The following is a 265929-nucleotide window of genomic DNA, read 5'->3' as shown; positions in this document are numbered from 1 at the left end:
CATCACAGGAGCACACTGCCTAAGGATAAAGATACTGGCGATTGTACTACGTGTGTCAGGTGTCCCTGAGGCCAAGCGCGCCCATGCAGTCAATTGTGTTGAGCTGGGCCGGGCTATGATCAACCACCATACGGTCAGTCTTAACTCGCTGGAGTTCTTGAAGGGTTATTATCATGCCATCTCCTGTAAACGAAATACAAAGTACCACTCTCTGTAATTTTACTTTAGGTATGTTGCGGCGGAGCTGAACTTCAACATGCTATGAGGGTCGGGAATCACTCAGGCTCTGTCCTGTTGGGGTGTTGGGTCTGCAGAAATGGCAGTTTATGTCTTGGTCTGGGATGTGGGTATTGCCAACATGTTGGAGGCTGGGGCATTCCAGGGTAATGGTCTCTGTCAGCCCAGGTTACCATATTTTATATAAAGCCACCTAGAGCCTACTGTTATCCTCTATCTGTGATCATATTTGCCATCTTAAATGTAGTAATAAAATAAAATGTAATTAAAATGACTCACAGAGTTGCAGGCCCTCCACAGACAAAAAAATGTCCTGTAATTTTGAAATGTAGTCAACTTTTAAGGTACATTTGTAATTTTGTCCTAGATTTCAACAGCGGATCCAATCATAGAAACACTGCAACACACAGTAACTTTTACGTAGACAGTTGACTTCAGGCAAAATTATTAATTTCTTTTTTCGTGAGATTTCTTCTCATCAGTCATTTCCCCTGCTTCTGTTCTATCTCATCCGGCGCATCCACATTCGAGGGCCGATCTAGACTGTCTCTACAGGGAACTACAAAACAGAAGACGGTCACGGCCGTGACAGGAACGAGTTTCTGCTCAAACACAATATCGACACTTTCCTCATCTGCCCTCAGGAGGGAAATAACAAATTTGAGCATATCGACCTCCCAAAGTCCTGAAAACGATCGAACCTGGACCCCAGGACGCCCTTCGGGAACGCCATTAACATGAACAGTGTATGTGCAGGGAATTATTGTTAGGCCTAGGTAGTAAATGTTTCAATCCTAATTCCTATAGCACAAGACATTGTTGAGGTTCTTTAACCCTGGTTCTTCTCACACCATCATGTTCTTCTCTTTGCGATCCTGGCCTCTTTTAACATGGCTCACTGCCTACAACATTTGGCACTCTACCTCCAGAGAGATCAAAACGCATCAAACATGCTATTGAGGTTCGAAGCAGTGAGCGTTGCACAGGGAGCACCTCACTCCGCTGACACTGTGTTTCAAAGACACACACATTGAGGACAAGGTGAGTCGGTGTGGATGAGGGTTCAAACAGTGTTTGGTAGGAGGAAACGAGTTTATGAGCTACACATCTTCATCATATTTTATCTGTTTTGGTCGGTCCAGTTCTCCCGATGGAGATGAAATGTTCACCTCCAACACTAGTGTGCTCCTCTCATCATGCCCTCTTCCTCCATGGCTGGTCGATTACTCATTCCTGCACCAGGAGGACACCAACAAAGCTAGCAAGTCAGCATGTGTGTTAATCTAACTTCACTCTGTAGTTTTCAATAATATGTCCGAATCAATTATATTTTCACATTAATATTACCTGGAATGTAAACCAACAACAACAAAGGTAGTGGTTGACTCAGGTTAGTATGCATCGAACCAGGTGGTGAGTATAACACGGAGAGTTCGATAAGTTTTGGATTACAAGCTTAAGATGATAATTAAACTTATTCGAATATACTAAAATCAATGTAGCTTTTTCTCAATTGATAATATCAGCTTTCAAGCAGCTCACAAAAGGTTACTTTGCGTGCCATCTGGTGGTAGTATTGATAATTAAACTTTTGAATCTTAACCCACATCCTTAATTTCACACTTTTTTAGCATGTAGTTCACACACTCTTTTTTTTTTATTTAACTCGGTTTAACATTTCACTGCTTTAACTCACTTCCTTCTCTCCCTCTTATCCTCCTCGGGGTTGTTCGTCCTCTGCAGGCTCTCTCCCAGCCTTCCTGCAGTTCTCGTCTTCCTGCTCGCCTACGTGCTGTTGCTGTTGTTGGCCCTGGCTGAAGAGTTCAAGTCGGCTCCTGCCATCTCTTCAGCAGTTTGCTCGGGATCCATGAAACAACAGTGCGCACGCAACCTCCTGACCCTCACCGCCATCATCATCAACTTTTGGTTTGGTCTCTATTGACATGGGTAGTCTGAAAACAACACAGGGCCAGAGTTATATAAAGTTTATTTTCCCTGACACAACTTTTGTTTTCCCTGCTGCTGTTACTATTTGTGCCCCCTCATATGAGGTGGATGATTTGCAATACATAAATGTTAGTAAAGTGGAAAGCACAGTCAGTCACTCTTACGTACCATATCTTCTCTGTTACCACCCTGCTGACCTGTTAAGATGACAAGCAAACTACACTTCCAGGCATTGAATCCAAATATAACCAATATATGCTTAAAACAGCTTAAATCTTAATATGTCAACAATAAGAAATGTGTGTCTGTGTACTCCTTCTTCAGTGATTTTGTATATTTGTGTCCAGGTGTGGTGCATTCTCACAGACACAGAGAGGGCCGATGTAATGGACAAAATCAACACAGCTTCGCGTCCACTCACTGTCTGTACTTACCCCCGAGGTGAGACAGCAGCAGCTAAACATACGTGCAAACAATGTCTGTCGTCTCAAACATTTGGTCTATATGAAATTAATTTTAAATTTCCACTTTTAGACAGTGAATTCATAAAAAATACATTATTTTCGCGTTCTTCTTTCACTTCCTCTGTCCTCTCAGGTGTTTGTATTGAGTCGGCGTGATCGCCATGGTGACCTGTGCCGTCTTTCCTGCGTCTAAACTCTCTGCTGAAGTGGCGGTGTTGCTGCTGGCCGTGGCTGTTCTACTCCTATCCTCATCCACCTGGCCTTCCTCACACTCACACCCACGCATATGATGCACAGGTCACACGGCAACTGTTTTTTACTTGTGTGTACAACCTGTACAGGTGGTTGATTCACTGTTTTATTACGACTGTATACTGTAAATGTCTCATTTTTAAATCTTTGTATTGCATCTCTCTTCCTGAATTCATTTCTACAGGTCTCACTACGTCAGGAGAAAAGGATTTCCATCTTCTCCTGCTCCATGTTTATTGTTGCTGTCTTCTACAATACGGCGGTATTGTCATGCTGCTGTTTAATTTAGTTTGTAATGATTTTAATTGTAGTTTGGATTTTTTTTTTCTAACCTGCATTTTAAGACCAATGTATGAACATTTTGTCCATCCTTTTACTTTCCAGTGGGAGGCACAGCCAGGTTGGACTTCCTGTGGCGTCTGCAGGCCCAGCAGGAAGTGGAGGACATGAGGGAGTTGCGGGAACACAACGAGTGTCTATTGCACAACATCCTTCCTGTGCACGTGGCACGACATTTTCTGGACCGGAGCAACACGATGAGGTGCAAGATCCATGACCTCACCTCTGACTCTGAATGTTTTGTCTCAAACATTTGTATTATTGCATCAATTAAAATATAAGTGAACTTTTTATTTACTGGGAGCCTTCACCATTTCTACAGTTTATTGTAATTTATGAACTTTTTTCATTTTCAATTCAGGAGCTTTACTCCCAGTCCTACGATGAGGTCGGTGTCATGTTTGCCTCCATCGCTGGCTTCAATGAGTACTTTGAGGAGAAAGAGATCAAACATGAAGGAGTGGACTGCCTCCGACTTCTGAATGAAATCATTGCTGGCTTTGATGAGGTGAAACCTCACATCTTTTGGTCATAAAGTGAAAAAAAAAACATTAATTATAAGTCATCTTTCTACTATTACAGAGAGATTGTTTGACAGACGATGTTAACTTCTTTATCTCTGAATGTTTCTTCTAACAAGCTGGTTGGAGGAGTCGTACTTCCACTATGTGGAGAAGATTAAGACGATCGGGAGCTGCTACATGGCGCCTCGGCTAGCGCCCAGAGGGACAGGTCAGAGATCCCGTAGAAGCACGAATAGGCCAGCCACACCACTTCCCCGTCAACCACCATCAGCTGTTCTCGGTCAGTGTCAGTGAATGAAGGAATCACCTGAGTGAGCGGTATTGTTTGCACGGCAATGTCAAGAGACGAAAGAGATTACAGGCAAACGCCAAAAATTTTAAGCTGGTGGGGGAGCTGACCTTCACACACACCCAACCACTCTCGCAGGATGCCGGCATAGACACTACTATAATAGATGAATTCACTCTCTAAAGTGACCCGGCTATGTTGGACAAAACAGGCATCGCCCATGGGCCGGTGGTAGCAGGTGTGATCGGTGCCACCAAGCCGCCGAGAACATCGGGGGGTCGACAGTGAACCGGCCAGCCGCAGGACAGCACAGGTGTGAGCGGACGCATCCAGATACCTGAGACCACACGCGGGTCCTGGCAGAGTGGGGGTTTGTCTTGGAGCCGGGGAGAAAATCTTTGTCAAGGGGTGAGTGGACGATGGATGGAGACTGGTTTTGTTTGTCTTGATGCTGGGGTGGACAGTCGTCATTGAACAGTATAGAGCTAATAGCTTAGGAAGGCAGGCCAGGTTTCTGATTGTTCACATGCTGACACATAATTATAAAATAAATAAAAAGGGGAGCAAATGTACCAGTCATATTTTTTTAGATCTTGACAAATCATGAAAATGCCCAAAACATATATAATTCACTATTTTGAAAATACAAGACTTCACTGATCCATTTTTTAACCTTATACGCTACTTGACTTCACACTCACTTACTTGCAGCGGTCAAAGAAGTACTCTGATCTTTTACTAAAGTAAAAAATAGCAATACCACAGTATGCAAACTTTTACAAGTAAAAGCCTGCTTTCAGAATTTTACTTCAGTAAAAGAACGATATAAACATCAAATATACTAAAGATATATGTTTTAATTAAAAATTAATAATGGCCTGTTTTCAGAATAATATTATAATTATTGATGCATTTATGTGTACATCCCTTTAATGTTCCAGCAGGTGTAAGAGCTAATGTCTATTACTTTATATTAATGCAGGGCAGCCTATCCTATAAAATACATCAATATTTATTATTAATCAGTAAACTAAAGTAAAGAGTCGAGTAGATAAAAGTAACAAATTAGAAATACTCCATTACCTCAGTTTTACAGTACTCACATGTCCTGTTGAAATAGCTGTTATTGCACAGGTGCCTGAGCATTCACGACATTAATTTTCAGTTTTTAATTTTTGCCCATTTGTAGAAATGTCCCTTTATACGGGAGATTTTTGACATGTCACAGCAGGTAAAGCAGAAGTGCAAATAATAATAATAAAATTGAATTTAAAATCTGGTGCTTCAGGTTGAGGGTCATGCTGGCTCTGACATAAAACAAGGGGGACATCTACTGGTGAAGACAAACAACAGACAGGATCACTGCATTGTCCTCTCAATAAAAAACCTCGAGCTCCACTGAGAAAGGATGTCAACGCTTGTGACCTCTGCTGTCTCTGTAGGTGAGCGAGCGTCAGGGGAAAGTACGCACCTATTTCATCAGCACCATGCGCACCAAAGGGCCAACGCAGGAACAGATGGCCATTCGAGGAGCGGAGAGGAGGACGCATGACACTAGCAGGAGTGGTGTTTGGTCTCGTCCAGGCCAGAAACAAGGAAAAGATGAGAGAGACCAATGGGGGGTTCAGTCTGAGTCCCTGCAAACCTTAATGCTGTTAAGGTCAGATGACTGCAGGTAGAGGGGCAACAACCAGCCATGTTTGCCAATAACTCAGTTAGCTGCACAAAAGGAGAAGAGGCTGTAACAGGTAGTCATCTAATTATTAAGTATTAAAGGATGTACTATGTACTGATGGGAATTCATTCATGTTGTAGCTATCACACAGAATGATGTGTTAAAACTGTCCTACTGTCCTCTTTTAGTCTGGTATCTTGAGAGCACTGCTTTCTGTTTTTTTTTTAATTGCCATTAATCACAGTCTCTTTTTTTCTGGCTGGGATAATTCTCCAGCAAATCCTCAGACCTCTAAGCCAAAACTGCAAAACCAGCAGAATACCTCAAAACAACCAGCTCACCTCTCATAGACTACCAATGGCCTATACAATACGTAGTGGTGGTTTTTTTCTTCATCTTGCATCATTCTTGCAGTTTGTGTCATTACATTTTTTGTATTGTAAGTTGGTCAACATAATCCAGCAAACAGAAGTCTTTTTTTTTTATGGATCAACTGCTGCTTGGTTTCATATTGTACATTATTTTCTGTAAATACCTCTATGTGTAGCTCTCGTGTGTCTGCTGTCAGTGAATCTCTGAAAATCACACTTCAGCTTCACTTCATATCTCTCATTACTCCACATCTGTAATTAACTGTGGTTATATTTGCAGCGTAACAGAGAAACTCAACAAAGGTGTCTGTTTTATGTCAAAACCACCTCCCATGTCGCCCTCTTCTTGTATACTGAAACCAAATGACACAGAAGGTTGTTTCAGTAAAACAATAAAGACACGTTATATTGTAGGCCGATACATGTGTACTGTAAAAAAAAAAAGTCACTGAAACAAATGTTTTTTTATATTTCAACTGAAGGACTTTATCTACTTTATTTAGTATATCAACTTTTTCAAAGTAGTAACTAAATAAAAAAAATGTATACATTTAAGTCATGGTCAAAATGTAAGAAATAACGAATAGTCCATGTTTGTTTATAGCTCAAAGATTTATCTATAAAACAAAGTAAGGTTTTCTAAAATTGGCATGGGAAATAAAATGTGTACAACAAAATAATGACATTGTGTTTATTTATTGTTTGTTTGATATATAGATTTTTATACTTTTTACAAAACATTTAACAGTCTACACTTTTGCTAATAAAACCAGTAATGATGACAAATCTAATGTGTTATTTTAACTGTGTGCACGATTCAATCTGATGCATTCAAGCCCGTGTTTCCTCAATCAATATTTACACCTAAGCACATTATTACCACCTTCATCTTTTCTTTCAGCAGGACAAGTCTGTGTTTAAGATTCGTGTGTCTGTTAGTTTTTTAAAATGATCGGTTGAGACCTCTGGACCAAGAGACAAGCACTCGAGACACACAACAAACAGACAACAGGTTGATCTTCAGTTGACATCTGCAGACAATCGCTTGCCATACAGCAGCAACCGAGCAGGATGATCTTTCTGCACACTGAAACTAACTTTTTAAAGAACCCAAAAAACATTTCTGCTCCAGATCAGCTGAAGCCTGCAGGGCCTCTTCACATGCTGGATGAAGCAACAAAGGCACAATCAAGCTTGCATATGTTAGAGGTTGTTTGCTACTTTACCAATACCCAGAATCAGAATCAGACTTATTGCCAATAGGTTTTCACATATAAATAAATGTCTTGGTTATTGGTGCATGACAGTGAGACAACATTAAAAAATATAAGTAAGTATAAATACATGTACATATGTTTATGTGGTAATGTGCAAAGTTCACAGTGTGCAGAATATTTTAAATGCACAAGATCATTATCAAAATGAGAAGTCCAAAAGATAATAAAATAAAAGTGTGTGTGATCATGTGGTGTGTATGGAAACTGAAACAAATTGAGTTATTGAGTATTGATTCCCAAGATTATTAACCTCTCGTATGAATATTAAATATATATATTAAATATATATATATTAAATATATCCTCCTTTATAAACAAAGATCATCTCTCGTGACTTCTCTGAACTCGACTATTTCTGCCTGAGACTCGCGCGGGTATTCCAGGGGCGCTTCCTCGATCGTCTATTGTGAAAGATGCATCACTCTGAGTGAAATACCTAGATAAAGTATGAATATATGAGCTTAAGGCTTGCATAGATTACCACCACACATTACACTTCTAAAGATTAATGCAGTTTCTGAAATCAGAGTTTCAAGCTAAATTATTACAGCACTGCATCCACAAGATGTGGACCTACTTTCTGTAGAAGATATTCAGGTGTCCAGATGTGGATTGGTTACTCTAGATAAGATAAGTCAAACTTTATTGTCATGCTGCTAGGTACAGGACATACAGAGTATTGAAATTTCTTTCCCTCATTCCCGTGCAAACAGCATAAACAGAAATATAAAAATATAAAGAGTAAAAAAAATCTAAATAAAAATATCAAACTAAAAATCTAAATATATACAAGCTAAAAGACATGTGTGTGCAATATGGCACAGTGTAAACAGAATTATCAGTATAAATATAAGTATATGTATGGCTATATGCAGTATGGGACAGAATTTACAGTATTTACAGTATACACGTGAGTCTATAAAAATGATATAAGATGATCCCACACTGAGGAAATTCACTTCACAGCAGCTCGTATACACAAGGTGATAAGAAATTACTCATAAATAAGAAATATATTGAAAAGTCATAAGTCATGCTGGTGTTAAGAGTCTGACAGCTGTTGGATGAAGGACCTGTGGTAGAGCTCCTTCTTACATGGTGGGAGTAGCAGTCTGTCACTGAAGGAGCAGTTTAAGGCCTCCACAGTGTCATGCAGGAGGTGAGAGGAGTTGTTCATGATGGATGTCACCTTTGCTAACATCCTCCTCTCCCCCACTTCCTCTAAGGCGTGTAGGGGACAATACAGGACAGAACTGCTTCTTCCACCTCCCAGCTAATCTGAAGAAGAAGCGTGAACGCTGAGCCAATAAAAACTGGGGTATTCAAAAAAAGCCATCTGTAACGACACGCATTGTCAATCAAAGCAGCCATGCTGTTAATTGTGTGTAACTTAAGCCAGGTGAGGTCTATATGGTGTAGTGGTTAACACGTTGCCTCACAGCAAGAAGGTTCCTGGTTCGAACCTCCTCCTTATGGAGTTTGTGTGGGTACTCCCACAGTCCAAAGACATGCACTTAACAGGTTAATTGGTGACTCTAAAATAGGTGAATGGTTGTTTGTCTCTATGTGCCCTGTGATAGGCTGGCGACTTGTCCAGGGTGTACCCGCTCTCGCCAAATCAGCTGGGCTCCAGCCTCATTGTGACCCTGATGAGGATAAGGGGTTAAAGATGATGGATGGAGTTCTATAGTAAATGGTAAATGTAAATGGACTGTACTTATATAGGCCTTTCTAGTCTTCCAACCACTCAAAGGACATCTCCATTCACCCATTCACACACATTCGTACACTGATGGCATTGGCTGCCATACAAGTGCCAACTGCTCATCAGTTTGAGGAGCTAACCTTTCATACGCATTCACACACACACCACAAACACACACACATATATATTATATATTTATTTATTTATTTATTTTTTAATCTTTATTTTTATTTCATATTTTATTTTATTTTATATATATTTACATCTTCACACTGTTTGGACAGAGAGAAACGTGATTTCAATTCTCTGTATGTCTTGTACATATTGCAGTATTGACTTGACTTGAGATGTTGTGTTGGTGTTTTTGGTGACAGAGTGAGACCTCCTCTTCCTCCTCCTCCTCCTCCTCTCTCTGTCTCTCTCTGTGGGCACGCGGGCTTCGCCTCTCTTGTTGTGGCTCCGCTTCATCCTCAAAGTTCAGCCCCGCAGTCAAACCATCATATTCGGCAATAATAGCGACCAGGTATGGCAGAGTCTCAGGAGGACAAGCTTTACAAGGCGGAGTACGCCAAAAGCGGCCGTGCATCGTGCAAGAAATGCAAAGAAAACATCGCCAAAGACTCGCTGAGGATGGCCATCATGGTGCAGGTAAATGTGGCGACGTCTGGAGAAAGAAACCTGCTGCTAGGAAAGCTGCTCAGCACCAGCGTGTTAGCTTTTAAACACAGTCTGCTTAATCCTGCGAGCATGGCGACTGTTCATGAACCTTATTTGAGATGAGAAACGTGTAGTTCGTGGCCTGGTTTCAGTTGTGTCATGCTTCAGGCCCTCGTTAGCATTTAAATGGCTGACATTGTCCAACTCACAAAGAGCCCATGAGCTTCTCAGGAATGCATCCAGACATCCACTCATGCTTTTTATTATTTTTTATTAATGCATCTGCTTAAAGGCTGCAAACAACATGTGAGGGAGCATCTACAGCACAAAGTAAAAAATCACAGCAGCACCATCACACACAGTGTAAAGTGTAAAGTCAGTCTGCAGGATTCATTAACTAAAGAGGTTAGAGTCAGCCTCCTTACTCATGGCCTGTGGAGCAGCTCCAGACTTTAAAGTCACTCTGGATTCATGTGTTTTTAATTCATGCACACATTCAACAAACCTTTTAAAATAAGAGTATCTGTGTGTGGACACTAAAATAAACAGCGTTGCTATGGTGAAATATCTTTTTTTTATTTATCTATAAGTATCAGGAATATTTAAACAAGTTGCAAGGAAGCTTGGTATTGTCACTTATTTAAAGAGAAGGGATTGGAGTTTGAGTTATTCTTCTTCTCACTCCTTTTCGAATATTCTATGATTAAATTTTTTGCCTTATTTTTTATTTTTGTTTGCATATTCGAAATAAACACTTGAATCAATCAATGTGACCTCGCATGTATTGTATTCTCTACAAATAAGATATGCCACGTAAATATGGAGAAGAGAGGTCATTAGAAATTATATTTAGGGCGTTATAGTGTAATACTGTGAAAGGAAGGGAAAGCACGTCGAGGTTCAGCTCTGTCCCCCCAGAGTCCACAGAGGAAGTGGGGGAGAGGAGGATGTTAGAGAAGGTGACACGCATCATGAACTCCCCTCGCCTCCTTAAAACTGCTCCTTCATCGACAGACTGCTGCTCCCACCATGTAAGAAAGAGCTGCCACAGGTCCTTCATTCCAACAGCTGTCGGACTTCATGACTTTTTTTCTATATGTTAATTATTTATGAGTAATTTCTGATTTACCTTTTTGTATATGAGCTGACGTGAAAGCCCACAAAACGAGTAAGGAAGCTGCGTCCTGTTATCACATCCAGCTGTAACAGATGTGTCCGCTCTACTTATAGTTGGCAGACTTTCAGATGATGCAGCGCATCTTTATCTCTTGTTTCTGTCATTCATCCCTGCATCATTTCTTATTTTTGTGACTTGTTTTAAGACAATTTTTCTATATTATGTTTTGTTTATAATCTAAATATAACCCCTGCATCACCGTGATAACGAGCAGTAGCATAAAGTGGACTTCAGTCTCGACCTCGCCCGTTTCTATGGTGACTTGTGGCGTACCTGAATGTAACTGTACACACAAAGGTATTATTAGCTAAGGTTTATGAGATAATACATTTGTAATTTAGGTCCTTAAATATAAATAGTGTTATATATGAATCATACAAAATAAAGACTGTAACTCATAAGTCATTAATAACTGGTCAGTTAATTGATCTGTCTTGTGTCTTCTGTTCCACAGCAGGACCATCTCACATTCATTGCTGTAAACATACACTGAATCTCCCCTGTTTGTTCTTTGTCCGACAGTCACCCATGTTTGATGGGAAAGTCCCCCACTGGCACCACTTCTCTTGCTTCTGGCAGCGAGCAGCAGCTCAGTCCACAGCTGATATCGGTGGATATTCGGACCTCCGCTGGGAGGACCAGGAGAAGGTCAAAAAGGCCATCGAAAGTGGAGGAGCAACAGGAGGTCAGTACTCGACATTTAACATTTGATCACTGGCTTATTAAAATATTTTATTGCCGCACACAACATGTACATGACTGTACAATCCCAGTGGGCCTTCATGGACATGATGGAGCAAATAAATGACAGTTTAATGTCATCTCAGACCCCAGGATCCTTGAGCAGCTTTTACTTTTTTTAACACAAAGTTTATAGAATTTTTAATTCTGTATTTCTTCTAATAAATGTCGTTTGTCCTCAGAAATCTTGCGTTTTACATATTTTGTTTTTTAATGATGTGGCTACTCTTGGTTCACTTGAAAAATGAAAAATGTATGACTTCCTTCTTGTAGGAAAAGGAGACCAGAAGAGTGGAGCTAAAGGAGAGAAGACGCTGAATGACTTTGCGGTTGAATATGCCAAGTCAAACCGCAGCACGTGCAAAGGCTGTGAGCAGAAAATCGAAAAGGTTAGCAGCCGCTTTTATTTCACTTTTTTTTAAAGTAACTATGTATTCAGTGTGACATATATTCTGAGTCTGTGATCCTCTCGTGTCTCCTTCAGGATCAGATCCGTGTATCCAAGAAAACTGTGGACCCGGAGAAGCCCCAGTTGGGCCTGATTGACCGCTGGTACCACACGGCGTGTTTCGTGAGCCGTAGGGAGGAACTGGTCTTCAAGTCTGAATACAGCGCAGCCCAGCTGAAGGGTTTCAACGCACTACGAGCAGAAGACAAGGAGGAACTTAAGAAGAGGCTCCCTGCTGTGAAAACTGAAGGGTGAGACGAAGAAACAGGATCATTTTCTTTTATACGTGTTTAACATTTGGTCAGGTTCAGTCTGCTCCCTCTCTGTCATCACCACCGGCTACATTCGAAGCCTCTCTCTCTCCCACCGTCCTGCAGCACAAGAAAATAGCCTTGAATGTGTCTCTGAAAGCTGTCATTGTGTATGCATAAAGGAAGGGGTTGACGGCAGAGTTTGCATGTGACAGGATGATGGCAGCGAGCAGCAGCTCAAACGGCACGGGGCAGTGCGGGCACAGCAACAGGAAGCAGTTGATTATGTGGAGCGGGATCCAGCAGATCGTGAAGAGGAAAAGAACGAGGAAAAGCGTCGTGGCGGTCTTCATCTCTCGCCGCATCCTGGCCGCAGCTCTCGTTTGTCCCTCCGTCCCTCTGCCGCTTTGCTCGGACGCGATGCGCCTCACCTGCTGCTTGACGGTGACGAATATTTGGGCGTAGATGAGAAACATGATCACCAATGGGGTCAGCACGCAGGCGAAGAAGTTAAAATAGACCATGTAGGTCATGTCCACCACCAAGACAAAGAAGCAGTAACCTGAATCGGGTGGTGTCTTGTGCCAGCCCATGAGAGGCACAAGTCCGATGAGAAAGGCCAGCAGCCACGTGGTCAGGATCACCAACACGGCGTTGCGAGGCGTCATCAGGACCTGGTAGCGAAAGGGCATGAAAATGGCTAAATAGCGCTCCACAGCCACAGCCAGCAGGCTGAAGATGGAGCTCTGGGTGAACATGATTAAAACACTGAGCATGAGCAGACACAGGTAGAGATTGTGACGCGGCAAACCGATATCAGTCAGGATGGCGCAGGGAATGGCGATGGCACCCACGCAGATGTCGGCGACCGCTAGCGAGACCAGAAAGTAGTTGGTGACGGTGCGCAACTTGCGGTTGAGCCCCACCGCAGCGCAGACGAGTAAATTGCCGACGGTGGAGAGAAAGGTGATGACGAGCTCGGCCGCCATGTACCCCACATTAGGGGAAATCACCAAGTCGGAAGGCGGAGGCGAGGAAAGAGTGGAGGAGTTCAGGAAAGGGGAAGACGGACGGGATGAGATTCTAGTTTGGAAAGTGTAGAGGGTCAACGACGCGGTGCTGTTCTCCATGGTTGTCCTAAAGAGAGAAATAAAAGTTAGAAGTGGAGTTGAACAACTCCCGTCGGGCAATGAAATGCAAGAAAGCGGCAAAATGTCTCACCAGTCTACAGCAATAAGTGTTCAAGAAACTAAAGAGTCCATCATCATTACTCAGCCAGCAGCCACCCTGATACTGGACACCAGTCCTCCCATTAACGATCACTTCTGTTTGAACGAATCTGAAATGCGATCTTTTATAGAATTCCCTTCTTCCCTCTTGATGTCAGTTGTTGTCTAATGAGGGATGTTTGTCTTGTTTTTTTGCACTCAGATGTAGACAGAGATGGTCATTATCCGATGTGTGTGCGCTCTCAAGGGGGGAGGCTGATAAATGTTTCTTGTCAGGGCAGGGTGGATGATATCAGCACTGACACCTGGGATTGTGGAGACATGTACCTGCTTGTGTGCGTGTCCATTAACCGATGGAGCTCTAATGAATTAGTCTAATGAATGAAGGTGTCAGACTCGAGCTTGTTTGTTCCAGATCTTGTTCTGTATCCCTTTTGGCCTCATTTAAGAAGTTAATTTGGATGTTTTTTTTGTTTTTTGTTTTTTTTGGTCCATGCTGAAATACAAAGACAACAAAAGTTTGGGTGTAAAACTGTTTTTGTCTCTGTTCTCACAGGAAACGTAAAGCTGACGAGGTGGATGGCGTGTCCAAGAAACAGAAGAAGGAGGCAGATGACGTGAACAAAAAGCTGGAGGAGCAATTAAAGGTACCTTATTTTTCCATTTTATTTCTTGTGTTGGAGTAAACGTCACGTTTATATTTTGGCTTTTAATAAGTTTGTTTCGTGGTGTACCTGCAGAATCAGAGCCAGCTGATTTGGGGAATCAAGGACAAGCTGAAGAAGTATTGTTCAACCAACGACATGAAAGAGCTGCTGATTGCAAACGGCCAAGAGGTTCCCTCTGGAGAATCAAATGTAAGACAACCTCGTGTCACCTCTCCTTCCCATTGTGCTGTATAAAACCTTTTATTACTTGTGTAAACAGCTGTAGCCTCTCTAATACCTGATGTTTTTAAAGTCACCGTTCCATGACACAGCATGTACGTGTTGTTTAATTTGCAGGTGGTGGACTCCCTGGCCGACGGCATGGCTTTTGGTGCCCTCGAGGCCTGCAAGGAGTGCAAGGGCCAGCTGGTGTTCAAGGGTGACGCTTATTACTGCACAGGGGACATCTCAGCCTGGACAAAGTGTGTGTTCAAAACCGCAACGCCCGTACGCAAAGACTGGGTCATCCCCAAGGTAGGTCACCTCATTTCAGGGCTCCTTTTTTTTGGTTCTTTATATAGTATATATTTCCACAGCGAATCTGTAGCCTGTGAGCTTTATTCATGTCATTGTAATGAATTGTTTCGGAGCACGGTGGATACAAAGATCAGGAAAATGCCACATATTATTCACTCCTTTGAATATTATGGCTATATCATTTTAGGAATTCCACGAAGTTCCCTTCCTAAAAAAATTCAAGTTCAAGGCACAGGACAGAGTTTACCCAAAGGAGGCTCCCACCCAAACGCTCACCGCAGCCAAAGCAGAACCCTTGGCCAGCGCATCCAGTGCCCCGATGGAGCGACTACCAGAGGGAGCACCTGCAGGTTGGTGTAGAGATCTGAAATAATTAAAAAAAATACTTCCATACAATGGCATTGTTTTAATGTTCTACATATATCTGTGTGCATAGACAAACCACTCACTGGTATGAAACTGTTGGCTGTGGGCAAGCTCAGCAAGAACAAGGATGATCTGAAGGCTGCTGTTGAGGAGATGGGTGGAAAGATTACCGGCACAGCCAATAAGGCTTCTGTCTGCCTCAGCACCAAGAGTAAGTAACCAATCAAACAATATGTTGGCCTGTCAGTTCCTGTTTTTAAAGCTTATTAAATCAAATAGGGGAATATAGCAAATGATAATAATGAATATATAATGTCTTCTTTATAACAATTTCACAGAGGAAGTGGAGAAGATGAGTAAGAAAATGGAGGAAGTGAGGGACGCTGGTGTGCGTGTGGTCTCTGAGGATTTCCTCACGGACATCAAGTCGTCGGGTAAAGCCCTGCAGGAGCTGGTCTCCCTGCACGCCATCTCCCCCTGGGGGGCAGAGGTCAAAGTCGAGTCTCAGGCTCCAGCTGCGGCCTCCAAGTCTGGAGCGATGGCTGCCAAGAGCACAGGCAGGGTGAAGGAGGAGGAAGGTAAATCAATTTATGTAAATGTTAAGTCGTGTATTCGAGTAGTGATTCATTAAGCCTTGGTGTGTTATGCTCTTTAGTTGTATGTTCAAGCATATACACTTTTACAGGTAGTAGCAAAACCAAGAAGATGAAACTCACAGTGAAAGGAGGAGCTGCTGTGGATCCAGATTCAGGTAGTCACGAGTAGCCTGCATTGATTTTTGCTGTTATTTCTGTACCTTTTTTTTTATTTTTATATTTAGCCTTGACTGATTATGATTTTCTTAGGTCTGGAGAACAGCGCTCATGTCCTGGAGCAGAGTGGGAAGATGTACAGCGCAACGCTTGGCCTTGTGGACATTGTCAGGGGAACCAACTCCTACTATAAACTGCAGCTGCTGGAGGATGATGTACAGAAACGGTCGGTTAATGAGGCATTAGATAGTCCTGCAGTGCAGTGGTACTGTGTTTGTTTACTTCAATAATAATAACTTGATTATCTCTCATGCTGCCAATATTTCATGCATGTGCAGGTACTGGGTGTTCAGGTCATGGGGCAGAGTGGGTACCACCATCGGAGGCAACAAGCTGGACAAGTTTCACGACAAGAACTCCGCCATGGACAACTTCCTGGCTGTCTACAAAGAGAAGACAGGCAACAACTGGGGCGCCTCCAACTTTACCAAATATCCCAATAAGTTCTATCCCCTGGAGATTGACTATGGACAGGTACACACAACACACACACTAAACTTGAAGGGAGATATCCTACTAGTATCTGACTGCATCTTCTCTGTGTTTCTTGGCAGGATGAGGAAGCAGTGAAGAGGCTGACAGCGACAGCCGGCACCAAATCGAAGCTTGCCAAACCCGTCCAGGAGCTGATCAAGACGATCTTTGATGTAGAGAGCATGAAGAAGGCCATGGTGGAGTTTGAGGTATGGCTTTTTATGATTTGTGGCTGTGAACATGTGAAAGAGAAACAACATTAGACAGATCTAGTTTGTTACAGCCTGCATCATATGACATCTTCTGGCGATGTGTGGAGTTTTGGTTGAAGTTGTTTTTATCGTTTTGATCCCCTTCTCGTCTTCAGATCGACCTCCAGAAGATGCCCCTCGGAAAGCTGAGCAAGAGGCAGATTCAGAGTGCCTACGCTCTCCTCACTGAAGTACAGCAGGTCAGTAACCAACAACTCCTCCTGAAGGGTGATGCAAATGCTGATCCTTTCTGTTGCAATTCTTCTTCTTCGTAGGACTGTGTGGTGAATTTCAGTCCATTTGAACCTTTTTCTCTTCCCTTTAATTCAGTTAGACTATTATTTATGGCATTACTATAAGTAGTGTTTCCGTGCCAGTGGTTGGACCCCAATCTAGAGCAAATGAAATCTTTTTATTAATAACTTTGACAATGTTGGTCTTTTCTTATCGTAGGCTGTGTCAGACTGTCTGCCTGAGTCGCAGGTGCTGGATCTCTCCAATCGCTTCTACACCCTGATCCCTCACGACTTTGGCATGAAGAAACCTCCCCTGCTCAACAACCTGGACTACATCCAGGTAAGGACACAAATAATGCTATATTTGACTGTACAGACAGTCTTGTTTTAGAAATGGATCTCATAACATCCTCTTACTTCATTGTTCAGGCTAAAGTTCAGATGCTGGACAACCTGTTGGATATTGAAGTGGCATACAGCCTGCTGAGAGGAGGAGCCCAGGACAATGAGAACGATCCCATCGACATCAACTATGAGAAACTCAAAACCAAAATTGAGGTGAGGAGACCCGGACAGCCTAAGATGACGTGTTTTATCTCGTTGTGCTCTAAATTAATGTTCGGTATGCTCATATATGAAGAGATTATACACGTATGTAATATGTTATTTCACAGGTTGTTGACAAAACTACAGAAGAGGCTCAGGTCATTCTGCAATACGTTAAGAACACCCACGCTGCTACACACAACACGTACACACTGGAAGTGCAAGAAGTAAGTCATTTTGGGGAAAAGCATTTTTAACATAACATTACAAATGCTCAGTTTGTATGAATCCTTGTTTATAATTTCTGATTCTATCACAAACTTTGTCAGCTCTCATATTTTACCAACATTAATTTCCATCTTTTAGATCTTCAAAATTGTTCGAGAGGGAGAGCGCCAACGATACCGTCCGTTTGAGGAGTTGCACAATCGCCAGCTACTGTGGCACGGCTCTCGCACCACCAACTACGCTGGTATCTTGTCTCAGGGTCTTCGCATTGCCCCTCCAGAGGCTCCAGTGGTGAGTTTTTGTTTGTGGGGATCGTTAATTTGTTCTCATGCAGCAATGTAAATTAATAAATTATGTATGCTGTATGCAGTAGATGTTCAGTCCTGTATTACATTGACGTTTTGCTTCATTTTCTCTAGACTGGTTACATGTTTGGCAAAGGTGTGTACTTTGCCGACATGGTGTCCAAGAGTGCAAACTACTGTCACACCTCCCAGTCAGACCCCGTAGGTCTCCTCCTGCTGGCCGAGGTTGCCCTTGGCAACATGTGAGTAACCATCTGAAAAAAAAAAAAGCCTAAATATGAACCTTTTCTTGTGCATCAACACGTGATAGTAATGTTGCTTTTTTTAATGCAGGCATGAACTGAAGAAGGCTTCCCACATTACAAAATTACCTAAGGGCAAGCACAGCGTTAAAGGTGAGAAATCTTTATATTTTTATTTGTGTTATGAAAACTAAAATGGAATTACAATGTATTATTTTTGTTCCTATAATGTGTAAAGAAGTGATTATTATTTACAACATTTCAGTACCCAAGTTCCCCTATTTGTTTCCCCTATTAATGAGTAAATGTTTTAATCTTGAAACCACTTTACTGATATATTTAATACACTGCAGAATTCACACAAGTATCACCCATTTGCTTAATAATGTCTTATTAAGCTGATTTATAACTTGTGTTGTTGAATACTCCACCATTGTAGGACTTTTTGTAACTCATGTGTCTTGTAAATAATATATTAAAGTTTGATTTGTCTTCTGCTTCAATCGTTCATTAACTTTTCTTTTTTCTTATAGGTGTGGGTAGAACCGCTCCTGATCCAAGCGCTGCTGTCACTTTAGACGGTGTGCAGGTGCCTCTGGGAAAAGGAGCCCACACTAACATTGATGACACAAGTCTACTGTACAACGAGTATCCTTTAACACTGACCATCTGGTTCGAGAATTTGATAATCATTTTGACAAATGACCCCACATTTTTCCTGCTATTTTTTTTGGGTAAAACACTTCATAATCTGTCCATATTCTTCTTGATACTGAATAAACGACATGACATTTGGCATGAGTTTAGACCAAAACACATCTGAAGCAAAACTTTCTAACCTCCTGAGTCACTCTGATGCACCATCAGTATTAATACCAGGATAAAATTAGCTATTCTTACACAAGAGACAGATGAATTATTAACTCAGTGACTTAGACTACTGGTAGTCACTGACTGTTGAGTTTAAGAAAGGACATGAAAGTAAAACCAGGAATTGAAACCTCTGTTGGTGGGTGGTGTCTGGTGGTTCACTGGTCCTAGATTTACACTGAAGGGCTGTCCTATCATGATCACTTACCTGTTATCATCTATTTTCTTGACCTCTCCTGTGAATTCTCCTTTTTATTTTACTGCATTGATCTCTGTATAGTCTGTTTTCCTTAACCGTTGCTCCTCCAGGTACATTGTCTATGATGTAGCGCAGGTAAACATGAAGTATCTCCTGAAGATCAAGTTTAACTACCAGACGTCCCTGTGGTGAGAGGGCCTGTTTCCGAATCCTCTTCAGTGAAAACAAAGACCACTGTTGCCTCCGAACGCCCGGGCTTCATTCCCTGCAATAGAAGATGTTTGGCAAAGGAGCAACGCTATACCACACTTTACAGCGGTCATTGGAAATCTCTAGTCACTTTATTGCTTTTACATCAGGTTTACTAGCTGGCAGCCTTCCTCAGTAATCCTTTAGGTACTTCAATACCTACTTCAGAGAAGACGGACACACAGTTCAGTACAGTGGCTGAAGCATGGTGCATATAACATAGAAAGGTTTGGGTTTAGAAATGAACATCAGGAAATGTAGTTTTCTGTCTCATGCAGTCATCTTTGATTTCAGAAGGATCTTCATTCTTTAATAAATCTGTAGTAAATAAGGCATAGTACTGCAAACTTAGGAGTTTTGAGTTATGATCAACCAATCTGCAAACATACACAAAGCAATGTTCATATTTTGCTAGGGTTCCTAAGTAAAATAGCCAGTAAGATAAAACATTTTGTGGACTGTCTGGTTTAAAGATACTGTACAAGGATTGACATGTATATATGTGTTTTGTTGTTCGTCCCTCAAACCGTCTTCCTTGCCGAAAATGGGAAAAAAAATAAACATTGTTATTAGTGTTTACGAGAAGTATTCTGTAAAAGAAACAACTGCCATTGGATGTGGTTCATTTTTAATTTTTTCCTTTTTCTTTTTTTTGTGTGTTTTCTTTTCGCTTACCTTAAACAAAATAAAACATGACTTCTCAAAATTTCATGCCAGTGTTTTATTTTCATGTAGTGTGTTAGATTTTTAATTTTTTAGTTGATTTTAGTGTGGAATTAATGTAAATATAAGTTTTTAAACTTCCAAAACAGACAAAAGGCCCTATATGTTTTAGTTTGTCTGTTCTGGGCTACTGTAGAAACATGGTAGTTGAACATGGCGGACTCCATGGAAGAGGACCACGGATAAAAGAAGGCTAATTTTAAAGTAACAACAACAACAAAAAAAGATACATACATAGTTATGTAGATTATATTCCATGTTTTCCATATTTTGAAAATAGAGCCTTACACCACTAGACCCTTTAATCAACTTCAACCTGGACCTCAAATTCAAGCACAGGTTCATTACTTTCTTTACACAGGATTTAATTTCATTTAAATTAGATTTAGATATACTTTATTCATCCCACCATGGGGAAATTTACTTGTTACAGAAGCAGAGGAAAGTGTAGCATACACTACAGAATTAGAACAAAGTAGAGAAGGTAAAAAAACACAATAAACAGACAGAAATATCTATAACCTACAAAATAAACACGAAAAACAATAAACCTTCAAACAGACAAGTACTGAGGATAAAAGTGGCATAATGTATAAAAAGTATTGTAATGTAAAGTGACCATAGTGTAAAAAATATTGCAAAGTTCATTCATAGGTTAACTTTAATGTATTGTATGAATGTATTTAATGTAACTATATATTGTTTATTATTGACAACAATGGAAGAAATGTAAGTGACAGTAACTGAAGTGCTGTATGAGACAGCACTTCTGAATCATATATTTTTATTTTTTTAATAATATTTTCATTACGTTTTTTTACATGAACACAGATAACAAACAACAAAGCAAAACAGCATGGCCACAAAAACAAATCTCTGACTACTTGTGTGATATAGACAGTACAATACACTCGAGAAAATCTTCTCCCTATATTAATAAGCTGTGAGAGTATCACTGGGAGGACGTGGGAGGCAAGTATGCACATACACATATATACGCAATCACACATGTACATAAGGAAATGCTCAGTCCTATTACATTAATTGACAGGGATGCATGTTTGTCATATTTTTAAAAATAGAGCCTTACACCACTGGACCTTTAATCAACTTCAACCTGGACCTCAAATTAAAGCACAGGTTCATTACTTTCTTTGCACGGGATTTAATTTCATAGATTAACTATTCTGGGCTACTGTAGAAACATGGTAGACTCCATGGAAGAGGACCATGGATAAAAGAAGGCTAATTTTAAAGTAACAAAAAACAAAGATACATAGTTATGTATATTATATTCCATGTTTGCCATATTTTGAAAATAGAACCTTACACCACTGGACCTTTTAATCAGCTTCAACCTGGACCTCAAATTCAAGCACAAGTTCAGATTCTCACCACATAATTACTTTCATTCAATTTATTTAATGGAACCATGTACAGTATTAAACCTAAATGATTACATTTGATGTACTGCACCAGAGTTAGTTTACAGCTACTTTCAATTCAATTCAATTCAAGAGTTAATTGTCATTGTCCACAGGCCAACGAAATTGTGTCCATCTGCAGTCCCTTAGGCAGACACAATTAAAACATATTACAGCACAATAACAAACGGTACAGAGCAAAAAACATACAGGACACATAATAAAAAATACAAAGTTACACACAATAGTACATAACATACACCCACAATGTCAGTGGCTACAGAGCTTAATTTCATAGGTTGACTTTAATGTATTTTATGTATGTATCTATTGTTTATTATTGACAACAATGAATGAAATGTAAGTGACAGTAACTGAAGTGCTGTATGAAACAATGGAGGGAGCTTCAGTGTCTACTCTGACTTCCAGTTTAAGTCAGTTTAACATTTTGCATGACAACTTGCACATATACACGCTCAGTGTGTGTAGCTGTGTGTGTGCATGTGTAACACAGAGTGATTGATGGTAAATTATAGGATTTTTTTTTCATCTTTGATTTCAGAAGGATCTTCGTTCTTTAATAAATCTGTAGTAAATAAGGCATAGTACTGCAAACTTAGGAGTTTTGAGTTGTGAGCAACCAATCTGCAAACATACACAAACCAATGTTGATATTTTGCTAGGGTTCCTAAGTAAAATAGCCAGTAAGATAAAACATTTTGTGGACAAACATACTGTACAAGGATTGACATGTATATATTTGTTTTGTTGTTCGTCCCTCAAAGCCGCCTTTCTTGCCAAAAATGGAAGAAAAAAAACAAACATTGTTATTAGTGTTTACAGGAAGTATTCTGTAAAAGAAACAACTGCCATTGGACTTTTTGTTTTTTTGTTTTTTTTGTATGTTTTCTTTTTGCTTACCTTAAACAAAATCAACTTCAACCTGGACGTCAAATTCAAGCACAAGTTCAGATTCTCACCACATAATTACTTTCATTCAGTTTACTTAATGGAACCATGTACAGTATTAAACATAAATGATTACATTTGATGTACTGCACCAGAGTTAGTTTACAGCTACTTTCCATCTGCAGTCCCTTCAGCAGACACAATTAAAACATATTACAGCACAATAATAAACGGTACAGAGCAAAAAACCATACAGGACACATAATACAAAATACAAAGTTACACACAATAGCACATAACATACACCCACAATGTCAGTGGCTACGGAGCTTAATTTCATAGGTTAACTTTAATGTATTTTATGTATGTATCTATTGTTTATTATTGACAACAATGAATGAACTGTAAGTGACAGTAACTGAAGTGCTGTATGAAACAATGGAGGGAGCTTCAGTGTCTACTCTGACTTCCAGTTTTAGTCAGTTTAACATTTTGCATGACAACTTGCACATATGTGTGTGTAGCTGCGTGTGTGCATGTGTAACACAGAGTGATTGATTGTGAATCATATATATTTATATTTTTTTTATTTCTCAAATCGCCCTCCAGACAGCGTCCCGACCCAGAATGCATTTTGACAAGGTCTTTGAAAAAGCGGCGCGGCTAATTCAAGATGGCGGAGATGGACCAGCTGTTAGACGAGAGTGAGTAACATCAACAAATTCACGGAGTTTAACACCGCGGACACAAAGCGGCCCCCAGCTACTGCTTCAGATACACTACATTTTATTTTTTTTGTTGCTCATAAACCTGCTGTCGTTGTTTTCACGTGGCGGATATGGTTAAGTTTTTAAAGCGCGGACTTCATGAAGTCGTTTCTCTCTCAGACACCGGTTTAAGTCGTGCTAACGCTCGTTAGCACGCACGGCTAGCCGCGGCTAACGCTGGTTTGGAGTTAAAGCAAGTTACTTTAGCTCGACCGGGTAAACAAACAACGCTAGCCTAGCCTCGAGCTAACGTCTGCTAGCCCTTTTAGGTCGTAAGCAGCAATAACAAAAGGACTACTGTGACCTATGTTAAGCACACACCCTGGCTACGAGCTATCTTGCTTTGCCCGGTGTAGTTTAATAGTCACCTTCCTTTTTTTTTATATTTAACGTCCGTTAGGTTAACGTTACATAGTAACGTATCATCCTGACAAGCTGCACGAAGGGAAGTTATCCAAGCTACTAACAGCTGAACTAGTCGTTTCAGTCGATGTGAGCGTGGTTAGTGTGACTAAATGTTGTCTCCCCGGTTGTAACCCGGTTGTAACGTTAGCTCGTTTATAGCTCCGATATTGATCAGTCCACAGCTGATTGTTGTGCCCGGGCTTGACAGTTCAAACTGGGGGGTGAAGGCCTAACTGACTGCGCTAGCTGGGTCCAACTTCAGTTAACCTGCACCCGGGCTGCTGTCATTGTTTTTTTTTTAAAAGGACAGCCTCGCAGACCTGAAACAGCCTAATTTATATTTTGAATCACGTGTTTTGTTTAAATCATTTTATAGTTGGTCAACTGTGTGTTTTTTTTCTAATGCCATAAATGTGTATTGATTGTGTGTCCCCTTCCTCAGGCTCTTCAGCAGAGGCACTTGTCAGTCTAAAAGGTATGTGGACAGTATTTTTAGCTGTCATCTTTCTGTACATTTGTTCCTGGCACTGTGTGAGTACATTGGGAACTACTACTGGGACCTGGAGTCACATTCCTGGCCAATAGAGATTTAAGCATGCAGCACAAGTTTCCTGATTTTTAAGTGTTAAAAAAAAAAAATCTGGAGTCTATATGACATAGTGACAACCCTTACACACTGCTTTACATTTGTAGCTGATGCAGTCTGGCACATAGACAAAACGTCTCATGTTAAGACCTTTTTGTTTTATTATATATTCCAACCTTACTTGTAAGAAATTTATTTAAATCTTAGAACAGCTTCCAAGTCCGACATTTGATAAGTAGGTTTCTCGTTGTGGTATTTTGAATAAATGTATTTTTCCTTGTTTCGCAGAGGGGAGTCTGTCCAACACTCTGAATGAGAAGAACAGCTTCCCAAGAGCCCACAACACAAGGGGACGACATTCCTCCCTCACAATGGACACGGTAAGCTACGTGGTGTTAGTTTTAAAAAATTGGTGAAGAGGGAGCAGTAAAGGAGCTTCTGTTATACACAACATTATGAATGCTAATCTTAGACACATTTCATGACAGGCAGTAAGGTACAACACAAACAAATGACCATGCAGTGGAATCGATGGAATTGTGCAAATTATAATTGAAGGAGAACATCAGGGTTAATGTATTTAATAGCAGTTTATTGCGCTTGTCTTTTCGTCTCCCCGTCCTCATGTCTAATCAGGGAATCATTTAATCTTTTTATAATGATGTTTGAGCTGTGACCCTCGTATATACTGTACATGATTTGACTCTTTTTGGCTTGAGATTGAAAAAAAATCTCAAACCTTCTCTGGTTTGAAGGCAAGTAAAGAACTAACTTGGTATTCTCTACTATAGGAGTAATGATCTGGGTTTCCTGTTTAATCTCTCAGGAGAAGTCTGAATTTATGTATTTTATATCTGACTACATAATACAGATACATTCGTCATGCTCAATAATAATTGAGTGACATTCTGTTACTCAGTAATTAATTAAGTGTTGATGTTGATTATATGATCAGTGTCCCTTGATGATCTTATCAGCAACCGTTAATTGATTTCTGTCTTATCCAGCTGAGTACTTTAATCTTCATTAAATGATGATACACCAGTTTGACGAGGAAATGTAGATTTGGAAGTTTGAAGCATTCCTGATGTGCTTTTATTTAAAAAAAATTATTATTCCATTTTGTACTAAAACAAAGCAGTAGGCAGTGACTTTGGATGTCAGCGGCTCAGTCTGGGATTCTTCTCAAAACACTTTAGGAGGTAGTGTAGTGCAGAGCAACATGAGGCAATGTGCTTCAGGTGGATAGTTTCATCTCTCCAGAAAATGGTCTGTCACAAGGTCATGTTGTACCCACTGTGGGGCAGGGTACCAGCCAACTGCTAGTAAAATATGCAAGCGGCTGGTAGACCTACTTTACTGACCAGCTGAAAAACAATGGTAATCTATTGAGAAACTGATAAAGTTGAATATTTACTAGCCTTTTGGACAGTGGATAGTATGCTTGAAACATATTGCCTGAATCTAGTGAGTATCTGCAGGGTTGCATTTATTAAACTACAACTAACGTGGTTGTGTTCAGTATGTTTGTCTATGTATGTACGTGAAATCAATTTCTTTAAAGTTACACAAGAATAAATGCATGTTTTTTTTGTGTGCCTCTTTGCATTATCGGCACGATTCATAAACTTCTGTCCACATTTGTCCTTGCAGCCCACACGGAGCTCAAAGAGGAGTCGTTTATTTCGGGACGAGGATGAGACGCCCCAGCAGCGCATCCCTTCCAGATCTCCTCGGAGGAGCCAAAGGGTCACTACCACACCACAGGTGAAGACCGCATACCATGATTCGTAGTGAGCAGAGGGATCACTTGACCGTTCCTAGTTTCTGATTTCCGAAGATGATGTAGAAAGTGTGGAGAGAAAATGTTTTGTGGACACTGTGATTTCACTTCATGGAGCTTGTTCCAGAAATCGCCTTGAGATTACGCTTGTTCAGTGAACACTGAGAGGCTTACAGGCCCTGTTTGTTGCTTGTTGTGGAAATTGAACTGGAGGCATCCTGTAGCTCCCTGTGCTCTATTGATTTTTTTTTTTTATGTTAAGTCTTCCTGTAAAGCTTTTAATGTGAAGCAGCAGCACAAAGGGTTTGCTTGTATTAGCAGTAGTGTTGTTTTAATAGCACAGAGTTTATCAAAGTTTTTAGATAATAGAACAGACTGCAGAGTAAAAATGTATTTTGTTGAACAGGAGCTACAGAGAGGTAAACAAACCTTGTGCTTCACCACACATATTGCGGCACTCAAGTTTCAATGATGATTTCATATGAATGATTTGTGGGAAGTCGGTTTTGTTCAGGCAAATATACTCAAAGTGTTATATTTATTATTTTGTATTATTTTTCAGGATTGGTTTGTTGATTTAAAGTTTTTCTTTACAGAAATTTTCGAACGTGGTCACACCGGACAAGAAGGCATCCCAGAAAATAGGGCTGAGATTAAGAAACCTCCTTAAGCTACCCAAAGCCCACAAATGGTGCATCTATGAATGGTTCTATTCAAATATTGACAGGTAAAGTCTCACTTTCACCTTCAGAAGAAGAACAACAATTAATATTTGTTATCAGTTCAGAGATGAAAAGCTTTTTGATCTTCATAATTACACTTCACATGGTTTCAAAGTTTCTTCTTTTTTTTTCTAGGCCTCTCTTTGAGGGTGATAATGAATTCTGCCTGTGTCTCAAGGAGTCTTTCCCCAATCTGAAAACAAGAAAGTTGACAAGGGTTGAGTGGGGAACAATCAGAAGACTGATGGGGAAACCTCGGCGGTACGCTGCAGTCTTGTGCCTCCACAAATTCATTTTTATTCATGATGTTTGTCTTCATTTTTGTCAGATATTTTAAAGTGTGAAATAGTTTTCTCTTTGTATTTTTATTCTTTATATAATGCATTTTCCTCAAACAAAGACTAAAAAGATGCACTATGCTTTGTTCTCTCATCCAGGTGCTCGTCAGCATTCTTTGCTGAGGAGCGGACAGCACTGAGACAGAAGAGGCAGAAGATGCGCCTGCTGCAGCAAAGAAAGCTGTCTGACGTGTCAAACTGCAAAGACCTTCCAGATGAAATCCCCCTGCCACTCATCATAGGAACCAAAGTCACTGGTGAGATGATGAACAGTCACTGCGTTCACAGCAGCCAGCCGTGCTTATTATCATTGCAGTCAAATGACCTGCAAAGCAGCCCAGGTCACGCTTTTGCCTGTTGTTTTATCAAAAGTGCATGACTCAAACATATTTTTATGACCTGATGATAAAAGAACTGTTAAGAGTGAAAGGCCTAAACCATAGATCGACAACATTGACTACATCGTTATGGGGAAATTCAACAGTGTAAGTAAGGATGTCATGCTCATACCTGTACGATATTACTCAATATAAATTCTGATTTGTTTTCCTTTTTGTTCCACAGCTCGACTCCGAGGCGTCCATGATGGGTTGTTCACAGGGCAGATTGATGCAGTGGACACCAGCGCTGCCACCTATCGCGTCACCTTTGACCGTAGTGGCCTGGGAACGCACACTGTGCCTGACTATGAAGTCCTGGTAAGATTTGCCTGTTGCCTTGCTAAAATAACAGCTCCACTGTAAATGTGTTTGAGGTTAGACACGTAACAAGTCTTTTTTTTTTTTTTACCACTTGTGCTTTAATACAAATTCTAATTAAGCATCATTAAGAACTGTAAAAACATGAAGTTGCCGAAATACAAAGATGTAAAAAAAAGGTGCTGAAAGGATTCAATGATGCATCCTTTGATGATTTTTTTTTTCCAGAGCAATGAGCCCAACGAGACCATGCCTATTTCAGCGTTTGCCCAGAAGCATCGCACAGCGCGCTACATGCAGAACCTCATGACACCGCCTCGAGGGCCTTACCCGTCCGCTACCACTCCTGTCCTCATGGTAAACTACATCTAGTGACAGATGTCCATGTGCTGTGTCATCACACACAGTTGTTATGGTGACATTTGACACTGCTTTAAATCTGCTTCGGCTGTGAGTGTTGTCTACTGCAACGGCTACCTGGAGACACAATAATTCTGAGATGAGTTTTGTTGAACATAATTTAGTACATATATTCGTGTTTCACTGTGGCCCTGAGGGATCTTTGTTTCTTTTCTGAACTTTCAGTTGTCAGTCTGGTTGATGCAAGTGTTTGCATGTAAAAGTATATTTAGATGTGCTGTCAGTGGACCTTACTTTACCATACAAAGACGCTTCAGGCAGCGTTGCGTAGGGGAAAAAAGACTTGTCGTAGTGTTCTACTACTGTAAATCTAAAAAAATGTGTTATCTGCTGTTCACTTTTTGTTGTTGAGCTTAATTAAGAAAATAAATAAAAACTTAATTGAAAGCACATCAATATTAAAACAGTGGCTATCATAAGTATTTTTAATTATTCTAAACCTCTTCCTCTAAATTGCTAATCAAGATAAATTACTTATCTCTCGATTCTTGTGCTACCAGGACAATGACCCTCTTATCAACCAATCACCATGGAGGAACAAACTGCCCGGTGCTGAGGGAGATACTCTGGGAGGATTTCCTGTCAAATTCCTTGTACAAGTGGTAAACACTTTCTGTCACATACTAAAATCTGACATCCTAAGATTTTGTAACACTTTGTTCTAATTAATTCTTTGACTTTTTTTTGTTTCTAGACAAGGCTGTCCAAGATCCTCATGATCAAGAAAGATCACATCAAGCACTTGAAAGAAATGAACACAGAGGCAGAGAAACTGGTACGATCATCAGAATTTAAGAATAAAAGTTGTTTTAGAGATGCATGCGTCCAGCCAAACTAAACATGCGCTTGTGTTTCTGTGTTCAGAAGTCATACTCGATGCCCATTGACTTAGACTTCCAGAAGCGATATGCTACCACAGTGCTTGAGCTCGAACGGCTCAATAAAGATCTCAACAAGGTGCTTCATGAGGTTCAGCAGTTCTGCTGTGAGGTAAGTCAGTAAATGAACTTTAGCCCGTCAATAACCATTACCTCTGAAGCCAACTACAGGAAAGTATGCTTACCTGTGATGTATCATGCCCTGTTCTGATATTTATAGCTTCTCACGTCCTCATCAGTCTTGGCCAGTGTGAGAAAAATGAACAACAGATCGATGTTTAATCACCTGTTTGTCCGTCCAGCTTGCTCCAGATCAGGGCATGGTTCCAGCTGACCATCCCACAGAGCTGCGGCGACGTTGTGAAGAAGAGGCCCAGCAGATGGTGCAGCTGAGCAGCTCAACAAAGGACGGACAGCAGAGTGTGACCAACCCCGGCCTCACACACCTCATCTCCCGCCTCACAGCTCTGCTGCTACAGATCAAGGTAGAGGAGGATGTATAAGTGCTCTCAAACCTGTTCACAGATCTTCTAATGTACACTACAGTTCAAAGGTTTGGAGTTTGCCTGCTACAAAAGCTTTATTCTGTACATAAAAATGGCTCAGAGGACTCCTCTACTCCATGGTTTTTCATGCTTTCAGGTTTGTAGGTTGTACAAATGTTATTTAGTTTGAAGTAATGTTGTACATGGAGAACAAAAAGCTGTAAGTTCAACCAGACTGACAACTGAAAGTGCAGAAAAGAAACAAAGGTCCCTCAGGGCCACAGTGAAACACGAATATATGGAATCACCAGTTATGGGTAAAGAAATAGAAGCTTGGCATCAAAAATCTGTGCAGATTTAAATAGGACATGTTCCTGTATCAAGTGCACAGTAAAAATAAAGTGCTGCCTCAGCAAAGCTATTCTTGAAACTTCAAAATAGAAATAGAGGGTTAGTCTGGGGTTAGCACTGTTAAAATGTAAGTTGGTGAATATCAAATCACATATCGCAGTTTAAACCCATTCAATGCTAATCACTGGATAGACTGCAGAGGACCCAGAGAAAAGATAAACAGTTCCCCAAACACTTTGTTGTGGTTCAGTATTCTCCCATCATGCAGCACTGTAGGGACAACGACTGAATTGTTTTAAGTCTCTGTTTTTAAAAAAAAAGACATTATTGAAGGAAAGAAGAAAGACTTCATTATAACTGGTGACTCTCCTGTTAAAACAGGTGGTAGTGTCTGTTAGGAGGACAATGGGTGTTGCACATTATTTTGTCAGTGAGTTCTTGTTAGAGCATGTTATGGTAATTTAGGGCAGAGAGATCGGCACATCAGTGTTTAAATAATGAAGTCTGTTGTGAAATGTTTGTTTGCAGACTGCACAAGTTTAGATAATATGAATAATATGTTCATGACTCTGATTTTGGAATGATTTCTTCCAGTGTCTGGCAGATGGCGGAGACCTGAATTCATTTGAGTTTAAATCTCTAACAGACTCCCTTAATGACATCAAGGCATCGATTGATCCCTCCAACCTCAGGTAAACAGACCCTGTATTGTTTCTAACTACATGTCATATGATGGCATACATGAGTAATTGGCATTCCTTACTGTTGTTGTAATTAATAAAGTAATAAGTCAGTGTCACTACCAGTCATCATTCAGTCATTCTCACAGTACTGAACATTTCTTCAACATCATCTTCTCTATATTTCCAGTTGCTTCCAGAATAATGTCGAGATCCACGTGGCACACATCCAGAGTGGCCTTAGTCAGCTGGGCAACCTTCATGCATTTGCTGCCAACAACACCAACGCAGTTTGAGTACCTGCGTCACGCACAGCACACACAGGTGCACACACACAGGGAGGTGTGGGCCTTTATCGTCTTTTGAGATGGTGCTTTCATCTGAACTGTTAAAAGACTATAAACAAAAAAAAGCTCCCGTGGACGTCGTGGACCACCACCATGCAATCTGATTTGGATGTCCCGGTGAAACGACTCAGAGCCCAGACTCCTGAAACCTCGTGCTGTGTGACGGGAGGGAGGATGTCATAAGTATTTTATCCATTTTATTGTATGAAAATGTTGGTGCACCCAATTGAACACAAACCTGAAAGAGACTTTAAAAAAAAATTCCACAAATCCACATCTCCAAACTCGATGGTAATTTATTGGTTTCATGTGCCAAACATTGATTCTTACAGTTTTTATAGTCCATATTTATTTATTTTTGAGTAGGTGTGTATGGTTATGAAACAATATTTTGCTATCTCTGAAGTTCCCCCGTGTGTGTTGTGTTCTGTTGCTCCACTGATGGTAAGCACAGGGAGGCTAAAGAATGTTTTATAAAATTGTTTATTGTAGATAATTGTACAATATCTCTGATTATTAGGACTATCGTCAACATTTCTGCTGTGTATTCAGAAATGGCTTTTATAATTTTGTGTGCACTGAAAAGAGATTTTGGTATTTTTATAAAGGAGATTTCTGCGGTTTTGATGCCTTTTACTCCCTAAGACGATCTTAGCATTTCCATATTTGGCATGGCTGTTGCTGCAACCCCCCCACACTAAGCCTGCATCACTGATGTAACCTCTAAAAATTCAAGTCAACAGTTTTTTCCTAGAGAATCTCCTTTTTCAGTTTTGTAAAGTTGTATATGAGAGTGCCTCAGGGCAGTTGTATATAAATGTTTCCGTCTTTTTATATTAAACATAATATTGCAAAGCAGCAAATGGTCTTCTACTTTTTAGTCTTTTATTAACAGATGGAACTCATTTCAACAGTTTTATTACTATTTACAATAAATACACATTTTCCTTTCACAAACAAACTCTTATGATACATGGTAGCTTTCTTTATATCAGCTCTTATGATACATCACATAAACCCACCAAAGCCAGCCATGGCCTCGGTTTCCCAGTCGGAGTCTGAGTCGGTAAAGTCCTGTGCCTCAGTGGCGTGGATCGGGGAGAAGTGACTGAACCTGTCCCCTGTGGCCATCACGCGTGGATACTGCACTTGGCATCCGTTATCCTTTGGTGATGACCTGCTGAAGTTATTCTGGGTCGGGATGGGAGGAATCACGACTTTCATCTCTGGTCCGATGGTCTTGTTGGGTGGGAAGTTGTCATATTCCACCAGAACCTTTGGACCCTGGTTGTCATTCATGTTTGCGTCCATCTTTGGGTGATGCTCGTTCTCTTTGGGATACAGATGGACGTTGCAGCACGGGACGTTAACGCTCAGCTCGTGCCGTTGCATCTGCTCGGGCTTGGCTCCGGTTCCCTCCTTGTTGTCGTAGATGCAGGAGATGGACGTGTGTTCGTAGCTGCTGGGTTTGGTGGGTACACTGGTTCTGTGAGCGTCCTCTGTGTTCTGGTGCATTGTAGGTCTGAAACTGTCCTCAAGGGCAAAACCTCCTATCCTGTGAGCCTCAGCTCCATGACTGCTGTCATAAACTGAAAGAAAAAAAAGAAATGCGTTTATAAGTTTAAACAATTTATGTAAACTTAGATTACTTTAAATCAAGTGTCCTTGACAGCAAATTGCCATATTTATGTAACTGATTTGACTTGGGAGTGAAAAACTGAACCTAAAACAAACAAACAAAAAAATCTGACTGTAATAATTACCTTTCTCTGGGCCCATCCTGCTCTGAAGTTGGCTGAAGGGACCAGCAGCTGCTGGCGGTTTGGCGACCTTCATGGGCACGGATGAGCCAACTTGGCGACGAGACTTGGCCCTCCTGTTCTGAAACCACACCTGAGATTTGTAGGGGAAACAAACAAACGTCAGCACAGTTGTAACCACATAGAAAAACACTGACACACTTTGATATTAAATATCTGAGCTGGGATTTATAAACTTTCAGATACATTACCTGAATTCTGGACTCGGGTAGCCCGGTCAGAGCTTCCAGTCTCTCCCGTAGGTAGATGTCAGGATATTTGGTGTCTGAGTAAACCTTCTCCAGCACCTCAATTTGCTGCTGGGTGAAGTTGGTCCTCTTCCTCCTGTGGGTCAGTATTGCGACGCATTTATCCGCTCTCGGTACAGTGCTTGCAGAGTTGAAGTAGTTTGTAACATCTGTTGCTCTAAAATCTGCAAAGAAAACGCACAAAAAGTTTAGTTAATAACGTTGGAGACGCAGAAGTCATAGAAAAGGGCCACTGGACTTGTGCGTAAATTACGCACGGCGCTGCCAGCCACTGACCTGAGTTCCCCATGCTGTTCATCTGCAGAGCTCCTTCGTGGTACATCTGAAAATGATTCAGATCCCCAACACGCATATTCCCATGAACAGAAGACATGATCCTCAACGGCTTTACTTCCAGCGACTGACCGAGTTTGAGACCTGAGCGTTCGCTTGGGGTTAAATCCCCCCGCGATCAAAGGTGGTGCTGCCTGTATGTGTGAATGGGGCGACCATCAGTGTCGGCTGGCACTGCAGCGGACGTGCAGCAACTTCAGACGTCTGCAGACCGGTGGAGGTGTGAAGGTATCACACCTGGGACGGTGGTGCGGCCGCAGGTCTCTTTAAAAGGTTTTTAATGGAATCTGCATGCTCAATACACATCGGCAGTGAAAACATTTATCCGCTTTGGAATGGACGAAGCAATAATGGACCTGTAGCCTTCAAAGAGAGGCAGTCGGAAGCTGCCATTTCCTCCACGGGTTAGATCCTCACAAGAGCTGCAGTTTATTTTAAGACAACAGAAATACAGATTTTCTGTTGAATCTAATAACATTTCATATTATTTTGAGTTATTTAACAATAAATATAAACCATATTTCAACTGTAGCTGCCTTTCTGCAGGGGTGTACACTCTGTGGCCATTTTACTATATGCATTAGGTATTTACATACACAAATATGTCATACTGAGCATATTTTATTAGTATAGCAGGACGTGGATACATCAATCAATCAATAAATGTGTTATAATAACTTGAAAAATCTAATAATTCAAATGTATTTGTATTTATTCTGACTGTGGATGTACAGGGTTGTATTTTTTTCTTTGGTGATGGCTTGTTTGTTTATTAGTTCCCCATTAACTACTCTATTATAACAGGAGCTACTCTTTACGGGTTCTCCATAAATATATATAATAGTATATTTCCTTTAGGTTTAAATGTCAAATAATAAAATAATAATGATAGTAGAGTTGTGTTTTATAAAAGTCTTTAGATGTCTGCTCCTCAGTGCTGATGCAGTATGTAGGATATATACATCCAGCCCCTTGTCAGTGACAACAAAGTTAATCTGAATACACAAACCTCAGTTCAAAAGTATTCAGCAGTGGGCACTTGTAATGAGTAGGTCACCTTCATCTGATAGAGGGGGATCAAGTCAAAAGGTCAGGTAACGCCACAGACGGGCTAATTTGTTCACCCATGTTTGGGCATGCAAGATTTACATGTATGTTTAATAAGTCCAAGTTGATTTTATTATGTCAGGGTGAGTTTTTGTACATACTTTGGCAATTATAGGCTCAATTTTATAAATCATATTTAATGACTTTGGGTGTGGGCTGATGTGGTTATTGCAATATAAAGTAATAATGTGCCTGATTTATGGGATACAGCTGTAACCGGGTTTAAGTCATCTGGGTGGATTGCATTTTTTTGTTTTTTTTGGGTGGGTAAATGAATTTAAGTTTGCATCATGCTCTGTAGATGGACCTAAAAAACACCAAAAGGTTTTTGTCTTGACAGCCATTGAGTCATTTCACATCCACAACAACACTTCTTGATCTCTGTACTTTGGCACATACAGCATCATTCAGATAGGATGTGCTTGTTGGTAAAGACATTCACAGTTCACAGGTTGCTTTGTCTGAGGGCTCTAATTGGGTATTGCCTGTGCGCACAGATCAGATTGCTATGCTAAAATCAGGCTATTGAAGTTCCTAGTCTTTTGTAATGGACAATGACTCTGTAGATCATGAGATGAACAGTAAACACATTGTACATTTATCAGTGACCACAAAGCTCCTCAATGTGCTCAATTAAAATATTAATTCAACACTGAAAGTGCAAGAAAACTGTGCACTTTTACTTTTAGTGTTTTCTTTTTAGCTTGGCAGCCCATAATATAAAGTTCATATATTAATCAGATTAAAATAGTGCAGTTTTAAGTTAATTAATGCTGATATGTTGTTGTAAACAGAGCGTACTTTCAAACATCAAACAGTAAAAAACACTTTAGGGATTTCTACTGGCCATTTCCAGTTGGCAGCTGACACTGTAGACACAAACAAAAGCATTCACACCTTTAAAGTCTGACCACCGTTTAAGCCACAGTTTGACCTGACCACTATACATTTAACATGCAGACAGACAGGTAAATTATCCTCACAAGTTTGCAGCTATATGTTAAAATGTCAGCTGTCTTATGGGTCTTTGTTATGAGTTCAATCTTTGTGTATTTGAGGAGGTATAGTACATTTATAGTGTCCTAACAGAAATGTGTGTTCAGTGTAAAAGTGCTTTGATATGATCATAAGTAGTAGTTGAGTGTGGTGACTCTTGTCTTCTAAGCACATATTAGAGCTTGATTGATAAATCACCCAGGCTGATACATTAACAATTGATATTAGTTAAAAATTAGATAAATTGATAATCGTTGTAACAAGAAATGTCAGTACAGAAATGCCAAAGATATGTTTGATGTCATTTTTAAAAGGGGTCCCAATTACACTGTTTGTCCATCACGTCCTGATGTTTTGTGTTCATAAAAAGGACTCTCAGCCAATATAATGTTTTCATAGAGGCTAAAATGTAGCCAAGATATGTTTTATAACAAAAATATATTTTCCCATGAATCCCTAACCCTAACCCAGAAATCATTAAAAAAAGAAGGTAATTAGTCATTGTCTTAATTATTTACATTAAATAATTACATTATTACGACACATCTTAACAGCAAATCTAACTTCTTTTTATTAGGCTATATTATTTATTTTATATTTTATAGAGTTTCTAGTTTGTCTAATGACAGGACAAATTCCCCCTCATGCACAGTAAAGCTTTACCTGATTTAAAAGACAGATGTTATGTCACATTTGGCTTGAGTAAATTGAAATGAGTGAGTGATCATGTTTTGGTCGCCATTTTTAAATAGTTATTGGCTGTTTATCTGCTTTTTTTCAAAAACAACATTTTATTATAGAAATACACAGATTCAATCCTTTTGACATGACATACTGTATGTATGTGGATGACAATTGCCAGGGGGTCTTACAACCATACTAGAGTCATTCCACAAAACAGGTTTTTGACAGTTTCAGATAAAAAAAACACACACACAAAAAAGCACAGATAAATGTTCATGTATTCATTTTTACTCATTTTATTAATCATATCCCAAGTACACTTCCATCAAAGACCACAGGTGGTGTCAACTTAAAAAACAAGATAATTTCTGATTTAAAGATACATTTTAAGTAATAGTTTTTACACATATTTAAAGAGAGAGACGTTTCAATTGATATAAAAGTTTTTTAAAAATAGATTTTACCCAAAAGATAAATACAGATACAGTCACCGAGGACAGAGGAACTCAAATCGTACCAGTTTCGTGGAAGGACTTACTAAAATGTTAGTTTTTTTTATTGCTTTTAACATTATTTTGTCATATTTTGCATAATATCCATTATAAAAATTAAAATATAGGCGTTTTAGTTTGTTAATATTTAGTTTTTCAAGTGAAATAAACAAGTGAGTGACAATAATGTCCTTGTAACTATTATGCTGATGTGAAAATAGAACAAAATATGCAAATAATCTGGTTTTATGACTTATTTCTGTAAACAATTATCGCAGCGGTTAAAGCGTCGTCATTATTTACATTGATAAAAAAAAAAAAAAGCTCAACCGGAACTTCCGCCTAGTCTGAACGGAAGTAGGTACGTGGCCGCTTCAGCTGACAGTCTACATGATGGCGACAGAGGTTCAGAGCGGCGACCTCGACAGCGCTACCTCCAGCCGGCTCGAAGTTTCCATCGATGGCCTCACCCTCAGTCCCGACCCGGAGGGTGAGCAGAGCCAGGTCGAAGAGCCGGACCCTAACCCCGCGGAACCCGGGACAGACACGCCGGGTGTCGCCGACGCCGCCGCCGCTGAAGGCGAAGATGGAGAGACTGGCAAATCGGCGATAGAGAGGAAATGGGGCTTCCCTCTGCAGGAGCTGTACGGGATGGGCCTTAAATTCTTCAAAGGTATTTCAACCGTTTATTTTTAAAACGGACACAAACGGCTGACGTTACCGAAGCGACCGTTAAAGTGTGACACCAACCGCTCGTTAGCCGTTAGCCGTTAGCTGTCACCACCGGGCTGCTGCTGCTGTCAGACGCGACGTTACATTAGCTCACACAGCTAACCAGCTAATAGCAACCATTTAAAAAAGGTAAAACAAAGCACAGCACCTCCGAGTAGACCTTTAGTGTGTGTGTGAGAGACAGTGTGTGTGTGTGGCCTCCCGTCCCTCCACCTGTCTTTGTGTTTGAGCTCGTCGTGAGTCTTTTAAGACGTCAGAGTCGTATTGTTAGACGATCTCCTTTCGCTTGTGACGAGTTGTTTGGGCGCTTTAAACACGCCCTGCCCTGACACTGCTGCGTCCGAAGGGAAGCCTGCACGTCGTGCTGCTTTAACACGGCTCCTGGTCAGCTGAATAAAAGATAGAAAAGTGTTTAAAACCAGCTACACACTGCTTGCTTTTCTTTTTTTTTAAGGTTGCATGACCCACTCGCCTGTTTTTACAACTGCCTCCATGTATCCACACCACTCCCTGCTGCAACTACTCCAACAGGAAATCCAAGGAAAAAAAGCTCATGTTGTGCATGCATGCATGCAAACTGGAGGCTATTTTATCTCGACAGTGTGCATAAGACACCACTGAGCTTGAGAAATATATTTTTGCACTGTACAACCAGCTTGAGCTGTGTATCCTGTTTGCTTTTAGTACAGTGTAGTCCATTGTTGCTTTGCAAACATCCTGACCATGGTCATACATACTGTGTTTAGTAGCACTTCTGATGACTATGCAAACAGGTTTGGGCCTGGTTGGCACACTCTGTGCGATAGTAATCTGTGCTTTGTATTTCTAGTCAGGTAGGGATGGGTCAAATTGTGTAACCTGCATTCGTAAGTCTGGTTCTTGCTGCAAAAGTGCCATGAGGTTGTTTTTCAAGAATATGATACCTAGTTTGCTACTACAGTTTCTACTACCATGTTCTACAGAGGTGCGCTGTAGTATTCACCCCTCACATTGCTCCCACTTTGCCGCTCTCAGATAAAGATGGCAAGGCCTTCCACCCGACCTATGAGGAGAAGCTTCGGCTCGTGGCTCTGCACAAACAGGTGTTGTTGGGCCCTTATAATCCAGATGCTTCACCGGAGGTCGGCTTCTTTGATGTCCTGGGCAATGACCGCAGGTATGCATGCATGTCACCAGTGTAGTGTTAGGATTTAACACTATTTAACATTTATTTTTGTGTTTCTGATTATAAAATATGTTTGAAAATGGTTGTTTCCAATGCTACATATTTAAAATTTTCTTTGAGGAGTCGTCGTCGTCATCTAAAAAGAAGTAAAACCATACTTTTGATAACCGAGTGCCGTTTGCCAAGCTGCCTATTTGATCCACCTTCACCTCCGTTCTCGCTGTGTTTGCAGAAAAGAGTGGGCCTCCTTGGGTAACTTGGAGAGGGAGGAGGCCATGGTGGAGTTTGTCAAGCTGCTGAACAAGTGCTGTAACCTCTTTGCTCCCTATGTCACCTCACACAAGATCGAAAGGGAGGAGCAGGAGAGGAAAAGGTAAGGCTTCATTTCCCCAGAGAGAGTGATCCCTCTTTGCTACCGTGTCTAAATACAGACTCCACTTCAGTCTGTCCTATATGCAGCCAGCAAAACTGTGAAACCGCAGGGGGAAATATTGGACATTTATTGACTGCTGGTGACATTTTTTAAAATGATTTTAATATCCTCTATCCCAGGAAAGAAGAAGAGGAGCGCCAGCGTCAGGAGGAGGAGGAGAGGGAGCGACAAAGGCAGGAGGAAGAGAGACGGAGGCTTGAGGAGGAGGAGAGGCTGAGGAGAGAGGAAGAGGAAAGGAGACAGGCAGAGGAGGAGAGGCTACGGGTTGAGCAGCAGAAGTATGTGTGTCTGCAATCACTATGTGTGTGTTTGGCTTGCAGCATATTGATTTGACTTCAGCATGACTTCTATATAATCACCACACTCGCCTGACACTGATATCTATAGGGGTATTGTCTTTGCAGCTCTGGTGCAGGACAGTCAGGGCACTTAGAGTTTGCCTGAAACCTGCTCCACAGTCCCCATACCCACCACAACTCTTATCTCTATGTCAGAACACAAAAATTTTCCACTGTCTACCATTCTGTTTCCTGCATTTCCTTCCTCACTAAATCTTCTCCTGTGTTCTGTTTCCCCCCCCCAGACAACAGATAATGGCGGCATTGAATGCGCAGACAGCAGTGCAGTTTCAACAGTATGCTGCTCAGCAGTACCCCAACAGCCCAGAGCAACAGTTGGGCCTCATCCGACAGCTCCAGGAGCAGCACTACCAGCAGTACATGCAGCAGCTCTACCAGGTCCAGCTGGCTCAGCAACAGGTAGCATGCAGCATAGACAGAGAGACAGACTTTGATTAATTGATTTCTATTTTTAGGATTTGCTGCTAATTGGAAAGTATTAGGCTTAGGTATGAAGTCTTTTTTTGGTGGCGCTTTGCTGGTGTGAGACAAATGAAAAGAAAATGTAGAACATCTATGATATAACCGGTCTAAAATGCAGCCTTACCTGCACATAAATGAAATGAAATAATGAAAGTAGGAGTCTGTTCTCTTTCCAACAGCGTAATAAATTCTTGTCTATGTACCGTGTCTGGTTTTCAGTGTATTGACTCAGTGTTGCCTTCCTTTCGTCTCAGGCGGCCTTACAGAAGCAGCAGCAGCAGGCTGACATGATGGTGCAGGGCACCATGGAAACTAGCAGCTTCAACAGTGGTGAGCCCATCGCTGCCTCAGCAGCGGGGCCTCTGTGTGCAGCCTCACTGCCTGCTGGAGAAGAAGCCCCAACAGTCAACGGAGGCCAGTCAGACTCTTATTCAGAGAGCATGGACCGGGAGCCAGAGCCAGAGCCGGCAGAAGAGGTCTCAGAGAATGGGCCGTTATTAGGTTGGTGGGCTGCAGATGTGTTTGTCTCATTTAAAAAACAACAACAAAAACTGCCAGTGTTGACCTCATGTAGATAGAATCTAGATGTTCCTAAATTGTTCCTAACAGTGAATAGCTTCAGGACAGATCAGGGGAGAAGATCTCTGTCAAACGAACAAAGCTTTATACTCAAATGGAAACCTGATGCTTATCTGATGTGTCCTTGTTGATGTGACCTGGAGGGCGGAGAGGAGAAGAGCTGAAACAGGTGATACATGATAGTCTGCCGGTTTCACCCAACCACACGTACTGCGTATAGAAAAGTACACGCTCACACGAGAAGTGAATGAGGCCAAAACATACATCCTGAACCAAGTTAATCCAGTGTGGCATGCCACTCACTCGAAATGATGTTGTGAGGAAAGATGGAGGAAACCTCGGTATCTAAAAAACAACATTGGCCATGCACCATGCTCTCCCTCTCTTTTTTCCTCTCGACGTAGAGAGCCTGTTAGCTGATAGTTTTACTTTCAGTCCATGTGTGCTGACAGGAAATCTCTTATTAAATAATGTAATATTTCTTTCCTACTAGGAAATCTGCACGAGCATATTATATTGTATGTTTTTACAACAGATAGTCCTAAGTTCTTGTCCTCTGATCCTCACAGCAGACTCCCCACCAGTCATAGCTGCTCCCTCCATGTGGACACGGCCTCAGATCAAGGACTTCAAGGAGAAAATCCGGCAGGACGCAGACAGCGTGATCACGGTGGGACGTGGCGAGGTAGTGACAGTGCGTGTGCCCACCCACGAGGAGGGATCTTACCTGTTTTGGGAGTTTGCCACAGACTATTATGACATCGGCTTTGGGGTGTTCTTCGAGTGGACGGATGCTGCCTCTGCTTCGGTCAGCGTGCATGTATCCGAGTCCAGCGACGAGGATGAGGATGAAGAAGGTGAGGTGTCGGTGGGTGGGAAGTCTGTGTGAATAAGCCTGCAGTGTTTCTGACATAAATATTTTCAGGTTTGGTTGCGATGCTGGAGAGGGTGGTATTTTTTTTATGTTCTTCTGGTAAAAATATGTGCTTAAAAAGCCAGTTTTACTAACCGTGAAGGTGTATGTGTGTAGACTGAAGAAGAGGTGTGAGATATGCAAGGAGATTAATATTCCAAGAATTAAAAATGTAACTTTGTAGCTGTTAGTTTCACTGTTGGATATAAAATACTGTAGATGCATTGTGATTCCACTTTTGATCTTTGCCATTTTTATGGACATCATATACTACATGCTTTAATGACAGTCAGGTCATGGTGGTTATTTGAATGTTTAGTATTTATTTTGTACTTTTCCTGTTAGTCGGAGCCTCTGAAGATTTACAATGGTGTGATATTGTAAATGAGAACTCTGCCTAGGACTATTATATTATTTTATTGCTGTTATTGCTCCGGCTTCCTCCCATAGTGCAAAGACATGCTCTTAATAAGTTAATTGGTGACTGTAGGTGTAAATGTGAGTGTGATAGGCTCTGCGACGCTGATAAGTGGTTACAGAAAATGGATGAATAGTTTCATAAAGAATATGTGAAACTACTCATTCATAAAGCTCTTTTATTAAATTGAATTAAACGTTTGTGCTTTAATCTCGAGTGCACAGTGAGAATTTCGAAGGAAAGAAAAACTGTATTGATCACAGAATAGATTTATTTTTTTTTATTAAAAATTTTCTTCAGTGCTCAAACCCTCTCATCTAATATAACTCCATGGCATTAAGGTTAATGGTAGTGTTGCATAGTATGTCTTTCTCACAGCAGCCATTAGGAATAGGATAAACACAGGTGTTACCAAAGATACTAATTAAGGTTCCATTCCATTCAGGTCAAACAGAGTCAGGGTGCTGCTGTGGTGCATGTCGGCGCTCACTGGAAAGTCTCTGCTGCACTAAATGGAACTGAACTTTAATTAGTATCATTGGAAACCCCTGTGTTGTTCCTACTATTCCATGTCAAAGTGGCTGCTGTGGAAAGAGTCTGTCATTGTGAGGATGAGACCGCTTATTTCAACTTGATGCATTGTTCTTGTGTCAACAGGTGATCCTCCCAACGAGGAGGAGAAGGCGAAGAAGGAGGCAGGGAAGCCCCAGGTGGATGAGATTGTGCCGGTGTACCGGCGGGACTGTCACGAGGAGGTGTACGCCGGCAGCCACCAGTACCCCGGCCGCGGAGTCTACCTGCTCAAGTTTGACAACTCCTATTCACTCTGGCGCTCCAAGAGTGTTTACTACAGAGTCTACTACACCAGATAAGCCTGAATACAGACACAGGGGGAGCCAAGGAGTGTGTATGTTCATATATGTGTGTGAGCGCGTGTGTGTATGTGGATGGAGATCTGTGCGATGACAGCCTGTGTGTATGTGTGTGTGTACGTGTGTGTATGTGTGAGGAAGAAAGTGTATCCGGATTTATTCTGGATAAAACCACCAGAGGGAGACAAAGACACATCTGGAGCCCAAGTTTGGAGATTGGACTAATATGTATGTACTTTATGTGTGTGCGTGTCCCAAGATACACCCATGCTAGAGCCTGTCATCGAGCCCTTGGAAGAGGAGTGTGTATTCCTGTTGTATATTCACAATCTGTCCTTGCTGCGCTCACATAGACCAAGCTGTATGACTGCTCTCATATTGTATTTTACCACTCTTCACCCTGGGGTCCTCTTTTGTCACCACCCCAGCCCGACACTGTCTAGTGTGGCCTTGTGGCTGCTTCTGCCCCGAACTGGCGCTTTCACAAGCGGAAACCCCGGCGAGTCCAGTGCTCACCAACTGTTTCCTGTTTGGTGGTAACGGTGGTTGTTTATCCCACAAGAACACAAAAATCAAATGTAATTCATAACACTATGTTCTCTTTGCCGAATCTCTCTCACACACACATTAAAAACACCAGTGCACACAAACTTAATCATCCTTTTTTTTGTTGTTAAACAGTAGTCCGTCACTTGCTTCCCAAGCTAACATGCATATATGAAGAGTCTACAGGCAACATCTTTATGAAGGACGGGCAAGAAGTCATTCCATGGTTTAAGTGTTAAAGGAGTGAGTATAAAATAGTATGGACATGGAAGAAATGTGTCATCTCAGTGTGATACAGAATAAGAAGTTCAGGAACAAACAAATAAATATTGGCTCTCCCTCTGTCCTGCAAATATTTGTTTTTATCTGTGACACTGTTTCAGTTTGTTCCACCTGTTGCCTCTATACAGCGGCACCCCTGTTTTGTTTTTTTAAGGTGAGACCACATGACTTATTGCATTAAATCAACTGTCCTTGTCCTGCGCTCATCTATCCTTTTTATGAAAGAACCAAGAAAAGGGGAGCTAGTATTAAGACAGACGGATATTACATGTAGATTACGTGTGAGGGGTTTCTCTGTGTGTACTCGGTTCTGACACACAAGTGCAACTAATACAAATTGTATGTTTTTGGAGGTCATGACGCACTGTTACATCTCTGCAGCTTTCAGAAATCAAAAATTCATTACGCAAAACACAGTGTTGATGTGTTCTGTTTGTTTTTTTCTCTTCCTGGTATGAATTAGCTGAAATTGTCATCTCAACGTAAGGTATCGTGAATAAACTGAGATTGTGTGGTCGCTTACTAACTCAGTTGTGACAGAAGTGTACTCAACTTTTTTTTCTTTTCTTTTTAATTTGTTGCCATAATTTAGATTTCTTGTTTAGTTTCACATTGCAAAAGGCGAGCTTTGTGTACCGACCACATCGCATGCATTATGAGCAATGTGTTGTTCAGTAGGTGTTGGAGACATTTATTTGGTTTCACAAGCTGTATTTGTACATTTCTGTGTGTATGCAACCAAACTTTAAAAGATGCGGAGGTGGAATAACTTAAGTTGAGTAATCCTCTGATGTCCCTGCTGAGTATCACTTCATCATATTATTTAATTAGAGGCCACTCCTTGCCTTCTATTATTCAGTGGTTTGTGTAACGATATGTCACTACGTGGCTTAACCGAGCCGTAAAGTTTAAGAAAGTTCCCGTATGTTCTGAAGTTTGACGTTTGTTTCTTTTTTTTCTTACTGCTCACCAAAATGGTTTGAGCTGACTTGTTCAAGCCTTGTATGTAAATAATTCTATAAATGAGTTTATGTATGGGTTTTTAGATGTGGAAGAAGGCTATGGTTTTGAGAATCAATGCACTGTAAAATATGGTGAATGAGATATATGTATACGTTTTACCCTGAATGAAAGTCCAAAACTCGTAGGAAAGCATAAAAATGTAAGACTCTTATCGACATGACAGACAGAAAAGCTCATCTTTTTGCATTGTTTTGAGTTGTTTGGATCTCTTATGAGTTGCAAGATCTTTTTGGGCATATATTTAATCTTGATTAAACTTATGTTCATCTGTAGAATTGGATAGTTTGTCTACTTTTGTATTCCCAGTATTTTAATTTGATGGCCTTTTAAAAACAGACACAAAAATTGTCACTAATGTTGCTCCCGCTAGAGACAAAAAAAAAAACACAGGTGTAATCAATAACATTAATTAAAGCTGACATTTAAATGGTACTAAACCATTGTTAGTTTCATGATCCATCTGCTATTAACAAGTCAAAATGTGGAGTGTCTTATCGCACATTCCAACAGTCTCTCTCGACACATTTTGGAATTCAAATTACATTTTTTTAGAGATCAGATCAGTGGAACACTGAAAAGAAATTGCTGCTGCTCAAGACTACCAAACACAAAAGGGGATATAATTAATTGTTTGTGTTTTTTCATAAATAACAACAGTGACATTAAGTAATCAAACTGGCATTTAAAGGTTAAAATCCTCAAAATGACGGTAGGTTTGAAGTTGTTTGAGAGATTAATGCAGAAAAAAACAATAATTTGTAATGTTTTATAGCAGTTTTCTTTGGAAGTGGACATTTTTGTCCTTAATGACTTAAGAGAGTAGTAAATTAAATCGAGGCCTGGGGGTTAAATCAGCTGCTCTTTCAGTTTCAGAACAAGCCCGAAAGAGGAGACAATGTTGGGAATATGAAGACACCAGAAAATTTCCTTGAAATAACAAAACAGGATCGGCTACTTCCTTTTTTCTCACCAGCGGTCAAATGTGTCATCCTCATGCTGTTTTCCTGTCCAACACATTTTGTGCTAAGGGAAGGACAAATGAGGATGTTACTCATCTCTAGCAGGACAAATCTTATGTTTTCCGTGACTCATGCGGGATGTTACTTTAATCAGAGTTAAGTGACAGCTGCGTTGGCCTTCCTAACTATAATGTTGAGTAACTGTTAAACTGGAATTTGGAGATTGTGAAAATACAGGTCATATTAGAGACACACTTAAAAGTTGCTGTGTTCACTTGAAGACACCAGGGGGCACATTAAATCCCACAGAGACACATTTTGACAACTGGACATTGTTAGGTAGACTTTGAAAGGAATCCTCTGAACTAAAGCAGGGTGAGTGGTATGCTGTCAATGATGAGGGACTGCCCTTTGGAATTTAAAGAGCAGCAGCAGCAGTGGGAATGTCAGGCGGTGGACCGGACAAACATGCCTTGTTGTACACACAAAGAGGAGATAAATCAAGAGACAAGTGTTCAGAGAATGTGTTGTCCATGAGTTATTTTAAAAAGATGTGAGAAAAACGACGGACACCAACCACCCCCCAAAAACGCATCCTTTGTCTTAAACTAAGTTGCTAAGCAACCGCGCTGACAGTATAAAGAACGGACAGCGCATGCGTAACGAACGAATATGCTAAAGTTAGCTGAACTTGACATTACTAAAATATCAATAAACATCGTTTTTTACAAGAAGTTCAAGAGTTACCAGGTAATAACAATAATTCATACACCCATAAGATTCTTTGCTGTTAGTTTTAACTTTATCTAACTAGCTGAATAACCTAAATATGAAAGCTTCGTTAAATAATTCAAGGTAGCTACACTGCGTCATCACACAAACAGGTACATTTTTTTATTTCGTCATTTCATTAAAGTGAATTATTCATTAAAAATAATCGTAAAAAATATCTATCTAAATTGTATACATAAGTATAATTTGTTTTAGGGGTTAATTCATGTCTTGACAGAAATTAAGACACTTTTTTTAAAGGTGTTTGGTTTAGCTATGTTTGTGTGACGTTGTGTGGAAAAACCTATTAAATATATTAACATTAAGTCCATTGACCTGTCTGTACCTGTTAACTTAAACTGTTCTCAGCTCGGTGAGGTACTTATTAAAGAATTTAGAGATAATTATATCTTTAAAAGAAGTGATTTAAAGAAATTGAAGGGTAGGTATTAGCCTCTCTTTCATTACCCCTAATTTGTAGGGAGTGCTATAAAATAACGAGTAAAAATGAATGCATTATGCCAAGAAGTAGTGGTTCATATTGTGTATTTAAATATTAATTTTAGCTTCATGTTTTTATTTCTTCTTAACCTTTTAGTCCGGCTGGTTCTTGTTTGGATTTGATCCGGTCCGTGTTTTCCATCCGCCCGCTGTACTGACTTCGACGGGAGGCAGGTAAACTCTCCTCTTAATGTGGCTCCGGTTCCAGTCGCTACAGGTGGTTGTAGTATTCTCCGGGTTTTTATTTGTACTTTTTTTTTTTTTCCTCCATACTTTTCCTTGTGTGTTTTTCCCCCCTCCTCTGCTCTGCAGCCTGCTCTCTGTCTGGTTGAATTTGAATAGACTTTGGGAGGCAACGTCTCTCAGTGTACAGCAGCTGAAAGTCCCCATGCTTTTTGAAAAACAGAAAAAAATAATGGCGGGATTGATTGTTCAGGGTTGTTGTGCCTCGCATATAACAGCAGCTACAGAGAGGCAATGCGTGTTGGATTAGTTTTAAAGCTGTGAGTTTGTTTTTTTTGCGTTTTGGAGTTATTGGTATGAAATAAATATGCCCTTTCATCAGAGGACCATCGAGCCGCGGCGTGTTACTAGGTTATCGCCGAGGGATGGCTGGATACCGGTGGAAGAAAACGGGAGACGCAAGCTGCGAAAACCCGTGTTGTTCTCGTCTTTGGATGAAGTTGGCTGTCACACACTGACTAACATAATACACCAACTTTCCGACCTTTCTCGACATGCCAGCGACATCTTCCTGGGCATCGAGATGGAGGCAGGGATGGTGTTCAGGAGATCCTGCAGGATTCATTGTCGGCTGCAGAGTCTGCAGGTTGAAATCTGCAAGTTGGATCCCAAGAAAATCAAAATTCGTAAGTTTGAAGAGCTGCTGCCTCGTTGGTAATGTGCTGAAGTATGAGGGTTAGGATATAAATCTAAATTTCTGTCCCCATATAGAGTCACTATAAACTTCTGCAACCCACAGATGTGAAATATATACATCACAAATGCCATAAAGTATAGTATAGTTAGTATCATTTATCACCACAGATGTATTTTGATTCATTCCAGGTCTAAACATGAAGTTTGATTTGAGACGTCTGACCTTGCATTAATCTGTATCTGTAGATCTTTTGGACTTTTGCTCCTCTGTCACAACAACACAGTCATAATTGGTGTGGAGAGGTGATGGTCAGGTCCAAGGTGGCTGTCACATTTTGTCCATAGAAAGAACAAGTGACTGGAGTGACCTGTGTCTCCTGGACATATGGCTTTGTTGGCTTTGTTTGTCCTGATCGGGACTTTTGTTAATACGGCAGAGTCCTGTCAGGAATGATGGATCCCTCTCAACGCACTCACCATCTGTGTTTAGGTCTTCATAGGACACCGAGATCACAGGAGGGGGGCTTTCAACCTTTTACTTCTTGCTGTTTTATGCATGTAAACAAAGTTGGTCAACTCAAAGATGCCTGAGAAGTCAATTTGCTGCAGCTACCTTTCAGCTGTTTTGTGATTTGTTTTTAATGCTGCCCCCACGTAGGCTCCTGCACTGTGGTTACATATTAACTCAGACTTTGACTCATACTGTGGTGACTTTGCCATCTCAAAAGATTGATAGACACGCTTGTCATTTCGTCTGCTCTGACAGATTTTTGAGCGAGTGTGCTACTTTAAACCCTGCTTTCTGTTTAATAGGTTGTTATGGGGGGTACTGTGTATCAACATGGTAGTTAAGGGATTACGTTTCCCATTGATTCCCCCGTATGGCTCCTTTGCAGCATGTTTCTGAGGCAAATTAGATGAACAAAACAGGATTCATAAAACGAGTCCAACTGCTGCGGAACAATGGCAAAGTAGGAGGATTTAAATTCTGAGTCATTAACTTTTGTTTCCTTTTTCCTGTCCTTCTTATCTATTCACCATGCGTTTGGTCTCTGACTCACTGTCTCTCTCAAACACACACACACACACACAGATTCAAAACCTGCTTCCAGGGAAATGATAAGCAGCGTAGACGGTTCCCAGACACAAGCGAATGTGATGTATGATGAGCAATGTACAACAGTACACCTATACACACTATATATCAACCTTTACCCATCAACCTTTAACTAATCCCCTGTGTTATCGGGTGGCATGACTCAATTGCTCCTGTTAAAGTTTTAAATGCAGTCTTAGGTGGGGCTGGGAGTTCCTTAAGGTTAGTTTCATTCAGGACGTACACTTCAGACATTCATTCAGAGGAGGTGTGAGAGAGCAGACTGGAATGCGGTGTGTTACTTAGCCCATCTGTAGCTGCCAGCTCTCACATAGCCCCAAGGCCAGCACTGCATGTACGGAAGCATTGAATGCAGACTCACGACTCTTTCCACACAAACAAACACCTGTCTTATTACTTATTAGAGGAATGGATTTGAATATGTCATCATACAGAACAGCTGGTGAGGTGGTTTTAAATGAAAAATGTCTGCGTAAAGATAATTTATAGACTTCTTACTAAACACACCTCAATGCTTCTTTTCTTTTTAACCTCAGCGTTTGTTGCGATCAGGTATTATACACTTATATCATCTTTATAGTTTGCGTGTAAGCACTTAACTGTGACCTCTCACTCTGTTGTCTTCAGCTACCGTACCAGGATTCCTACTCTAACCCCAGGTCAGAGATGGATCATATTACCGGAGAGGGGCATAAAGAGAGGCCCCTATATGCAGGGGGACTGACACTGAGGGAAGGATGTAGCGACTGTGTGTGTGTGTGCGTGTGCGCGCAGCATCTTGTCTCACTGTTTGTCTGACTATACATTCAAATTATCAAGGGGCAGTTTGAACAGGGACACGATAGGCAAATGGGATCTTCCTCCCTGTGCCGATTTTCTTTGTCTCTTTGTGTTGAAGTGTACAGGTCATTAGGTCGGAGGTCATAGGTTTGCCCTCAGAGGGGAACACCTGACACTCGAGAGTCAAAAGTTTAAACAAAGTCTAGTTTGGCTGACTTCTGCTGCAGGCCAACCACAGTCATCTCAGCTAATCAATCGCTGCTGCCTCACTGTGATCTAGACAGCTGAGAGGACAGTTAAATTCAGAAAGTAACAACACTGTGTACAGTCCCAAGATGCATGCATGGCTAGTACACCGCGCTGTGTGTAAATATGAGAAGAGGACTGTAGGAGATGATGAACATTTGCACCCGAGATGAGAAAGTTTATGGTTAAAATTTCCAAATAAAACAGACAGACGGCGCTTGTAGAAAATGTTATCAAGTACTGTAACTCATGCTAGAGTTCAGTAACTTTCTGGATGTCTCTGGCATTATCTCCACAGCAGTGAAAGGGATTTAGGATCCTGAATAATTTATGATCATTGCATGTCAGGCTGTGCCAGGTGGGTCTGATTAAGTCTTGGCTTCAATCTATGCTAGACAGAACAACGTCAATTTTTAGACCTGTCAGATTGTGTAGTGTTTAATTGTAGAGCTCCAACGTGAATAGAAGAAAAACATCAGTGTGCGTCATCCATTGTCCATTGTGAGCACTCGTATGTTTTGAAAAATAAGAAAACAAACTTTGGCCATAGTGTTGATACTTCTATGCATTGAAAAACCTGAAAATATGATCTGGAGGACGCAAAAGAGTAAGACTAGGGCCTATGTAAGATATGTTTTTAGCAGTAGCATTACACTAGTTTGCTGGTGTATTATGCATAATTTCATAATGTCATATTCTTGGTTGTTTTTACACATGGTTTCTAGCGAGCGGTTCCCTTTTGAAGCCTGTTTCACGATACAATCAAAGACTAACGCTTTTGATTGACGACCAAAGATTTCACCACGTTTCATTGCACATTGTAAAGTGTCTGTAATGGATGACTTTTCAGCCTCACCCACTGACAGGTCCCAACTTTTGATTTTTAAGTGAAGTGTGTTAAACACCAAGTCTCCTCTGCCATATATAGCACTGGGGTGAATAGGGAGTGTGCTATTTTAATGATGAAAGTAGGTCGATCTAGTCAAGGTTAATTGGAGTTAGAAGAGACTTAGGGCCTCCCTGTCAGATATCTTGATGCCCACTAGGTACCCGCTGCTGTGGGGCTCTGAAATAGACACACACACATATTGAGCAAGAATTGGACACACGTTTCCAGCTGACCTGCTGACGTCCACACTCAATCTTCCTCTCCTCGACACACATGCAAACTGCCTGTGCATTCTTCCCCACATCCCTCAGTTATTTATAGACGTATGTCTTTGCCCGTCTTTCATCTGTAGCATGCTATCATATTTAGTGTGTGTTGCTATGTTCAAGTGCTTCTCAAGGTCCTGTGTGTCCGTTTGTGTATGCATAGGCACATACACACTTGGCTTGTCCATGAGTGTTTGTGCATAAACAGTGCTGCCTGGTAATGACGATAACGATCCAAGTCGTGCCCCTTATCGCACGACAAAGAATAACGCACCACAGTCACGCCTAGATAAACTAATTGCTGTTTATCGTTTTTCACCATCTTCTCTCACACACACACACAGACACAGACACACACACAGTTTATCCCACCTCAATTCACCCTAGTCACTATTCACTCAGGCCTGCCATGGTCCCCCTCCATTCATTGACAGAGAGCAGTCATTACGCAGCCAGAATCCACAAGTCAGTTCCCACAGGGTTCGTTCCAGTGGAAGGAGCCTGGCCTGGTTCTAGAGGTCGACCCGGTCCCATGAGGAACAAAAGAGATGGGTCAGGAGGGACGGAGCGAGAGGAAAAATGTGGAGAAAGAGTGGGAAAGTGCTGTAGCATTTCAAGAAGTGGAGGGTTGTTGCTATTGAACTGCATCGGTCTTGAACTTTGTGTGAATGTGTGTGTGTGTGTGTATACATGCAGCCGCCCTCTCTCACGCCTCTGTGCAGACAGCCCAGGATGTGTCGCAGCCCTGGCTGGGGCATAGAGGAGTGTTAGGGAGTAACAATGCAAGGGAGAAAGAGATGACTGATGAATGCAAGTGTTGTACTTAAATCCCTCTTGTGTATTTGTCTTTGTGTATGTATAACACACACACACACAGACACACACATACACGCCCTACCCTGAAATACTTGTTGATCATCACGTGTCCCATCTCCAGCTGCTGTCTTACAGTTCCTCTGCTGAATAAAACTAAATCTGTCAGAGACCGATTTGCTCTTGATGGTATGAGACAGTGAAGTTAATAAGAAAAAGGCTAAATTTAATGTGTGTGTGTGTGTGTGTGTTTGTGTGTGTGTGTGTGTGCAGGGGCTGAGTGGTTTGAGCAGTAGTGTTAAGCCTGTGTAGACTGCTAGGAAGTCTGTGAATACCGGATCACTCTATGGTATATGTAAGTTTATTTTATCCATTAAGTCATGGGATGCCTTTAATATATTTATATATTATTTCACCACTACAAATATCCTTTAACCAGTGTTGTCTTTTTCTCAGACTCTATAGCTTGCCATGCACAGTATAAAGTCTCCGTCAAGATTTAATCACGGCCGTCCACAACCACACACGCCTATGTTCACACAGTAAGAGGAGCCACATGCAGAACTTGCAGGTTGGCAGTTCTGGGTGTTTCGGGGTAAATCCAGGGTTTAACCAGCCAGTGGGGAGATGAGCAAGATTTAATTCCCACTGTGGTGACCTCTGCTTGGAGGAGCGGGACACCCCTCCATGTCCTATATGGTTATTTGTAGATTAGATGCACAGAAACACTTTTTTTGTGTGTGTGTGGAATGATGACACACTTTCCTTGATTTTAATTTCACTCCTTCAACACACAGTTGGTACAGCAGCTGTCCTTGCTCTTCTCCACCAACAAAACTCCTTTTTGGATTATTACACATTTAAAATCAGAGTATCCTCAAATCATTTAGTAATTTTCTACCTTTCAGCGTGGTCAAACTGTAGAAATGTTGAATATATAATGTACAGTATATGCACCTTTGTTTGTATTTGCTTATGGATTTCACATTGGATGCATTACAACAGATCTTTATTGCGTTACTGTACGTTTTGAAGAGTTTAAAGTTGAGGCGATGGTCCAAATTTCACACTATTGTTTTGGAGAAATAGTATCACCAGTAACCAGATGTTCAGGTCTAATTGTGTTTCCTCTGGAGAGCCAAACAAGAACTAAACTGACAGCAAAGCTCAGGTGAAATCTGTCGAGAGCAGATGAGCTTGTGTCAGGGTTTGTTCCCTTACTTTTGACTAGGCAAATTCAAAAATAACCAAATATGCCTTTAGAGAGACTTTATATTCGTGTACAACATCTGAGAAAACACTTCCACGCTTGTGTTGCGTGAGGTTTATGTGAGCCTGCGCACAGCTGTGTCATGATGTTTAAGCATATTCCATTGTCACTCACTCTCCCTTTTTGCCTCTCTCCTTCCTCTGTTTTAAAGTCTCTTCCTCTCTCCCCCTCTCTCGTACTCCCTGTCCTATATTCCTCTCCCTTTCTCTCATCCTGTTGTTTCATATGGCTTCCAGACCTTTCCTCTCTCATCTCTGGCCATCCTCTGCACTTTGATCTCAGCCCTCACACTGCCGTGCTGACCACAACAAAAAGACGAGGCCTCTACTCGCCCTTCAACTATCACTCGCTCTTTGTCTCTCCTATGATATATGTTTTTTTAAAACATCTTTTTATCTCTTTCTTACCACATTCGTTTTCTTTTCCCATCAACATATTTTTTTTAATCTTGTTCTCTCTCTGTAACAATAGAAGAATGTCTATCATAAATCATACTTTATGGCAACGCTTTCCGTCATCTCGACGATGCCTTGCACTGAACAGCACAGACTCTAACCAGCCAAAACAACCTCTAAAAAAGAGGGGCTACTTCTATTGCATGGACATGGTTTGAATATAAAAAGTCTGACGTGGACCAGAAAACTTTATTTTACAAATTGTGCCACATTGCGGTCCCCCACAACAGACTCAAACACCCCTAACCTCTTTTACCACCATACCATGTGATAAAGAATCATGAAGATAGAAGGAGATAATGGCTGCTGCTGCAACTTAAATCTGCAACCACAAGTGTCAAATATAATAAGAAATGTAATTCTCCATGTGGTCATTTTATATAAACTATTTGAGATAAAGATAATGTCCACGGCGATTTGGCTTGGGCAGTAGTGCTACAGACAGCTGCATCCAACTTAAACACAATACGTAGCCAATAAAACAGTACAGCACTTCATCAAACACATGTATAATAAATTCAACACAGATATGTCTGTTTTTTTTTGACTGTCAGTATATATCAATGTCTGGATATGAAGTTACCTGTATCAGTGAGAGAGATTTTGGTCGTATTGCACAGCCCTAATCCAACCTAAAACAATTTTTTTTAACTTGTAAACCTCCATTTTCATGTTTTGCCCTTTTCGTCTTCTACTTATCTCATCGTGCGTTCAGGCTTTTCATGACATGTCATCCATTGAACAATGGCAACTACTGTATGGTTGCCATTAATATACCCCTTTCACACAAAACAGCATCTTGGGAAAACCCCATGTTTACAGTTGGTATAAATGGATCCAGCGCAGGGTGTCAGTGGTGCGACATGGGTGGTTATATAACCACAGTGTAACTGTACTATAGCAAGCCCATGGGAGTGTTTCAGAACTTTTCAAAGGGTGACATAATAAATAAAGGAATCCTGTGAAGCTACGCAATAACCACTTTTGATTGGCACTGGAATATAGGATTGAAGACATCCTGTCTACTATTACAGTGTAGCAATGATGCGTATGGCAGGTGGACAGACAGACAGGCACACATCCGTACACTACGTAATGACATAGAGCAGCAGGTGGGAGCTCATCTAACAGGAACATAAAGGCTATTGTTATACTGCGTCTGCACTTTACTCACACTGTACATACACACACACACACACACACAGATACAGACTCTTTGACCGCCTGCGGAAAAATAAACAGGGATTTTCTGTCACATCTGTCACTTGTGCCATTTAACCAAAGCACACACGGAAACACAAAGACACATGCACGCAATCGATATGAGCGGTACGTCCTGTAGCCATCCTCGTGATTCATGCTAGAAGCTGTAGAAACGTCTAGCAAATCATACTGGACATATCGATTATAGACATGCAGAGTACAGACCACAGCCACAGACAGGGCTTCCTCCAAACCTGCTCTGAAGGCTCAATGCAACAAGCAACATTTGAATTTGGGATTAAACTGAATATTTGCTTTGAGAAATGAGTTGTGGGAATATGGGACGTTGGGGTGGAGCTGTGGCTATATTTGTATTGGCAGACAATTCATTAGAAACAGCTGTTCGTTGGCTGTTTTCAGGCATATTTTTAGTCTTGTCAACATTAGACAACTTGAATTTCGTCAGCTGGATAAACAAGCTTAGATCCAGTGTGTGTGCCAAGGCTTTGTCTTCAGGGACAGAATTTGTTTATTTATCATTCACATTGTGCAACTTATGTCTGACCTGTTATGTGATGGAAAAGTCCCAGATCTGAGTCAGCTGGACATGTGTATCAACTATCAGCAGTGTTGGTGTAGATGGTGTGTTACTGTTGTGCGAGATTTGTGTTGCCCCAGGGTGTCTTTTAAAACGGAGTGGTCGCCATGAGAGTTGGAGATTACCACCAGAACAATACAAACGCTCTTTAAATTTCACTGTGGCTTGTGAGATCCTTTTAACTTTGCCAGTTATTATCCAATAATCCAGTAATCTAATATGTGGTAGTATTGAGGGTCATCATCATCATAAGACAGTAAAATTCTTTAATAAATCATCTTGTTTTTTGTTTCATAACAGAACTTTATTACATAACTTTGTTTCCTGTCTTGGTCACCTCCCTGCTCTCTTTGTGACTGAATGGCAACACAATCTGTTGCCCCCAATTCCTGCCAACGGCCAAAGGGTCCATTGTCAACATGTTGACCTAGTTGACCTAAATAATAATAACGGGGAAATTTTCCTTACATAAAACTAAAACTATCTCAGTCCTTTTGACTAGTTTTTATTAGCGTCGTTATTGTCTTAACTTCAACAATCAACTCCATCATCAGACTTTCAATTTGCCACGACGAGATAAAAAATAAAACACTGATAGTTGTCTTTCTCTGCCTCTGTCAGCTGTGTGTTAATGATTTAATAATATTAGAGTACATTAGCATATATCTATCTTTTTAGGGTAAATTCTCTCAGTTTCTTCTCACTCTTACTCTGTTTGTTTTGGACGTCTCAGCCTGCACCTGTACACTTTGACACAGTTTGAAGAAATGTAGCACACACCCATACAGGGAGTTTTAGATGGTTTATTGACTTTACTAATTTGTTTTATTAATTACTCAAAACAAATAGGCCATAAGGCAATACTTTTGTCTCTCCCTCTCTGGCCTCAAGCAGCTTCTTGGCTCAGTCGTCTATCTCACTCAGTCTCCCCACAACGCTGCATGATGGTGTGTCTGAGAGAGTGTCTGTCACTGTGAAGTATGACATGCTCTGCTCAGGAATCCCCACTGACTACTGAATCTTCCTCTGTAGCTGCCCGAGCTGTCTGCCACATCCACAGAAACCTCATTGTGTGTATTTTTTGTGCGTACGTGTGCACTTAAACTTTCTTATCCCCCTTAAAGCGTTCATCCATCAGGATTTCCCCTGATACACAAACTACTATTACTCAAGTGATATTTGCATCTCCGGTTTTTGTGTTGTGTGAGCTCTAGTGTTGTGTGATGACCGCAAGGGATTGGACCAAAATCAGTTATTCATATTGGTGAGAAAAACAACAATAAGATGTGTATCTTTCCTCCTTCCTTTCCTTCTTTTATTTTTCCAGGTCTTATTTCTCTCATATCTTCACCTTGTGTCCTTCATCTGATTCAGTTTTCAATGTTTTTATGCTGCGTAATGTCAGTTTTCTTCTGCAGCCCTATGACTCACTGACGAGTTTAAAAAAGAGTGCAGTGAAAACAAATCCACACCACTTGTTGCGTAATCTACATCTCCTCTGCACCACACTGAACACACACATACAGCAACCCAAACACACACACACACAGAGTGCTGCAAAGTGCTTTTATGGTCGTGATGCACTCTATTAAAGATGAAAGATGCTGGAAAGAAAAACAGGTCCAAGGACTGGTTGCAGCACACACACACATCTACACTCAAGCAGAACATTATAACATGGTTAAACACACACCAGTCAGGGGCCTTGACGTGATGCTGTGGGATCATAATTCTGCTTTTTAATGTACGTCATGAGCAAAACTCATTAGACAAAACCACATATTCATCTTACAGTGAAAGTGATGACCTGTTGGGCATATAACTGAATTTAAATTTTAGCCAAATCTGCTTTGGATAAAAAAATAAACTGGCAGTAGACTTAATTTCAAATAAAATGCCAATTTTAAATGAAAATGAAGACAGAAAGTGTGCAGTAAGATTAATTTGTTAACACAAATAATCACAAAATGTGGCAAAGTAAGGAAAATCATGTCATCATTTTTTTTGCTTAGATATCAACCACTATACAGTCTGTCATGTTTATTATATAGGTATATCTGTGCCATGCAGTGTACAAGCTTGTCATCCAAGATATCCAATATCTGTGTGAGTGAAGGGGAGAACAAACTGTTCAAAAATAAATAATATATATAAAAATATAAAGGCTAAAAACTCAACAACTCATGTGAAAGTGACACTGGAAGAAGAAGAAGAAGAAGAAGAACTGAAGAAGAAGAGACTCAGCATTTAAAATGTTGCAACACTGGTGTGTCAGTAACACATTGCAACAGGGTGTATCTCCAGTAAGGGAACAATTTATCTTTTCCGCCCTTATTTGTCTGGCTCGACCACTGATGAGACTCACGCGGGATGACCACAGACAGAGCAACACCTTGATTTTGGCTTTGATTAGTGGTTTTTTTTTTAGATTTTTTAATAATGCTTTCTTGCTGGCAACATGTCTGCTTCAGGCCTGAAAGAACAATAATGGGGATAGAAAAACAAAGTTCTTGTCCCCAGTGTTGATTATCATCAAAGAGTTGCTGAGAGCTGCTTCCTGCTCGCCACAGTGTGCCTTTTTTTTCACTCTCCACATCCATTTGGCGACCCCTCCGAAATAATCTTGTGACCCCTTCGGAGGTCCCGACCTATAGGTTGAGAACAAAGGACTAATGTAGAATAAATGCTCAGCTAAAAGTTTACACACACACACACTCTGTAATCCTACACATCTGTATGTCAGTGTCCTCCTAAACATCCAGCTGTTTTGTGTGGTTGTGTGTGTGCACAAGAGCGAGTGTGTGTGTGTGTGTGCGTTGAAAAGAACAAGAGCACATTTAAAAAGCCCTCCCATGCCACACAGTGAGAGGGGATTTTCGATTCAGTGATGGGGATTATGAGGAATATGATTTCATACGGCTACAGAATGGTTAATCTCCTTTAAGCCCTGCTGGAGTCTGCACGCCCATTCCTGTTACTGCCCAGTATGGGAGGCAAGAGGAGAGCGCACGATGGGAAACAACCTGTGTGTGTGTTTGTACATGTGTCTTACCTGTTGGGATGACTAAGGCGGGTGCGGAGACATGTAATTATGGATAAAACTAATTGCTTTCTCCTCGTTAAGTGAATGTTGACATTTGAACTTGTTTTATGAATTCAACGTGACTTCATAAAACATCCAGTCAGTGAATCCTGCTCATGTATTATGGCCACAGTGCCATTTAGCTGCTGCTGTTGTTGTTGGCCTGACTTTTCTTCTGTCCCAGACGTTGAGGTTTCTGCCATTCTGCAGATTTTTCGAAATGATAAATATAAATCTGCCTTTTTTTCCTGCCCAAAAAACTTTCCTCAAAAAGACAACTGTGACTCTCCTCAGAAAAGTGCCTTGCTCAAGGTATTTCAACCTACTGTTGTTTAGAGAGTCAAAATGTCGGGATATGAACGATCAAACCGCCACGAAACCTGCGTGTGTACTGCCAGCTTGTGTCCGGGTGTATTGACTCAGCTGTGTTTTTGACCTTCTCGTTCTGTGTGTGTGTGGGAGGGAACTGAGAGTGCGTGTGTGCTGGAGTGAGTGAAGCAGGCTATAACCATTACGGCTGTTTGATTAGGTGTGTTCCCTACCCCGAGGTGCTTTTTCATAAAAGGTATCAGATGCTCGGGGATGTCTGTTCAACAAAGCTTTCAGTGTGTGGTCACTACTCTATCATGTATTCATTTTCCAATATTCAAATCCCTGGGTAGATCTGTATACCTAGATGGGCAGAGTACACCGTCACATTAGCTTTTTGTCTGCCAGTTTAAAAGTATTGACACTTCTGTCATTGTCAGATCTCATAATAGCAAAAAATGAAGTCAAATATGGTTAAAATGAGCTGTAAAATACAATAACAATAATAACTAAAGCCCCAACTAATTATCAGTTTTATTATTGATTCATCTGCGGATTATTTTCTTGATTTATCACCTGTAATAATTCATGATAATTATAAATTAGGCTAAAAAAAACAACTGATCAGTTAATGTATAATCATTTCAGCTTTCAAATTAACATATAATATTTGTCACATTGGTAATCCATGTCCAATATTTCTACATTTGTATGGATAAATGCAGAAAATGAATATGGATTGATAGACTCCACATAAACAACAGATGTTGTATGTTAAATATTTAGGCTTTTTATGGCAGAATGTGACACGTACCCTGTTAAATGTCCAAAAAAAAACATTGAAAGGATGTGAGAACATCGGCTTCAGCTGTAGGATATGCTGGATAACAGTGTTGTGCAGTGATGCTGCCGTATCAGGTGACTATTATTGTGCACCTGTCAGTGGTGTCATCTGGGCTGAAGTCATTGTAGGGCAGTTTCACTCATGTTGGAGCCACTGCTCTTTTTTTTTTTCTTTTTTTTGAAGGGTTGGGTTTCTACCTCAGAGCGATAGCAGAGCATTTTGTCCGTGTTCAGGGTTTGTGTGTTTCAAGTCGCATTGTTTCCACTGTAATTGTGTGGAGTCGCGGTGCTCAGGGTGTAATTTTAGTCCCAACTCCTCCTGCTTGTTTTGCTTCACTTTATCCAAGTTATTGTTCCAGCACAAATTACGGTGCTTCTTTCCCATCAGATAAGTCAAACATTTTTGTTTCTTGTGTGTGTATATGTGCAGACTTAAACTGGATTTATTCGGGTGTATATTGTCCGTACTTCTGAATATCAGACAAGTCAGATGATTTACACTTTGAAAAGTATTCTGTCACCTTTTATAAACACTGACTCCTTCCCATCTGTCTCCCTCCTAAATGCACCAAATCACCCTTAACGCTCTCTCTCTCTCCCTCTCTCTCTCACACACACTCAAACATAGCTCCTTCGTTTGATCCGTTAACCCCACTGAGGCCCACAGCAGCTTAACAAGGCGGCACCACATAAAAGAAACACCCACTCCCCCTTCAACCCCAACAATGTGCCCTTACTGTCTGCTCAAATCGAGCTGATTTCACCCCATCAGCAGGCATCTCCTACCGTCAGGGCCTCACCTCCACCTCCACTCCACCCCCAACCTCTTGAGGCAGTTAAAAAAAACTTGGTCTAGAGGCCCAAAGGTCCTAGTGGAAGATGGGGGCAGGGGAGCAGGTTAATAAGCCCAGTAAAGGCTCTTGGCCATGGGGAGCAGAGGTCCTCTGGGCCCTTGATACACTGGAGGCCTGGAGATGAGACTGAGGGTCTTTGTTGTGGGAAGACTGAGGCAGTGATGAGCGGTCTGGATGGAAATGTCAGATCCCCTAGGGCTGCGAGGAAAAAGAGAAATCCATCAATCTTTCTCTTTTATCAATCATTTATGAATAAGTCTGGTCTTTGCTATCTTCTCACCAGATTTGCCATTTTGTCTTTTATGTTACCGCCTCTCTCTCCCACCCTTTCTGTCTTTGTTTTTCCCTCTTTCACTTCAGCTGCTTCTCATGAAGTAAAAACAAAGAAACGCAGCACAGAGACTCCACAGCAATGCAACAACAGAACAAACCTGTCTGTGACCTCCTCTCTCCATAGACCTTGAGGACTCCTACACACAACTGTGGAACAAAACGTATGAGTAATGCGGTTATTAAAGTTCGACAAATGCTACATTTCAACAGTGGCGAAGGTTTGCTGAAACTCTGAAATCAATTAGAGTTGGGTATGAAATAGCTGGTTTTGTCTTGTAAAGTTATATTGTTACGTTGCAATGTCGTTCTATGGCATTACCCAGGATTTTGAAAGTGGACATCCAGACACATTTAGGCTTTTATGAACTTACAGTAAAACACAAACTCTACAGAAACATTGATATTTGCTGTCTACAGGCAAACCAAAGCCGAACTAATGGAGCAAATTAATAAAGCTAGTCGAGTAGCCAGTCCATGCCACAGTAGTATGTTTATGTACTGAGGTGGGTCATGCAAATACTGATATTCAAAGGATGCAGATTGAAGACTGTGCCAGTGATCTTTGAAAGCACTTTCTAATTTATCTGACTGCTGATGGATTTTTCCGTCTAGTTCCCAGTTGGTTGTTTGTAGTTCAATTTTAGGATGATGTCCTAGTTAAACTCCTTTCAGTGTAAGCTTATTAATGTAGGAGCTCTGAATCAGGACTTCTTGTATTTGGAGCAACTGCCCAGCGAAAAATAAAATGCACTAATGTGTCACTGTCAGATATATTTGATAAACATTTCTTCTGCTACAGGTACAAAGGATCATTACAAATCTTACAGTTTTGCTTTTAAATGCTAAAAACCTCATGGTGTTAAAGGGTTTGAAAGGATTCAGTTTCAATAAGTGGAATAATATTTGATAAAATACTTTAGTAAACGCTGTTTCAACCTACCAAAACGTGGTCGATGGCTGTGTCAGACTGTGTCCACCAAATATGATGAAATCCTTTCAGTCTTTGAGATTTCCAGGTGACATAAACACACAACTAGAGATGATAAAATACCTGTTAGCCTGTGCAAACGTCAACTCAGATTGAATAGTGACAGGCCGTCAGACTGGTGCACAACATCAGCCATTTTGAAGGTGAAACACAGAATACATTGAAGCTCTGTTCACTGAAATGTTTTCTTCTTTGCCTTTTGTTCACTTGCATTGGACTTGACTTCAAAACTTAGCCAGTCGTACTGTGGTATTTAGCCCATTGCATTTCCTCCGCCCCCCCTCCTTCTCTCTCTTTTCATGCATCTGTTCTGAAAGAGTTTTTTTCTGGACTGATCTGTGTGCCGCTGAGGCTGACAAGTCAGACAGAGCTATACACAACAGAGAGAGGAAAATAGAAGCTAATTCCCTCTGGCAGACCGGCGCACAGTTACACACTTTAAAATCAAACACACTTACACACACACACACACACACATGGATTCTTGGCCAGTCTTGAGCTCTCCCAGCAAGCTGACCATTCTGCAACAGTCACAACTCGGTGGCTCAATAGAAAGAGAGCGAGCTGAGAAGAGGGAGGGAGCGGAAAGGAGAGGATAAGGTGGAGGAGGAGGAGGTGAGAAGGTCAGAGAAGATAAAAAGGTACTAATAGAAGTGTTGGAGACAGCTTGAATACAGAATACTTCTAAAGTCTATAGACTATTTCATAATCGACCTTCATTAACATTACAGCGTCTTAGTTGAACAATGGATGCTCTAGCTGGCGCTTCATCTCAACTGTATAAATTGTATATATAACTTAAGAAGAAAAAATGTTCCCAAATATAACAGTTATGTCTACACACTTGTGAAATGCCTTTAAATGTATCTGAAATACTGTAATTTTCAGGCCAAGCTTGTGATTTACAGTTTTTGGAAAAACACTAAATGTGTCCCAATGCTACATTTGCATCATTCTAACCACTCTATTGTTGCACTTTATGCCATTTGTGGCATAAAATAATCTTTAGCTATGTCATGGATGTGACATTGAAAAAGAGCACGGAGGGGGGGAGAGAGGATATTCAGAGAAGAACAGCGTGGAGGTCAGGAGGGGGGAAGGAGCCAGATGAAGGGAGAGAGGGAGGTGAGGAGAGGAGAGTTTATGGTAAACAGCTATTAACAACATAACTGGGTGTCCTAATTGGGCAGGGAGGACTCTCCAGGAAAACAGCTGTCTGCGTGGCTTCTTAAGGCTGGGGGCACTAGGTCGGACGGAGCCCCCTTAACCAGCTAAGCTATCTAAACACACACACAGACGCACACCCTCGTGTCTCCTCACCATATGGGAACCCAACCCAGTAGGCCTTTCATGTGGTTGCGGGCTGAGTAAGGGATGGGAGGGGAGGCAATTTCAGGAGCAGGGAGGTGACACACAAGAGGTCTAAAGCAGTTCTCCTCTTCCACTCCTCCTCGCCTCATCCCTTTGTTTCTGCTCAAGTCTTGCACAAGTCGGGGTACATGTTTTCTTTTTTTTTTTTTTTTAGGGGTTTGAAGCAATACAGTGGTTTGTGGTTTGGGTTCAACCCCAATAGTTTCCCATTCTCTGCCAAAGTTTGGGCGTAGTGCTTTGGGTGTAGTTGACTAAGTTTTACCACATGTGCTCTTAAGCAATTAAAGGTTGCACCCCGATACTTTGTGAGAGGGAGGAAATGCAAGTAGATTGGCTTAATGAAAGGCTTCATGCCAATGCATAGGCATTGATTAATACTGGAATTAATGACCTAAATATGTTCATCGGTAACGTGAACATACCCCATGAAAAGTGGCCTTTTCTAACTCTCGTTGTCCTTCTACACTTACAGTATTTTGAACCCCGTGTTGAACTACAAAATCCTGTTTTACAGTGATGTGTGTGTGCTGGCCTTCCCATTTTCAGCCTCTCTCGTTTAATCTCTCCTCCCCATCACCCAGCCTCACACAGAAGCCCATTGTATGAGCTCACGTCTACCAGCCACTCGTAGCACGGCCCAGACAGCTTGAAACATAGTAAAACCATAAGCACACACACACACACACACACACACACACCGGTTTGTTCTTTCTGGCTGCTTCTTCCTCGTAGGTCACTGGGACACTGTAAATGGAATCAGGTCACATTTTCATACACTCGTGAATGCAGACTGTTATATCATTGTAGTGTCAGATAGTAAAACTTTGCATTCCCCTTTTGCACATGAACACTCATATTTACCTTGATATGAATATCTAGCTTCTATCTGTATCTGTCACCCTTCAGCAAATGTGTAGAGCTCTCTTTCAGCTCGAGTTTCTTTGCTTTCCTGTTGATAGTTATGACAAAGATGACCCTTATGATGACAGAGAAGAGCTCCATATTGTGGTCAACATTAAGAATATTTATAATAATAATTATTGACCAGTTTTACGGGTAGAACATTTCATTGTTTCACTGCACTGTTGACACCGTAAAGGCGCTACATGGAGGTGATTAGTACCAATAATCACTGAGGAGATATTAGTTAGACTTGTGGGCATAAGATCTTCTGTGTAATTTATTGCTTCACGCCACCAAACAGGAAGAGTCCTCTTCCTCTAGCACAGCTAAAAACAGATGACAGAGCAAAAAGTGATGATGGAATAATGACTCCTAAAATTTCTGTCCTCGTGAAAAGAAAAACTCTGGTGGGAGTTGAGAGAGCAACATCCCCTCTTTTTTTTTCAATAGGAACCGATGCAGCTTACAAGAAATGCGACCTTTGTTTTGAGAAAGTTTTGCTGTGACACGGTCCATCATTTCTACCACATTTTCTTCAGAGACATTTACTACAGTATAAAAAGTACCTTGTGGAGTTTTCTTGTAAACAAACAAAAGTTATGCTTACATTCAACAAAATGCATTGTTTTCATTTGAGTCAGTAAGAGAAGAAATGTAAGTGTAGACATGCCAAACGAGGTTTGAGGTCATTTAGAAACTGTATCTCCATTACAGAATTTGTTCACCAGAGACTACTGACTAAAATGTTTTGCTTAAAACAAACAAAAAAAAAATATATATATCTTTATCAACATTGTTTATCTTCTGTGGTTTTGGCTGATATATTATGTAATATCAGCAGCAGCAGCCTCAAAAATCAAGCTGAAGTTCCTGTATCAAAATATTCAGATTGTTAATATGATATCAGTGAAACTGTTTGCTAGAAAGAAGTCGAGTCACTCTGTTGGAGCTACAGAAACACTCGAGCACCGTTGGAGTGGAGCTCCTTCCTTCCTTTTGAGTAATGTAGTGCAGCCTTTAATCACACATCAGACAGGTTTTTAATTTTGGCCACATCAATTAGTGACATTTGTCATTTTAAACGGTGAAAGTCGCAGTCAGTGCCAACTACAAATGACAAGCTGTCAGCCTGCATGAATGTTATGTACGCTGGCTGCTCTTTGCGAATGATAATTAGCATCCCTTAAGATTCTTGCCAACCTCAATGACTGAACACTCTAATTTACACTTGGATATACAGTAAAGTGTACTGTAGAGCTGGCCGTGTACCGGAAATGTATGGTAGGATCACACACACACACACACACACACACACACACATACTGTTGCCCTTACTTCTTGTGTTGCATGTAGCATTTGACAAGAGTTGAACCCCTGAGAGACTACGCAGAAACTGTTCCTGCTGCCTTTTTAGTGTGGTCAGCGTGTCCTGCCGCTGTGCGGTGGTGACATTTACTGATAATACCATGTCACTGTCTTTTCTCTGCTGCAGCCCTCTTCTGATACAGTCCAGACCAAGCAGCAGCCTCCATGGCTGTTAAATGAAGTGTCAAAAACTGCAGTTTCTCGGACGGACACTTCAGACTGGCTGCAAAGCGAGTCTCCATGATATCTCCATAAGCCCCCATATTAAAATGTTGAACTTTAGGGCTGGTCTCTATAGCTGATTTCCCCGTTCATGACAACTGAACTGAGGGTGAATTTTTAGATAACTTACTTGTTAAACCAAACCGAGGGTGTCACTCCCTGTACAGATTGTAAAGCTCTCCGAGGCAAATGTACTTTGTGACTTTAAGCTATACAGATAAAATCTGATTTGATTTGATTTGATTTAAAATTATATTTAGATTAGCTGTAAGACAAGATGGCGATGTCTAGAGCTGCCACACTCACACACACACTCCACGAGTGACATTACGTATACTACTACTACTTTATGATGCAGAAAAAGACCAAAGACCATGGTTCCTCATGGTCCAGCTGCTAACTCCTATTAGTCCCAGAACTAGTGTCAGACATTAGACAAATTGATTCCTGTTTTTATTGCATGTTTGCATTTTTCTGTCTGTGTTCATTCCTTCGTTAATCCCTTTGTTTGACTAGACTCCGGAATCGTGGGATTCACGCATGATCAAATGTCTCTGAGCTCAATCAAACATTTTGATTGCTTCATTCTGCGGTCTCACTGATGCCAGAAAACAAAGCTTGTCTGTGTGTGTGTGTGTGTGTGTGTGTGTGCACCTCCGTATCCTTAATCGTGTTTAAGTGTGTCTGATTGAAGGCCTTGGCGACTTTTTCTCATGCTGCTAATGAGTGTGAATTTGGCATCAAATGCTCACAAGTGTGAGAAAAGTCACACACTGTCTGTCTGTCTGTCTGGTCACACACACGCACGCACACACACACTCGGTGTGAAATGAGAGTTAAAATGCAAGGCGGCCCATGTGGCAGTGTTTTCACTTCGGCGCGTCAGCTCAGACCAAACCCATCCAACCACAGCAGCACAGCTTCACTCTATGTGTGTGTGTATGAGTGTGAGTGTGGATGTGTTGGCATGTTAGTGTGTACTTCATATTCAAAACACATCCTTAGTTGGCCTATTCAGCATTTCAGAGAGAGGTTTGAGGTTGTTGTGCTGTTTACTCTTTGACTCTATTCTTTTTCATTTAGCTGTGGGCTCTATTTTCCCTCTGTTCCATCATTTCATGTTTCTCTTTTGGTATATTTGTCTCTTGGGAGGTAAGGGTAAGTGAAACGACATGGGAAAAGCAGAAGAAGGAAAAGGAGGAAATCCTTTCTTTTTGGAAATGAGTTGTGGCTACCACACACTCACTCACACGTACTGGATTGATGACTTGTACACTCTGGCAGAAAGAAAAAAGTTACAATGACATGAGAAAAGGAGTGTGAGTATTCAAAAATAAATGGAGCTGAAAAAAGGAGGTTGTGTAGGAAAGGATGGATGGTGAGATTATTCAAGATACATCCACTGTAAGTGTATGAACTGAGGGTGAAGGTGGAGAAATGGAAAGATCAAGACTCCAACTTAGTGATGGGTTGATTGAGTGACACAAATACTTTTATCGACTCCGTTATCAGCCCGATTCTTTCATCAATTCCTTTATTGATTCCTGAACAATTTTCTATGTGGAAAAAAGTAGGCCTACGCGCAATTTTATTCTTTCTGAATACATTGCAATCAAATCTGAATAGTGTGGAAACAGCTGTAGCTATAGTCAACATTTTAATCTCTGTATTCATATTCAAAGAAAGAATGTGCTCAGTTTCCCCATGTGACGCTAATATTAAAACAGGATATTTACCTCCGGTAGCGGACGTGTAGCTCTGTAAGGAAGCAGCACTTGTGCACCGAGTAATTTATTAGCACCGTTATCATCCTCCTACATGAAATGATGCCATGCTTTGGACTGCTTCTTCCCCTCTGCCATGAATCATTCTTGTTGAAAGTCTTCAGCAGCATAGATGCACGAGTTTGACATCATTGTTTTGTAATCTACGACTCCCGGAAAATATGCCAGCATTGATAAAAAGGAACCGATAAGCTCGGAGGTATGCGATTCCAATGGATCGGACAAGTTTGGAACCAGTTCTCAGTTTCTACTCCTACTGGTGAAACACTTTGAAGACTGCAGTTATGTTTGAGTTATCCCAGATGTGAGCATGCACACCCTTTGTAAGAAAAGGTTAAAGTAGTTTGTTCTTCATTTGGACTGATAGAAATTATGAAAGAAAGGGAGCATGTTGATGTTAATTTGTAGGAAAATTTTGAAATCTTTATGCCAACCCAGGTTTCCTCCTCTTTTACTTCTCTAAAGTTAACCTCCTCTACCTGTCCACACTTCAGACTCATGAATTAACCCTTTGTCAGAGATGCATTTCCCTGCATCCTGTGGGAGATGCGCTGTCAACTACATCCTGTTCCATTTCCTGTCCCTGTCGCCATCCTCCCTACACCACAGACCCCCGACCACACCATTTGGACCTCAGAGGAAGAATGCTCTTAATCGGACAGCTGTCACCTCCCTCAGATTGTTCCCTCCGATTGTCCGGGCCAGCGTCAGCGGCCACAGGATGTGACACGTCTCTCGCCGCCGCTTCCTGCCGAATTGGAAAAGTAGAACACCAGTGATGAATTGGCTCGCGGAAAGGGATAGTCAAAAGGTTTCCGGATGCTTTGCAAGTTATGATCGAGGCAAACAATGTAAGCACCAGTACTGGGTGTTGTTCACACACATAATTACATTTTTCACTGACTTTAAACATACTGTAGGTCAGAGTTAGGCATGCAGATATGACGTGGTTGCAGGCAACATGACAATTTTCGTCTGTCTCGCTGATCACGCCTGTTTCAGTACTGAAAGCCCCTCATAATCACATTAGGTGGAGAAAGCTCTTTGTCTGCTCGAGGACTGGAGACGAGTAAATGGAGAGAAGAGAAACCGTTGAGAGAGGACAGCTAGAGAGGGCTGAAAAAGACCAAGAGGCACAGACAGATGGTGAAAGGATGATGCAGAGACACGAGGGTAAATGTAACAACATGCTGAGTGGTGAATAAATTTGTTAAGGTGGAGTTTCAGGGCAAAGAGTTGAAGAGACTCAGAACTGTAGAGCTGCACACATACCTACCTAAGACATGTAAATTTGCACATGAAAGTCAGGAATCAAAGCCGGGTGGACTTCTAAAATTTAATTTGTGTGCTTGCAACCGAAGCCCTATGCAGGCCTCGTTCTCCTTCACCAAACTGACTCACGTCAAATTAAACCTGACCATTCTTTAGGCTTGATTGAACAGCGAGCTAAGCCCTACAAAGAACCCATTTCAGAAGTGTGTGTGAGCGTGCTCTTGCCTGTGTATGTGTCGATGACCCCCATCTTGATAGCTGAAAGGGGCCTGAGGACCCGTTTGGAAGTGTACGGGCCATGCTGCATCGCCCCGGCAACAACTGCCACTGGCAGATAGCATCCACATCACCGTAGCAACCTTGGGGTTGGGAGGTTACCGGTTAAGGGGGCCCCCCTTGAATGCACCACTCCCTCTTCGCACACACCCCTCTTCCTTTGTGACAGGTTTTTTTTTTGATTGGTCAACGTGTGTGTGGGCTCTGCACGCGTGCAGCGAGGCGGTGCAGAGTGTGATTGTGAGTGAGTGGGTGTGTGTGTCAGTGTGTATAGTCTTTAAACTGATGTTAGCAGTGCCATGGTGTCATCAGGGGCCAAACTTTGCACTATGTCTGTAGCAGCGTAGTTGATCAGGTAACATCATGCCTGTTAAAGGGATTGGGTTTTTGAGCCGGAAGCAAAAGAGGAATCCATACGAAGGTAGGAGTGTTTGCACATCCTTGTGTGAGTGAGTTTATTTTGTGGGCGCATGTGTCGAAGAAAATGATTTGTACACACTCACACGTGCTCACAGTGAACCCAGTGGAAGAATCAAACAGCTGAGGGTGAGACAGGGAGCTGAAATAGTAAGACAAATGTGTGAACAGCGTGAATTAGAAAGAGGAGGGAGTGATACGACACAAGGCTGGTGGTAATATTCAAACATTGCAGACTGGGAGCTGTTGGTTTGCTGGGATGACCTGTAAAGAGCAGCAGGACTCTGAATGGTGGACAGAAGAGTGAATATAAACTGATGGAGAGATGAATGGACTGGTCTCACTGCAGGTGCTTGTTTTTATGCAGCTCTCTGATTTATGTATTGGCAGGTAAAGGAATGTATATGCTAACAGGTACAGTGGCTTTACTGCTTTGATCTAAACTATTGTTTTATTGTTCACAGCTTCTTGAGTTATGAAAAACTGGTCCAGCTTGCTGTTCGTCTGTAACTTAGCATTGTAACAGGAGTATTGTTGGATAATCTGAAACCCGGATGTTCAGATTTTAATGATTTTTAAGTGACACAACAACCGGTTGTTTCTTATTCCAGTCTCACGGTCTTAAGTAGGTCAAAGGGTTTCTGAACAGCAGTGGTACCACACGATGATGTTATTATTTATTACAGTAACACACTGTGACTATTTTCTGTCCGTGTTTTAATAATTTAACCTGTATCATTGTATTATTAATTAGGGGTTTCATATTTGGAACACATGACACGCTACACCTTTCAGCCAGTAGAGAAAAGTTGGAACACAAAACTTATGTTGAGCTTGATGTATTTCTGAGTCTAAACAAAGGATTAAAAATGTATTTTATTTAGGCATTAATTCATGAATAACTTGGCAAATAAAAATAATTTTCATGAAGTTAATCTAATTGAAAAGATGTTTTCTTTTAGTCTGAATTAGATGTTGATTGAATACATCCAGCCTTAATCTTATTCAGTTTAATACAACAGTCCTGCAATACATTCAACACAGCTTATATCTTATATATTCTTATATATAGCTGCGTCAGAGGGATTTTGACTCTTTGACTGACTTTGGAGGTTGTATTTTAAGATGAAAGGTTTGTAATAATTCGTCTGTCTGTAACAAAATCAAGATGGTTAGCCTAAAGTCGGATTTATTGCTGATCTGTTGTTTTTTTGATGTTCGATGGTATTTTGTGGTTATAATTCTGATTTAACTATGTAAAATTTACAGAAATAAAAATAAAATGTTCTGCAGTAACATTATATTCGTATTCGACATGCCAGAAGTAATGTGTGAGGATAACTGGACTGCACTCGTCACTGTTCAGTCATCCTTTGTGTAACAGGAGGAAAGATTTTACCGATCTGTGTCATGCAGCAGCTTCTCTCCTCCACACATACACAAATCCCACACCACCCTTCTCCACCCTTCTCCACCCCACTAACCACATATCCAAGGCGTGACTTTGCTTATTAGCAGCGCTGCAGTAGTATTCATTAACACATTTCTCTCTCACACATCACACTCTCCCCACTTCTTTCTATTTCAAACCTCATTTTCTGTTGCTTTGCTCAGTTATTACCTTTTTCCCTTTCTGCCAGTGTGTTACTATTTTGTCATGCTGTCACGATGTTTCATTTTCTGTCTCTGGCTTAACCTTTCTTATATACCACTAATTTTCTGGTCACATCTCTCTTTTTTTTGCTCCTTTTCTCTCTTGTGGAAAAAAAAGTGTAACCTGAATTTAGTACACAAGCTGATGCTGAACAACCAGATTCAAACATGGCATGTTTTATGGATGTAAATATGAACGGCACCTGTACGGCACAATTTGAAAGATGAAATATGACGGCTGGAAATTCACTATGTGATAAACTTTTAGCTACATTTCTGATCAGTCAAATTGAGCTCTCTGGGATGCAGATAAGCAAAGATTCATACCAAGATAGAGAGTGCACTAGTGGTAGATTTCCATCTTCTTCTTCTTCTGTCACTTATTAGACAGTTATTCAGTTAGTAGCTTACTGAAAAATATGCACCAAAAAAAAAAACATGCCTATGACTCATGCCTATGAACATTGTGAAAGCAAGTTATCGACAATTTCACCCCGCTTTGTTACACGATTGAATTTTTATTAGTCCTTTTAAAGAGGCCGGGTCTCTTACGTCAATTTTGAATCGAGAAAACCACATTTTTATTTTCGATTAAACATTAATCGCAAATCTTTTGTCTAACCCTGTCATTTCATGGCGTCCTCCGGCCTGTCTCCTGTTCCTCCTCCTCACATCAGTCTCAATGGCCTTGACTGACTCATATACTCAGGCATCACCATGGTGTTTTGTTCTTAACTTTCATTTCCTTTGCTCCATTCCGTTCTTCAGTGTTTTAGTGAACTTACTTCTCGAAAAGTCAGCTATCACTGCAGATTTTAAAAGACCGCACTGAGGTGTGTAAACATGAGCATGAACACTGGCACGGACACATCTTGTGTTTCGCTGCCAGTAAACCGACAAATGTTTCCTCTTTCTTCACAAGATGTTTTAGTGCCTGTCAGCTGTGTCACTTCTTTATTTCCCAACCTCTTGACAGCTTGTGATAACCATCCATCATACTTTTTTGGAAGCGTCTTATTAAACGGTAGGATAAGCAGACATGTTGTCACAGGTCACACAAACAAAACTGTTTGTGCTTATTATGATCCTGATGACGATGATGATCGTGCTGTTCTCCCAGAGGTTTTTGTTCTTACGCAACATGATACAAACAACACAACTGCTCGTGTCCTGATCAGAGAGCTGTATTACTAATTTGCCACTGTGTTCAGTAAACTAATTCATTAAAATTAACACGGCTGGTTCTGTAACTAATTATAGTGATGGTAACACGTTGAGGGATTAAATTCACACTTTTCATGCTGAAAACAAAATATTTAGCTCGTGACAAAGTCTACAGTGGTTAGCACTGTTGCCTCACAGTAAGTAGGTCCCTGGTTTGAACCCTTGGCTGAGGCCCTTCTGAGTGGACTTTGCATGTTTTCCCCCAGGTACTCAGATTCCTCCCACAGTCCAAAGCATTTCTACAGTTTCTTGTTTAAGCTGACACACCTTGATACTGATCTGCAATAAGCTATTATCAAGGATGGGAATGTTGCTATTTTTAACATTTAAAGTCGGTTTCTCTCAGAAAAATGAACATTTTTCCAGATGTCTGTTTGATTTGAGTAGAAGGAGAGGAGGCTGGAGACATCACATTGCTGTAACTATTGTCCCTGGCAGTGGTGGAACTAAGTGCCTGTTGAAGTATAGAAGAATAGACAGTCACTGACTGTCTTCCACTTCAGGCTGAAACCACCTACCATCTACGTATACTAGCACTGAACAAGATTTTAGCTGTTGGTTTTGAGAGCAATAGTCTTCCAGTTTTTAATGACATCTTGTCGCTTTCAAGTTTGAATGCACTTATTTTAAATTAAAGTTATCTGCCAAATGAAATTAATGTCCTGTAATGTTGCTCTGCTCTTCTCTCCACATGGTTTTGCTCTGGGACCTCCACCTGACTTCTTTCTGACCCCTTTATGTCCTTGTCTGCACAATTCAATAGGTAAGTGCTTTTATTTGACACACTGAACTATTTTTCATCTGATTCACGATACAGCAGTTTTCTCTCAAGGTCCAGATGTTATTGTAATACTCACTTCACTTTCTATTTTCTTTCTTTCTTCTCTCTCTCTCTTTCCACTGTATACAATTTACAACCTAAACTCCCTGTAGGCTGTCATAGTCATAGATTTGCTGACTGACTGATGTACCTTTTTAGGAATGTGGTTTATATGAGGACAACTGTGTTGTGCGTTATGACATGAATACATGAATACGTGTGTACGAATGTGTGTTACTCAGGTAGTGGAAACAGCCCGAGGGTTGTCCTCGCCATGTGAGAAAGTGAAATAGTGCCTGTGTGAGATCATTAACCTCAGTGTTTTGTCAATGCTATACCATGCAGAGCCCACAGGCGCCGTTCTGTTTTCCTATGTGTCTTTGTATAACTCTCGCACACACACACACACACACATGAATCCACAGTCATACACACTCACTCACAGAGATTCCAGCTCCTGCAGCCATAAAGTGTTTTCTCACTGTAGTGCACTGACCTGCTCTCACACCCCCCCGTGACCCGTATCACCTCTCCTCACACTGATCCTCGTTCTCTCTAGCCAACAGCTTGTAGCTACAGCGACTTGTCCAACTAGTCTAACCACTTAGACCCAAAGATTTACAAAACATTTTTATTATTCCAACGGTAGAAAAAATGTTTTTGTAAGGAAGTGGAACCTCCACTTCTGGGTCTTTTTTTTAAGGGTTCAGAAGGTGTACAGAAGGTCGGAGATAATAAACACAATTTGTTATGAAAGTCTTTTTAGTCAGTCTGTTTTTATTTTATAAAATAGCACAGGGACGATGCACAGCGATCAAAATGATTGTAAATGTACGACTGTTAGCCAGAAGGCTAATCTTCATGGGTTGTCCCTTGGCCAGATGTTGAATTAGTCTTTGACGCATTAATGATTAAATGGATGGGGGTTACCCGGAAATGATAAAATCAGATACTGCATCACAGTGAACAGTGAACATCTAGCAGTGAGGTCGCAGATTGCAACCAACTGAATACCCCTCACCTCACCCTTCCATTCTAAGCATTTCCCCTGTAGATATAAAAGGCTCGGTCTAAGGTAAAGAAAACAACAACAAAAAATGTACGCAGGTGATTTTACACTTATTGATATGTAATTATGAATTTTATATTCCATTTCTGTCATATTCTGCAAATAGATCCTCCTAAATCTTACACACTGGACCTTTAAGACTGAACACGTTTTAAATAAATGAACATAAAATGAGTATATGAAGTTGATTAATAAGCAGTGATTTTGATTGATGATTGGAAAACAGTTAGGATAGTTTTTAGTTTATTTGTTTTATCTGTAAAGAAGCCACCTGGCGAGAATTTGTTCTCTTTATTTTTCCAATGAAAAAAGCAGCTTCTCCTCTATAGATTTATATCTGTTGTATATCTCCGGGTGCAGACGTTAATGTGTGTATTCAGGTGTAGGTATATGTTAAGGACTGTAGAGGCTCTCCTGGGTTTTTTCCCTCTGAAATGAGGTTAAGTGTGTGTGTGTGTGTGTGTTCATGTGCGTTTACTGTAGTGCTGTAGGCTACACCGAGACTCCTCTGCGTCTCTACAGGTTATTAAGTCTCCTATTCTCAACTCATTATACAAGCCTTTGGGCAAGAATTAGATGAACTCTGTTCTCTCCCTTTTCTTCCCTTTCTTGTAGAAGTGTTTGGCTCTTATTGTAGATTTTGTCACCACAAAAAAGAAGCCAATAAATCAAGAAGCCCCTCAGCGTTTATAGAAATAAATATTTATGATTAAATGAGCTGGAATCAAAGTTAAAATTGTTATTTATGAAGATGTGAACCCTTGGAAACTGAACTAATCTGCATCATTAGGACTATGTTAGTTTGGCTTGATCATATTTTGATTGATAGTAGCAATATTAACAACCACACAACTGTCAACAGTATGTGATTTAAAATATTGCTGAATCTTTCCTTGGAAGCACGTACCATCACGTTTGTCAAGCGGTGCCCAGCCCACATCAAACCGCTGAGGAAAGCATTGATGTGAAACATAAATACACAAATCTCTCAATCTCCCCGTCTGCTCAAGATGAGTATCTAATTGATCAAACAAGCTTTTCAGGATGTTTCATTTGTCTTTAAACCTGTTCTGTGACTGACTGAGATTAAGTTTTATCAAAGGGTCGCCGACAAAGCAATTAATCCATCCAATTATCTGACACTGAAGCAGATCCAGCTGTGAGGCAACGGTCTTTCATGATGTGGGGAAATCCGCAGCTATGGCCTGGTGCTTTTAATGATGAGCGACGTCGTCTAGACAAGTGGGAGGTGGAGAGGTTGCCCCTAGAAACACAGCAACTGAAAGCGTGTCACCCACTAATAACTATATTTACACTTTTGGCTGAACAGAGGCTGCAGCCTTCACTTGGCCATGTGAGTCAGTGTTAGAGTATCTTCTGCTGACTTTATAACTGGACTTTTGTTAAAGGTCTCAAACATCAGATGTCTCACTCCACTAATGCAGGAATCTTATTCAACAGTTTGCCAAAGAATGTAGATAAAGCTCTCTTCTTCTTATCCATTTCTTGCCTTAACTTTTTTTTTATCAGCAGCTTTCAGGGATTTTAATTTGTCTGCTGTTATTTCCACATGTTGGCAATAGTCACATTCATCTTTCTGCGCTTCCTACATTGGACCTGTCGGTTTATCTTCTCTCCAAGTTGTTTTTGGCAGTCACCAGTGTGTCACATGCAGCCAGGACTTAATACTGAAGGGGTTTCCCTGGCTTTCAGAGAGCCTGAACCAACCGTAACCTTAAGGTGGAGGATTTTTCATGCGATTAGATGAGTGAAATCTCAACACCACCCTCACTCCTAAAGGTTTTCTATATATAACATCATTAAAACATAAAATGAACATGAGAAATGACTCAGAATCTTGCATAAGGGACCTTTAAAGCATTCAGATTGCAGTTCATAGCTGTTATATCTCAGTTCTCCAGCATATCGGTAACTGCTTTATGTATTGTTTTAATTTGTTTGTACTTTGTATAAAGTCTTCTGTGGCTTTTCTGGAGTTTGATAGATGTGGTATTTACCTGGCAGGGAGGCTCTAACAAGAGGTTAAATTATGGGTGGTGTATATCAGGGCTTTAAAGTCATGATTTAATAGTGTGTCCGGCATCTAGAAAGGGAATAAATGCATGAACAATAGTAATTATATTCATCAACCCGTGTCAAACAAATGTCAGCATAACCTGCAGTTGTTCAAATATTATAACAACCTGAGGTAGAATAGTGTGGAGCACTGTTGTAAGTTGTAGTCCAGTTATGATGTTTTCTTCCCAAGTACCGAAGAAACTTAAGCCTGTTTGAACACAGTTAGAGGCCTTGAAGGAGGAGAACTAGTGGAACATGAGATACAATGAAAAATACACAATACCTGTCTTGGGTGCATTTCATGTTTTCATTTTTCTTTGCTAGAAAAACAATATTCATCTTTGACTAGTAACTGAATACATGTGCGCTGTTGAGGTGTGCAGTTTGAGCGCCGGGGCGTAAGTTCACAGATCAGTGTAGATTCATCTCGTAGTCCTTTGTTGGTGGTCACTTGATTAGATTTAAAGCGTGCACAGGCGGACACACACTAGTATGAGTGCATGCATGACAGGGGAAGTATGTGCAAACACATGTACAGAGATGACAGCGTGTAAAATGCACACCCAGACACACGGACGCCTGCATACAGACATAGACTCACACCTGTGAGAAGCATCAGACACGTGCTTAAAGACAAACAGGCATGAAGACCGGATATACACAAACACACACAGCGGGAAAGTCCCCACGTACTGTGTCGGTGCGCCGTGGGTGGGTGGCCACGACCGCTGGCCTTTGGCTTTGAGTCGGAGGTGGGCCGAGAGTTTGTGTTTCACCCCCTCGTCGCAGAGACACAAAGACAGGCTGTGTTTGAGGAAAGGGCGATTAGACGAGGAGGAGAGAGGTCCAGAAAAAATGGGAGGGGAGGTGGGGGGACAGTGAGAAATGTTGAAACAGTCATTTCTGGGATGCGTCAATGAGATTTGAGATCCACAAACAAAGAGAAGCGAGTTGAGGAGGGAAGATTAGCCAGGGACGGAGATAGATGAGACAAAGGGATGTGGAGAGATGGAGAAAGACAGATGGGGGAGAAGGAAAGAGGGAGAGAAATGAAGGGTGGCCAGATGGAACTCTGCTCTCAAACTTTGACAGCTCGTGGGAGGAATCTCTTCGGGGAACTCTATTTCTGATTGGTGCGTCTGCATTTGGATACGCGTGTGTTTTGACAGTCTCGTCGTGTTATATTGTTAATCATAGCATAGCAAATATGGACTCCCTTCTTGTTTATATTACTCCGTGTGGGTGTGCTCCACTCAGACGCTCTATTTTGAGGTGATCTATTGTGTGTGTGTGTGTGTGTGTGTGTGCTGGTCCACCATTACACCCATGGTTTGCCTGTAATGTGCCTTAAAACCCCGGTGTGTGTGTGTGTGTATGTGTGTGTAACGGCTGGAAGTCGGTGCTGCCAGCTGGTCTGGCTAGTAACTGCTGATCTGGATCCTGCTCCTAAAATCCCTCACTAGCTGGTGGACTTGCTTGGGGAGCTGTTCTTGGATCAGGAGTAAGGAAAGTAAACCAGTGAGGTGGAAAAGAGGTTGCAGACAAGAATCTGTGTTGGTAAATTAAAGCTGGTCTCAGTCCAGATTTTTTTAAAGGAGGCTTGTGCTGGGTTGATGCAGCGCTATGATGAGCCAAGATGAGCTCAGACTAACGAACAATTTTGAGTGTGTGTGTGTGTGTGTGTGTGTGTGTGTCAGACAGCTCACAGCTGTAGAGGGCAGAAAGCCAGACCTAAAGTCGGCCCCTATTGTCACGGTAACGGTCGGCCTGCCGTCTGCTCAATCAGCATAATTTACTCCGTCTCTCACTCACGCTGTCTTTTTGTCTTTTTATTATGTGTCTCAATCACTTTCTCTCTCTCTCTCTGTCTTTTTTGTCCCTGTTCTTTATTCTATTCAACTCCCATCTCACTTTTACACTTAATCACTGTCTAATTTTATGTCCTCTTTTATCCCTCCTCCTCTCTAAACCAGCATTAATACCAGCGCTGAGTGTTTCTGGATACTGTATATAGGGTGTTTCTGCTGTAGGCATGATGGGCCACACACACTCACAATGTACCGCTGCTACTGATATTTCACACATCCTGTTTTTTGTGAGTTTTCCTCTCACTGGTGTTGCTCGTTAAACGGTTTTATATATGTAAACACATGGCGTATAATTCTCACACCTCGTAGTAAGCTGTAAAATTGCACATGCTGGAAAAAAAAACACCTTAACTGTCACGTTTTTTCTTTGTTTGTTTATCTTTTTCTCACTCAGTTTGTCACACACACTCGCACACACAAAGAAAAACAGGAGTAGTAGACAGTGGCACCTGTAGTACGCAGGCCCCAGTGGGGTTTGGTTGGCGTGTTGCCAGATTGGACTCCTGGTGGGCTGCCAGATTGGCTGTCAGCACATGAGCTGAACTTTGTCTTCGCTTCTGTCTGACCGTTCAGACCCTCCCCCATCTCTCCCCTGGGAGTCCAGATTAATTTCTGTAAGAAAAAAACCCCGCAGTAAAACCTTGGCCTCTAGTGGTTGATCTGTTGTTTTTTTCTGTTGTTGTTTTTAAAAAAAAATGGTGGTTACACATTGTTATAGTTTAAAAAATGTGGGGAGGCCCAAGGAAGGAAAACACTCTTGTTGTAAAGCCCTGGGACGAATGGATTTTTGGAATGTTACCGTAACAAAGTGGCTGCAAATCCCCGACTAGTGTAAGCAGTGATATGAGTGTAATTTTCTTGAGTGGGGTCTCTTCATGTTTTAAAAAAAATAAATGCAATAATATCTGGATGTAGGAGCCGGCACAGGGGTGTGTGGTTGTGGTTGCACCTTTTTTTTTTACCTGTGCACTTGAGTTTGCACAAAAAGGGTGACAGGTATTTTCTTTTGACCCTCTCGCTGTTTATTATCACGTTTCACTGTGTCTCATCATTTTTCATCATTCTACTTGGACGTGGACTTCCTATGGATTCTTACACGTCACAGTAGGAGCCAACTCAGCCTCTTAGCCGCCTTTTTAATTCAAAGTTGACAGTACAATCTCCTTTTATTTATGGCGAGTCTCATATTAACTACTGAGGAATGAGTCTCTTTTCTACAACAGTGTCCTAGCATGAAACAATTAAATACATGTGGTAAAATGCACGCTCAATATGAAATAAAAGCAGCTCCTATGCACGCATGCACACACCTTAAGGTATGTACTCATACTGGCTTGAGAGACTAGTAGCAACCTGTAACGTATCGGACATTAAACATTGGTGAGGCAACAGAAGAGCTATTGAGAGAGTTTCTTCAGCAGTGAGTCTGCTGGGATATCACGGTGGGAGGTCGCTGTTGAACAGACACACATGTTTTGTCAACACGGAGCTTGCTTTGTGCACATGAATGTGACACAACATCCAGTTCACAGACATGAACGACAGCAGACAACAGTCATATGCGCAGGAAAGATGTATACACGCATGCGCATACTCAAACTACAGTGAAGCTCAAAGACTTTCTGTGTGTATGTGCGTGTAAATATACAATTTACTGTACAAGTATGTTTTCATGTATGAGCATGTGAGGTATAACTGTACATTCTTCCATCCTGACCGGCGCTTCCCTGAAAACAGCTGCTTGTCAAACTGCCGTCACCGCTCAGGTTTGTAAGGAAAAACACACTGCACATGCACGCACACACACACACACTGTTCACAAGCGAGCACACACCTGTGATATTTACGAACAGGTTCAGCCACATGTCAGAATTACACAAGCCCAGTTTAAACACTGTTGCAATGACAAACACGCTCCCCTACAGTTCAGAAAAATGTGCTTAGCAGGGAACTCCTTTCTGTCGAATCACACATCATCATGTGTCTTCTTTACTGTACAGAGTTCTGAAGAAGCTGAGTAGAAGAAAGTAAAGGTCGCATTGAAGCGGATACATAAACTCTAAATACAAGTCTTCTCACTTCTCACTTGCAAATCTTCACACGTCACCCGCAGTTTTATTCTTCTGTACATTTAAAATTCGCCATCTGTACATGATTTCATGAATACCATAGTCTGCGTGAAAACTTCAATGCATATGCAAAGCACATCTGGTCTCAGGTCTGTTGGAAAAGCTCCTCCACTCAGGCATGACTGATCAGGAATGCACAGAGCCGACCGCACCCTTTCTCCCCTTCAACCACTGGACGCAGGCCTGTTGGGTGTGTGTGTGTATGTGTGTGTGTGAGAATGCCCTGCTCAGATTACCAGAGTTCATTTGTCTTGTAAGCTATAGTGCCACTCCTTTCTCAAACTTTTATTCTTTAAAAGCTACGGTATCACTTCATCACTCTTTTCTCTCTCTCTCTCTCGGTCACGCAGGCTAACAGAGACAAAGCCCCTCACCTCATAAATCTACAGCGTGAACGCAGGGAGTCTTATGAATGCTACACATATGATTACACACACGCTCGTGCTGGACTCGGATGTTTTAACAGATGTGGCTCAAACGCACACCCAGTTTGTGCTGTGCTTTGTCTTAACGATGGTGCGTTTTGTCCAAGTGTGTGTGTGCAGGAAATAAATCCAGCATTCTTCGGTTTGGTGCACGAATGTTGAAATTTGCGCCCCAAACAAATGTGACCGACTCACAGCCGTGCTTAAGCTCGGCGTCAGCTGCTGCTTTGTGGTCAGGCGGTGAGAGTTCAGGGGTCAATACCTGCTTCACTTTTTCTCTTTGTCTCCACGGGTAAAGCGCACTCACACATGACTCTTATATACACACACGTACACTCACACACTTTCTTAATTGCATGCACTCAGGAGGGCTGTGTGAGAATGGTACTGGTTCCAGCTAAGCCAGCAGCTTTTAACAGAGAATAATAGAATTAAGTAACACACACACACACACACACACACACACACACATAGTGCTTTCTGCTGGAATAATAGATGTTGGGATAATGGAGCACGTGGCCGGAGGAATGAGGGGATTTGTCTTCAAACCAGAGTGAATAGATGAGAGTTGACTCCAGGGGTTTGGACCAGCTTTGCTGCTGTCTAACAACTCCACACAGGACCCTCTATATGTGTGTGTGTGTGTGTGTGTGTGTTTGTGTGTGTGTGTGTGTGTCCTCGAATGGGCTGCACCACAGAGGCCAAATATAGGCCTTGAGTGTTTGAAATAGCGGTGTTATCCCTGACTAAAGATTGCTATCTTTGCAGACACACACACACACACATATGTATTCGACTATACTACTCCCTTCAGGCAGTGAGGTAGCATTGTTTATTGACTTGTAGTCTGATAGTCGTGTTAGGTGTGTACATACAAACACACAGATGCACACTTTTCTGGCTCATTTGACCTTTCAATGGTCCGGAAGACCCAAAAGCCACACTTACAGCAGAAGAAGACTCGTCAGAGAAGTTTCAGTCCAATGGTGTCCCCGTGTGGTCGGAAATAGTGATTACACTTCAACAAGGCAAGGTTTAAAGGAATGGACAATTAATGTTTAATGCTAGTATTGAAGATCAGTTTCTAATTGTTAAAATGTGAAACAGTAGTTGCATCGCAAGTGTTGAATGTTGCATGTAAACTCGTTTAAAAGTTAAAGATGGCCTCCCAATCCCCGATGCAAAACAGAAAAAAAAAACAGTCTGTTAAAATTTTCATGGCCTAATAAATTCCAATCTTGACCAAAACTGTTTAATCAATTTCTTTTACTAACACAGCTTCACAGCTTAATTAAAGACTGTTTCTGTTTTTCTCTCACCACACACATCTTAAAAGTGAATTTGAACTAAATAGTAGCCTCTACTTGTACGTCTGTACAGTCTTTTTTAGCCCTTTGTGCAGAATGCCAGTACCCTCGCTGGCTGCGCTTGTTCCTGCACAGATCTGCTCTAACCAGCATGTGTGCAGGGGAAGAGAGTTTAGCCTGGGTGCACGCAGTGAATAGTTTAAAATGTCATTGTTTCACCTCACGACATCAAACTTTACTTTTTATTTTTTATCCAAGAAAAGAGCCGAAAAAAGTAGTACAACAGTTTCAAAGTACAAACACATTTAGGTCTGCATTCATTGTTTGTCTGTTGACGGTCTTCTCAGTTAAGTTAGAAGACACTGAGAGGGCTGTGTGACGATCGGACTGAAACGCAACAAAATATTCAGTTAATTATGATGCATCACAAAGAAAAGGAGCGAGGAGAAGAAGAATAACTGTAACCGTTATTGACATACAAAAGAGCTATAATCTAAATATATAGTATAAAAAAATCAATACTATATCATCTTGTTGCAATAGTTCTTTCTGTTTAACATCCACAATAACTCAGGTTAAATAGACTTCAAAGCTTCAGTAACACTATCCACCGCCAGCAGAGGGCTGTTGCCAGGCTACCAGCGCTGCCATGCCCTGTTCCACCCTGCAACGCCCCCCGGAGGTCTAAAGTTGCTAGGCAGCTAACCTGATAGAGACATTTTATACTGTGACTCACCTTTTCCTCATCCTCCTTATCTATTATCATGTGTATTAGTCACTTTCGTTCTCTGTCACGACTTATATAAGAGCGTACCTTCTTCTTTCTTGTGTACTGTGTGTCTGTGTGTGTTTGTGCGCTTGTTCATTGTAGTGAGACACACAACAATAATGATGAAGGTCAACCTTTCTACCTCCCATCATTCATGGTGGCAGTTTAAGTGCATCATACCACCATATGAGGTTAGTCTATGGACTCTAGTGACCTTAGGGGCTCAGGCTAACTGAGTGAATTGTACTACACACACACACACACATTGACACCACATGCATATGGATACTTGTGGTAAATTTTCCCCTTTCAGGCCACACACACTATACATTAATGTTATCCCACACACAAATCATGTGGTTTTTCTGACATACCACATAAACCCACTTTGAAATAAGAAAGCAGAGTCTCTTGTGTATTACTGTCAGCGTGGATGACACATCACCTCTTCAAAGCCTCATGGGAATTCGAGGAGGTTGCCTACACACTTGCCACACGCACTCAAGTTTCACAGGTTACACAATTTGATTTTTTTTTTTTGTTTTTTTTAATTCTTAGTTCAGCACTGATGCTCTTTATCAATCCCGCTAATGTATGATTGCTGCACGTCTGACAGTGAAGGTCACCTGTAGGACAACTTCAAAGTTTAGGGTTAGGGTTTCAGACGTTCTTTGAAAGTAGTTTTTAATGAAGAGTTGCAAAAGTGACGAGAATACATTGAATATATGTCTGTATAAGGGAAAAGCACAACAAAGAGGACTAAGATAAACAACATGCTGCCAGTGGAGGTAAAGGCTAAGCTCCCAGGTTCAAAGAGAGGTCAGGGTTCAGAGTTCATAGCATTACAGGTCGAACAGTAGTCAGGAGGTGACAGCCGATAACACTGTGTTTAGTGTTGTGTAAAGATAAGAATAGGATACTGTCCACACACTCAGGAAGACAGTCTGAGGATGTGATACTACATCTAATCAATGTCTTTATAAGTCTTTTCATCAGGGCACTCATTCTTGTCTCTGTTTGTCCTCCCAGTCCTTGATCTTCTTTCCATTTCCTGCAGTGGGCCTTGCCTCCACATGCAAAAAACAAACAAACTAAGCGACTCAATGAGAATGGAGTGTGGTTTCACAGACTTGTCTCCCACTCAAAGGTGGGGTATGCTCACATCTGATTAGAGAGCGTTAACCGTATTTTTCTCATATAAATGTCAAGATGTAAATCAGTTCCCACTATGTCAGCATCGGCCTTTCAAGGCACAGGGTGATTTAATATAGTAGCTGGAGTGTTGATTCTCAAACCATGAATTGCAGATTTTTCTAAATTTGGTAAGAATGTGCCACTTTACCTCTTTAATCTCACTGTTAAGACATTACATACCGACATTACATCGTGGCTTGATGACAGGCTGAGGCCACCCTGCGCATACCCCTGCACTCCTAGCAGAGAGATGGAGATTAATTCGTCTCGCTCAGAGTGTTTCAAAGTTAGTCGTGTCATTTTCTGAACTCATCTGACACGTTTCAGTCGCTTCAAAATTGCTGCTTGACTGCTCCCACGAGTCGGCGTGGCTTCAGCACATTCAGCAGACACACTCAGTCCTGGAGCTGAGATAGCTGATACTGCTCATTTTTACCTGATTTTGACACCTAATTTCATAAACTTCAATATTTTTAATCATTCAAATTTGGCTGGGTGGTTAATAACACTTTCTTCTTTGGTCTGACAAACTCAGAACACATTTATTCTTACTTTACACAGACTTTAAAGGATTAATAGAGAATATAGGTCATTACAAAGATTAAATTCAGAAGTGTGTGAGTGTCTCGGTGAATCTGACCAAATAAAATAAATAAATAAAACACAACTGACACTCTGAGTTGCTTGTATAATCTACAAAAATGCATCTGTACATCTGACAACTGTGTGTTCAAGTAAGGAGAAGAGGCCCTCCGTACTCCTTACCCTTCAACAAGATTCCAACACCTCCTGTAGGCACTTAATATAGAACATACTTCTAGGAGGGGAAGCGCCCTAATTTAAACCATAACTACATCCATGCATCCTCAACTCTGACCCTTAAACTATATTTTAATCTAAGACTAAACAGAATTTATTTTACAATGATCTGAATCTGATTTTAGTGAAGCCAAATTGGGCAAACCAGTCACGTTCCCCAAAAAGACAAGCTGTCCCAAATCAACTGGTTTGGCTTGAAATTTGTCCCTAAATGTGGCCTTTTCTGACAAAAACACACACAAGTACACATAAACACCAACTCCCATATAACTGTCACCGTAAATGTGGGGTGCTGTCTGGTAATAAAAGCCTTCCTCTGCGGTGTAGCTGAACCCCTGTGTTTAACTCGCTCTTTGAATGTGTTACTGCTGAGACACACACACTCTGTGAAACTGTATTTACTGGGATTTGGAATTTGGCAGACACGCTCGCCAAGGGCTTTTGTCTGTTTTTAGGAGCGGAGGAGTAAAAAAAAAAAAAAACACAATTGCGGAGCGGCGGATGCAATAAATGGCACTTTTGTGTGTGCGTGTGCTCTCGTGTGGTGCATCCAGGTAGACTCGTTTATGTGCAACAGTGTCAGTGTGTATCGATGTCAGGCTTTTGATGTCTGATTGGGTTACTTGGCAACCAGGTCTCTCTCATGTCACCATCTCGTGTGTGTCACCGTGGACAGCATGTTGAGTGAGTGTGTGTGTGTGTGTGTGAGTGTGTGTGTGCGTGTGTGTGTATGCACTGAGGTGAAATTTATACTCTTCACCTTTGTGATGTTTATTCAGCAGGATATATCATTTGGTTGGCTTAGCTGCGTTCTCCTTCATTTTGAGTAAAATTACAGGATTTAGCTTTTTCACAGTCAGATGTTTTATCTTTATAATCAGCGGATTCAAAGGGCCGCCTCATTCACTGCATCCACGTCGTCATCTGTAGTTGTAGTTTTTTTTGTTTCTTTTTACTCGCTTTCTGAGAAATATCACACTGTCATGACCATCCGCTCTTTAACTTTGTATTCTGTGTCTTTTTGATGCAGGGGTGTGTGAATCCAGTTTATCTTCTAAAGCCCTTTAATATGATCTGATTTCATGTAATTTAGTTTTAATTATGCTGGTAGCTTAGGTTTAGCCCATCACTGTCTGCCCTTATGTTTACTCTGCCTCCTGTCTCCTTTTCTTATGTGTGAGAGGAATGTCCCAAACTGGCTATGTGACCTGTATAGCCTGTTTAAACAGCAGCTTGTTTAGAGTCTTTATCATTTCAATGCTAATCACGGGCCACATGCGTCCTATGACATAATACAATGATGATGTTTTGCTGTCACATACTCACCTCGTTGATACTTAGTTGAACCTGCAGAGCCTGGTGCTGAAATGAAGCCGTTACAGGTTAAATTACTATAAACTCAAATTGTCTCCTAATGTAGGAATTTTGTATTTAATAAAAGCATTAGGGGATATCTTTACATTACATCAATAGTGATGAAGTCAGCCCCATAATTTGACCCATGATCAGCGGAGAAACGCACAAGATATACATTTTCCATCAATAGCTCATACATACGACTATGTATTCTATAACTGAAGAAAACAGATCAAACTTATACAAACTCAAATTCAGGGTTTCTTAACCAATACAAATTAAATCTTACATGCTCAAAAAGGAGTAGGAGGAAGTATACACTTATCTCTTACCTCTACTTTGTAAGGTAAAAAAGAAATCATGATTGTTTCTTTAAATATTTGATCAAGGTGTTTGGGAATAGGCTACATAATTAGGCAACAGATCAAAACTAAGCTGACAGTTGTAATCTGTCAAAGGCTAATCTTGACGAGAAACAGCCGAACAGAAGCTGTTAAGCGTCCGGTTGAGCATATTGATTATTGTCACTGCTGCCTGTCTGCGTGCAGCTTTAAGGGAATGAAAACGAGGAGATTTATGAATGAAGCGAGGTGGGGGTTGAACCAGGATGCTGACCTCTTATGATGACCTCTGACTTTTCAATTCCCTTTTGGGAGTTATGGTACTAAAAGAGCTTTTCCTGAAAAGATAAAAATCAATAGACTAAACTGGTCCTCACTCCACGTCTGTTTTTGCCTTGTATTTATTGCAGATTGTCTTCCATGTTGGCTTTAATTCAAACAAAAATAATAATTTCCCCATGAGAGCCAGTTAACATCTCACCCTGTGCTGCTTCAATCACTTATTTTCATTTCATACTTTACACAGTCTCCATTAGAGAGTAATGCAGGTTAATCATTAAAGGACTGTGGCCTTTATTGTGTCATCATGTGGACAAAAAGAATATAAATGTGTGTGTGTGTGTGTGTGTGTGTGTGTGTGTGTGTGTGTTTCCATATTTGCTCATGTTTGTAAGTTAAGCTGCAACATCGGTAGCAGGCCGTTGTCCCTTTGTGTAAACAGCAAGTGCTGAGTTAGTAGATTTCCTCTCTAAAGGGAAAAAGAAAATGAGTTCAGGGACCCGTCAGAGCGATGGGGGGGGGGGTTAAAGTCTAGGTTTACACATCCACAAATCTGGCATCAGCTTTCAGCTCTCTAATGGATCCACCGAAGTAGTAAGGAGTTAATAACAAGCTACTTTCTTTAGTTTTCTATCTTGAGTGGGAACAACAAAGTGAAAGGAATTGATAAGAGTCACGAGGTGACTGTGAAATGTGTGCTGCACTCACATAAAAACACACTTGCACACAGCACTGGGTTTATTGTCACACCTTGGTGGTCACACACTCCCTTTGCGGTTACACTTGGGTGGGAAAACTCCACCTTCCGAACACATTTGTAGCTCCCCATAAAGACTTTGTTTTTGTCCCTGAGGGGCCTCTGTGTGCTATTTTAACCTACCTCAACTATATGTTGGGCGGCTAAATATATGTTGTGTATTATATTTTACAGAAAAAGTATACACAGGTTGTATATTTGTCTTGAAACTTTTTGAAAACAAGAACCACTTCAATGCGTTCTCTTACGTGTATATCTGTGTCGGGTGGGGATGTTAAGCTATGTTGTCTTCAGGTACTTATAATTAGTTGTTTAACCAGTTGCTTCCAGCACCTCAGGCAAATCTGTGCTACAGTAACACCACGAGAGTGCCCTTAACCAATCTTTACATGCAGTTTTGTGCCTTAAACAGTCCAAAATAGTTGTGGTTTTCTTGTTTCTCCTTAGAGAAATCGCTGCAGATGTACAGTATGTTCTTTTATAGTCTGTAGCTGTTCTGTTCAACTTAAAATGTATTTCAGATTGAATTATGACTTGAAATTAATACTGTCAGTAGCTGAAGGGGGCTGTATTAAATGCTGCCTCTTTCTCTCAGAAAAGGAAGCACCTGAGGAACTAGAGACAACGAAGGATAACAAGGAAAGTAAACAGAAGGGGGTAGGAAAAAAAAAGGGTGTGAGGGAGGGAAGAAAAGGAGTGAAGTAGGAAGGGAGGAGTGGTTGCCATGCCGGCAAACGAACGGAGGGGAGGGACAAAGATCAGCGATCACTGAAAAAAGAGGGAGGGAAGGAAGGAAGGACGGACTGACTCGTATTTCAGCTACTAGGGTTGGGTGAAATTCTAACCATATACTCACAACACGCATAGTCAGTCACACACTCTCGGGGACCAGAGTTCAGGGAATCCTCATCAGCACATAATTCTTATCGGCCCGCCCGCCCACCCGTCACGCTGCAGGTGTGGACTTCCCTTCCTGTTTCTTACTTGTGCGGATCAGCTGATTGGAGATACAGATCCAGGCAGCTGTCGACACCTCAACTTTTTTTCACCACATCAACATACTTGGCATGCTTCTTCCTCGTCCGCCAGTGGCAAAGATACACCGGGGAATGTGATCAAAACAGCACGAAGGGGAAAAGGAAGAAGGTGTTGTCAAGACTTTGGATGAAATTCTCTGGAAACCCTGAGAGATGGTGTCATCTTTGCCTCCAGGCATCTACACACACACAAGAGAGGATCCAAATTTGGAGCTTGTGGCGGGAGGATTTTATACGCGAATGTATTTGTGCCAGGGTGTGAGTATGCATGTAACTTCATCAGGCTGGGAATAGTCCCACGGACTCTGAAACCTCTTAACCTCCTGGTCTGGACTGGCAGGAGATGGTGTGTGTCAGCTGGTGTGTATGTGTGTGCTAACAACTGGAGATAACGGCTCTGAAGGGCGCACATGGTTGTAAATAACAACCGTTGAGTTGCTGTGATTGAAAAGGATCTTAATGTAATTTGGAAACATCTCTCCTCCCTGTCATGCACCACCAAGGAGGATTACAGCCAACAGTGAGTGTGCACATACAAGTGGAGTGTGTGCCGCAAAGGGGGTGGTGATTTTCCACATTGCTGGATTTCTTAATTACCCCTTTGGGTTCTGGGTAGCACGCCTGGAATCATTAAACACAAAAGAAAAGAAGAAAAGGAAAAAGAGATGATTTAAGTTTGACTTTTGGCTCGTGACACAGAGATTAATTGAAGGAGAAAGAGGTTGGAAGTTGAGACTGTGCAGGTCGGAGTCATGATGTGGAACTGTGCGAAGAAAGTGAAGGAAAACTGGGCTACGGCTGAACTTCCACCTGGATCTAATTTAATTCCAAACGTTGAATCTGAATAGTTTAAAGCATTTTAGCATGTGTGGAGGTCTGGATTTTGTATTTCAAATGTTAGGATCTGGATTTAGAGGATCTGAGGATTAAACCTTGGCTTTAAAAGACGTTTTCATCATAAACTCTCACAATCTTGGACTTTCTTTCCCTAAATGAGGATGAGAGGGGGCAGGAGGTCCTCTTCCTTTCGAAAGGAGAAACCTGCGGGCCTGTCCCGGGCTCTCAGCTGGCTCAATGTGTCCACCCTCTCCCGCCAGAGCAGGCGCATCTTCCACAGCCAGAATGAGCTCCACGCCGTCCACCACCGTCAAACTCACTCGTACTCGCACACGCACCTTCATGCCGCAGACAAAGATGAGCGGGATGATGATGACAACTGGGTGTACCAACCTCAACACAAAATAGGTGAGAGAAGAAAGGAAAAGGACGAGGATGAAAATGAAGAGACGGATCTTTGTCTCTGTGTATTGATCCTGTTTGTTGTGTGTCTTTCTATCGATGCACGCCGTCCAAACCACGGTTTGCCTTGGCCCTCATCACAACTTGTCACAATGCTCCGAGTTCATTTGAATGGATTTTTGTTCTCGCTCTCAACCAGGAAGCCAGTGAATGACTTGTTTACATGCACAAGCAAAGCAAGAAGTGGGTCACTGTCTTTTTATGGCCTCTTGTTCTCCGTCTCCACCTCCCTGGCACTTCCTGGTTGCTAAAGGGAACGAGCGGGATGTGTCCGCGATCAGCGGGGCTGTTAGGAGGTCAAAGGGCACTTTGTGTGCGTGATAGGTAAACAATGATGATGTGTCTGGCCGGAAGCAGGTGATGTCACGGGGCACGGTGATGTCACAGGCTGGTGGCGATGTGAGCGCAGGGTTTGGTGCCAGGGAGAGGGTTTGTGTGTGTGTGCGTGTGTGTAGCTTGCATATCGCATCACCCAGACGAAGTAATGATACCGTAGAATAATGTTTTCTTCAGTGACATTTCTAATTGGACATCATTTGACTGAGGTAAGAAAGCCATTTATACTTCTCGCACTACCTCAGGGGTATTGTGTTTCCTGATTGGGCTCATCACTTATTGATCAGTTCATTAGCTGTGTGTGTCTTTGGCCAGCGGTGTCAATAAGACTTTGGGGACAATGGTTGTAACTGTAGCCTAACCTTTGGCTGCAAGTGGAAAAAGACACTGACGCTCAAGACTTTCTTCATTAACTCTGACCCGTACTGCTGTCGTCTGTTTCAGTTTGGACTCAGACATCAGTAAGCACAATGAAGGCATCCATAATTATAAATGAATAATAATCAATATTACCTGTTAAAATTATGTTTAATATTCAGATATATGCAGGATGGTGTCGGCTTTTAAATTAAATCTTATATTGAACCTTGACACAACGTGACAAAACAGTGCAATGTTCGCTATATTCATGGTACATGCACGTCCATGTCCATATGCACAGTTCTGTAGCAGTCTGCACATGACTATTTAGACATGATACATAGCCAGCACATGTATATTAGCCCACAAACCCGCTTTGTTTATTCCAGTTTGAATCTGACTTGTGTTCATTTGGGCAGAACCGAACACAGTAATCGTGTTTACTTACCAAAACAGCCACAAGGAGACCCTTTAGAGGAAGCGGTCTGTTTGTGGGGGGAACGTGATCCGTGTTGGGATGAGGATAGCCAGAAAATGAATCCATGTCTGACCTGGATTTGATGCTGAATATTTGGGCAGACAAGACTTTTTTTCCTGTGTTTACTTTCTCACTCCTGTCCCAGACACGTTTAACCAACGAGCAAACATTCTCATGAAGGTTTTAGTGAGATAATTCGGTTCCCTTGGGCTTGAGTCTGATTGAAAGAAACTGAACCAAGCGAGAAGACATAGAGCGACCAACTCATTTACTGATTCTGACCAGAGCATACATAACTTATGCATAAGTTATCTTGTTTTTAGCAAGCATAAGAATGATCTGACTCAGCTGAACTCTGCAGCATACATAATGATAGCCTCCCTGTGAGCGCAAAGCTACTGGAGTAAGACCACGTTCATAACAGGCGAATCTGCACCAAGAGAAGTGAAGCAGTTCAAACTCAGTCTCGATTCTGCATGTTTATTCACAACATATTTAATAAATAAATAATTGTTTTCATGCATCTGTTTGCCCAAACTAAAGCAGTTCTTAAAGACTCACAGGAATGTGGAGCTCGTTGCTGTCATTTATTGCATGTCTCACTCCTTTCTAGTCACTCTGTCACCTCTGAACCTGCCCCCTTCTTAAAACGGCTCAGGGTTGCACATCGCCAGCATGGTTTGAAGTCCTCACATTTTTTTCTCAAAGTCAGAGAGTAGGCGCTGCGGTCACCATTTTGGAATGTCGTCATTACTTGTTAATGCAGTTGTTGTTAAATGGTTAAAGTAGTTGTTAAAGTTGTTAAAGTACAAGCCTCAAAAAAATTTTGTATGCATACATATTGTATCTATTTGTTGACGATAATTATTAACTCTACTCTATTAGTTGAGACAGAATTGATTCATTCTTATCATTCATCAACATTACAGGAAAACTTGAAAAACTGTGTCATACATGTTGTTAAGGTGTAAATCAAACCTTTAATATTAAATGTATCTGTATGCTCCGGGTGATTTCCACATGAAGTAAACAGTGATGGTCCCCTATAAACTATAACTGTGCATGTGCAAAAATGGTCCTTGTCGGCCCTTGAGACAAATCTTTACGTGAATGTACAATACCAGAAGTTTGATCATCTTTAACCTTATTTTGAATCCATCGTGTCCATGTCCACTCCCTCGTGTAGTCCTCAGAAAGCTCTTCTTACTTTTTGTCTTTGACACATCTCATTTTAAGCCTTCACTGTTAATTTAACAGTCTAATAGGTTTCGAGTCTCCCGATTGATTATTTAATGAGTAGAGTCAGGAAGCAGCTCCAAATTGGTCATTTTCAATCTATGATAATTGAGCTTTTACTTGTTGAAGCTAAAAGGGAGGAAGGGGGAGTGTTTATTGATTTTGTTATATTAACTTGGAGATGGAGAGAAGACACTGGAGGATGGAGAAATGAGTTAAAACAGCAACAAGACTTTTGTTTTTCATCCTCTCCAGCTCAATTTTTTCTGTCACACGCCCTCTTTTTTTTCTTTTCTTTCTCTGTCGTACACACAGTCTATTTCTTCTTATAGCTAATTCTAGGCCCGAGACAGTGTCAGAGACAGGTCAATATAAAATTATTCCATCCACACACACATATACTCACACATACTGTACATATGCACACTGTACACCACACAGAGGAAACGTCTCATAAGAATACCTCTCTAGTTTGAACCTGAAGTATTTATAACATCTGGATCTTGCTTCCACACGCTTGCCAGGACCCATTACAAGAAACATGGGCAGCCGCGCACTGTGCCTGTGTGTAAATATAGCCCTAAAATGAGTGCCTGTGGCTCCAAAACCTGCAATTTTGACGCAACCTCCAGCTTGACTGGCTGGGTGTTTGCCCAGGTTGCCAAGGTAACGGGTGTGCGAGTGAGCGCTTCCTAGTGTGGTTGAGTTTGACCTTGCTATTGGGGTAACTCTTAACCAATCATGTGTGAGAGAGCCGTCTGTTACACAAGCTGCTATTGGATGTCCTGGTGAAGACCTGACGAACTTTAATTGACTTGAGGTGGATCAACAATACTGACTGAGAATTTATAAACGGAACAACACAAAACTAAATGTTTTGGCTGGTCTTTTTAAATATTTGGCTTCATTTGTAGAGTAAGAAAATGTTTATTTAGTCTTAAAAGAATCAAACTATACTCAATATCATTTTTCATATCTTAGTGACTGTACTGCAGGTTAACAGTGCTCAGACTCACTGTGTATAATATGCACTATAAGCTAAGTTTCATAGTAAATTAGTAAGTAAGTTAGTATACAAAAAGTCCAGTCCACACTAACAGAAGTGTGTATAATGAACTGCACTTAAACTGCATTTTTGGGGATGCCAGTTCAAATTAAAAAAATATAAAGTTTTACAAGCATTTAATAAGTTTTAAGCATTTCAGCAGAGAGCAGCATGGGTAGAAAGGACGAGAGGGGTGTGACACGGAACAAAGGTCCCTGGTCAGAATATATGGTATGCATCCTAACCACCAGACCAGCAGGATGCCTCAAAGATTTAATCCTTTTTTTGTCTTTACTGTTTTATGAGACGTTCCTGAAACTCTTCCAACCACCATCCAGAATATGTTTTACTTTTTCCTGCTGTGAGCAGCTCCTCAGTTTTCTTTGTGCAGAGAGTTGTGGAACAACGGCGTGCCCAAAAATCAAGTGGATTTAGTATTCATGTTGACATCTCACATAGTCAAAACCTGCTTAGATTTAGTGTGTATTGTAAAATAATGTGAGACACATTTCCTCAGTGATTTCCAGCTGAGGACTGACTCTGCCCGTAAGGCCTAAAGCCTGTAGGTGGCAACAGTGGTGAAAAAGAGGTGATTTGTGTTAGCATCGCATCTGTAGTTTGGACTCCCTCCTGCTCTTGCTGTCTTCTCTCTTTCTTCCTTGCTCTGTCTCAGATATAAATAGACACACAATGACCTGATCAATCTCCTCAATCAAACATTGATCCCTCCCCTGCATCGCTGTTTGTCTGAATCAATCAAAATGTATTCATAATAGCGGCCATGTCAACGAACAGATCAGGTCGGGCTCCCTGGGGCAGGCTGCTGAAGTCCCTGATCTCATCTGTCTGACTTGGGATGTGGGCTTTACATGATTACTTCACTGCTTCTTACAGTATATACTGTTTATGTGTTGTGTACAGCAAGTCACCACATGAAATGAACATGATGACTCATTGAGATTTCTGCTGTTGGCACGTAGGAGTGCATCATGTTAACATGGATGTAGGGAGATTAAAGGATTTAGTGGTTTTTGCGATGTGTTTTTACAGTATGTTACTGTAGTTTTCTTCAAATTGATGGGCCACAACATATCGACCCAAATATTTACCATTGCAGCAGTGTTGTTGGGGCCAGAACCAGAATTGGGTCTTGTCTAAAATGCTATTAATGAGCTTTTTACAAATTTAGTCTACGTAGGAGAACATATTTATCTATGTTAGATGCGTACAGAAATTTAAGAGGATTCAAACCTGTTGTGTAACAGTAGTAGTGTAGTCTTTTTTTAGTGGTTTTGGACCAGCTAACGGACTGACACATGTCCAAAGAGCAATACAGACTCTACATCATTATGTAGTCTGTGTGTAAATCCAGATTAGCAGATGATAATTCTGCCGTGGGGGGGAGGGGATGTGATTTATAAACCAGCAAGGCCTCATTAAAAAGCAGGCATTGGGAATCTGGTAATGTGGCCCACAGCCCGGAGCGTATACACACTCCTACTGTACACGGAAATATATAGTTACGTGCACACTTAATCGTGAAGGAAAGATGTGAAAAACTGTTTCTAATCAGCTTTTTTCTTTCTGTCTTTCTCTCCTATGTGCCAACAATGATACGCTGATTTTCAGGTAAGTCAAATCTTTTGCTCTCTGATCCACATAACCTCTTTTTTATGTTGATCCCAGATCAGACCCACAAAAGAACCCTACAAAGCCTGTCAGGTCACACTCTTAGCCCGCATTACATCGCATTTACTTGTATTTCCCAGTAAAAAAACAGCTCTCTGACTTGCCCCACCCGCCTTTTCTGTATCATATTGTATGTATCCTATTACCTTTTGTATTATGCCATCTAATCCGTGAATGCTCTGACTCGATGGTGAAAAAGGGGAGGTGGAGGATGATTTCAGTTTATAAAGGGGATAAAGGTTTAGAGGGCTTATGTTGATAGGATGTACTGATGTTGTCCCAACACAATCCAGAGGTTAGAGATTATAATCCACATATACAGGAGCTGTGATGATGTCATGTAAAAAGAGCCGACCTTGTTCAGTCGCCTTGATCACAAATCCAGTGATGTTTTTCAGTTTATTAATCTATCTAAAGATAGGAGATAAAGTATATCTCTTATCTTATCAATCTGTTTCAACTTTGCCGTCTGGTAGGTTCAGATTTTTTCAATTCCATGTTCCTTCTTCTCGCGTGACAACCGTACAGTAAGTGTTACGTTTGACACAACACGTTTACTTCTTGTTTGTCATGTTTTTCAGTTTTATCTCACACTGACGCAGAGCTCGCAGTTGACAGTAACAACACGTTATGTCTGTTCTGCACCGGGTGCGATAGAAGACGTGCAGCACGCAGAGTTATTGACTGACGTTGAAGATAAGATATTGTCTAACATTGGGCCTTTGTGTACGAATAAAACACTATCATAGAGGGCTGAATCATGTCAAAGACTGTATTTTGGAGAGCGACAACAGTGGTCAGTTTGGAATGCCTCTGAATACAGTCTTTATATGCTGCAGTTACAGTACAACCGCCATTTAACCAGAGGACCCGTGTTGCCACGCAGTCCAGTGCGGACATGTCCTAAAGAAGACCTTCTTTTAAATCAGACTTACAATAATATAATACAAAATGGAGGCAATAATAAGTAGTATTAATTCTAATTAGAAAATTCTTTTAAAGTCTAATAACTAACAGATGAATAAATAAATATGTACTCACTTTACTGCTTTTAAAGCATGCTTGTAACAAAAAAAAAAAAGCTCTGGAATTTGGATGAGCGTTTGAAGCTTTTGAACCTTATTAGCAATATAATTAAATTAATTGTGTTTTGGAGTGATGACAGTCAAAATAAGCCAAGTTTCCTCCCAGACGGAGCACAGATTTTCAGAAAATCACATTTGTATGTTTCTATCCACTTTATTGATACGACTTGAATTGAATAAACGCACAAAATCAAGTTGATGGAAATATACTTATTGTCACTTACCTACTGTATATGCTGTAACTTTAATCGCCTGAATGATCCTCATTGAAGAAAACAAACAAAAACATGCTCTAAACACTTTAAAAATAGGCAACAAATTCCACCTCTGTGCGACTTTTACGACTTCAGCTCTGTAGAGCAGTGATTAGGCAGACCTCAAGAGTTTCTTCGGAGTCAAGGGTTTTATGGTGAAGGTTAAAGTTAAAGCCATTTTGGGGAATTCAGCGTCTAATTAAGGTGGAGGTTTGATGAAGTCAGATTTTATTGTCTGGTTAGATGGGTCCATTGAGGGATTTGTATGTGTTTTAACTGCTGATTATTTCCAGGGTTGTGTTTTTGTGGCATTTCATGCAGTCCTGCAGAGGGGCTCCATGTCACTCCCACCGTCACACTCATACACACTCATACACACTCATACACACTCATCATCTTGTAATTGGTGACATCTGGTCCAGGCAGAGGTGTCGCTGCCTGCAAGCCAATCTGGCATGGGATTAACATGTTCATAAAACACACACATTCACACACAAACACACTTACTCTGGTATTTCTGACTAACAAGGCCTGATAAAGAGACTTTCCATTAATCCCATGGCTATCATATATTATAAAATCCTATATAAAGGATTATAACCCGATGTGATGAGTAGTTTAAATGTCACTGTAAGCCCTTATAATGCTTTATGATGACATAAATTACAGCAGTAGTTGTGAGTAAGAACACAATAATTTGAGGTTAACTGCTACTGCAATTACTCTAACCATTATGCATGAAAGGTTACAGTGCAGTGAACATGATGAACATGGAGCCATCACACAGCTATATTCTGCATGTTGTTAAGCAGGTTTCTATAATACAGAATAAATATTAGCTGCAGAATAGAAGTCAATGCAAATGAAATGCAGCATCGAGTTTTCACCATAAATTTGTTGTGATTACGGATGTCACCAGGAGCGTGACTCCTCTGATTAGTGTTTAAAGGGCATGATAATTGATGAGTAATGAACGAAACTGCAACCTCGTAATAAGTCAAACTATTACCCTGTTTAATGAAGCTCGAGTGTCTTTTATATTTATGTCTCTTTATCTTTAAACTTTATCACCCTGAAAGCAGAGACCTACTGTGTTTTTGTGTGAGTGTTAGAGGAAGCCATTACGGATCCTCATTGGAAATCAATGGCATTTTGTATTCAGCCGTGTAGTGTGTGAGTAAGCTAAACTTTGAGTTGACACATTCATTGTCTGTCATCACTGCGTTTGGATTTTTGGAACCACACAGCCTCCATTAAAGGTTGCTTATGCTCCAGTGCTAATTGTGTATTGATTGGATATTTTTGTCCTGCTGTCCTTTTCAGGGTCTTTTTCTAAAAAAAATCTCTCCCTAGCTTCTGCATGATTTTTGATCTCTGCTTCTTTTGAGTTATATTATTTTGTCAGAATGTTTTAAGGGCACTGAAGCCCAGATCACTGTTCTTACATTAAGAACTCCTTCTGTCGTAGGCAAAATAGTATTTTGACTTTTCCACAGTCTGAGTGAGTCAGTGTTTCTGTCTCCCCTCTGTGTGATGCTTCTGCTAAATCAGAGCGGCAGACGTGGAAATTGTGGGATGCACCCAGCTTGTAGCGGCGTCTGATAACAAACAGTTGAAATGTGGGGATTAAAGCGATTATATTTGATCAGCGCACAATGGATCGGCTTCAACCCGGGGCCCCCTGCCTCCCTCTGAACTGCTGACTGCCCAGATTCTCTACAATCACAATCCTCGACGAGGCTGACGCTCAGTGTGCGATTGTGTAATTTGTTTTTAATTGCGCCTGCCCCAATAACATCATAGATCTTGTTCAAATTAATTTAAATACTATTTATTAGCTATATGCTTTTGGGTTAACTTCTGGCCTTAGAACAGTAATCATGGAGTGACAGCAGGTTCAGGAGTTTCAGATCGAGGCTCTGGCTCTCTACTTCTTAATACTAATGGGGGCGGAGAGATGGGGGGGTTTGTCAGCGTTGTGGAGAGACTTTAAGAGATGCAGAGAGAGAGAGAGAGAGAGAGAGAGAGGGGAAGCAGAGCGGGGGGGTCGCACAGCAGTTTCCTGCAGTGTAGAAGTTGGCTAGCCTCCACTCAGAGTGTGTGCATGTGTGTGTGTGAGGGGGGAAAAAGAGAGGGAGGGAGATGGCGAGAGAGTCAACAGGAGAGAGGAGTGTATGTGTCGGGATCTGTGTGTCTGTGTGTGAAGGCTTTGACCGACTAGGACTAGTAGAGCAACAGAGAGAGGGGGAGAGAGGAGGAGAGAGGAGGGCAAGGAAGAGGAAAATCAGGAAAGAGTGAAGACCAGAGAAAGAAACCACTGTTTGTTTCCTGCGGATAAATGGAGATATAGGTGAGGAGCTATGTTCTGTCTGAAAGGTAAGTGTGTGTGTGTGTGTTATATGTATATGTCTGCATCACCTCTGTATAAGTGTGGGACTTTCCCCTCAGACTTTCTGAGACAAAGAAAAGTTTGAACTTCATCTCTCTCCTCTGTGTGGAAAGTAATCTCTGTCACAGCGGCGTCCTCAACACAATATCCTTCCTCATGTGTTTTCCTTTAGTGAAGGAAACCCTCCTTTCTCTCTTTAATCATTCCTTCCTTTGTTCTTTTTTTCCTGTCTCTGACTTGTTCAGGTTTGCTGACTTTAATCCTACCTCTCCTTTTTTTCCCCCCCTCCTCTATCTATTTGCTTTGTAATCGCTCTTCTTCCCAGTTACACTCTGGCTCATTCTTTACTTTGGTGGAAGCGGTACTGATATAAAACCTCGCTATGCATGAGCTTTAAATTGATCAGAATTTGGTATATTTTAGCCGCGAAAAAAAGATACGTGCGCGTTTGTGTGTATGAGTGTGTTTTGTGCACAGTAACAGCTGGCAGAGCAGCAGTTGCTGGGCTGCTGCTGTCCTGCAGAGTGAGGCCATGTGTTGGCTATTACTTGACTGACCAGCTAAAGTGAGATAAAAGGTAAACTGGTTCATCTTTTACTGGAAGCCTCGTTTTGCACACTGTCGTTTCATCTCTTGTTGATATTACAGCATACTTTATGCTTTATGTATGACTTTGTATGTATGACTCAAGCTCTTTGCTTTGCACACAAACACTGACCTCACCATCAGTCATGTGTTACTGTGGGAGTTTTCAAATAGATGCTATGCCACTGTTAACACAAAGGAACACAGCAGAACTGATGCTGCATGTAGGAGTTTTTCTTCCATTTTTTTGGTCTCTTTTGTTGAGAAACACATGCTGCTGCACAGATGTGCGAACATGTTTACCTATCTTTCTCACTTCTATGATTCTGCATATCAAGAAAATGTGAACATTAATATAACAATGTTGCTCATTCCTGTAAGTATACGCCAGCTCTACACTGTTTGGTCTGGTTTGCACTTGTGTTCCCCAGCAACCAATAAGCCAGAATTGTATTGTACAAAATGAACTCTTCACATGCAGCGAATAAAATAATAAGATTTGTTGAAGATGTGCTCCAGGCGTTGCAATACATGCAATAAAACGAGGAACAAAATGGTGCTCAGCTGCGTCTTACTAAACTGCTCTTATCTCCGAAGTGACGAAATCATCCCTCTTGTGAGCTCCAAGAATTTTCTTCTCTTCTGTACCCTGTAGATTTATGGTTTTCGAGAAATGAGCTAATACAAACTGAAACACTGCAAGTATCCCAGTTCATCAGCTGTGCGCAGTGATTTATGTCAGTTACAGTTTCCACACTGTGTGACTCTGGTCAGATTTTGGTATATGGAGAGAAACAGATGTGGGAGTTGTGTTGGAGGAAAAAAAAAATCCTTTTTGTTAGATGAAGTCATTTTTAAACAAGATTTTCTGGTTTAACTTTGTATGTTTGACAAACCTAGTTGTATCGTAGGAGAAAGGGCTTTTCATTTATACATTTAAGAATTTACTTTGTTTAAGAGTTCACAAGCACCACTACCAGTTTGAGTTTCCTGCTTTCAGCTGACCCAAATACTGTGCACGCCAGTAGATTACAGTACTGTGCATTGGTTGCCAGTTACAGAATGTTTGCTTATGTTATGTTACGAGTTCGATCGCCAGCTCTGAGGCAGATGTGACACATACTGAGCCCATGTTCCTCCACATCCAGCTGTGGACAGAGTGGATTCTCATCTGTTTTGGCGACTCCCCCCTCCTCTCCTCTCCTCTCCTGCGGTAAAGCCTTGCATTTTAGTGTAAGCCCTTTGCTAGCCGCCCAGACCACTTGGTGTGGCTTTTGGTATGTTACATAAGTTATTTCTGCACTCCACTCCACTCCAGTAGAGTACGTTAAGGAGACATTAGATGGGGCTAAGTAGGGATTAGCTAGAGTGATTTTGGAAACCTCATCCTCACTCAAATTGGAGGTTTCCCGCAGTGGTGGGGGAATGGAAATGCAACATTTCTGTCAATCTTGGTGAACGTAACCCCTGTCGAGCAAACATATTGCAGAGATTTAATCCGACCTCCTTGTTGTGGGGTCAGTTAAGGGCAGCTCGGGCCATGTCCATCCTGGAAGAACAAGTCTTTGGCTGGGTGGAACTTCAGGCTCCAGTTTTCCCAGGTTTGTTTTCAACCACTCTGATGTTTGAGCGTTATAGCGGCTTCAGATGTTTTGGTTGCGGACAACAGTTGAGGGGGAATTGCAGATGTCCCGACACAACCAAACAGACATGCTTTGTTGATGAAGTATGCGCTTGGTTTGCATGGAGTAGCCTGAACCATCATCCAGTTTGAATAAGTTAAGTGTAATTAAGTCATCATGTGAAGCATTCTTAGTCTTATTGTCTCAGTCTTATAAAATTAATTCGTTTTTGGACTGTTTGGACTTTTTGGACCGACAAAACATTTGAAGGCATCACCTTAGACTAAGAACTTTTCATTTTTCACAATTTTCTCACATTACAGACTAAATGATGAATCGCTTAATCAAGTAAATATTGAACAGATAAATTCATAATGAGAATATTCATTTGTTACAGCCTGATAACTATTCTAGTATCAAATCAGGTCTATCTAACTAAACTTAACTAAATGTCCCAGTATTGTTCAGATGTGTTGGCACATGCTGGATCATGTTTTGAAAAAATGTCTTATTTAATAACTTAGTTTAACTAATAACAGTTTAATTGAGCTTTGACCAGGCAGATACTGGTTATACAGGGTTGTTTGTGAACATCTGTGTACGCTTACACCCCTGTGTGTGTGAATTGAATTCCAGGAATGTGTGTGTGTATGACTTCCACACACTCTCGGGAGGACAGCAGGAGCTCAGTGTGTTTTTTCTTCGGGCCGGCCGTGTTAGATTCGGCCTACAGGGCAGTGACCCACATAGCGATATGTCTAAACCTATATTTAACCTAAACTCCTTCATGGCATTTCACTCAGAATTCTCACCAGCTATATGTATATATGCTAGCTGAACACATCAGATCAGAGAGGCTGAAATTTTTTTTTATCTCTGTTATTATTAAAGCAGAAACGTTAGATTAGTTGCTTCAGTTCAACATCTCAACAGTTTACATCTAGCTCTAGTTAATAGTTAGTTTCAATATGTCCATATTGGCATTTTTGTTACCACATCAGCTTTCTATGATTAAACAAACATTTTGAGGAATCGTTAAGTTTTTTTTTTAGCAACCCCATCCAACCCCATTAAACTTCCTTGCTTGTTAACCAGTATAGTCCTTCAATAAACATCGCACCTGTGCTGTGTGTCTGAAGCGACCGTGACCCTTTAACCCAAAGCCTGACCCTCTACCTTCCCTCTGGCCTTGTGGGTAGTGGTGTTGATTGATGTTCTCACACTCAATGAAGCAGGCTCCTTATCTCCAGTTGAGAGGAGGAGACGAGTGAGGTAGACCGTAAAATAAGTGTCACTTAAACTTGTCGTATGTTTCTATTTACATTTTCTTTACATATTTAAGTTTTATGTGTTTCAGTTCAGTTGTATATTCGTATCGTGGACAAACTGTGATCAGTTTGCATTGAGCACTGCAAATAAAGTTTAAATGTCATGAATATGGGCTGATATAGGTCCTCAGTTTTAGGACATTAATTTAACTCTCTTATGCTGGGTGCTAGAAACTAATTAATTATTAGATTTGTATTAGCTAATTCACTTCATATCTAGCTTCTAACAATTTACCTGCAATGTTTAAGTAGATAATTTAACTTTAAGGTCAATATGAAGTACTCAAAATTTGACCTTAAAATGGCCTATGAATTAAGTCACTGTCTGCGTGATTATAGCGTGAGACAGGAATCTCAGAACGAAATGTTCACCGCTGTAATCAAGTAAACCTCTAAACCAGAAGAGGAGATTTCTGGTCCTGATATGTAAACAATAGATAGTAAAGGTCCAATCACCTCTGAATGGACTCAGTCGGGACTCCAGGGAGGCTTTTGTCTTCCAAAAAGAGTTTACAAAACAATGGATGAGAAGTTCAGAAAAGTTCAGAAACTTGTTGCAGTCAGTCAGAGGGACTTGCTGTATTTTTTAGCTTGAAATGAAGTTTCTGATGAGTTAAGCTGTGATGTTTCCAGGGACAATGCTGAAAAACTTTTGTTGTGGGTTTAAAAAGACAATAGCCGACTCCCTGTGGATGATGTGGGGATGACTTCCCCAGACAGAGGACTAACTCAGCGTGCAGGTGCTCCTCATGCTCCATTCAGACCTATGCGTATCCATGGTGACCATTGTCCCTTCTCCAAAGCCTTCCGCTTTGGCTTCCCCCACCCACAAACACACACACACACACACACACACACACACACACACACAAACACAAACACAAACACACACACAGTCTTAATAGGCACAGTTTATATGCATGTAAACACACATGCATTGATACATACACAACTTGCACTGTCACAACTTGAACTCAGCATGGATGTTGCATTGTTCAAGAATTGTTGCACACACACACACACACACACACACACACACACACACACATAACTCCTTACGAGTAATAATCCTCATTCATGGGCAGTGGGCTGTGAGAGTCTGACCGCCATGCATGCTGGGTTCTGGGCAAGACTTGAACATTCACCGCCAACTAGCACACACACCTATTTGTTCTGTGTGTGTGTGTGTGTGTGTTATTCACACACGACTGTCACCACCACAAACATACATGTTCTTTCTTGTAAAATGTCTATAATGTATGTTTGTCACAGTAAAACACCTCCTGTTATGATGTTATGATGCTGTTATGCATGACTGTACACCTCCTGATGTTGTTCCCTGTGTGAACTGTATGACCCACTGTGTCTGTGTCTTTATGGATTTTATGGCAACAACAGTGTTAAGTGCAATTTAGGCCAGGGTCAGAATCTTTTGGCCCAGACTATCTGTATCCACACAGTTGATATATATATATGTGTGTGTGTATGTGTGTGTGTGTGTGTGTGTGTGTGTGTGTGTGTGTGTGTGTGTGTGTGTGGTTGTGTGTGTGTTTGTAGTGGTTTTGGTTTTGTAATCAGTTTGTGTGTTGGCTGACTCACCATGCTGTGGTAATGATAACCATCAGTAATGGCTCTTTTAGCCGCTAGCTATCTGCTGAGGCTTTGGCAGGATAACAACACACACACGGACACACAGACACACACACACACACACACACACACACACAGCCTGTCCCGATTCTCCCAAAGTTTCAGTAGGTTTTTATGAATATACTTGGGCCACAACTGGAGATTATTTTCATTGTTGATTATTCTTCCAGCATTAAGGTTAAGTCTTCAGATGTCTTGCTTTGTCTGACTGACAGCTCCAAACCCAAATATATATTCAGTTTACAATGACAGAAAACTGAGAAAAAACTGCAAATCCTCACATTGGAGACGCTGAAACCAGATAAATGTTGGCATTTTTAAAAAATTATTATTTGTTTATCACAATAGTTGCTCATTATTTTTCTGTCAATCAACTAAACGACTAATTGTTTCAGCTTTGGATTATACTTTATAAAGTATTTGTGAGGATATACAGATGTCAGTCCAAACACACTTAGACTGACTGGCACAAAATGTTCATCACCACCAGAGGGAGACATTTGCTTCAGTATTCCCAAATAGTTTTTGGCTTCTTTTAATTTTTTTTTTTTCTTTTTGATCTCGTTTTTATTATTTTATTCTGGTGGTTGACCTTTTTATTTGTTAATGGGCCAACACTGTAGTACCCGGTTTTTAGTCCTGACTGACAGCCAAGCTGATAAAGAGTCATACACACTCTTTGACCTGGCAAGTTAGTCTGTTGTTTTTTTACCACTAGTAACAACTCTATCTACTCTACTCCTTGGTTTTTCATCTGTGTTTATCTCTTTGTTTGCTGCACATCTTTTTTTTTTTTTATCTTGTGTCAGGTATTACCTCAATCTGTGCCTCAATCTGTCCAATTAATTTCATCAGAGCTTTGAAACTTTGAAACCGTATTTTTTCCACTTCAAAGAATTAGGTCATGAATATTTTCATCTGGATCTCTATTCATGTTAACAGCAGTCAGGTGAGGATAAACCTGAGGCAGAAGGTTGATATTAACCCCACGTGAAGCTTTCCTTACACTCGAATTTGCGTCATCCAATTTAACCAGCTGACACACAACACGCCAGGTCTTCTTGAACTTCCACACATCTGAGCACTGGAGGTGTTGTAGTTAATTATCTACAGCCTGGTGTCCATCTGTGTTGTGTGCTGTGTGTGTGTCACAGTCAGAGGATAGGGCTGGAGGCTGGATAATCTGGGTTTACAGATTAGAACAGCAGCGTTGAGGAGCAGAGGAAAGAGGGAGGCGGTAGAGCTGAGAGGAGAGGAGAGGCTGCGTGGACAGTGTCGTTGCTTGGTCTCAGATAGGTGGAGAAAAATGCCGGAGGATGCTCTTAAACATTGCAAACATGTCTGAACATTGGAGGCACAATTTTTTTTAACCTCATATCTAATTTACCAAAATGAGGCGGTCACCATCTTTGACCATGAGCTGCTTTCTTGACTTTTTGTGGATCTTCATTTGCACAACTTGTGGCGATGCTTCTGGGTCGTAGCAAAGGAAAACATTCTATAACCACAGTTATTTGCAATGAGGCACTGCCCTTTGTTTTTTAAACCTCATTTTTGCATCTTCGGAGTATTTTCGAAAGTTCTTGTGGTCAGTTTAGGGTCCGAATTATTGTTATTGCAAGCTGCCGGGGTGTCTGCCAGACGTCCAACTGATAATCATGTAGGATTTTTAATAGCCTTATGCTGCAATAGTTCTGTGAAATATTTGTTCTGGAGTTAAATCTTGTAATCTAACACTGTGCACAGCCTTTCTTTGTCAGGCAAATCAATGCAAGTCAATAGGACCCCCTGAGAAAGGGAGAGGAAGGACAAAAACAGGAGGAGGAGAGAGAGGAGGAGACAGAGGGGGGATTGGGTCCCCTGTGGGTTGCAAAAACCTCCAAACCTCCGTCCCATCATCCCAGAGAGGGGGAGGCCTATTGAGAGTTTGGGAGCAAAGGGGGAGGTCTCATACACACCCTGAACAGTCACCCCTCCATCCCACCACCTCAAAGTGCTTGTTCAGAGAGAGAGGGTCGTGCAAGAAGGAGGAGGAGTTGGGGGTTTTGGTCCTGGATAGATCAGGGGAGGGTGGATGTTGTCAAGGGTGGGGGGTTTAGGTCTTAGCCGGGGATGATCACATACGTGCACTGCCTTTCCTCGGAGCCGGTGGTCAGCTGCTGGCACAGGGCCTGCTATGAGGACCCCCTTGGCGAGAAGCGAACTCTGTGCTCCTTCCAGCCCGCCAAGAAGATGGGGAACAGCCTCCAGTCCCAGGCCTTCCCCGGCCCCAGGCACGCTAGGCCAGAGGGCAGCCTGCGCAAACGTCTGCTTTCGGTGTCCAAGGTCCATCAGAGGCCGGACTCTCTCTGGACACCCAAACCACTGCTCGGACCAGTCGCCAAAGCCTCAGCGGATAAAACACAAAACTTCCAGGATGGCAAAGGTACAGACTAGAGAACGGGATATAGTCACTGTCATGAAGTTTGTTAGCTTGAAGTTGTAGAGTTGGAGCAAAGAACTGTTAGATTTTAACTGTTTTAGTGTCTTAATTGTGCCTCTGTACTCCAGACTGTTGTCAAGATTTGGCTCTTGTTTTGTTCCCTCTCATTTCAGCTGAAAGACAATATGATTATAGGGGTTCTTGCCTTCTACTTTAGAGCTGGACTCCCCAGGTAGCAGCTTCTGTGAGCCTCTTAGTAAGACTTAACATGATACCACATTGCTGTTTTGCTACAGTACTGATTGTGGTATTTGCCTTGGCTGGGAAACAGACTCCTGCTTTAGAGTGAGCTAAGTTACCTGAACTATTGGTGGGAATTAATTCTATGCTGTATGTCACAGTTCCAGAGAGTCACGACACATACAGTGGAAGCTTTTCCCAAGCTGGGCTTTGTCTCTTCTTATTAGGTGATTTCCATCGCCCTGTAACGGAGTGATCTGTGCCGTCTGTCCTTGTGCGTGCAAGTCTCCATCCTTACATGTATGTGTATGTGTGTCGCACTGGGCGTCACGTGTGGCATCAGTGCAGATCGTGGCTTTGTGACCTCGGAGACCTCTGGCCTTTGGTGTGGTGATGGGGGTCTTCCAGGCAAGAACTGGACGACCCTCAGAGAAAAAGGCTTTCATGGATATTGCCACAAATGCTTTAATACGTGACCTGTCATGTAGCACATATTTGCATTGTCTGTCATATCTCCATGTTTGTGTAGAGATGATATAAAGTCTGGTTCATTATATGCATATTTAATGGCTTCATTACCGTGCTTGGACGTGTGTGTTTGCAGACGCATTTATTCGCTCATGCCTTTCTCTGCAATCGCTCAATGAATCTACGCCCCTGGTTCATGCTCGCATTCAAGCCCATGCTTCACTCTCTCTTGAGACAGTAGGGCATCATCACTCCCCTGGGTGGGCACCCCTGGGAACAAGACACAATAGCTAGCAGCTGGAGGTGATGGGTCGGGCCTGAAGGGAAGTGAAACAGAGCTGACGGTATCGGGGTGATGGGGTGACTGGGTTACAGAGGTGACCCACTTTCACCTCTGCCACTGCATAAAGGAGCCATCAGGGAGATATGAGAGAGTGCTGAGGGATCTGTCACATGATCATTATTTAGTAACAAGGATACTCATGTGGTATAACACTACTAAAGAGTGCCAAATATAAAGCAAGTTAACCAGAAAAAAGCACGGCTAAGATACTTTTTCTTTGCATTAAAACTTTCTGTAACTTGTTTTCTGTTGTTCTTGTTATCCCATATTAAGTCTTCATCTATCCATCCACTTTCCAATGTCTTTCTGCATGTATGGCTACCTAAAATGGAATCGCTTCTTCCTGTGCGATTAATGTAACAATATGCTGCCAGACGAGTGCGGCCCGTCCTCACGCCGTCTTTAGCTAACACGCCGTGACAGCTCAAGATGTCGGCACCATGGGTACATTATTGTCTGGGCTCTGTAGGATGAATCAACCTCCCCAGTCGCTCTGTATTCATGCACTGCTGAACAGACGACCCTCAAACACGCTCACTTTTTTTTTTTTTGAGTTTGGCCAATACGTCCCTTTGTGTGCGTTTGTTTTCAGTATGCATGTGCTTGTTTCTGTCATGCCTTGAGTTTACCTTCCGGTCTTCTATCTGATTCTTTACATAAATCTTCACCTCGTTTTCTTTTCATCTGCTTTTCCATTTTATTTTATATCAGTTTAGTGGTGAAGCAGGTGTTCAGGACCCCCCCCCTCCATAATCCCTCGGTGGGAAGGCAGGTTCAGCTATCGACCAACAGCTCCCAGAGGAAGAGCACCTGAGGGAGGCCAAGCTCGTAGTAACTAGATGAGGCCAAATGAAATGGATTGGCTGCATTTATGGGGGGAGGCACTGCTGAAAATCAGTTAGGGTAATATAATTGTGGTGGTGGGCCTCAGGAGGGGTTCGGTCTTGGCCTCAGCTCTTTGTCGTCGTCTTCACTTTGCTGTTTCATTCACAACAAACATAGCTACAGTTCCTATCTCTTCAGGGCGATACAAACCTGGACAGTTGGGCCACAATTGTCAAAGTTGCAGGTTAATTTCTCTTTATAGCCACCCTGTATTAAAAAATGTATGCTGTCGTGGCACTGTAGGTAGGATGTTAGATGAAAGCTCCAGTAAATTGCAAAAGAGGAGTTTAAAATAGCCTCTATTTATCTATTCATTCGTTCTCAAAAGGATTTGAGACCAGAGACAAATTAGAAACAAGCTTTTAAGGTTGTTTCTCTTCTCCTTCTGTCCCCTCTCTTAAACCAGTCTAGTTACTCTAAACCATGTTTCTCACTGTGTGCAGAAAACCTCCAGTCAAAGCAGCTCGTCTTTTTCTCTTACTCAGGGATTTTCGAGTTTGAGGTGAAACTCCATTCATAACAACACAATGAGACGTGTTAGTCACCCATTCAAGACTCACATCTACACTCATGCACACTCCAAACATAGATGAGTAAAGACAAGTACACCCTTAGTCCTGAATGTGCATGAAACTCTCCCCTCCCTCCAATTGTAAGTTGGAGGTGGCAGAACAATGGAGGAGAGAGCATGACACACTGCTTAATGAGATGGAGAAAAGACGAGGATTTCTCACACACACACACACACACTCACACACTTTCGGGAATTAGGGGGTCAGAGGGTTGCTCTGGGTCATTCAACTGTAAAATGGGTTAAGGCTCTGTTTTCCTTCAAAGCAACTCTGTGTCTGCCTCAGTCTCCCGCTCGATGTTCCTCTCTTTCATCGATTAAGTCTTTAACCCTGTTTGTGTCCGTGTGAATGAGTGCGTGTCTGCTCGTTTTTCTTCTTTCTTTTACATTCGGCCAAATTTAAAAGCTGTAACAGTCCCATCTTCATCCTCTTGTGTATATCTCTTTAAACATTCATTTATTTAGGAGATGGAGGATGTGAAGGATAATCAGTGGGTAATAGCTAGCTGTGTATCTAACAGATGGAGACCTCTCAGCTTGTTAAAGGCCTAATAGGTAAAGGCTGGCTAGTGATTGGATAAACAGGTGCTCCTCCATCATGTGTGACCAACGACTAATGAAGTCATCACTGACAAACACTGGGAGGTAATTGAGTTTTGTGGGGCTCTGTCCTCGTTGGTTTCCATAGATTCTATGTGTTTGCCTTTTATTTTTAACCTTTGCTGCTTAGTTTTTATTGCTGTGGAGTTGGCGGCACTTTTTTCATTGTGTGGCACTTCTTAAATGATTAATATTTCTATATAAAAGATTCTATAATTTGAAATTGCTGCTGTTTAAGACCAGCAGTCCAAAACCTGAATCTATCTAAGTTTACTGTCCTCACAGCCAAACCTCACGTTAGAAGCTAAAATCGCAGAATATTTAGCATTTCTGTTTTAAAATCACTGGAACGATCGATCGATGAACACATTTCTCTCTGTTAATGTCTTTTGTACAATGAGAAGGAACAAAAACATACCTGACAGCGCTGCTTGCCTGCTTTTTTGAAGCTCAGAATGCGTTTTGCTTGAAGCATTTTGTGTAAATAAAGTTTATATAATAAGATTTTAATAAGCCATATGTTCAAAATGTCTTTATGCCCCATAATATATCATGTAATTTGTCAAGTGTAATCAAAATATGGCAAACACCCAAAGGCTGTTTAGTAAAACAGGTGGAATTTTGTCCTTTAGTTTAGAAGCTGGACTCAAGCTCGTGTTTGGATTTTCCAGGGTTTTGTTTTTTGGTGTGTGTGTGTGGTTTGATTGACAAATTGTTTTGATGGGTAATCTGGTCAGATTAATAGTGTGCCTCTGGCCTCAGCTGGCTTTTAATTTGGGCGACTGGAGGAGAAAAGAGTGAGTCAGAGTGAACAGTATTAATTTCAGGAGGGATCAGGTGTAAGGAACCCCCCACAGCCCCATGTGTGTACAATTGAGTTTTACTTAATGGCTTGATTATGACATCAGGATATAACAGCCGGACAATCACTTGAATCTACAGAGACATTTATCTTCCCATTGACCAAATGTGTCAAACACAATTGTGGATTTAATAATAACATACCAAGAAATGTGCTTCTGTTTTCTTTCAGGGTATATTTCCTCTTGTTTCTTACTCTTGTTTCTTTCTTTGTGTCTTTATTTCTGTCAATGAACTCAATGAACGTAATGAACTCAACATTTACGGCTGTATGTCCAGTGCGTTCTTCTACCCCTGCTTCCTGTTGACAAAGGGAGCCTCCTGGAGGTCGGGTCAGTGTATTGCACTGTATGGCACCCAGTTTCTGGAAGAACAAGATGAAGAAAGCTCTTTGATTAGACGCCATGTGCAGATCTTTAACTAGTGGATCTTTTTGGTTCCTGGTTGCTCCTCTTGTGAAGAAAAGATCGTAGGTAACACTGTGCAGTCAAAATAAGTATGTACAGCATGTAAGAGGCATAAAGGTATATGTGTGTATAATTATTGAGGTGAGGTGTCACCTTTTTGGTTCAATGCAATCAGTAACCTATATACTATATTTAGACTATATGATTGATGGTGAGGTGTGTGTGTGTGTGTGTGTGTGTGCTTTCTTGTATTCTTCTGTGATAAAGAACTGTTTTCATGCGCACAGACAAAAAGCAGTGTATTTGTCCAGTGTACAAAAGAAGGAGTCATAATTAAACTCTTCTGCAGTGGAAAAACAATTCCATAATGAACGGGTTTGTCTTTACTCCCATAATGCCAACAGACAGAAAACAAATGCGATTTCAAGTCTTAATCTGGCCCGTGTTTGCTCCAGCAATAGCCTTTGCCCTCTCCTTTAACGCCAGTCAGTTCAACACTGGTCTTGTTGTTAGTAATTGAAAAATTTAATTGTGCCCATAGTGCAGGATAAGTGCGTTTAAGCACTCGGTGGCTGCGCCAACCTCAGTCACAGCTCATTTCTTTAATGAGCGCTGCTATTAGAAGGAGCTTTTTTCCACCTCATGCTGCTTCAAGTCTGGTCCTCTGAGGTTTCTGGCCCTGTTTGCCCTACTGACCAGTCTGCTCTCTGTCTGCACGCATCGGTACATTCCTGCCTTCGACTGTATGGTTCACAAAAAGAACATTTAACCGAGGAAAATTACCTCTAAACTTCTCAAAGAAAAGGTAGCTTTCATTTATTACAGTAAACTATCTGAAAAATAATCAGCAACAACAAAACACTGATAAATGTTTACATTTTTTGATGCATGGTTAAATTTGATCATTTCAAAGAAATAAGAATATTTTAAGTCGTTTATTGTGCCCAGTCATAGCTTTACAAGCCACCACTGCAGTGCACTGTCTGTTACTTTTACTGACATCATCTAATCCGTCTCATCTTTTATCTCTCTAACTCTCATCAACCACAGACCCCCTCACTACTCAACCATGTACCCCAGCCCCAGTGTCCCTCTTCCTGCCTTCTCCTCAGCTCCAGGCTCCTTTATGTCCCAATCAGCTGGAGCTTCCATTAAGCCTCAGAAAGCAAAGCCAAGCCTCTGAAAAGCTCATGTTCCCCCCATTGAGGCTGATTGTAAAAGAAGAGAGAAGTGAGTGAGTGAGGGAGAGAGGGGGGAGAAAGTGATTTTAAGAGCCTCTTTAAATCTGTCTTGCTAATGAGTTGTCCTCACCATGGCAACGTCTCTTTTTGGAGGACTTTCCACTCCACGTGCGTCGATGGATTACGGTTAAAGACAAAAAAAGGGAGGGAAATTGCAGAGAAAGGGAAGCTACAGTCATTTTCTCTGTTTGAAAAACCACAGCGGCAAACAGCCTCGTGACAGTTTTATTCTAATTTTGTTTGTTTATAGAAGAAGCTACATTCCCAGACTGTTGTTAACCTTCTTAACCAGGATGGCACTGGAAAATCACACAATTACACTTGTGTAGTTGTTGCTCCTTTTCACCACAGGGTGGCGTTATAATACAGACAAGCAGAAGGACTCGTTCAGTAAATGACACTTCACTGCTTAGAGTTCATCACCCGTAAATCATCCATTTTAGCCAATATAGAAATTAGAGCACACATAAAAACACTTTAGTGTGTGAGACAAACCTGATCAGATTATGGTAATTACTAAATAAAATTACTTTCCCGTGGATTAATTGCCCATCAGACAGAACACATTCATGTATACACACCAGAAAGAGACACATGAGGTGTCACAAGGAATTTAATTTGGAGTAATGGCGGTCTTAAATTTGGGGTGTATTTGATCAGGGAGCTAGTCTAGTTTCCCCCCGGGGCCCATTAGGAGGGCATGCTCGCTGCATCCAAGAGAGGTCTGCTCTCTCTATTAAGGCCTCCACCCCTTCATTATTGCTTAGCTGGGTTGAGGCACGGGGAGAGGGAGGGGGTGGTTTATTAAAGAAGGAAGGGGGAGGAGGAGGAGGAGACAGCAAGGGGAGGGGTTGGGTAGATTTTGGGGGTCCTGCTTTTTTTCCCAGACGAGGTCTCAACACAGGATTATCAATGAAAGAAGCGAGGCTTAGCACATGCATGTGTGCGCACACACACACACACATACACACACTTACTTGCATCCCTGTTTGATAGGCCAGATGTGTGCGTACACATGTGTGTGTTTTTACATGATACCGAGCCACATCATAAGCCTGTCCTGAGACATATTTAACCCCATCAGGGATTACAAGTGCATCATGGCTGCATTACTACAATGTGACATTCATGTGTAGTAATTCTGACGATAACAATTATGAAACAATTATAGTTTTGATCTGGACACTGAGCTCTGTCGGCGTCCAAGACCTCTATCAGTATATTACATCCGAATGATGATATACTGTTTACTGTTTATCACTCTTGTAAACAATGGCTCAGTGGCATCGGAATTTATGATTAGGTGGAAATGGTTAGTCTGCCAAGATAATATAATATATGACGTTTGACGTTTATTACTCGTTCTTTTGCTCCTATAATTGTTTATTGCCTTTGTTTGTTCTGTGCGAAGTCCATGTGGGCTTGAAAAATAAATGTACTTCCTCGTACGAGTGTTATTAGTATAATCTCTATGATTCTACAAAATTCCTATACAAGGCTACTTTTTCTAAGTCATTCAAGTGTTGTGTGTTGTTGAGGATGTAGTTCACTTCATTTCAGTTAACACTCAGCTACCAGAGAGGAGTTATAAACTGGATCGATGTTAAAGGCCTGATGAACAGAGCCAGCCTCGCACTTTAAATCTATTGGTTAATTAATAACAGTAATCAATGCCAGCCACCAGAATTTTCATCCAAATTCAAATCCAACCTCCTGATTTGTGCCCCTACCTCGAGGCTGATTGTCTTGTTCACTTCCTATATTTGTGCTCATTGGTTTAATTTCTGGTTTTAGATTGGATGGTTTGGTGTTGCACCCTCCTCCCCACATGACCTACTGTTACTAATTAGAAGCGAGGTACAATGTGGGAAATGGGTCAAACGGCATAGTGTCAATTTTTCTCCAGTGGTGGATGAACTGTAGATAAACATATACGCACACATTGTAGTTTGTGCGGCTTTAACCCACTTCCCATTGGTATCAGTGTGTCGGCACTCGCACACACAGTCGGCTTTCCTCGCTGTGATGCAGGCTCGCCCCAGGTGGCTTGTTGCTTGCTTTGTGCCCTTGAGCTACCGAAGGCACTTAACCTAAATTAGCTCAGTCTGCCTCTGTGCCTCTGTGTCTAAATCAGACAGGACCCGCTCGTCCTCAGCATGAGCTGAGCACGAGGGTAAGCCGTAAGCAGAAGTGACACACCGCTGTATACTCAAGTTATTGTGTACAGAAGCATAAAGTAAGGAACATTTATCACCTCACCTCAGGTTTTTTTTTCACCCGGCTGATGTGTTTTGCAGGTGATTGGAAATTAAACTTGTGCTGTTGGTTTGTTGGTAAATCACTCTTGATTGGAGTGTCAGCTAAGTGCCTTCAGCGTGAAATATTGGCGCTAATGAATCATACTGTAAAAGCAAATAAAGTAATATTCCATCTGCTACCTTGATATCCCAGTGTGGACGTTATTCACAGCCACACTTTTAATTAAGTTTATGTGTGGGGCTTGAAAGTCTGCAGAAACACACACACTCAAAGTGAAAACAGTGGACAACCCCAAGGTTAGCACTCTATAGTGTGTCGTATGTGTGAAGTTAATTACAAAATTGGATTAATGACTGTGTGCTACTATGATTCAAATATAGGAGGGAGGAAAACCATCCACACACACGCACACACTGAGGCCCTTAGGAGAGAAGAGCCAACAGCCGTGGTGTTGAAATGTAGGTCAGAAAACCAGTGTGTCAGCCAACATGTGCTGGCATCCCTATGTGGATGGTGTATGTGCATAATAAGCTGTGTGCGATTACATGCTTGTAAGCATATCTACTATAGGCACATGCACATGTATTGTCTTGTAACCTATATGTGCACGAGTGTGTGTGTCAATAGCAGAAACACACAGGGGTGCAGTGAAGCTAGACCTCCTTTAAGGTATAGACTGTAATGTGTGATTAGGTCTGTTGTCTGAATGTAGTAGACTGTAGAAGAAGCTGCAGGCACACATTCACACATGAACAATAACGTGTACATACACATGCACGTACAGAGTGATGTCAGCCTGCTGTAATGCACAGAGCACACTTAGGCCTTGTGGTTATTGATGTGTAGGATCCTCAGAGGGTTCACTAGAGAGCGTGAAGGACCAGGAGTCAATATGAGCGTAGACAGTTTGGCTGGATGGTAATGGCATATAATGTAGTCTCAGGGCTACCAGGGGTCTGTCTTTATGTTACACTAGCAGTGGCTGGATGGAGCTTTCCACTGGGAAATTATTATATGATAGCATGTCAGACATGTGTAACACCTACATAGTCAGAACAGGAGCAGCTTTGTTGAATAATTGAAAAATGAATGCTAAGAAAACTGCTGAATTGATTTTTTTTTTTCAGCCAAGGTCAACACTGAATGACTTACCTGTCTGCTGTCCAGCCACAATGCTGTTCAGCTGCGACACAACACAAAATTGTTTCAAAATTCCTTTCAAATACTTGGAAAACATGCACTGTTGTCCTGCCAACTTATAAACTTTGCTGATTCCAGCAGGGGGCCTGTTTCAGGTTCTTATTGTGTTGCCAACTTCAGGGGTGGCGGTGACAGACCAGCGAGGTTAAATTGCATTCGATTTAAAGCTCTGTTGCCGGAGGGAAATGGACGGTTAGCTACAAATCCATCGTGACGGGGGGACATAAAATGCGTCAAGTTAGCAAACAAAACTGCCACCCTCTCTTGAAGGCACCAAAAACTCAGACGTTACAAATCAGCCCGCTCGTAAAATAACAGCGTTTTAACGCCCAGTTGAGGGGCATTTTCATTGTAAGAGTGACCTCTCTTTTTATTTTTGGGCTGTAAAACTTTGCTTGTTCAATGAATGTATAGGAAGGACTTGCACGCCTCCTTGTCAGTTGGTGCGCTTCCAGCTGTTTTAACTATTAGTTTACCTTGTCTTTGTTTTAAGGCTTTTGCTTTTGGCATGCTGAGGTACAAAGTCATGCACAACAATGTTTTCAGCACAGCTTCGACTCTAATGCTGTCTTGTCTGTCCTCGTTCTCAAACAGAGATACATATATCCACTATCTGTTCTCTCTGTCTGTCTTTCTCTTTCATCCTGGCTTGAATTTCAAAGGGGGTCGGTAAGGGAGCAACCGGGTCAGATGCCAGGGGAGAGAAAATTAGGCATGACGGCCAAGCCTGCTGGGCCTTTGTGTATGTTTGTGGGGATAATATCTGTTTTTATTGAGTGTCTACCTATGGTTGTTTTGCACTCACACTCCATCTAGGCTATCTCTCTCCTCGCTTCATCTGTTCTCCTGCCCTCCACCCCAGACTTTTCTCTCCCAGCTGCCTTTATCTCCTCTCTCTCCCTCTCTTTTGTTCGTCTAAACGCTGCCTTTTCTATCCTGCCTCGCATCGCCACTCAGCAAAATGGCCCTCCCTCTGCCACATCAAAGAATCTTTAAACATTTTGTGAATGCAAAAAAAAAAAAGACACAAAGAAAAAGACTGGAAGCAAAGTCTTTGTGCAAAGTTTTGCGTTTGATACTATCTCCATTTTTCCCCCCACATTCGTATTGTGCTTCCCATTTCAAAGACATTTCTCTGGTTCACACACATGTCACGCCACGTGAAGAACAACTAGAACATAAAACAGCAAATATACATGTGCCACATCAATGATGGGATATGCACATACATATGCTTGTGAAACATGAAAACACACACAAGGATCAGAGGTTGATCATGTTAGTGACGGTGTGTGTGCATGCCCAGGGCGTAGTTTGTGGGGTGTCACCCAGGACTTGAAGGGTTTTTCTCATGGATCACAAAGAAGCCTATAGAGGGAGGGGCCCCGCTAGCCTTTCATGGAGAAGAATAACCCAGCGTACACACAGGCACACTCACAAAATGCAGCGTTTTTTATTGCATTGAAATAAAATCCTTTTTTTTCTATTTTGGTGTAAAATGCACGCACAGTGAACTGTGGACTGGATTGTACCTCGCTAAATCTCCACCACACACACAAAAACCTTCGACTAAATCAAGTTGTGAGCCACTACCGTAGCTTTCTGTCATACATCTGACCTCTGTAACCTCCGCCGTATTCAGCATGCAATCATGCAAATACGCTGCCGATGGGGCCCATTCAAGACCACCAAAAACAAAAAGCCTTGTTGTGGCCATTGACTTTCTGGCGAACACACAGGAGTTTGCTGTCCGCATTGACGACAGTCGGTTGAACCGACTCGTAGAATAAAGAAAGCGTTGTTGGTTTAGCTGTGTGTCTCGAGGTCGTTATGTATCTGTGTTTCTGTCTTAATGTTTATGCGCACACAGTCACTAATTGAGGGCAGCTATGGGATGTGACAGAGTGTGTGTGAATGTATAGGCTTGTGTGTGATGGAATCCCAGCTGCTTCAATAGAGTAGGTCAGACGGAAACACCAGAAGGGGTTAGGGGGAGGAAGAAAGACCGGCATTACCCAGAAACCTCTGTCTGCTGAACAGACAGAGAGAGTTTGGTGTCAGAGAAAGGTCATTAGAAAGTCCCGGAGCTTTATGTGTTTGTGATGCGCGGGAACTTCACCCCGTGCTAAAATCATTAGTCCCAGAAAAACAGTTATCACAGCTTGTTTACACAGCCCAGCCTCTCCGTCACTTTGGTTTCAGTGTCTGTTTGTGCAGTGTATCTTATGTTTGAGAGAGAGTTGTGTTTATTCAGGAGTGGGTTTGAAGTTTAACTGCCTTTTAATGAGCGCCGCAGGGAGTTGTTTCCTTATTATCCACGTCTACGTTCACATGAACTGTCATTACGGTTTATCAGCATCATGATAACGCTGTTTTTATTAGGCGCTGTAGAAACTTTATATACTGTAAAGTTTGCTTCACTCTTTCCTTATAGATTATTCATGCCCTACTCTACATCTCAGGGAAGACCAGAGCGATCTGGTTTCCATTGACCCCCGGCGCTGAGCGTTCATTCACAGACATGTAGGGATGAAAGAAAGGGGGGAACGGATGAGAGAGCGAGAGTATGTCGCTCTGCATGTTATAAATTATAGATTTTCATTCACAGAAAAGGAGAGAAGGGGCAGATGAAAGAGAAATATGTATTTATTTATTCAGTTTTCATTTTCAGGGCGCATTTCCTGTTTGAGCCAAACTCTTTAGATTCTAGTAGTTTTTAATAATTTATGCATTTTTACACATCTATCTATCTATCTATCTATCTATCTAGACATAATATACAATCTCACAAGACTTTTTGGTTACTTGAATTGAGAATTAAAATACTGATGCTGCACAGATCCAATAAGGAATTTAGTTTCTTGCTAAAAGGCATCCCATTCATTCATTCATTCACGTTAACATGTATTTTTGTTGACTAAGTCTAAGTTCATGGATTCAAACCAGCGAACAGTGAAGTTTTTTACGCATGTTCATGTATGAAACAAATACTTTTTCTCTGTTTTCCTCCCCTCGTATTCTCCTGCTTATCTCCACCAGGTTTTCTACCTGTTAAGGGGAAGGTGTGCAAGGTCAGAGTCTGAACAAAAGCATGCAGAAAAAGAAAGAGATGAGAGGGGGGGAGTAAAATCAATACAGGCTAGATTACATTAGCAGCCATGCAAGCGTTGATGTCTAAAAGAAAGAGAGGTGAAGAAGAGGAAGAAAATTGGGGATGGAGAGAGATTTGACATTAGTGGATCAGGTAGAGTTAGAGAGGCGATCAGCTTATCTCTCTCTTCTTAAGTCCAATTAGAAAAATGAAAGCTGTGACCTGCCAGAAGAAGAGAGAGATGTGTAAATCTGTTTAAAAGCCAGGTTCAGGCACTCTGGGAATTTGACCGGATGTTTGATAGACTATGATATTGAACGCGAGGGAGATATGTGTGATTTGAGGATTGATAACTAGGGCTGCAGGGAATTGTAGTTAAATCAGTCTGAGAATGTGAGAGAGTTTGTGGAGCTAATTCCCTCTGCCAGGTTGACGTGGAAATCCAAATGAGGTGTGAAAACTGGAAGGCGAAGATGAAGAAAGGAGGAGCAGTGATAGGAGGAAGAGCAGGAGCCTCTCATCAATCTCGTTCCTTTTATTATCACTCTGCCACATTCACCCTTGAGTCTTAATAACGTATGGTGCAACCAAGACTTGTTAATTATTCACATCACCCGTCTAGTTTCTCCTTCTTTCTTCCGAAGGTCACCACCTTTTCACGTGTACACGCTGCTGGTTCTTTATCAAAACGAGATGATCTGTCTTACCGCCGGCCTTGATGCTAATGAACGTGTTGAGATTTCGTTCGAATGTTGACAATTGCTTGACAATGTCATTAGTTTAATCACCAATTTAAATAATAAAATGGCTACAAACCCAGCCAATTTACGACAGCTGTACTCACCTCAAAGAGGAATAAAAGAATATTATTTGCACACAGTTACTGTCATGAATTTCTATGAATTATTTAGAGCTGTGACAATTCTTGTTCATTTGTATCATTTAAGACATTTTTCAAGTAAAAATCTGCTTTTTTGTGAAAGAAATTTGAATATCTTTTGGTTTTAGACCAAATAAGACGTCGCCTATATAGAAATTTGTGATTTTTTAAAAAAATGAATGAGAATAAGCATTAATTGCAGTCCTAGTATGTCATTTTAGGTTGTAAAGAGTTAAGAAAACGCTAATATTTCCTCAGCTTAGGTGATCAAATTTGTTAATTACATAACCTTGGGCTAATATAACTAGGACTGCTTATTAATCATGTTCACAATAATCCCTGATTCCTGTTTGTCGTGAAAAATAAGCTCTTCCTCTGAGGTCCAAGCTTCATCCACTTAGTCTGCAAGCTTCCTTCATATGCTGCTTAGAGTATGAACAGATGAAAGATTGATACTGTTTGGGTCGGGGTATATGGTGGTAGTGGTGGGGGGAGTCTGTTCTTCACTGGGATTGAGCAGAAGGATGTATGGCTGAATGGTTAGATAGCCCTAATCCTAGCACTGGCCTAGATTAGACGCCCTCCTTCAGCGGATAGAGTTGTTGACCTGTCTGTCACACCGTGTGCATGTGTGTGTACGTGCGTGTGCGTTGACACTGTGCCGAGAACAATAGGCTTTTTAATGAGTGATGCTGCTTGGACTCGCGTCTGCATAAATGATCCTAATACTGTACGCGTGCCAAACAGTACAGATACAAGCCAAACAGAGGCTACTGACAGAACATGTGGATAATCCCGTGTTCACTGTCATGCTGCTTCTTCAACTAATGATTATTTTTTGGTTAATCTGTTGATAATTGTTTGTAACAAGAGAATGTCAGAAAACAGAAAAAAGTAGTGACCCTCACAATTTCTTGATTTCATATTGCTTATTTGTTCAATAAAAAGTCTAAAAATACATATACCGGGAAACGTAGCACAAATTTACATTTTAGTACCAGAAACCAGTATATATTTGCTATATTTGTTTGATAAATTACTAATGTTATGCAGATATTATTGATTAATTGGTTAATTGTTTCAGTTTAAAGTCCACTGCTCAGCTTGGATATGAAAGACTACTCAAACACTACTGCAGAGTCATGTGGTTCTCATTAGTTTATGTTCAGGTTATTATTGTAGAGTTATTGTGGCTTCATAGTGGTGACTTGAAACCGTTTCAGCCGTAGATTTCAGCCTGAGGCAGACTTGCGTGTTAATGTGGATTGTACGTGAACTTTCGAGTGACAGGTTGAAGTCTCAAGATGAATCTGACATGTGCAAAGATATATTAGCCACGTTTATAGCTTTGTAACTAACGTAACATAAAGACAAGAACATCCCCAAAAAGACTGATGCTAGTAAACAAATATATACGCCGACAAATCCAAACGCACTTCAGAGTCGGGCTGAAAGGTTCAGATGACCAGCGGAGGGGGAGAGATGAAGAGTGGAAACCTTTTTACCCACAAATTCAAGGATCATTTGCAGTCCCATTCAAGCTCTTGTTGCAGCCCACTCCCTCCCTCCTTCCCCATCACACACCCCCTCCCTCCCCTCATCAACCATTTGCACTGAAAAGAAATACGGCTGTGGAAGGAGGGGCAGCCCTGCCCTCCTGGGTGTGTGTGTGTAGGTGCACATTTGTATGAGTTTGAATGGGTGGTTGCCAGAGTGTGTGTGTGTGTTTGTGATAGATTGTGAGCCGATTTGACAATGGGAGGATTGTATGAGATCTATATTCATGTGGCACAGATTCATGTGGCCATGTGCGGACACAGCAGGCTGAGAATGATTCAAGACAGAGGAAGAGGGGTTGATAGAAAACATCCAGAAGAGAAAATGTGATTTATGTAGAAAAATAAAAGCACGATTTTAATTGTTTTCTGGTTTTAGACACCTTTGATTGCTGGAAACCAGGATAGAAAGCGTGTACGCTGTTCCGGTAATGGTTTCATGTTGTTTTACAAGCCATAAAATGGTACAAAATGAGATCAAACGAGGTAAATGTCAGCGCTATCTAACAGTATTTCCTGTTTGCGTGACACTTATCATGCAGGTGGAAGCTGCATCCTCCTGAGAATACCTCTTGAAAAGCTCAACATGTTTTTTTTAAGGATGTAGGGGTGCCTGATAGTTTAATTAGATGCATAAATATTCCCCAGATGAGCCTGTCGTGGCGGTGAAAACCTGCAACGCACTGATTTCTTTGAGAGAGAAAAGAAATGAGAATCATCCTTCACGGTGTGTGCCCTGTTTGTTCTAATAAAGCATGTTTAACTTTCAGCTATGCTCCGAGTCCTGCAGAGAACAGAGGAAAGAAAGTGTAGAGGGAGGAAAAAAAAAAACGTGCGAGAGAACGACTGATGATGAGAAATAAAGGGAGAGGCAGCCAGAACTCCTTGGTAACCAAAGCACAGAGGAACAGAGGGGCCGGTCCTACACCCCTCCTGCTGAGTGTGTGTGTGTCTCCAAGGACTGGACTGCCTGAGGGAGGAGGAGGAGGAGGAGTGGTGGACTGTGTGTGTGTTTAGAGAGGGAGATAGGGGTAGTGGCTCATTGTCAGCATAGTAGACGCTCACACACACTCTTAGCTAAGCTGTCGCACAGCGAGAATGTGAGTGGAGGAGAACGGACGCCAACCAGCAGTCCTTCTCTCTCTCTTGTATCACCGGATTTGTGGAGGTTTTATTTTTGCACCTTACGGCAGCACTTTTTTTCTTAAAAAAGAGAGAGACACAATCGGAATAATGGTGTTCATCGGGACCTCGTTAAAATCTGTGATTAAATACTTCAAAAGGAAGGGTGAGATATGTTTACTTTTTATTATATTGATCATTTATGTGTCGTACAAGTAGTTTGGACTTCACATGGAGACTAGTTCAAACGAACAGCAGTTCATTTCGCATCAGTTTGACAGTAATTGTATTTTCGTTTGAGCTCATTTAAATATCCATTTTTAAATAGTTTTAATTAAAGCTTTTCTGTATCAAAAGTGGACACATGCCAGTTGTAATGATGCGTTTCTTTATTTACACCTAATGGTTTCTTGTGGGCATGTAGCTTCACTGCTGCTGAGCCCGGAGACAACCCTCTGTTGCACCCTGTTACCAGGTAACCACCGAGTCAAGACTTCAGAGTCGACAACTATTAGCACTAAATGACCCGACAGTGTTTGTAAAGGTGGCAGCTGAAAACACTTAAAATAACTGCTCCTCTATTAGAAATTGTTGCACTTTGTTCTTTCTTCTTGAAACAATTTTGAACTTTTTTTTAATGTGTATTTAATTTTAAATGTTTCATCTGGAAAACATAGTGGCTCTGTGTGCCATGCGTGTACAGTAGATTACGGTTAGGAGGATTAGTTAATGATCCAAGGCTGTTATTTATTTTTTTCAGTGGCTGTGTATTAAGCACGTGAGGATGTTTAACAAAGACCTGCTTGATGCAGGGCAAGCAGCTTGTGTTGACTCTAATCCTCAGGTGTATTAATAGTGTGCATGTGTGTGTGGCAGTAAAGACTGAGGTGAAATTATTAATCATTACCTCAGTGCTTTTTTTTTTTTTGTACTTCTCACATCTTAACATCTAACATCTTTACACGTGCTTGCACTTTGCTCTTAGCAGTCCAGAGGATCAAGAGGTCCACACTGAGCAGTACTCATATCTTCACCTTTTTTTGTAATATCAGGAGTACAAAAACTTTTTAGACAAAGAAAGAAGTATAATTACAAATTCACTGAACTTATAAGTTTAAAAACTACTACTCAGAAGGCTTTTCGGTTAATATAATTAGATTTTACAATCTCAGGAGGACTTGTAAAGAGAAATATTCCATGAAATAGCTATTAACTAAGCTGATTTTACACTTTATTTTGTAAATAACTTTGATATATCGCTAAAATGGACCTGACCCAAGCCTGTGCTGACCTCTGTGAAACACAGGAAGTCGTATTATGCATGAAAGTCAATGCTCTATTGGCTGGTGGATGATTGGGGACCTAGTTGAGGATTAACACCGATATATTGCCAATACAATTTGATCACTGTTATTGATCATAAGTCTGTTGTGTGTGTGTGTGTGCATGCAGATGCACTTTCCCCGGGATTACTGCATGCAGCAGCCTCTGCATTTTTTGCACCTTGTGGCCTGTTTGAGTTTTTCAGAGTTTTCAGTAGCATGTTTACACTCAGTCAGTCTGTGTTGGTTAATGTGTGCAGGGAGAGCAGGGATGTCAATGGACAGAGGGATTAGGAGACTTATGAAAGACTTTCGCGCCACAGTCCGGTGTGTGCGAGACTGTGTGTGTGTGTGTGTTGAGGGACTAGGGGGTATTGTGGTACTGAAAAGCCTGATGTGGAGACTGATGCAGAGGGACAATACAGGCTTTGTGTCCATAGTCCCCATGTCCTTGGTCTCCTATAGCCTGGCCAAGGTCTATTCAAACCCCATGGTCAGAGAGGAGAGTGGGGGAGGGCTACCTGTGCTGAATGGGTGTGGGATGGCAAGATATTTGAAAAACAGGCATGTATAACCCTTATTTATCTGTGCAAGCTGGTTTAAGGATGTTTTCATACATAGCTCGGGCGTCACTGCCTTGCTCATAGGCACATTGTGAGTTATTTTTCGACTGGGTGGCAACGTCTGATCCAGACAAACTACCAACCTGTTATTCTAACCTTCACATTTCAAGTTTCCACTGAGCTGTGTGTGTCGGTGTTTTGGTCTCATGCAACTCACCGGCCCAGACTTGTGGTCTCCAGAGTTTTGCCTTGTGATTTATTCGATTTGATTATTCAGACCAGCGCAAACAGCATGTGTAACGACACTGGTAAACAATCACTCTGTTTACATATACGCTCTAGCAGTTTATACCCAATACACACCCTCATACATGTCACCATGGGTGTTTACGTTGACCCCCTTCTCCTTTTGTCAAATTTGCTTCAAACATTTGCAAATACATTTCTTGCCACATCTGCATGATTATAAGAGGTTAATTCATGTGAGACTGCAACATATTCTATATAATTTCCTGCATGCAGTGTCCCGGCTGTTAACACCCTGCTCATATGGCTGTTATAGCTTAAAGCAAACAAGCACTGCTAGGTATTTGTACTTTAACATGACTGCACATGCAGCACACGTGTAGGTTTGAATGTGGCAGCAAACTTTGATTTGTAAATGAAGTGTGTGGGGACTTGAATAAACACAATGACCCCTCTCCTCTGCTGAAAGAAACAAACTGAGAAACAGTTACCGACTGAGAGAGACGTTAGTCACCACCAGGGACTTAACACACTCGACTGTCTTATAAAATTCATCCATAAAACTGCGTTCATCTTTGCTGCACTCATTAAAATCTCTTACGGTCATGTAAGCAAAGTTGGACTGGTCACATAAGGGCTTCAAAAAAGGACAGTGCTGATGCTTATCAGAGGTTATCTGTATGTCAAAGCAGTTACACAATGTCTCACACTTTCTCCAACAGCCAATTTGCAGTCATAGGGCCCCGCCCAATACCTCGGAGGTCTTCAGTCCTCCCCCGACACACGCACACACACACACTCACTATGCATCCTACTATGGCTCATTAGCACCTGTGAAGAAGCACTAAAAAAAAACAGTTAACACACTCCCAGCCCCTCTTTTAACCCGTCCCCTTCCTCCTGATTCCTCCAGACAACTCCCTCAGTCCCAGACTGATGGACATGTTGTGATGATCGGGCAGGGACAGGGACAAACAAATAGCAAGTCTTACAAACTTGTAGATAGATGGAGGTAGTTCTACACCCACGATCACCAACTTTGGCTTGGATTCGCTCACTTGGTAAGCCTAACTTTTGAGTGTGCACATTTGTCGTTCTTGATATCTACGCATTAGTCTTGTGTTCAGAGTTACAGATATTTCAACTCCTGGATCATCCTCATTACAAGCCATAATGTTCTGTTAATGTTTCAAACTGAGAGAGGCGCTCTAGAAAACTACAAACACATATCAAGGAAAGGGGTTGTTTTCGCTGTCTCACAAAGGAACAGATGGTTGGATGTCTTAGCCAGCTGTGTATGTTTATCTGTTTTTAAATGATCTTGAGATGTAGCTGGATGTTAAACATATTGAGTGAGTGCAGTCTTGTTGTATATTTTCTCTAAAGGGGTTTCTCTAAGAACTTAAAATTGAGCTTTTGTATGTTCTCAGTAGCCATATTTCATTCGGTTAGTGTTTCCCTCCAACTCTTTCCGTCCTCCCCCCTCCTCTGACTTGTGTGGCCTACTGTGTGATGTCTCAGTTACGTGTCATGTTGTTGGTGTGGAGTCTGACACCTCGATGCAAAGCACCACCTTCCTCTTCCTTTTCTCCAACAAATATAAACAAATCAGTTTAGGATATTTAGTAGTCCATCATTTACTTTTACCACCCCCTTTTTTACAGAAGTCTTACATATTTGAACTGTTTTCTTCCATGATGATTCTATGATGTGGTAAATGATCCATCAGGAGATCCACTGGGGTCATTCAAATTGAAAATATAACTCAAGATCTGTGTGTTTCTGCAGCGGTGTCTAACCTGGACGAGGAGAGCAAGTGGACGGTTCATTACACAGCTCCGTGGCACCAGCAGGAGAACGTCTTCCTACCAGGCAGCAGGCCGCCCTGCGTAGAAGACCTCCACCGCCAGGCCAAAGTCAACCTCAAGACCGCCCTGCGAGGTGAGAATCATTGGAGTTTGATAGGATCCACCATGATCACAGACACAGACAGGGTTATGAATCATTTGATGCTTATGTGGACGAGGTGATTGCTTTGTGTTTGCACTGTTTCAGCTTTAAAAAAAAAGATGGAGACATACTAACATATGAAGTGAAACACAAGTTCCAGTTAAGAGATGCTTTAATGTTGAGGGAACTAATCATATTTCGGCTGTTGATGGTTTCTTTCTGTGCTGAAAAAAGGGCTTATGAGGTCATTTGGTGATTCTCAGGTACAGCCAGTGAGGCCAGTGCTAGTATACAGAATTTGATACTGGGTATTAAATATTATATTATATTCCAAAATGTATGAAAACTTAAGACATAAAAATTATTTTTTTAAAAACTTAGTTGTTGATATATTAGTGCTGCAACTAACAATATATCCTCATTAATGATTATTTAGCTAATTACTTGATCAATAGCTGGAATAATTGTTTGGTCTATATTAAAATACAAAAAAAAAACAACTTTTAAATGTATTTTACAGTCAAACAAACCAAACACAAATATTTACATTTGAGTAGCTGGAACCAAAAGATTTTTGTTATTTTTGCTTTGACAATGACCATTAAGTTTACCCGTTCAATGCTTAAGTGGAATTACCGTTCCAATAACAAAGTGATATCTCGGTGATACTCAAAGATATCTCCAATCACTTCTGTTAATCCATATCAGCTAAATGAACCGAAAGATACACAGTGACAAATCTCGCCATTGGGAGTGTTGCAGGGCGTCATCATCGCATTTGTCTTGGCATCAAAGTAAAGGTCAGCTGTGTTTGTCTACAACATTGTTAAAAAAATGTCCAAACTTGTCATTTGTGTTCAGCCTAAAGTTTAGCCAACGACACAACAGCGTGAGATCCTCTTCTTCCTGTTTGTCCAGTATAGAGAGTCGAGTCACAGCATAGTGACAACTGTTTAATATTCCCACAACATTCCCCTTGAACAGGGAAGTGGGAATACAAGTAAACACTGGCACCTGTTTCGCTGAGAGTTCCTGAGAAAGTTGTATTTTCAACCCATTTCACAGATAATAGTTTGAGAGGCCTGTGTGAGAAAACACTATTAGTGTGTACATGAGTATGTGTACGTGGGTGGAGGTGTTACAGTAAAGGCTTGTTGTTTACATACTAGGGTGGCCTTGTGTGCCAGCAGATAAATAAGGGAGTGCTAAAGGGAATGAGAGATAAATAGGGAGGAACTGGTTGTAACCTGATGCTTACAGTGTGTAAAACATGAGTCACCTGCTTCGATACGCACACACACACACACACTGTAGGTTTTCTTTGTCTTTCCCATTGTTTGACCCCTTTGCTGTTGCTGCTGCCTAATACTTTCTGCAATATTGATGTTCCTTGGTGTGCAAACACCACCTGGGAGGTTGCATACATTCAGCTAACCCCCCCTCCGTCCTGTCACTGTCCTATCATCTTGTCACCACCACCCAGCCCCAGGGGGGCTTAACTGAAAGCCAACAGGTGTCCAATGAGAGCACCTGTTCTGTCCATTTGAGTCTTGATGTGTGTATCAGCTCTTTAATGCCTTGTTGAGGCTGGATGTTACACACCTAATTACAGCACAGCCATAAGGAAAACAGTGTTAGCTGAAGTAATAGATCTGAATCATAATACACTGTGTGCAGCCCAGTTGGACTCAGGCGTAGGAATATGTTGTTTCTATGGTTGAGACAATGTAGTGCCAAAGATAAGGGCACGTGTAACCAGTCCCTAAATCAAGTGCCACCAGCACAAGCACAGCAAGGTACACGAGTCCTGCTTTCTGCTCTGCAAAGCAGAATAATCAATAAGCAATCAGATGGCAACATGCATCCAACTCTATTGTTCCTTTCACTCACACGGGGTTCAACTTGTGTGTTTAGCAGTGAGGCTTTTGCAGGATAGATTATAGTAAACGTGCCAACAGGGTCCAAATATATCAGAGAGGTTATGCAACAGTTACAGCTACTGTCAATAATATCCCAATTATGTGTTAGCTGTCAGGTCAGACAGAAGATTAAAAAAGTTTATCTCTATAACCTCTATCTCTATCTCTATATAAGTCCTCAAAACCTGCTGTGTACTACATGCTCAGCACCAAACAGCAGACAGTTGGCAGCGCTTAAAGAGTTGGTAGAGACTAAAAAGTGTCACATGTCAATTTGTGTCCAAAAACATTATTATAGCTTGAACACAACAAAGGTCGCTGGGTCACTGCTTAAGTGTTAGACACTTAAACTAGCACCATAATACATAAAAGATAGAATTCTGCTTTATTAGAGCTTACTCATCAGCACGTTACATTACACTGCTACTTCAATGACCATCTTTTGTGCATATTTTGGTGAATATCTGCAGCACTAAATATTCACGACACCACTTAGGTTATTACTAGATTTAAATTGCCACTGTTAAATATACAGATTTGGACATTTTTGCCCTCCATATCCTTCAGTCTTTACGCTCGTCTTCTCTCGCCGTCACGTACCGGTCCCCTCCCTTCAGCTCTGCCTAGCAACAAGCAGCACTCGGCTCATCAACGCTTATTTATTTTTATCAACCGTCCCCAATCACGCCGCACCAATCATCCTAACCACTCCGCACCCGTCATCATCCTCCTCATCATCATCATCGCTGTGTTTTCTTTCCAAATCCCACTCTTCCACACCGCTACCACATCAGTTTGTTGTCTACCTTTGCCAACCCCATTAGGATCCATTAAGTGACAGTATTAAACATGCACCAGTGTGCCTCTCCACAGAGACCGGCTGTAATTAGCTATGGAGATAGATGGCACATGAAAAGGGGATCAAAGGCAGCATCATTGAGGTCCCAGGGTAGGAGGAGTGATGTGCATGTGCTTTGGTACACGTGTTATTCACCAAAAGAGATTTTGATGGTGCATCACCCACTGAAGATAAAAGACCAGAGAGGATTTTACATTTGTATGGAACAGGGAAAATATACAGAGAGACGATGTTTGTCAGTTGATGTGCCAGGAATATTTTTCATATTTAATGAGAAATGTAAGGTTTGTTCTCACAGTTTAGATTTCTTTATCCTTATATCTGTGTGTGTGTGTGTGTGTGTGTGTGTGTGTGTGTGCATATGTGTGTGTGTGTGTGTGTGCGCAGCTGGAAAAGCAGAATTACATGAGTATAATTAGCTATTAAAAGACTAGACAAAGGATGCATTAGTAGATATGTGCACAGGGAGAAAGAGAGAGATGATGTGCTAAATTCCCCCTTAGAGAGCGGAGGGAGGGGGCAGGCGGGTAGGAGGAGGAGGAGGAGGAGGAGAGAGAGGGACAGTTCTGCCATCTGTGTGTGACAGACTGAAACTGATACCCCCTCCTCTGGTTACACACACACACTCGTTTGTAAGCTCTCTTCTTCTCACACATTGGCGCACACATGTACATCATAACTCCCATCGCAGCAGGTGGTGACGGGAGGAGGTGTGAGCAGCATCCAACCAAGAAGACACTGATACACTGACAAACATCAGGACAGTTCTATTTTTTTGTTTGTTGTCTGTGTAACATGTCTTTTCTGTCCGTCCTGCAGAATGTGACAAGTTGAGGAAAGATGGTTTCCGGAGCTCTCAGTACTACTCTCAGGGTCCAACCTTTGCTGACCCCTCACAGTCCACCAGCAGCCTGCAGGACGACGAGGATGACGACAATGATAAGAAGGTACATGTACGCACAAACACTGCGCACAAAAACTCACCAAAGGTGTGACACTCACTACATTTTGTGTATATACAAGTGAAGTACAGGTGAGCACAGCAGTGCTGATTCAGCAGCACAGGAGCTCACCTCCAGTGATTTAAACAGTGTCAGGCTGCCATCTGGTGGTCAGACATAAACATACATGTTTTCCTCACCTTTCTTTAAGTCTACGTTTACTCCAGTTTCCATTTAATGAAAAGAATTATCACCTGGAAAAAAAAAACATATTGCTGGTAGAGTTGGAGAGGAGGTACTCTCTGAAGAGCTGGAGGTCTTCAGGAGGCTTTTAAAGGTAGAGAGGGACGCCCCTGATCTGGTAGAAACTGGTAGGACGTTCCACCAATGGGGAACAACAGACGAGAAGAGTCTGGATTGCGTTGAGAGTACAGGTGGCAGAGCCAGGAGCCATTCATTGGAGAACCGCAACAGTCGTGTGGTAACAAATGCATGTATAAGGGCTTTGAAGTAGGTGGGTGCAGCACCGGACGCTACTATGTATATATTTATAGAATTGTGGCAAGCAACATAAGAGAGAAGAAGCAGCTCTCAGTCATTTTAACTCTTTAATGACATTCAACACAGGGGACGAGAACTTAAAACACCATATACGCTACAGGCTGTGAACTGTTTTCAGGATCACGACTCTAAAAGGTTGTGAACTGCTGACCTAAAGATGTAGGAACCACACTGACTTTACTATAAAGTTATAATATCAGTATATTATATTATACGTTATGAAAGAGTTGAATTAAATGTTCAATGTTCACTATAATCTCAGTTGGGTGAGATTATAGTGACGCAGACAAAAACTATTATTTAATGCTCTTTTTACTGGCAGACCATTAGTGTGATGTGAAGTGTAAATGGTTTGACAGCCTGATATCTCTCATCTCCATGTGATATGAGGGGTCCTGAATGGGTCAGCGGGTCTTTCTCTGTTATTATCAGGGTCTCTTTTGTCCTCTTGAGCCAAGAGAGGGCAGCCACTCGTTTCATGCCTGCCTCGACCCTCGACCTTCAGAGCATTCTGTTGTTTTTCCAAACTGTCGACTCCAATCTGTCGTTATCTGTTTTTCTACTTTCTGCATCCCTCTCTTCAACCTGAGCCAATCCCCTCCTCCTCCTCCTGCGCCTTCCTTCCCCCTTCTCATTTTCCGCTGTTTGTCCCCTTTATCCGTCACTTCCTGTTGCCCTGAGGCCAGTGAGCCTAACCTTGCCTGACAGCAGCCTCAAAAGGAGAAACAGGGCTCCTGTTTGAGTCACAATGATGCAAAATAACAAGCCATGCTTACAACAAAACTACTGCTCAGATCCTTTCTTTACATCCTCTGACCTCTTCTCCCCCTCTGATGCCTCCCTCCATTTATCCATGCATGTATGAAAGCACTAATAGCCATCTTTTCTGGCCAGTCTCATGTTTGGGACAGCAGTAGATGATTGCTGGATATATTTGGAAGACTCTGGAAACATTTTCAATTTCTTACCAGCTGTTTTTTCTCAACCCGATCCAAATGACTAATTATTCTGTCTTTTATCAGGACAGTTCGGGATCGTTTGTGTTCATCGCGCTCTCAATTCCTTTGATTCGAGAAATAACGATTTCAGAATCTCAGATGGACACTGACTGACTTAAGCACTCAGCCAACTGGAAGTTGATGATTTTCTGTCGACTAACGGCTCACTTTCAAGACTGGATGCAGCAGTAATAGCAGTCTGTTGCTCCTCTGCAGTAAATCCCCCTTCACGACCGAGGACTGTTAGTGTGGGAACACAGTTTAATGCATGAGTGATTCTCTCTCTTTCTCCTCGCTGCTGCTCTCTTGCTTTTATCCTGCCATCGCCAACCGCTCTGTCAGTTTACTCTGATGGATGTGTGTGTGTGTGTGTGTGTGTGTGTATTTTCATTTGGGTTTGATTGATCGTGAAAAATATTTACAGCACCACAAGCTACTAAAAGGTCACAGCAGTGTAATATACTAAAGTGTATGTATGTGTGTGTCAATATGTCCCATACAATCTGCCTGTTATAGTTTTGGGCAATTAAGTTCTCTCCTATATTATTCTGCTCACACTTTCTTCCATTATCTTGACATTTCACCGTGACATTTTTTTATCCATCACTTCTGTGCTCGAACAAAATCTTTGTTTTTCGCTGCCTTTCATTAGAGCACGTTGTATTTCATCCCTCTCACCTCTGTCGCCCCCTCTTCCTGTCTTTTCTCCCTTTCCCTTCCCTCTTCATTCGACTTATTTCCTCCTCACATCTCGTCTCAATTACCTGTCACTGTTATTCTCTTTCCAATCCTTGTTTCTATTATCTCTCTCCTCCCTCTGCCCCATTTCCTATCCTCTTTCACCTTCCCTTTCCCGTCTCTGCTCTCTTTCCATTCCCTCTTCACTCCTCATTAACCCATTCCTTCTCTTTCTCATCTAGTCCACAGCTTCATCGGCGGAAGACAACAAATCTCAGCTGTCCATGAGGCCCCAGACCCCCCAAGGTGAAGGAGGGGAGGGGTCCGAGGTGGACGGACAGGTGGTATGGAACAAGGGTGCGCCTCTCCCCACCCCAGAGGAGAAGATGAGGCAGACAGCCAAGGCCGTGCCCACAGACATAGTTGCCATCAACGTCACAGGTATGACCTCTTGGAAACAGGAACTATTTTGTCTATCTCTCAAACATTAGCGTGTAGTGACCAATCCTCATCAGTGATGGTAGTGGGAAACAGCTGTCCCGGTCCTCTGAATAGCAACGTAGAAAGATCAAACTAGTTTGAGTTTGATCTGGTCTCACTCATCCCCGGTGTCGATTCTGTAACATTAACCTCTCACCACCAATCACACACTTTGTTTTGTTTGTCTTAAGTGAATTTTACTGACATTTCTGACTGAGTTAGATGAGAAGACCAATATCAGGTTCAGAGTTTACAGCCTTACTAGCTATCAGGTATAATACTTGCATCTTAGCATGCTGTTATTTGCTAATTAACACTAAACACAAAGTACAGCTGACGCTGGGATGGGAATCATGATTTATGGTGGTTAAAGCATCAGTCATAACAAAAGCATTGGACAAATGAAACATTTTGATCTGATGATAGCTCTAGATGAAAAGTTCTTACTATAATTTAGGCTGAAATTTAATAACTCGTATGCGCGTTTGTACCAAACAAATCCATCAACACATTTGACAGCCAGAAGTCTCAACTTGCTGGTGGCAGCAGAGGAAATGTGAAGAGATTTCCAAGTCAGCGGGACCACAAATATTTGGCATGCGTCCAGATGTTTTAGTTTGGAAGTGGTCATTACTATCTCTAGAGCTACGTTGCTAGTGTGGCCAATAATGGTCATATTAACATGTCACATCTGATCGTGATTTTATCGGACTTCTCATCTAATCTTCAGTAGGGCAGCCTCATAAAAAGAATGCAAAATGTCAGACTGTTACTTTAATCAACCCTCTGCGGCTAAGTGGATAAAGACCAATCAATTACTGTATCCAGTCAGCCGCAGAGAAGAAGAAAACGGTATGTGTCAGTCGTGGATGTCTGCCTCTCCTCCTGCACCTCTGTGTATACTCTCCCCTTCCTTCATGATTCTCGGAGACTGACCTTCAACTTCTTTTATGCGCGTTTGAACGAGCGTTTGTGTGTGAAAATCGTTTGACAGCTTATCCAAAGGGTCAAGGCTTCTCACTGACTTTATGTCAGACGCAGGGCGTATGACAGATGAACACTGATACACAGCAAAACGTGTCCACGCAACTCCCTGGTTAGCATGTCACATTTTACAGTGATCTACTACACGAGTCACACACATACTTAAGATGTGCCATCTCTTTTAACCAGCTCTAATTATAAATATATTACACTGTAGCTGGTGTCATGTTTCACTCATATCAGACAGACATTTGCACAAAAACTCCAAAAATGGCAGCTCAGTATCAATGTCTGAACATTGCTGTTGTCAAGACCAGTATAACTGTGATGCTGTCAACGTTTATACACTAATGAGTGTTGAATATGGCCCCGCTCCACACAAATCACTGTTGACTTCATCGCCTGCCACTTCAGATTACTGAGAAAGACAGAGTAAATCACACACACATGGACAGACAGAGAGAGAGAGACATGAGAGAGTATTCTGACGCTCTGAGGGGGAATGTGAGCGACACTATCTGCCCTCATATCAATTTCTATTTCCCTAACGCCTGCAGGCTGTCACCAGCTCACCAAATAGTAGAAATAAGCAGTTCCTAGTGAGATATTGCATCTTCCTTCAGGGAAACTGGACAGAGAGTGAGAAGGATATTGAGAGGAATGAAAGACTGTGTGTGTGTGTGTGCGTGCGCTTGCTATACTTCATATCTGTTATGTGCATGTATGTGTTTTTGAGCATGCACTATACATCTCACATATCTTACATGTACTGTATGTTTGCACTGCAATTACTTATACTCAGGGTTGGAAATAAACACAAACCATCAGCCAAAGATGCAAAGCCTCTTGTTGATCAGCTTGGCTAATAAATAAGTGAAAATAGCTGGTAGATTTAGTCCATTTTAGGCATTTTGGCTGATGAATGAAGAAGGATCAAGTCACCCAAATGACAGAAAAACATTATTTCTTTCCTTTAGTGGTATAATCCAATACAGATACTTTAAGTTTAGATATGTAAGGTGACCCTGCAGAGCTCGAGAAGACCTTGGACAGAAGAATTTGTCTACATGGGATGATATTACCTTTTTTCAGATACATCTGCATCATCGAATATGTTGTCTGAGCTCACCTGGTAGAGCGTGCGCTGCATGTACAAAGGCTGTGGCACTTTGCTGCATGTCCCTCCCCCGTCCTTGCTTCCCTTCTTCAGCTGCTACTTTGAAAATAAAGGATCAAAAGCCCCATCAAAAAAAGGAATTATGTTGGCTGATAAGTAACGAAAAACTGCCGTTCAGAAAATCTGAAAAAGTATGTTTAGAAACAGTGTCATGGTTGCATAGTTTATCCACCAAAGAACACTGATACCTTTTTCTAACTATCAGCTGTTAAATGTCACAATCAAACAAATCTGATCACATGAAGATTGTTTGTTGAATTATCATTACCTTTTTAAACTCCTAAATATTTAATACCACTAGAGGGAGAAGAACAATGTGTCTTCTTAATTTGGTTGAACTGATCCTTTAGGTTTCTCGCCCTGTTGTTATTGCATGTTGTAAAAAAAAAAACAAACAAACAAAAAAAAACTTTCTGCATGTTGTTGAGTTTGTTCCTTCCAACTAACCGACTTCTGTTTGCCTGTGTGTCCGCCTGCCTTGCTCTCGCCCTCCCGGCTACCAGGGGCAGTGTTTGACCGACAGGCGAGCATCCGGCGCTCCCTCATTAACACTGACACCGTGTCCCGCCGGCCCAAGAAGGTCAAACGCAGAAAGACTATATCAGGGCTGCCTGACAACTTCAACCAGGAGCTAGGTATGGATCACTGCGGGGCAATAAGTTGCCCTCTACTGTCCACAGACCTGTACCAACACTCTGGACAAGCATCCCTCCTTCTTTACTATAACCTTACTCTGTTTTTATCAAGACTAACTGTGTACATCCTCTGTGTACACCAGTATTGTTCTGATTAAGTCATACCGAGGGAGAGGAAATGACACAGTGTTGGATCAAGGCCCTGTAGTCGTTTCAGTTCTACATCCAAAGTGTCCTCATTTGCTCTCCTCCACCCTCTTTAACTGTATCCACAGTAGGAAGCCAGTCATGAAATCATTTTCACTAGTTTTGTGGTTTTAATTATTTCTTTTTTTCCCTTTTCTAGAAACATTTGCCCTCATGTCGCATAGCAGTATTGTAGTTTCATAATCCTTCAGGGTCAACCTTCTGCAGTCCTTTTCTGTGAGGGTGTGTGTGTTTGTGTCTTAATCCTGGTGCCGTATTGATAATCTTAGCATGTGTCCTATATGTGTTTTACTTACCAACATGTACTGACTATGTGACGATGATCACAGACACCTAAAAAGCCACACGATCCTCTTTTTTTTTGCTCTGTCAATATCAGAATATATGATCCACAGTACCTACAAAAAGATGAGGTCTGAATAACAAATACAAAGGTTCAGAGGTCCCCTACCATACTCAGCTGAGCTGGGTGTTAAGTGAGCTCAAAGCTTACTAAGCTGACACTATGCTGTGCTGACGGCACCGCATCGTCGATGTTTTTATTTACACATCTCTGAGCTTTTTGAATGGCAGCAGCGTTTACGGAGAATGTCATTTCTCTGTGTGATAAGATCACCGAGGTTGATAGGAAAAGAGCTTTAAAGTCTGGTTAGTGCTCAGCTGACGACAGCCTCTGAATGTCATGATTACTGGGCCGGGGTAATTGTCCCAGTGCTTCATCCCCTCCTCTCTTTGCACTATAGTTGCCTGCGAGAGTAGACCTGCAGCTTAATCTATCGCAGCAGCAGCAGCAGCAGCAGCAGCGGCAGCCAAGCTGTCACTCCAGCTTTTAGCAAAGGAGGAAGAGAGTGCATGTGTGGTTTAGAGAGAGAGAGAGAGCGAGGAAGGGGGACAGAGGGAAGAAAGGACATGCGAGTGTGTATGTTTTGGGATACGAGCATCAACAGGAGAGCCACCACAGAGAGAGGCACACTAGCCGTCCTCTCTCGTTTTACAACTCATTCTTCAAATTGTTTGTTTACTAGCCGGTATGTTCAGTGTGTGTGTGTCTTTGTCATGTCTGCAGCTCTGTGTGTCCTTGTCTCTGTATGTCTGTCTGCATATTTTGTATGCTCTCTCCTATATGGCAGTGCATGACATGTCAACATTTTACGTTTGCGTCCATGTATGTGTTTTCGTTTGTTGGCTGCCTCACACATTACCAGCTGCCTGTTCTGGACCCCAGCGGACTATTTGTTTTTCTATGAGACAGAGTCAGAGCCAGATTAAGACGGAAAGCATAGTAGGGAGTCTCTGTCTTCCCTCATATCCTTTCCTCCTTAATGAAGAAGACCAGAAGTTATTATCGCATGAAACATGGTTATAGAAAATCTAATTAATTAGCTTCCCTGTGACCACAGTTTATATGACGGTTCAGCCAGAAGAGCAGAAGGAATTGTGGTTGAAGACAGATTAAAGAGGAAAGAGAAGAGAAAAACAGATATTTTGAATCATGTGTTTATGTTATTTTCTTTCTTCCTGTGACAGCAGCGAAAGGACACGGCGGAGAGCTCCGGCCACATTCCATGTTCATCCCGGGACAGTACTCCACCTTGGGAAGAGTTGGAAGCGTCAACTCAACGCTCCGCCGTTCACAGACCAGAGACTCTGGCTGCCAGACAGAAGAAGTGAAGATTGTACCGCCCTCCATGAGAAGAATTCGGGCTCAGAGAGGACAAGGAATCGCTGCTCAAATGGCCGGCATTTCTGCTTCCTCCTCAACAGGAAGTATATCCATCTCGAGTAGCGACAGCTCTGGGGTCTTGATGATGCCGCATCACTTTAACGGAGATCCTTCCCGCTTTCACAGTCTGCCCCGTCAAGGTGCCAGAGTGTCCCTCAGCGCTGACCCCATCTATAGCAGCACCCCGATTAAGTCAGAGGAGCAAGCTACGCCTCAGAGGCAGATCGGAAAGCTGCAGGTTGACGATACAGCGGTGCACATGAGAAATGCTCCAAGGACAGGCACACTTCCCAGGCCCAAGTCTCAGGAGTTGAGGGGAACACAGGCCAGTGATTGGGGTGGTGGTCCAGCGTGTGTGGTCTCGCCACACGCCGCCTATTCCACCTCATACATCCCCAACGCCACCCTGTCTAGCTCCTCTGAGGTCATTACCCTCAACACCTCCAGTCAAATTTCCCACTCTCCAGTCTCTGCCTACCCCACAGCTCGGCCGCTCAGTCTGGCTTCCTCCACCAACACCTCCAGTCCAGCAGCCTTTGCCCAGAGCTCCACCTGCACAGCCTTGGCCACTTCGACCCTGACTCGTACACCACAGGACGGCAGTCTGGTAGTCGCAGCACCTGCTAGCGAGTCAGGGCACTCAGATAGCAGTGTACACAGCCACAGTACCTTGGCTCCCACGCCGCCATCTTGTCTGCCAGAGGAGCAGTGGATCTACGATACGCCAGAAAACGTAGTGGTTCCACATCGCACTCTGACCTCCAGCTGCTCCACTCCTATAAACCAGCTGTATAGCAGCCTGGACCTCTCCTCCAGGACCACTACTGACTCCAGCTCCATCTATTCCCAAGACAACGATGGATACTACACTTCCATGCACATGGACTCGGGCCTGCGCTCTCGCAGCCATGGCAGTCACGGTGCAGCAGCTGGACGGGCCACCAGGCACAGCATGTACGAGTGTCGCGAGATGGCCAATCAGGATGACTCTGGAAGCTTGTACAGCGATCGCTCCCTGTCACGCAGCATTTCCCTCCGCAAGTCCAAGAAGCCTCCGCTGCCCCCAGCTCGTACAGACTCTCTCAGGCGCAAGTCTGGTGCGAAAAAGCCCCTTGGAGGTGTCAGCGCCATCAGCGGAGGTAACGAAGCAAATGGAGCCATGCTCAATGAGACTCTGATCGCTAGCTTGCAGCAGAGCCTGCAGATGGGGCTGAGAGGAGGGAAAGGAAAAGGGGCTTCACCTTCTTCGCCCTCTCACAGCCCGAGCAGCGACTACGACGACCCTTGGGTGCTCCGGCCACGCAGTCAGAGTAGCATCAGTGCAGGCAGCTCTGCGGCGTCACTGGCAGCCAACGCCAACTGTGGCGGCGTCTCTAACGTGTACTCGCTTTGTCACGTCACGCCTGCTCACAGTGAGACCAGCAGCTTGCGCTCGGACTACGCCGATTCCTGGGGCTACTACATGGACTACCCTCGTAACCACGGAGACCAAAGGGCGCAGACGCCTCCGGTCCACGTCGTAGATAACATGTCGGCCGGGGCTCACCAAGGTGAGCTACACAATGGAGGTGAGATTCACAGCCAGGCCCCAAGAGCTCCAGGCCAGGAGGGAGCTGTGGCAGTGAAGCCCAAAATCTCCACCTCCTCACCGGACAGGGTGCACAGACTGACCTCTCCATCCAGCGGCTACTCCAGCCAGTCCAACACCCCCACAGCTGGAACCCCGGTGCCCTCCTTCATCAGGTCCATGTCTCCTTCGGGCAGCCGGCCCAAGCCTAAAGTGCCCGAGAGGAAGTCATCCCTCCTCTCCTCTGTATCCATCTCCTCCTCTTCCACCTCCCTTTCCTCCAACACCTCGGACTCACTTAAAAGCTCCGGACCTCCTCCTCCACCACCTCCACCCCTGCCCCTCTCCTCCTCCTCAGCTCCCAGCACTCCTCTCAGCGCACCTCCACCCTTCCCTCCACCTCTACCTCCAAGTGCGGGCACTCCTCTGCCAGCTCCCCCATTACCAACTACTCCACAAGGTCCAACTCTGTCCCCACCCACTGCTTGCTCCACCTCCCCTGAATTCCCACCTCCTCCATCCCCTGAAATGTTAATCCACCCCAGTTCATCCTTCAATGGGAGCTTCAGTCCCCCTCCACCTCCTCCTCCTCCTGTCCCCTCCTTGGGGCCCCCACCACCTCCACCACTGCCTACTTTTGTCCCGCCGTCCTCCTCTCCATCTTTTGTGAAGGCAGTGAAGGATGCTCCTAATCCAGCTCCTTCCAGCAGCCCCACAAAGTCATCTAAGCCCCTGATCACCCCATTTGCGCTGCAGAGTGTTCAGCTCCGCTCTGTTAAACGGCCAGAAAAGGAGATTAACGGCAAACCAGACCACACCAAAGCTCAGGAAACGGGGGTGGACCTCCTTCAGGATCTAAAACCCCAGACTCTGGAGAAGTCTCACTCCCTGGAGCATCCCACTGTGTTACCCCTGTCAAACTACTCCCCAGACGAAGATCCACATAACTCCTCACCATCACCTGTGTCACAGCTCTTAGAAGAGTTGTCTTTAGACTGCAGTTTCACAGATTACACACCAGATAGCTCCGTCATGAATGGAAGCTACTTCCTCTTAAATGGAAAAGCCAACGTCGAATGGCGGGACTCGTTGCCCAGTCCCCAACAGAGCTCACAAAGCTCTCCCGTCAAACAGAAGCCTCCAGCAGTCTCTAAGAAACCCAAAATTTCTTTTCTCCCACCATTTAACTCTCAACCAATGAACGAACAGCTTCCATCTCAGCACGAGGAAGACCAAGTAGACGCGCCGCAGACAAGACAAATAAAAGAAGAGGAGAAGGAGAGTAGAAGTGAAAAGGAAGAGGAGGAAACTTCAGAGAGCTCAGAGCCTTTCGCAGAGAGCAGCGAAACATCCACAGTAAGCCAGGACGAGTCCCACATCTCTGCCTTTGCCAGCCAGGAAACAAGTCCTGACCACGGGCCGCGTTCCAACGGAGAGGCTCATGAAGAGGACGAGGAGGAGGAGGAGGAGGGAGATGGAACAAGCAGCACGACTGGCTCCATCAGCTCTAAGGAGGATGACACCGGTGAGTCTGAATACAAAAAACGCTGGCTTCAGATGTTGTCAGTCAAAACCTTCATTTACTTATTAGTTAATCCCATTACCATAATCCTATATAGTCGTAGCTGTGTGGGCAGCACCTCAGGCAGCTGTGAAATTCATTTTGCCCTCTGAAGCAGAGGATCCAAACTTCAAACCACCGGCTTCTGAAGGTTAACAAACTGTGAAAATAGTGCAGGAGAGACGCTTATCGCTGGGACAGCACTGCTGAATTCATCCTCTTGAATTCATCCTCTCTTCCACTCATCCTCCTGTACTTATATGCAGACCTCTCTTCTGGTTACTGTCCCTTCATTTTTTTCCCGCATTGCTATTTTCCTCTGCCCCCCCACCCAACCACACACCTCAGCCTCCACTGTCTACTCGACTCCTCTCCTCCATCCATCCTTATTTACAAATATCCATTTTTGCCTCTCTGCTTTTTACTCTTTATTTGCTGTTTATCCCTCATCCTCACTCAGCCCTTCACTCTCTCCCTCTCTCTTTATCTCTGTGTCCTGCTCCCTTCTTCTCTCTCTCTCTCTCTGAGGTAAGGGAGGCGGCAAGTGTCCCAGGGGAGATGCTTCTCGTGGTTGGAGAGAGAGGGGCGTGTGGTGGGGGGGTGGGAGGGAGTGGCTTGCTCGTATCAGAGGGGAGGGGAGGGGAACAGATCTGGTAAAGGGGATGAAGTGGAAGGATGGAGAGAGAGAGAGAGAGAGAGAGAGAGAGCGTAAAGTGAGACTGCCTGCAGCGGCTCAGGCAGTCGGAGCTCAGACGTGAGCGCAGAGGTTGAGAGAGGAGGGGGAGAAAAGAGGCTAAACTAGAGGAGAAGAAAAGAGGAGAGACAAAACGAGAATGTAAGAAGACAGTCCAGCACCTCCTCTGTACCACTTCACATACTATAGGCTGCCAGGTTAATGTGCCGGGTGGGAGTGTGCGAGTAAACCCTAAGTATGCGTGTTCTCTAATGTTTGTTTCTCCGTTTCAGGTGAGGTGTTCGACTCCAGCACGGCTGAATCGTCTCCGGTCCCGTCAGCCAACGGGGAGAACATGGTGACCCCGACTCCTTCGCGGGCCCGAACCACAGAGGACCTCTTTGCTGCCATTCACAGGTACCATGATGCATTTTTCTCTTTTTTTTTTTTTCTTTTTTTTTACACCTCTCGTCACTCCTTCATTTACCATTACTCCCAACTTCTCACCTGCTACCGATATATGTAATTCATTACACCGAGCTTGTTTGTTTTTCCTCTCGCACTCTGTCACTTCTGTCTGTTTCTCTCTCCATCTTCCTCCTCGTTCTCCGTCAGCATCTCCACCCCCCTCGTAAACCACAGTGCATCACCCTGAACTCCAAGCTCCTTCCCCACCTTCATCCTTCAACCCATAATTTCTCTTTTTCCATCTCCATCCCCCTCCTCTCCTAATCCTCTCCTCCTCGACCTCCTCCTCCTCCTCCTGCCCTCCACCTCTCAGTCATAACTTTACCGAGCGCTGTCCCATCTGCAAGCATAAACATCTGTCAGATAGCTGCTCTCTGGAGTCCCTCTCAGCCCCGGAGAGAGAGAGAGAGAGAGAGAGAGAGGGAGAGAGAGTGGCTTTTTCTGTCGCTGGTCAATCAGGACTGATTCGGGAGAAGTCAAATGTTTACCGAGGCATCTGTGTTAGTGTAGTCACATTAGCGCTGCTCATTCTCAGCAGGAGAAATAAGGCAGCAGCTTCATCCATAATTTAAATACTCGACACCCTCTGGTCCTAATCTAGGTTAGAGGCCACCAGAGAGATTTCTCTCTCTGTCTTGCTCTGCGGTCTCTGACATATATTGCATACGTGCTTCAAAAAAGGCGGCAGCACACACATAAATTTCTCATGCAGCGCGCCAGTTTGTGTTTCACGGTCACGTGCGGCCGCAGTCGGAGTTCTCTTGAGCATCACAGGATTTCATTTTCACGGCATTTCATTCCTGCCGCCGCGCCGACAGATTGTCGATGTATTTATGGCGCCCGCGGCGTCACGCATGCGAGTGCGATTTATTGTGCAGTTTAATTATACGTGAAGATTGTGCAAGCATGTTTGTGAATGTGTTAACCTCGCAGTGGAGCTGTTTGTTTACCGCTCGCTTTACTGGTCTCATTACACCTGCTTAGTGTGGAGCATTTAGAAGTGATGACAGACTTCCTCAACTCACAGATTTAAGAGTTTATTTTGAACATCACATATATATAATTCAAATCTATTCCTCTTCTCTTCTTCTCACCTGTTCAGTGCCCTTGTATTTCCACTTTAATCTCACTTCCTAAATCTTATCCCTCTCTCCCCTCTGGGAAAACAAAATGATGAAAATCTTGAATGAAATGCCTTCACAGCCGCAGCACAAAATACAACTTGTCTAGAGGGAGATCCTCCGAACCCAATCTAATACAGCCAAGAGAGAGAAATCGATCAAGTCGTCCGAGCTGGGTCTTAAATCGCAGCCTTGTTTACCTCTTTCACTCAGATCGGCATCACCGCCTCTCCACTGTGGCTGTGTGTTTGTGAATTTAACAAACCGTGAGTTCAGCCGTCATGGTTGACTGGATTCAGGTGTGTGTGTGTGTGTGTGAGAGAGATAGAGAGAGTGTGTGTGTGTGTGTGTAGGCACGTGGGAATGTGTGTGAGAAAAGTCTTACGTAATGCTGATGGGTTAATGTGGCAAGGGGAGCTCGCAGGGGACGATGCTAGATGGAGGTTGAATTTAGGGCACAGACTCTTATATTTTGCAGTCTTTCTGAAGCAGGAAGCGTACTTCTCTCCTCTTATTTGACCTTCACGAGTGTTTCCTCCACAGGTTATCCGTCCTTTGTGGGAGAATTTCTTTCTGGAGATCTAATCAGAAGATTACAGATTTTGTCTCTCTGCGTCCTTCACTGCTTTCTTTACTTTTAGCTTCAAAACCGCCTCCCTTGTCACAGAATCTGTATTCCTCATAATCACCTCTGTCTCTCCTTCTTCTCTCCCTCCTCCTCTCTCCCTCCTTGTGCAGAGGGGGCATGCAGTGGGTGGGCGCATTCTTTCTAGAGAGGTGCGAAGTGGCAAGTAGCCCCCATGCCTTTTAATTAGCAAGCCTTGTTTCCGTGATGCTACCTTTGGATCAACAACAGTGCAACCCCCCTCCCGGACTACAGATTAATAAAGCTGTTCCCCTGCTCGCACCTAATCCTCCTGTATTCTGCCAGTTGCAGCTTTTCTTTTGCTATGCTTTGGTGCAGGAGTTATAGACAGTGTAGGCTGCGTGGTGCACTCAACCACTCTGATACCCCCTGCTGAGCGGAGGCTGAATTGTCCTCGTGTGATTAAAACTGCTTTGGGCACATTTCCCAGTTTGTGTTTTTTGATTAATTTCATTGTGCCGCGTCTGAGCTTTCCTGCAGAGTTGCAGCGTCTGCAGCTTCTCCTGTACAAAAAACACATTGGATTTTCTTTAACGAAAAAATGTAGAACCTTTTTTTTCTTCTCTCTTTCTTTTGAGCGCCCGCACCGCGCAGTAATCCTTATTGTTTTACTTCAAGATTCGTGCTGTGTTGCTAATTGCTGGGGGCAGGGCTGACATATGGCAAATTTGGGACAAAGATTTCAGTCGTGTAGGCCAAGTTTTTTAAGTGCGGTCACTTTTTTTTTAGCTACGACAACACAGAAAGACACAAGACTGAGCTGAGCGGTCGACCAAAGCCTGCTTTCTGCTCAGTTATGTCATTTAAATTTGATCAATTGGATTCGAAGTCTTTGTCTTTTGACAAAAACTGGCCCCATCTCTTGCGCTTCTTCTTCAGTTCAACATTAATTGCCTTTTCAATTATTTTACTTTGTGCTTGCACTCACTCGCTCTGCAGAATTTCTACAAGCATGTTATTAATTCACTTTTCCACATCTTATCCTAGGTCAAAGCGGAAGGTCCTGGGTCGCAAGGAGTCTGAGGAGGACAAATCCCGGACTGGCTGCCACCCGCAGTCTCCACCCGTCACTCCCACAGCCATGTCCCCAGGATCGGTGTCCTCCTTGCCTCGGCAGACGGGCTCCATCCAGCGCAACCTCCGCAAGTCCTCCACCAGCAGCGACACCTTCAAGGCCCTTCTCCTCAAGAAGGGCAGCCGCTCAGAGACCAGCTTCAGGATGTCAGCCACTGAGATGCTTCGCTCCACTGACCCTCGCTTCCAGAGAACACGCTCCGAGTCAGAGTTGGACCCCCCAGCTGCTTCGCCCTCCTCGCCAACCGCGCCCCACAGCCCCTTAACCTCCCCCGGCCGTGGCAAGAGGGCAACGGATGAGTGGAACCGCTACGACGCCTTTTCTCTGTCCTCGCCGACTTCATCGTCCTTCTCAATGAGCGGGTTAAAGTACGGGCGCTCGCGCACGCCGCCCTCTGCCGCCAGCAGCAAATACAACGCACGCAGCCGAATCCTCAGCAGCCCAATGACAGTAATCTGTGAGCGCGAGGGGGAGCTGGCTGAGAGCGAATACGGAGACACTGCAGAAAGTCTGTCTGGACCAGCAGCACAGACTCTCCCTGTGCTCAAAGACTCCAATGGCACTTTATCTGAAGAGAGCAGAAGTTAAAGAGCAATGACGGCCCCTTAGACAGAGGGAGCTGAACTCACTCATCATAACCAGGGTATGGGGACAGGAAGAGGAGCCCATAGAAGGCCCTCTTAAAGACACCTTCCTGAGCCCCACCCCCTCTGCGCTGCCGCTGAGGGAGTGGACATGTCGGGTCCTGATGTGAGGTCAGAGGTCGCCCCATCATGGACCGGGCTAAACTGAAGTGAAGAACCGGTTCTGCCGCAGATTCTCATCATCTCCCATGATTCTTACTCTCTCTTTCGTTTGGTGACTCACCCTCTGTGTTAAAAGAATCGTGTTTCTTTTACGCCCGGTGTTTTTAGTTTGTTTTACATTTGTTTTTTTTACTTTACCTTGTCTTTAACACACGCAGGAACCCTTTAGTTACTTTGCACGTCGAGGTTAAGATGGCAAACTAAGGTGAATTGAAGGAATCGAAAAAGTCACGAGCTGTTTGCTTCACGTTGCTGCCGTGGTGCTACATAGCTAGGCAGTTGGAAAGAGTGGAACAAGGCGCTCGCATTGTGAATCTTCAGCTTCAGTGTCTCTCCTGTTGGCTCTGGAAAGTGTTTGAGAGCACCACGATTTGCAAGTTTTGGCTTCAAACAGCCTCATGATGATGATAATAACATGGAAAGAACTTGAGGACGTGGTACAACTTCAGCTACGGTTATCAGCAGGTTTTTTGCTTTCTGCTCTTAGGTCAGCTGGGTTAGTTTGCAGAGCTGGTGTGTTCAGGGGTCCAGAGGAAGTGCAGAGGGTTCAGTGCTGCCACCCAGTGATGGACAGGAAGTGACACAAAGTGTTGGGTGTTAAATAACTATTTAAAAAAAATCAATCAAAACAGCAGATTTACTCTTTACTCATATAAAACCTCCATGAAATGAATTCTAGTTTGGACATTTCGCACTGTGCATAGGTGTTTCTCATTGTTTGTGAGTTTTTTTATGTTTTAGAGATTGTTTTTAATAAACAAGTGATGTCATGACTTGTGTTTGGGAGTTAAGTATGAATCTATAAATGTAAAGACATTAGAATAAAAATCTAATTTTACTGTCTGGGTCTTTCGGTGATCATGATAGCTACCAAAGAACTGAAAAATGAATCTGCACGTGAACACAATCGGAGAGAGATGCGGCCGCTTGTCTGACACATGCATTTTGGTCCAGCTGTTGCTGAAGTTTGCTGAGATCTAATAGAAGTTTTTAGGGCTTAAATGATTTCTATAATGCTGTTATACTTTTTTTTTTTTTTTGCAGTTCTGTATATAAATCCATAGAGAAAGGAGTTTTAAGTGTACATTTTTAGAGCCCTGTGTTTGCTGGAAAGGGAGTGTTTTCCTTTTTCTTTTCTTTTTTTTTTTGGTAGATTATTTATTTTCACATAGCAGAGCTGCAATACATCACGATCAGAGCCGACCAGCAAGATGATGAAGGCGCGAGGAAGGGCCACATTTACAACGCTGTGACCCCACCAGGCCATTTCTTTCCTTTTTTAAAAGGTGCTTTAAACTTAGAAAAAAATGCAATAATGTCAATATTTATGCTTCAATCCTAAATCTACTGCCCTTAATCTCGAGTCATGCAAACTGGTGCCCACAGCTGAGTAAATGTGGTCTCTTCGGGGTCATAAACTGAGGTGACAGGCGTGAGACTTCATAACCTCCACAACATCCCAGTGGTTTAATCACCTGTGACCAAAAGTGTGTCTCCCAGCTCCTCGCCCCCCCCGGCCGTGATTGAGCACTCGGTGGGGCCCGGAGCTCATCTCATGACAGGAAACGTCTCAATCTCACAGAGAGAGAGAGAGAGAGCTTGTGAAACGACGAGGCGACAGAAGAAGTCGTGAAGTAGTGGGGAGTGGTGCTGAAGGCAGGCTGCTAACACTCTTGTATGTCTGTGTAATAAAAACAAGGTGATATTTAAAGAGCAGGTCTCTGTCATTTTTTTCTGTGTGTGTGTGTGTGTGTGTGTGATTCACGGCCATCTGCCAGCCCAACGCCCCAAATCACCGGCTCATTAGCGCCGTCGCCATGGCACCCTCACTCGTCTGTCATCTGGAAAGCCACAGAGGCCATCGTTCAACCCTCCTCCCCCTGCGGGGTGATCAGTTATGTCCCTTTCTGGACATCCTATTAGGACACACACACTGAATCACAGCCCGTAATAGACCTTTTCACTGACTTCAGAGCAGCGTTAAACCCTCCCTCAGTTCACATCCCAGGTCTTCAGACTGAACACTGCATCCTCTCAAACATTCCCAGCAGGTCCTCGCTGCCTTTTCAACGTCTCGCCGTGTCAAGCTTTCATTCACAAGGGCACAGAAACTCTGACCGCCTCTTAGTATTTACAATGAAGTCCCTCCCCACCTCCAATTCAGCAGAGTCACCTGCTGCTGGGACGCTGCATCCATCTGGCTGTCAGACAGAAATCAATACAGACTCCTCCCAGCTATAATCACACTATTGACACCCTCTCCTCTTGTATTCAAGACCCTTCGTATAGTATCCTTAATGTGTGACATGACAAATGAAACAGACAAGTCTGTATTGACTCAGAGTCTTTATGAAGGACTCCGCCTGGTCAACAGGTACAGCTGTAGTTATTGAGTTATTAAAAAGCGGTGTTTCTTTGCACTTGTTCAGGCGACATTATGGTTGTAAAATTACATCAGAGCATCTAAAGAACTGTTTCATTGATTTAGTTCCAGATTTACATTTGCATTATTCAGAGCTCAAAGCTTTTTAAAATCCGTTTCCTTTCCTCCTTATGCCAGTTCTCCAGGAAAAATCAACTTGCAGAGACTTGACGGTGCCTAAAACAGATACTGTATTATATCGGAAACAGTTAGAGTGAGGTGTTAGTCACAAGCTACGGCGTCAGAAAATCAAAAGCTGTTGGCAGCTGGGTCTAATCTTAGACGTCAGATCTTTGCCTATTGAGTAAGTGAACTCTTGTCTCCCAAAGTGAGTCTTAAAAACATTAGAACGTCTTAGTATTTCAAAATAAAGCAAAGATTTTAAATTTCTTTTTAAAGTTTTGCGGCAAAAAAACTGTTTTATTATCTTATTTCGAAACTTGTGATCCCTCAGATTTATTATTTAAGACACCTTAAGGGAGTCCTACCAGCAGGGTTGGGAACCACTGACTTGCATTCATCGACATTCCCTGTTTGCTGCTGCCAAGACGACAGAACATGCAAGCAGATAAAGGTGACTAAATGTTCACTGCACAAATTTTCTCACTACTTTTAGACATTTCATATGACTCAAGAATAGAATAACTGAAAGATGAATTGATCCTGATAACTGTAACTAATAATAAGCATAAACACTTGCCAACAAAGTAAATTTAACACACATGCAAAGAAAGAATAAACACATACTGACACCCACACTTTTGGCAAATAAGTTTGCAATATGGGACGTGTGAAAAAACACATGGCTTGTAAGAAATTTGCATATTGGCTTATTCCAGTTGAGCTGAAAATGAAAGTATTATTACGTGTCCTCCACTCATCATGTAAGCCGATTCAAACATTAAAACACATGGAACAACAGTGAACCTGATTATACACTTCCTATCTGCAGCAATGTTTCACCTCAATGACCACAGCCAGTGAAATCGATCGACTGGTGAACAACAGATGAAGACAGACTGTGTGTGTGTGTGTGTGCGTGTGCAGAGTATAAAAAAAGACGTAATTTCTGCTGAGTGTCTGAACATGATAGCGGGAACAATTCTGCCACAAATAAAAAGAGTGACTCAGCAGACATGAACCTGACGGCGAGAGAGGAGAAGGTGAGGGAGGATAAAGGGGCGTGCGGGAGCTGTGGTGAAGATTTCATCCGGCTGATAAAAGGTCACGATTATCGGAGTGTGGAGGACGTCTGAACTGTATCGGATCAGATAAAAGAAACTCACGGCGAGGCTTTCTGTGCCGTGTCGTTCAAACTAACGTTTAAAAATCCCATCACGAAACAAGGACGGCAAAAACATAATTACACAGTGACGCTGGAGGTCATCAATCATTCGATGCTGAGTTACATTTATTATGGATGAGATAATAAATTTTACATTCTTAAACATCATTTAGAAGTCAGTAATATCGTTCATGATTTATACATCAGTGCAGTGTCATCGTTCCCTTATGAAGTACCATGTAATATCCCTTCTTTAGGGTTGAAAACACAGTTTCTAGTACATGATAAGCTAAACATGTCATTATTAACATGATTTAATGTATTAAAAAAAAGGGGGTAGAAAAAAAAAAGCTTGTAAATCTGTGAGTATCTCACACACCAAGCATCATAAATGTTTCTAAATCTGAGCTAAAAGCAGACAGGCAGGAAACTGCACACTTATTAATTCATCTTGGAGACGTGAGTGACTCAGGTATGACTGGTCCAGATTTACTAGAACTCAGCTCAGTCCTTCTTCATAATGAGTGTGACGGCAGCTCTGAGATCAGGTAAGCTGAGATTTACCAATATTTTGTCAGACGGTCGCCTTCACAGCACGACCACTGACTGACGAGAGGAAAAAAAACTGCTGTCAGGCTTTGCAGGTGAAGGGTAAGCTCAAAAAGTTTATGTTAAAACGATATGTTGAAAGCATCATTGGTTCCTTTCTGTTCATACTGGTATAAACAGATCCGTTCTCATGTCAGTGACAGGAGACAACATCTGTGCAAATATGAAGCTTCTACAGTCTGAGTCAGAAGATCATGAGGATTTCTTTATAAAAGACAAGTCTTTCTTTGTGTTTCCTTGCTGAGCAGTCGTAACATAAAGAGAGTTCTTGTACTCAAAAAGGCTGTAATTAGATAGATACTCTCTTAACGAGACTAACTCGGTTATAGCTTCATATTGGCTCAACTTTTAGTTGAGTATTTTTACACAGAATGACTCTGGATCTTGGGGAAGTGATCACTTTGCAGCCAGTACGTACATATTGTAAAGTCACGTTCTTTCAGGTTTAGGTGATATAGATTTATCACATTATTGCAATGTCAACTTTTTTTCCCCCTCACCTCAAAGAATAAACGCAATAAACAATATCCACAAAACAAAAACAGAAAGTTAGTGTATTTCTAACGAGGCACTTTTGTGGTTTTTGTTGTAACGAGATGCACCAAATGTTTTTCTGACTTTATGGCTCCATCTGCTGGAGAAATTGTTCCACTGTATCCAGTTTTTCCCTCCTGACGGTTTATTAATCGACTCTAAGAGTAATCGTCTTGTAATCATCTGCTTTGTCTCTTCATCAAGACTTTCAGTAAATCTATAATTCAGTAGAAAATAAAACAAAACAGAGAAATGCTGGTTGTTGACCTTAAAAACTTCAATTTCATCCATCATACTTCATTTTTTTCTCCTTTGGACATCAATAAGTGTTATCAAACTGTCTGAAATTCATCAAGTATTATCAAAAGATATATTTTTTGTGGCTCTGTAGTTATAGTGTTGTAGAGTGTGGCATGACATTTAAATTTCCTACTCCTGCTCCTTCTTGAGCACCCAGACCTCGTTTCTGCGGTTGGTCAGTTTGAAGGGACTGTCGTACCCGGCTGCGTAAAACGGCTTCTCCATATATGGGACTCCATCCCTCTGCAGGCTTTCCATAAGTTTCATGAGCTCTTCACGCTTCATTTTCTCATTAGAGAAACCACCGTATGTCCTGGAAGAAGGAAGACGAGAAGATTGAGTACTGCATTTAAAGTCTTATATATTATGACAATGCATGTTTGTTATGGTATCTGCAATCATTTGCAACTATTTAGTAACACAACATCACCTTAAATTAACAATTCAATATATAAATGCTGTCTTTGTTTGTACTCTACCTGACATAAGCTGTGAACTCTTTCCTCTGCTCCACATACACCTCTGCGTCGCTCGGCTCCGGTGGACTGTCCTGATGCTCTTCTGGGATGTAAAAGGATATGGTGAACTGAGATTCACATGCAGGGCCGGCTCCAGGATCCACGCGGCACGACACGGGGGCCGTCATGTCCACTTTCACCTCTGAGGAACACGGATAGAAATTTATTAGAAAAGAAAAACAGATCTGACAAGCATGAAACATAAAAAGGTTAATGTAGTGAGACACTGGTTCTTGAACTATAGTATTTTTATAAAATATAATGAATTATTTTAATTGATATCTCTGGAATGTAACTTAAAATAAGTTTCCTTAAATATTTTGTGTCAATATCAGCTATATCATAGTCACGTTCATGCACTTAACGTGGGCCTACAACCACAATTAGTTACAAGCTAAAATGTGGTGGCAAGATAGTCAGAGGAGGCAAAACGAGTGGTTCAAAAACACTCCAAATATCATGGCTACAAATGGAAAATAGTAGGAAAAGAAGTCAGATCAGGAGTAACCACCAAAAATGAATAATAGTCTTAACTGGCAGGAAGAAACTTGCCTCCAACGTGTCCGTAGCTGAAAGGGGTCGGCCTGCACCACTGTATTTTAACGTCTGTCATAATGGTGGGACTTACTTGCTTGGTGGCAATATTTTCTGAGGCAGTACGCGGTGTCACATGTTTGAGAAATACTGTATATAATACTGGTCCGACATGTAAGAGACGCACAGATATCACATTTTCTAAACAAACCCTCAGGTGCCAGCTGGTGAATCAAAACTTCAGTACGTAATGATACCTGAACAGATGGTGGACATAAACATAACATGTGGCAGATGTAGAGGATTAAATGCTAGATGTACAGATCACGCTCTCTTTACACTGCAGACCTCAGGAGGCAACAAGCACAAACAATATATATTCTCATAAATAATGCTGGTGTGAACTGCTGAGTAAGACAAAGGCAGTGGTGCCGTTACAAACTGCTGAGTAAGACTAAAGTACACTTTTTCATTGACTCTTGCATTTATTCATTGATTCCCTTGTATTCACACCGGTTCACTGTGCAACATTTAAACATTATTGGCTTGACTGGATGTATTTAATAATGTTTTGTTGATTTAGTTGTTGGCTTTACATCAAGTTTCTTTAACCGTGCTACAAAATAATACAAACATTTCAACACCTCTCTGAAAAATAAAGAACAGCACAACCTCCACAAAAGAAGTTGCATCAGACATTTCAGGTTTTTAAATCACGTCCATTTGGCATGCTGGGGGAAAAAAAACTGATGAAACTCACTGTTGTGATTGTTGCCTTGAATGTAGCTGAAGAGTCGGCGGAAGCCGGTGTTCATGGCTGCATCCCACTGCATCCCGCTCACAGTGGTGCTCACCCACTTAGTGGCCTGGTAGGTACGAACCTCATAGTCTTGACCCTGCAAAACATTGTTTACATGACAGGTCACATTACTGTACGTGTCTTATTATCAGCTACAAATACAGTTTGATTGATTGATATTTACTGTAGATATCAGTCAGCCTCACACTTTGGTCAATGCAAAATATTATTTCTATTATTAACCCTCTAGTGTTACAGGTGACAGATACTCAATTTAAAACAAAAGTAATATGAAGAGAAACAGCAAATAATTCTCACAGTGGAGAAGCTGAATCCAGCAAATGTTTAGTAATTTAATTTAATTTAATTTAATAAGCCACTGGATAAATTCTTAATTTTAATTGATTAATTATTTAACTAATCTTTGCAGCACTGGGGAGAGCAGAAAACTTACTAATGTCAAAACTCCTTAATATTCAATTCATGATGCATAAATCATAAAAACAGTAGCAAAGTAGCAAATATCTACAGGAGCATGTGTGGAATATTTGAATGTTTGACGTTTATGCTTGTAAAAATATTGATTTGTGTCGACTACACATTTTTAGCACCACATCTCTTTGGTCATATGACAATCAGCCAACATCAGGTCAAAGGTTTGAGTATATAGGGTTATATAAAGAAATCATTTACCTGTTTCTCCTCTGCTGTGAATTTAGGATTCTGCAGACCTGTCGAGAACAGAGCTTGTCCCACAGCTTTCAGCATGTCTGATGTGAAAATGTCTCTTTAAAAGTCAGATATCGACAAACTCAGAAGTTTTTCCAACCACCAAAATGTATCGTATGCAGAGTTAGGCAACATACAAGCTCAGCCTGGTTCATACACATTAAGTCACATGATAAATTCAAGCGCATCCTGGCTTATGAAACACCTGTGGAAATACTTATTTAGTTAATATAATAACACGTAATTCTTCATCACCTAACTCAACCCTTTGCTAAAACATTATAATCTTATAAATTGCAAAATACACGCAGAGAGAAAATTACCTGTGAATTCACGTTGCTTGGTTTCTCGCTGTCACGCTGCACAGTGCGTTTGTTTTCGTAACATCGTTTCCGGTTACATAAATCGGGATTCTGATTGGCTGAGCGGGTTGAAATTTCAAAATAAGAGTACTGGATCTTTAATGTAAACAATACGGAGTAAATAAAGAGTTCTCTATGCAAACATTAGTTTGTGTTTACTTTGTACTAACAAACAGACCTGCAGCAAAATGGTGCAGGGTTCAAGGCAAAGGACGTACACACACCAAAAATGTCCGCTCAGGTATTTTAAAAGCAAAATAATATAAAAACAACAAAGTTCCTCCGGTTTGAGCTATAACCACGTCTTAGTAGACCTAAAAATAATTAATATTTTGATTATGTTTGTTTTATTTATTTATTCGAGAGTTAGCTAACTATACCTTTAAATAATGTTACGAAAGCAGCCGTTCGCTTATCTGAGCATTAAAAAACGGTGCGACACTGGCTTTATTCAAAAGTAATAAAATCAACACATGAACAGCTCTCAGGCTCACCAAATAACACGTTATATCTCTCACTTGTTTTTCGTAAAAAAATACTGAATTTTATAATTTAGCTTGTGTGCTTGGCTACTTCTGGGCTCTGAGCAGTTGCCAGGCAACCATCAGGCTCATCCCTGAAGTTACTGCTTGCATTTTACAGCTGTAATTACTTGAATATATACCAATATATTAGTAATGTAGTAATAGTTTATATAGTGGCCCTTTTAGTTTTAGTACAATTATGGGTTATCATGACACAGCAGGAAACTGTCCCAGAGCCCCACTATGGGTCCTGTGTCTGTTTCCATTCAGTAATTTGTTTACTTCCACATTTGTTTGGGAATTGAATTCTATACTTAAGGGTAGTATAAACTGGGTCCTACATTATTAGGTAACTATGTGGCCAAGTATAAAAATTTCTCTCTCTAACGCCATCATTATTTTAGATTGTGCTCACATGGTGCACTTCACAAAATGCAGACACCCTGGGGTGGATAGTATTCCAGTAGTAGTACAGGTTGGTTTCTCTGTTAAGATATTTACATTTAGATATGATATTGATATCTATAATGTGCTGTGTGTGCTTTACTTGATGGTAACTTGAAGGCAACAGTCAAGCAGCTTCATCCAGCCATGGTTATCATCACTCAAGACTATAACCTAATTCAAATTACTCCATGCAGCTGCAAGCTATTCAAGTCAGAAGAGCATCTCCCATTTATTTACTACATTATTATTATTTACATCACATGGATTGATAGCTAAACTTTACAAGAAAAAAACAAACAAACAAACTCATTTGCAACTTTTTAAGAAAGACACAAGCGATATGAGGCACAATCACAAAGAGAGGTGTCGGAGTAGAAACAAACCTAAAACATAACAGGACACCATCTGAATTTTTAAACACACACACACACAAACGGTGTGAAGGAGCAGGTAAGAACGGGGAAAAGCTGCTACATCTGTAACTGATGAAAGTTGACATGATGGTGGAGGATAAAGTTCAGCATGATTAACATGCTCGTTGTATTTAGCCTTCGGCTACAGTTTTTGCAGGTGTGATCACACCGAGCCTGTTGGTGTGAGAGCCTGGACTAAACCTGGACAAAGCCTGGTCTCTATGGAGATGAAGAGAGGAGCAGTTGTTTGTGTTTCGAGCAGGTGTAGAGGGAGGCAAGCGAGACTGTGTTTACAGACATGGATGCATAGTTTAACGTTTGTCTAGCTATCATTATCCAAATTGCGGATGCATCTCTCTTGTGATGTACGCGCACACACACACACACGCACGCACAAGCTTTGTGTTGACGAGGAAATGTAAAAATCTCATCTACGGGGACATGCAATGCAATGCAGAGACAACAGCAGCTTTTTGTCTCTGTATTGTCCTATGAGGCGAGTCTTATTCATTACAATTCAAAGAGCCAAGGGCAGTGGAAAAGGCAGAAAGACAGAGTGGTTTGTCAAACGTCCGTTGCTTACACAAAAGAGTCCAAATGTCACTGCTAAATTTAGCAGCAAACAATTTATCACTCCAGCTCCAGAACTCAGGCTACAACCTTGTAATCATTTTAAATTTCTCAAAGCAACGACATAAAGAGGAAAAGAAGGGCCTTGGCAATGGTCACAAAGCAGTTTTATTAATTGATATTTAACTGGACAATAAACAGGGATTCATGAAACACTTTTTATAGTTTATTAACTATAAATGATAGTGTTGATCTGTGTATTAGTAGGTGCATTTATTTGGCTGTACAGTCTTTTATAAATCCCTCTTTTACTGTCAAAATAAATATCAATTATGGCTTTGTATGAACCATTTCTAAGGCTCTGTACTCTTCATAAGTTAGTGCATTCTGCGTCTTGGTTGTATCTGGTGAAGCTCTGGGCCTCTGTGAGTATTTCAGGGCTGGTAATTCTGGTGGACGAAGCTCAGAACATCATTTTTGGACAGTTTCTCAGGATCCACCCGTGTCTGAGAATCATGGACTATCACCCCGTCCACCCAGGCCCAGAAGAGCCGCTCAGAGTGGCAAACACTGAGGACATGGACAAAGGAAGGACACCGGTCATTCATCAGATCATTGCAGCTGCGATTATATATTAAACAACTACTTTTTTTCATATCTTCTCATTCAATTGATCAAATCAGAAATAAATTAATTCACTAGAAAAGACAGTACATACTGGAAGGGGGCAGCAGAGTTGGGCGGCATTTCATAGGTGGACTCCTTGGTTGTCTTATTATAGAAGAACTTCATCTTGGAGTTTTTACTGTACGCCATCGTCCACGGCTCTGCGGGAAGAAGAGGGAAGAGACATGACTCTACAAATACTCCACAGGGTTGTTAGCTTTAGCTTCGACACACAGCAGTTCAAACTAATTAAAGTGAATTACCGTTGACAGTCTTAATGATGTAAAGGCCAGTAGGAAGGAAGTGTCGGTCATCTCTGCCGGTGTAAGACAGACGAGGGACTCCTCCTGAACTCTTTGTCACCTTCATCTCTAGTCTGCATGAAGAAAAGAGGAAAGGATCATCAGCATTTATAAAAAGATCACATGAAACTTGGCCTGATATTTTATGGATTATGTTGACTGTTGGACAGTACCTGACAAAGATTTTCTCCATTTCCTCCAGCCTGTAAACTTCCTTCACCCTGTTTGGGGAAAAGACGGATGTTACATTTAAGACAAAAATGACTCGCGACTATGCTTTAAAATTATAATTTGTTGGGTTTTCCACAAAAATGTATATATTTATACACATTTGAAATGCATCTAATCCTTCTCCCTCTCTAAGCATATATTATCTATGAATGTGCAAATATTTTTCATTCGTTTAACTGTGATGTTACAAAATCATGTTTGTACGTACTTGTATGTGTCTTAGACTCAGATATACTTCACCAATATTTGTCAGCATCTAGAGTACTAGAGTAGTCAAAAGCCCAAGTGTTAGATTACAATATAATATTGACTTGTTGACTATGTGGGATTAACACAATAAGAAAGTGTGTCATTAGTCTTAAACTTCAGGTTGAAATCCACATAACAGTGCCCAATAATGTCCTTTGTAGTATGTGTAATATTATGTATGTGTGCACCCTTCAGTGAGAATGAGATCCCTGTAAATGAATTACAAAGCAACATTTAAAATGGTTAAAGTCATTTAAGTCAATACCTGATTGGGTTCATGTCTGGTCTGCTAGGTTTGGCCACTGCCTTCACAAACTTCTCAGCCATCTGAATCCTGACAAACAATGGGTATTTATTTAATAAATTATAATAAAATCAATAAAAGTGGAAGAATCAGTGACACAGGTGATGCTGTCCTACCTTTGGTTGAAGTGCTTGTCTCTTACATCCGTGCCATTCAGTACTAAAACATCCATTACGTGAACTGCGTTGATTCTACGCTGAGCTTTGCCCTGAAAAAACAAATATACTGTATTTATACAAGACCATGAGCAGCAAATGATTAGGAAACTATGACACAACCAAACTGCACATCATCTAGTGAGAACAACCGTTATTCTCTCAGCATTAACAGAAATACAGCCAAGTTTAAAGAGGTTGGATAGAGGCTCCATATTTTATCCATTTAGCCCCGTCCCCTCCTCTCACCTCTCCCTTCAGCTCTTGGACGATCTCCACGCTTAGAAGTGTATCTCTTGGCAGCTCCAGCTTGAAATTCTCCAGTTTCCTCCAGCGCACAGGCATCTTCCCATCCCATGTGTATATCTGAGACTTCTACACAAGCCAAGGTGAAATGGAGAGGAGAGATTAAAAGGTGAAAACAGCTTTAAACACAGGCTACCAAACAGTGAAACCTCAGATAACAACTATAAACATTAGGGGTGAAGATGCTGGCCTGTCAGCGCTGTTTTTTTTTCAGAAGAGAAGGAAACAATCTTACACATACAATAGCTGAATTTGATGATACTTGTCTGGTGTCTCATTACAGTCTAATAATAAATAAATAGACGCTGCTATCTGATATCAGTCATCAATCATTACTACAGCACCGTAGGACACACACAAGTTCAAGACTCACATATCGTTTGGTTTTTTGTGTCTTTGAAGACTCACCCCGAGCGCTAGGAGAAAGATCTGCTCCCCACCTCCCACAATGCACCTGTGGTCCAGGATGTGACGCAACTTCTCGAGAGTGGTGGAGTTGAGAGGTGTGAGTTTACACTGGAACGACTCCACGTCTGAATTCTGAGGTGCAAGAAGTGTAAAGAAAGACAGAAAGTCAGACAAGGACACAGATTTAAACCAGCTCATCTGTATAAAAATATTATTAATGTGATATTTGTTTCAGAATAGGATTTTGGAGCATCTGGGAAGTGGAAAAAACAGAGCACCTTTATCAGCATTGTATTATTCCTAGTAGGATTTCTTTAATCCGAGATTTATTAACTGACCTTAACCAGTTCATAAAATTTGGACTTTGGGTCTGAAGAAGCAGGTGTGACTCTGGCCTTATCAGGGACCTGGAAATGGACACAAAATGCATTTATAGGTGGAATGACACATAATAAAAATCTACATTATTCCACAAACTGTTTTAGTCTAAATCTTGTATCTAGATTGTTTCACTTACCCCCCAAAGTTTCAGACACTCTTTCCTAATGTCCGCTTGCCGTGGCTCTGAAAGGGTCCTAGAGAAACAGTTGTAGACATAAACCATCACACATGGCTGTACTGTAACACTGATGAATGCAGAGTACAAGGACGGTTACTCACGGGTCTACGACAAAGGCATGGATCTTAGCCAAGGCCTTGATCTGGACTGCACAGAGGCTGCAGTGAGAGTAAATAAAATCGTCAGTCACTCAGTTTGAAATAAAGAGGTTAAGGCCTTTGTGAATACTGCCAGTCTCTACCTCTCATTGGAGTTGACCATAAACTGGTAAAAGTCTGTGTCTTCTTTGATGATGCTCAGGGGAACGACATCTGTGACGTCCCTTTCCGAGTTCTTCAGTTGGTTCAGTTTCAGGTTGACTCTGAACATGTATTCCCTGACGGCATCCGAACCGGGCTTCAGACCACGACACACTACGTACCTGCAGAGGGTGACGAGCAGAGAGAGAATTACAGATGCAAAATCTTTCTTCTAAATCTATATCAAAAATTGGATCCATAGCAGAGAAACGATTTGATTTTCTCTAACTGACACACTGCCCACTAATCTTTCTAACTATACTCAACTCGAATTTTAAGTATGCAAATATAAAAGTTTCTTCTAGACAGTTAAGAGTCGCTGATAAATATGTTTTTTTTGTCTCTACACCCGACAGAGAGTAAATGATCCAGTAAAAAAAGGGAAACAAATCATGACTTAATGTCCAACATGGGCACCAATGACATGCAGAAGATCAAGAGTCAAATATGCCACCATGTCATATCACAAAGTCAAACAAGCATACAGAGTTTTCCACAACCTTATATTGCTGCTATTTTGATTTTCCAATCAGCAATAAAATATTAAAATAAAACACATTTTAATTGGCTGAATGTTTTATTTTTTTTAAAAATCTGATGTTTGTTAATCAATATTCATTTAAAACCAAGCTGCACTGCATAAGTAACCAAACAGATCTTGTTGCACACAGAGTACATTCACATTCACACACACACACGCACAGCCTCACCTCTCAGAGTTGGCGGGCCTGCTGGTGACAGGTTTAAAAAGAGAGATCCTTTCGAAGCTGAGGTAGAGCAGGTAGACCAAACCCACACTGAAGGGTGTGAAGAGGTCAAAAGTCTTACAGACAAAGTGACCACCTGGACAAGACAGAAATTACTGCTTTAGTGTGCCCTGAATCCTGACAAATACTGATACAGAGGAGAGTATAACAACATGAACTGACTTTTAAGAAAATCTAGAAACACTTTGCAGGTATGCAGACTAATTACGTGACTCAGCCATTCGTGCACATGTAAACACACACACACACCTGTCCTGAGTGTAGAGATGGCTGTGAGGAACTGACAGAGCAGCAGCTGTTTGCTCAGTATCTCCTGGATGTTTTCTTGGCCTTCCACAGAGAAACCCTACCAGAGACCAGAGTCATCAAACTACAAGACAAAAGGCTGAAAAGCTCATCAAGAGCCACGCCATGTGACCTAATCCTCTGTTTGATGTACACATTTTAGATTACAAATATACTCTGCGTTAAAAAAAGAAAAGAAAAGTGAAATAGTCTCACCCCGTCTGCCATGAGGAAGTGCAGGCCTCTTTTTTCTGTACTCTCTAGGACAAAGTTTCGGAAGGCAGTAATGTTTTCAGGCCGAGTGATGTCGCCATCTCCGTCAACCCCTCCCTCACCTGGGACACACAGGTTCACTGAATTATCCATCACCTCAGACAGACAGTTTCTGCTCTCCCCTTAAGCGTGATGTGAACGTACCGTAGTAAGGTTCAAACAGCTCACTCGGAGCTGCAAAGAAATCTTCCAGTTTGAAGTCACAGGGTCCTTTCAGTGTCATGCCAAACCCCTTGGCATGCCAACGTCTTTTCCACAGTATGTACTCTGAAAATCCTCCAGGCCCCGCACAGACGTCAGCAAAGTACAGCAGCTCGCCCTCGCGGTCTTTTGTCAGAGGTTTCTACATAATGAGAGGAGTTTGTGTCACCATCTGTTCATTTGGGTCTGTGTGTCCTGAGCCAACTAAAGTTCAGTGCAACACATATCGGCTGTTACTTTGAGCAAACTCACCCCTTGCGAATCCTTTGGGTTGGTGAACATATTGTCGAAGCAGTGGTCGATGTTGGACATTTTCATAGCTGCTCTAAATACGAGAAGAACATAAGACAACATGTCATTGTTTTTAAAGGGCTAGAACACTAAACAGTAATTATTAATGCACGCACAGCACTTATGCAATATTATCCACATGAAGACCGACCTGTTGAGGAAGATACCTCCTCTGATCATCTCGTAGGGGTTAGAACGTGTCCGTGCTCTCCTCATCTCCTCGCCTTCCAGGCTATCGAACACTCCCTGAACATCAAACAGATACTGGTTACACAACTCAGGGATATCACAGCTTTATGATTTGTGTCAATCCAGTGTTTAGTTCAATCCACAGAGCTTTAAGCACAGAAATGTCTATTGATAACATCATTCACTACAATACATATATGAAGAAAAGGGCATCCCAAAATGTAAACAAAGGAAACATAGGAAGAAACCTACATGTCTTAAACCCCCTCTCCTGGTTTATCATTAGCTTTCACACCAGACCCAAGACAGACGTGCATAAAGTCAACACATGTGACATTCACAAAATCAAGTAGAGCTTCACCAGGCTTGTCAATCAATAATTATTAATCTGCACCTCTGTTTTCTTAACATTGAATATATACCGGTGAGCCATTTACATACAGATGCAGTTGTAACTCACCTTGCACCTTAGAAGAGTGTGCAGGAGGTCTTCAGTGCAAAACTCTGTCTCATCCTCAATCTTTAGTTTTCTCTGTAAGCAGTCAAAACAAGTTATAAGAAAAAAGCGTACGCTGAGTGAAGCGTGCGTACGATATACTGTGTATCTAAATGTGTCTAAAGTGTTTATCTTTACCCGTCCTAAAATCATCCAGTCCCTCAGCTCATCTGAATCTGGGATCTCTGTAGTGCATTCTGGGAACCAGTCTACCTTCTCCACAGCACTGGGCTGGACAGACAAACAGAAAAAAAAAGATAAACAAAAGGACAGAATAGAGAAGATGGAAAACACATATCATGTCATATAAAATTACAGGTTTATTATTTACTGCGGTGTACCTCTGGTTCATCGCGCCAGTCGATGTTGAGCTCCCCCTGAAAGCCCTGCAGTGTGAGACCGAGACCCCTTCTCCCTCGCTGAGTAGAGGCCTCCACAATCTCTTTACGTCCCTGGCCAAACTTTCCCAGACCTTCACCCTCACGGAAACCCATCTTGGCCTAAAGGTGGAAGAGGTAAGAGAGAATAATGGGAGTTAGAAAAACACTGTGAATGAAAATAAACGAAACATGTCATAATATATTGAAGAAACCGATCTAGTCCCAGCTTCAATACATTACCATGAGTTTCTGTGACACACTGTTGTACAGTGAGAAACTAGAGGAGGTCTGTGTGACGTCACCGTCTTGGTCATCAAGGGACGATACAGAGGGCCTGGAGAATCGCGGCCTCTGATCCTCCTGGTCACTGAGTGAGTCATTTTGGCTCGAGTCTAGACAAGACAAACCCACAGACACACAGGTAGAAACCATTCATCTAGAAACAGGAGCACGCGTTAAACAAAGAAACAAACCTCAGCTAAACCCAGAATACGATAATAACAGCCTGACATTTGTCCAACCAACAACAACACGTGGCTTTCAAGAGTAACTAAGAGAATTAGATGTATCTACCTTGTCTTGATAACTGTGACTCTTCATCTGAGCTGCTGTCATCTCGAGGCCGCTTTGATCCCTGCAACGGGGACGAGGGCGGATCGCTTCTCCTCTTCATCGTGGCTGAAACAGAGCAGACACGACAAGAATAAATATAAATATATGAAATCAAGTATCACTTGATTGTGGCAGGTGTAATAAAAGAACGAGTTCAAATAATTTCAAAACAAAATAAAATGGAACAGAGCGGCATCTACGTTCGTGTACATGAACAAACGTCAAAACAAAACAAAAACAATGAAGTTGGACTAAATGACGACAAGTATTATGAAATATAGTAAGAGTAGAAGATTAAACAACTAATGAATGAATGTGTGCATTCATAAAGTAAATTTGAAGAAGATTTTCTAACTTTGCAAATAACATTCGTTTAATTTCTCTCACTTTGTTAGTGTATTTAATTAATTACTTTATTTTATCCCTTTAGGCTGTTGTACTTTGATTGGTATTTGTCATTAAGTTTGACCCTTGTAAAATTAAAGGATCATTTTTTTTATGTAACTTGTTACTTTATTTAACTGTTGAGAATGAAAAACTGTTACCAATATGTACTGACTTACATATTAATGCTGCTTTAAAGTCGTACATGTTTGATCTGACCAAAGCAGAAAAAAAAAAAAAATTTGTTCTTTGCTGTTAGTGTTTTGAAAAAAAGAAGTCATTTTTAAAATTGCCTTTAATGTTTCACTCAGTCTATTGTGTTTTTAGTGAACTATCTCATATTGTTTTGATAACTTGATGTTCTTCTTATGTAAAGTGAAAAGCGCTTTTAAATGAAATGCATTATTATTATTATTAATATGATGAACATCACAACATGTCATGTTTTATTATTTTCTGTCGTGATTAACAGACACAGCGAGGCAAAATGATGAAAACTGAACATTAACACAAACATAAACATCTAGTGTCACTCATGACACTCAGAAAAGGTGTAAACCAACAACACGAGCTGATGTCTTCACCCTGCACGTTGCCACAAGTTGACAACTGTTCATGTTTACAACCTGAAAACTCGTTTTCCTGCAAACGTGAGCTCGGTTAGCAGCAGTCAGCTATCAAAGTTTGATGAAGTCGGATCATGCAACTCTCCTAGATTTATTTTAGCAGACAGCTGGTGTGTCAGTGTGTGTCAGTGTGTGTCAGTGTGTGTCAGTGTGTGTGTGTTTTCGGTGTTTTCTGCAGAAACGAAACTGCGCAGCGGCGGCGGCAGCGTTCACTGTTAGCTTCTAGCTAGTGGTTGTTGTTTTTGTTTTTTTACCAGCTCAGAGGAAAAACTTCTCTCTTCTGCGGTGAAACTGCAGCGACAAAACGTCAAGTCCACACATGTGTCGAAATGTCCCGGTCAGGTTTGTGTCTGCGTGCGGGCTTTCGTCATAAATCTGTTTTTTTTTTAAAGTTTACACGAGCCCGCGTTATGTTTTTAGAGCATTCAGGGGTCCTTCCGTCTCTGACCACACGTACTAATGATGCGCGTGACGAAACGGCTGTCTATACAAGTGCCTGTTTTTTATTTTATTTTATTCGTTGTATTAATTTTATCGGTGACCCACCTGCTTGGATTAATTTTTGTTATTTTACGCCAGTACGTTGATGAAATGTTGAAATAAAGAATTAAAAAGGGTATGATGGTGCTCTAACTTCAATGTTCATATTGAATAATAAAATAAAATTTAAAAAAATAATAATAATTAATTAATAATAAATAAAAAAAATAAAAAATAATTTCTGATTCTGATTCTGATGATACGGCTCTATAGCAAAAAAAAAGAAGAAGGATACCTTTATTAAATTCTTTATTCGCTCAGTTTTCCATGCATTATTAAACCTGAATACACTCACAAATGTTTATGACACATAGTCCATTTGCAAATGTTTTATTTTTATTTTATTCGTTTTATTATTTTATCGGTGACCCCCCCCCTGCTTGGATAATTTTTGTTATTTTACGCCAGTACGTTGATGAAATGTTGAAATAAATAATTAAAAGGGTATGAAGGTGCTCTAACTTCAATGTTCATATTGAATAATAAAATAAAATTAATTAATCATTAATGATCAAAATAAAAAAATTAAAAAAAATTCCCCTGGGATTATTTAAGTATTTCTGATTCTGATTCTGATGATACGGATCTATGGCAAAAAAAAGAAGAAGAAGAGATACCTTTATTAAATTCTTTATTCGCTCAGTTTTGGATGCATTTTTAAACCTGAAATACACTCACAAATGTTTATGGACACATAGTCCATATGCAAATGTGGAGAGAGATGGTGGAGTGATGGGCAGCCACCCAGAGCAGAAAAGGGGTGCAGGGTTCATTGCCTTGCTCAAGGGCACCTCGGCTGGACTGGCACCTCTCCAGCTACCAGTCCACCACCATACTGGACTTGAACTGGCCACTCTCCGGATCCAAGCCAATATAGACTGAGCTACTGCCACCGAAAGTGACTTTGCATTGACCACAAAAAATATGAATTTACATAGCAACAACACAGGATTTCCTCTTTGCAGCCAGATTCTTTGTCAAAGACGGAGACCCATGATACTTTCCTCAGCCTAGTTTATGAAGAAAAAAGTCATTCTAAAATCTTTTGTGTATTTTTTTGTATGCAAACAACTCTACGATCACAGTTAAACTGGCCTGGATACATACTGCAGACACTAAAATGAAAATTGCAACTTTTTATATTTATTTGGGTGCTGACAGTTTTCTTTGGACGAAGAATAACATTAGCTGGGATACATTTGTTTTTGTTTGTTTGTTTGTGTGTGTGTGTGTGTGTGTGTGTGTGTGTTCGTGTGTGATTAAGCAATTAGATTCTCCTTTAACCAGTCTTGCATGTCTGTTGCATTGAGCTAATCTGTTCCTGGCTTTGAGTTAATGGATCCTGAGCTGTCTGTCAAAACAATTATTGAGCTATTTCCAGTGGTACTTGACAATAGTTTATAAAAACGGGCCTTCAAGATTTCCTGTGAAAAATAAAGACACTGAGGAACATATCAACACAATTTCATGGCTCCAGACTGTCTGCACATCGAGTGAAAATCATTTTTATCCCACAGTGAGTTCTCTGCAATGTCCAGTCGAAACTGTAGGATTATTGAGTCTCAAGTAAAGGTCCCCCACGATACAGCTTGAAGCAAACCTGTCAGTGCATCGCATGCCTCCTTTGATGAATCTGAAATCCTTCTCAGAAGGAACAGTGTCAATACCCTGTTTTCGTGACACTAAAGACATGACAAGAGGAAGCGAAGAGGACACTGGAGATGGCTTCATTTACAGCTGTTTATTCACCACTTCAGAAAGTAACTTTTAGTCACTTTGCTTCATTATTTGAAATTAAATAAAACATTGTAGTGAAGGTTTTGTACTTTATTATATATTTTTGTCTAAGTTGTTTTTAATTGCTGCTAGTTGCTTCTTGTAATGTAATAATAATAATATGTCACTGCTTTTTATCAGTGCATGCATGCAAAAATCAGGTTCCTAAATGTATACAGATTGTGTGTTTTTGCTTTTGTTATGCCATCATCCACTGTTGGAATCCAATTTGCCTTTTAATTGTACCTAATTGTTAAACTTCCTCTCCGTGACCCCAGCAGACGTCATTATAGCGTTGCCTTGTCATCTGTTGTTGGTGTTGTGTGTCCACTTCCCTACATAATTGTTGGCTAATGGACAGAACAGCTCTCACAGGTATATTAATCCAATGCAACTCCAGTTGCTCTGCTAATCCTCCACTGACACAAATGCAAGTTCTGATGAAGACACACACACACACAAACACAGTCCAAAACCATGTGACCAGCTTACGCAATGAAGCCAAGGCTTTATATACTACCTATAGGGACTGCTCTGCCTCAGGGGAGATCATTACAGTGCAGGTGTGTGTGTATCTGAGTGAGGCAGTGAGGAGTGTGTCTTCGGACACAGGGGAGAGCTGCAATTCAGCCTGGTGAAGAAGATCTATGCCAGAGAGACGCAGAGGGTGAAGAAGCGGAGGGATTCACAGGGATAAAGTTGCCTAGCAGGAGGTCCTGAGGGCTGGTTGCAGAGGGGTATTTTGTGGTTTCAGCTGTGAAACACTGGAAAGAACAACAACAATGTTTTTCCGCATCCCTCGTCTCACCCCTGGATATATTAGATACCTCCAGGTGCGTAAGATGCTTTAGGGCAATTTTCTTCTTCTTCTTAGATTAATGATTAGTCTTGGACATCTGCAGAGGAGCAAATTCCATTAGAGCCTCTAATAACAAACAAAGTGTTGAGCTGTAGAGCCTCGACTCTGCACATGTCTACACTGCTTCAGCGTAGACATGTTGGTGTTGCATTGTAGATTAAACATTTAAAACTCTTTAAGATTAATTGTTTGAATCAAATCATCCTATGCATACCTGAAGAAAAGTTTTAAATTTGTACTGAGTTGGTGATCAAAGCTCATTTTAAGCAGATGTCACTGACTCATCACTTTGCACAAAGTGCTCATTTGTGTCTGTGTCATGTCAGGATTTAGTTCAGAGGATTACAGCAGCCTGTCTTTGAATGGATTTAAGAGATGCCTTAGCTCCTCAGGGTCAGGTAAATGCCCTCTAATTGGATCTCCAGAGGAATAACAAGAGACCCATGTTCTCAATCACCCTGGTGGGTATTTAAGATACCTGCAGCTGGATTTAGAAGCTTACAGAGTGGCTTGTGTTTGTTTAAAAACAACACTGGACAGCAACAAGCTAATAACATAACTGAAACTATGTCTAACTTCAAGACATGACTTGGATTGGCTCAAATTTCTGAGATGTCTCCAAACACAGGCAGTCACTACACGAGTTAGTTCGAATATGTGTTGAAACTTGGAGATTGGTTGAGACAGGTGTGTGACCAGGGTCAGGAGGAACGCTGCTGTCACATTGATTGAAGCCAGTGTTGGTTGTCAAGGGAACATAGGTGGTGACCCCTGTTCTCTTTTTCAGACTCAGGCAGCCCAGACTGTGCTGCAGAACCGGGAAGCCCCTGTGATGCCGTGCATGGCCGTCCTGCTGGGTCTCATGGGGGTCGGCATGTCCGGCTACAGCTCCCGCCAACTCACACAGCACTACAAGCCATCGAGTCACCTCTTCAGATGAAGAGATGAAGGACACACACACACACACACACACACACACACACACACACACACACACACACACACACATCTTTTACTTAAAGGTCACGTTTGACATTTTGGGAAATGATTCTGTTTCTTGAGCTGTTGCCAAAAAAGCTTCACAACATAACTCTCCATTTCATCAAGAAAGCAAATTAATGTATTTCCCAAATTGTCAAACTATTCCTTTAACAACAACATGAAATGATTAACAAGACTGGGGGAAGCAATGCTATCAGGTTCCATGTTTCTGTTTTTGTTTTTCTCTGTGCCTTCCTCCTAATATTTGTGGTTCTGTTTCAGTGTCACCCTAGTTCTGGATTTCATTATGATTTTAATCTGTTCGAGATGAAAAGATTGTTGCCTTAAGGCTCAGTTTGTACAAACAGTAAAAAAGAAATTCCTACCCCTCCTATTAAAAGGCAGCTTTTAATGTTTCTCATGGACTTGGTTGATGTTGTACTTGAACCACAATCCCTCCCTCTGTCCTGTGCCTTATCATGGGAGTATTCAGTCAGAATGTAACATTAAAATTATTTCAAATACACCAGACTCCTCTGGTTTCACCAAATCACCTCCAAAATCCTCCCTGTTTTTATCATCATTACTTTTTCCTCTGGCATTTTGGCAAGGACAGGCAGTGATGCTCTTTTTGGATTTCTTGGGCAAGATTGCCCAAGACAGGTTACGGAGAGAGACATCACACCAGAAGCAGCTTCAAACTCAGAGAATCAAGAGGGCGTTTATATTTCAGCCTGATTTCAGTCATCATTCTGGAGTTGATAGCATGAGTTTTGGTCTTTCTTGATATCTCTCTTCTCTGTCTGTGTGACAAAATACCTCACATAGTAAGTGAAGGATTGCTCTCAATCTGATTGGCTGCACCCAACTCCTGAAAAAGCACAGAGAAAATACAAACAGAAACCAAAGAAATGTGTGACTTGTGATGTGTAAACAATGCTACTTTGCACTTTTTTGTACATATTTGTATCATGTACGTATCACTTTGAAGCTGTATGAGATTAGTAGAGCATGACACTGGGTGCTACCAGCCTGTGTTGTGAGCTGGACGGGGTGACATCTAGCTGGATTGACACACGGCACTGCTGTGTTGTTATCAGGCAAAGGAACCAGGACAGCCACCCTGGATACCACCTGAACCAACAAGTGAATCCACCCGGATCTCTCCCGGTTGCACACCACTGTCAGACAAGATGAATGTAGATGAATGACCACTAAGGTCTCTTAACATACGTAGAATTTTTTTGGCTGTATATCTGAAAAAAAAGGACCTTGACAGCATATGAATGTATCACCGACAAAGAATGATATTAGCAGTTATACTGTAATTTTAAAGATGATTGTGCGTCTTGTTCTGATTTAACAAAAAAAAGTTTATGTCTGTTGAATATATAAGAAAAGATCAGCATGCTAACCAGTCCCAAGGTGTGTGCAGTGATACAGTGATCCCTCACAGATCCTCTTAGGATACCTGTCTTTTTTAGACCAGCTTACATATGAGAGGGGTCACTAACCCTGTAATGGAGACACGTAAGAGTGTGACGCTGCAAGAAGTGTGGTTGTTTATGTCACTTGAGCTTGTGACTGGGAATTGAATAAGGGATTTTAATGATGATGTGATTAGTATAGTATTGCATAGCCAGTTTTGCTTGTCTAGATTGTTTTTTATCTGAGCTTGTAAGTCTGTATATTCAGCCCAATTACATGTGAATTAATGCAGATTTTTGAAAGTTTGTGCTGTGAATTTATGACAAAAGAATCTGTTCTCATCAAAAACATAGGGGTACTTTCATATTATTTCATTATAGACGTATAAATAGGTGTATATATAAAGTATAAGGCTGTTGTATATTTTGCAGTTTTGTTTTTCATACTGTATGCTTTGCATTGTAGTGAGTTTGATTCAGCTTTGGTGGCATTAGTCTCATGCAGATTGGTGATCAGATCAGACAATCTTATGCATTTTTAATTATGCACTTTTCTGTCTGACTTTGTCTTAACATGTGTACAACAAAACACATGAAAAAGTGTGAGGAAGACTCTCTCCTAACAAGCATTATAAATGCGTAACAAAGCACCTTTGAACATGCATTGTTTTGTATGATTTAATCACTATGTGTGCAAGAATAAATAAAAAAAAGATTGGAGCAGACGTGTCATGTGCCTCGTGTGATATTGTGAAAGATACAGTGAAAGAAAGGAAGAAATGCTTCCTTCATGCACCAGATGTCAGCATAGATTTTCAGCCATTTTTTTTCAGATGTGTGCAATGGGCACACTGTACAGTATGTGAGAGTTGACAAACATGGCTTTTGATTGGTGAAACAGATATTTTTAGAAACAAGTGGATTTGAATAAAAGTCCTCTGTAAACCCGATTAGTCTGTCAATCATCGCTACAGCATTGCTTTGATGCACAGAGCAATATTTGCAACTTTTGCTGCAGTTTCAGTCTTAAGTTTTAAAATGTGTTTCTCACTCGTGAGCTTTGTTGTCTGTCACTCTATACCTAGAAACAAGTTTCTTGCTGTCATTGCTCTATTCAAACAAGTTGATCTGCCCATTAGTCATCTCCAGTGATTAGCTGCTAGCACGCTGCATGCTCAAGACTAAGAGTACTGACCCAGTTATAGATCTAAGCTGCTTTGGAAACAAACTCAAATCTTTCCCAGTAGGAGCCAGCGAGGGTTAAAGTTGTGGCACTCTGGTTTGAATGGGAGTTTAAAGTTGAGCTCAGTGAAAATATACCAGAAGCCCCCCACACCTACACTGGTGTCGGTTTGACGACAAGTTGGATCAGTGTGGTTGTTAGAAGCCTTTTGTGCAGGGAAATACACCCGTTCGTCTCAGCTTTTTTATCAGGTTCCCAGCCTCAGGGAAGAGAGGAACCAGGAGTCAGGAGTCAGAGACAGACACACAGTTTCTTACTTTGCCTCACTCTCACCAAGTTCAAACACACACACACACACACAGAGGTCCATTGTGTGTCTGTTTCAGTGGCTTCTCCTCAGGAGGCTCTTGTTACCATCCCTTACAGCCAACAACAAAGAGCTGAATGTCTTTGCTACGAAAGAGATGGATGAGAAGTAGTAGAGCGACATATCCACAACGTTTTAAGTAGTAGTCTGATATATCTTTGTATGATGCACAGCTGCACCTGTGCTCTGTAGCTGTTGCCTCGGGTAAATCTTTTTGAAGAATAACTCTAAAAAGGTCAGCTAAAATGTTAAGACAAGTTCGTTAGTATCAAAAAATGACAGAAAATCAATAAAACAATAATGAAAAAATGCATTTCAGCCTGGATGTGAGCTGAAGTGCAATCTCAGGTTGTATCAAATCTTTACACAAAGCTGTGCAGGCAATATGACCAAAGGGTGATAGATCAGGTGCAGACAAAACTATTAACATAGAAAAATAAGTATTGTTCCTATAAATACCTCAGTGAAGTGTCCCTGAGCAACACACCAAATCCCTATCAGCTTCAGGGGGGCTCTTCTGTTGCAGACCTTGACCTTTGACCTCCTTTTAGAGGGGATGTAAGCAGAGAAATAAGCTCAACAGTATATCATCATATCAAATCTCTTTGGAGAAGTTTACAAAGAAAGTTTTGTCCAGAAACAGAGAAGATCATCAGAGGAGTAAAGTATCTTAGTACTTTGCAATCAAAGCTTTTCATGTTTGTTATCTATATTTAAGAAGTAAAGAATCATAGTGTAGAATTAATTTATTATGAATCATGAATTTAGCAAACGACGCAGATCTGTAGAGCTTGACTGAAGTAGAAAAGTTGTTTGGTGAGGTGTATTTGTATTGAAATATTTATTGTCAGGATGTAACAAAGAAAATGTTGCAGAAAAATCTATCAAATCAATTCAAATTCTATCAAATGACAATGTAAAAATGTTTGTTCATAGGTTAAATTGCATTGATTTCAACTTCTACTTGTTATTACTCTTTTCCACACACACACACACACTAAGTGTGCACAGATAGCATGATAAAGCACAGTTTCCTTTTTAGCCTGGTGGATTTATCTGTTGGTTTGTGTGTGGGCGTCTTCAGTGACGCAGCACATTTGTCCACCCTTTAAATGGCTCTTCTTAAACAGCGGAAGAGCTTAGGCTTGTTTTCGTGTTTCGTGTCCTCTACCTTGAGCTCATTAAAACACCTCCTGCTGTCATGCACACAGACACAAAACAAACACACATTAGGAACACGTAACCTAAAAACATATTTTTAATTAGCAATATCGACCAATGATATTGATATACTATTTGTATGAGATTAGGTGCACACCTCCTCTTCTCGGCCAGTTGGCAGACCGACAGGGGAAACAGCAGCTGTGTGGATGCATGATGTTACCTGGCAGCTTGTTACCAGGCACAACGAGATGTGTATGCCAAGACACATCCAATCTATTTTAGCTCTGCTGTGCAGAATTGATGAGGTGTGACTCAACCTTGTTGTGAATGGGCTTACGTAGCCAAGTCATTGATAATGTTTGTTATAAAAAATATCCTCTCGATCTGCTCTTTATAAATATGGAAACATTTGTTCATGAATGTATAAAAGGCATATGAACCCCAACATACAATTACCTGTGGGACCACTGGAAAAAAATCTAAAGTTATATATACTTCAAAGCATGACTGCATGAGTGAAAGAGCACGTACTTTCCTCTAGGTCCTGTGTTAAAGCTGTACTAATGACTCGGCACTCAAACTACCTGCTCTATGGCTTCCAGACCCCCCAAGATGTTTTACTTTTCCATTAATTCACCCCCAGCGTTTCTGTTTCTGACCTTTGACATGTTCTGACAAACGCTTTTATTTCCCCCAGAACAAATTTAACTGAGTAAACCTAATAAGAGGCATTTTTTAATACAGTTTAAAGCACTGTCAACTGGGAGAAAGTACTCATAACAGTTTGTAATCGTAAAGTTTTAGTGTTTAAACCTCTGATATTTCCTGAAATTGCTGTGCAAACATGTTTAAAGGTTTAAGGGCAATCTATAATTGCACCACAGTGTCTCCTGTTGAAACAAGTTTGATTTTATTTATGAGATATCAGATATCTTTATTACTCTGACCTTTCTTTGCAGATCGCATTCATTTACAATTTGGATTAGAACTGACATTGCATGCAGTTTGTAGTTTTAAGTCACTCCTCAGATACCAACTGTTCATTAACACTACATTGGGCAGAGTCTCTAAGGAGCATCTTTGAGAGTTGGCCTAAGAGCATAATTAAAGCTTTAATCTCTGTTTTTGGCTAACACATTTTCATGCGGTCCCATGGGTTTGCACTGGACAACCCTGTGACCTGTGAGTCTCATCAGATAGTTGTTTAGTCATGGTTAAACTCAGCTGGCTCTTTACGTTTGCTGTGTAACGAAAACAAGACTGAACAGAACTAATCTCTGCTGAGGTTATTATTGTTTGTTACTTTTTTTTATCTAATTAAAGCTGCAACAACTGAGTTTTTTGGCCACTTGATGGCAGCAGAAACAACACTGAGTTATTGTTGCCTTTTAGGTTGATGTGCAAATACATAACTGTGTTTACTCATCTAGCACTGACACAGCAACATTTCATTTACAGTCATGTTTCTTGTCTCCTGGTGGATTTCAGTCCAATATTCAGTCTCTTTTAGCCCTGGTTTGGTCTGCTCCACTATGTTCACCAACTAGCTAACATCATTTGTCAGCATGCTGTAGCTGAGAGTGAACCAGTTAAGTTGTGGGCCATAAAACCAGAACAATGAGCTGAAGTTGCTTTAAAGCTCCCTGGAGCTCGGGGGAGCTGCAGAGTCTACTAATAATAAATAAATTTAGGCCTAGCTGTGCGGTTTAAGCTGTACGGTACATGTGAGACATCTGAAGCAGGTTGGATAATCCCAGTTGTGTCCCACCATGACTGTGTGACCCTGTCAGGCCAGACCTGCTGTCTCAATGATCAGAACAGCTGACGTAACAGTGAGATGTATGCGCCTTAACAATGAATGCCCATGCAGTACATGCCGACACACATACAGGACATCATTAAAGGCTGTAATTGCTAAGCGGGGCTGGATTAACACATTAGAGGGCCTCAGGGACAAAAATTAGACGTGTGCCCCTGCTGACACTTTAGTGAGTGATCCGTAATTAACTTTAAGTCAGCATGGCATCAGCAAATAGTTTAATGTGGCAGTTGTAAGTGTTTTATTTATGTATTTAAGCAATAGCTTATGATGTGATAGCACTTAAAACGATAAAGGCCTCTAAACAACTTGGACTCCTCTACAAAATGGGCCATAGGTAAATGAGGTATAAGTAATAAGGTACAAGTGATGCCTTCATTTTAGTATAATAATGTCATATAGTGGTGCACATTTATTAAATTACAACAAACTACAATATTGTGAACCTGGAGTTTAGGACCTATGTGCAAGAGTAATATGATACGAGCATGGATGTTGTCAGATATAAACTCTTTATTTTCATTATAGTATTAAAAGGTAACTACAGTCAATCACTGGACATGTTTTGGTAGACCTCAAAGATGCTTCTGACAAAAGATTGCAAGTGTATAGTGCTGGTATATATTTCATCCTCATTATGGAGTATGAAGGAGTACATTTCAGTTTGATGCATGGTTTCCAATAAGTGGTTTCCACTTTGTTAAAACTGGTCATTGCTGAGCAAAGACAATCAGGAGGATTGATTAGGACATACATGTTGGCAACCAGGGCCACTTAGACTGTATATAAGCACTGTAGAGATACTGTGGGAATGTGCGTCCCAATGGGTCTCAAATGGACAGTTGACCCACTGATGACCTTCAGTGTCAAAGGTCACTGACCTTCCTGTTGACAGGTGAAGAACATGTCCTGTCATGGCTTGTGTCAGCTGGTGCTAATGAAGAGCCGACCATATAAAAACCAACACAAACAAATCATTAATACAACTTATATACATAAAGACACGCACACTAACATAACAAACTAACACCATACTTTAGACCCAAATGGTTAGATTTTAATTTACATGCTTAATTACACATTGAATAACACTTTGTATGAATTAAAACATGACTGTCGCTAAACCTCTTCTCAGAAAAGAGTCAAACACTGTGAGTCTGAGTGTTTCCTTTGGTCTTTCCTGTAAGGTCTTACACATGTTACAATCCACATTCTCTACTGACTTACTGTATAATGTAGACATTGAAACACGAATTTAAGGACCTTTGAATCAGGTGAACGGTCTTAACCGGAGCTAAACTGTGGCTATTTTAAGAGGTCAGCCCACCAGCATAATGTGTCATTTGTTTCCTCTGGCGTCAAAAGTCTTAGACATAGAGAGAGAGAGAGAGAGAGAGAGAGAGAGAGAGAGAGAGAGAGAGAGAGAGAGAGAGTGTGTGTGTGTGTGTGTTTGTGTGTGAGAGAGAGAGAGATTTAATTTTTAGTCAAATAAAATACAACCACCAACTCTAAAAACACATTAAAATCACATTTCTATTGCGCAAAACAGGATAAAATGTGTATGCTATAAACATTTCTGTAATACAGAGCTGTCTTTGTCTATAGTAAACATGAGATCAACTTTTTTTTTTAAAACAGATGATCCAGTTATTTTCATGACAAATACAGATTTGACAAAATCTAGTGGAAACAATTTAGTTGAATTTGAAGGTTATTTTAAAGACCTATGAACAAAAAAAATAAATGAAATAAATCTCAATATATAAGAATAAATGATGTGACAAAAATAAATATACAAACATTACATTATATACTACACAACCATAAAGTAAAATGTGAAAACATGATCCAAGTACAAAAAAGTATAAAAGAGGCACAAAAAAACTGGAGTACTCAAACTACTTTACACCCTTCTGTACTTTTATAGTTTCTTATATGAACAATTTTACATTTTAGAGCAGAGATATGATGACTTGTCTGGGATGAATGTGCCCAATTGAATATTAAATAGTTATTTTTAAGTACACTTTGATCACAAAACTTCTACTTACTTAAGGTTTTTACTTGTAGTGGAGTATATTTACATTGTTGTGCTGTCTTATTGTTAACTTGTAGTCTAGTAAAGGATCTGAGCACTTTTCCTTGAATAGGTCTATACATGTTATATACTTCAAATACATATTTATTTGTAAAGCCTGATTCCCTGGTTTCTGAAGGTTGTTTCACTCTGTGTGAAACAACAACTTCCAAATATCCGTTTCCGTGTTTTTTTTTCCAGTCTTCAGTTTATTGAGAATATGAAAAAAGTAAAATGATTTTGCATGAATGCGTGGCTCAGTGCTTGCATTGGCCGGAGATGAGACGTATGACCCCTTCCTTCTTCCACCATGGCAACTTCAAGGAACAGGAGCAAGAGGAGGGGGAGATGGGAGGAGCGACGGTTTGAGGTCCAGGTGGTCGAGCCAGCGTAAAAACGCACCAAACACACGCCAAACGCTGACGAAATAGTGAACGTCATTAAAAAAAAAAAAAAAAAAAAGCTCTCTCCTACCAGCTCCTGGCACCTCTCTGAATGAATAAGCTGTTTTTCAGAGAAAGCCTCCTGGATTTGCTGGTGCAGAAATAACCAAAAGAGCGGAACGGTGGTGCGTCGCTGCGATCTCTCCAGAAAACAGCTCAGAGTAAAGTTTAGATTTTTTTTTGTAGTTTTTAGTATTTTGGCCAAATAAGGCAACTTTTTTTTCCCCAAAAAGGTCAAGACGGCTTATTTCAGTGACAAGTGGAAATATGTTCAAGAAAAGCAAAAGTAAAGTGCTGGTGGATTATGCGTCAGAGGAAGACGACATGTCCTGGCACTATCATCACTCTTACAAGGTAATGAGACGGATGGAAACTCAAACAATGAGATGCAGCTTTGTTCGTTTTCTTGTTTGGGCAACAGGTTGGCAACATGATCGTGTGTAACTCCGCTTAAATGTCTTACTCCGCCTGTTCAGCGGTTCACTTGTTTCAGGATTTCTTTTGTCTATGAACAAGTGTCAGTAAAATGAGGCTCAAGGACGAAACAGCTAAAGCTGGGTCCAAACAAACACGGTGTTGAAGGAAAAATAAACATTTAAACATTTTAAATGAATATTAAATCCATTGACATATGATCGGAATTAGGCACAAAGACAGTTTTCAACTACATTTTTTACATTATTTCCATGACTTTTTAGAAATACTTTTCTATTTAAGCTACTGAGCTTTTCCTAAAAAGTTACCAAGTATGCTGTTCAATGAGATTGTGCAGGAGGAGGAGGACAAGTGCTCCAACTCTAAATCTCATGTCAGCTACCCAAATAATAAGAGGTCAAAGATGAAAAGATGCTCGTTGTCTCCACAGAAAGAACCAAACCAATCCTTACATATCTTAGATGGATACTGTAAGTATGCTAAACTCACAGGAATATTACTAGTTTAAACTAAAGTCGGTACAGTCATTTTGTCTCATAAAGCTCAACGATTAACTTTTGGACTGACACAGAACTTGACTGCCAAGAGGGAACAGCTCACATTCATCTACTTGCATCAATCTTCTGTGTTATTGGAAAAGAAGAACGATAAACACCACCACATTTCAAGAGCGAGCAGCGGTGTGTGAGGTCTCACCTCTATCATCCGTATCAGCACTTGCAAGCAGCTGGGCTCTGTCAAGGTGTTGGATGTATGTATGTGTGTGTGGTGGTGTTTTATGGGGAGGGGTGGTATAAGGGAGACACGCACACAAAGGCATCCAGCAGTCCTGTATCATAAGAAAGAGCTGACATGTTTATTTCTCCAGCTTGCTGTAGTCAAATCCTTTTACACCTGTCAAACATAGGTCATAGTAGAATTTAGTTTATGATTAAATATATTAATTTCAGTTTAGGGTTAGGGTTAGAGTAAAACCTCTTGTGATAGATACACCAGTTAAAACTCATGTTTTTCATCAAGGTTCAAGTCAGAATAAAGCGCTGTCATCATGCTTGTGGTGTCTAATCAGTTTACAATACGTATGATAAAAACTGTAATGAATCAAGGTTTTATGGCCAGAATAAATCAACATACACAAGTACATGTTTTACATGGCTTAAATTAGTAACACTACATGGGTACATCTGATCATAATCAGAATTAATTTTATTCGCTATGCAAGTTTACACAAACACAGAATTTACTGTGGCAGGATTGAGCATACACAGAACATATATGGAAAAGAAAAAATAGACTAGTATAGAAATAAAAATAAAATAAGGGGTATAAAGTATAAAATATGGAGGGAAATGGATATGTACAGTACAGAAGTGCAGATCCGTGTCATAAAGTGTCATGTGCATAAGGGATGTTAATTCTTTTTTTTGGATAGTTAATATTTCAACAGAGAAGAAAACTTCTAGATTATAAATCATGTCGACGCTCCCGCACTGCATTGCCATAGAGCTTTCACTCGATGTACACAACGTGTCACAGAGTAGGCAATTGGGAAGATCAACCAACACCATTTCCCAGCATTTTTCATCTGTTGTTGTGATAATGTCGAGCTCTGCGACCCTTGGCTGAGTTTTATTGGGCTCTCTTTGCTTCCACCCTGGGAACCAACGCATGTGGCCTTTACCTCTGAGGAGTTGCTCTGAGTTCAGTTGGTGTGACTCTGATTCCAGTGGTCACCACAGCCACTTTGGCCATAGGAGCTGATCTGAGATCAGAGCAGCAACTTTGACTCTGAAATCCTGGGAAAGTCATCAGGGAGGTCTCCTCAAGACGCCATGGCAACAAAGTACATCCAGGGGTCAGGGGTCGGATCATAAAATGCCGTAAACACAGTGAAGAGGCTGATCCAACCCGGCAGTTATACAGCATGAGGCCAGGATGAAAAGTTATGATAACACAGTCTGGGCATGCAGGCTTTTCCTTCCTCTCATTCAAATCCTAGTAGCTACACTGTCTGATCACCCAGCAGAGAGAGAGGGAGAAAGATTATCAGGAGCATTCTTACGTCACAATCACATGCATATGAACATCTGTTTAGCCTCTTTTTGATCTCTTGTCACCAAAGATAATCAAACATGTAAGACTAGAATAGAGCCAAATTTAGACTTCAAAATGTTCAGTATTTATTAATCTGCTGATTATTTTCTTGACTAAACGATGAATGGTTGGTATATTCATATTGTTTGTTTTGTCTAACAGCTCCAAACCACGAAATATATATAACACAATATGATACCCTCTTAGAAAATCCTCAAATTTGAGAAGCTGGAAGTTTCTGTCATTTTTGGTTGAAGAAAATGATTAATGGACTTTAAGAATTGTTACCAATTAACTTTCTATGATCAATTAACTCAGCTCTGTTAAAAATATACATTTATTTTTTTTATATCACAGCAATTTATAATAATAAGAATATTAATTGCTCATATTCTTTAGTCAGCAATACATCATGAATTCAGATTTGGATATATTCATAATATAGATAACTAAATTATAACGATAAATTAAAGCCTATTGATGCACAGTATGACAGAAACTCCTGACTTCAACATAGACTGTATACAACTTGGGTGTTGTCTCTATGACGTTGTTTCTGAGTGTGGTGGCAGTCCTGCATCCACTGGCTCTGCACTAAACCAGAAATGAGCATAAACGTGGAGTGTGGGTGGAGATGAGACGGGCTTAATGAAGCCTGTGAGGGCACCCACCTGTCAGTCAAAGCAGCCACCCTCTTAATTATACTAAACTTTAAGCGTTAATTTAATTTGAACAGGTCATCCTCAGGTCAATTGTTGTGGTGATTGACTCGTTCTGAAGCCAGCCTCAAGCCTCGTAAGAACTGCAGTTTTTGGCACTTTTTTGTTGACACAAATTTCGCAGACAAACTCATTTTTATTCATCCAAACTGCTCGGAGCAACAGTCTCATCTGTTGGCTGCTGGACAGCTGCTGGACATCACCACAGGAGGATTTAGTGTTAGGGGTCTCACATGCTTTGCTCTTTTACTTCTGCTGATACAAGTGTGGAACCAGTGAGGTTTTCTTACCCTTAGCTCGCCTCTGTGACTTTGTCTGAATGTAATATTTTGTCCGATCATTTGAACAAAGGGTTATGTTTCCAGTCATTGCAAGATACAGTCGGTTTCTTTCCTTCCTGCTTTGTTTACTGTTTGTTATCTTCGTTTATATTTTATGCAGAACATGTGGTTACATGAGCTCAAACTGTACATCAGTGTAGAGACAGACACAGACAGAGACCTGCAGGCAGATAGACAGATAGAGACAGACAAGTATGAAGGGATAATACACCCATAGACACAAGGGGGAGGGAGGAGAAAATGCAGGATTTGAATTTAATATCTGTCCTCCCTCCACAGTGCTCTAGGGCAACTACAGTGCAGGCCCTGTGCTGCAGCTTGCTTTCTCACCACTCACCCGCTATTGAAGTTCAGCAGACTGTGAAAGGCAGCTGTGAGCTCGCAGGAGGTGCGTGTGCCTGTTTGTCTATGGCTTAAAGTGGTAACACACCTGAATACTTCAATAACACCACACTAATTCCACCTGTGGGAGCCCTCTTTGTGAAGTGGGATCACGAGAGTGCACATAAGTTCTTCAGACGCCCTCACATCTAAATCATTAGTGGTAAGGAAAAGAAAAGGTAAAGCTGAGCGGATCATCTGTTGAAAGGGAGAGGGTTAAAATCAAAACGTCTCACAAGTTCAAGCCAAATCATCATGACGCCAAAAGAAGAGGGTTTGTCTGAGGCCTTTTTACATTTAAAGCAACACGTGGATATTCTATAAAATATGGTTATCAGGATTCTGACCAAGATTCAGACCAGAAGGTTGTGATGCGAGCTTAGCTTAGCACAAAAACTGGAAACAGGGGAAACAGATCTGTCCAGGAAGTCAATGCTACTGCTGCAAGAAACAGAACATTTTTGTAACATTTTTACAACCATAAATGAGATATAGTGAGATGCTAGCAGGTCACATTCATGTAATATCAGCAGCAGAGTGGGAAATCTGCTCATCTCAGCCCTCGACTTTAATTCAATATGATAATATTCGGAGATATAGGGAAATTGTGACAGTAACAATATCTCTCACACACAAAAATATTTGCATGTATCCACAAACCGTTAAACTATGTGTAAATATACTACTTCTGGCAAATAAAAATGAATAAAAAAGAAGAATGTACCGATGAAAGCGGTATCAACCTTCTCATCTAAATCTCTTCAGGAAAGTGTACTTCAAAATGTCAAGTATTTCTAATGTTTGGTCTAGTGTTTGGTGAGTCCCTGAGTTTGAGGAATGTGGAGGATTGTTAGCGTGCACTGGCTTTTTAGACACTAGTGATGGTGTTGAAATTCACTCTGCGTCTTTATTGCCTAGTAATCTGGCTTTTTGAAAGACAACACTGTGCTAACATTTACACACTTTACACACAGACCCAAACACAGATGAAAACAGAGACAGACTGGAAAAAAAAAAAAACCCTGACCCCCTGAGGTGTGAAAGCAGAACTCTTGCTTTCTGTTGTTAGGAGAGGTTTTTTCCAAAACACTACTCTTTCTCTCTGAATCTCCCCTCCCCTTACTTTCTTCCTCTGTTCCAAGTTGTTAATGCTTTTACGCTCTAACAGTAGTCGGCAATCAGTATGTGTGAGTGTGTGCAAGTGTATCTTTGATCAGCTTAGGTGGCAGAGACCCAGCAGACTTTGCTCAGACATGTTCAAACTACAGTTTCTTCACCCCCCTTTCTCTCTCTCTCTCTCTCTTGTCAAGAAGTTCTTATAGCTTTGATCATTTTACAGGAATTCTGGCTCCACTTCTGTAATCTCTGGCTCAGCTGCACATGTGATGACTTCTTGCTGCCCTCTTTTTACGATTTAATGTTTTAAAGTCGTTTTGGAGCAAGTCCAAGATTTTTTTACAGGCAAAGTGTAAGTCTGTGACAATGGTAAATATCAGCCCCAATAGATTTATTAATCAGTGTAAGACTCAAAGAAAATGGATCTTCAGGAGTGGCACAATGAGGTTTTGGATAAGCTTTAGTGTAGCGACTACAGATGGTTTATTCAGGACTGATTTTTGTTGGTGGGAAAATACAAGGGGCAACCTCTGTGGCAGAACGAGTCAATGTCAACAACAGAAATAAACTTGTTTACAGCCTACGAAAAACAGTTTTGGTCTCTGTAGCTAAATTCCCCATTCATGACAACTGTACTGAGAGGGTAAAATTTTATTTAACTCACATGTTCATCACCCACCTGTTAGTCAAATGACAGGTGGGTGTCGTTACAGGTGGTTTGTTTGAGCACCCAGGTGTCAGTTGACCTGCCTCAGGTCTGCAATGAGCCACGTCTTTGTCGATTTTAAGATTAGCCGGGAGGCGGAAGAGACAAGACTGCCAACATGGCGGCAGCCAGAGCCACAGATTTTGCCCTTCAAAACAGCTCACGCATACCCTGTCCATTCTTTAATGTCGGTGGGAAAATATCTTTTTTGCTGTGCACAGTAGTCATTATCTGCCGAGTTAAAAAACAGACAGACACATAGGCCTGTCTTAGAGGAGGTTGCTTAGCAGTGTGTGCCTCTGAAAGAACTAATGGATGCTGTCTTATTTATTTTAGATTTATTAAGGCCAGATTAGAGACATGAATGCTTTTGCTAACAAGCATCAAGTCAAGTCTTTAGGGCGAACTGTATTGTCAGTATATTTATAACAAAACATAGAGTGAACGAGAAAAACTGAAGAAATGAAGAAGGCAGTTGTAATAAAAAAGTACTTTGAACATGTTGTACAAGTGAAGTCTCACAACAGATAAGTCCAGGTTCAGTTAAAAACCTTAAGTCTACAGTGTACAGGTCTGTGTATTCATGAATCATTATCACTATTATTTTTAGATTTATCGCTGTTATCAAAACAAAGTAACCAAGTGCTTCACATAAAATAATATAAACAATGAAACCGTAAGACAAATATTAATCAAAGGATGTCAAAATGGAAAAAAAGCCCTGGAGACTGGTGCACAATGGAACAAAAATAGTTCCTCTTGGATACCCAAATAGTATTGTGTACTTTGTGATGCAGTAGGTCATGAATTTGTTTTCTGTCTCTTTTGTTTAAATCTGCCCCCTGAGTTCAGTGGCTTCCTCTCGTCTGCCCCCAGTCCTCCATCCATCCCTCCATCTCATCCTCCAAACACAGTGTGTTTATGTTCAAGCCATAAAAAGGCTGCCCTCTCTTTAACAGGAAAGCCTGCACACACTCCGCACATACACACATCCCTGTGCCACAAAGTGTGGGTGGTGTGTGCGTGTGTTTGTGTTTGGGGGGTTGCTATTTGTGCTAACTCACTGCTGACGTGTGTGTGTGTGTGTGTGTGTGTGTGTGTGTGTGTGCGTGTGTGTGTGTGTGTCTCTCAGGACAAAGACATAGAAGGAGAGGAAGAGGAGGAGGAAGCTGTCACCGCAGTATCCAAGGTAAACAGCACAACTTCACAGATATTTGGACGTAACACAGACACAAAAACACTTTTTGCTTCCAAATTTACACTCGATTTACACACTATTTTACCTCTGACAGTGCACATGCTCTTGTCTAACATGCTCTAATCTTCTCACACACACACACACATGCGTACGCTCACAACATCACACTGATGTCACACTCATAGATACCATCACCAAAAATGTCTCAGTGCTCCCAAAGCACACACACGCAACTTCTTCTTGTCAGATTAACAGAAAGTGTTTCATGGTGAAGCTGAGGTAAAGCAGGGGGGGGGGGTCAGAGTGCTGGAGTGCTTATCTGTAAACACACCAGCCTTCAGCTGTCATCCCCTGCTTTATCTTTAACCTTATCACTGGAAAACTTGTCTTGTTGTTATGTCACGTGTGTACTTTATCCTAAACTCACAGTTTGGGACTGTGGGGTGAGGTTACCGTAGTTTAGGTCAAGATATAAAAGATGATTCTGGTTTATTACAACTTCTATTCATAATTTGACCGTCATTTTTGAGCAGTATTACTAACATTGTACTCACTAAGATAATTGCTACACGCAAACAACAAGCAAACTGGTCATACAGGGCAAAAAACACAAGCAGTCAGATGATCAGACATGTTTTGAACAGACCCTTAGGCAGTTCAGATTAGTCAGATTTATTTGGAAGACACAATAAGAAAAAACAGTCAAATTATTACCCAAGATGTGTCTAGTAGAAATTCATCACAGTTTACAGACCGATATCCTGCTTCAACTTTGACCTATACTACTTTTTTGATGATCTGGCTAAACTTTTGGCTTGTGGACTACCTGTTTGACTGCTCATGTTTGTGTGTAGTGCCTGTGTTGTAGTGATGTTGCGTTTCCTCGATCGCAGCAAATACTTTGTTGGATATGTATCCTTATTATCATAAACCAGGGTTGCTACCTTTCAAAAAACAGGTAGAGTGACTCTTTTTTTTCATCCTTATCTTTGTGGATTTCTGCCTCCGTACCATACAATACAACAGAAGTTTATCTTTCTAATCATTATTAGACCTCATTGTTGAGCCCCATTAATAAAACTGTGGCAGTCTTATAACTTCAAGATGTATTTTTGTTGACATTTCAATTTGCAATGGGTGTGGAAGTGTAGAGCAAAATGAAAAGGTCAAAGTCAACATACACAAAAGGTGTTCTGTGATTTTTGGAGGGGTCTCTGCATGTGCGCGCCTCTGTCAGCTAAAGCCAACCAAACTTCTTGTGCTTTTGCGCTCTCTGTAATGTTTATCAACAAATATTGGCGCTGAAATATGGGGAAAAAATGTCCGATGTTCAGTGTGTGCAGAGAAAGCCTATTTAAACCAGGCTACCTGTATACTACATTCAAGGATCAAGGATCGGCTTCCCTTTTATTTGTTGGAACCAACAAGCAGAGCTAACGTTCATTTTTTGGGGTGTATATTAACACAGAAACACACATATTTCTCCGTGTGTTCAGGTATAGATGAGGAAAAGAAAGTCACACCTACTTTTATGAATGGGTTTAATATCATTATTTTCATTTTAAGAATTCAGGAAAGACTTCACAGATTTAGGGATGGATTTATGAAGAGCCAGCCCCATCAAGGATTTGTTAAATGATCAACAGCTGAGAACAAGTAGCCTTAATACGTGCACGCAACTTTATGTGCAGCTGTGCCCACTCTAAACAATCTGTGTGTGAGTGAGATTATGCTGTGTCTTTGTTCAGGAGAGATATATAACAATCTCCTGATCTTTACTGACATCAAGTCTTTACTCAAAGGTGTGGTTGTTTGTGAACTCTTCTGGCATAAACCTCAAACACTCACGGTGCATTGTCTTTGAACTGGCTGCGTTCCTGCTGTATGTATGTATATCTGCTGTAGGTGACTCAGTTCACAGGACATATTTCACGATCTGTCCTGTTTGTGAGGATACGAGTGGCCGTGCTGGAGAAGGGAAGGAAACGCAGCATTCTTTCGAGGAGCTGGGCCTTTTGGATGGGAACAATCACCATGGAAGGAAAACAAGGCTGAAAATAGCCACAGCCTCACTCTGACACTGTGGAAGGCTACAATTCTTCCACCGTTGGTTGTTTCATGCTCATATTAGGACACGCAAAGTAGACATGGAGGTAACCTTTCGCTGTAAAAGGCTGATTACATTTCTAGTTGGAGGAGGTTTAATTTCTACATTGCTGCTCAATTGAATTCAAGCAGCATCAAGTGCTTAACACTCTTGATTTTGCCCTTAAGTCAAGATATAATAACCAATTTAATGGTGCTAATGTAATAGTGATGTAATATCCATTCGTTTATTTATAACCTCTTATCCTTTGGAGGGTTGTGGTCAGTAAACTGTATAAAAGAATAGTTTGGCGAGCTGATCCCCTCTGCAGACTGTAGCTCCATACTGAATGGCTGGATTTCTAAATGTTGGCGGGAAGTATTTCCCCAAAACTATTTCTTACTTCAAGTAATTTATTCAGAAAAAAACACCAAAGAATTGCTGATCCAAGCTTGTCAAATGTGAGGAATTATGATAGGCGCTCTTGATTATCTTCTGACATATGAAGCTTATGATTCTTTGGACTGCATGTAGGCAAACATGCATGGAGGTCTCTTGGATACCTGTATGTTGCAGATTAACATTAGTTTTATCTTGATTGGAGCATGCCTCTTTAAATATCAAAATCAAAGAGATGCTGATCGATTTTAGAAATAATCTATCCTCCCTCTTTTCTATCGAAACCCATTAATACACCCATTGAAAGTACACGTGAGCCACTAATACCTGAAGTTTTTCACATAACCTCCCAAAACAATGATCTGCTTACTGTCTCTAAACTGTATTGTTTCTCATAACCACACATGGCAATATTTCCAAATTCAAATGCCTCTTTAATCTCCCAGCTTCCATCTCTGGGGGTATGGATGGAAGAATTTAGCCCAATAAGAGCTCTATTGTTCCCCCAGGCGTGGAGCTGTAGGTAAAGCTCCCCCACACAGTGAGCCTCAGTGAGCTGCTTGGTTTACCTACTTTTTGGTCGGAGAGATTACGGAGCACTGAGCTGCTTTTGGATCTAGAGGCCCGGAGGTTAATGCTGAAGAGAATGGTGAATAGGTAGGCCTCTGTACGTGCACACATGAATGCATGCACATACAGAGCTGGAATTTAGCCACACACACACACACACACACACACACACACACACACACAGATGCACTCAACCTGTTTCAACATCTCTGGTTTCTGCTCTTGTAAAGTTTGAACTACAGCAAATTTGATTCATGGTTTACACTCGACGGCACGCAGGAAACAAGAAGCCGAGTTAGGAGAGTAGAGACAGGGTGTTGAAATAGCTGAGCTGAAAAAAATTGAAGCTATTTTTTTGATGATAATAAACTCCAAGAAACTGGCACGTTCTTGCCCTCAGGCATGTTCGTGACGATGAGAGGTGAGAGGAGGATTAGATTTCTCGTTTATCAGCAACTCCTCCTGAGTTCAACTTTTATAAATCCCAACAAATATCACATAGTTTTGAATGTGAGAAGAGATCACAAGTGGGATGAAATGTTTGACCTAAAGTAGGACAAACTGTTCTGTAAAGGTTCATGTTATCTAAACTGTGACATTCTGAAGTTTGATCTTGGTGACGGATCTTATTGTACGTGTTCCTATTTGATTTTGAGAAATCTGCTTTCATGTCCAGCTGTTTGCTTGTTGTAGCCGTTGTCACATCCTCCGGTCTTGAACGCAGAGAATGACACAGGAGAGATGAAACGTGCGTGTTAGTGTTCTGACCCCTCGATAGGTAAAATATAGAAACAAAAGAAACCCTTTGCAGGGGTCGCTAAGGTCAGGCGCATTCATTCAAAGTTGTGAGCGCTGAGAATGTTTTGATAACGGTAAAGAAAAGGCAGGCACGGATGTGAGTAGGAGTAAATGTTATGACCTTGACATTGGGAATTCTTCCCAGGCATGAAGAGAAACGGAGCCAAAACTTTGTTCCATAATTGCTGTGGAGGGCGGTATCTGTGCTGGGTGAAAAGCTTCGAGGGCAGGGAGGAATTCTGATGTGACGGGGGAGTCCGGGGGAGTCTCGGAGGGAGTAGAGGGTCTTTCAGTGGAATGCGCCGTACATTGCTGCCAAGTCAATTTCTCTTTCTCTTTCTCTCTCTGAATCTATCTGCAGTTATCTTTTTTTTTAGCCAACAAGAAGGTTGTCTGGTATATGATAAGACATGATGTGTTAAGTAGTGATCACCGGTGGTGCAATAAAACTTAGTCAGGGTAGATGTTTTCCACTGTTTCCTTTTTTGCATTAAGCTAAGATAACTGCTTACCAGTTGTCTTACACTGGTGTCAGTCTGTACAGTAAATTTCATATTCAGGGGAAAACAGCTGGTCTGGCTCTGTTCAAAGACTCCAAGTAATCAGTTACAGTCGCCAGAAATAGGGCCACAAGTGGTTGTTTACTTTGATTTTTATATGTATTAAATATATATAGCATCACAGAGCCTTAAGTTGATTGTAGGCATGTTTTAAACCTTTGGACAGGCTTGTAGTTTTTTCCTGTTTGTAGTCCAGTTTAGTGTTTGTGCTAAACTAAGCTAACCAGCTGCTGGCTATAGCTTCATATTTACCTTACAGTGTCAGTGGCATCAATCTTACCGCCTCTCAAAAAGCAGAAAAAAAACTTTTTGCTTTATACCTGTGTGCTACTAATTAAACATGGATGTGTGGAAGAGAGATGGATGTATGATTTGGCTTTGAGAGAGAGAGAGAGAGAGAGAGAGAGCATATTTCATTAGTTCAGAGCCAATGAATTTCAAAAGAATACCCATTCATCAATCTGAACATAAGACTGCTTTTCTAAATTCCTGTGAAGTTGACTTTATGAAATCACCCTCTTCAGGGATCATGAATCACTCACAAATAGGCATCAAATAAGTTAACGTGGAACAGATGAGTGTAATCGTTCTAACTCTGCGAGTGAAAATCAAATCCTCTCTTCGGTTTCTGTCAGGATGCCATGGTAAAGAAGATCATGTCCAAGAAAGAGAGGAAGGAGAAGAAAATGTTCTCTTCTAAAGATGATGAGCACTTCTTGTTGACCGGGGTAAATCTGGCTGATCGCAGAGGGTGAGGATACGCACACATCATTTCATCATGACATTAATCTATGTACTCACCATGTTTTTACATGACATCACAATGTTAATCATTGAAAGTATGTAGTTTTACCACAGTTTGTTGTGGTGCCTCAACCTCAGAAACCTTCAAATGTTAATGTAGGCTATAAAAGTCATTATAATGAGTACTTTAAGATGCTTAAAGGATAGTTTGACATTTTGGAAACTTTCTTATTTCTTATAGCACTCGTGTCTGCGTGCTAATTATAGAGCTAGAACCAGCTGATACCTCAGTTTATCGTAAAGACTGTAAACAACACACAAATAAACGTATTTCCTAAAATCTTAAACTATTTATTTAAGTACATTTAACTGCTCAATAAGCATTTATACTTGACAAACATTAAGAAGACTTAAAGGACTTTAAAGACTTAAATGCTGGTATGGTTACTTTTACTTAAAAATACTCACCACTGATTGTAACTACATGTTTAGTTTGCTCTTCAAGACCCAATATACACTTCCTTCATGACCCTTTTGTGACTATTTGTGAAGGGAAAACCTAAAAAAACGTGTGCTTTTAGGTAAGGCAAACATATTTGTTGCAAGGAGCTTAAACAAACAAAGAGGGCCTGTGGGTGCTGTTCAAATGAAAGGAGCTACAAAAAACTTTTTAGGAATCTTAACATGGAAAGAAAAACCTCACTATTCAACTTTATTTAAGAACTTAAAACAGTCACTGCAGCTCTATACAGTTCAGTTTAGATTGACACCATCACAGAGGTATTAGTGTAATTTAACTGTACAATCAGAGGTGTTTCTGATGTTTTGCCACTACATTTACAAACAAGAGGGGGGAAGAATATTAGAAATATAATCCAATCCGGTACAAAAACACCACTAACCATGACTTTAACAATAAACATATAACTGAATTACCAAAAACGTGACATTATAAGCCTCACAAATGTGGCTGTATCTAATAAAGTGGCTACAGGGTGTAATTTAAAGTTTGAACAAAATCAAAGTGAGAGTTACTGATTACTTTTCAACAATACTAGATTCATATAACTTTGTGCTAACTACATTGGCGTCTCTAAGATGTTAAATCTGTAGTATGTCAGACCTGCCCAGATAATTCCTGGTTCACATCACTGTAAAGGGAATACTCAGCGACCTTTAATGGTCAAGTATGTGTAGCAAAAATATTTACTAACTTGATTAGAAGTAATGGATTCATGTCCAAGCACTTATATTTGTTTATATGAAAAAGACAGAGCTTCATTTGCCAGCAGTTATTAACTTTCAGACCACTTGAGGAAGTGGAACATGTATGAAGAGGAAAACATAAATTAATCTCCACTCTGTGACAAACAACCAGGGATTTCTATACAATGGCTTGCTGTATGGGAAAAGTTCCACTCACCAGTGTAAAGATGTTTCATGAACACGTAGTCAGTCCTATTTATAGTTAAGACGTGAGCTGTTATTCTATACACTGAAGGTTTGTGCTTCTCTTCCTCTGCCTGTATTCCTCTAAAGATCTCACAAGAAAATCAAGGATGATGAGAAGGAGAAGGAAAAGAAAGACAAGCCAGAGAAGGGTCACTGCTTTTGGGAGAGCGTTACCATGACGATGAGGCAGATCTCACCCACCAAAAAACTGGAGAAGATGGAGGGCTGGGAGCCGCCTCGCCTGGAGAACTTATCTGAGACTGAGACCGACGAAGCCCCAGAGAAAAACAGCCAAAAAGGGGACTCGCCGGTGTCTTTCCCCGACGCTCTAGGTCTCCCGTTGGAATTGGCCTCCTGGGGAGGCCGGGGTCTTGAGGAGGACTCCTCCCGCTATGCTAACCTGTCGGACTCCAAGGATTCAACGGCCGCTGTCAGGTGGACGGCCCGCGCCAAAGTCAAGCTGGCTGGCATCAGCAGAATGAGCAGAGGGATTGTGTCAGAGAGCGCTTGGGAGGGGTTTAAATAGTCGCAATTTTACCTTTGATACACCTCCTTCCTCAACCAATAGAGAGGATGAAGACCTGAACCAAATATGTAGTCTCTAGTTCTGGACAAATCCGGTGTTCATTTTTAACTGGTATTGAGATGCTGTAGTCAAGCCGTGAAAATAACACATTAGGTTTGTCCTTTTTATTTTAGAAGACAGTCAGTTTTATCAGCGGGCTTCTTGAGCCTCTTTTGAACCACTGACATAAACAAATGAAAGCCTTAAACTGCTGTATCATTTCAACTGTGATGTCACTGGCCTGGCATTTAGATATTTTTATTTTGCCAAGTAATGAGAAGAGTGATTTTCATGTAATTATTGTGGCTGTCAGTAATCAATGAAGAATATGAAAGCCTGCTACTGAAGACTTCATGTTGGTTTCCACTTCCTTTCTGTCTATGCAGTCACAGCCTCTGAAGAATGTGAGTCCGAAGTCTTAACTTATATTATCAGTGACAGGCTTAAAATCTGTGCAATTCTGTGTGTGTGAGAGAGAGAAAGTGAGTTTGCGGATGGACATGCACGCATTTTTGTTTTAGTTGGCAGATGGCATCGCAAAGGAGATTAGAAGTGAGGATGTGTGGGGAGTATGTGGGGGCGATAAATGCTGTGAAAAAAAAAATTATCAAAGCAACCCCCACAGTGTCATAGACTGTTTAAATCTGATGCTGATTTAATATTTATAAAGTCTGCACCGATGAAAAGATAAAAGCCAAACTGTCTCGTAGGTTGTAAAGTGCCTTGTATCAAATAAATCGACATGATGCTGTAAATTTGTACTAGATTAAATCGTCCTCTGAGCACAAACCTGCTGTGCTCATCCAAACGTCTGTGCAGGTGCAGGTGGGTCGACCCGGCATGCGCCTGTGCTGCACCAGCTAATGAGACACTTCCTAGTTACAAACAAAGCTGGTCAGTTGTTTAAATACATATATGTGTATATCTCTGAAACAATGTAAAGTCCTTTCTACAGTGATTTTTCTTTTAGGTGAATGAGAAATTTCATGCCACTGGCCTTTGCTTCTCTCTTCTGTTCTTTGTTTTAATCTGAATTTGATACTGAAGTCTGCTTCACTGCAGCCAGAAGTGTACACAGATACAGTGTCCACTTCCAGGGATGCCTGTATCCTGTATTTATTCACTAAATGGCTGGGTCATATTTTCTCAAGCAGAATAAAGAGTTTAGTTTGACTGTCTGGCTCTACTTCTTTCAGCAGTCTGGAGCTTTGTTTTCACCACCCAGATGGTTTACGCCGACACTGTGGACAGTACTTCATCAGCAGGCATTTTAAAGTTAGACAGTCTGGTGTAAAAAAAAAAATACTGAAACTGTTCTGTATAATAACTTTCAGTCTTTAAATTTGCATACAAACATAACTATTTTGGGACATTTCTTGTTAGTTACGGCTACTTTCCGAAGTAATTTTTTCAGAAAATGTCAGTTTGTGCATCACTTCCTATTGAACTGAAATTAAGACCAGAGCTGTTCTAGGTATAAGTCCAGTTATATCCAAAACCAAAAACAATGTAGTTTAAATAAAGAACAGAAACAATTTAATAGAAATATTTAATAATTGTATAACTAGTATGCCATAAAAGTCATGATAGTACCAGTTCCAGTATTGGAACAGAAAGGAAATATTACAAAAGTTTAAGGGAGGATACAAAACTTTTTTTTCTCATAAATAATGTTTTACATCCCGCCTGTCTGTCACTTGACAGTTTTGACAAAAGGTAGATTGTAAAAACTTGTAACGACTGATGAGGTTTTACATTATTTTTTCTTAGTGTTGACACTTTCAATATACACAGAGCACAGAAAGAATTCACAAAGGACAACATTATGTAAACAGAGACTCAAACACTGACATGCGTTCAGTTATTGCAGGAAAATACCACCAAAACAGAAGCAGAATAGTTTAACCCCATTAAATAAAGAATTAACACGCGTGCTGTCTTATTCTGCCACACCAAAGGTTTACCTTTTATCTATCACCACCATCTACCATAAACATGCTACAACTCCTTTTACATTTAAATCCTTTCACATATTCATATTACACATTTCTTCTTTGACGGGAAGAGCCTTTTTTTTGTCAAGAACGTGAGTATTTGTGCAAAACAAGGAAAAACATGAAACTTCCTTTTAGATTTCAACCGTCTCCAACATTCTTAAAATCAACAAACATACATATTTAATCTTTCCTATGTCTTACAGAAACATTTGTGCGTAAGGAAATGATGAAGACATAAAAAAAAAGTCATCTCTTTAAGTTGAAGCCCTTTGTATTTGGGTAAACAATGTCAAGGTCTCGTACACACTTTCAGGTTGGGAGTGACACGGAGGGTCTAGAACTTGAAGAGGTCGATAAAGTGCTGCGGAGAGATGGGCATGAGGCAGCTGTCTGGGTCGTTGGCTGTGCATGGATGGCCACAGTCCTAGAAAGACAGTCAACAACCACATTATTAGGAAGAAAGGTGACCAGAGGAGAAGCTATGCATGCAGTTCACAGCTGTTAGTTAGTTCATTTTGTGACCACTTAGGGGGAAACACATATAACATATAAAGACATCAGACAAAGAGCAACGTTTTCATTCATAGAGAGTAAAGTTTCTGACCACCTGACATATGGAGGTCCAATATTCCAACCAGCTAGTTGTTAACTTTGTCCGTCTGTCGTGGGTTGGTAGTATACAGTCAGTTGTCAGCTAAAAAAAAAAAGATGACCTGTGCAGTCTAGAAACTTATGATGAAAACGGTGAGAGTGGAGGAACTGCAGAGCCAGGCGAAAATTCTGTGTGGGTTCTTCACTTCCACATACAAGTAGTCATTTCATAAAAGTATTGATTATAGCCACTTTAATATTACACCCACTCACTGCTGTGCAAATGTTGTGTAGCGGATTAAAGCAAATGACAAAACTAGTTCGACCAGATAGTGTCAACAATAACCCGAATTACTAAACATCAATGCAGATTTTAACTAGATATGTCTAGATATGTGAACTAAATATGCATGTTAAATTATCTTTAAAGATTAAGCTAATGCCATAAATAACATAGCATACAAATTACAAAAAACGTATACCAATAATTGTTTACTAAATGGCTAATTACTGATGTTAGTTACCTTGTATAATCACAACATTTTATGAATAGTACCAAAAATGAAATATATATTTCTGCATGTGCATACAGAAAAGAAAACTATTACCTACGTCTTTAAGCTTTATGTTCTGGTATCTGATAAACCAACAACTGGAAACTAGCCTGTAGTAGTAGTACACACAGATTTAATGATGCATTTATGAATAGCTGGTGCAACCTGATCCTAAATATTAGTATACACAGACAAACATTTGTGTTAAACTAAATGACGACTGACAGTTTTCTTTCATGATACATGATCTCAACAATCAGAAACAGCAAAACATGTTCTTTATTTAAAGAATGTGGTTAGAGGCCTTCAAAGTTCAGCAGAAAGAGTGGCACTGTTTACAAAACACACCTCGAGCAAAACATGATGACATCACGTGAAACAGAGAGACAAGGCGTAACGTATGGAAAAAGATAAGTCATAAATCAGCTCATCTGGGAAACATGAGACAAGCTGGCGACTGAAGAAACACAAAGGCATGATGGGACAGAAAGTACCTTGAACAACAAAGCCAGGTGACGATCCTGAGGGAATCAGGGAGAAGGGGAGCCAGAGAGAAGAGGCAGGAAGGAAGGGAGACAAGCGAGGAGAGGAATGCAAAGAGGGCAGAGGTTAAAAAGTATAGGGACCCAGTCACGGAGGATTACAAAATTGTAGGTAGTAAATAATGACAAGAAACCGGGGACAGGGACTAAAAAAAGCAGCAGTCTTCCCCCAAAGTTACTAACTGAAACTCTGTTTGAGTTCACATGCTTTAAGATCTCACTGATGTCACACAAGTCATTTGTTTGACCTCTGACCTCTGCTATGTTTACATGTTCACAGGATCCATTGTCGACAACAAGGATTACCATTCAGTGATAATGTATGCTTATATGCGTGGCGCATTCACGCTCATTGAATAATCACTACATTGTTCAGAAAATGGAACTATTTTTCAGGCTGTCCTGAAGTTTTCTGAAGCAGTAATTTGTTCTGTATTTAGTCAAGACAGCATCTCTTTCTTTATCTTTGGAAAGCCAAATATTTACAGTATAAAGATTGGATTTCTGCACGCCAGAGGCAGATATCAGTGTGAGAGAGGGTGTGTGATTGGACCAAAAAGTCTCTGAGACTTTCTCTGAGTGTACCAAACGATAATGGATGATTTGCCTCTTTGGCCAAGGAAATACAATTTGTTCTGATACAAACTTGACACTAGATTTGATACACTTTCATGTCTGGTGTGTGAGAGACATCTCTTTGAACAGTGCAGGTTTCTTCTTTTAATGTTTTCCTCCAACCTATAATTTACCTCTGATGAACAGTACCAGTTTTGTCATAGGTGTTCCCTACGTGACATGTTTGTGGTTACAGGTGTGTTTGTTTACCTTCCAGAAGAGGATGCTACAGTGTTTGCAGAAGTGCAAGGTGTCGCCGTACTGCTCCTTCGTCGGATAATGTTTCTTTAGTGTAAAGTACATAAGCTTCCAATCCACATTATCACTTTTGGTTAGGACCAGATTCCTACAGAACTGCACATGGAAGGAGAGGAAACACACAATTAAAACACAGGGGATAGGAAAGTAACTATAAATGTGACAAGTGTAATTCAATATAATTAAGGACAATTAATCATTAACACCAATCCTGTGCGGGTGTAATACAAGTTAGTGTGTGAGAGAAAGACTGTGAGCAAACTGTGGCAATTGCTGCTCTCTAGTGGCCATCGTGTAAACTACCAAGCTGCGCCTCATCTTTTAACCATAACATACCAATGGAGGTTTTAATCATGACCCTTTTTAAAAACTACTGGCAAACCTGATGCAGTTGCAAAAAAATGCATTTTATCCAGTGTCCTTACTTTTTTTTAAAATTCAGGGTTGTAACATTGTTCTCTCACCTCTTTGTCTGCGAAGTGAAAGTGGCAGAGTTTCTTCCACAGTATCCTGTTCTCACTGAGGAGGTGCAGATTAGGCGTGACCTGCCCCAGGTTAATGATGTCATAGGCATCAGATAATTTGTAGAGGATCTTGTTCTGCATGTGCAGCGGTAAGTCGTCGAATGACATGCCACTATTGCACATTTGCTAAAAAAACAACAATTAAGAGCAATGCATTAAAATCAGAGCTGGACTGTGCTGTGATGAGTATACAGTAGACGGATATACAGTTAAGCTCTAAATGATTTCATTACTTCTCCTTTCATATTTCATGTTCCTCACTGAAAGGTGGGAGCAGTAGATAAACACCTACTTCACATGTGGCCACAATGACTTTCAAATTTTCAGCCTACTTCCCTTTTTAAAAGTCACATTTACATACAAGCAAACTCGACCTGGAGGTATCTTGAAGCCCGGAGTATGCTGAAGCAAGTTTTAGGATGGGTTATACACGCACATGGCAGACACATGCATGTACAAACACCAATACATGTTATACCCTGGGGATCTGCAGATTGTTGAGCTGCTGCTGCCATTTGAGAATGGTTTCCAGTCGGTACAGCCAGATGTTGATGTTTCCCACCAGGACACACGTGCGGATGTGGATAGTCAGACTGTACAGTGTCGAGCTCAGGTCATGCAGTAGGTCCTTGACCAGGCGTGGATTGTACTGGTCCTCCAGAACTAGTGGACACATTTTTAAAAACAAATGACAATATTTAAGACATAAAATAAACCATTTCTTTGTAACATAGTGTAATCAAATCTTTCCTTTCTGCATTGAACATACCTGGATGTGAGGGGAAAAAAAGTAATACAGTATTTCTGTAGTACACTCAGTTTCTAAAAATTGCATTAATTTACCATACAAGTTTCACCATACACATGTGGAAGACTACATCTGTACGTTGCTCCACCAGGAAACACAACCTCATAATGATGAAGCACACTGGTCCTCCTGGTTTTGTGGTTCTGCACTCGATGCAATAACAGCTGCTGTGACTAATCAGTAGTTTGAGAAACATCTTCTGCTTGCTCTGAGCCTTATCATTAGGTACATGTTCCTTCACATTCCTTCTGTTATAAAGCTACTTTTATACAACAACAAGAGACACATTGAAGAGTGCTTTGAAAATGTGCATGTAGAATATGTCCATTCAAAAAATAATTAATGTCAGTCTCAGGTTTTCTTACCTTTTTGCACAATCTTCTCCAGCATATTGAAATAGTTTTTCTGGGCTGCTCCACTCAGAGAGGTCAGCTGAGTCCTGGCTATTAGCTGGAAAAGCTACGGGAGAGCGACAAAGGAAGACAGTTAAAAGGGAGAGTCCCCTGTGTAAGTTGTACGGCGACTTATGTGATCGTCATCGCTCACTTTTGCGACATAGTTGAATCTTCTCAAGTCTTGAATGGCGCTGGAAAAGTCTAGACGGTTGAGGGCTTCACCAAGTGTGCAGTATCCATGACGCTGTGTGTTGACATGGAAATACGCACACATTAATTCTGCTGTTTCAATCAAATAAATCCTTCTTGTGAAAATTGTAGTGACTCACTTCTTTCGTGCTACCTTTCTGCACATAGATCCATTTATCACTGAAAACAACTGGACAGCAGAAAAAAACATAAATTATTCTCATATTATTATTCTCATGTAGTATATGTGGGTTTAATGTACATACTGTATTTGAGATGTACACAATATGATGGGCCCCCTGTGCAGTTTAATGTAATCCCATACAACTGCTGTGCCGTAAATATTACCTTTCTAAAGATCATGTAAAATTTTGTAAATTTTTTAGGCCTGCATGTTTGTAGTGTTTTTGTACTGTGTATACATTTTTGTTATTGTGTCCTGACTATTTTTTCCCATCTTTACATTGTGGTGAAGGAGGCTCAACATTAACATACTCTTTATGCAAAACCTTACAGTATGTTTCAACAAACACAGGACCTCATAACCTCAGCCAAATATATAAATTGGTACTGAGATTACAGATTACATAGGTGTTGATAATATTCTGTCAATGTGTGTTCTGGTATTCAAATTTCAGAAAATAGTTTTTTATAATAATCTCTTTGGACTCGTTAACATTATTTGTCCAAATACTACTATCCTTAAATATTCAAATCAATTGCACACGGCTGCAAGGTGAAACTATTTAGATGAACAAACCATATTTTAGGACAACGACAACATCAACAACAACAATAATAACAAATACTATAATAACACTAAATAATACTAAATAATAATATGTGATTAACAGTCACTCAGAATTTTATTTTTTTCTTGTAACTGTCCTCTACCGTATAAATCAATGTTTAAGATATGATTGATCAAATGATGTTGAACATAAACATTACATAAACAGCAACATGTAGATGAGATGAGAAGATTTAGAGGGGACGGCAAATAAAATGAACTTGAGGCTCTATACACAACCCTCGGCCCAAATGGTTAGTTGTTGACCTGCATACCACACACACACACACACACACACACACACACACACTCATCCTTGAGAATTAGCAAAATCACTGAATGCATTTAGTCCCTCATAAAACATTTGCAGCATTTTTCCTTCCATCTTTATATCCAACTTCACTTGCAAGCAGTCTCAAACTATTTTGCATATTGTTGAATCTTAACCAAAGCATCATGTAGCTAAAGCTGTAATAATGTAGTGGAGTATAAAGTGCAATACTTCTCTCTGAAATGCAGTGAAGTGATAAAACGGAAGTAAAATAGAGGTATCTTAAAATTGAAGTATTTAGTTACATTGCACAACTGATGAACTGTACAGAGTCTGATTATATGTACAGTTGTAGAGCACTCAAAGCTATTTTAAAAGCCACATTATTGCTACATCACATTGCCCAAAACCCTGAGAATGTTGCCCTTTGTGTCACTGACATTCAGATGAGAAGTATATTCAGTAATTTGTGCTAAAAGAAGGTTGAATTCGATGAATGTTGACCAGCTGAAGAGACTTAATTTAAAGAGAAATAAAGCTTTATTATGATAATCTCAAGTAATAAATCGAATAATGTGTGAATAAAAACTCTTTAGTCTAATAAACCTCAGCTCTCAGCTTTTAATAGGTGGGCCACTTTACTGCAAATATGACTTGTCCGTGCCGGTATTTAAGCTGTTTTTTCTTTTTGTAAAAAGAGCCTTTAATTTTCATACCACAAACTCTTTGGTGAAACCACAATCGTGATTATGTGTTGCTGACACTCACACTGAGATTTGGTGTTGTTGTTGTAGTGATCCTTTTTCCTCTTTGTGGTGGCGAGCTCACACACATCTCCAGCAAACAGATTTTCTTTGTTGTTGGTGCAGAGCCTGTTCGGACAGAGGACGCACATTAGTAACATTGCATGTGAGTGTGACCACTGCACCTGAAATACAATGTAATTACAAACCACCGTAAAGAGTCTGCTCTGCGTCAACATCCTGGTGCGAGCCTGTGACCATTTACTGATGTTACCCTGCCCAAGGCAGTTCAAGTGCTGTGGTATTTTGACCTTAACATGGATGGCAAATGTGTGAGTTAAAAATGATAAAGACGCACAACATAAGAAACAAGAAACTGAACAGAACGTAGTAGTACTGACAGAAAGAATGGATCAGAATAATAAGTAGGCTGAGACAGGAGTCAGACTACCCAATATGTGAAATATAATGATTCACCATGTCTGTTATGATGGAGGAAGCACCGCAGATGGCAGACATATAAATCTGTCTGAGAGACAGAACCATAGACGTGACTCAGACAGACTTTTCTCAGAGACCAGGCAAAACATTATGAGATCTTTATCCGAGCTCTGTTATTTCTGGACCCGCTTGATTGATAAGTGGCCTCATTGTTGTTACAGATAAAACAGATTTGGGAATTTTGGCAGCTGACTTCAACTTGATGACTTTTTGATTTTGCTGTTTGTGATAACATTGACGACTAACTATCAGCACTCATTCTCCATGCAATACTACTATGAAGACTGGGAAGGTCAACCTACCCTGCAAAAATAATTGTCCTCTGGGGACAAATAAAGCTGAAGTTGACATATCAGTTTAGTTTAGTTTATTGTCATTTAAATGTGTTAAAAACATAAAGGAATGAAATTTGTTCCCAGGCCTGCAGCGTATAGAATAAATAAACATAAAGCGATGTTGATATAATGTAAAAATGTATGTATATGTTGTCATGGGAGGTTTGAATCCGCTTGAAACAGAAACCCTAATGAAAGCATGCAAGTACATTTTAATACCATATGGATACAGATTTACTATAGATGTGTGTTTATAGGGGTCTGTGCACAAGAATATAAAATGCTTTGTGACAGTACATCAAGTCTCTTTGCAGAGTGCTACTATTGTGAGAACTTGCAATCTTTTCTTCTAATACAAATAAATTAAATGACATAAAATAAAATCCTCTGTACCAAGATCTATAGGAATAGTTTCCAATGGCCTTTAACTGACAGATCAAATGAATGGATTGGACTGGTAATTGACTCTCCATGCATTAATAATCCTTTGGCTGAAGTTGGGCGACTGACTGGCAACACTGCCAACTTAGGTCAGCTGATTAGGAAATATTAGTTTATTTATTTTACATGTTGTTATGGTACCAGAGACAAGCCGACGGCTCCTGAATCATTAGCTTCTTCTTTTCATATCCTTGTGAGGAGTTTCACACAAAGCACTCCAGAGCTAAAACAACTAGTCAGTTACTTACTTAGTCCCCTGTCAAGCACAACATTGCAAACATCTGCTGGTTCCTGCTATATATGGTAATATGTATATGGTAAACAACTGATTATCTCTTAGTCTGAGACTGTTGGTAAGACAAAACAAGCAATCTGAAGATTGGGCTCAAAAACATTATATGGCCGTACTTCAGTATTGCTAATATTTTATAATCAAGAGAACAATTAGCAGATTAATCGATAATTATTTTTTAAATTTGCAGTCTGCACAGCTGCCCCAGCCAACTATAAGGCATCACTAGTGCAGCAACAAGGACACATTCCCTCAACAGCCCACCTCCTGCACACTGCACCTGAGATCTGTTCAGGCAAATTAAGAAACTGCTCCTGTTTTTTGCAGTGGTGGTGGTGATCTTTCACACTAACTTTGCACCCACGGTTCCTCTTAAGGACAAACTAGATGGACCATGGTACATTGAAGGTGACTGGCTTTGGATCTCATATAAAATCATACTCATTTTATTTAAACCAGGTCGACTGAAGGCTTTGCTTTAGATGATGACTGATCGGCTGGTTGAAACAAATACCAGACACTAGGTAACAGGTCCAGAGAAGAAGAAATGTATATACTGTATATATGAAGGAAAGCTCGAGAATATATTAGCCAGTCTGAGTGATTTCAACACACATGCTTTTTGAATGAACAAACCAATTTACTTCTTCCTCCAGCATAAAGACATGGGTTTGCTTCCCTGACTGCAAAGTCAACTGGGTGAATGAGCTCTTCAGTAATCCCTCATCTCTATCCATTTAAACACACATGCACAGTACAGTAATCTGTCACAGTGAATTACAAGTGAGGAATGCAATAGCCTGACTTGTTTTACACAGGTTGCACGGTTGCATGCGGTGCACTGGCCTCCACAGATCCAATAAAAGACATCAAAACAGCAACAGGGACATTCAGGATTTGTGGATTTGTAAACTACATCCTGAAGTGACGTTGATCTGTTCTTCTTTTACTGGACGGTGAAGCTGACACACAACTTTCCAGTTATCTGTAAACACACAAATGTTATCTGTATGTTTACAGATAATCAGTTTATGTTAAAAGACACAAGATGACCTAAATTACTTCTGTGACACTGTGTACCATGCCACTGGTCATCATAATGCTCTTCTTTCTTTCTGGTTTACATGTGTCCATCTGCCAAACGCACCTCCGTCGCATGAAGTCACTGGCCTTTCTGAGTGAGGCTGTGTTTGGACAGTGGCCAAGTAGAACAGATGATGTCATCAGTTATTGTCTGATGTTGTGTCCTTTGCCTTTTTGTGGAAAAGACTGCTGACAGGCTAATGTGAGGCTACTGTGAGGTTGTGTTGGATGGCTGATCAATAGAAAGGACGACACTGTGTCGTGAGGGAGAGATCACCAACTGGCACCATTAACCCTGTGAGCACCAGCAATGTCTGTTTAAAAGTGAGGCTTCATCATCAAGCTGAAATGAAATTTACAAACTTTATTACTAGTGGGACTTTTCCTGTCATGTCATTTTTATTATAGCAGGTATTACTAGTATTTGTTTTGTGTGTATTTTTATTAATCGGGCACATTTTTACACGTCATTGCACTTTACCATCTTTGTACTTGTTTTTTTGTACTTCTTTCTTGATTGCACCATAGTGCAGAGTACTACATTTTGTACATGGAGATAATGACAATTATTCTAGCTTGTACCTTGCAGTCAGTATATAAATAGCGTTGGTCCTTACAAGCAAAATGAGCAGCCATGTTTGCCATGCTTACCTGTTTTTAAGTTGAAGTCTGAGTTAATTTTGTGTTATTAACTGATCGATTTAGTACACTCATCACAATCTAGATTTTGACCCTTGTCCTCCAAGAAGACAGAAAGGTCAGGGACATGGGTTGACTTGAGAAAAAGCTAAATACATACTACTTGACTAAATGTGTGTCGTTGCACTTTATGATATATTTTATCTATTAGTTATGATGCTATTGCAAGCATGTAGTTGCTGCCTTCTTTACAGATATTACAGATTAGTTGGATTATTGTGATGTAATGAGCTATCAACGCAACTTCACAACTCTTTTTTTGTAACAAAAGTTTTCACGGCAATGCTAAAATCTACATTACTACCATTTGTGCAACATATCCGCATTTGAAGGTAACGAGAATCAGAAAAAAAAGAAGAAGTGAAGACATGCTAATCCATGTAGTGTATAAACAAACCTAGAAAAACAAAAAAACACAAGACCAGAAGAGAAAGACCAGAAAACCTCTTTTCTCTTCCTTTATGTGACCACTCATTGCCAGTTGGCATGCATCAAAACAGTCCATGTTTCCTGCAGATAACAAGGCAAGTTCTCCTGCTGGGAAGCAACCCAGACTGCCCAAAGGGCCACGTGTAATCCAGACCAGAAAGACTAAAATGGCAGAACTCATTTTTAGCTGAGCTGCTTTCAACAAACAGCAGTCAACAAAGTATTTCAACCCACTAACTGCCTTAGGGAGGGACAGTGTTATGAAAACCATTGTTTGAAGATGAAGTTATTCTTATGTGCTTCTATCAGAAGAACTGGTATGTTAACATTCGTCACACAACTTCAGGCAAAAACCCTTCTGACAGGATTTATGAGTTGCGCCACCCAAAAGTAACAAGAGACAAATACCATACAGGAAGTGCAATTTTTATTGTCTCTGGAACAATGCCGCCTTTCAGGACATCTGTAAACACACTTTATACACCACAATTATTATTATTATTGTGTTTTTAGTTTTGTCTAAAGGCTCCGTTGTGTCCTAACATGTGTAGTTTGTGAGGTAGTGCACTCTCCTATCAATGTGGTAATGGAACAACCGTGCTGAGCACTCTGTTTATTACATTAAGTAAATTAAAGTCAAACATCAAGTATAATCCTGTTTCCTGGGGCTTAACTAGGACTAAAACATGACTTGATATGCTGTATTAATTTCTCTAACACACTGTTATTCACACAGTCTATCATCTAGCCAAAACATAGCACAGTTCACACACAGAGACAGATAAACTCCATAGTTTAGATTGCGACCTTTACATGTCGAACCTCAAACATCTTCCTGTGATACTGGAATCTTCCACATCTATTATTTTGAATATTTATCTTTTCGTTAAACAGGATAGACTGTTAGGTTGGTCTCATGTAAAATTATCCTCTCAAGCCTATATTCAACTCTGTCTGTTGCCATGGCGCCCCTTTGGCAACAACAGGCTGCAATTGTGAGATGCAAATCGCCTCATCAAAGACTCTCTGCTACGGCCCTGATAAGAGTTGGTTGAATGTTTTTTCTTTATGACGCTGAGTAGCCATGACCCTATCAGTTCAATTTGGTCAAGACGTTTACCACAGTTATTATTATCTACTGACTCCCTGCCACATCTTCAGGTTTCTCTTGACCTATTAAGCATTTCATCCAAATGCACTTGTTCAAATTCATCAGTATCAGTATCCTGAGGGAAATCTGGTTTGCAGTCAGACACTAACACATACTGTAGTTCACAGAAAAAAGGCTGATAAACAACAACAATCTACAGTCAACACAGATATTTTCTAGTCTGGTCTAGGTAGTCTAGGAGTTTAAGACACTGACCATGCTGTCAGAACACATCTCTCTCCCTGAGGGGAAAATCCACTCAAAAGAAGGTATTTTATGCAAGTTACATGTCTAAAATAAAGTCAATGCAGTCAGCTCTAGTTAACCATTCGCCCACTTTTAGACAGAGATGTAGAGCTAATACGATCTAATATAGCCTACTGCTGGCTGTACTGGCTTACTGTAGTAACGTCTGACGTTTGAGCAAATTTTCATCCTACTTTGATTACATTCACTGCTGGGCTCCGAAAACTAACTGAGTTGTTTTAAATAGTACAGTAGTATTCAAAAAAGCTAAACAGGGAGGCAGGCTGTGTACTGCTGCAAAGCAGAGGGCTGGACAATGTACGTGAAATTGATACAAGTATAAAACACTGTAATCAATTTGGTGTCCACTGCAATGAAATGTGCTTTGGTTGTCAACATGTTTATTTCTGCTGTGAAGTTGACTCATTTTGTAGCCAGCCTCAAGTGGACGTTTGAGGAAGTGCAGTTTTTGGCTTTTCTGCGCTGGATTCACTTCACAGCCAATTCATAACACAAGTTGCCAGTTGCGCCAGTATGAAGAAAATAATGTAGTTCAAGTGTAGTTTTCAACCAACAGCAGCAGGTTAAGCAGTTAACCTGCAATGTGCCTCTGAAAATGATGGAAAGAACACTGCTCTATCATGATCCGTCCATGCCAAGGACATGATGTAGTTATGCTCAATGGTAGCTATGGTATAATGCTGTTATTGTTATTGTTACTGATATAATTAATGCTACTAACAATAATCATAAGCAGCAACAATAATAAATATACATCTTGTTGATCAAACAGCAGAAATAAACATGTTTACAACCTGGTCTCTATAGCTAATGTTCTTGCTCATGACAACTGTACTGATATCTTTATATGACTCACCTGTTCACCTTTTCTCAGCATTTTGTCTATTAGACTTTACAACACTTTAGAGCATTTGTTTGTTTAAAAAAGTGAGACATTGTATATTTTAGATTTTTTTTTTTTTTTGCATTCAGGAAAATATTTCTAATCTAGAAGCCTTAATTAATAATTAAAGCATCATTTTGTAGAAATTGGTACTTTTGTCACAGTGAAATACCTCTGTCATAATTACTGTATGGACGGCTGTACATATGTATTTGTTATGACTGTAAAAAGTAGCAAGTTGACCACTTTGTCTACAGCCAAACATCAAGTTAGTGCAACAGAGACAGTGCCAGTCATTAATCCATTCTACACCAATACACTGTACACTGATCATGACTTAACAGTAGACGGTTATATCTTATTAGTATCTGGGATCAATTGGGAAGTCACTACAGTATACCACAATACAATATTACACAATATTGGAAAATAAAAGTAAAAATTCCAATTTATTTTTTAGATTTGTTACCTTCTGATTTGTTTGTATAGAAATATAGGGCAACCATGATGAAACATGTTTTTGTTTTTGCATTTGGAAATAAAAATGTAACCCAAAGGGACATTATGTAGAAATTGGTATTTTTGCTATTTAATTCAGTTTCAGATTGTAATATCACTGTCATCAATGATAGTTTGTCCATCATATGACAAAAAAGCATTATGTGATGTCGTCTTTTTCTTTTTCACTCTTTAATTCAAATGTATTAATATTAATTATTCTTTTAAATTTTTTATTAAGATGCGGTGTGTGTGTGTGTGAATGTGTATGGGTCGTTCGCAGTGTGTGTTTTCTACCTATTTTATTTATCATCATGTTTTTTTTCTCGTTTTTTTTCATTATTATTTTAATTGTTTTATATTTTCTTGTCTTTTAAATGTTATTGTTTCTTCTGCTGCTGTTTTGTCTGAGTATCCTGTTTTGATAACAGTATAGGCTAAATGCTAAATGCTCCATCCAGGACCCTTCTTTTGCATTCTGCTAATCAGCAGTTCACTGTCATGATAATAAAGCTGAATCTAATTTGCATATCAGAAATAACTGCATTGCATATGATACATGTACAGAATAGGGGAAATCATTTCACTCTTAGGTTTTTTTTATTTTTATTATTTCATTACATTTTATTCTTGGTATCATCTGTTTTATGATTGGACTGTAACACACACGTCACATACTCTCTTCTCTCTTCAGATGCACTGTTGAGATATCTGAATCCCACCTCTGCCAATCTACAGTTATCTCCACTTCAGTTACCTTCACTTGACTTTTTTTGTATTTTTGTACATTATCTATTTCTGTAACTTGTTTTTCTAAAAATAAAACAAAATCAAAAACAAAGCTATTCAGTTTCTTCTGTGTTTGTACGTAAATTGGCAGTGCTGCGATTCAAGGGGGGCACCACCTTATATCTTGTCTAGGGCGCCAAATTGGTCAGGTCTGCTTCTGAAGGTTTTTCAGATGGGTTTGTTCATATATCATTCAGGGCCTGATTTATATAATATTTCATCCATAAAAACATGGCGAACGTTAATTTTCTTTTAAATAAAAGAACATTTTACTCTTATTTGTCGACAAAATCTATGACAACTTTGATTTTGTGTTTTACTTAAAATGTCCAAATCTAAATATTTCTAATACGTCACATAAATGGACCCACTTGTTTTATATGAACATTAAATAAATCAGTAAATGGATTTCATTGTTGATATAAATCATATAAATATATATAGACAGTAATGGATTTAAAAAAGATTTCCTCTTAATAATGTTTAGTGGTGTTTGGTGGATTGTCAGAGTGAGCATTAATTTGATGGTTTGGACTCATTTAGATGTCTTTCAGTTTGTAGTAGGACATGTGTCACATATATAGCAAATACAGCGTTTTAAAAATAGATATGTTAATATACCGTGCAATGACCATGATTCAACATGCATACATACAAAATATGATTTTTTTTTTTCTTTTAATTTTTTTTTTTTGCAAATTTTTTTCAAAGTCTTTTGACAGTGGGAGCCGGAGCACCCGGAGAGAACCCACGCAGACACGGAGATGACATGTGCCGCCTAAAGTTTTTTTTTGGTTTTGCCAACACATTTCGTGTGGCTCAAAGACTTTTTATTGAATCGTGGGAGCCGGAGCACCCGGAGAGAACCCACGCAGACACGGAGATGACATGTGCCTAGTTTAGTTTTTTTTGTTTTGACCCAGACTCGCATCACAAACAGGTCCCCAGACCAACCTCTCTAAGAAGATGAGGAAAAACTCCGCCTGGGAAGAAACCTCGAGGAAGGCAATTCAAAGAGAGACGGCTGGGTGTACACAAGAATGTTGATTGATGTTAATTGTGTACATCTGTGTTTGTGGTGGTCGAATTTGGAAAGATCCTTCTCCACCACTTCTTATTCTTCTTCCTCTCAATATACGCCGTAAGTTCTTCAATGTTAGTCAACAGGACAACTTCTCGATCGAGCCACTCTACCTCCTTTTCCTGTAGAGTCCTTCTGAGAGCGTTGGAGGCTAGGACGATTGACGCTTTGTCCTTTTGCCACTCAGATCTGTGATTTTCTACCTGCTGCTCGGCCGTCTTCAGAGCAGCCATGACGGTGTCGTTTGCCTGTCTCTGCTCCTCAAGCTGAGCCACAAGGAGAGTGTTTGCTTTCTGGGTGTCTTCGAGAAGGATTGTTTTATCCTGAAGGCAGAGGCGCTCGATTTTAAGGAGATCCTCTGCCTTTTTCAGTGCAGTCTGGAGCTCTGCCTTGTGCTCCTCCATTTCGGCTTGATATGAAGCCATAGTCATGTCTTTTTCCGTCAAAGTTGCCTGAAGGGAGGTCTTGTCCTTTTGCCATTGTGTCCTGTAATTGGACAGCTGCTGCTCAGCGTTCTTCAGAGCAGCCACGTTCTTGTAGTTGATCTGTGTCTGCTCTTCAAGCTGCGCAACAAGGACAGACTTCGACCTCTGAGTCTCTGCTACAGTCCAGGTCTTTTCCTGGAGGCAGAGGAGCTGAGTTTGGAGGAGAACCTCTGCCTTTTTCAGGGCAGATGTAATCTTCCTAGTTTCAGCTTCATGGGAAGCGTGAGATTGTTTGAAAGTTCTCTCCGCTTCCTCCATTTGCTGTTTGAAGGCAGTCAGTTTCTCTTCCAGGTCTGCAACTCTATTTCTCTCAAATGCCAAAGCATTTTCAAGAGCCTTGTTCTCTGTCTTTAACTGGTTGTTTTCATTAGAAGTCTGCTGCTCAAGCTCATGCTGAGCTTTCTGCAGCAACACTGACTGATCTTCAAGTTGTTGTTTTAGATCGTCAGTCTCCTTCAAAGACAGTTTTTCCATTGCCTTAGTTTCATTAAGTTGGTATTTTAAGTTACGGATTCCACTTTTTAACTCGCTGATCTGAAAATCAGAATACAGATAACTTGGATCATCTAAATAGTCTTTTAGTGACTCCTTATTCATATTTATGATCACCCTGTTGTTAGGTTGATGGGTGAGGCTCAAGGTTTCATCACCAAAGTTCATCTGTGTCCATTTTTCCAGGTTGCGGTCAGGTAAGTATTCAGCTCGGAAATTGTAATCCATGTTGTCCACCATTTTCTCCTGCTGGTTGTTTGTTCTCTGTGTTCTGTGTTCTTGAATTATTGGTAACGTATTCAACTGTGACAGAAATTTGTGTCTCAACTGAACTCTGGCAGTGTCTCACTGATCCTGGAATGGAAATAAGCATTTGGCTTCTAGGCTCCGCCCCCTTCAGCTATGACGTTTTGATCTTGTTCCTTTGATACTTGTTGCCATGATACTTGTTGCTATGATACTTGTTGCCATGACGCTTGTTGTTGTTATGATGGTGTCCTTAATGGCCCATTAAGCAACTGGAACCTGTTGCTACTATGGACTGTGATCCATTATGTTCGTTCAACGTGTTTTGTTGTTTATTGTTCTTGTTCTTGTCTAACTGTCACATGTAATCATCATAGTGAAATGTGTTTTATCGCATTTCTAAAATGGATGACAGTTACAATTATACAAGTAGATCCAACGAAGCAATCTGATTGGTCAACCAGACATTTGGAACATGCTCTAATCGACATTACAGTACACCTCCTTGTTAATTAAAGCCACGATTCTCAAACTGGGGTCTGCGAGCCATAGGCTAGGAATAAATTAATAAACTTATGGTGCGTCGTTTAAAAAGTGCATAACTATGAATGGAAAAAAAAAAAAATCTGAGCCAATGACGCTCACTTACATTAGGCTTAGGACATTAAAAACTCCTGAAATGATTGTGTCGCACCACGTAAATCTGTTACTTTGCTCGGGACTGAACTGCACTTGGCAGTAAACATTTTTTTTATCTGCATGAGGATTATGAGGGGGTCCCTGGAAAAATGATTGAGAACCTCTGAATTAAAGTATTACTCGCCATTTACACATTATAACCGCTATCGCTGGTGCAAAAACAGATTAGAGACTCCTGGCTAATCTAAAAACGGGCAATGGCATGGAGCATGGGTGGGGCTGATGTGGAACCTGGTTGCTCAAAAAAAGCCACCTGTGATGGCACCCACCTGTCAATCAAAGCCTAAATATAATGTGAATGGGTGAGTTTTATAAGAACTAGTACAGTTGTCATGAATGGGGAAATTAGGTATAGTGACCAAATTAGTTTTTTGTACCAGGCTGTAGGGATGTAACGATACACTCACGACTCGATCACGACTCGATTCGAGTCACGATTTTTTGTTCACGATACGGTTTTTTCACGATTTTTTTTTAAATCAAAATGAGCTACAGACAAATTATGACCAAATAAAATTATCTTTTTATTTGTAGGAAAAAAATCTCTCTTTACAGAAACTCTCAAACTGTTTGTGTTCTTATTAGGGCTGCCAGCAAGCAGCTGATCTGACCCTTACCTTTCAGCTTGAAGTATTTTTTCTGTCAACCGATGCAAGTCGTCACGCATTTGTACCGATTTTAATCGTGTCACGGTGTATCGTTACATCCCTAGCTTTTACTGTTAATTAAATCAGACAATCCTCAAATGTATAATGCACAAAAAACACTAATCTTGTTAGTTTTTATTTATGGCATTATGATCACATATTATAAATGTTTAGTCTAGGATATGCTATGCTTGCAGAAATTAGTCTTGATAAAGCACTGACTCATTAACTATAAGGTTTAACACAGACAGTATTGTGGCAAATAAAAGTGAGAAAGTTATAATCTTACTCTTTCAAGTCTATCTCTCTGTTGTTATCTTCCAGCTCGTGCCCATAGAAGACATCTCTCTTCCAGCCATGCTCTGTCTTGGTCCAGCTCCATCCTGGAGACCTCCAGTCCTTGCCCAAGAAAGGCATTTTAGTGAGGTGGACTTTGAGCAGCGTGGGTTGCTGCCACTCCAAACACCTGTGGAGGGTTAATAAAATGAAGGATTAATATTTGTGCTGTGGGATTGCAGAGGCAAAAAGAAGGTCCATAACAAGCAACTGAATAACTTATTGAGAAATGTAGTCATGGCTTAATGCTGAAACTTAAATCCAATCTTCAAGTTGGTCAAATTCCTTTTTTTCTCCATCCTGAAATTCAAGTCAAGTAAAAAAAACAACAACTCATAAACAGCAAAGATCAAACAGAAAGATTCATAAAGGTGAACATCAGAGCTACAGAGGACAGTCAATAGATCTTTTGAAGTTCAAACAGGCGACTGGAAACTCAGGACACGTTTATCTGAATTTGTTTGTGAAGGTTTTAAATTGCACCAGATGAAAATGACCTTAAAACCTCATAAATTCTGATTTCTTTTCTCAAAAATAACCATAATCAGAAAAATAATCCCAGGGGGAAATTATTTATTATTATTTCATTGCTATAGATTTCAATTTCAACAATTATAAATAAATCCAAATTATAATTGTCTTTTTTTTTCCAGCATCCATAAATGAAGTCTGCAGCCTATAACTACATGTTACATATGAGCGTATTGTCTGACAACTACCAAATAAACAAGAGGGCCATTAGATTTATGAACGTTGTCTATATTAATATTATTATGATATTAGGGGTAAACCCTGAGATATATAACGACATACTGAGACAAATAACACACCTGACAAGGACTATGACGCATTTTTACCTTGAACGTTTGAAAAAAATATCAGGACGTTGCAGCAAAATGGTTTTATTGGCTGATTTACGATTAAAAATGAGAAATAAAACAAGCTGTCAGTCAGTTCCACGCATTTTATCACGACAGGAATAAAATATTAAATCTACTGCATGGTATAAAACAGCTGTGGGTTTCTGTAATATCGATAAACAAACCTTAAGTGTCTCCTTTGTTGTATTCGTCTCCGCTTCAGACTCTCTTCTCAGGATGTATTGACGGAAGTAAACACAGTGCGGACAGTGGAATTCGTCTCCGCCCCCTGCTGCTCTCTGATTGGATGGGACGTTGGTATTTATCGTGTTGCTACCCAGTATCGCGTCGCTGATTGGCTCTCCGCAGCTGTCAATCATGTTCTTCTTTTTTTTTATCCCGTCTGTTTTGTTTTGTTGGGGCTTTTCTTCCACACGTGACAGAGGACTGCGCACATGTACTTGTGTTTTGATTTTGTGATGGACGATGTGAGCACGACCTCTGGGCATTTATGTGAGTGGTTATGTGATTATTATGGAACATTTGTAACCGGAGATTTTTTTTTAACTAAGTAACACATTATTTTGCCAACCAGAAGTTCAGACTTTATACAGTTATTTGCAGGTATTTAATGTGGGTCATTGTTCTATTGTCATTGGGGAGTTCCTGCTGTGATCTGCAAATGAAGAAGTGTAATTGTAAAACTTATTGTGTGAATTACAGTTACTATATTTCTGGGGGTTTTTTAACCACTTGCATTTACCAGTCTATCATCTAAACCCGTCATAAGGAACATCAACTCACTCTCACAATTCAAGTCTCCTCCTGTTTAAAATAGCCTTTTCCATCTGATTCAATTGCATTGTCCTATTTTAACCTGTTTTTAATGTTGTATTCTTGTAGTTTGATATACTTTTATGGTTCTTTTGTTTCTTTCAGTTATTTGCTGTCTACTTTTATTTATTGTAAGGTGTCCTTGGGTGACAGAAAAGCGCCTATGAAATAAAATGTATTATTATTATTATAAAGCATTTCAAATGAGGTTTTTATTCTTTAGAGCAAGTTCAACCCAGGTCAAAAGTCTGCATATGCAAATTGAAAGTCAAAATGCAAAAGGTATTACAAGTGTCTGAATGCTTTGAAAGTCAAAATGCAAAAGGTATTACAAGTGTCTGAATGCTAAAATAATTAAGTATCTTCTTCAAATGTCCTCTTATGCACTGGGATAATAATGAAACAGGGCTTGACACTAAAAAGCTGTTTTCACATTGACCTGAAGGTGCAAAGTTGAGATCTAATTTTCACAGGTTTTTGACAAGGTTAGTAGAGTAAACATTTGTATTGTATGTATTTTTTAAATAGTGGATGAGTTCAAGTTCAAGGTGAGAAAACATTCTGTTTTTCTTATTGTTCCTGTATTTCAACAGATAAAACTTTTGCTTTCAGGTCCCAAAACCAGTCCAGACTCTGAGCAGAGCAGTCCAAGTCAAATTTAACACACTTTGTCTTCCTCAAATGAACTAAAACAGGTTTATGTGCGGTGATCGTTCCTCTGGGCATTGTGATTACAGTGAAATCAGAGGTTTAGTAGGTCTGGCCTGATGACATAGAGTTGCTTCTGTTGGTTTTTAAACGCAGGCTTTAGGTTCAGTCTTGTTGTTAGATACTGCCCCCCTCAGGCCCATTACAGTAATTTTTAAGTTTTCAATCACTTCATGCAGAATGAGTTCCTACTGACATCTGCGCCTTATTGATATGCATATATACTATTCATTTAAATAACAGTCTTATATCCATAAAGATTTACTTTCTGTTCGATTTAAAGAGTTATCCAACATTGTTAAAACTGAAAAGACTTCACACCCCAGAACTTTATTTGGCTAAAAAAGGCCAAACGATAACTCAGTTAAGTCATCATCAGCCAAAATATGTTATTCTGCACCTGGCTTACATATAGGCTAAGACACAACTTCGACAATATGCTTGTAAGAAAAATAATTAACAACTTTATTTGTATATCAGAATTTACAGCACTTCAGTATAAAACAATGTTTCACAGGCAGTATCAAACCCAGATTGAACCAGGGTAAGGGGTGGAGTGACATTACAGTAAAATGTCAGCCTAGAGAGCATAGTAACACTTATAATAATAATTAATGCAAATCCTAATAAAATAAGACGTCTACAGCAATGGAAGTAATGTACATTTTCAGTCAGTAAGAAGTACAAAGTGCCCTTCTGTCAAACTCAATCATCAACTGAATATTAAGTTTAGCTTTATGTTCTGGCAACAAACAAGCGTAGAGGGCAAGACATGACTTGCCGTGGTGCAGCCGTCATTCAGGCCTCCGAAGAAGTGAAAGGTATGTCGACAACTCAAGCAGCAGGGTGTATCTGCTCACAAATACTACATAGTACAGAAATAATGTGTTTGTTTGTGTGTGTAATACTACATAGTACAGAAATAATGTGTTTGTTTGTGTGTGTGACGAAGAAACAGAGTGGGTGGTAATTCTGTTAAACACATGGAGCCAACAATAGTCATTTGTTTCCCCCCCTTTGTGTTACAGCCTCTGAGCCTTGATCAGCACAAAAAGTTGGTGAAAAGACAGAAAGAGAGAGAGAGAGAGATCACAGACAAATATCTGGGAGGGAAGTGGAGATACAGTTTCAACAGTTCACTGGACTTAAGCCTATCAGATTATTAGGTAGTACATTCCTCTCACACAGTATTCAGAAACCATCTGATGTTTTGGTTGGAAAATAACCACATCCTACATTTTTTTTTTCCTGTTTGGCTACAGTTCAATTTAATGAGTTTACCAGAAGCTACAATAACATAGAGGATAGCAGATATCCCTTACTGACATTTTTTACATTAGTAACTGTTTGTGTGTATGTATAAGTGTGTCTGTGTGTGTTTGAGAGAGAGTGAGAGATTAGGCTGCAAGTTACATAATTTATAATTTAAGGACACTTTCATGCTTCGTGGTGTTAAAGGCCCTGCTGAGAAACATCATTAATGAAATGTTTAATGTACCATAATATAAAAATTACTGGGACCATTTTCTAATCACGATTAATTCACCCATGTCTTATAGGTACTGTCTTATAGATCATTCATAAATCCATTACTTATAAGCTGTTTGTTAAAGGTGACATATTAGGAAGTGGTACTGAGTTATTTAAGCAAATGTACATATTTAAATTTTTAAACTGAATTACTATTAATTGAACTTTCAGTGTTTGAAACTATTGTTTTAGCTGATGACAGCTATGTGGCCTGTGGCGAAAACTAAAATCTATGTGCTCTTCTGGATTTCTGTGTCAGTGTGTGTCTTCAGGCACACACATGCACATACTTTTGAGCTTTAACGCAGGATTGTATTTCAAATTAATGCAGGTGTGTGAAAAATCGATGTCGAACGCACAGCTTTACGAAATAAAACTACAAGTAGATGTCCCTTTTCAACAAGAAAATGTTTTGTTTGAACAGTTTTGAGTCTGTGTGTGATGTTGGGTTCTCTTTGGTCCCCAACGTGACACGTAACAACTGCTTTTATGTAAGTTTGAGCAGAAGCAGACACACTTTCATCTGCTGAAATTGCCACTCACATGAAATATGCACGGAAACCAAAGGGAGCAATGATCTAAGCACATAAACACACACATACATACAGTGTTTTGATGTGTGTTCTGCAATAAAATGTGATAAATGGATAAAATGTACCATCAATAAACAAACAGTTTTATCTGGCCTCTGGAGAGGAAGAAAAAGGAGTTATCTCAATCAAGGTCTCTTAATTTTTTCCCACTCTCTTTGGCATTTTTGCAGCTGTACAGCCATTTGATTATCCTTGCATTGCGCTCAATAACTGATGTCCCCTGATTTATCTTTCCATGTAACTCATCCTCCAGTAGTCCGTCGCTGTCGCCACTGTTTCTGGAGAAACCGTCGTCTGATGTCGAGACGCTGGCACTTCGGATGTTTATTGCAACTTCATCTGAGCGTGCCGAAAAGTTCTCCTTCCCCAGAGACTCAATAACCTCACCGTCCAGCCCACAGTACATAAAAAAAGAATCAAAGTCTGCAAAGTTTTTGGAGTACCTGGAGCTGATGTCAGAGTGAGAACGACTGACCCCTTTGCCACATCTCCTTTCAAACTCAGGAACCTTTAGAAGACCAGCAGATTTATTTCCAACACCAGCTGTCAAATTTGTCCCTGAAGCACCAACACGCAAGCTGCATTCTTTTACTGTTCCCTCAGGTGTGGCGATTTTCTGCTCAGCTTCACCCTCCTTATCTGCCGTCTCAGGTAACGGGACATTTTTCTGCACAGAGTTGAGCAACAATTTATGGCTTATATGGTGTTTACGGTCTTTTGCTGACCCTCTTAATAGCTCACATTTCTGTCTATAAAGCAGGAGGGAGTCTGGTCGTTTTTTGGAGCTGATCTGACGTACCTGCCCTGGTGAGCAGTTTTGAGCACCGCATGCGGCTTTTGTTGAGTTACTCCCTGTGACAAGTTTCCCACTGCGGTTTGAACTCCGGTTAGAAGACCCAGTGCTGCTCACAGAGGGTGATCCAAAACTGATTACCGGCTCCTGAGTTGAGTTGACCACCTGTTGGCTTTTGACATATTTCAGTTTGCTTGCGGCAAGCCTCTCCACAGCACTCATGCGTCCTTTTGTCTCACTCTCCAGTTCCATTTGTTTTCGAAGGTATTCAGGACCCTTCTCCAGGATTTTAGTGGTATCGCTGGTCGCATCCATTGTGGCTTTTATTGAAGATTCAAATCAGTTATTTCCAATGAGTGGGTAATCCTTTAGTGTGCGGTCTCTCCACTGTTATAGGTAAAAGATTCCATTCAAGCCCGTTCTTTGCCTGAGCACGTATCACAACAGGAGATTTTACCTTGTCTGTTCAAACACATTACCCCACCCATTCTGCGCAAGGCTAGTTTTAACCAAACACAAGCTTGTACAAAGTACACCTGATACCATCACAAGTGAGAACAGTGAAAGCCGACACTGCTGCAGACTTTTTTTTCTCTTGTCCTGGTGGAAATGCTAGCCTTTATCCTTCTAGCTCAATACAGAACAAAATCCTATATCCCCAAACAAGAAAACTGGTTTCTGTCTTTACAAAATACACTCCACTACCTTTTATCGACTCATTTACCAGACACTGACTCATCAAATAGGCTTGGCGCAAACTACAGTGTTAATGTTGTGCAATCAATGTTTTTCCAGCCTATCCTTCTTTAAATCATTCAGTGTGTCTCCCACTGGGACAGCAGCCATTATTTGTCAAAGCCATCGAAACAGTATTGTGTAATTCTAGACTCAAAGAGGAAAAATGTTTTATGGATTACATTGGGATTTTGCTTTCGTTGCTTATTTTCTGAGTAATTATAACTTACCATTCCTTTGAAAAAATCTTGCAAGGTCAATTAAGGATAATTACACATTGTTCCCTCCAGCCTGTCAAAAACCTGCATCCTAAATGTTCCAACTCATTTCTGAAGATGGGTTCCAGGCTACTTAGACCATAAAACTAGGTTAATTTTTTACTTACTTACAGTTCAGGAAGTGTTCAGTTACTGCTGCTACTGTCCTCTAGTAAATGCCTTGGTACTTGACACTATTCTTTCATCTGTTAATATTGTGAACTACAATAAAAAACTTTGGCAAAAGAACAAAAAGTTGCATCAACAGAGAAAACTCTCCATGGGGCATTTTCACAAAAGCATCAAGTGTTGCTAAATGTGTGAATGACTACATTTTGGCAACGTTACTGTTTTACCAGCTGAGGGTTTTCCACAGAAAAAATACCTTTCTCACCTTTCCTAGTTTTCCTTGCATGTACTGCTGCTCCCATAACTGACTAAATTCCTTCACAGCACATGTGACTGGGTACTTTGAGGAGAGAGAGAATGACAAAGAAGCACAATAATGAAAATATGCAAATATTTATACATGTTTTTATAATATTCGCCTCAAACTAGAAAATTCACAACACTTTTGAGGAAATGTGTTGAATCCCTGCTGGCTTATTATACTGTAGCTGCAAGATCAAAATTTGACTGCTATGGATGGAAATGAAAGTAAAGAAATCCCATAAAAAAGCAAGGCGGTAACAAATGACTCCCTGTGTTCTGCTTCCTTGTGTAATTGGAAACATTCACTGAAGTAGAATATGAAACATCTGCGTACAAACTGAATCTCACCAGATCGGATATACTTGTTCAGAAGGCAGATGGCAGCACTAGAATGCATAGTGTGGAAGTCATGAGAATAAAATCTTGCATTGCCTTTGGCTTAATTAATTAATTTTTTTCATTTCTTTACTTTCCTTTAAGAGCATGCACTCCATACCCAGTGGAATCATCCATCGTGCAAAAGAAGACAGTGCAGTCTTCGTGCTTGTGTCTCCTAACTTACAGCAGAAAACGATGACCTAAATACCTTTTTACTGATTCCTCTCAAAACATTTAAGCCAGTTGCTAAAGTTGTTGATGTGTTTCACTGTTTGTGCATTATTTTCATACCACATCTGTTCTTCGTGTTGATTGCATTTATTCAGTCGTATGATTTCTTCTGATTGGCTTCCCTAAAACCAGAATGAACAGTTCACTCTGGGATACTGCAGAATTTACTTGTACTTGCACTTCGTTGACCTCTGTTTCAAATGAATCACAAACTCCTTCAGATAAATTCTTAGATTTCGGAGTCTGGTTGATATGCAGAGGTATGCCAAGGTGTGATTAATGAATCCTCTTGGGAGTGACACTAATGCAATGTGAATGTAAGGATTAGGAATGCATGTTGCTAATAAATACTAATAAACATGAAATATATTTGGTAGAACTGCTATGTAAAACACTGCACCACGTCTTATATAACAGTGTTTAAACTGGCTTCTTGTCTTAGCATGAGTCCAAAGAGTCTAAATGCTAACATCAGCATGCTAATGTGCTACTATGTTTACTGTCTTAGTTTGGTGTGTTTGCATGGTAACACTTTATTTTACATTGCAGGCTTTTGATCATGAATTTTGACTAGACAATGACGCGACATGAAACGCCTAGGGATCGCCAAAGTTATTACAATTCTTCTTGAGGGCAGCATGAACGTGTGTAACAAATCCCATGTAAATAGAAGAAAGGTCAAGGGATCACCACATCATTAGGATGTATCCCTGAGGACCGTGAATTTCTTTAAACAACTGACAGACCGACTTTGCCATCCCAAGAGCCACATCACTCATGTGGGTAATAGAAATGGGCAAACAAAAATAAGCATATCAACATTTTGTGTTTTTCCGTTGTAGATTCGTCTTGAGTTCTTGAGCAAATAAAAAAAAGGCTTTTAACAAATGCGCATATGTGTGCACACATATACCTCCCTACAGTATATGCCCTTTGGCACAGAGGTGCAGAAAGAAACATGACTTCAAAGACTCCTATGTTACATCTTTAGAGACGCTAGAGTTGAAACTAAGTGCAGTGGCTCTGTTTACAATAATTTAGCACATTGTCTGATTGATTTGTGAAACCTGTTTTTGCTTAATTGGAAAAAAGAGAGAGGGAGCAGACTCAGGGAGGGATTTAGGGGAGCAGAGTAAACACGAACACTGACACCATTAGTCAATTTTTCCCCTGAGCCCTCTACTTTTATTTAATTCTTAACTTATGCTGCTAGTTGGACAAACATATTCCATGCTTTAATGTGACACTATCATCTGCTAATTGTGTTTTTATTGAGTCATTCACAATAATTACCATCCATCCTTGAGACGTGAATAAAGCTGGCTGACTCAATTAAAAAAAGCTTGCAAATTATGAGATATAATTGCTGCAGGCATCTTTTTCCAGCAGTTGTTTCAGTGTTATGTAAAGTAACCAATAATCGGTAATTATGCATGCAATGCCAATTACCAGGAATATAAGGTTGCATCCCACTCACTTTGTCAGTGTCTATCACATGCTTGCCTTACTGTATTTTAGAAAACAAGTGCGGATCATTGCTGCAGTGTTTTTTCATGGTACATCAAAGGTTTTAATTTCCTAATGTTTTCCTGTTCACCCGAGGACAGTAACAGACTCTTCTTCCATTTAACATGATGAAAAGAATAGCTTGTGAACACAGAAGAACATTAACACGACTTACATTCAGCAGATGTACAGAAACAAGGCTTAAATTAATGCTAAATGTTGCTCTGTGTATATTAATGTGCAAAAAGGTAAATGTTTTTCGGTCCCTCATCCCTCATTTATGTTTTAATAAAGTGAAATTGGAAAGGAGATACTACTTTCTGACTTCCTGACCTGATTGTCTGTATAGCTGGCCAAGAAATCTGCATTCTTGAGGATACATTTACCAGGTTTCTCTATTCCTTTGCCTGGTTTCAAGGTTACTAGGTTTCTTGACAGTTACAATATAAGCCTCCTGGAAAAAGACGACTGTAACCCGTAAACCAATGACACTATAAAGAATGGACAGAGCCTGAGTGACATCGCCCGTAGGTTTCCGAAGATATGCAACGCTGGACTGTACTACTTCTTCTGCCTGGGTGCTCAAATAAACCATCTGTAACAGCACCTACCTGTCAATTAAAGGGGTTATGCTGTTAATTATGCGCAACTTGATGCTTTAATATTATCTGAACGGGTGATTTAAAAAATTTCACCCCCTTCACAGTTGTCATGAATGTGGAAATTAGCTATAGAAACAAAAACTGTTGCCTGAACCAGGTTGTAAACATGTCTAATTGTGCTGTGAAGTTGGGCATTTTATTACGGCTGCTTATGGAAATTGACTCACTTCTGCAGCCTCACTGCAAAATGATGAGAGAGTTTGCTCAGTTTGTGTTTTTTGTTAATGGACGGATGTGTGGGCTGTCGTTTTATTGTGTGTAAAGTACTTTGAGTTGCATTTTGTTTGTATGAAAAGTGCAGTACATATAAAGTCTGATTGGTTGATAAATCACTTCTGCACAGGAGGTCAGAACAAAAGGTAAAAATTACCAAATCATACAAAAAAACCTGTAATTAAGACAAGAGAAGTGACATTTATTTGAATGTAGCCAGATAGTCTGGTGCAGTTAGGGTGAGAAAAGCCTTCCCTACTTAAAACAAGTTGAAACGGAAATTAAAACTAATTAGGATTATCCCACCTTAGTAGATATATAAATTTTCCAATGAGCATAGACACAAACAGTTTCTTTGTAAAAAGTAAAACCAATCCATTTTCTTTTCAGCATGCACATATTGAGGTGATTATAGTCTCTCACAGTTGTGAATAATACATGACATACCAGGGATATAAACCAGTCATGTTACAATATCAGAACCAAGCTTTAAAGCAATGAGTGCCATACATAAGAATCAAATTATTTCCTGGGTCTCTTTTTTGTCTAGCTAAATCTTGAAGTCTTGAATTATTATAAATGGCAACAACGTCCCACGTCTCATATGAAGTTAACAAGACGTTTAATCCAGGAACCTTCAAACATGAGAACACCCAAACACATCCTACCCTCTTCTATATGCTAGCAGCTGGAAAATAAAGTTCACATGTTGCTCACCAAAACTCAAAACTATTAAAGTTAAAAAGACACCACAAACACAGATTTCCTGAAAACTCTGTGAATATAAAGTTGGTGACATCAAATCAAAGTGTGCCCCATAGCCAGAGGAATAATTTCTGTAATGTGCATCCCGTGAATCTATCATAATGTGAAACAGATGAAAAGCAAACTGTGGGATGTCAAATCAGATAAAGACAACCATGGAAATGATTGTGATTGACTCTGTGTCAAATCAGATAGAAAGTGGCCAGCAGAGGAGAGAAAAGGGTTAGGATTTTAAGAAACCTACCATGTTTCTCTCTAACCAAGACAAGTGTATTCTCACTGTGACGGGTTCATTTGAAACAACACACATCTGTTTTCATTTATTTTCCAAAATAATGTTTTTTTGTGTGGTATTCAGAGAAGTATTCCTATTATATAGCCTGCCCTCATTGATATAAATGGGGTAGGTGAAATTTTGAGCTCAAAATGACAATATCCAATAAAAGCCAGCTTGGGGACAGATGTACAATCTGCCTGGGATTTGATTGTCACATTCCTTGACTCCATATGTTACCCTGAATCACATGCGTGACATACATAGTATTGTGGTTAAAGGACTACTCAACATCTGACAAAATCAGTCCTAATGTCAAGAAGTTATGCTATTAGTTTCCACTTTCTGTGTGGAATACAAATTGAACCGCACGATGGCTCTTATCAAATGTTCAGTGCTTTATACGTGAACTGTGTAGGATTTAGTGCCTCCTAACAGCAGAGTTACAGATTGCAACCCACTGTGGAATGAAGCCAATAAAGCAGTTCCTCAAACGGCCACTTGAGGCTGGATACAGCACATGTCAATCTCCATAAGTCCTCATGTTAAAATGTCTAACTTCACAGCAGAAATAAACATGTTTACAGCCTGGTATTGGTCTTTATAGCTAATTTCTCTGTCCATGGCAACAGACGTGGTGAATTTTTATGTGAGTTAAAGTTATGCCTAATCAAAAGCATGGCTGCCCTGATTGACAGGCGGTGTTATAGGTGGCTTGTTTGAGCACCCTGGCTTCATTCAAGCCATCTCAGATCCACCTATCTACCTATGTCTCACATTTTGGGATTAGCCGGGAGCTCTTCATTTATTCTGGAGTGTAACGACATGTTTGATACAGTCTATAATTGCAACCAACTGAATACTGCTTACCTAACGCTCCCCTGCCAAGTGTGTAGGAGAAACTATGGTGGCTTGCAAAATCTGCACGCAAAAAAAATGAGAGCCTGTATTTGGTTTGTTTCTTCTAGGCTTTTTTCTTAAATATTAACAGCTGAAGAGTGACAGTAAGGTAGGAAGAGAGAGGGTGGATAACATGCAGCAAAGGCCCACAGGTTGAATCAAAACCAAAGCAACAGCAGCAAGACCTGAGCCTTTATACATGAGGTGCATCAGGTAAGCGCCTCTAAATGTGAGATTCTGACCATAATTATTGAACAGTTTGGCAAAAGTCGTGCATACATGAAGGACCAAGTAATAGTGGAAGCTACTACTACCTGGATTTTAAACAGTAAGTTCACTGATCCTAGTTGGTTTCAGTTAAAAGCAATACATCTACAATTTGGCCCACATAGTTCTAGCTGACTTGTGTTAACGGCCTAAGAGGTTTTGAGAACATGAACTCAATTATGAGCGTGGCAGCCATTTGCTGTTTTTTTTCCAGATTAAGCTTTTAATGCTCTGAGAACAGTAAAGACAGCCATTAAAAACATTGAAACCAGTCTTTTCAAAACAGCTCAGCTTCTTTTTATTATGCTGCTTTCTTTTCAGATAGAGAGAGAAAAAAAATGCACATAGTGCTTATATCATTCTGATTATATTGAGTTTCTTTTTTGACTGCAGTATCAAAAACAACACTGTCCTTTATACTGTAATTCTTGCTAGAGTACTGAAGATTTGTAAAGTAAAGTAAAGTTTTAACAGAAATCCTTACTCTCTTTGCATAGATGCTTATTATAGTCAGTCAGATATAGGGTGGTACATACTATGGTGGAGAGGCTGAGGGTGATGAATCTGTAAGTACGTTAAACCTACATCAGCATCAAACAAGAATCATTAAGCCTCTATTTCAGGTGGGAACCAGGACTTTTCTATAATGTGAGGCAAAGGCTCACGTCACAGCTCGGAAAAAATGTTGTACAACACCCTGTAATCTGCTGTTATGAATGCCTTGGCCTAGGATTTTCTAATGACCTACGTATTTTATACCATGACTCAGCAAAACAGTTGACAAAATTTGCTGCAGAAGTCTATAAATAGTGAAAACTGTGTCTCATTAAGGGGCCTCTTTTAGTCTGAGGTGACCTCAAACCAATATTTGCTGATGCTGTACTTATAAAAAGTGTGCAATTCATTAAGCGTGACAGTGATTTACACTCGTTAATAGATTGACTGTAGCCAAATTATGTCTCTAATTTATGAGATCTGAGAATGTCTTTTAAAAAAAAAAGGATAAAGGGTAACATCAATTATCAACAGTTCAAAGCTGGTGTGTAATAATCTAGCAATAAAATAATAGTGAGTGTTACGAGCTAGTGAGCCATATGGTTCAAATCATCACTAAATTGTGCTTTCCTGTGCAGCAAAAAAATATGAAACGTATTGGATCCCAAAGGAGTGGTTAAGAACAAAACATTGCAACAAGAATGAACCTACAGTTTGCACATATTACACTGGGGAAACAATTAAAAAAACATTTCTGTTAAGTTAGATTTTTATGCTGATTAAAACTAAAATTGGCATGCTGATTCCAAAATTGCAGTCCAGTCCAGATAAGCAACATTCCACTGATTAGCTGTAGTAAGACTTGCTAGCTGATAACGATTGGACTCATCTACAGCTACGTAGCAACTTGTTTGTGCAGTAACAATTGAGACAGTGCGGTGAGAGGTGTGTGCAGCTCCCAATAGGTCAGTACTGTCAATATCTGCAAACAGAAAGCTAGCATAGTAGGAATGAAGAGGATTTGTGCTGGCTTTTCTCTTAACCTTGTAACCATGGGCATACTGTTGTAAGTTCTATTTCGTTTTATGCTGTTTTTGTAGTTTTTAAGCTTGTAACTATTCCATCGTAGTGTTTTCTTTACATAGGTATATATATTTCCTTTGTTGCAGATCATGTCTGCTCCTGCTACTTCTCGTCGTGAATGCCTAAACAACCCTGACTCTTTTTGCTATATTTGTGGTAGTTGCACTATTCCAAGTCAGAGGAAAGCAAACATCAGTGCATTTGTCAAACAAGCATATTTTGCATATTTTAAAGTCAAACTCGGTGATCAAGACAAGCCATGGGCCCCTCACAAAGTGTGCAAACAGTGTGTCGAGAGTTTACGGATGTGGACCAAAGGAACATGTGAAAAGTTGGCATTTGGTATCCCAATGGTTTGGCGAGAGCAAAAAGATCATTGCACAGACTGTTACTTTTGTTTAGTGAAAACATCAGGATTTAACAAGAAAAATAAAAGTAAAAATAAATATCCTAATCTACCGTCAGCTATAAGACCAATGCCTCATTCAGCTGAAATTCCAGTGCCAGTTTTCGAACTACTACCTCCTCTAGAAGAAGATCTGAGTGATGTTGAAGACAGCAATGATGCAGATTTTGAAATTCACAAGGATTCAACAAACAAGCACATATCTGTTAAGTACAGTATTTTTCATATTTTTTAAGAAAACGGGGATCCTATACCAAAAACTTGACATGATAGAGAAAAACTTAGCTCAGCTTTGGATTCTGCACCCAAAAATTAGATAAAAACAGCTGTCAGACCTAACTCAACAAAAACTGTGTTCCCCAGTGTTATCAGCAAAATGCTTCAAAATAAGTATGTTAGAAGAAAGATTAGATTCAGGACACTTGACAATCCAATGTGATGCAACCATGAGTGGGCCAAAATATTAGTAACAACCTTTCAATATCATGCACTCCTGTGCAACAAAAGCACCCAATAAGATGTGTATAATAAACATAAAGTAGAAATATTGACTTTCTGAGAGTGTCAACAAACGCAGAACATTACAAGCTTCATAAAAGTAGGATTCATGGCAGTATTGTTGTATTGAATCACACTTGACTGTGTACCTAATGGAGTCGGTGTATGTATGATTGGGTTATTACTGTTGCATTCATTTAAAAGCATCATTTGAATGTTGTAGTTGGCAATTGTTGATGTTATACATCTAAAAACAATGCATCATATTCAAGATAATTAATAGATGTCAAGTCAAGTCAACTTTATTGTCAATGCTGTGCTGTGTACAGGACATACAGATAATTGAAATAGTGTTTCTCTCATATCCCTGGTGCATGAACTATAAAAATATAAAAAATATATATACAAGTTAAAAAGATATCTATTGTTTAAGAAGACTATAAGTGTATGTAATCTTATGTAGGCTAAATGTACTTACCTCTACAACCTGCAACAGAAAAAAAAACATTTTGTAACAGTACAGTTTTAACAATGCTAAAATATTCGTACACATTTTCTCAATGAGTGCTGAAAAGCTTCACATAAATATTGTTCAGGCGCTCTTTGGCCACCACCGGCGGCGTCACACACAGGTCCATTCATAACAACATGGCGGAGTCTGGTATGAGGTCGGCTTTGTTCGTGTGTTTGGGTAAGAGACGTCTTTACACCTGGAAGCAGCTGCTTTAATCCTCACACAGTGTGGCTGCATTAAACAGACACCACGTACGATCAGGCTCGACCGGCAGCTCTGCAGCAGTCCATGTAGTTGTTGTTAGATTTAGCAGATCAGCGGCTGCTGAAGTGCTAAACTCTGTTTTAAATGAATGAGCTGTCATGTAGTTTATGTAGAAACGCTGAGTCACGTTAAGACAAACATTAGACGCGAGATAATTGATGACAGCATGCCGGAAATGTGTCAGGTCAGAGTCCATCCAGTCCTGAGAGACATGTGACCAAGCCTGTCATTGTTTACCAGATAAAACAGTGAGACAGACTTTATTTATTTATTTATTTATTTATTTATTTATCCCAAGCTGGGAAATTGCAGTGCAGCAGCAGCATTACACAGTGACGATACAACAACAACAACTTAAGAATACAAAATACAAAGAACAAACTATACATAATAAAATATCAAAATAGCAATAGTAAATCAAATATATTGTATAAAAGTATATACAGTAAATTGGCAGTGTTGATTTAGTGCAAAGTAAGAAAGGAGAAATTCCGATCATGTTTTAGTTTCTGTTTCTGTTTCTCTTTGAGTCACCACACTACTCACCATAGCTTTATATATTTATTTTATTTCATTCATATTTCCATTCCAGTTACTGTGCAGTATTATTTATATCATTTATACCACTTTACCTTTAGGACCCTTTTTGCTTGCTGCACACTTGTCTGTTTGCCCTTTTTTTAAAAAAAACATATATTTATTGTTTTTTTTTTATGTTAATACAACATCCAACAGTTAAAACATCCTAAACATATGGCAGTAATAAATAATAATAATAATAAATAATATTTAAAATATTAATAATACTAAAAAGGACAAAAATAAATGAATAATTAAATAAATGTAGATAGCAAAAAAATAAATAAATAATATTTAAACTGCACTAGGCTAATTTGTCAACAAATTACTGTGCACTGAATATTAGGTCACAACGTTCATTCCCAACAACAAATTAGATATTTTCATTATTCTCCCACTGCCTCCTTCATATCTCCATTCCTCAATTCCTCAGTTCCAGAAATAACTTCCAAATGTGTAAAATTCAGAAGCCCTCTTTTTAACAACATAGATCAGGTTGTGTTTGCCCTTTTTATTTGACTTCTATAGTGTATATTACGCTTTTTCTGCTGCTGTAACGAGGGAGTTTCCCCGTTGTGGGATAAATAAAGTATAATCTAATCTAATTCATAAAAACCTGAATCATTTAATGATGGCAGCATGTGAGAAGACACAAAAGGTTTGTGTTAGGAATAAAATAATAATGTAGCATGGTATATGTAATCTTGTAATGTGCTACCGCCATATATCTTGATGTAGTGTATTTCCTGGAAATCATTGTTAGGAAATAAATAGGCCCCCTGTGGTGACTGTGAGGATAACCTAGAGGTCTTGGACCCCCTGTCAAAGACAAATAATTCCCATATAGCAGAGCAAAAGGACAATCACAGTAACTACCAGCAGCAAGGAAACATTTGTCATCCCACTCTGTGTATCATTATATTGTCATTGCATGCAGTCAGTCTGAATTAACAGCAAGTTTTGCCCATTGTCTTCTGTTCTTCCATTAAGCACGACTGTATTATGAGATGCACATGTCATCTCAGCAAGTACTCAGAAAACATAAACATGGAGAATAATTTTAAATAATGCCATACAATAACAAACAGTGCTATAGCTGTGTTGTATGTAGTGATGCATGCCTAGTTGTACATCATATTTTGTTAGTTTTGTCTTGCGACAGCTGTTTCTCTTTGCTGATGCGGTTTGACTTGGCTTTACATGCTGTTTTGGTTTTGGACTCACTTTTCCGTGATGGCAAACCAAACTAAAACACTCTCTTTACACTTGCCAGTCCACATTTTAACACAGATCACGCTATTGTGTTGCTGTATTAATAGTGTAGCATAAGTATGGTGGTAAAGTGTTACACCATCCTGTAAAAACTGTTCGTGAGTTCATTTAAATGTTTTTGCATTAAAGTTCATCGTTGTGTTTGTGGTTTCAAACAGGGAATATTTGCAGATCCCCCATTGCTGAAGCAGTCTTCAGAAAGATGGCAACAGAAGGCGGTGTTGTTGATAAGGTAATTAATTAATTACATTGTACAGAGCAGTATTTATAATATAAGTTATTAATGGCTTAATATTGCATCTACATTTATATCTGTTTTTTTTTTAAACAAAGAAAATCTTTTTAGGACTCTGCTATTTAACCGAATTATCAAATCAGTAACAGGAATAAAGTATTGAGAACATAGATACACATGACCTAACCAGTTATGTCTACGATAATACATTTGTTACTAATGACACGTACTGTACAGTTCTTCTAAAGTATGATTGCACTGATTATTGTTATTAACCAATATTAGTGAGAAATACTAGTTATGGTGGCAGACAAAAGACAAAGTAAACTGTATCCATTGTAAAGATTCACAATATGGAAATATTCATGCATAAAGTATTGGTAGGTGATGTGAGGCTGCAGTTGAAATGGTGAATAGTGTAAAATGAGGATGTCTAAATTGGAGTAAAATAGGCCATCATCCTCAGGCTGAACAATATGTAACAATAGCTGAGCTGCAGCCTCTAAAGATCATGAATGAGGGCAGGAAGTGCTCCACCTGTTGAGTCTCACATGTCCTCAATAGTACACTGTCCTGTAAATGCTGTACCTACCACCTACCACATGCCTGTACGTGAGAGTATGAACCATTTTTGCTGTGTCATTGTTCCCCCGTGCTCTGCCTAGTGGAGGATAGACAGTGCGGCCACCTCCACCTATGAGATAGGAAACCCTCCAGACCACCGCGGTCAAGCCTGCATGAAGAGGCATGATGTGCCCATGAGGCATGTGGCCAGGCAGGTACGATCACCCACCTCTACACCTATCTTAGCAGTAGTTAGCGTCCCTTTTCTGTTCTCTGTTGTTGCAGTGGGTCATAGACAGTGGTGCCACATCAGACTGGAATACAGGCAGCGAACCGGACACCCGCGGTCTGGCCTGTCTAAGGAAGCATGACATTGAGACGAGCCACAGGGCCCGACAGGTACAACAAGATGTCCCGTGGCTCCTCTCACCTCACTGGTGCTTGTGTGTATGAGTGTGATGTTTGTAAGATTGATGCCTGTAACACGCCCACGTGCTACTGTTACTCTATCAATACTAGCTTACTGTAGCCTTTTCCAGTTTGATACAATTTTCAAATGAATTTCTCCTTTTAACGTGATAAGGAGTGTGTGATTGCTCCGTCAAAACAAGCATGTGTTCATTTGAACTGTAGCCGAACGTGTCCGGCCAACAATGATGATTCAGACGAATACCAAATATCACAAGCGTGTGTAAGAATGATTTATGTTGAGCAGGATGGGAATTTTTTTTATTTTTCAGAGGATCCAGTTTAGCGCTTTGTTTTGTTAAGGATAAACTACTCTCTGCTTGAACACATCCCCATCACAAATTAAAAACATTAATTCAAACCACGAGTCTTGGTCTTAAAAACAAAACCGGAAAAAAAAGCTCTGTAGAAAGGGACCAGGATTAAATGATGGTGTAATGAAATGACTGTGGATATAATTTATTATTTGCATTTGGCTCGCTCTTTCTTTTTCAAGTCAGACTGAAACCATTACGTGGCCTGGTGTTGGTCTAACAGAGTGCTTCTCAATGTTTTTTGGTGTATGAGCCTGCAAAACAAACCTCTGTTGTGAGCTCTCCTCTCCTTGTGGCCAGTTCAACAAAAGATTCAAAGTTTTATTTAAATTGGCCTGAAAATGTCCATCTATAACATAACATATAACATAATTTTATGTAGCATAAAATAGTTTTTCTGTTTTCATAACCACTAAATTATCTTCTGACCCCTTAGATTTATCTTGTGAGATCGGGCACCGCTAGTAAAATAAGTTAATATATGTGAACATTGTATTGTGGAACAATGTGCGCCTACATTAATATGCTTTATATAGTTTAAATATCTGTCTCTGCACACAACAATATTACATTTATATGTGATATGGCTTTATAATGGCACATATCCTGAAATAAATGTACTTGTATAGAAATTATTTGAACATCAGTTATCAGAGTTAAAGTTTTCTCTTCAGTGTCAGACCTCAGACACAGTGACCTCTTGTGACAGTTAACTGAACTCTACAGGACACAGCAGCTGGTTCAGCTTCTACAGCAGCAGTTAAAAATGTGCTTTTAGGAAGTCTGTTTCCATATGCACCAAGTAGAAAAGTATTTCAGAGACTGTAATGTCATTATCTTAGAGCTAACCTTTATGTGTGTTTGACTGTCAAAGTATTAAACAATCTGATGGCCAGCCCAGTCCTTATTTCTATACAAACTAATGTATCTGTGGTGTGTAAGAAATCTTGATAGATTCAATCTAGCAATCATTGTATCACATCGCAGCATGTGTTTCAAATCCTGAAACAGGCCTGAAATTACACCAAGATGTTTGTCCATGTAAGACCTTTAGGCCTTACGCTGTGTTGGCTTATCCTCAGTGCAACTCCTACTCCCCTGTGCTCTTAAAATACTCTTTTTATGTTTCCCTGAGAAAACTAAAAGGAGGGTGGCTGGGGGGTTCACCCTGTGCTTGAGACATGCCGTCTTGTTGATTTGTCTCTCTGCAAACCATTCAGTCAGACCCTCGTTTAATCTCCTCAAAGCGGTGATGGGGAGTCTCAATCCTTGGCTTAAACCCAGCCAAATCCACACAATGAGCTTTGACAAGCTTTTGCTCTTTTCCTCTTTTCCTTTACTACCCTTTACATTTCGACCATTGGCTTTTGCCCCCATGCTCTATTTCTTTCTTTTTTTTTTTTTTTTTTTTACCTCTCTTTCCCCCAGTTTTCTTTACTTGTTGAACTTTGCTGAACTTCTGCCACCCAGCAGACAGGCCAGGTGGGATCGCAGTATCCCCACATAAGCATACATTTGTACCTAATAACAAAGTGAACAAATTATTGAGTGTTTAATCATTAAATTTAATGTCTGTTTGGCAATTTCTGATATGGAATTATTTGACACATGCCTATGGCTGCTCTTGAGATTCAGTTTAGTTTTGAAGTTTAGTTTTTAGTTTTGACTTTTTTTCATATTATATTATACTACATTAAATTACATTACTTTATATTATAAATTACAAATTACTTGCTTGGTTAAATAAAGGTTTAATTAAAAAAAATATTGTTTACATACAGTAGTGTGTAAAAGTGTAAAAGTATATTTAAAAAGTCTAAAATAAAAATCTATTTAAATATTAGAACTTTGGTTGTGCCCCCCTCCTTTTTGCATTTATAAGAGGTAGACAGACATGTTAAATGCTTCACTTTGTATATATCCAATATTTGTCAACAATTCTGTCTTTATCTAAGAAGACATATTTTATATTAATACAACTGCGTTAACACACCAAGAGTTTTACTTGTTTATTTTAAGTAAAGACTTGCCAAATATGTTTAAGAACAGTTTAGTTTCTAAATATTTAACTTACTTGGTATAAATGTTAATTCGCAGCAACATTTTGACTTTCATAGGATGAACACTGCCGTTACCAATAACGATACTCCCAAATGCAGCAGCTACATTTAGTTTTTTTTATTCACATTTATGCTGGTCTTTCTGTGATATATCAACACCATCTTTCAAAAAGGCCTGTTATTGATTATTTTCATATAGTTTGTACGATGTCTCTTCATGTCCTCTAAGAGTTTTATCATCTTTTGAACTCGCTGAACTTGAAGTATGATGTGTCTCCGTGCTCATTCCTCATTTACTGTAGCAGCTCCCATCTCACTCTCAGCCAGATATTTCAGAAATCAAACCAAGCTCTGTGTCAGCCTTGTGTGAGAGAGCATGAGGCTTTTTTGATAGGGGATTACCCCTGTTTCAGTCAGAGTGTAAGACCGCAAGGTAGACGGAGTAGAGGGATCAACAGTCACTGATTATCACTACCACAGATTACCGCCCTGTGTGAAAGAAAAGGGTGTTCAAATGGAAAATATAGTGATCAGACCCTCATGGCTTCATCCAGATTCACTGGGAATATAAACATGGATTCAAAACAGTCATAATAAACATCTGTTTATTCCAATGCTGTTGCATGAATGGCCACAGCTGTTTCTGTGATTGAATGTCTCTGTATCTCAACATCTGGAGCATTGAAGGAGTTTTATTCATGTCTTATTCTTTTGTTCGTCTCTCTCTCGTCGTCTTCTTTCTTTTGTCTCCTGCTGCCCTCGCCTCCTCTTTGGCATTCCTAGAAATTTGTTCTCAAAACTATTCAGGGTGCTGTCTGTTTTTTATTTCTGCTTGTTCCATTAAATCATCACAAAACACAATGAATACTTTGCACAACACCCCTCCACATGCTTTCACATGTACAGTTTCCACTGCATGGTACGACTCGGTTCAACTCTACTCATTTTTGATACCAGGTACTTTTCCTGATGTTGCTTTCTGCTGCGGATGGTAATGTAGGTGGGAGTCCATATGTTAGAAGTTAGCAGATTCTTATTGACGTTGTGTGAAAGTGCTATTGACATCTCCAATGCGATGCAAACACAGGGAGAAAGGAGGATATCGAGCTGGATGGCTGTTGCAGCGAGACAAAAGACTGCTGAAAGAACAGAGTTTGGGAAATCTTACATCGGAGCGAGACAACTCTGTTTGCTTCATGTTTCGCAATGTCTCAGCTCGATTGGTACCAGGTACTACCAATGACTTTTGACAATGGAAAACCAAGAGAAGTGAGTTGAGCTGAGTAGACCCTGCAGTGGAAAACCATTTAATAACCCAGACATCGGTGGGCCAAAATTGAAATATGTCTTGCTACCTAATATCTTTGCTGTGCTGTTTCATTGAATGAAAATAAAATGCATGTATTTAAATTGGGAATTTGTACAAAAGGGCAGAACATTTAAATTTGCGTAATGTACACAAGGCTCTGGTGAGAGGTTGAACCCAACGGGAAGGATACGCAAGAAGTACTGTAAAAAAACACACACAACAAAAATGCAGATAGCGGTAGGTCGACAATGTGCAATTGAATGACAAGAAAAGTTCAGATCCAACTATCATTACAATTAGTTTCCTATTCAGTTGCCATTAATAACAAATAACTTTCCAAATATTTGTGGCGTTGCTCCTCCAGTACAGATGAAATAACAAATCTCTTTTAAAATCAAAGCTGAGAGTGAAGGATTGCGTGAAAGTGAATCAAAAAAGAGCTTGACGAGTAGTTCTCCAGACACACAATTACTCCACTCTAAAGTATCTTGTTTCATATCACACCGCTGTCATATAGCAATTACAACATACTCAGGAGTAATTGATATACATATTTTACAATGAGTAACAGAAACACTGCCGATCTCTGTCTGTGGTGACCGTGATACAGTAAATGCAAATGGTGTCAAAAACATGGTTTGAGTTCAACAAAATCTCTATTATGACTCTAAATGTGTATTTCAATGACCAGACTGTCTTTATTGTTGTATTGGAAACGAATAAACATTCACTGAAGGACCGGAGAGTACTGTGTTTCCAAACAAAGCCAAAAGTAATATTTGTTTTGTCCTCTTATTTCTTCTTCACTTCCAGGTGACCAAGGAAGATTTCATGAACTTCGAGTACATTCTCTGCATGGATGAGAGCAATTTGAGGTACGGTTATTTCAGCTCGCAGCAGCAGTGTTTATTATTTCTGCGTATGTGGATCCGCGCTTGGACACACAGCCGCTGAAAAACGCCGGTGTCATGTGTTAAGTGTCCCATCTTACTTATTAACGGTTGCCTCGGATCAAAAAAATATTTGCCTTTAAAAGGGGTCAACCTGGGTTGTCCCGCTTACCGTCTCTATAGTGCTACTTCTTCACATGCACATGAAAACGGTGGTAACATTGAGCTATGAGTAACGTGTAGGTGAATGCCTCCCTTTAATGAGCAATATCCTTTCTTAAGCTCTTTCCAAAGGTCAGGGGGAGGGATATTTTTTGATACTTTGAACGTTTAGGGATCATTTTGAGATCACATGCCTATGGCAGATCTAATCTGTAAGCAGCTTACTGAGTTCTTTGGATGCCTCGTCTTTGCTCTTTGGGCACTTTTTCTCCCCTTTCTCTCCCACATAATTTTTTTCTCCTCCACAAATGTTAAGCTGACGAGACTGAGAAAATAAGCCCTTGTCCTAGACAAATTGTACTTGTAGTTTTCTTTCATCAGAACACATCTTGTTGTTGTCAACTTGAACGTGTTCATTATTTATTGTAACGTCTTGTTGAGTATGAATTCTGTTACTTTAGTTTGAGAGCAGGTTGAGTTGTTGTTTTTTATTTTCTGTACTCTCAAACCGTTGGCCTAATAAAGACTGTTGTTTGTTCTTTAGGAGGAAGTTAAACTTTCATTCTTTCATTCAATCTAAAAAAAAAAGATGTATTGTACTTAAATAAACTCGTGTTTTCTTCTGTAATTTTTCTAACTATAATTTTTTTTCTCTCTCGCCTTTTACAGTGACTTGAACCGGAAAGCAAAGTCAGTGAAAAACTCCCGAGCAAAGGTTGAGCTTCTCGGTTCATATGACCCTCAGAAGCAGCGCATCATCAAAGACCCGTATTACGTAAGTATTCAAGTAAACTCACAGGTTTAGTATATTCAAGCATAACTAAGAGTAATAGTAAACAGAGAATCAGTAGAGTTTCAGGAACTCTACAATTCAACCTGCTTGTGATTAGTTTTAATACCACAAAGTATAAATTGATTTGCCAAAAGGATAAATATGAGTTCTGACTTTCTGCTTGACCAGGTTGGAAATAAATAGTGTTTATAGTTCTGAATGGCTACACTGAGGGGAGATGCAATGTTGCTTAATATGGGATAATGGAGCACATGTTCAGACAATCTCGCCTGGAAGATATTCAGAGTGAACATTCGTTTGTTCACATGAAAAGTTTTTACAGTAATTGCCAGTTAAAATTGATGCTTGCAAACCAAACAATGTAGTTGTTGTGGAATTCATCTAACCAAAGTTTATTTTTTACTTGTAGGAAATTTTGTTTTAAAGCCACTAAAACATTGATTACTGTAAGCGTATGGGAGAGGAAAAAAGATCCTTTGGGCTCACTTTTTATGAGTTTAACACTCAAAAATAGTTATTCATCAGGCCTGTGTGGGTCTGGTCTGATTAGACTTAAAGTGGCTTTGACAGCTGTCATCAGATTTTGATCCAAGGGACCTCGTTATAGTTTTATAACGAGGTCCCGTCCCGTCCATACCAGGGGTAAGAACGTAGATGTGTCATCTAAAATAACAGAAATACAGTTTGAAATTTGTCAGACAGGGTGTGTACGGTCCCATTGGTCATAGCAAGAAGTGGACTGAGGGGGAAAAAAGATTTTTCAAGTCTTAACTAAAAACTGTTAGATGGTGCATGGTGAATGTCAACTGTCAGCTGTGTTTGGATATAACACAGAAAACAGATTTTTCTTCTTGGAAAGACTGTGCACCTGTTCATAATGCCATATATCACATTATCTATATCAAAGCGGGGTAAGTGGAAGTTTGTTCAAAGACACATCATGTCTGTCTTCTGGTGCTTGTAGTAGTTCTGGAGAGAATTTACTCTCCATGGGGGAAGGTGGGATCAAGTCCAGGAACTGTTCATGAAATAAACAGCACAAAACTGCAACAGTAAAACATTAACACAGGCAGTTCCTCGCTTGCTCGTTTGAAATAAATGCCTAAATTGTAACCATAAAAGATTTGCTATTCAACCCTTCCAGCCCAGTATACACCACAAGATTACTTTGACACCCGCTTTGATTACTTGGATATCACTATAGGAAGTCTTCTGTCTTCAGATTGATTTGCTTTTTCACTCTCCATGGCTCACTCATCCAGTACGTTTCTTACGTGCCTTCTCTGCAGTTGAAAGTCCTGCCAGATGATTTTGACACAAGTCCATGGCTGCTTTTTAATCTTCTTGACAGCTATGAGTGAAAAAAGCAAGGGTGGGGAAAAGTCAAAGGAGCGAAGGATAGGTTGGGGAAGGTTTTTGGGGAAGTTTTATTGGTGATGATAGCTTGTCAACATTACATTAGGTTAAAAAAATCTCAATTTGAGGCACTGTAATAATGTATTTAAATAAATACTACACAGTTTGAAATATAATATGATAATTCCCGGTGTGGTCTTGATGGATGATGTGCAGCTAAAGCTCTGATGGTGTAACAATGATGGTTTTGTGCACATATGCACTACTGAATTACATTCTGCAGAACCAAGATCGCAAGATAAAACAGTCATCAAATTGTAAGTAATGTGGGTAGAAGAAGAGGTTGTGGTTGACCACAGTTGATTTGAGTCTCGTCAGTTATATTAGTTTGACTTATTTTGGCTTTAAACACCCCTTTTTTGTGTGTGGCGATCAGCAGGAGTCTTCTTGTAGCTCGTTTTTGTCAAAGGAAGGGGTGAATGAATGCTCTTTACACTCAAGTGTGGTTTGGACACTTGACAGCATTGGATGGTGGAACCTTGCCAGAAACCACATGGCATGACAGCAAAGTGAACCAAGAGGAGCCAGACAGTCACTGTCAACGTGTCAGGATAAATGGAGACATAAGTTTCCTTGCCCATTTCATGTGATTTAAAATGACACACTCACAGCATGACTGAAGCACCAAAGCATTTTTCTGTTATTACTAGTTGACAGTTTTGATTCATAATTTAACATTAAACACTTTCAGCTTTAAATGCCTGAGAACCTACTTTCTCAGCATTAGATTACTTATTAAAGAGCTGTTGTGAAACTGCTAATTTAAAAATGAGCAAAGACATGGAGCGTCTCTGCTACATGAAACCTGGATGCTCAGACAAGCCACTTGTAACGGCACTCATCTGCCAATCACAGAGGCCACGTTTTTAATTATGCAGAACTTGAGTTCTATTATAATTCACCCTCTGTACAGTTGTCATGAACGGGGAAATTAGCTATAGAGACCAAAACTGTTTTTGTACAAGGCTGTAAACATGTTTATTTCTGCTGTGAAGTTGGACATTTTAACATAGGGGCTTTACGAAGACCGACTTGTTCGACTGTATAGCCAGCCTCAAGTGGACATTTGAGAAATCATTATATATATATATATATATGCTGTGATCCAATGCTTTATTTTTGACCAAATACCTGCAAAACTATTGACAGCCTCTACTGTACTTTGTATTTATAAAAGGCTAAACTACCGTGGTGAACATTGTAAACATTATATGTGCTAAACATCAGCATGTCAGCGTTTTGACGTTGGTATTGAGCTAACAGCCTCAAATAGCTGCGTCATTGTAGACTTGGTAGTTTTGTTATAGCCTTGTTTAGGCAAAAGGGGATATGAATATGTTTCTCTCCACTCTAGGAAATTGTGGAATATTTCCTTAGATAATATAATTTCATATGATTTAATTAAAATCAGATGATAAATCTTACAGGAGTGTGTAAAAATATTGAAATTTATTTCAGTCAAACTTTGTTTTACTGAAAGGCGTCTCCTCTTAGTGGTTATTGGCATACAACTCCTGTTTTTTTTTCTTTTTTGTTTTATTGTCAGTATTGACTGTCTAATGTCTCATTTCACTTCTGAGCACACACGGGACTGATATAAATTTGTATTCTTATCAGACTAATCTCACAATTCAAAGTTTTATTGCTCTTAGAGATGATTTTCCATAAAAAATCATCAAGGTTTTAAAAACAGAATTTGAAAAGTACTTGGTACGTTTGGCAGGATATTTCTCCCTTAGGAGATGCTGGATTACCAAATTTGTGCTCAAGTCTATCTATGAAGTCATTTGGCAGTCTGGGATATGTTTTCCTTCACAAGAACTCAACATTTTGCTGCTTAGATTAGGGATTTGAAAATAATTTATCAGTTTATTCAGAAACTCACATTGAATTGGCCCTACAGGTCTACAGCTGTATTTCAATACTTTGCCACTGCTTCAAAGAAAAAATAAAACAGATGTATGTAAGATTCAGCCTTTAGCACTTGGCTGAAACTTATTTTCATTTCTGTCTCTTTTTTTTTCTCGTTTTATCTCTTAGGGGAGCGATGAAGACTTTGAGAAGGTGTACGAACAGTGCGTACGCTGCTGCAAAGCTTTTCTGGAGCAGAACTCCTAACAACATCCAACCTTAAACCATCTTTGCTGAATCTGTTGGGTGAACAGAGAAACCAGAGCACTTTGTCTCAGTGTTGTACATGTTATACAAATGTTATACACATTGTGTACATTTAGAAAGATGACCACGCAGACGCTGTCATGTTTGTCGACTGTAAATTCAAATGATTTAATAAAATGGCTGAGTAAGTACTAACTATTGGAGATTTCTTTGTACACACATCATTCTTTACATTGTTAACATGCTGAAAAATGTATATGAATGAAGATATCCTGCAGACGATAATGCATGACTGGACATTTCTGAAGCCTAAAGGTCAAAAGGTCAACACCGGGGTCAAAGTTAATGCCAGCCTAAACGCTAATCTTCATAGACATTTTGTTGGATGCTTGGTGGTTAGGTTGTTGTTTTTTCTCACTGCTTCTGGTTGTGTTTCATACACAGCTCCTATTAATACAAGAAATTCTCAGGAATATTAAATATCTGACCTTTTTAAAAATAGACATAAAAAACAAGCTCTGCTCTGGCATTTTCTTGTGAATGTTCCTTGCTTTCCGTAGAAGTTATTCTTCTCTGTGCCAATCACCACTCCCTACTTAAATGGTAGTAATCCCATGAGGAAGGACTCATCAGTGCCAGTATAAATTACCCTTTAGTACGATTAATTTCCACACGCTAGAATTGACATTCAGTAAGGGCTGTAACATCAAACAAAAAGTGTGGACAAAGGTTAGACGAACTAACTGGTGGCTACAATGTTTGAAATACATGGGAAATGTATTGAGTATGTATTGATTGTTATGAGCTTTCTTGTCAAGAGTTGAGATGAGAAGTTGGTATCTCAACAATGTTTGTACCGTACCGTAGCTTAACTTGGTTTAAAGACTGAACGCAGGGGGAAGCCATCGGCCTGGCTCTGTCTGGAGGTAATGAAATCTACCAGCACCTCCAAAGCTAAACCATTAACCTCCAAGAGTCTCCAATTGGTTGCACGGCAATTGCTCAGAGTCAACAAAAAGTTAACCACATAACCCCAGTTATAGATTCTCTACATGTTTTTGGTTTGTAAAGGTGTAACTGAGCTTCAGTGGTGTTGGCACTTTTGAACTTTTTCCAGTCTTTGTGCTAAGCTAAGCTTTTTGCATTAGCTTATTATGTGGTGCACAGAGAAGAAAGGGTCATACATAGTCTCATCCAAGTCTCTTTCCCAAAATGCTGAGCTTTCTCTCTGAAGTCCTCTAAGCATAGCAAACTGACCCAAACAAATTATGTTTCTAAACAAATACCTCCTCCCCAAAATATTCAGAACACACTAGTTGAATCTACCATAGTCAAGGTCTTGTGTTTGAGATGTTTGTCTCTGAGACTTCTGAACTCATAGTTTGGAAAAAATGTCACTTGAGACATTTTCCAGCAATGTTTCTTACAGACAAGAACATCTAAATTAGACTTAGAAAGATTAGAAATTAGGTCAGCCTTGATTTGGAGACTGATATCTTTTTCTTTCTCCTCATTTTTTTGTAATCTCTGCTGTCGCTACCACATAAAGGCAAAAATCTGTCCCAGTAAGGGGGACGTATTAAACAGAAATCAGTTCAATCAAATGACAAAGAACACCTTCTCACTTAACCCAGATGTCCCCATGATTCAGTGTCCTCGTTACACTGCATAATCCGCAGATTACGCTGGCAACAATGTTCAGGATGAGTTATATAGATCGTATGGAGTAATCAGGACATTCTTTTTAATGGCTCTTTTCTTTTAATGATTTTTTTTTTTGTATGTCATTTTAGCCAATTTTGAGAGAACATCATCTACCAGCATGCCCCCCTTAAAAGTCATTTTGCAATGTTGTGAGCACCACAAATGAAACCCAGCAGAATGTCTTATAGACATACTGTATAGCTCAAAAACTCTGCCACACATCCTGGTATGTGTACAGATGATTTTGTACATAACCTCATAATTTCAAAGACTTCATTCCCTCTGAGTTTTTCTTTTTAAACGGTCTATAACGGCAGTGGGAAGTTCACCAAATCTCTAGTCCCAGGACTCCGTTCAGTCATGTGGTCTGATTCAAAGAGCATTCCACAATTTCAAGAGATGGGAATATAAAATGAAAAAAACACTGCACAAGACAAAAGACGATTCATATTTGTACCAATCTTATAATTTATTTAAATATATTTCATTTTTAGATATATATATATATATATGTATTTAACAGCCATTCGATAAATGCCAGTCACTTCAATTTATGATAGGTAGGTGGAGTCCTCTCATTCTTTGCTTTACAGTATGTACATATTTCTCTTGTTTTACGTGGTCATGGCCTATATTATGTGCAGTGGACCCTTGTGACAACAAATATATAAATATAGACTGTACCACACTCTACCAAGATCCACAGGAGGGCTGTGACTTAGAACCGCCACTGCTTTTTTAACATGTCTTGCAAAGACGCAGAGAAATGTTTATGCAATTAATAATTTAATCACAGTTCTTTCTCAGTGTGAGCACAAGTGAGTCAAACTATGTCATGACTGCCAGCCAGGGGTCTGTGAGGGCTCTTTGTCTGCGTAACGGGCGGTGCATGAGCTCATCCCAAAACACTCATACAGAGCAAACCAATCGCAGAAAGCAAGTCATGGTAACAACAGTACATTTGGATTTTGCTCTTTTCTTAAAGAAATGAACAAAATAAAAATATGCACTCCCTTTTTTAGTTTTTGTTTTAGCGACTTCTTTTTGGACGCCAGCAGGGAAAAAAGGCCCCATGTTTTCTCTCAGCCATTTCTTTTTTCTTTTTTTCTTCTTCTTCTTCTCCACTGTTCAGTGTCACCATCATTTTCTTGGTCTGGTTTTGTTGCTCCCTCGTGGTGACAATCATCCCATCGAGGCCCAGCCAGAGCGTTGGGTGGCAGTAATCCAAGCCTTAGCAGAACAGACCTCACTGAAGGGCAGTACGGTGCCTAATATCAGTTGGGGATGGTCAGAGTATTTAAGGCTTCCCTCTTACTGTCCAAGGCACTTTTTTCCCAAGTTTTTTTTTCTTCTGGAGAACTTATGTTTGGCTTCAACCTGCAATGAGGAGGAAGTAAAATTCAGTATAGTCTCCAACTTGGCAGCACTTGATAAACTCTTTCCAAAAAAGAATCACAAATAATAAATCAATAGACTTGATTTGCCACAGATCTGCTGCTCTGGCTGTGTTGCTGCTTGGGCCTATGTGTATCAAGACAGCACGCATATAACCACTGTGAACAATTGTCTCAAGTGTATCCAGACAGGAAAACATGAATCTTCACTGTTTGAACTTAAGCCCTTACTTATATACATACTTAAGCTAAATAGAAATACTCAAGTAAATTACAGTACAAGTGTTGCAAAAAGTATGTTTCTCTTTTCCACCCCTGCTCTCATGTACCATGTCTGGTGCTGTAAATGTCAGTTTCATAAACAGCACATGTACCACCTTGCATCAATGGAAATTTACTCCAGTAGTGTACTTAAAGGAAAAGTGTGTAGGACTTAGTGACATCTAGCAGTGTAGTCAATGATTGCAACCCCCTCGCTTCACCCTAGCATAAAGGAGAACATATAGAGCCAAAGGGCCTGTCAAGACAGTGTTTAATTTGTCCATTTCCAGGCTAGTGTTGACAGGTGGCAGCTCTACATGACAGACTTTGTGGAGAGGACCTGTGGCGCCTGGCTTATTCTAAGGTAACAAAAATAATTCTTATTTTCAGGTGATTGTACACTGATGAACACATAATTATGCATTTTATATTCCATTTCTGACATATTCTGTAAGTAAAGCCTCTGACTTAAACCTCCACTCTGCAACTGCATTTATGTCTGAACTATTTTCTTACTTACTACATAAAAAATATATTAGACAATAAATATATAAATTAGCTCAAATGAGCTCGACCTCATGATACTTACACACTAATAATAATACAACAAAATAATTCATGCTATATAAAAATAATGTATAATATATATCTACTTTTACTTAAGTGCCACTTTTTGAATCTTGAATCCCTGTATTAGTCTGCATTGTTCACACACAAACAACACAGCAGCACTTTGACCACAAGTCCTGTGCACACTCATGTCTGAATTAGATGTGAATATATTACTCTTACCTTGTGTGTGCTACCCCTCTGTGCACTGTGGGCTGCCGGCTAGTCGTGTGAGAAGCCGTGCGCATCTTTTGAAGTCTGAGAAGAAGAACATGAATGAATGGGTGCCTTTAAACAGAGTGCGATGACACAAATGAGTCACACTTCATGGTGTCAGAGGGGCAGTGTAACTGCAACTTACATGCAGGTATCGTGCAGTCTCTGGTGTGGTGGTAGAGTCTGTACACATGCTTCCTGCACTTAGGACTGAAGACCAGCGGACCTGGAAGGAGAAAGAACAAACTGTAAGACAATTTCCAGCTCTACAGCCACCTGCGCTTACATCTGATTTACTGAAGCTATCATCCACTTGTCTTGTGATACTGTTGTGTCTCTTTCATAAAATATGACTTTTGACACTCAAGCACCAGTGGCATAGAAATGTGCAATGAGGGCCCCCCTACCTGTTAAGTATTTCAGGAAATCCAGTTTCTTACTGGGAACTCTGGGGAATACGGCTGTGGAGAGAGAGAAGGTGGTTTGGTTTAACTTGATAGCTGCCATGAAGCACAGACTGAAGGAATCCATCACATCACCTGGATCGGGGAGTTTTTGTAAGTTCAGTTAAACTTCAGATAAAAATAGATAAGTAAGAGACAAACTGGCACAAAACTAGTATTCTTAGGAAATCATCAGTGTTGGTACCACTTCCAAAAAGAAAATTTGATATCCATGAACTATTTTGGTTTCATTTTTTCCATGTTTTGAAATAACTGCCTCCAAACCATGGCGACTTATTACTTCAGGTAAGTTTACACTCATTGTTTAATAGTTTAAACTCTCAGTCTCATGTCAGAGAGGTGGATAAACTGACTTTATATGAATTCACCCCAAACTACGCCCCTTATTTTAGGTAATTTGGGGGGTAACAACCCTTAAACTGTTGTTCTATCTGAATACAAAGACTTTGCAACATTAAAGTTACACATATTCAACAGCCTAGATTCATTTTAGTCTACAGCATCTTGTTGACATCCAACATAAGGGTCACGCCCAGACGACAAGCCACCACTCACCAACAGCCGGATCCCCTCTGTCTGTTTTCAAGTTGCGTAAATCCTTTGGTTCCACCGGGGCGATCCTCTCTTGAGTTGTAAACGGGGTTTTCGTTTTCGTGCTGTGGCGCACCCGGCTGTCCTCCACGTGTTTCACGATCTCTACTATCCGCCTTGTGCCCTGCTGCGCGTCTCTGCCGGTTGCAGCTGCATTTGGAGCCGGCGAGGGCGCACTGTCGCTGCTGTGGCCGGTCAGCGTGCACATCAGTAGCACCAGTCCCATATTGAAGTGCCTGCGCAGTCCGTTCATAGCTTCCGTGGAGTGAGAGGAGGAAGAAAAAAAGAAGTGAACTCCTTCTCCAGGGCCTCTGGGAAATTAAAGTTTAACCGGACACCTGCAAGACAGACCAATAATAAATGTCTGCAAGCATTTAGTGAAAGTGTTTCTCATATCATTATACTACTCAGTGATCCAGATCCCCAATAAAAAACCCGCTGAGAACATGTTGAAGTAACTGCTGACAGACTGTGGGCCACAGTACTGTCTGAGTGTATTTCTTGCGGTTTTGTGGCATCTTTAATTAAAAAACAAACAAATACAAAACAAAAAAACTCACATAGAAATAAATATAAATCACATGGAGTTGAATTTGCAATTTGAATATACATTTTGTCTTTTAAACTAATTTCTCTATTAATTTTTCATTTTTAAAAAATCCATCCACTGGATGTTATTTTGGCTGTAAATGAAGTAAACTACAGGTGTTTGAGTAGCCCGTATAACCTGTTGACACATTAAGTTTTTATTTATTTAGAACTTAAAACTCAACGAGAAAGTGAAGGGGAAAAACAGTATACGCAGTCCAAGAGCAGAAAGACTCTGGTTAAAATGGTAACAGTTGGAAAAGAAGTCAGTGTTAGGATGATAAAAACATATTTACCTTCAATCCTCGATAGTCTTTTCCCAGTGATGTGTGATTACCTCCCGAACGTCCAACAACGATGAAAATGGAAATAAAACACTGTGCGCAACTTTAGTTTAGGTTCCTTCTCCAGTCCGGAATATTCCCCCTTAAACTCTGCTCTCATGTAGGAAACATCAAAGCTGCAGTCATATGAGTACTCGCTGAGCATCTGCGGTCATCTCCTGAACACACCGGCCGACTGTATGGGGAAGAGAGTGGACCAAAAGCCTGTGGATCCGGTGCTCCAAAGCCCCCGTGTGCGTCCTCGCTGAAGTAGCAGATCGGTCGTCCTGAAGTGAGGCTCACTTTTTATTCTGTCTCGCAGACGCGGTGACTTGTCCCTTGTGAGTTACTCCGCCGTGTCTGTGATGACAATAAGACGCATTATTGGCACTCCTGAAGCGGAAAGATCACTTGAGTTGACTGGCCATCAATTGAGCGCCGTGTGAAGTTTTCTGCGCTCCCCCTCCCTCCTTTCCGTTACTCCATTTATCTTTGCGATACGCAGTTACAGGAAGCGTTTTTCCCACTAATACTTCCACTGAAATTTCCAATAAGCCCAGTATAGCTCAGATACCGGCATCTCAGTGGAAATGTTCCCATATCCTCCTTGCGAGTCTCATAACTTCATTTAGAGCCATTGCGCACTTTACGTCCATCATGGGGATTGAAACACAATCAAGCACCGTTTAAGGATGACTCTTAGAAAATTAATTAGGCACGGTTTTTTAAAACTTATTGCACTTATAGTTTTCTGGTCAGAACAACCGACTACAGCATAGCTGAGGTTTAGAGAAGGTTTGTCGTCGTTGGGGATTAGTTTGTACTAGCCTGCTGTGGTTGGTACAGCTTTCTTTAAGTCAGGGCGTGCAATTGGCTCCCACTCCCCCCCCTCTATATCCGAGTGACCTGTCAGACATGAGTAGTTTATTATATTATGAAGACACAGTGAGGGAAATCAACATGTTTCCACAAGTCGAAAAGAGTAACACATGGTGTGAAATTTAAAACATGACTACAAACTTTGTGACAACAAGTCTATCTATCTTGTGTTTCTCAGTTTATCTTGTGTGGTTCTCCATGATCTGATAATTTCAGGCTGTTTATAACTTGGACAAAACTTCACTGTTGTCACTTCGGAGTAACTCCTGTGGCCGTGCGTAAAACCTTGGTGCTGAAAGGATAGCGCGCACTGTCACCCAGCTCTCCAAAGCTCTTGTCTCAAGAGGCAATGCTCTGGAGAAATGTAGTGATAGCGCCTTCCAGTCTGATGGCAGGCAGACAGGTTTGCTTTGCCCGAACACTGTGCTGATTAATATTATCGACGATGGGAAGTATGGATGATATCTGGTTTCCCTGGTGATTCACACCAAGATCATTTAGCTTGATTGTCATATCCACCTTTCTGTAGAAGAGTGAGACATCCAATAACATTTGAACTTGTGAGACTGAACAAGCCCCCCTGAGACTGTTGATGAATCATGACTTTGCACAATGATCAGCATAGTTCATCGATTCAGTGTTGAGCCTGGGGAGTAAGCAGGAGCAGTGATCTATCCAGACAATCCTGGATCTCAGGCCATTTATGACAGACATCCACCCTACTGACCTGTGATACAGAGATAAAATATCTGACCACTGACATGCCTGTGAAAAGTTTCATAGAGAAAACAATAATGTTTATCATTATCATTAGAGCCGCAATGTGAGCTAAACCCAATTTGATCTGACAGCTGTAATATTCTGTTTATTCAAATCAAAAGTGCGTTTGACTATCTGTAACTGTTGATATTAGATTTTCCCCTCATATGGCACACTTTATGTATTTTTGCCGAGTCTAAACTGCAATTAATTTGCCAATGAATATCAATAATAAATCTTTTTATTATTATTTATTTGCTGAAATATTCTGTAATGAGAGGCAGCAGTTTCAGCAGGGGGCATCATTCTGCAATCATTGTAGATTTTGATCCTCTCATTGTTGTTCATATTTTTAATGTCTCATGCCAATTATGAGTAATAGGCTGGATTTAAGACTTGAAATATGTCCAGCGAGAATTTTATAGTTAAAGGCCCGTGACTGCTGAGCACAGCCACATCTTGAGTCTCTAGCTGCTAGAGTCTAGCGGACGTGCAACAAGTTAAGTGAGGATATCTGTAAGTTAGACTGACTTCTAGAGAAAATGTGATTATGTATGAATGAGCTTTATAGGCCAGCAAAACCAAAGTAAGGTTGATGTTTTCATATTTGTTAAAGTTCTTTGAAAGGGCCTGGCAAGCTGGTGAGTTAAGACAGACGAATCGCTACTCTAACTGTGTATTTTGGCACCTTGCTTGCTTTTCGGTTTAGTGGATTGTCTTTTGACTGCTGCTGTAATTTTCTGGATATCTCTGCTGCACATCATCCCTGCCTCGTGCACACTGAAAAGCTTGACGACGTGAAGATGGCCGCAGAAATTATGACATTATTTGTTAAAATCAATGTTTAGACAGGCGTGTAACCCTGACCAAGACGGTTCTTAATCTCATGCAGTTGTATGACCTTTCTGAACTTTGTGCAGTCACATGCGAAACCATGATGTCCAATATGTGTAAGTCAATGAGTAATGTCCATCTGATTCTTTTTTTTTTAGTAAACCACATGTGGTAAACCTCATAGATGCAGTGTGGTCGTCACTGGTTTCAACACACTGATTGTTTTCTTCTCCTTTCTCTCCTGAACTCTCTCTGATATATTTCTTCTGAAAGGCATTTTAATTAATTCTTTAGAGGAGGATGTGGTCATTTTTCCAATAACGTGCTTCTCTCTTCCTGAATTTCTTGTCCAAGTTGAAAATTTCACTTCCTCAAGGTGTTATTCGAGGGCACTCTGTTCAACATCTTTGTCAAACAGAGTGAGATATTCTCTGATTTAGCAAAGGGACCCACTGCTGTAATCAAGGATGTTTTCATTTGTGCGGGTCACTTAAAACTGACACCGATTTTAAAATCCTGGCCTGAAACAACACATTTGAGTTTGAAAATAGGAAATGTGTGCTTTCATTTGCTGAAAGGAATTGGTGTTTTACAGAAGGTTGAGCATGATTGAAAAACCAACAGAGTTCTCTTCAATCTTTTTTTCCCCCCAGCCTCAGGCATGAAATGAAGCACTGCCACACTTATTTCCCACCAAAAAAATGAGTTATCACTGTCCTGCCACTGGTATCTATGCAATACTTTCTCTCCATGTGTTTCTGATTAGTGCAAATACTCTTCATAGATAAAATAGATCCATGCGTGCCACATTTTGTCTTTCACATCTTCTTCATATCTCTCCCCTCACATACTTTCAATAAGTTGGCTTCGGCTTTGCTGTAACTTGGGCTGAGCGCAGATTGTACTGTGTCCTATTGTGTATCAGGTCAGTTTTCAACACATGTATTAAATATGAACATTTCAGCCACCCATGAAGGAACAGAGCTTATAGCTGGATACAGCGTAGCACCCCTCTCCCCCCGCTACAGCTGTATCCAGCTATAAGCTGTGTTCCCTCATCCCCCCCATGTGTCGTTAGCAAACAGCTGGAGAGAGAAGGAAGTTATTTTAACAGCTTAATGATGCTGCCAAGATGGTGAGATGATGTACCGCCTTTAACAATGGGGTGGTCTGTGGGTGAACAAGTACAATGAGCTTTATTGACTGCAGTAATAATTAGAATAACACATGTGCCCAGCATCACGTTTGGTAACAAGATGTTGACTCAAGTGACATCACTGGAGGCAGGTTATCAGATTTCATGTGACTCCCACCGGAGCCACAAAAGTCTTGTTTGTTGTATTTTTTACAACTTTTCCACATATGCAGTAGTACTCCCCGAGAGCTATTAACAGACTTTGATGATTGGTTGAACATGGACACACCAGAGCCAGAAAAAACCCTGAAACCACACATTTTCATGCCAGAGGAGAGTGAAAATTGTAAATTGTAAGCAGCAGAGTGTTAGAGTACTCAGAATAAATAAGTGCCGATGAATGAGAAAGATTATAAATATGATTGGATAAAACATGAGACATGAGACCAGAGCATAGAAAAATGGCTTCTGTGCCTGTCTGAACTACAGCAAAGATCATTTATATGTGATTTATATGAACAAGGCATCTGCTGGCTGGAGATATATGATTCATGCCATGCGTTATGATCAGGTTATTTATGGTATGTGTGTTTGGTGAGCAGTTTTTACTGGTTTAGATACAGTGGCCTCCTGCACTGTTTCTTTTAGTACATCCATGGAGACAAACAAAACATATGCGGTTGAGTGTGAAGGTTTATTTTTGACGATGCAACAACAACAAAAAAAAAAGAACAAATCAGACCCGCAAGATCGATAAATCCTTCACATTAAATGAAAAAATGCGTTCTTTATACTGTAACTGCCCTCCAGAACAGCTGAGCTGACGCCTCTATCAGCATGACTCTTTGATAGTGACAGGTGGAGAGACAGACATGAAATTAAGGGGAGAGAGAGAAGAGATGACATCCAGAAAAGGACCCAGCCTGGAATCAAACCTGGGTCACTGCAGTAAGGAGATGGGCCACATGCCAGACAAACCCCAGCCGCCCAGGCCTCCACCCATTTTCTATAACTGCTTAACCTAATCAGCAGGCGCCAACTCCAGCTGACATTGGGTGAGAGGCTGGGTACACTCTGGACAGGTCACCAGTTCATCACAGGGTGCATAGAGACAATTGGGACAATATATAGTCAACAATTTACCTATATTTACCTATTAACCTGCATGTTTATCAGTGACAGTATAAAGAACGGACATAGCCTGAGTGATGTCAGTGATGTACTGTTTCTTCTGCCTCCTGGCTAATCGAAATATCGGCAAAGACGTGGATCATCAGCGGACCTAAGGTGGGCCGAATGATGCCTGGGTGCCCTAATGAGCCATCGGTGATGGCACCTACCTGTCAATCAAAGCAGACAAGCTGTTAATGCACAACTTCAAGCCTTAATATTATCTGAATGATCGAGTTCACCCCATCACAAATTTGCTATAGAGGCCAAAACCTTTGCCTGAACCAGGATGTAAACATGTTTATTTCTGCTGTGAAGTTAGACATTTTAATACAGGCGGTTATGGAGACTGACTCACTTCTGCAGCCTGTTGCAAGTGGCTGCTCGAGGAATTACAGTTTTTAGCACTTCCGCATCGGCATTCATTTCCCAGCACTGGATGTTGCTGCTTGGTGTCTTTGACTGTGGAGGAAAGCCGGAGAACCACGCAGACATGCAAACACAGAAAGGACTTTCTAGCTGTGAGCCGTCAGTGTTAACTGCTGCACCACATGCCAAGTTTATATGCCAAAGTGTGCTGTTACAAATCACTGTCGGAAAATCGGCATTAAAGTACACTGTAAAGGAAAACACAGTAGTAATACTTTAAAGACTTACATTAACTCATTGGCATCCAGCCGCCACATTCATGGCAAGCTCTTTAAAGCTACATGAAGAGTGTAGACTGAAGTAACGGCTGCAAGCTCTCACTTCCAGTAAGTTTTGGTAAACAATCAGTGCAAATGGCCAATAGGCCATAAAAGTGCGTTAAAATCTGTTAGAATTTAAATATCTGAAGTCTTTAAAATATGTGTTCATCTGCCAATTTCAAAAACAAGTAATAGAGTATGGAACAGATTATCGAATTTAATTGTATTACTTCCACACAGGCGTTCTCAATTATGTTGGCTGATAAGTGCGTTTTTCTATGACTATGGCAACACTTGATTGATGTCTCCCAGAGAGATTAAAAGGATGGAACCAGGAGTTTTAATGAGGGTAATCTAATTTAATACTATCTGTAATACTAAACAACAAAGTAGACAACAGAGCAAAATAATTAGCTGGGTCTAGATATTTTAAACAGATTTTTACATGCCCCGCCAACGAGTGTGCTTCATCCTCAGTGTTGCCTCCACTTGCAATTTCACCCTGCTTGTCAAACACGCACTTTATACTAAGTGTTTTTAACATTCAAGGACTTTAAAGGCCCATTGTTTTATTTTGTCAAAATGAAAAATGTGTTCATGTTTCACGATTGCAAAATTTCACGTTTTTTGGTTGCATACAGATGATACGGTACAGATGAGCCAACAAGAAATGCATTCCTCATCTAGGGCTGCAAAATGGAGACCATTTGAAAACAGTTGGCACCAGAATGAGAAAAAATACTTCAAATAAGAAAAAGAAAGAGGAGAAACCACCTCGAAACAGGAGCCATCTCTGGATAAGTAAAGCTTATATTTTTTCATATATTTTCTGTGTGGGTGTGCCTGCGCAAATATCGTAGACGTCTGATTGTGTCAGTGAATGGAAGAATGTGTACATTATAAATCATTATCTTGTGATGTGGAAAGCAGTAGATGGATGATGGATGGTGGTGGGCAGACTTGTGGTGGGATTACTTAAGCACACAGTTTGCATGAAAAGAAAAAAATATACATATAATAAAAACACACTTACTTCCATACAGAACATGACTGTGATGGCACCGTGATTGATGTTGATGATCTTTGCTTTTTATTAAAGTTTTCATATTGTCTCGTGGCATTTAAACAAATGCGTATGCTATTACGTGAATGAATTATGTACCCGCATTAAATTTTCAGCATGTAAACATGTCATTCGGCTATTAAATACAGCTGTTACAAATAGGCAACTTGATGACTTAAGCATTCAACGTTGGTACTCACAGCTGATGAAGCTGCATTTATTTAGTTGTGAATATTAGATATGTGATATTTGAGACGTTTTCATGAGTTTTCTCCAATAACGCAGAGGAAACTACTTTTTGTTAACATGTTACATCAGGATTTATTTGGTGTTGCGTTTCTAGCCACGTTCTCTTTTCACCACTTCTTTTGAAAAATATGGCTCTTTAGCTACTAAACGCTGTGTTTATCAGCTAGTCACTAACTGTGTCTGTCTGCCATTTGGTGCGCAGAGCTTTTCTGCTGAAAAACAGCCAAAAACAACACTGTAAGAGCAGCGAAAGTGAACCAAAACAGTGACGATTGTGGGCTGGAAAAACCACAACAATGGGCTGAATGTGAATATGCTGAATATTGTTTGAATATTTTTTCTGCTTTGACAAAAAAAATACTTTACATGTGGCATCTAACAGAAAATAGGTGGAGCATTGAGACAAGTATTAAAGGTTGTGTCACGCAAACACAAAATAATGTCTTGTGAAAGTAATTTTAAAAATTTATCAGAGCTGTTAGAGAGTTGTTGCTGCTCTTACTCTAAGTGGGCAGGAATCAGACGAGCGTTTTCCCCCCCGAGCCAAAACTATACTGTGCCACATGGAATCCACCCCATTGCACAGTTGCACATATATTAATGTCACTGGTTATTAGGGTTTCTGCTTTAAAAGAGGTTTTAGCTGTCAGTTGACTCATACGTGCAGCTGCTGCGCAACCCTAGGTGAAATGGTGTTTTTTTTTGTGAGTTGCACAGTGAAATAATCAGTGCTGAATAGTTATCAGCATATGTATGGCATGCGGGAAATATGAATGTGCACATAAAAATAGTTAACTGCACGTCTGTATTAAATACATTTTTCCTTATTGCGATCTAATAGGAATTCCAAACCACACACTCCACCCACTACACTTTTCCTCTTTAAGATACATATGTTTGTTATTAAAGGTTGGAGTCAAGGAGTGAGAGGGCAAGTAGTTCTTTCACACTTGGTGTCCTCAGTTTGTCTGTTGCATTGTTATTATGAGGGTTTTGATGGTGACTGGGCTGTGGTCAGCACAACTTGTGCAATCTCCCTCTGGCTGCCTTGTACTCCTTACTCACTGGAACTAGTAAAACACATGTTCGGTTATACTATTGGACGGTCAGTTCAGGTCAAGTGCAAACATAACGGTGTCTCATTTTTAACAGCTTATTCGGTGCGTGTACCATAATCGCTGATGCAAATCGTGTTAAAACACAAACAATATTTAAATAAACACAGTTGACAGTAACATGGAGCACGCATGATTGATGATTTTTTTTTAATTGCAACATGGGAACTATTATTTCCTCTGTATCGCAGTGGACTAACTCACTGCTCAGGAATGACACTGTAACTGTCAATGTAACTTGTAATATTGTAATTTGTGGGCGTGCAATGACTGTGGAGACCTTGAGCCGGCCAGAGCTCGGTCTTACTTACATGATGGTGATGATTATACTCTTCCACATAAAGGGATGATGGAGTTTGTTGGATATGTCTTCACATCTGGTGCATTAAGTGCAAATGTGACAAAACTAAACATAACTGCCCACTAAAAGCTTCATAGATAGATTATTTACTAGATGTATTTGTTTTGTGACACTCTCTGTGAAAGCACATTATCCTCCTCTTCAAATGATGCAATAAAAGGAAATATTTTATCATATAACCATGATCAGTGCAGGTCCGTCTTGAAGAGCTCAGAGTATGATTTGTGTTTTTTCATGTGACCCTCTGTGTGTTTGTAGCCTGAACCTGTTGAACCAATTGTTTTAGGCAAATAACTTTCTACCAGCTAAATAAAAACACTGTTTGGTATCAATTGTGAAAGATTTAACAGTGTTTAAGTGGTTCCTTATTAGCTCTGTTACTTTTGGCAATAGCAGAGTTAAGATTTTGTTTTTGTGTCAGATTCCAGATGCCTTTTTTTTATGACTTATTTATTATCTATTATTAAAGGAGCTTTTTATAAGCAGTGGTCATAAAGGCAAGCAAGTCACTTGATTTCTTCTGTCCAAACAAAATGTCTGGTGATTGTTTTTTACTGCTGTTGCCAACATGCACATCTGTCAGCATAGTTGTATGTAGTAGCTGCGATGGTTATGAGAAGCTCCATCAGCCCTCAGTTCATATTTGTGAGCATAAAATGATGTTAACATACAGTATATTGCAAGCTGAGGTACACTTGAGAAAAGCTGTGTGCGCACTCCAATTTGTGCAGTTGAGAAACAAAGACTGGCTTTTGAAACATGCCGTGCAAGTTTGTGGTAGATTTGTGACTGTCTCTCTTTAAAAGTGCAAAAACAAATTCTCAAACCGTTTTGTGAATCACTGAAATCATTTGTGAATCATTTGCGGTCATTTAGCATTCCTCTCACAGAGGCAACAAGATGATAAAAAGAGACCACACTCATCCCTGTCATCCAAAAGAATAAATTATTTATTTTGGCAGCTGTTGATTAGTCTGTTTTCTAGAAGGTCGAACAACGCGTCATTCTTTTCGTTGAGTTATGTGCGCTCTTTCAGAGCAGGAGCCTGCAAACATGTGTTGGGAAGCTGGTCATCATGGTGACGGGGGGTGGGGGGGGGGCAATTATAAGGCAGATAATTATGAAAAACTTGCAAAAGATCAATGAACTGACAGAAAGTAAAATAAACTTGTAAACTTGCAACAACAATAAACGCCTGTTTACACCAGAAATGAAATGTGTCTTCATGAAATATATCACTGCGGGAGCTCACTGACATGGTGTGTGCTTGCAGAGCTGGTTGGTAAACCGCTGTACCTGGCAAGTTAACCACAAACATGTTGCGAACATGCTGGCACTGGGCAGTCACAATAGTCTTATTATAAATCCTATCGCTTTCCATGTGTCTTTCTATTGTCTCCAACTGAGCTGTTTACTTCCCCTTGACATTTTACTTAAAGGGAAAGTTAGGCAGGTTTGCCAGATGTTACCCCAGTCAATAAGTTCTAATAGTTTTTTCCTACACAGAATATATATTTATAAGATCATTAATCATTAATAAAAGTGAGCAGAGCCTTCTCCATCTTCTCTGTTCCTTTGAAGGCTGAAAATGTTGAAAATTCCCTAAACTCAAAGTGACGAAATCGTGCAGCTTTACACTGTAAATCCATTGAAATCATTGTTTTTAAATGCTGTTGTGGCCAGGACCAAATATGAAATCATAAATGCACGCTAGATAATCAATCATCTTTGTTGTTTAAACATGTGGAAAGCCAGACCAATTACCCTTCACTCAGCACGACTGAGAATCTTCACAGACGTGCAGAAGGTTGTAGATTATATATATATAGCTGAAATGGGGTGCATTGGATATATTCCTAAAGAGGAAATTAAATAATTGATTCAAGCAGTCAGTGTTTTATACATATAGGCCCAATAGACTTGAAAAGCATTAATTGCACTAGTCATTTGCAATGTTATAAAATGCTTTATGAGTAAAGGCCTGGATCTCATGTTCTCTCAAGCCAACTCCAAAACAAAAACATTAGGAAGAAGGAAATAATCTCTGCCTGTGCCAGTGGTATTCTGTTTCTTCACTCTGTTGGCTGGCCTTTCCTTTTGATGATTCAGTTCTTTTGCCTGTCTATGCATAACAACTCTTAATGTGTGTTTGCGATTACCAGATTATTATCCCGCTCTGCCTGTGTGCGATCCTCGGGCTGAACACCAGGTGCTGGAGCTTTCCTCAAGTCTGCAGACACTATTGGGTTCCTGTTTTTGGTCGAATGAGAGCATATGTTTGCGGCACACCATTAATACAGATGGCTGATTACTTTTGCGCCCTGTATTCAGCAAGCTTTGAAGTTCCTCCCACATCTGTATGAAATGCAGGATGCGAGACAGTAAAGGCATGATGAGTGAGAGCTGCAGCAGATAGTTTGTTGCTTTAGTGGCCGAGTCTCACATAACAAATGAGACAACATTGTGGAATTTGTTTGTTTAGGCAGCATGCTCCAGTGTTCTCCAATTTCCAAAACTATAGATTTACCATGTTTACTTGTTTTAGAGAGTTGAAGAGATGACAGAAAGGCCAAAAAGCTGTCTGAGGTAATACCCAGTGCTTTCGAAGTGAAATGAATCCCACATCACTGAGAGCATCATGACTGATCTCAACACTGCTCTCATACAATATCCCTCTCTTCTTTGGTATCCACACATGATTAGTCATGCCTCATCATCTGATGCAGTGTCCCTGAAGTTCAAGATAACTAGCTGGCCCTGCAGCATACCTGAAAATCTATTTCTTGTATGCAACATCGTTGTTAAACTCACAGTGTATGCTCGAAGGCGAAAAAGTCCTTTGCAGATGTCATTCTTCTTGGAAGCAATTGATACTAACACACTTTTCCTGCAGTGCCCCCGACCACTCAACCTCAATGCCATGGGATCTAAAAGCTTCAGAGAGGAGGATAAACCCACGCAGAGAGAGGGAGAGAAACGAGGTTGCGTCAACTCAGTGTTTGTAAATGTTTGAGAGAGTGAAAGCTTTGCAAATGGAATTTCCCCTGGGAAAATACATGGTATAGTTTCGTATTGGGTTACATTGGAAAATATGCCTCCTTGGGCCAGCATGCATCCATATGTCAAACACAGACAGTCAAAATGTGAAAAAGAAAAAGACTCACTCCAAGGAATACATTTAGCATTAGATTTTGTATTAGATCAGCGATAATAATTAATTCCTAGAGGACTGCTTGCTTGACAACAGTGCGTTCTCAAGAAAAGACCTCACCATCGCTGTGCGGAAACAGCACTCAGACATGGATCAGTTACTGTACGGCTGCAGCCATCGACGACTAGCCAGTTCCTTGGAAGAACTGTAATGCTTATAGCCATTATCTATGACTGCCTGATTCCTAGATGACATAATTTGTAATCCGTGTGTACATAGGTTTTATTCAAATCCAGCCGAAACAGCTAATCCTCAACTGTTTGGTCATGATGTCCTTATCTGAACTATGCACTATTTATTGAAGAAATCTAAAAAACAGTCCAGATATTATTTATAAGATCAGGGCGATGTAATAATCCCTTGACACTCTACAGTCAGGCCTCCACGTGACCCTGATGGAGGGATCACAAAAAGCAGAAAGTTATTTGTAGCCAGCCACTTCCGGAAAGTATTTTTGCTGAAGCATGCATGGTTATTAACTATTTGTAGACCATTTGCATGTGTCTGCATTGAATTTGATCCGTCTGTTTAATGGTGCAATACAAGCCTCTATTGCGCAACACTGAGTTATAAATAAATAAAAAAATGAAAATATGAAGAAGTCACAAGGGTATCACCTGAAACCAAAAGAAGTCTGAACTGGCAAAGACAATGAACTGGTGATTTAACCCTTGGGGATATTTTATATTTTTCTAACTGTCAATAAATCCCATGAAAAGCCCAAAACCAACAATGCATTAGTTTATTTCTAAATATATGTGTTAGATTTACCTTCTCTGTCTGTGGCACTTTCATTCCAACTGAATACATAACTCCTACAACTTATTTCATTGGACTGCTGGCCACTGTAGTTTTTGGCAAATGTTACTTTGACAGAAGTATCTAATGTGTATTGTAATGAAGAAACAAGTCGCCCATGCAATGGTGTGGCTTCATGATGTCTAGTCGTATGGCTCTATGGTAATGGTCGCTGGTCTTTTTTAGTGCAACTATTTGATGGACTAATGTATTTCCTTGAATTTTCAGGGTCCCGTGGGAGAAATTTCATACAGACATTCTGTCTTCGACAGGATTAACTTTTCATTTAGCGTCATAAATTTAAATATGTACATTACTTTGGTTTATGACTTCATACTTTCCCATCAGCTTCAGCTGTACTTTACTCCCTTACTCAACATTACATGCTAAAGTAAGACGTTGAACATGGTACATTATACATGCTTAGCATCAACATGTTACCATTATTATTGTGAGGCCTCACAGAGTCATTATCATGGTTGTAGACTGTTCATAGTTTTTGGCATCAGGATTAAGCTACACAGCAATACTTGCATACAATGTCTGTTTAGCTTTATATTGATAATCCAGATCTGCGTGAACCCCTATAAACATGTCTCTCTATATGAATGCAGAACCCGTAGTCATGGGCGAAGCATATTTTTAGTATTGCAAGCGTTCTGATTTTCATTTGTAGTCGGTGTAGTTCTGACTAATCACGTTTGAGTGGACTTCGGTTGTATGCAGGTAAATAGTCAATATTAAGAGCAAAACAGGCAGAATGCATAGGTGGAAATGAGATTAGCAGAAGCCATCTGTAACAGCACCTATGTGACAATCATAGCAGCCACAATGTTAATTATGCATAACTTTAAGCCTTAATATAATCTGAATGGGTATGTTACACAGAAATTCACCCTCAGTACAGTTGTCATGAACAGGGATTTTAGCTATAGACACCAAAACAGTTTTTTGCACCAGGCTGTAAACATGTTTATTTCTGCTGTGTAAGTTGGACATTTTAACATGGGGACTTATAAGGACTGACTAGTTCTGTAGCCAGCTTTAAGTGGTCATATAAGGAACTGCAGTTTTTGCATTGGAGGCTGTTGCTTTGCAGAAACGTCATTCATGTGTAAAGCTGCTAATCGGACTGCAGAGGCCTGGATCTGTTTTCTCTACACCAAAACCCCTGAAACATTGGCTATTGCCCCTAAAAGGCTAAATCGTCGTCGGATGTTAGCTGACAGGTTCTGAAACTGGATCTGTTTGGACTCTCATGACACTTAACCACTAACATTTTACAACCTGGGACGCATTTTTGTAGTTCTGAATATTTCTTTTCATTTTTATTGGTATTTTTCACATTTTTTTATTGAGAAAACAATACTTCTCAGTCCTCAAGAGATGCAGATAGGGTGTTGTGTTTATTTGTTAATCTGTCTATCTGTCTGGGAAAAACTGACGTTACAGTAAGCCTTTAATTTCTGAGAGGTAATTGATACTTTAAGGTAATTCGTGGAGTTCTGTGATATACCCATTAAACTGTAAGTACTCTAAGTGTCTTATCTGATTATGGTATGTGACATGTAAAGACACACACACACACACATTTCCCATCATCCTCTGTTTTCATGGGTGCCATCCCTTCTCAATCACACAGCCAGTGTTTGCAGTATTCCCGTTACATCTGCTCGTCCTGATGACAGAGCGGGTTAAACTGACCTCACGCGTGAAACAGGATATTATTGTCTGTGGCGTAATGCATACTCACAGCCATAAAGTTTTTTCTTCAGCAACAAAATTATGCATGTTTATTCATTATGCATGCAGTTTGCACTCAAATTTAACATATTCCTTTGTCTCTATTATCGCTCTGTTTTTCACACTTGAGGCCTTTGCACTGAGATCTGTCTGGTGCCGAGTTTGACAAATCAATACTGACTCCCTGTACTATTTCCAAAGAAAAGGGAATAGAAAAATACCCAAGTGTAATGAACAAACCTTAGGCCATAAAACAACAAATGGGAGAATGGGAATGTTGAGAGAGGAGGCACAGAATGAGGAGCATGAAAACAACATGAGCTAAGGGAGGAAGGAGGACACATGGTTAAACGGTTGCATTTTGTGCGTGATTACAGAAGCCAGAAAAATCTGCCTGAAGACTCGTCAGTGAGCAGCACTGGGAAGAACAGCAGCACTGTTGTGGAGACAACAGAATTGTTATAACTGTCTGTTTGTCTTGTGATATTGGTGGAAGGAGAAAAACATTTTTCTTTTGACAAATTGAATTAACTTTTTGTACAGTTGTGGTCGTCATTCATGTCAGATATGCAAACCTTATTCTCAATAACTTAACTGACTATTCACTCAGCTTTACCCCCATTAGTTGCTGTTATTATGTCATTCTGACTCAGACTGGCCTCAGACTACAGGAGTTCGGTGCCTCAGATTTACCACACCTAACAACTGGAGGAGTAATCTGGTCTGGGATTTGGCCAATATCCAGATTAAAGTAAGGGATTTCGGTACCACTCTTTTATTACCAAACTGGTTTGATATTTAGGATTTAAAATTTGGATGATTACATCAATACTTCCCAAGCAGGACCATAATAGCCAATGAGGGAGACAACAAGGAGACGGAGCAGCTGATGTGTTGCCAAACCAAACATCTTAGCCCTTGAGAATCATTAGCTAGCACACTATTGCTGACAGATATTAAAACTGACAATCTCACATCCTGTTCTCTCTGAAGAATAGATGACCACGTCTCCTCATCCATCTTCTCATCCAGACTTGTTTAGTCTTCTGCTTTTGCTTTTGTTCTCACTGCAAAGCAAGTTGTTGCACCACAACATCACTCTCCATTTTGTTTACATCTCTTTCCCCTGGAGATCACGTGAGATCATGAGAGATCACGTGAGGGGTGTGCATTGCTCTCTCTGGCACAATAATCTCAGTAATATCCTGTGGTTTGTGTGGCTCTATTATTATCGAATAGTGTGTGCATGAGTAGACAGAGGAAAAACTGTGAAGTTTCTCCCCGTGTAGGTGATGCAACAACATTTCAAAATCCTGTAGTCTGAGCTCGGATTTAGGTGAACTAACCATTGCAGCTTAGATTAGTCAGACCGGGCAACCACACACACTCTTAACAAACTCTAAACAAGTGCAAGACACCTATAAAATGTTGGTGCAGCTAAACAAGTTGTATGTGGGATACACAAATTATAAAACCACAGGAGACTAACAAGAACAAATGATAAAAAATCAGGAATCACAACCGCACGCCAATACAAACACATGATTGGCTCTGAAATGTTCATGCATGTTTGTTTATTGTCTCCCGTCAGTGTACTGACAGCTTTTCTTTCAGTACAGGGCTCATAGCCATCGGAGCACTATCTTAGCCATTCCCCTTAACAGACTCCAGAACATTTTTAAGTTGTTTATGTAGTTTTCAGAATTTTAATTAGGCTTCTCCCTCTGGAATAATCTCTTAAAGAAACAATTCCCTTTAGAAATAATGTAAATAAATAAATAAATTTGAACTTTCATTTAATTTTACGGCTGATATCCTCCAGACTGCCTCCAGACCACAGCACAGTACTGAAACGACACTTATCAAAGTAAGAGAACACTTTCGCGGTCCGGGATTGTGTATCAGCTTTTTAATGACAGTTGAGAATTTGATAAATTTGACTTATAGGACCGCTGTACATGATGGATAATTTACTGATGTGTCTTTGGCTTGCATGTGCACTCTCAGACGTCCTAGTAGAAGCTTTAGGAAACAATTGAGGGACCCATAATACCCATATGGAAACTTTAATAAAGACAAAACTGTTTTTCTTTCTCTTGTTTGGCCAGGCTTGTGTCGGCACACTCTCCACTGACTGTCAAGTCAAGAGCCAGAAAATATATTTTCTCCCTAATAATATCCTTAAAAACAGGAAAGAAAAGAAAGTGCTTTAAATTACTTTTTATTCGTCTTTTCTTTTTATATTGCCTTTAGAAATATCACTTACATAAACTACAGAACACATTAGACCCATATTCACGTTAGATGTTCTACAACATATTGCTGATGTTTTATTTGTGGTATTCTTTACATTTCACATCTTCTGCAGGATATAAATTGTGATATACAACACTGGATTGTATTGAATTGTTTTTTCCGACTCATTCATTTACCTCATCTTTAGACCCCAGAAGGTGGAAATTTAACTCTTGTGTTTGTCCAGGCAGAGAGAGAGAGTGGATTGTTGATATACGCAGCATCTTCCAACCTATCCTGCTTCATTTCATTCAAAGACTACAAAGCACACACACACGGGCCTTGTTAGTGGCCATACGTTATCTCTCAGAGAGTCATGTTAAGGGTGCACAGGGTGTAGAGGGTGGGAGGTTTCTTCACTCTCTATCAGGGAGATTCATGAACAAGTCACCTCGTAAATTTCCTGTCTCACAGCCGTATCTACTCCTCACTTAACACTTGAAAGACTGAATCATGACATTCTTAAGACAAAATACTTGTGCAATTACATACAAGAATTTTAGGGAGTAACAGAGAATTGTTGGCCCCTATTTACTTTAGTTGCGATGTGTGAAATCTTGCTCTGAAACACAGACGTCTTCATTCAGTGTGCAACAGATTTTCTGGAACAGATACAAGATGTGTGCCGTTGTAGAGAACATGATCAGCAGATGAAATGATGAAGTGCAGGAGGTGAAGCGCTGCAAAGTGATGGGTATGGAAGAGCACTAAATATCTGATATTTCAACCCCTATAATGATGTGTTTGTGCATGACTAGATTTAGCACTACCGACAAGAGGAGTGGAAGACCATGGGTGTGGGAAAACAGACTAGACACAAGTGCTCAGCTGCATGCGTGAGGTGTAAATACCTCATCCATGACCAAGTTTCATCCCTGTTCTGCCTCTTGGCTTAATATGCCTATAAAAAGGGACATGCCTGAAAAGCAGATAGTGGAAGAATGCACTGGCTATTTTGAACACTTGTAGCCTTACGTGGCCTGCTCTCTGCCCTTTTTCTCTCCCTGCACACATAATATCATAAAATGCCTTGTATAGTTTGCACTATTCACCACATGTACTTTCTTTGCTTAAATTGAGCAATTGTTGTGCATGTTTATGTGAACGTCTTAACAAAAGATTGCATTAGGCTGTGAATAATTATGACCATAGAAGAACAAGACATTAGACACAGGAAAAACTGATTGATTTTGTCTCTCTGCTACTCCCACATGCACCACACCTCCAAAACCATTGGTCTCCCCAACCCCAACCTCTTAGACCGTAACAGTAAAACCATTACATGCAGAGCACCCACCCCAGCCACCCCCATCAACTCATCCCTCACACTGCTCCTATCGGGTTGCAGATACAGGTCTGTGGCTTGGAAACGGGCGTGGAGTTTTGATCCCTCTGCCATAGTGTCTCTTAACAAAACACCTTGGTAACTGTTACATGTTTGGAGCTAAACATTGTAACATAGTAATCAATGCTATCATTATTCATATTTCAGCTGCAAATACAGATGTTATACAGATACAGATGTCCCGCTGGGAAACAATCAAGCAGGTTTATAGTGCAGATTTGTTTGGAACTGTTGAGACCAGGTCTGGGTAGTAACATTGTCAGGCTGAGGTCAAAGATGGGGAAGTGTCTTGATCCATAGGGGTGAATGTCTGACCTCTTTTGACACTGATCAACCACCATCAACGGCCTCTTCGGCGACACCGACATAAATAAACTTCTGCCAGACATTCAGCGACAGAAACCACCGCAGACAGAATTGTAAGTAACTAAAAGTAAAGAAGCAAACAATCATCTTTAACTGCCTCTTCCTGGGAAAACAAAAATGAAAAGGATGTACTTTCATTGTTTTTTATGCTGCATTCTGAAAAGTGGACAGTGAAAATAGGACACACACTCAGCACATCTCCCTAAAGGCTTGTCAAAATTTATAAGGCATCATAGCCAAATAAAGAGGCTCTGATGTCTGTGACCACATGCAGACATAACATCATAACAGAGCTACAGACACCTTAACCATGGAAAACAATCCATTTGGGCCCATCCACTTGTTGAGACTTGTTGTACTTTATCTTTTTATGAAAAGCTTTCTCGGCTACTTTTAATGAAACTGTCTGTTTATACTTCGAGTTTGACATTTAAAGGTAATGGAGTCAGGCAGTTGGTTTGTCTTTACATTACAAATCAATACACATGCATCAAAGTGAAAGAGTGCACATGCATTAACATTTTATTTCCCTCAGACTGTGCAGGCCTGAGTTTTACAACGTCAGCAAATCCAGCATGCTTTGTTACTATTGCTCTTTCAGACTCACTGCAATCTATTACTGTAGCTGTTTAAATGTTTGTCAAATAATCAACAAGCAGATTTGTCTGGGGGCAAACATGATGATTTGATGTTGAAAAGAGCTTTAATGTTTTCTTCAGGTACTGTGTCTGTAGTTTGTAACAGATGTTCCACAGGAAACAGAAGTTAGTTTGTTTGCTTGTTTGAAGTTAGTTTGGCTTGTGCAATTTTATTGTGCATAAATTTCACACTCAATTCAATTAATTTGGACACAAAGAATTACTGGAAGTAAATATACTGCACCATATAGTAAATAGGGGGACATGTATTGTTTTAGGTGTCATATCAATAATAATTACTGTTACATTTTCTTATATGTAAGTATCTAGGTTTTCTCTGTTTGTTCTTGTTGTCCTCATTGTCATGTCATTTTACGAAAAGAACACTAACATGCCGTGGAATTCCCACCTGTGCAAGCCCAATGAAATGCCTCAGTATTTATTGATGAACGGGTCGGAAAGGAAAGAATATAAACATATATACATCAGGAAGTCAGGTAAATGGCAACTGAGAAGATGAATAATGCAACGCAACAGGAAAGGGATAAAAAATGCGAATGTTGTCTGTTGTATTAGGCCACGTATGCTGTGTAAAAAACTTCTATCTATCTATCTATCTATCTATCTATCTATCTATCTATCTATCTATCTATCTATCTATCTATCTATCTATCTATCTATCTATCTATCTATCCTCCCACCTCCCCTCCTCATCCATTGCAGATGGCCACCCACCATGACCTGGGTTCTGCTCAAGGTTTCTGCCTCTTAGAGGAAGTTTTTCCTTGCCACCGTTGCCAGTTGCTTGCTCATGGTAGGAATTGTTGGGTCTCTGTTAATAATATTATAAAGAGTACAGTTTTGACCTTCTCTATAGATTGAGACTGAATTTAATTTAATTGATATAAATAATGACCTCACTCCTTAATGTCAGTTTCAGAGCAATCTGTCTTGAAAGTTTGCTTGCTAACTTTAACTAACATTAGTCACTGTTAGCTACTGGTCATACCACCAAATATCCGAGTGTATTGAATTAAGCAACGGTGCATTTCATTGGTCATCAATTCACCTTTTATTTGTAAGAGGAAGATTACGTTATGTCTTTCTAAAGCTACACAGTCTCGCTTTAAAGGTCAAAGACTGGTGATCTAACAGCGGATGTAGTATTGGGGTAAAGCATTTACTGTAAAATGATGTAATGATGAAGCAACTGTGAGGCAACTTTGAGGCATTTAAAGTTTTATCAAAGTTTAGAGTGCATTTCTTTTCTTTTCTTTTCTTTAGTTTGATACATTTTCTTCTAATCTTTTCTTCCCTTCTCCCACAGATTTCTTTTTTCCAGGTGGTCCATTCTTTAGCTCTGTTTCCTTCTCCTTTCCTGTAGACAAGCAGAATCCATTTGTGCCCATAGATCAGAGGCCTAAGCTAAAGCAAACTATGTGCAGGGAGGACAAAGAAGGTATCCTGTCACATAGACGAACTGTCTGTCTGACAACTTGCTGCCTGATGGCAGATGTTTCACACTCACACAACAATTAACAATTACCTTGTTTGAAAGATGTATGCTCATATTTTTCAGACTTGAAGAGATAAAAGTGGGTTGAATGAAGTGAGAAGAGAAATAGTAAAGGACAGGAGCTGAACATCTCATATATTAGAGCTGTCATTTCACTGGGAGCCTGTTGATTTACAGTACAAGGAAATAAAGGACATTTATTTTAATATTCAACAAGTTAGTCCATTTAATAAGCTATTTGACAGGCAAATGAAAAGATGCTGGACTTGTGTAGGAGTGTAGGATTGTTGCTGTTACTGATAATGGCTGCTGTGATGTAACTTATTATTAATTTTCTGGAACAGTGAGGAATGCAATTCATGTAACCAGATCACATTAGGTTGACTTCAATTTCATGGAAACTGGGCGAACTCCATCTGCCAAAAAAGATCACGTGATCGATACCTCCGCAACTGAGGTGATGATACCGTGTAGTCAACTGTGATGTTTCCAGGGAGTGAAACCTAATGTTTGCAACACTGAAATTCATGCTGTATGGTTCATAAATACAATAAAGATCAGTCACTTATCGCTGCGGTTGTCTGCTACAATATAAATGTGAGAGGTCGTACGATGAATAAAAAAACAAGACACAAAAAAATACATTTGCAACACAGAATTATTTAAATTGCGTTCTGGTTTGTTTTCGCTTGTGTACTTTCACTTCACTTCTTCTGGCCTCCTTTAAATAAAATCATCTAAACACAGCTAATAATGTAAGCAGCTTATTGCCTGCGATGAGGGGTCACAAGCAGACATTATTTCATTCAGGACAAATTAATTAACCAACAGATACATTTCTAATTCAGCCTACATCATTTTAAACAAACTGTGAGAAGTCAAACTTTTTGACTTTGTCCTACACAGTAGTATCTTAGTCAGCCTCATATATTGTTTAACAGTACATGTGGTCACAATGTGGAGCTGAGATCTTACAGCATTATGCTGAGTACTATGTGGTGTGAATCCAGCACAGCACATAAAGTTGCTCTGTTAATTATCAATAATTCATACAGGTTAAAGGTTAACAAAATGCACAAATGCTACAATCTATACTGTACAGGCTGAGGTATGGAGGATCATTAAATGAAATTAAATGAGCAGCAAGCTTTTAGGTCTGTTTTATTTATCAATAATGCATTACTAATAGAGAGCATGGTAATACTCAGAACCATCACCAGCTCAAGCATACCTACATATTTAAGATCGTATAATGGATAGGATAATGTATGTTTTTTCTCTCTCCTTGATCGTGACATCGGTCGGTCTGAGTCATCGTGTGTCGTCACAGGTTTCATAGTATTAAGACAGCCGCTTTGGCTTATCACATTAGCAGTGACATCATTCCTGCTGCGTTCATTCATTTGAATTGGAAAAGAAAGTTACAGCCTCCGTTTCCCCACAAATGCTATTATGTTGGAAATTCTATTAGAGTATCCGAGTGGGTAAAGCACACAACCAATATTTTACTTTGGCTCGAGGACAAAGCACATCAGGTGCCTCAGGCAGGGTCTGATAAATGGGTAAATATATTTTTCAAGGAGGGAGACTGTGTCTCATCTTTACTCATCATATTTCTTTAGGAGAAAAAAAAAGGTTCTGGTATTTTCTCTGTGGCCTTTGAGGTCCCAATATCCCACTTTCATCTCTGCTTTCATCTCCGTGTCCAGCGGGTGAACACCCTTTGTGCTATCAGGAGGTGTTGTGGGCGTTTACATAACCTACAACACTTTGTCATGTAGTGGGAAATTACCCTGAGTGGGAGAAAGCCTCCTCAGCCCAGACGGAAATCTCAGCAAACATGGCCGATGACGCAAAAGGGCGTCAGCCGAGGGAAAGACAGGACTTCAGGGTTATTTTCAGACCAAAGTTTAAAAGAATCGCTTGTCAGACTTGTCAATGCTTCATCAGTTTTTATCAGAATTTTGAGCAGAGGAGATTGAAACAATTATGAATCCACAACAAATACGGAAAGGGGGTAGAAGGAAACATGGTGTCTCGGTAGTTACTGTCACCCTTTGGAGGCCTGAAATGTGCCAGACATTCCCTAGACATGTGGGTGTGTTGGCTACATAGGTGAATAATGTGTGTCTGATGTCTGTCTGATGGACTAGCAAACTGGCCAAAGAGTAAGCCTGGTGTACTCTTGAATATGGTTGGCTCCAACAGGGTTAACCTGAAGAGGAAAGATAATAAACAGAAGGATTTATTTGAAGAGATTGATTGAGAGGCATTATGGGATTAAGTTAAAAGGCAAGTGACCACTTTCCCAGATCCTTTTACAAAAGCTCAAACAGAGACGAGGCATGTTCCTTTTGTTTTTTTCTCGGAAAAGCTTTCAGATTAAACTAAAACCAGAAGAATATTGAAGATTGGTACCCATATCATGTATGTACAATAAGTATGTATTTGGAAAGAGAAGCCAGTTAGCTTAGCTTATGATACGGCTGGAAACAGCAAGCCTGGCTATGTCCAAGAGGGACAAAATCCACCTACCATCCCATCTAATGCGCAGTAATTAACATGTTATATCCCTTCAGTTTAATTTATAAAATATGTAACTGGAACCAGACCCAGTTTGTTTATTTTATCCTCCTGAGAAACAGAGAAAAACAAAGCAAACAAAGTCTGCCCTCTGTAACGGGCCTGGGCCTAACTG

At 40.6% G+C, this 265929-nt stretch overlaps 13 protein-coding genes across 32 annotated transcripts; 6 read left to right on the top strand and 7 right to left on the bottom strand.

The window, feature by feature from the left end:
- Positions 1-9472: 9472 nt before the first annotated feature.
- parp1 (poly (ADP-ribose) polymerase 1) lies at positions 9473-20085 on the top strand. Its single transcript, XM_027283818.1, has 23 exons — positions 9473-9728; positions 11437-11599; positions 11929-12044; positions 12140-12354; positions 14140-14230; positions 14324-14440; positions 14588-14764; positions 14955-15117; positions 15204-15344; positions 15472-15711; positions 15819-15884; positions 15979-16111; positions 16224-16419; positions 16500-16628; positions 16787-16870; positions 17124-17246; positions 17336-17464; positions 17581-17679; positions 17819-17971; positions 18100-18227; positions 18319-18380; positions 18761-18875; positions 19407-20085. Exons 1-23 carry the CDS (start codon positions 9606-9608, stop codon positions 19486-19488), a joined length of 3045 nt encoding a protein of 1014 aa, XP_027139619.1. The 5' UTR covers positions 9473-9605; the 3' UTR covers positions 19489-20085.
- On the bottom strand, positions 12411-14129 carry LOC113746837 (adenosine receptor A1). Its single transcript, XM_074527727.1, has one exon. It carries the CDS (start codon positions 13482-13484, stop codon positions 12411-12413), a length of 1074 nt encoding a protein of 357 aa, XP_074383828.1. The 5' UTR covers positions 13485-14129.
- Positions 20086-23211: 3126 nt separating the features above from the next.
- On the top strand, positions 23212-31122 carry lin9 (lin-9 DREAM MuvB core complex component). 2 transcript variants are annotated; one of them, XM_019258728.2, is made up of 15 exons: positions 23212-23305; positions 24216-24248; positions 24648-24739; positions 26013-26126; positions 26739-26869; positions 27000-27125; positions 27302-27459; positions 27767-27900; positions 28129-28257; positions 28821-28922; positions 29015-29095; positions 29185-29310; positions 29501-29683; positions 30629-30726; positions 30905-31122. In XM_019258728.2, the coding sequence occupies exons 1-15, from the start codon at positions 23275-23277 to the stop codon at positions 31008-31010; spliced, it is 1644 nt and encodes a 547-aa protein (XP_019114273.1). In that variant the 5' UTR covers positions 23212-23274; the 3' UTR covers positions 31011-31122. The 2 variants fall into 2 exon arrangements, with proteins under 2 accessions (XP_019114273.1, XP_027139620.1); XM_027283819.1 differs by lacking the exon at positions 23212-23305 and adding an exon at positions 23796-23869.
- Positions 31123-31915: 793 nt separating this feature from the next.
- Positions 31916-33596, bottom strand: mixl1 (Mix paired-like homeobox). The gene is made up of 4 exons (XM_010734721.3): positions 33406-33596; positions 33073-33293; positions 32825-32954; positions 31916-32650 (listed from the first exon to the last, which is right to left on the bottom strand). Exons 1-4 carry the CDS (start codon positions 33500-33502, stop codon positions 32070-32072), a joined length of 1029 nt encoding a protein of 342 aa, XP_010733023.3. The 5' UTR covers positions 33503-33596; the 3' UTR covers positions 31916-32069.
- A 3466-nt stretch (positions 33597-37062) lies between these two features.
- Positions 37063-44799, top strand: acbd3 (acyl-Coenzyme A binding domain containing 3). 2 transcript variants are annotated; one of them, XM_019258720.2, is made up of 8 exons: positions 37063-37413; positions 38487-38628; positions 38870-39010; positions 39190-39348; positions 39654-39828; positions 40146-40392; positions 41043-41327; positions 42459-44799. In XM_019258720.2, the coding sequence occupies exons 1-8, from the start codon at positions 37131-37133 to the stop codon at positions 42671-42673; spliced, it is 1647 nt and encodes a 548-aa protein (XP_019114265.2). In that variant the 5' UTR covers positions 37063-37130; the 3' UTR covers positions 42674-44799. The 2 variants fall into 2 exon arrangements, with proteins under 2 accessions (XP_019114265.2, XP_010732990.3); XM_010734688.3 differs by having other exon boundaries at positions 37065-37413; positions 41040-41327.
- Positions 44800-46104: 1305 nt separating this feature from the next.
- On the top strand, positions 46105-146789 carry nhsl1b (NHS-like 1b). 12 transcript variants are annotated; one of them, XM_027283924.1, is made up of 11 exons: positions 46105-46233; positions 46853-46929; positions 47500-47624; positions 111620-111799; positions 125838-125990; positions 129597-129724; positions 132198-132396; positions 135100-135231; positions 136966-140253; positions 141256-141379; positions 144185-146789. In XM_027283924.1, the coding sequence occupies exons 1-11, from the start codon at positions 46156-46158 to the stop codon at positions 144858-144860; spliced, it is 5160 nt and encodes a 1719-aa protein (XP_027139725.1). In that variant the 5' UTR covers positions 46105-46155; the 3' UTR covers positions 144861-146789. The 12 variants fall into 12 exon arrangements, with proteins under 12 accessions (XP_027139725.1, XP_027139728.1, XP_027139724.1 ...); XM_027283927.1 differs by lacking the exon at positions 46105-46233 and having other exon boundaries at positions 47321-47624; XM_027283923.1 differs by lacking the exons at positions 46105-46233; positions 46853-46929 and having other exon boundaries at positions 47002-47624.
- A 3099-nt stretch (positions 146790-149888) lies between these two features.
- Positions 149889-153242, bottom strand: hebp2 (heme binding protein 2). Of its 2 annotated transcripts, none has more exons than XM_010734692.3 (5): positions 153132-153242; positions 152773-152866; positions 152041-152176; positions 150708-150888; positions 149889-150541 (listed from the first exon to the last, which is right to left on the bottom strand). In XM_010734692.3, the coding sequence occupies exons 2-5, from the start codon at positions 152845-152847 to the stop codon at positions 150358-150360; spliced, it is 576 nt and encodes a 191-aa protein (XP_010732994.2). In that variant the 5' UTR covers positions 152848-152866; positions 153132-153242; the 3' UTR covers positions 149889-150357. The 2 variants fall into 2 exon arrangements, with proteins under 2 accessions (XP_010732994.2, XP_019114323.1); XM_019258778.2 differs by having other exon boundaries at positions 152773-152849; positions 153132-153233.
- A 1103-nt stretch (positions 153243-154345) lies between these two features.
- On the bottom strand, positions 154346-163569 carry cmtr1 (cap methyltransferase 1). The gene is made up of 24 exons (XM_010734693.3): positions 163362-163569; positions 162059-162163; positions 161726-161877; positions 161447-161605; positions 161244-161336; positions 161070-161141; positions 160572-160666; positions 160382-160454; positions 160073-160271; positions 159872-159990; positions 159620-159716; positions 159314-159446; positions 158546-158725; positions 158406-158462; positions 158263-158320; positions 158084-158152; positions 157746-157877; positions 157281-157406; positions 156993-157084; positions 156838-156906; positions 156266-156313; positions 156054-156166; positions 155843-155951; positions 154346-155694 (listed from the first exon to the last, which is right to left on the bottom strand). The coding sequence occupies exons 2-24, from the start codon at positions 162156-162158 to the stop codon at positions 155559-155561; spliced, it is 2481 nt and encodes an 826-aa protein (XP_010732995.3). The 5' UTR covers positions 162159-162163; positions 163362-163569; the 3' UTR covers positions 154346-155558.
- Positions 163570-175627: 12058 nt separating this feature from the next.
- On the top strand, positions 175628-191080 carry si:ch211-225h24.2 (testis development-related protein). 2 transcript variants are annotated; one of them, XM_027283992.1, is made up of 5 exons: positions 175628-175868; positions 175977-176097; positions 182668-182724; positions 187782-187897; positions 189430-191080. In XM_027283992.1, the coding sequence occupies exons 2-5, from the start codon at positions 176011-176013 to the stop codon at positions 189866-189868; spliced, it is 699 nt and encodes a 232-aa protein (XP_027139793.1). In that variant the 5' UTR covers positions 175628-175868; positions 175977-176010; the 3' UTR covers positions 189869-191080. The 2 variants fall into 2 exon arrangements, with proteins under 2 accessions (XP_027139793.1, XP_010732997.2); XM_010734695.3 differs by having other exon boundaries at positions 175628-176097.
- Positions 191081-191989: 909 nt separating this feature from the next.
- fbxo25 (F-box protein 25) lies at positions 191990-210697 on the bottom strand. 2 transcript variants are annotated; one of them, XM_019258625.2, is made up of 11 exons: positions 210583-210697; positions 209491-209667; positions 198210-198313; positions 196521-196570; positions 196343-196435; positions 196162-196255; positions 195467-195651; positions 194929-195114; positions 194417-194560; positions 193544-193570; positions 191990-192328 (listed from the first exon to the last, which is right to left on the bottom strand). In XM_019258625.2, exons 2-11 carry the CDS (start codon positions 209616-209618, stop codon positions 192239-192241), a joined length of 1101 nt encoding a protein of 366 aa, XP_019114170.1. In that variant the 5' UTR covers positions 209619-209667; positions 210583-210697; the 3' UTR covers positions 191990-192238. The 2 variants fall into 2 exon arrangements, with proteins under 2 accessions (XP_019114170.1, XP_019114174.1); XM_019258629.2 differs by lacking the exon at positions 193544-193570.
- Positions 210698-214183: 3486 nt separating this feature from the next.
- On the bottom strand, positions 214184-215170 carry fam110c (family with sequence similarity 110 member C). Its single transcript, XM_010734722.3, has 2 exons — positions 214862-215170; positions 214184-214729 (listed from the first exon to the last, which is right to left on the bottom strand). The coding sequence occupies exons 1-2, from the start codon at positions 215168-215170 to the stop codon at positions 214184-214186; spliced, it is 855 nt and encodes a 284-aa protein (XP_010733024.3).
- A 9390-nt stretch (positions 215171-224560) lies between these two features.
- acp1 (acid phosphatase 1) lies at positions 224561-237110 on the top strand. 2 transcript variants are annotated; one of them, XM_019254127.2, is made up of 6 exons: positions 224561-224648; positions 226745-226818; positions 227671-227784; positions 232350-232411; positions 233258-233363; positions 236838-237110. In XM_019254127.2, the coding sequence occupies exons 1-6, from the start codon at positions 224606-224608 to the stop codon at positions 236913-236915; spliced, it is 477 nt and encodes a 158-aa protein (XP_019109672.2). In that variant the 5' UTR covers positions 224561-224605; the 3' UTR covers positions 236916-237110. The 2 variants fall into 2 exon arrangements, with proteins under 2 accessions (XP_019109672.2, XP_019109671.2); XM_019254126.2 differs by lacking the exon at positions 227671-227784 and adding an exon at positions 227487-227600.
- Positions 237111-239708: 2598 nt separating this feature from the next.
- On the bottom strand, positions 239709-243816 carry alkal2a (ALK and LTK ligand 2a). 3 transcript variants are annotated; one of them, XM_019254132.2, is made up of 6 exons: positions 243039-243816; positions 242119-242492; positions 241507-241560; positions 241245-241325; positions 241067-241141; positions 239709-239996 (listed from the first exon to the last, which is right to left on the bottom strand). In XM_019254132.2, exons 2-5 carry the CDS (start codon positions 242405-242407, stop codon positions 241077-241079), a joined length of 489 nt encoding a protein of 162 aa, XP_019109677.1. In that variant the 5' UTR covers positions 242408-242492; positions 243039-243816; the 3' UTR covers positions 239709-239996; positions 241067-241076. The 3 variants fall into 3 exon arrangements, with proteins under 3 accessions (XP_019109677.1, XP_019109678.1, XP_027140215.1); XM_019254133.2 differs by having other exon boundaries at positions 242119-242409; XM_027284414.1 differs by lacking the exon at positions 243039-243816 and having other exon boundaries at positions 242119-242516.
- Between the last annotated feature and the right edge of the window lie 22113 nt (positions 243817-265929).

The sequence above is a fragment of the Larimichthys crocea genome, chromosome XI (assembly GCF_000972845.2).
Source record: "Larimichthys crocea isolate SSNF chromosome XI, L_crocea_2.0, whole genome shotgun sequence".
Taxonomy (NCBI): domain Eukaryota; kingdom Metazoa; phylum Chordata; class Actinopteri; family Sciaenidae; genus Larimichthys; species Larimichthys crocea.
This window is presented reverse-complemented; position numbering and strand designations above follow the sequence as displayed.

What these genes read in the sequence shown, in the direction of transcription:
- parp1 (XM_027283818.1), top strand. Translation starts at nt 9,606, where the DNA reads ATGGCAGAGTCTCAGGAGGACAAGCTTTACAAGGCGGAGTACGCCAAA. An exon ending in AAGTGGAGGAGCAACAGGAG is followed by an intron (nt 11,600 to 11,928) that starts GTCAGTACTCGA and finishes TCCTTCTTGTAG; the next exon opens with GAAAAGGAGACCAGAAGAGT. An exon ending in TGCTGTGGATCCAGATTCAG is followed by an intron (nt 15,885 to 15,978) that starts GTAGTCACGAGT and finishes TGATTTTCTTAG; the next exon opens with GTCTGGAGAACAGCGCTCAT.
- LOC113746837 (XM_074527727.1), bottom strand. Translation starts at nt 13,484, where the DNA reads ATGGAGAACAGCACCGCGTCGTTGACCCTCTACACTTTCCAAACTAGA.
- lin9 (XM_019258728.2), top strand. Translation starts at nt 23,275, where the DNA reads ATGGCGGAGATGGACCAGCTGTTAGACGAGA. An exon ending in ACACAGAGGCAGAGAAACTG is followed by an intron (nt 29,096 to 29,184) that starts GTACGATCATCA and finishes TTCTGTGTTCAG; the next exon opens with AAGTCATACTCGATGCCCAT. An exon ending in TTCAGCAGTTCTGCTGTGAG is followed by an intron (nt 29,311 to 29,500) that starts GTAAGTCAGTAA and finishes TTGTCCGTCCAG; the next exon opens with CTTGCTCCAGATCAGGGCAT.
- mixl1 (XM_010734721.3), bottom strand. Translation starts at nt 33,502, where the DNA reads ATGTCTTCTGTTCATGGGAATATGCGTGTTGGGGATCTGAATCATTTT. An exon ending in GAACAGCATGGGGAACTCAG is followed by an intron (nt 33,294 to 33,405) that starts GTCAGTGGCTGG and finishes TTTTCTTTGCAG; the next exon opens with ATTTTAGAGCAACAGATGTT. An exon ending in CAGGATGGGCCCAGAGAAAG is followed by an intron (nt 32,651 to 32,824) that starts GTAATTATTACA and finishes TTTTTCTTTCAG; the next exon opens with TTTATGACAGCAGTCATGGA.
- acbd3 (XM_010734688.3), top strand. Translation starts at nt 37,131, where the DNA reads ATGATGGCGACAGAGGTTCAGAGCGGCGACCTCGACAGCGCTACCTCC. An exon ending in GGGCCTTAAATTCTTCAAAG is followed by an intron (nt 37,414 to 38,486) that starts GTATTTCAACCG and finishes TGCCGCTCTCAG; the next exon opens with ATAAAGATGGCAAGGCCTTC. An exon ending in GTCCTGGGCAATGACCGCAG is followed by an intron (nt 38,629 to 38,869) that starts GTATGCATGCAT and finishes CTGTGTTTGCAG; the next exon opens with AAAAGAGTGGGCCTCCTTGG.
- nhsl1b (XM_027283923.1), top strand. Translation starts at nt 47,306, where the DNA reads ATGCCCTTTCATCAGAGGACCATCGAGCCGCGGCGTGTTACTAGGTTA. An exon ending in AGTTGCCATCAACGTCACAG is followed by an intron (nt 132,397 to 135,099) that starts GTATGACCTCTT and finishes CCCGGCTACCAG; the next exon opens with GGGCAGTGTTTGACCGACAG. An exon ending in CTCTTTGCTGCCATTCACAG is followed by an intron (nt 141,380 to 144,184) that starts GTACCATGATGC and finishes ATCTTATCCTAG; the next exon opens with GTCAAAGCGGAAGGTCCTGG.
- hebp2 (XM_010734692.3), bottom strand. Translation starts at nt 152,847, where the DNA reads ATGCTGAAAGCTGTGGGACAAGCTCTGTTCTCGACAGGTCTGCAGAAT. An exon ending in TCAAGGCAACAATCACAACA is followed by an intron (nt 150,889 to 152,040) that starts GTGAGTTTCATC and finishes CGTGTTCCTCAG; the next exon opens with AGGTGAAAGTGGACATGACG. An exon ending in GAGTTCACAGCTTATGTCAG is followed by an intron (nt 150,542 to 150,707) that starts GTAGAGTACAAA and finishes TCCTTCTTCCAG; the next exon opens with GACATACGGTGGTTTCTCTA.
- cmtr1 (XM_010734693.3), bottom strand. Translation starts at nt 162,158, where the DNA reads ATGAAGAGGAGAAGCGATCCGCCCTCGTCCCCGTTGCAGGGATCAAAG. An exon ending in GCTGTTTGAACCTTACTACG is followed by an intron (nt 159,991 to 160,072) that starts GTACGTTCACAT and finishes TGTGTGTCCCAG; the next exon opens with GTGAGGGAGGGGTTGACGGA. An exon ending in ACTTCCTCATGGCAGACGGG is followed by an intron (nt 159,717 to 159,871) that starts GTGAGACTATTT and finishes GGTCTCTGGTAG; the next exon opens with GGTTTCTCTGTGGAAGGCCA.
- si:ch211-225h24.2 (XM_027283992.1), top strand. Translation starts at nt 176,011, where the DNA reads ATGTTCAAGAAAAGCAAAAGTAAAGTGCTGGTGGATTATGCGTCAGAG. An exon ending in CTGTCACCGCAGTATCCAAG is followed by an intron (nt 182,725 to 187,781) that starts GTAAACAGCACA and finishes GGTTTCTGTCAG; the next exon opens with GATGCCATGGTAAAGAAGAT. An exon ending in AATCTGGCTGATCGCAGAGG is followed by an intron (nt 187,898 to 189,429) that starts GTGAGGATACGC and finishes ATTCCTCTAAAG; the next exon opens with ATCTCACAAGAAAATCAAGG.
- fbxo25 (XM_019258625.2), bottom strand. Translation starts at nt 209,618, where the DNA reads ATGCCTTTCTTGGGCAAGGACTGGAGGTCTCCAGGATGGAGCTGGACC. An exon ending in GGAGAAGATTGTGCAAAAAG is followed by an intron (nt 195,652 to 196,161) that starts GTAAGAAAACCT and finishes TGTGTCCACTAG; the next exon opens with TTCTGGAGGACCAGTACAAT. An exon ending in GTAGCATCCTCTTCTGGAAG is followed by an intron (nt 193,571 to 194,416) that starts GTAAACAAACAC and finishes TGATTCCCTCAG; the next exon opens with GATCGTCACCTGGCTTTGTT.
- fam110c (XM_010734722.3), bottom strand. Translation starts at nt 215,170, where the DNA reads ATGGATGCGACCAGCGATACCACTAAAATCCTGGAGAAGGGTCCTGAA. An exon ending in AAAACTGCTCACCAGGGCAG is followed by an intron (nt 214,730 to 214,861) that starts GTACGTCAGATC and finishes AACTCTGTGCAG; the next exon opens with AAAAATGTCCCGTTACCTGA.
- acp1 (XM_019254127.2), top strand. Translation starts at nt 224,606, where the DNA reads ATGGCGGAGTCTGGTATGAGGTCGGCTTTGTTCGTGTGTTTGG. An exon ending in GGCTTTGTTCGTGTGTTTGG is followed by an intron (nt 224,649 to 226,744) that starts GTAAGAGACGTC and finishes GGTTTCAAACAG; the next exon opens with GGAATATTTGCAGATCCCCC. An exon ending in TCATCAAAGACCCGTATTAC is followed by an intron (nt 233,364 to 236,837) that starts GTAAGTATTCAA and finishes TTTATCTCTTAG; the next exon opens with GGGAGCGATGAAGACTTTGA.
- alkal2a (XM_019254132.2), bottom strand. Translation starts at nt 242,407, where the DNA reads ATGAACGGACTGCGCAGGCACTTCAATATGGGACTGGTGCTACTGATG. An exon ending in TTTCCTGAAATACTTAACAG is followed by an intron (nt 241,326 to 241,506) that starts GTAGGGGGGCCC and finishes TTCTCCTTCCAG; the next exon opens with GTCCGCTGGTCTTCAGTCCT. An exon ending in AGACTGCACGATACCTGCAT is followed by an intron (nt 241,142 to 241,244) that starts GTAAGTTGCAGT and finishes TCTTCTTCTCAG; the next exon opens with ACTTCAAAAGATGCGCACGG.